Here is a 288,358-nt window from a genome sequence, read left to right on the forward strand (position 1 = left end):
ACTCCTACAATTGTTCCCTTTAGCCACACTGGGCCCTCACTATAGTTATGTGCCCATACCGGGTCACCTGTTGTCATTGTTCTGGTTCTTCCCTTTGTGTTTTGGTACCCATCAGGGGAGTATGTTGGGTTTAACCGATCTAGGGGACACCGGAGTCTTCTACCCATTAGTAACTCCGATGGGCTGCAGCCGGTGGTCACACAGGGAATTCTATGTTGGACTGCCAGGAAGGTATCAATTTTGGATTGCCAATCTCCTGGGCTAATTCTAGATAGCGCTTCCTTGGCACTGCATACGAAACGTTCTGCAAGTCCGTTCGTTGCCGGGTGGAAAGGCGCTGAGAGGACATGTCGGATGCCCTCTTCTGCCAAGTACCCCTCAAACTGGGTGGCCGTGAATTGTGGGCCATTATCGGACACTAGAGTGTCGGGCAACCCGTGTGTCACAAATAGATGCCTCAATACTGTGATTACAGCTTCTGCTGTTGTGGTTTTCATGAGTAAAATTTCTAACCACTTTGAGTAGGCATCTACCACAATTAAGAAGGTCTGCCCATGGAACGGCCTGGCAAAATCTATATGGATCCTGGACCAAGGACCCTGGGGTTTCTCCCAATCCCTTATGGGGGCTGTTGGGGGTAGTGGCCTTGATTCTTGACATGCTTGGCATTTCCCTACCCGGTCGCTAATGTCTTTATCCATTTGTGGCCACCACACGTAACTTCTCGCTAGGCTCTTCATCCTCACAATCCCCGGGTGGCCCACATGCAATAGTTCCAACACATGCCCTCATAATTTCTCCGGAATAACCACCCTATCCCCCCATAACAGACAACCCCCTTGTACCGACAGTTCCGAACGCTTTTTTGTAAATTCTTTGAAACGATCCCCCAGTGCAGTGGGCCATCCCCTCTGCACCCAACCAATCACAGTTCTTATGACAATGTCTTTGTAAGATGCCCTAGTCACTTCCATAGATGTGACTGGGCCAGAGTCCAAAGTGTCAATTAACAAGATGGGCGTCCCTGGGGTCGGGTCTTCGATAGTCTCTGGCAACGGGCATCTACTTAAAGTGTCCGCATGTCCCAAATCTTTGCCCGGTTGGTGAGACAGTTTGTACGAATATGCTGCCAGGAAAATAGTCCAACGGGTCAGCCTGGGTGATAATGCAACCGGTGTTGGACGGTCCCCCGCCAAGAGTCCCAATAAAGGTCTGTGGTCTGTGATTATTTCAAATTGCCGCCCAAACAGGTACTCGTGGAAATTTTTAACCCCAGAAACTATAGCCAGGGCTTCCCGGTCTAGTTGGCTATAGTTCCTTTCCGCTGCGGACATCGTGCGGGAAAAATATGCAATAGGGGCTTCTGAACCATTCGGTAACCTGTGGCTGAGGACAGCCCCTACCCCGTAGGGTGATGCATCACAAACTAGTACTAATGGCAACGTCCCATTGTACTGAATTAGAAGGCTATCGCTAGATAATAGATTCTTAACGCCTTCAAATGCCTTAGCCTCAACCCTGCCCCAAGTCCAAACAGATTTTTTCGCTAGCAGTTTATGTAGCGGTTCGGCTACCGTTGCCTTATTTTTAAAAAATACCTCATAGAAGTTTACGAGCCCCAAAAATGCTTGTAATTCTGTTTTGTTTTTTGGGGTTGGGGCCTTTCTAATGGCTCGCACTTTGCTCTCAGTTGGGTGGATGCCTTCCTTATCTATCCGGTAACCCAAGAATTCTACAGATTCAACTCCTGTCTGGCATTTGTTGAGTTTAACCTTAAGCCCCGCAGACCTGAAAATGCCCAAAACCTTCTGTAATTTGACCCCTAATTCTTCTAAGTTTTCTGCTGATACCAGTACATCGTCGAAATATGGAACTACTCCCGGTAGACCTTGTAGGAGTCGTTCCATTAGGTTTTGGAATAACCCGGGGGCTACACTAACTCCGAACTGAAGTCGAGTGCATTTAAAAGCGCCCCGATGTGTGACAATCGTCTGCGCTTCGGCCGTTTCGCCGTCAACTGGTAATTGTTGGTAGGCTTGGGCCAGATCAAGTTTGGTAAAAACCTGTCCCTGTCTTAACGAGTGCAACAGATGTTGCACTACGGGAACGGGGTAAGCACTCTTTTGCAATGCTTTGTTAAGCATTGCCCTATAGTCAGCGCAAATCCGGACTGATCCGTCCGGTTTGACTGGGGTCACTATTGGTGTCTCCCATTTTGCATGGTCGACGGGGACTAGTATTTCCTGGCTTACTAATTTGTCTAGTTCCCAGTCAATCTTGGGTTTTAGGGCGAACGGGACCCTCCTAGCTTTTAATCTAATGGGAGTCACCTGGGGGTCCAAATTGAATGAAATGGGGGTCCCCACGTACTTGCCCAGGCAGTCTTGGAAAACGTCCTCGAATTCTCTCAACAATTCGTCCTTTAGGTTGACTCCGCTTCTGTGAACCCTGGTTACTTCCATGCTCAAGGCTCTGAACCAGTCCAGACCTAGCAAACTGGGCAGGTTTCCATCTACGATGGTGATCGGCAGGGTTTTCTTGAATTGTCCATATTTCACTCTGACAGACGTGACCCCTCGAACAGGGATTCGGTTCCCCTGGTAGTCTTGCACTCTCAGCTTTTGGGATTGCAGCTGGCGTTTCGCAATGTCTGGTAGGTCCCTTGCGATTGTGTCCCAAGACATAATCGTGATTGATGAACCGGTATCCACCTCCATTTTACACTGCACTCCTTCGATGTGTGTCTTGGTGAATATTTTCTTCTCTAGCCGTGTCGATGCGTGGCCCACTCTCACAGTGGTCTGATTCAACTTCGCGCCCTTTTTGAACTGACCAATCCCTGGCTGCTTCGCGGATCCGGCGCCCTGTTGATTGGCCGGTTTGAATTTTGGGCGGGAAGGTTGAGAGGCTCGGTAGGCCTGAGCTATGTGTCCTTTCTTTTCACACCGCCGACAAATTGCGTCTTTGAACCTGCAATTCTGTCGTTGGTGTTGACCTCCGCAACTCACGCACTTGTCCCGGTCACCTCTCTCCGGCCTCCCGGTGTGGAAGACCTCTTCCTCTTCTTCACCGTCCGATTCGGCCTGAATTTCTTCACTGTGGACTGGCGTTGCTTTCGCTGCGGCATTTGGCGTGTTCGGCTTTTGTAAGGTATCCGCCGCTTTGGTGGACATCTCGTGTGCCCTGGCCTCATCCAGGGCTATCGCCAGGGTTAGGTTGCTTTTCTTTTCTTTTTTTTTTTTTTTTGCAAAAATTTTTTATTTTTCCATAATAATTCCCACAATTTGACCAGTGTACAATACAATCACTTATCCAACAATCAGTCCTATACTCAAATTATACTCAGTCAGGGCTGCTCGACTGCCACTCCCCCCTTTAATCCTTTCTTCCCTTCTCATCCTTCTTAAACTTCCCCCACCACCTTCTCCTCGCTTTCCTACTTCCCCTCCTCTTTCCCACTTCTCACTACCATCCTTTCTAACCCTCTATCTCCTTCTTCTCCTCCTCCTATCCTTTCTTCTCCCTTCCTTCTTTCCTCCCTACCCACCTACCTACCTACTTTCTTCCTTCTTTACTCCTCTTTCCTTACCCTTTCCCTTCGGGAGTGTTTGCCGAGCAGTCCCGACATTACACCATTCCAACTTGTTTAATTCTACCATTATTCCTGTACAATGGCAACCAATCAATTTATAGTCTTCCCCTTCCCCGCCTCCTTCCCCGAGACTTCCCAGAACAGAATACAGGGTATTGTAACTAACAAACATAATCTAAAATATAACATAAAACATATTCCATTTCACACCATCACACTATCAATTCCCTTCTTTCTTAAACTAATACATAATAATTCCTAACTTCACTCAAAACTAATTGATATTTTAATCTGATACTTATTTTGAATATAATCAATCCACTTCCTCCATTCCAATATATATTTTTCTTGTGTACAGTCTTTCAAGTAGGCAGAAATTTTTGCCATTTCTGCTAAATTTGATACTTTACTAATCCATTCTCCAATTGTGGGTAAGTCTTCTTTCTTCCAATATTGTGCAATCAATAATCTTGCAGCAGTTATTAAATTCAGAATCAGTTTTGTCTCTATAACAGTGCAATCTGAGATTATTCCTAATAAAAAGAACTGTGGAACAAACTTGATCTTCTTTTCAAAATGTTCTGCATAATCCACCATATTTTAATCCAAAAGGCTTTAACTTTTTTGCAAGTCCACCATATATGATAATAGGTAGCATCCTCACAATCACATCTCCAACATTTTGCTTTCACATTTGGATACATACATGACAGTTTTTTAGGATCTAAATGCCATCTATAAAACATTTTATAAAAATTTCTTTTAAATTTTGTGCTTATGAATTTAACATTCCTCACCCAAATTTTTTCCCATGTTTCTAACATTATAGGTTGTTGAAAATTTTGTGCCCATTTTACCATACAATCTTTAACCAACTCCATTTCTGAATCAATTTCAACCAATACATTATATAATCTCTTTATATGCTGTTGACCTTGATCTTTTATTTGTTTTACCAGATTATCATCACTTTGCCTTATACCAATTTTCTGATCTATTTTCCATCTAGATTGCAATTGTCCATACTGGAACCATGTATATTTTCTTCCTTCATGCCTCATTTTCTCCCTAGATTTCAACTGTAATTCCCCTTTTTCCATAGTCAAAAGCTCTTTGTAAGTGATAACTTCCATTTTTTGTAATATATTTATATTCTCTATCATATGTCTGGGGATGGTCCATATTGGTATCTTTCCATCTAACTTATATTGATATTTTTTCCAAATCCTCAACAACGCACTTCTGACCATATTATTCTTAAATGTCTTATCAATTTTCTTGTCATATATTACATATGCGTGCCATCCATATAACAAACCATAACCTTCTATATTCAAAATCCTTTCCTCTGTTAAATTAATCCAATCAGAAATTAAAGTTAAAACAACTGCATCATAGTACAATTTCAAATTAGGCATTTTTAAAACCCCTCTTTCCCTAACGTCTTGCATTATTTTTAACTTTATCCTCGGTTTTTTACCCTTCCATACAAATTTATTAATCCCTTTTTGCCATTCTTGTAAATTTGCATCTTTCTTCAAAATTGGAATCATTTGAAACAAAAATAAAAATCTAGGCAAAACATTCATTTTTATAGCTGCCACTCTTCCCAACAATGATAATTGTAACTTCTTCCATTTCTCCATTTCTTTAATTACTTTTCCCCACAATACCTCATAATTGTTTTTATATAATTTTACATTCGATGCTGTAATGTATACTCCTAAGTATTTAACCTTTTTAACTACTTCATATCCAGTTATTCTTTCTAATTCTTCCCTCTGATGTGTATTCATATTTTTAATTATCATTTTTGTCTTCTGTTGATTCACTTTAAACCCAGATACCTTACTATACTGATCAATTGTCTCCATCAAATATACAGCTGAATGTATTGGTTGAGATAAAGAAACAACCAAATCATCTGCAAACGCTCTTAATTTATAATCTTGATTTTTAATTCTAATTCCTTTTATTCGATCTAAACCACGTATCTTACTCAATAATATTTCCAAAGTTAGAATGAATAATAATGGTGACAAGGACACCCTTGTCTAGTCCCTTTCTCAATCTTGAAAGATTCTGTTAATCCACCATTTACTATTATTTGAGCTGTTTGCTTTTGATATATAGCCTTAATTGCTTGAATAAAATAATCCCCAAATTGCATTTTTTCTATTACTTTAAACAAAAACTGCCAATCCAATCTATCAAAAGCTTTTTCGGCATCCAAAAAGAGGAATGCTGCTGAAACCTGGCTGTTTCCTTCCAAATATTCAAGTAAATTTACAATTTGTCTCATATTATATCTCATCTGTCTCCCCTTAATAAATCCTGATTGGTCATTATGAATTAATTGATTCATCAGTGGCATCAATCTATTCGCTAGTATCTTAGCAAATATCTTATAATCAGTATTTAAAAGCGATATTGGCCTATAATTCTCTGGTTTAACACCATCTCGATCTTCTTTAGGTATTAATGAAATAAAAGCTGTCCTCCATGAAGGAGGAGCTTCTCCTCCCCTTTGTATTCTGTTAAATAACTCCTTAAGTGGTACAATCATCTCATTTTGTAAATTTTTATAATAAGTAGTTGTCAAGCCATCTGTACCTGGTGCTTTATTCGCTTTAAGCTGCTTAATTGCAAACACTATTTCCTCTGAAGAAATTAATTGATTCAACTCTTCCCTTTGATCTACTGTAATTTCTAAAATACCGTGGCCCTGTAAATATCTATCTATATCTTTATCACTAATCACATCTCTAGAATATAACTTAGTATAATATTCTAAAAAAGCTTTTTTAATCAAATTTTGCTGATATACTTCCTTACCTCTATATTCTATTTTATCAATTATACGTCGTTTCTGTTTCTTTCTTAATAAATATGCTAACCACCTTCCAGGTTTATTAGAATTATTAAACAAATTATGTCTTACATATTGTAAATTAGTTGCCACCTGATCTGCCATTAACATATTAAATTGACCTCTTAATATATTTATTGACTCTTTTGTTTTACTATCTCCTGGATTGCCTACCAATAACTGCTCCTGTTAGGTTGCTTTTCAACAGCAGCCGCCTCTGTAGTCGGATGTCCCTGATCCCACAAATGAGTTGTTCTAATAAAGAGTTCTCCAAGTCTCTATACTCACAGTGGTTTGCGGCTTTCCTTAATGCGGCCATGTACACGCTTATCGATTCGCCCTCTCGCTGAACTCTTTGCCTCAACTTTGATGGCACTGGCGCGTAGTGTGCTCGTAGCGTCGTCTGTAGTGTTTGCCATGGCACCAACTGTACCGGCGTTGGTTCCGACAGCGATTTGGCAGTATCACAGTGGCTCAGGAAGTAGGCTCGCTTCTGATTATCCGATACTCCTTGCAGTTCGTTAGCTTCGAGGAAACACTCGAAACGAGCCATGTACGACCCCCATTTCTCCTTGGCTGGGTCGAATGGCGCTGGCGGTGTATAGCTAGACATCGCTATGTATCCGCCCTTGATACTGGCTGGGTTTGAAGTTACGTTGCTCCTTCAGCTCTTTTCCTAGTCTCACTGCCTTCAAAATCCCATCCTCGTCGCCAATGTTAAGTTCGGGCAATGAAGAGGCAGGAGACGATACAAGTGACAACAGCTCTTTGGTTTATTGTGATCCCAGCAGCAACCAACAGGCAAAACCCCTCTTTAAATAGTATTTTGGCTGAGGCATCAGCCAATCAGCAATGTGCCATTTCCCGCCCAAATTTCCCTCCTGAAATTCAAATACATTACATTATCACTCCTTGCTGCATTTCAGGAGGGGGTGGGGAGGACATCAGACTGCCTGAATGACAAAATTGTCAGTGTTCAATTTGAATTCTTTAGATTTGCACAAGCTTGTCAACGCCACTTCATCTCTTGCATCACAGCAATTATTTAGGTCAGAAAGACCCTTATACTTAAGTGTGACTTTTTTCAGGGCTTTTTTTTAAAGATTTTTGCACACTGTGTGGGACTTAGTAGATCTTTGATGTTGAAAAGACTCACGAGAATACCATAAATAGCCTGGCAAGGAAAAAACCAAATGGATCGTTAAACAAATCTACTCAAGAGTTCTCACTTGAAGCACAAATAACCAGGCTCAAATTATTCTACTTCAGGCATATTATCTGAAGACCCATTTCTCCGGAGAAGGCTCTAATGCTGTGAAAGGCAGGAGGGGAGAGAAGAAAAGAACAACCAGCAACAAGGTGCATGGATGCAGTTACAGTGGAGATGGGTGCACCATTGGGAGACCAGGTTAGAGACAGATTATCATGGAGAAATCAACTTGATGCTACATAATTCAGTCAATGATTAGTTTAGATTCATGGAACCGTATAATTTTCTTTCACTGATGCAGGTAATGCACCTAGCACTGCTGGCACCAAATATTTCCAGAATTAATGCTCACTCAAAACATTGACTCTTATCTTTTTCAGGTTTTTGAACTTCCGGGACATTGAAATTGAACATCTGATAAACTCCAAGTGTGAATATCCAAAACAGAAATGTTGGCAGCAAGGAGGATGTTGGAAAGTTCAGCTCAAAAAAGTCAAGAAAGTAGCTTCATCCGTGCAATCAGACCCCACATCATTTTTATGTGTTGTATGACACAAGTAAGAAAGGCTTTGTACATGTGGTCACAAGTGCGAGTTTGACAATCCCACCCACAGCCTTTGGTTGTCAGGATTGATTGTCTCTTAATAGAATTATTTTACATGTGGGTTATCTTGCTAAAGAAAAGTCCCTGTGTGAAAATTCAGACTTAACTTTAAGTATGTATGGGTAAGTTTGCAGCCTGAGATTGTAGTTACGTAATCTTACATGTGTCATTTCCAAATATTTATTCTTTACACAAGAATAAGTTCCACAGAAACAGCGGCCATTTCTTCCAGACCATTTGTGTCTACTGCATTGTTGGCATTTACTTGGCATTACTACACTTCCAATTCCATCTTTTGTCCTTATAAATAAAATAAGCATCCACAGCACAATTCATTTTTTTGCAGAAGTGAAAATCAAAACTGTTTATATAACGTAAGATGATTTATTCCCCAGGATTCATTTGAGAAAATAATGCCTTGGCTGTGCTTGCAGATGAATATGCATCAACACGAATCAATATGAAGATAACACTTATCCTTCCCATAATGGTATACTATTGTGTTTCACATTTTACTGCTATTATACTGCATATCCAATTTTAAAATGCTAACAATTTCTACCTTGATAGGTTAAAATAATAAAACAATTAGGAGCAGTAGGTGGGAATCTTGTGTATCGGTTGCTTTATTTCCAGAACTTAACAGAATCCCATCTGCAGGGATGATATAAATAGCTTACATTATAAGACAAGGCAGAACAAAAAGAAAAGTATAGAGAAACCATTAGCTTCTCTGGAGTTCATTGTGCTGCTTATTCACAACATTGGGCATCTATAAACTGAAAGAACATCTTTCAGTGGAGTAGAGCCAGAAGAAGGGGGTTGAAATCATTAAGATTAATATGAATGAGTGAAACATCGGTGATAGAATTAGTGCCATTATGTAAATGTCTAGACAAATATATTTAAAACACTTTTATTCCATCTGATAAGGAAAATAGTCTTTGGCATTCATTTTTAAAGGATAAAAGGCTTTTAGGAAATTCTCAGGGATGAAATGCAGGTAATTAAAGTTGTACACAGAATTATCCTTCCAGTGGCGTGCAGCCCCCTCTGAATTTTAGATCCCAAAGTAAAATGCTAAAAAGCATCAGTGAGACCACAGGGTGATGGAGAGAGATTTAGCAAGTAATGACCTCAATTTTCTAAGAAGAAGCCTAAAGAAATGGTCCATGGCTTTAGATAGGTTTCCTGGCTTCCTCCTAAAGAGGCATACTTATCTGTCTTCTTTTTTTGAGTATCTTGTTTGGCTCACAGATTCCACTGATACTTCCTCCAGTACTTTTCCTGCTGAGAATTAAATTGAGTACAACAAATTAAACATGCTGCTGATCTTACATAATGAGCTTCAAATGACAGTTGTGTATACTTTCCCTTCCACGTGTTCACACATTGTCATGAGATTAATGTCTGGGATGTCATATTCTAATTTACTAAAGGAAGAGAGCTGCTGTACAATGTTTATAGCCAAGCCCAGGTTTTGAAAACAAAACATGATTGGCTTGATTAAGGAAAACTTTGCATTAGTGGCCAGAAACAATATAAAGGTGCTGTATGCATCCCTGATTTTATTTAAGATTTGAAGATGATTTGAAGATGATTTGACGATTGTATTGTAAGGTTTTAAATAATTGTTGCTGACAGTACACATGATTACCCCTATATCAACTACCTAGGCCCAAGAAAATATTCATGGCTGAATGAGGATTTAAAACTGAGAATTCCATGTTTTAATTGATTTTTCCCCCAGGGTGTCGTTTGTTTCATGCAGTATATAGTCTGGCAACTCTCTGTCTTCCTGCTTCTTAACATCTTCAGTTCTTGGATGACTCCCCTTCCAATATTGGAGCAAAGATAAAATTGTGGCTAGGAACAAAGTACTATTAATGAACCAACAGCTACCTGATTTTTCTTCTTCTTTCAGATTATGGGCCCTTCACCCTGGCCACCAGCTTAGTTATGGTCCCACTGCTGGAAATCTATACTCCTGTGTTTCTGGCCAATGAAAGCACAAAGAATAGCAGCAAAACAGAATCCCCGTCCAGCTTTTTGCAACAAGAACTAAAAAAAAAAAAGTTTTTTAAAAAACCTATGAACCAGCAACAGTGTAAGGGGATGTTGGCAAAGTACCATGGCACTTTGGCTATAAGAGAGAAATCTGCAGAGCCAGGAGGCTGAATGAAATGGGAGTTTTGCCAGGGGGAAACCCGACCCTGCTACTTGCAAACCTCACAGATTCATAGGAAGCTTGGGGAATGTGTTGACCTCAATCCAAAATAAAAAGTCCAATCTTTTTATATAAACAGTAGCATGTTTCTGGAAGCATCTGACATTATGCATCATCTCCCATCTCTAGTTGCTGAGGGCCCAAAATGCAGTCATGTAAATTGGAGGGGTAGCTTTGGGAACTTCAGAACCAGGTCTTAAGTAGCCCTGGGGAGGTGCGTCGTAAGTTTGAACAGTCTAGCACTGAATCAGTTCTAAATGGAGGACTAATCTGACAGTCTTCTGACTGTCCATTTTGACAAGTCCTACAGTCTTTCTTTAACAGGCTGAATGTAGGCTTGCAAATACCTGCTCCCCACCCCCCAGTATATTGTCATAGCAAATGGCAGCAACATTACTTTAATGAAAAACTTGGTTCTCTCCAATCAAGGATGATAAACCTAGTTGTGAACAAGGACGTCATTGGCCTAGATGGGATTACACTGGGAGCACTGTGATGGTGGTAAACAGATTATTGCTTCTCCCTTGCTTTTGATCTCAATGAGATTATAGGGCTGGGAAGATACTAGTGGGAATGACAGATTGCTCTCGCTAGAATTATAAGCAGTTTACTTGCATAGGTTTCTCTCTTCACAGCTCTTTCTAGCTCTTACTAGCTCTCCATAGCTGAGAAAGAATAATATGGAAGCACTTCCCACTTGTTCACACTCTTGCTAGAAATGTAAACTGATGGAGGGCAGGCAGTTTGTCTCCCTTTCTGCTCTCCCTCTTCTCCATCCATTTCAGGATTTACTCCAGAGTTTTCTTCTCTCTTTCAATCAGAGGTGAGTTTCAGCAGGTTCTGACCAGTTCTGGAGAACCAGTAGCGGAAATTTTGAGTAGTTCAGAGAACCAGTAGTAAAAATTCTGACTGGCCCCACCCCCATCTATTCTCTGCCTCCCAAGTCCCAGCTGGTCTGGAGGAAATGGGGATTTTGCAGTAACCTTTCCCTGGACTGGGGAGGGAATGGAGATTTTACAGTATCCTTCCCCTGCCATGCCCACCAAGCCACATTCACAGAACCGGTAGTAAAAACTTTGAAACTCACCACTGCTTTCAATCTGTTCTTTACCTCAGGTTCCCATCCTCACTTTTATGAAATCTCTACCTAAAATCTGAAATCTCTCTCTCTGCAAGCTTCTGCTTGATCGCTTCAGTAAAATGTCTTTTTAAGAAGACTAGAGAAGATGCTGGGTAAAAGGTACACTCCACACTGAAGCAATTCCTGAACAGTTTCATTTTTTCTAAATGCACATGCTTGCTCTGAAAAAGACACCTGTCATTTGCAGTGACTCTTCTTAAAATCCCTGTCAGCAGGTTAGAAAATACATCCTTTCTCTTGATGACTCCCTATTGCTACGCCTTGCTTTCTGCTGCTCCCCCGTCCCCCCCATTTGTCTTCTTTATGACTTTTGACTTTTTATTCAGAGAAGAGTTAGTTTTAAAGATGGTGATCGCAAAGCTGTAGCTATAATTCATATTATTCATAGCACAAGTTTGTGTTTTGCATGCTCTGTGGGGTTATACCCTCCCTTTTTTTTTTCTTCTGCAAGGATTTATTTTTATGGCTCTAAATAAAGTGTTTACAGAATGCTCGGGGGACCAGCTCAAAGCCATTTGCAAAATAAAATGCACAAAATCAAAACAAAAATGATTGCTCAGCTTTCCAACCAGGGTATTATTTGTGTTCCATTTGTCTGCCTGACTCATTGTTTATTTATTGTAGATTGAACAAAATGCAATGATCTTCCTGGGCTAAACAATTGGCGTGAGTCCCATTATTTATTTGATTTGATTTGTTTTCATTTGATTTATATATCCGTTCTCTCAAAATGACTCAGGATAACATACAGGCAAAAACAAAGAGAACAAAAATAAGCTGTGTTTGGGAAGAGACACAAAGGAAAGAGAAACACTTGAACTTTAAGATTACTTCCTTTCGTAACAGAGGCAAATAATATTTATCCCTTTGGATGATAGTGTAGGTCACTTTGCACAGTTAAAATTTTCCATATTTTTTAATATGAATGCAATTTATAGATATGTATTTTCCATTCATGACCATGTCCATCTCCCATGTGTAATTGTAAATTAATTTAAAGCATTACAAGAAGTCCCCTTGTATTGATCAATTAAATATTTTATATTTCTTGCTTGGCCTAAAAGATGTCTGAAACTGCTTAGCTAGTAAAAACACAGATATAAATTAGAATTTCTTAGTGAGGATCTGGGTCATCATGCAAAGAACAAAATGCATGAAATTTCTTGATAGAAGTGTCAAAAATATCATTTAATTTGGAAAAATTAATAACAAATTCTTAACAGTGATGGTGAACCTTTCCTGCACTGAGTGCCTAAACCAGAATGTGTGTGGGGCGGAGGTGCACAGAGTGCTGGAAACCCAAAGACCAGGTGGCCAGTGCATGTGAGCACCAGCAAGCTGGTTTTCAGATTTCGGGTGCTCCAGTGCACATGTTCTGTCCCCCCACCTCACATAGGAAGACACACGAGCAAATGACGTCTACCAGTAATTTATTTTTACAAGCCGACCTGAATCCCTTCAGCAGATAAAAGTTCTGGCAGCTACTTTCCAAATGCCTGCCAAGTTTCTTATCACCTCTAGAAACAGGAGTCAGCGTATCTGTAGTCTGTTGCTGGGGCAACCAAGAGTTCAAAGAGTAGTCAGAAGTCATCCACAAAGTCCAAGCCTTAATTCCGAAAAATGTCCCATCCGAAGCTCACGATATGCAGTTTTTGTCCATCACAGAGCCTGCAGAGCAACCCCACCCACTTTTATTCCCTGTGGGGCATGGCTCAGTGACTCAGCAATCTCTGGCCCTTCCACACCTCTTCCTTTGCTGCACACGCCTCTCCCTCTGATGCTGCCTGGGATCAATCCAAGATTGATCTTCATCACTCCCTATTAGTGGGTGCTCCGACATGCCTTCCTCCTGGCCTTCAGCTGGAACCTGAGGCGTTGCCAGAAAGGAGGGTCCTGGAGAGGGAGGCCTTGTCAGCTCCTCCCCATCACTTTCAGAGTCATCTTCCTCCATAAGGACAGGCTCAGGAGCCAGAGTCACAACAGCATGTGAAAACCAGGTGGCCAGTGCGCATGCACTTGCCGGAAACCAGAAGAGCAGCTGGCAATGGCGCGTGTGCCCACAGAGAGGGCTCTGCCAAAGGTTTGCCATCATGGCCTTAGCAATGTGATTGCCTAGAGATGGAGCTATCACTTCACAATTAGGAGACTGTGTGTTTGATCCTAGGCAGGGGCAGATATTCTTCTCTCTTGGTGCAAAGAGAAAATATCTGCTGTGAATTCTGTTTAGGTGTCAGAAAGGGCATCCAGCCAGTAAATGCTCAGCTTCATTGAGTTGCCCTGACTCTACCCCAATGCAAAGGTTACAGACTTGTTTAAAAATAATAACAAAACCCTGTCGGCATACTTGAGGCATCCATTTAGACATTTCCATGTTTCTATTTCCAGCAAATGACTACTTACACATTTGCAGAGATAATTTCAAATCAAACATTCTGTCAAGAAAGCCATATCTTCTAGCTTGGCAAGCCTCTTTTATCTTACACTTCCTTAAATAAGTTTGAATCCAAACAACCAAGCACCCTTCCAGAAGTGCTGGATTTCAGATCTTATTATCCACAACCAGTATAGCCATAAAAAATTAAAGGTATGCATTATAAGCTCTGAAATCCTACAGTAGGCACATTTTAGCCCTGGACATAATATGTTTGAAAAGGATCTTAAAAGTGTAACTTGGCAGCAAGTTGAATTATATGCTAAAAGTATCATATAGCAGTTAAAAAGTGAAATGTAATTTTAGGAATAGTTTCCAAAGCACATGAAGGAATTCTAATATACTCTGCACTGGTCAAGCCCTATTTTAAATACTGGGTCCAGTTCTTGGCATCCAATAAGGAAAGATTTAGAGAAACAGTACAGAGAGGAACAATGTAATAATTCAACATAAAATGGAAGAAATATTTAAAGTTCATAATTCCATTTCAACCTGATATGCTTCTGTTAAACAATCATTCAGCAAATCATACATTCCCTCAAAATATACTGAACTGGCATTAGATATTATAATAGCTGCAAGAATTTCATTTTCTTTTTACCAGAAAAAATTGCTGTTGCCCTTTATAGAAGAATGGTTAATTAAACTGTGGGAATATGCTTTGATGTCTAGAATAACTAACAAATAAGTCTGATGTACAATTTGGTATTATTTGGAAACCATTTTTTTATTCAAGAAACCAATTTTGAATACAGCTTGCCTGTCTGGAACCCATACCACATTTCAGACATCAATACAATTGAACGTGTCCAGAAATATTTTACAAGAGTTCTCCACTCCTCTGAATACAACAAAATACCTTATGCCACCAGACTTGAAATCCTGGGTTTAGAAAACTTAGAACTCCGCCGCCTCCGACAGGACCTATGTTTAACTCATAGAATCATCTATTGCAATGTGCTTCCTGTTGAAGATTACTTCAGCTTCAATCACAACAATACAAGAGCAAACAATAGATTTAAACTTAATGTTAACCGCTTCAATCTTGATTGCAGAAAATATGATTTCAGTAACAGAGTTATTAATACTTGGAACACACTACCTGACTCTGTGGTCTCTACTCAAAATCCCCAAATCTTTAACCAAAAACTGTCTACTATTGACCTCACCCCATTCCTAAGAGGTCTATAAGAGATGTGCATAAGAGCACAAACGTGCCTACCGTTCCTGTCCTACTGTTTCCTTTCATTATATCCAATTTATATAGTTATTACATGCTTATACTCATATATATGCTTATATGTTATATAGTTGCTTCATGCTTATGCTTATGCTTATGTATGCTGTTATGACAAATAAATAAATAAATAAATAAATAAATAAATAAATAAATAAATAAATAAATAAATAAATAAATAAATAAATAAATAAATAATACATTTCAATTCAAAAGATAGCCTACAGTATTCTTTAAGGCAGGGATCTCCAACCTTGGTCCCTTTAAGACTTGTGGACTTCAACTCTCATAGTTCCTCAGCCAGCTTTGCTGGCTGAGGGACTCTGGGAGTTGAAGTCCACAAGTCTTAAAGGGACCAAGGTTGGAGACCCCTGCTTTAAGATATTATTCATTATATACTGTTTTTCATTTTCCTCTTAATTGATCTAAATTGTGCCCACTAAATATTTTGACAATTCAAAAGGAACATGTTTTGACTAGACATTGGATGTGAAATGTCTTATGATACCCTTAGTTGTTAATAGTATATTAAATTATATTAGCCATGTAATATTTCACAAATACTGGTTGAAATGTGTTAAGTTATTCACCCATATTTTAATACTTACATGTTCCCCTCCCCCTTTCCCCCTACTTTAATGTATTTCTTAAAATATTTACTTGCATCAGCATTATTTTTCTTTTTTCTTCAAATTGTAGCAATAAGAAATTTTTAAAAAAGAATAAATGAAGAAACTGTGGATATTTCCATAAAACCCTGTTTTTCACCCTGTTTTCACTGTTGCTGCTCTGAAATTGCTCAACCAGCATTCCTTTCAGCTGGCCATAGGGAGTCAGCAAAATAGGCAGCCTGCCAGCTCATTATCTTTCTCCTAACATTACACTGTGTTTGTTTGTAAAAGTAGGAGGATGCAGAATCATCTCTTGCCCACTTTAAAAGATTGGTGAAAGCATGACACTTTAACCTCAGGAGGAGGATGGCAAGACCAGGAACCAAAAAGGAGGAGGTGGTTAGAGTTTCCTCTTTTGGAAAAACATCTGCATCCACACTTGAGTAACACAATGGTCTTTGCTGCAAGGTCAGCTTGTTGCGGCCATTTTACCACAGCCAACCCAGCATGGCCAACTCACTGTGGCCATCTTTCCAGGGCCAACCTGGTATGGCCATCCTACCATGGCCAACTCACTGCGACCATCTTGCCACAACCAACCTAGCATGGCCATCTTGCTGCGGCCAACTCACCATGGGACAATTCCACATGGAATAACTCAACATGATAAATGTTATCTGCCACTGTTTCTTCGACATTATTTCCATTGACAAAAATAGAAATAACGTTGAAGAAACAATGGTGGTTAACATTCATAATGTTGAGTTATCCCATATGGATTGTCCCGCAGCGAGTTGTCTGTGGTGAGTTGTCCTAGACCGGTTTATTCCTGTGCTGCTGTTGAGCTGGAAGTTAACTGGCTTTGCTACTAATAGTGATGATGGCATATGACTACACAGATTTGAAATTTGTTTTTATTGCATTAATGTTTTTTAAATAGATCTGTTTTATTATTTTAGAATTATGAGCCTCCTAGAGTTACTTGGTTGAGTTGGGCAACTAAAGAAATTTAATAGATAAATAAATAAAACCAATCCAGGAGTAGCATAAAAGCCACATGTAATTGTGCCATAGGTCTAATGAGAAAAAGTTGAAGGAACAAGCCATTTTGTTAGTCTGGGAAAAATATCTGAACAGGGAGTTGGACTTTATGATTGATTGAAAACATTTCAAGTATCTAAAAGGTATCATGCAGGAAAAGAGCTGTTTTCTATCAGCAGCAGCAATATTAACATCAACATGATCATCTCAAAGTAATTGAACAGAATCTGGGAAGGCAGAATTGGGGTTGAGGAGAAAAACCTCCCTGGTGATAAGACTAACAGTGGAGACATTGTCTGAGGGAGATGTTCAAGGAGGGGATAAACAGCCAGCCAATCATCTGGAAACGGATTCCTGTCCTGAAAAGGGAGTTGGACTCTTATGTCTAAAATCTCCTTCTATGTCTTAAAATCTCCCCTATGACTCTTGAGAAGAGTAGGTACTGAAAACTGGAGATGGAGTTTCTTGTTGCTTCCTTTTTCATTTTTTTTAAAATGAGAACTATGTTCTTTGCCTTTAATTTTTTTTAAAGATGCCTCTCAGTTGGGCAATATCTCTACAGAGCCAAAACACTCCAAGACCCTGTAGTATCAGTTTCCCCGTATGCTATTCAGATAAGGAGAAAACAGTTTCTTTTACACTTCAAAAGTTTTGAATCCAGTAATACAGCCAGAATATTTTGCTTTCTGCATTAGCACTGAGCTGGCTGTTCTTTTATTCTTTAATCAAATTCTTTGATCCTCCTAACCGAGACCTGTTGGCCTGCTTCAAAATTAAACCTTATGCTTAGGGGAAAATATGATAATGGTGTGCAGAAAGTATTCAAAAGTGCCTCACTCAGAACTTATTACAAGAATTTTAAATGTTTAGCCATCTCAGTTGGCTAGTTCCATGTCTTGAGTGCCAGAACCTTTGAAAAACAGTTCTGCTCAGATTGGGAGATTATCATATTCATTTTTTAAAAAAAATATCTTAAAGTTATTGATCTGTATATAGATTTACACACTGCACTCAGCTGCAGTATAGTTAGTTTAGTAAATTTATATTTACCTTGCCTCCAGAATTTGCAGTAGCAAACAGGGAACCCTCCTCTGAGGTATCTCTCACCATTCTGAAGACATTTAGTTTGAGAGAGAGAAATAGAGCCAATCTGTGAGATTTCAAGCATGAGGGTGGATTTGAACCTGAGTCTGTCATTTAATCTGACACCTTTAACACTCTACCAAATTGATTTAATTAGGATGGTATAGTGCTATGTATGAACTTAGCCAACTATTCAACAAATCATATTTAAACAAACCATAGTTTTGTAAAACATGCAAAGTCAACTCATGTCTATAGGTTGAATTTAGGGGGAAGAAATCTTGTTTCAGAAAACCATATAGTGAGAATGACATTTTTAAAAAAGAAACTATATTAAAGATTTCATTGTTCTGGTTCTCCAAAGTACTAAAATCCAGAGACAACCTTATGGATCAAGAAGTTCCTATAATGCACACAGTTGTCCTTTATGCTCAGATGATGAGTACAAAGGAGATTCTCCTTGCTTTAATCATTGAGTGATAAGGTGGTCTCTGTACATTGCACATTAAACAAATAATGTGTATTTGCATTCTATGGAGACGTAATTCTTTTACTGAGGCTAGTTCAAGATTTTAAAGATAAGTCATACAATAAGGGTGGGTGATAATTTTTCTTGTAAGAGTAAATAATTGGAAGCTGCACAGTATACCAAGAGCAGATGAGGTCAGATACAATTGTATCAGTAATCCTCTGTCATTCTGGTACCCATTTTTCTCTCCTTCTCTTCTTCCCTATCATACCACTTCTTAAAATTCTCTTTCAGCTCTCTCTCCTTCCTCCTCACACAGCAGGCAATAAGAGAAAGGGACATTCCTCTTGTGAGAAAACAGATTGCTAGCAAAGGGCTTCTGAAATTAGACTGAGGACCTCCTGTGGCCCAAACCTGTTGCTCACCCTATCAGACAATGTGCCAGACATCAGGAAAATTGCATCATGTGGTGAATTGATAATCTTGCTGATTTATTTACAAACCATACTTAACTGTAAAAAAAAGCCTTATTTCATTTTCAGCAAATTTGCAGGAATGTGATGGAATACTTATGGCTGAGTTTCAAGATGAATGTGTTTGAAGCAACTGCCTAATCACTTAGCCGTGGGATTAACACTACACAGACCCACATATGATGTGCATTCTTGCTATTCCAAATAGGTTACGTAAGTTGGCTAAGGACATAATATGGAAATATGGTCAGCAAAAATCCAGAGCACTTGCCTCCAAAGAAATACATTTTAGATTGGGATTCCAGATTGTATTTTACATGCAAATGAATTATCCACATTTTTTTTTCATTGTGCCAAATTAATCACACATGGCAGACCCTTTGGTGCCTCCTACTAGACTAAATATAAATATTCTTTTACCTTTGTGGATAATCGTGAAGAGAAATGAACATAAGCACTTAAGCAACTGGGTCTCATCAAACCAGCTGATGAATATGGAACCCTGCCAATCACCAAGCATATGAACTGGTTTGAAATTAAAGATGGCTCCTGGCCATGTTATACCTACGAAGTGTTGTGCAACCTGAAACTCTTTTGTACATAAATTGTACGGCTGTGGTGTCTTACATCTGGAGCTTAGATTTCTTGGTTAATGTCAAAAAAGACATTTGCTTTGTGTGTGTGTGTGTGTGTATACACGTAGAATAGAATAGAATTTTTTATTGGCCAAGTATGATTGGACACACAAGGAATTTGTCTTGGTGCATATGGTCTCAGTGTACATAAAAAAAAGATACTTTCATCATACACCTACATCCATAATTCAAAGCTCCCCGTGCTCACCCGCGCTCACCCTGCTTTTGACAAGTGATGGCACAGCGGGACCAGAAGGCCCATTTTTCACCCTCCCCAGGCTCCAGAGGCTTTCTAGGAGCCAGGGGAGGGCGAAAACGGCCTTCCCCAACCTCCTCCCTCCAGGAGGAGCCTGTTTCCCGACTTCCTGTGAGCCCGGAAGGCCCGAAAATCAGCTGGCCGGCACATGCATGCATGCTGGAGCTGGGTTAGAGCAAGGCTTGTGTGCCCACCAATATGGCACACGTGCCATAGGTTCACCATCATGGCCCTAGAGGATCTCCATATGAGAACAACTTCAGAAGGAAAAAAGTCCACTCATTGTCATCACAAGCATTCAAGTCAATTGAATTCTTCCATCAGGATGTGGATATGCTAAAACAATATTGAGAAGCCAATTAAGCTATTGGTTGCTGATCGCATGCCATCTTAAGATAAGAAAAGCACAATAAAAATTAATATATGAAAAAAGCAGGTCAAATATTAAACATTTCAGGATACAGATGTGCTTCTGATACTATTCTATAATGCCCCATATATTAAGAAATATTAGTAATCCTAAATGCATAAATTTTCTACAGATGGCATTCTGAGAGGAGTGTGCTTAAAGATGAGATAGCAAACAATGGTATATCACTTCAATGAAATTTCCAGTATGGTTCTCAGACTTTGCAAATATGATGGGCAGAGATTCAGAAGCCAATAACATGAATACTCACTGACACCTTGAATTATCTAATAAATATACTGGAAATTAAATAACTTTACAGAAAACTGAAATTAAATGCTAGCCTATGAGGAGATTAATACCTTGATGCCTGTGTTTACAATAGCTTACTATTTATGCTTTGTGTATTAGTTCAAATATTTGATCCAAAATTAAGGTTTGAAAACTTTTCATCTGTGGAAACTGGTTTCTGGCAGCACTTGATATATAACAACAGGATACAATGATCAAAACTGAGAACCTCAGAGACTAAGAGCATCAGCCCAGATGATTCATGAACAGTGGGAACATTATAAATGTGAATCCAAGAGCAGTACTAGGTATCTGTTGTGATACCTAGTACTAATTGTAATCTTTTCCTAGGTAAAGGTAAAGGTAAAGGTAAAGGTTCCCCTCACATATACGTGCTAGTCGTTGCCGACTCTAGGGGGCGGTGCTCATCTCCGTTTCAAAGCCGAAGAGCCAGTGCTGTCCGAAGACGTCTCCGTGGTCATGTGGCCAGCATGACTCAACGCCAAAGGCGCACGGAACGCTGTTACCTTCCCACCAAGGTGGTCCCTATTTTTTCTACTTGCATTTTTACGTGCTTTCGAAACTGCTATGTTGGCAGAAGCTGGGACAAGTAACGGGAGCTCACCTTGTTACACGGCAGCACTAGGGATTCGAACCGCTGAGCTGCCGACCTTTCAATCGACAAGCTCAATGTCCTAGCCCCTGAGCCACCGTGTCCCCTAACCATCATGTCCACCGTGTCCCCTAATCTTTTCTTACCAATTAATAAATTTGGGCTATATAGAAGAGTTGCTATGGGCTCAGTGTGATCATGTTTATCTCTTTTACCTTTATTTATCTTTCAATTTGTCTTCTCTTACTTTCATTGACCTTTCTCTTCCTTTTAAAAACATTTTAAATATTTTACAGTAGTAAATATGGATTACTATAGTAAAAAAAAAAATCCAAACAAAATTTTAAAGCTGAAAAAAAATAGGAGGAAAAAAATAAAAAGTGCACACAAGAAGAAAAAGTGAGAAGAGAAAAAAAAGATAGATATATGGATGGATGGATCTATACACACAGAGAGAAATATATATACACACATACATATACATACACATACATACACGCATATCTTATTTTCACTTTGATCAAATAAGATAACTTTCTATTCCTTCCTAAAATCTTCATTCAAATATTGTCATAAGATTTGATTTCTCTTCATTTCTTCTTTCTCATATTCCAAAAATAGTAAAAATAAAAATATGAAGACTGTCCCCTTAGCTATATCAAAACATTTCTTAGATCTTCTCTTACTTAAGCTTTTTACCAACAAGACTTGAATCTTTACAGCAAAATCTCTTATATTTTCAATAATCCTGAAAGGTTTTAACTTACCACAAAGAGTCTTATCTTTGTTGCAGAAGAAAATCTGTCTTCCTCTATAATTGACTGCTTTATAGTGTGATTAAGAGATAGGAAAAAACCAGGGATCCTCACAACTCAACCACTAAACTAGCTGCAAAAAAAATTTCAGTTTCTGCAGTTAAATTGGAAGAAACACCATCTGGAACACATGTGGTTAACCTCATGAGCTCTGATCCAGGAAAATAAAAACCAGTCAGAAACTGCCTCCTACCTGGTTTCTCAGTTGCAGTGGCTTTCTGCAGTTTGAAGAGCCACAGAGAGTATCCTTTCTCTCCTTACTAATCCTTACTGGAAGCAACACATTTCTTCAAGGCTTTAACAAGCCTCTTTTGTAAATCCAATAAGAACAAAATTATGATACAATAAAAGTGAAATCATTTGCACTTGAAAATATCCATTGGCCTTAAAGAACAATGCTAGATCCATTTCACAGGATACCACCTAGCCTTCTAAACTGGTTTCTCAAAAATCTTGCAAACCTCAGATTCTGTACTTTTGCAGATCTATAGCATATTATATATATCATAGATCTAAAGACAATTTTAGAAGTAGAAAATAGGCAGATGATTACCATGAAATGAGATTCAGTACATCGCTATAGAATATATCATAGATGCCACCTACTAGGAAACTAACCCAGGAGCTTATGTGTGCTTTGCACTTAATATTATTAACATTCTTCTCTACTTATTTAGCAACCATTTGAAGTTACGCCAGTGCTGAATGAGGGGGACTTATGACAAGTTCTCATAGTTGTGTCTTTTGCAGTCTTCATGTGATCATGATTTAGGTGCTTGGCAATGGCTCCCCATTACAGTGCTGCAATATCTTGCAGTCATGTGATAGCCATGCGAGACCTTCTCTGCCAGCTTCTGAAAAAGCAACATGAATAAACATGAATTCATTTATGGCCTCATTATTCTGTCCCTTAAGCTGCTTAATCACCACCACTGGTGATTTTGTGTGAGTGTGTCTCTGTCTCTGTGTGTGATTAAATGTGTTACCTGACATTGGAATGATACTATTTCTAGTTATTAAAAGTAGCTTTAAAAACCCAGTTATTTTTCAGTCTTTGGATTTAGAAGACATACTTTACCAATTAAAAGCTGCTGATTGTAGTTAAGGAGCCATGCAAGTTAGGGTAAGAAGATGGAATGCATTAACCAGAATGACAATGTGCCATGCTGGGAAATTTTGTGGAACTAAACAAAAAAGTTTCTTATAACATTAGTAGCAGCAAAAGTTCATTATTTGGATTTCAAAAAGTATCATACTTTTGTCTTTATGTTTTTCTAGGTTTCACATGAGATGTGGAATGAGTAAACTTCATAGATGCTTTAAGCCCAGGGGTGTCAAACTGGTGTCATCACAGTGGCATCACATAACATATCGTGACTTATTTTCCCCTTTGCTAAACTGGGCGCGGGCATAGCCTGTGCGTGACACATCCAGCTCGCAGGCCACGAGTTTGACAGCCCTGCTTTAAGCCATCCTGGTTGTGTTGATTTTCATGACTATATTTTAATTGTTCTCTTACAAATATGATACTGATTTGCCATGAAAATATCCGTATTGATGGGAGAGCTAAATATGAATATAAGAGAAAGAAGCCATTCATCTCCCTTCCCCCATTAACTGGTTTGCAAAGGTGAGGCAGAAACTTTCAAGAGTAGTGTTTCTGTTTATGACAGTAATCTAACCAAACTGATAATCTTCCTTAAATGTATTTTGTTCAGCAAGAACTAGGTAGCATGCCGTATGACCTAAATCCAACATCTGTATTTCTGCTTTATTTCAGGCAAAATTATTGCCAATTGTTGAAACCGTATCTGCTACTGCAGATTATTTGTAGAATGAATAATATGTCAGATGTTTCATTTAGTCCATGATGGCAGCTGTTTTATGCTTTGGGGAGCCCCAAGAAAGCACAGATATTACAGTAACTGGAAGGTCCCGTGACTCTCTGCTCCATCTGGAAAGCTGACATTAAGTGTAGGAAGCAGAGAAAGGAAATGTGTGCTTAAATATTTGGCATCAAGAAACAGCAAGAGACCTAACACACATGGTTCTCACCCAGCCATTCCCATAAGGTGGCTTAGGATCCATGACAGATTTCTAAGCAAATTATCAGAATGCAGTTACGAGATTGTGAGAAATAGCAGCAACAAGGCATAGCAATTTAAAATGACAGGCATGAAGCGACAAAGAAAGTGACTGATCAGTTTTCAAAAGCTCCTGGTTAATTGAGCTACAGTAGTACTGTATAGAACTGTAAAATGTAGTTGGTTCAAAAGTCAGATGAATTGTTTTAAAATTTTCTGGCTGACATGAAGTCTCTATTGTAAATCCAGCAAATTATGATCTATTTAATAAACTATCTTTAGATAAACCATAACATGGTACAAATTATTAGCCCAGAGGCCAAGTTAGTTAATAAATAAATATAAAAATGTTTTATTTCTTTTTATTTGGGAGCAAGTCTCACTGAATTCAGTAAGGATAATTTCTAAATAAACATTTCTAAACACAGGATCTAATCTGTAAATATGCACATTTATACCTCTTTAGTTGAGAATGATGCTCATGAAACCCAGTAAAAAAAAAAATCTGGATGAACAAGCATGGAAATAAGCCTTATTATGGTTCATTGCAGTCAGCCAGTTGTTCACACTGAATTTAGCATTTTTATCCACATACCGAGTCCTTTCCAATGATCTGGGATGGGCAGATGTGATCTTTGATGATGTTAAAGGTATCATAGGATGTTAGTTGTTTCAAGTAAAGCTGCCTTTTGCAATTGCCTGATGATCTTATCAATGCTGGTGGTATTCAAGTGGTGCTCCATTTGCTTTGGGATTAAACCCAAGGTGCCTATTACTATTGATATTACCTTTGCTTTCTTTTGCCACAGTTGTTCTATTTCTATTTGCAGATCTTTGTGTTTTCTTATATTCTCCACTGCTTTCTCTTGTATTCTGCTGTCCAGGTACTGCCATGTCCACTATCCAGAATTCTTTGTCTTTCTTATCAACAATTGTTAAGTCTGTTATGTAGCAGGTGCCTGTCTGTTTGAATTCTAAACTCCCAGAGCACTTCAGCTTCTTCATTTTTTATTACTTCATCTATTTTATGGTCCCACCAGTTCTTGCTTGCAGGCAAATGCTTACTATTATGGTTCATTGCACTGTCAGCCAGATGTTTGGACTGAATTTGGCATTTTTTTCTACTTATTGAATCCTTCCCAAGGACCTGAGGTAGGCAGATGTGGAAGTTTGATGGTGTTTATGTGTCACAGGATTAAGCTTTTCTGAGTAAAGTTGTGCTTTGCAACTGGTGATTTTTTCAGTTATTATTATTATTAATCATCATTGACAAAATGACTATCAGTCAATTGCAAAATTTATATGGAACAGTACCTGCAACAGTACCATTACATCACAATATCTACTTATCCCAGGTCCTTGAAAGGACTCTATGTCAAATGATGTCAAATCCAGTCTAAACATCTGGCTTGACTATGTGACCAACCATAATCAAGGACTACCTATAGTAAAAACTCTGTTAGTTGTCCCAGCTTCTGCCAACCTAGCAGTTCAAAAGCACATAAAAAATGCAAGCAGAAAAATAGGGACCACCTTTGGTGGGAAGGTAATAGTGTTCCGTGTGTCTTTGGCGTTTAGTCATGTCGTCCACATGACTATGGAGACGTCTTCAGACAGTGCTGGCTCTTCGGCTTTGAAACAGAGATAAGCACCGCCTCCTAGAGTCGGGAACAACTAACACATATATGCGAGGGGAACCTTTACTTTTACCTTATAGTAAAATGACCTGACTTCAACATAAAAGACATTGCCAGTCATAGTGACAAAGATGAAGCTCTTTTCTGTTCTTTTATTTTTATACACATATTAGATTTAATTTGTTGTACATATTAAATGGCAATAATTCTTTTCCAGCAGGGGTTCTGAGCTTTCAACATTTTCAAGCATAATTTGTCTGCAAAGGGAGGCAGACTTTCTTTTTCATCTATTACTAGTTAGACTCCATCTCAAACCTACATTCTTTATCATCTTTTCTAGCATAGTTCTGCATCATTACATGGTTTTTAAAAAAAAACAAACATATCAGGGCATTTTAAGAATAAATAATAGGACACTCAATGGTGTGACTACCAGGCAGGTGTGAAATCCAGCAGGTTCTGGACAGTGGTGAAATCCAATTTTTTTACTACCAGTTCTGTGGGCGTGGCTTGGTGGGCATGGCACGGAAAGAAGGATACTGCAAAATCCCCATTCCCCCCCTACTCCTGGGGGAAGGATATTGCAAAATCCCCATTCCCACCCCACTCTGGGGCCAGCCAGAGGTGGCATTTGCCAGTTCTCCGAACTGCTCAAAATTTCCACTACCGGTTCTCCAAAACCTGTCAGAACCTGCTGGATTTCACCCCTGGTTCTGGAGAACTGGTAGCGGAAATTTTGAGTAGTTCAGAGAACTGGTAACTTCTGGCTGGCTGCAGAGTGGGGTGGGAATGGAGATTTTGCAATATTCTTCCCCCAGGAGGGGGGGGAGGGAATGGGTATTTTGCAGTATCATTCCTCTGCCATGCCCATCAAGCCATGCCCACAGAACCGGTAGTAAAAAAATTTGGATTTCACCAGGTACTATGATTTGCTATCAACATTGTCAGTTGCATACCAGATTCCAAATGGTAGGGGAAGGGCTACAGATTGAGGAAATAAAACCCCAAGATTTTGGTATATATTTGGCATCACACGGGAAAAACCAAGGTTTAGGGATAAACAGGAATGACAACATAATTCATAACTAACAGCACTTAGCACATTGGTAGCACTAAAGAAATAATAGCACTTCAGCGAATAAAATTGAATGTGAAAAGAAGTGTGACTGTTAACAGTACAAGTACCTTCGTTGAAATGTGAGAAACAAGAAAACAGCACATATGAAATCATCAGGAGTCAGTTCAACTCCAAAGAGATCACTTTTGAAATGCAGCTCATTTGCTACTTACAGGGCATCTTTCTTGAACCAGTCAGAAAGGAGGGTGTGTGTGAGTCAACTAAAATATTTGCTTATTTGCCAGGGATCATCCCTGCCCCAAGAAACATGCCATTCCTTCAACATGTCACCTTACAAAAGGAGATAAATTGGAGTACAGCGTCCATGCTCATAGAATAATTTTCTTATCTCCTTCTGTCTCTTCCATTTTGGTTAAGAAAAAGGCAAACTCTTAAAGGCACTCCTTAATGACCTCATCTTGGTTTTAAAAATCCTTTTATTATCTATTGTTACTTTTAATTTATTTTGTGCACACACAGAAATTAATGGCGAGGTTACTGTTGGCCTGCAGGTGGAGTAAGCATGACATTGTTGGAGGCAGAGTTTTGTGCTGCAATTAAACTAAAATACTGCCTCTACTGATAATCAAGAAGTGGGGGGGGGATCAGTTCTGCTGGTTAGAAATATGCCATTTCTCATTAACTCTACCTAGAAAGGGAGTGTTTCTTTGCATTTTGCATGATAGAAAAGTGGGGTTCTTCCTTTTCTTTTCCTTTCCATACCAAATTGAAATATGTTTCTTAATGATTTCACATTACACTGTGCTAAATAATATAAAACAGTATTACATTAAAATAGAGGATTGGATTACTGCCATTGCCAAGGCTATTTTTAAACTGATGAATGTTGTCAATTTCATATTTTATGGATCCGGTTTTATTTCCTTCAGTTTTATGTTTTAATCATGGTTTTTAATGTTATCATGCATTTTAGTGATGTTATTCCCCACTGTTTATATTGGAAATATAGGATTTAATCATTTACTAAATAAAAGAATTCAACATCCAATATATTACCACAATATAATTCGTCATCCTGCAACCCTCTTCACTCTTTTCTGAAAGAAAGCTGAGCAAACATGCCAGAACAGTTGAAGGCGCTTACCAATCTTGGACAATCTCAAAAACTAAACAGTATCAACTTGATGAATAGATAGATGGACGACTACCAGACAATCCTAGAAACAATAAGATGATCTGAGAAGTAAAATGCAAGGCACTTCCATAAGGTTCCCAACAAAACATGGATATGTTTATATGATCACAAGGAATCCAACTGAAAGACTTTACTGTGACAGTAGAATTTTTTGGATGAGTTGAAGTCCTCCCACATATCTAATGGTGAAGGATGCTGGGAATTGTATTTCAGAACAATTAAATGGCTACAGGTTCCTGATTTTTAGTATGAAACCATCACCTCTACCTTTGTGGTAAGCAAGCCATCTGGCATCTAAAAAATAAGTTCTGCATTCCACTCTTCTATCTCTTCTCAGGGGATAATAATCTATCTAATCAGAGTATTTGAAAGATTATGAAAATTATATATGTGAAGCTTCAATTCTGTCAAACTCTGTATGTTCCCACTTTTCTCCACTTGGTGGAGCCCTCAATGTTGGCAAGACAATATGGATGACCAATTACCTATAAAACTTGTCGTTTTATATTAAAAACACTGAACACTTTTATTAGTTGTGTAAATAATGAATTAGGTTTAGTGGATTAATATCTTTTAATATATGACAGGGAGAAGCGATAATGCAATTTTCATATCAATGATGAAGGAAATTCAACTGCAGATAGTTCATACTCTGCTTGAAGACTAGTGAAGCTTTCTACAGTAATCAAATTGAGGACCATTTTTATCGGTAACAGCAACTGGATTAAACGTCAGTTAAATTCCAATATTAGCAATTATTATATTGATTTTGGGGAACCTGCTTCTGTATTCAGGGATGCTACTGACAAACAGCACAAAGGGATGATGCTTTAATGATTTCATCACAATATTACATTATATCATATGCAATTGAAATTATCCCAGGAATTTATAAATTTCCCATATGAAAATTGGCTAAATCTAGCATGTCATTTCTGATGAGCTGAAGGCCAGCTGGGTTGCCATGATACCTCACTCATTTATAAGCCTTATGGACAAAGTGAATAAAAGTTTTCAAAAATGGAACATCACATCAGTGAACCAAATAAGCTGAAAGATTCTTGGACTGCTGATAATTGGCAAATTTGTATCACTGCCATTTTGTAACTACCTTGCAATGACACTGCTAATGGGAAATTAATAGCACATTCCTAGCAATTGTATACTGTTGAGCATTGAGGAAAATGGCCAAAACAAGAATGTTTTTTCTGTATATGTAACAGATTGGACTTGGCCCATTAATAAACAACCACTACTATACAATTTTCTTTGATCTGAGAAAAGATATCACTGTTATAAGTGGCAGAATTTTATTTTGGATAAAATATTATTTCAGTTTGTCCCTGGTCGAAATCAGAAGTGCAGTGTGATTTATCCATAATATCCAGGAGAATCAGGGTATTAGAATGAAAAAAGGTTTATGTTGCATAAGAGAAAAAGAAATAGCTTTGTCTGTGTAATTTCCTATGGAGCTGTCAGTATACAGACTATCTTATTTAGAACCAAGTCTCACTGAACTGAGAACACAGTTCCAAGAAATTAAACATAGAAATATAGCTCTACAGATAGGAGATACTAGAACTTTGGATGATTTACAAGACCAAAGCAAGGTTTCTAAGGCCGAATTATTTAACAACAGTACCAGCAAAATATATCTCCCAAGCCTATCTTTAATAGAAGTAAAATAAAGTTGACTAGAACTTCAAGCATCTTCTTTTAGGAAAGACTTCTCCATTCATAGACTCAAAATTTCCGAATTCTATGTTAATATATTTTGATTCTGTGGTTCAGTTGATATAATCTTTGGAATTTGCTCATCAGTATTATAAAGCACTGTTTTTATGACATCTCTTGTGCCTATTATTTAGGAATAATAAAGCAAAAAAAAAAAAGTCCAAGCAAAATCATAAATGCTAGAAGATTCCTTACTTAACCCCTGGACACTGTTACTTACCTATCACTCACAATCATGATTGATGTTTATTTCCCCTCCTTGCACAATCATAAATTAGAATATCTGCATATGATCAGTCATGAAGTACCCAATCTTCATTTGTGCAGCAACGATGCTAAAATGATGGCTTTACCTATACTTCTGATGTTTAATGTGTAATCTTGAGATCTGGATTTAGACATATTAAAAAAGAGACTGACCTGACAATCAACCAATTGATTTCTTTAGTCATCCATCTCCAGCCTCAACTGAATGCATGCACTTATATCATTTGCATGTAAGTTATTCCAAATGTCTTGAGCTTCCTAGGTTCTGGTATGATTTCTGAATAGATTGCTTCTCTTTAGCTTCTTTGCTCTCTGGCTGCAGAATGAGAAGGAAATATTAATGTTAGATGATACTCACCTAGTTTATTAATAGGTATTTGTAAACTATATATCCCACATTTCAGTATTTAGAAATAGATCTACATTTTAATAATACTTGTGAAACTACTGCAATGTAACTAAGCTGATGCTTTGTGATGTTACCTGGAGCTTGCAACTCAAGAAGGATTTTTGTGATCTAAGATCCACCTGATGGGGCTTCTGAAAACATCTAAGAATGGGATTGGGAGTTGAGTCCAGGCAATGATCAATGTCACTTTGAGGGAGGAAGGCTCAGGGGCTTTGGAGGCACTGCAAATGAATACACTACATTCAAAGGCCAACCCAGCTCTTTCCCTATTTCCAAACTCCCATTCTTGGGAAGATTGTTGAGAAAGTAGTGGGGCAACAACTACAAAAGCCTCTGGAGAAAACCCAAAGGAGCTTTTTCAAGAGGCAACTGGACTTTCTGGTTTTTCTTTGAAAATGTTTCGCTTCTCATCCAAAAAGTTTCTTCAGCATTTAACACTCTCCAGTCAGAGCTGAAGAACCTTCTTGGATGAGAAGTGAAACATCTTCAAAGAAAAATCAGAAAGTCCAGTTGCCTCTTGAAAAAGCACCTTTAGGACAACATGACCTGGATGACTGAGTATCTCCATAGACACTCTGGAGGAAACAGATTACCTGGGCCATTTCAGTTTGGATTTAGGTCTTGATATGAAACTACTGGAAATACATTAGTTTCTCTGGTGGGACTTGGATGAATAGAGCATAGCCATTCTTCTCCTGTTGGACCTTTAGTTCTCTCAACTATGTTACCCTTCTGTATTGCCTACAAGGAGACACTGCATTGTGGTGGCTTCACTGTTCAACCACCTGAAAAATCCTATAAATTCATGCCACCCAAGGATGGAAAAGGGACACTGGGGCATCCTTAGTTTATCCTAAAGGATGAAAGGGCTCCAAAGCCACATGTGATCCATTCCATTCTATTAAAGATAAAGGTAAAAATTCCCCCGCACATGTGCGCTAGTCATTTTCGGCTCTTGAGCTAGTGCTTTTCTCCATTTCTAAACCAAAGAGCCAGCGCTGTCCGAAGACGTCTCCATGGTCATGTGGCCAGCATGATTAAATGCTGAAGACACTCGGAGTGCTGTTACATTCCCACCAAAGTGGTCCCTATTTTTCTACTTGCATTTTTATGTCCTTTCGAACTGCTAGGTTGGCAGAAGCTGGGACAAGTAACAGGAGCTCACCACATTATGCGGCATTAGGGATTCGGACTGCTGAACTGCTGACCTTCTGATTGACAAACTCAGCATCTTAGCCACTGAGCCACCACATCGCTATCCATTAGGTGCTCCTAAATTAATGGAATCATTCATATCAGTAAAACTTCTATAACAGAGCTTTCTTATTACACAAGGAATATGATTCAGAAGCTTACTGCCACAGATAGAGATAAAGAACAAAACATTTCCCAATTCCATGTTACAGAAGCTAACCAGACTATAGTTGAATTTTGCTTCCCGGCTAGCTGTTTCTTCAATGGTGAGGAATAGACTGAGGGGGTGGGTGAAGCAAAGTAAAGGTGCTGCTTCTGTCCTATCCAGTGGTCTGGATCTTCTGCTTGTCCAACTATAAAATTATATTTTCCTACCGAAAAGGGGCCACTCCCCACTTGTAGATCATCACAACAAGCCACTGCAACCTCTTTTTCCTGCAATACCCCTTTGGGTTTTGTTTTTGTTTTTTTGGGGGGAGGGGGGTTGTGTTTGTTTTTTATTTGCCTTTATCTGGTTCCCACTCTAAGAACAAGGCAGTCTTAATAAGTCTCTCTTTATACTGGTATTTCCGCAGCACTTTCCCCCACATTTTGGCACCATCCAAGGACAGCCTTGAGCTATGTAAAATCTGTTCCGTTTTGTCATATGTCACCTAACTTGGATGAAAGCCAGTGATTTGAAGCAGAGAATAACAGAAGTAGAATAAGGCAAGGGATTGGCAACTGGGAGCGGCAAATTTCACGCAGGTATTATTTTCTGCCCACTCAAGGATGCCTTAAATGGTTCTTCAAAATCAACGGTGGATAAAACCGGGTGGGGGAGGAGGGGGAGAAGGGATAAAATATTCCTACCGATTTCACTACAATCCTAAATCGAAGCGTCCGTGCATAAAGTAATGCATAACGCCCGATTATGCTAAGTAGAATTCAAACGTGTCTATTTGCATGGCTAAGAGGAGGAAAGAAACATCAGCCAGGGTTGTGTGTGTGAGTGTGTGTGTGTGGGGGGGATTTTGAGGGGGGGGGACCCGCACGGGATTTTTATGCTTAAATCAAGGGTTTAAGCGCTCCGCAGCAACCTTCGGGTGCCTTTGCTCATTACGAATGAACTGACCCCAGATTGCCGCCCAGACTATATTTCTCTCCCACCATTCCGTGCTGCTGCCTCCTACTCTGTTCCCGCTCAAAGAAAGAGCTCTTTGAAATCAGCAGCACAATGTGCCTCTCTCTCTCTCTCTCCCATCTTTTCTTCTAAACGGACCGAATCCTTTGTGCTTCCCAAGCCGGATGGGAGGAGGGAGGAGCGCTCGGAGATGGCCGGCCGGCTATCTCATCCCTTCGCCAAGATTGCTCCTCATCATCGCCACACACACACACCCCACCTCCACCAGATCCCGAAGGGCTTTTTCAGCATTCGGGGCGTGCCTAAGGTTCTCCCGCTTTCTTGGAAGCGCCCCCAGCCCCCGGAAAGGCATCGGGCAGCAGCGGGCCCACCTCTCGACGAGTCGTTGCCGCTTTAAGTGGAAGACCATGCTGGGCGGTGGGTTGGGTCCCTGTGCTCCCCCTCGCCTCCCCCACGTGGTCTCGGTTCTTGTGAATTTCAATCGCTAGAGGGTCTGTGTACAGACACCGGCCCCGCAGCCGAAGCTGGGGCGTCCGTCCGGAATCGGGGTTCTTCCTCCTCCTCCTCCTTACACGGGATCTTCCCTGCCAGCCTTTTAGGCAGGCTCCTGCCGGAATCTGGAACCGGCCACCGGCAGCCACCATGAACCAAGGCAGCCCCGATCGGCTGAGCCGCGGGGTAGCGCAGCTACCGAGTCCCGGAGCGGCGGACTGAAATCGCGGCAGCCTCCAAGCTCAGCACCAGCCGCGGGAGGAGAATGCAACGAGCGGGTCTGGCCGGGCTGGGCTCCGTGGCCGTGCTCTGGCTGCTAGGTTTGGCTTCCCTGGCGGGGCTGTGGAGCGGACGGATCGGGGACCCGAGAACGATCGAACTGAACTTCCCGCAGGAGCGAGCCGACTCGGCGTTCGGCAGCATCCAAGTAGCGCCGGCAGCACCGAGCCCTCCCCTCCAGACAAGTCGCCTCCAAGCCGCCCAGAAAACTTTCCGAGCGCTGCTCACGCTCCCGGGACAGTCGACGGAGCTTCAGGAGGGCCAGGGAGAAAGCGGGCAGGAGCCGCCGCTTCCTTCGGCTCGCCCTCGGCGGGAGAGGCAAGGAGCCATGGGAGCCGACGAGCAGTTTCCCTTCTTGCCGGTGCGCGGCGGGGTTTTCTGGAGCCAGACTTTGGAGGCTCAGGTGCCGCCGGGTTTTTCGGCGGAGGAGACCGCCTCGTGGCTGCGGGCGGCCCGGGAAGCGCGCGTCGTGTCGCTGGAGCGCGGCGGCTGTGGCCGCAGTTCCAACCGGCTGGCCCGGTTATCGGACGGGAGCCGCGCCTGCGTGCGCTACGGCATCAACCCGGAGCAGATCCAGGGCGAGGCGCTCTCCTATCACCTGGCCGGGCTGCTGGGCATTCAGGAGCGGCTGCCGCCTCTGGCTCTCTCCCGGGTGGAAGCCCGCGGCGGGCAGTGGGCGGAAGTGCGCGACGAGCTGCGCGGCTCCCATTGGGCCGAGGGGGCCGTGGTGAGTCTGGCGCGGTGGGTGGACAATCTGACCGACGTGGTGGCCCCCGCCCCCTGGCAAGCTGAGGCGGGGGCGCCGGCGGCCGGCCGGAGGTTGCAGCCCCTGGCGGCGGGGGAGCTGAGAGGCCTCAGCCAGGCGCAGCTGGTGGAGCTGGTGCAGTGGAGCGACTTGATTCTCTTCGACTATCTCACGGCCAACTTCGACCGGCTGGTCAGCAACCTGTTTAGCCTGCAGTGGGACCCGCGCGTCATGCATCGGGCCACCAGCAACCTGCACCGGGCCCCCAACGGGGGATTGGTTTTCCTCGACAACGAGGCCGGCCTGGTGCACGGCTACCGGCTGCTCGCCATGTGGGACAAGTACAACGAGCCTTTGCTGCGCTCCGTCTGTGTCTTTCGCGAGGGCACCGCCCAGAGAGTGCGGGAGTTGCACCGCCTCCGCAACGCGGCGTCCGAGCTGCTCAGGCTCTACCGGACTCGGGAGCCCCTGGCCGAGATTCTCGGCTTCCTCTCCGACCAGCAAGCCCAGATGCTCCAGGAGCGTATCGACTTTGTCCATAAGCACATTTTGCACTGCAAAGCCAAGGCCACCGCTCCGTGATGTTCTTTGGCTGGCGAAACCGCCCGGATTTATGAGACTCGGAAGAGATTCAAGAATGGGGAGAAGGACACCTGAAGGGGGTCTTTCCCGCTATTCAAGGGCCTGGGGATCAATATCCCTGAAGGAAATCAAGGCTGGGAAATCCCCCTCCCCTTTGGGGATTGACAGGAACCTCTTCCCGCAGAATGTTCCTGAGATTTCACAGAGGAATATGTGGCAAACCCAGCTAAAAATGAACACAATTCAGAGTTCTGTTTTGTGAGGATGAATAGCCAGTAGCTGAACTAGTTCTTGTCTCTCAGATACTTTGTTCCTGGAATCTATCTGCAGAATGTGATCCTTCTTTATCTGACACTCCTAGTGTTAAGTTCCCAGCTCCTGAAGGAAAAGCGCCTTGCTGCCAATTTCACTCCACTTGTGACCCTTGGGGAGGCCTGGATGTTTGGGAGAGATGCACTCACATGGCCTTCTGCACCCTGGGAACTTCCAAGATGCATGGAACCACATCTTACACCAGGCCCCAGCTGGCATGTTGGCCAAGGGTGATAGAAGTTGTAATCCTGTTCAACAGGAGGGTGCCATATTAAAGCTGGATTAAAATGTCATTACCCCACCCCCACCAGTTTTTAAGTATTAGATGTAACAATGCCCCCTTCTATCCCTGATCTGCACTATTGCCTATTACAGAAAAGGTCAAAAATACCTTCCCAATCTGCAGTTTTTGTTGAAAGTGCTGTAAAGATGCTGAGTAGCCGGGAGTTAGAAACATAGCTGAGTTTTAAGAGATGATTCATGCCTTTGATATAATCTATACATAAAAAATAGATTTATATGTCACTGTGTCATTTCCCTTAATGGATGTTAAGAGCTTCTCTTAACAATTGAAATTAAAAGGTCCTGTACAAAAGCTATGGTCAGCATTTAAATGAACCACCTCCCTTGTTCTTCCAGTGGGCATCAAGAGCTACTGTGTTTCTTTGTCACACCCTTTAAAAAAAAACAACGGTCCAGATAACAGTTAATTTAATTTCTAGATACTGTAGCTCCACTTACAGAACAGCATTTTCTAGTGAATTTCCAGCCAGCATGGACAGCGACAAAGTCAACAGTTGTAATAAGTGTGCAGAAAAGTCACTTAACAGTTTGGGGGGTGGAAAAAGTGGTTCCACAGCATTTCTGTTTTATATGTAACCCACTACTGTATAATAAAATGGGAGGGATTTCCAGGTTTATAGTATTGTCAGTGTAGTAAATTTTGATGCATTAATTTGGAGAAGAGAAAATCAGTTTCTTGCACTTTACTTTCTTTTTATATATACATATATATATATATACATACAAAATCTTGTTATTTAAAAAAAGTCTGCATTTTAGGTACATGATATATGTTCTTAAGCCTTTCTGTAATACACTAAAGAACTGGATATTTCAGTAAAGATGTGTTAATGTTTTGCCTCTTTTGTATCCAAGTTTTGGATTTCATTGTTCTATGAAGTCTTTCTTTTTCCATAATTTGAATGGAATAGAGTGAGTGATAGAGTTATTCCACACAGTAGGGAGAAGACTTATTTTTTGTAGATGGATTTCCTGCATTAAAGTATTCAAAATCAGATGAACACCACAGGCTATGTAAAACACACACATTGTAGATTTTACTGGTCTGTATAAGTGTCCTTCAATATGGTTCCTAGAAAATAATTATCCTGCTTTGTTTTGATTCTATCAGTTCAAATTTCAGCACAGCCTACTCTTGACTGTTTCACTGGTGTAAAAATCGTGTCCTTCAGAACTATCAAAACACTATATTTTTGACTAAGCAATTTTCAACAGCTGTTAATTTCTTTTCCATTTTGGTTTCTGGCAAACGAGTTACAAATGAAAAATCTCTGCCAATAATAATTTAGGACTTTGTTTTAGCTTAGCTTCTCTTTTGACTTTAGTGGTGGTACCTACAGAAGCTAAAATTAAAAGTATCATGACTTTTGCTAAGGTTCAGGACTTCAATCCAGCACTTATGAATGGAAGTTCTATCTTTTTCAGGACAGTCCTCTGAGTTTTAATTAATTAGTTGAGGGCATTTTTAAAAGAAATTTTTGTATATGGATATGCTGGTGTGGATTAATAACTTATGCTATGTATCAGAAACAATATTGGGGCTCAGATCTTCTAGAGCATATATAGTGTTATAGATCAGAGGCAGAAAGAATTCTGTAAGAAGGTAGAATAAGTGGGTAGAACATGAGTTCTGGAATTCTTTCCAGTTCTTTATCTGCAATGGTCATACATAGTTGGTGTGTATATTTTTGTCTGTGTAATGGAATACAGAAGCATTTCTATTCTCCCCTTGCAGGGCATCTTCTGGTTATATATATGTGTACCCTGGCAAACACAGGGCAGGTTGTGTATATGTTTCTCTAGGTCACGTGACCCGGAGAGATGTAAGCCAGAAAAATTTTCCTTCCCCCACATCAAATACTGTAGCCTAAATATTTGAGCAATCTATGGATATTGGGGTGGATAGGTTAATAGGAATAATTTGCATAGTAAACTTTCCTGGAAAATTTTCCAATCCAGTTTTTTTCCCCTCTGTTGACCAAGAGGTAAAGAACGAAGAATTTAAAATAGAACCATCAGCAACATTTTGATTCAGTGCCTCTCCTACAGAGATGAACTAAGGGTATTTAACTTTTTTTTCTGGATTGTTTTTCTCTGAAGCTCCCCAGCATATTTTACCCATTTTTGAGTTAACTCTCCTTTGCCAGCTTTTTCCTCCACACCAGATATGCTACTGTTCTGTTCCACTTTCACAGAGTTAATCCTGCTGACTGATGGACAGAATCCTGAGCTCCTTTACATAATTTCTGTGTAATATTTCATTAGGTTGGAAAGAATAAAAAGGGTTCTTTCTATAGCTTCTAGTAAATTGCAGGCTTCCAAGAAGCAGTTTTTCAATGGTGGGATCTGTTTGAACCTTTGTGATCATAATTCCCTCAGAAATCAAAAATATTGTGGTGTTTTTAAACAGGGGCATCACATCTGAGAAGCAAAATTCTGGACAATCTCTAGATGGTGGCAACGAGTTAAGAGTTTTGTGTATTTCTTTTCTGCTATTTTAGTGGAAATCCATATTTTTGCAGCCCAGCTATGGTAGCCCTAGTTAAATACTGAACCCTTAAATGCTTAACTAAGTTACAATCTCTGAGGGAGATGGACAGTTTAGAAATATGAAATATAAATAAATAAATAATCCTCAAACCCTACAAAAGCCCTAGAAGTCTCTTTCCCTCCACAGCTTCAATTGACAAGGTTCTTTATTTAACTCTTATTTATAGCTCACAGCTTTTTATCACTCAGCACAAAGCACAGGCTCCCATGTGGCTTCTTTTGCCATTTACATGATAATATGGAATTTAACTGTGTAATTTTTTTAGCGTGTATGTCAGCATGAGTTTTGTAGCTTACTCGGATGCAGTGCCTCAGACTCTTTTCACCTAATGAAAATACATTTAAATAATATAGCAGTGGCAGCATACATTTAAAACCATCTGTAAAGGTAAAAGGCAGTGCCATAAACATCCCAAAATCTTTTTTAAAGCTTTCTAGAAATCTCAACTGGATCACATCTTTGGCGGCTTAACAGATGATTCATCTTCCTTGCCATTGTGTCAAAATTTAAGTCTCAGATAATTGTACCTTTCCGAAAGAATCACGGGCATATGCTTTGATGATCAGTGATGATCATTTCAAATGATACAACAACAGTGGGTTCAGAAATGAGGGGCTACTTGGAAAGCAGAGAAGAAAGGGAGAAGAAAGCTGCAAGGTGTGGAAAAAACGGCTTCATAAGGGATAATAAGGGTTGGATTATAGATTTCAGAAGTATGAGTGACTTGGTTGAGACATCATATTGCTTTTAACCACGAGTTGAATAAGAAATATTCTGATTCAGTATTCTTACTGAATAAGCAATATTCTAGAATGCTCATAGCATGAAGCTACAAATCATCACTTGCAATCATAGCAGGATACTGAGCCAAAACATAAACAATACAGAGTGATAGGCATTTTGTCCTCGTTGGTTCCTATTTGCTATGTTTGATCCTAACATTTCATTCAGAAATAATTGCTCTTTCAATTGAATAGCAAAAGCACATAGACTTATATACAGCTTAACAGTGCTTTACAGCATTCTCTGAGTGGTTTACAGAGTCAGCATATTGCCCCCAATAATCTGGGTCCTCATTTTACCAACCTCTGAAGGATGGAAGGCTGAGTCAACCTTGAATCGGTCAGACTCTAACTGGAGTGAGCAGTGAGTTAGCCTGCAGTACTGCATTCTATGAAACTGGGTTTTAATGAAGTGTATTTATATTCTGTCATCAGATTTCAGTGGGACTCTCACATACCTGAATATTCCCTAGATTATCTCTTTAGAAAACTAGAGAGAGAGAAATAATTCTAGCCTAATATTCTGTATCAAGCTTACTGCAGATCTGAGTAACCTCTGATCTTAACTTGGTTCCTCTGACTTCACAGTTAATGATATTCTAAGGTTACCAATGACCTTAACTTATGTAGTTTCACACTCGGAGAACAACTTGAAGAACAGAAGTGTGGCTTCCTGGGCAAAGGCTTTCTAGAGACGTAGTGACAATGGGCAAATTTAATCAACTGTTTTCAGCAGCTTTTAGATAACAGGCAAGGTAGGGTAGGTAGCTTTAGCCTTGCTTATCTTTGAATTTATCTTGACACTGAATTGGAAACACTTCATTCTGCAAAGGCCAAAGTAATAGGTTTTAAACAAGAATTGCATTGTATTCTGATTTACTTTTATAAAACTAGATCCTAGTTACTTGTTGCTGTTTATTTCCTCAAATTTAGCAGCAGAAAGTAAAAAAAATGAAACATCACATATGAAACTACATTCATTAATAATTTTCTGGTTAAAATTGTATAGAAATGCATCCCAAATCAGTTGGTGAAATTAATAGTATTTCAAATGGTATTGCCCTGATTAAATAGACTTGGTACAGGATTTTTTTTAATAATATCCTTTTCACAAAGAAAACAAGAGCAATATATCTGCTTCGCTTTACTTTTAAAAAAAGCCTCAATTTTCCAGTCTTAACTTGGTCAGAGTTGAAGGATGTTTACAGAGGGCTGAAGCAAAAAAGGCTAATGGTTTTGTGCATAGTGTGTGGTTAAATAAAATTTATGGCTTAGCACAATGAGACAGGATATATATATATTTAAGGCATCATTCACTTAACTACAGCTTCTCAAATCAACCACAGTTTGCTGTATTCATACTTTTGCTTATGTGCAGATCAAATGTTTAAATAAAAACATTCTCTGATCATTGAAATAATTATATAAAAATGAAATGTTGTGAAATCATCTACCTACAAGTTTTTATTGAAATTATTTTGTAACAATGGCTAAATATAAGCACTTGTGCTAAACTGCAAGTTCTTCAATTCATTTATTAAATTATAATAGCTGTTTCACACACCATATCATAAATCATGATTTACAAACCACAATGTGCTGGACTTGTACAAAATGCTTCAACAAAACCATGCACACCACAGTACAGGTTAAGATAATGTGGAAATTCAGCCAATGCATATAACTTTACACCCTAATTTTTAAAGTCGTTTTTCATTTTAGGGGGAAATGTTTCTAACCTGAATTTAATTTTGTTCCCTATTGGTGTCAAGAAAATTACACGGTTCTTTTCATGAAGTGGCTAAAAGTAATTTTTTCATAAGGTGATATTATGTTTTTTAACAGACTTCAGAGTGAGAGCTAAAGATTTTCTTATTCTCTCCTTGCTGTCATTTACCGGTAGTAGGTGTCTGATATTTTGGCACCCCAAAATAATAGAATAGAATAGAATTTTTTTTATTGGTCAAGTGTGATTGGACACACAAGGAATTTGTCTTGGTGCATATGCTCTCAGTGTACATAAAAGAAAAGATACGCTCATCAAGAATCCTAAGGTAGAACACTTAATGATAGTCATAGGGTACAAATAAGCAATCAGGAAACTATCAATATAAATCATAAGGATATAAGCAACAAAGTTACAATCATACAGTCATAAGTGGAAGGAGATGGGTAATGGGAATGATGAGAGCATTAATAGTAGTGCAGATTTAGTGAATAGTTTGACAGTGTTGAGAGAATTATTTGCTTAGCAGAGTGATGGCATTCAGGAAGAAACTGTTCTTGTGTCTAGGTGTTCTGGTGTGCAGTGCTCTGTAACATCGTTTTGAGGGTAGGTGTTGAAACAGTTTATGTCCAGGATGTGAGGGATCTGTAAATATTTTCACAGCCCTCGTTTTAACTCGTGCAGTATACAGGTCCTCAATGGAAGGCAGGTTGGTAGCAACTGTTTTTTCTGCAGTTCTAATTATCCTCTGAAGTCTGTGTCTGTCTTGTTGGGTTGCAGAACCAAACCATAGGTCCAGTTTAAGATGCTGGTTATTTTCCAGCAGTTATTTATTGTTATTTACTGGATTATCAATTACTGATAATTTCTGCTGGTCCTGTAATATCAGGAACAGTGGGCATGCTCCAGATCCCTTCAATTAAACAATATCATTTAATAAGGCCTAGGAAGTGTGCCTTCTCAGTTGCAACTCCAACCTTCAGGAATGGCATCTCCCCAGCTATGTGTATGGCTCTCATCCTTTTTTTTTTAATTGAAAAAGTTTTACAAAAAATTTTTCCCCCATACACCCCCCCCAACCCTAACCATCCCCTCCCTCCTCCCTCTTTCCCCCATCCCAGAGCAAATACAGGGTATTGTATCTAACAATCATAAACTAAAATATGCTAAATAACATAAACTCCCATCCCTCTTCTTTTTTTTTTTTATTCAAAAAGTTTTACAAAAAATTTTTACCCCTTTCCCCACCCCACCTCCCCTTCCTTCACAAATCCCCTCCTCCCCCCCAGGACTTCCCGGAACAAACACAAGGTATAGTTAAAAATAAAACGAACATATGCTAAAAAAATTTCCCTCCCAACTCTGTTATACTCCTACAATTCTCATCAGTTCCTGACCTCCCCCAAAACAATCAGAAGTCCCCATCCCTCTTCTTGAACCTCAACTCCCCTTTTCCATAAAAAAGAAGAAAAAGGAAAATATTAATTCTAATACAATTACATTCTATTCATTTAAAAGCTATTTAGTATTTTGTTATTTCAATCCAATATGCTGATAATTCTACCTTCTCATCTAAGTCCATTAAGTTTAAAGTCCAATCTTCTATAATAAACAATATCCCATCTTCCAATGTTGTAATATCAAAAATTATTCCTCAGTATACCTTATGATCCATCATATTTGTATATCCATCATACATAATAATAAACATCTTTTCTTATATAATTTTAACATTTACCTCATATTCTTCCCCATATTCCCCATACTATAAATTTCTAATCATTTTACACCCTATTTATCATACAATCCATAACTAATTATATTTCTTATCCCTACACAATATTACACTATCAAAGAGTTTTAATATATCTTATATTCCCTCAAATTTATATATCCATCATACCCTAAAAACTTTTGTACTAGTTTAGCTATCCTTTTTTATATTCGGAAATATCCCTTATAATTTACCCCATTTATTACCCCATTAATTTATCCCATGAAAGGAAAGTCTTTTCATTTGAAGATATTACTTCTTTACTCTTTGCTCTTTACGTTTAATAGTTACAATCATACGTTGATCCTCCCCTGCAGCTTTCTGTGTTTCTTCTCCCAAATTTACAACCCCAATTTTAGGTTGGATTTGCTTTGCTTCCTTTTCCCCTTTTTTTTAACCATTCCCACCTCTTCTTCCCTCTTAACTTATAACAACTTCTAACATCTTAACTTCCAACCTTCAATACTTTAGTATAAAAATCTCTTGCTTTAAAAACTGTATTAAGACAATATTTCCCTCCCTTATAGTTTACTGTTAATCCAGCTGGTACATTCCATCTATACTGTATCTGGAGATTTCTAAGCTGATCCACCAAAAAAGCATATTCTTTTCTATTTCTTAACATTTTAGAAGGAATTTCTTTCAATACCAATACCTCTTGTCCCAATATTTGAATTTTGTTTTTATAACAAACTTGTGAAATTTCATTCCTAATCTTCCTAGATGTAAAATAAATTACTACATCTCTTGGCAAATGTCTCTGCTTTGCAACCCATGAATTAACACGGTAATTTTTTTCAATTTGGATTTCAAAGTCCACTGGTTTCTGTCCACTCAGCTGTGCAAAAGCCTCTGCAAAAATCTTTTTTAAGTCCTCTCATTTATTTTCTTTCAGACCTCTTACTCTCAATGCAAATTCCATAACTCTGTATTGCAATAAAACCCGCTCTTCTTCTGCTCTCTCCGCCTTGATCTGGAGCACCTCTATTTTATTTTTTAAGTCCAAATTAACTTGATTAATTTCTTCAACTCTCATCCAACTGCTTTATATTCTCCGCCTTGGTCTGAAACTCCTCTGTTTTGCTTTTTAAGTTCAAATTAACTTGATCAATCTCTTCCACTTTTTCATCCAATTGTTTTATATATTCAACCAGAGTCTTAAATGCTGCCACCACTTCTTCTCTTATCTCTTCATCCTTAGCTGCAACAAAATCTTTAATTTTCAATATTTTCTCCTCAATTTCCTTAATTTTTTTATCCCGAACAGAAATTTGAGCCTTCAGGAATTCCTTCAGCTCCTCTTGTAATTTATGTAGTTGAATTAACGGGGCTCCAACTTCCTTGAAGACAGCGGACTGTATTTGTACAGAAGCCATCTTACTTTGATTTTATAATTTAAAACAAAGTCAAATCTTTTTGTAAACACAATATTTAAGTTGAATAAATCAGTTGTATAATCCTTCCAGCTTTCACTTTATAGTTTCTTCATATAAACATAAAATCCAGCAAATTTAAGCAAAGTTATAAATGGTAACAGTGTTAATAAACACCTCTTTGACTTTCACTTTCACACCCATTATACTCAGACGCCATTTCCTTTCTTCTCAAACGGAATCCACACACGGGGTTGAGGTCTGGTACTCACATCTATCTTGCCTCCTGACATTGCTCTGTCTGCTTAAGTCAAAAATCCATTTAATCTCAATATTGATCGCAGACGTGGTCGCGGCATTTTGCTCTGCCAAAAAAGACAGAAGTGTCCTGGATCCGGAGCTTTTCGGGTTACCAAGGGAGCTCTTCCCTTCAAGGCTCCAGGATCATTCCTGGTGCTTTGGGGGGAGCTCTACATCCACCTGATCGCTCACCTTTCCCTCTTCGCCCGAGGGAAAGGTTTCCAAGCTGCTAGACAGCTGATTTTCGCTGTCTTAGTGGCTCTACGTGATACAGGGCTGGCGGTCTAAAAAGACCATCCTCAACGACCAGCGGAGCCACAGGAAGTCCTGTATGGCTCTCACCTTGATGGTGTTTAGAAAATCTCTCTAAATCTGGTTCCTAAGCCTTGGGGCAGCAACTCGCAAGCCATGGATAAGGTTGCAGTTGAATTCTTCTGGGGTTTTAAAAATCAGATTGTTTTTCTAAACATTTATGATCTTATACTCTTATTATTGTTGCTCGCTTTTAAAATGCTAAGCCACTCAGAGACTATGGAACCTTCAATTTAAAAAATTAAATTAAAATGTTAGCAAAGTAAATTAAATGATTAAACAATCATTTCTACTGTATTCGTAGAAATCTGCCCCAGTAAGGAAAACAAAAGACGTAGAAGAGGTGAAAAGAAGTTAATCTCCCTACATTCCTTTTCTTTTGCCATACAAGGAATTCTTTATCTTAAAAACCCAGTGGAAGGAGGTTCTCATTCAACATGGAGCAACTGAATAGTCTCTTTCAACTTAAGAGAATCTAGGGAGAGAAGACTGATTAGTTGCATCAGTCTCTCACTCTTCAGTAACACTACACATGTTGCTAGAAGTGATAGCTTATAAAAGGAATGTAATGAGCCTCAGCAGATAATTAATTTAGTAATAGAGTGCAAGAGGGAACAGATAATTGAGATTAGTAGTAGATTTACATCTCCTGCACTGATAATGACATTCAAGAGATGCTAAAATTGGGGATTGAAATAATATAAAAAAGGCCAATGCTCCCCCCACCCTCCCAAATCTTAAAAGCCTCTGACATAGGTGAGTTAATCCATGCCCTTGTTCTGCTTCCAAATGCAAAATTTATCCCTGGCATGAAAAACAAAGCATGTCTATTTTGTTGTTGCTTTTCTGAAGAATAAAATAATATTATTCTCTCTGTCTCTGTTCAATGCCTTAAGGTGGGTGATACAAGGAAGAGGGGTAGCTTCAAGATGGAGAAAAACAACAACTGGGTTAAGCCAAGTTTAATGAGAATTCCACTGCAATTCCAGTACTACTTTTACCATGACTGCAAAAGAATAGTTGACTGTCAGAGCTTTATATAATTTTCTTTTCAATCTTAAGAAAATAGTCATAGAGTTGTTCCACAGATCTAAGTGGCTAAATTTGCATATTATTTATTTGCTAATTATAAACATAATTGACAGGTTGGAGTTATAGTAGCTAAATAGCAAGAAACCAGCAAGTTAGAGTAATAAAGAACAACTGACACCCATGCTCAAGGACTTTAGGATTTTAGTACAAGAGTCAGAATTATGTTCTGACTCATATTTTCACCTATTTTCACCTATATTTTGCAATGAGATGGGTGACTGACTGACTGAAACAATCAATCAATCAATCTCTGGATCCTTCCATCTCCCTCCCACCCTCCAGTGTGTCTCCATTTGCATGCATCTATTTTTCCAAAATTAGGAGAGGTTCTATCCTTGTTATAGAATGGCATGTCAGAGTCTTTTATCCTGACTCTGGGGTAAACAGAAAGGAGGGAGAGGCCCATGCAGAATTGCTGTCCCATTGTAGAAAAAGAACCCTCACAGTATATCCAGTGCACTAACTTGAGGCAGGGCATTCTACAGGGAAATATATAACAGCATTCTGGGAAGTGTAATCTTACATTCAGAGGATTTCTAATCTTTGCTAGTAGCTGCTGTCTGAAGGCTGTGAATATCTGGATGGAGCACAGTAGGCTTCAACTGAATCTTGGCAAGAGTTTGGGTTTAGGGTCCTCTGGTGAAGGATGGGATTACAATCTGTGCAATCTGGGGTTCTTCCTAGATTCACAACTCCTGCTTGAGAAGCAGATGGTAGTCGTGGACCTTTTGCACAAATTTGTTTTATGTACCAATTGTGCCCATTCCTGGATCAAGGGGCCTACTCACAGTCACTCATACCCTGGTCACTATTACATTGATCTATTACAATGAACTCTACATGGGGCTGCCTTTGAAAAATATCTGGAAACTTCAGCTGATACAAAATTCAGCATTGCGAGCAGTTATGTGTGTTTCTGTTACACACTTCTGCATGTTACAGCTCTGCTGCATTGGTTTCCAGTTTGTTTCCAGGTCTAATACAAGGTGCTGGTGTTGACCTTTAAAGTCCATCACTGGGTTTTGTGAGGAACTGCCTTTTCCTTATTTCAGTTGCCCATCCCACCAGATCCAATAAAATGGGCATGTTACATGCTCCATCATCTAGAGAGATGACCATTTGGTGGGTCCTAGGCAGTGGACTTTTTCTGCAACTGCACTGTAGAATCTTCTTCCCGAGATGAACTCAGCCTCATCACTTCTGAGCTTTTGAAAGACCCTTAAGTCCTGGTTATGCCAGCAGGCTTGGAGATAAACTTGTGAGGTGACTCCGTTATTATTAACATCTAAAATCTATTATTTTCTTGTTTAGTTCTGCTTTTAAATTTTGTTTATAAATAATTATTATATGATGGTTTTAGGAAATGATTATTTTATATTCAATGTTTATTGGATTGTTGTACACCACCCTAAGTAGCATTCTGTGAGATTGGTGGCTATATAAATTTGATGAATGAATGGATGAATCAATCAAACCATCAACCAACCAACCAACCAACCAACCAACCAACCAAATAATAAAACTATTTTCTGCAGCACCATCCTGCCAAAGAAGTCTTCATCTGAGAAGTGCATATAGGATCATGTGCCAGGGTTTCAGATGTCTTCAAAGATTGCCTTAGATTTGGAGGTAGCTGAGATAGCTGCACTTCTAATAGAAAGGGTTGAGTTTCCACTAATATTTGCACTGAATCAAGGGAGTTTTAAGACGAAAAATCCTCATTTTCCTTACAGCCTATGCTACAAACTATAATGTTGCCTCCAGGCTTGTGCAATGTTGCATCTCATTTTTGTCAGCAGTAATAACATTTATAAAAAAGAGAATACAGCTGGACAACTTTTTTTCATTTAAAATCAGCTGCATATACACATACCATCTGGTTTAATTAAGTTTAAGCAGGTAATGTTTTGAAGTATAGATCATTTGTTACAAATCTTCCTCCCTTTGTCTGACATACAGGACTGTGAGAAGGGGCTCATGCTAGGTGGTTCACTGTGCTAAGTCGCCTTTCCCACTCTAGTCCCAATGTCCTGTCCTGATAGTAATGTTGGGTATATAAGATCAACAGAATGGAGTGGGAAACACAGCAGAAGAGTAGATTATGAAGATGGTAAAACTTGCAGAAATGGTTAACTGGTCTTGTTTAATTAGGGAAGAAACAGCAATGACTTTTATGGAAGACTGGAAACCCTCTATGGACTTTTTGGTGAAAACTGATAAAAATGAACTGATGATTTCTGAAATTATTAATTAAAAAGGGCTGCATTTGGGGAGAAAGGAATTATATTATGCAATTTTGAAGAGCGGAACTATTAAATATGTCTATATCTGCTATAAAGATGTTTGCAAGTCATTCTTTAAGTATCTTTCCTTGCTTTCTATTGTTTTCAACACTTTTTTTCTTTCTTGTTCTATATTTTTTGTTTATTTTTTAATTTTGTAAACAACTTATTTAATAAATATTTATTTTAACATATTTCTTTAATAAATACTTTAATATATATAAAGCATGAAGAACATTGGTCTCAATGTTCTAAACGGCTCCTTCTAACTTTTGGAATTTCTGATTGTATGAAATCCAGAAATTTGCATTGAAAAGGCCCATAATACATCTAGAGCAGTAAATAGTTAATATGGCTGGCATCGGTTCTAGTTACCATACAGTGATTAGCTTTGAAAGAGCAACAGAAATATTCTTTTGCTGGCATACACCTGGTAATGTGTTACAAAATAGATCTTCCCACTCATTGTCAGATATAAGAGTTTTGTACAATGTAAGATTTCATTCGGTTCTTCACTTGCAATAGTGACTGAGAAATTAAAGAGCAGTCTGTCTGCTGTCAGCCACAAGGCATCAGGGATATGACAAATATGGTTGTCATTCAGAGACCCAGGCCATAGTTGTATATGTGTTTTTATGAACTATTGTATCATTGGCTTTCATTTTCAGAATGTACAAAGGGGGGTAGTAATCATCTGCAGCCTCATAAAAAACAATTACTTTTCTTGAAATCAATCAAAACTACTAGCAAGGAAAAGCAAGTTCAGCCTGGGAAAAATGCAGCACGTTGTTTTCTGGTTTCCACATGTGTTACTAAAGATTTTATATATAATTTATGTTTGTTTTAAAATAAGTCACCAAATCTCATCTTGTACAAATCAGAATGGTTTCTTCTGAAGGCAGACTCTCCATAAGACAAGTAATTATTTATTATTATTTATTATTAGTATTTAGAATTTAAGAATCACTGACATCCTGAACAGGAAAGGATTTTTTTTCTCATTTTAACAGAATAACAGAGTTGGAAGGGACTTTGGCGGTCTTCTAGTCCAACTCCCTGCTCAAGCAGGAAACTCTATACTCATGATGGCGAACCTATGGCACATGTGCCTAAGGTGGCATGCAGAGCCATATTTCCGGCCACATGAGCTGTCGCCCAACTTGCCTACAGCTCTGCATGTGCGTGCACCCCAGCTGGTGTTCAGGCCTCTAGTGCGCATGTGCTAATTCAGGGACCCAGCTAGTCTTTGGAGCTCTCCTGCGCATGTGTGCATGTTTGTGCATGTGTGCGAGAGTACTTGCGTACAGTGTGCGCATGCACAGATGGCATTTGCAAGCATGCAGTGCGCACGTGAAAACCTTGCACATGTGCAGATGATGCAGTTGAGTGTGCGGCACGGGGGGAAACTCATGAAACCTGCACACTTGTGCAAATGGTGTGGTTGCCCATGCAGTACATGGGCGCATACACAAAAGCCGTGCACATGCGCAGAGGTTGCGGGGAGGAGCCATGTGTTAGCGCAGATAGCATGCACCTGCACGAAGCTCGCAAAGCGCGTACCTGTTCAGCACTCCGTGAGTAAAAGGTTCGCCACCATTGCTCTATACCATTTCAGGCAAACGGTTATCCAGTCTCTTCTTAAAAACCTCCAGTGTCGGAGCACCCACAACTTCTGAAGGCAAGCTGTTTCTCTGATTAATTGTTCCAACTGTCAAGAAATTTCTCCTTATTTCTAGATTGGTTCTCTCCTTGATTAGTTTCCATCCATTGTTTCTTGTTCTGCCTTCAGGTACTTTGAACAATAGGTTGATCTCAGCGGTGAAATCCATTTACCTTCACTACAGGTTTGGGAATGGGAGTGCACGGGAGCGCTTGGGAGCGCCTCTTCCGCACATGAACAGAGCCATTTGCACATGCACAGAGTGTCAAAAACAGGACATAATGATGTCCTGGAGGGTGGGCTGATTCGCTCAGATTTCACCACTGGTTGATTTCCTCTTCTGTGTTGTAGTCCCTTAGATATTGGAACACAACTACCATGTAACCCCAGTCCTTCTTTTCAAGACATACCCAATTCCTGCAACCATTCTTCATATGTTTAGCCTCCAGTCCCCTAATCACCTTTGTTGCTCTTCTCTGCGCTCTTTCTCCACATCTTTTTTTATATCACAGTGAGCAAAACTCGATGCAATATTCCAAATGTGCATTGAAAAGGCCCATAATACATCTAGAGCAGTAAATAGTTAATATGGCTGGCATCGGTTCTAGTTACCATACAGTGATTAGCTTTGAAAGAGCAACAGAAATATTCTTTTGCTGGCATACACCTGGTAATGTGTTACAAAATAGATCTTCCCACTCATTGTCAGATATAAGAGTTTTGTACAATGTAAGATTTCATTCGGTTCTTCACTTGCAATAGTGACTGAGAAATTAAAGAGCAGTCTGTCTGCTGTCAGCCACAAGGCATCAGGGATATGACAAATATGGTTGTCATTCAGAGACCCAGGCCATAGTTGTATATGTGTTTTTATGAACTATTGTATCATTGGCTTTCATTTTCAGAATGTACAAAGGGGGGTAGTAATCATCTGCAGCCTCATAAAAAACAATTACTTTTCTTGAAATCAATCAAAACTACTAGCAAGGAAAAGCAAGTTCAGCCTGGGAAAAATGCAGCACGTTGTTTTCTGGTTTCCACATGTGTTACTAAAGATTTTATATATAATTTATGTTTGTTTTAAAATAAGTCACCAAATCTCATCTTGTACAAATCAGAATGGTTTCTTCTGAAGGCAGACTCTCCATAAGACAAGTAATTATTTATTATTATTATTATTTATTATTAGTATTTAGAATTTAAGAATCACTGACATCCTGAACAGGAAAGGATTTTTTTTCTCATTTTAACAGAATAACAGAGTTGGAAGGGACTTTGGCGGTCTTCTAGTCCAACTCCCTGCTCAAGCAGGAAACTCTATACTCATGATGGCGAACCTATGGCACATGTGCCTAAGGTGGCATGCAGAGCCATATTTCCGGCCACATGAGCTGTCGCCCAACTTGCCTACAGCTCTGCATGTGCGTGCACCCCAGCTGGTGTTCAGGCCTCTAGTGCGCATGTGCTAATTCAGGGACCCAGCTAGTCTTTGGAGCTCTCCTGCGCATGTGTGCATGTTTGTGCATGTGTGCGAGAGTACTTGCGTACAGTGTGCGCATGCACAGATGGCATTTGCAAGCATGCAGTGCGCACGTGAAAACCTTGCACATGTGCAGATGATGCAGTTGAGTGTGCGGCACGGGGGGAAACTCATGAAACCTGCACACTTGTGCAAATGGTGTGGTTGCCCATGCAGTACATGGGGGCGCATACACAAAAGCCGTGCACATGCGCAGAGGTTGCGGGGAGGAGCCATGTGTTAGCGCAGATAGCATGCACCTGCACGAAGCTCGCAAAGCGCGTACCTGTTCAGCACTCCGTGAGTAAAAGGTTCGCCACCATTGCTCTATACCATTTCAGGCAAACGGTTATCCAGTCTCTTCTTAAAAACCTCCAGTGTCGGAGCACCCACAACTTCTGAAGGCAAGCTGTTTCTCTGATTAATTGTTCCAACTGTCAAGAAATTTCTCCTTATTTCTAGATTGGTTCTCTCCTTGATTAGTTTCCATCCATTGTTTCTTGTTCTGCCTTCAGGTACTTTGAACAATAGGTTGATCTCAGCGGTGAAATCCATTTACCTTCACTACAGGTTTGGGAATGGGAGTGCACGGGAGCGCTTGGGAGCGCCTCTTCCGCACATGAACAGAGCCATTTGCACATGCACAGAGTGTCAAAAACAGGACATAATGATGTCCTGGAGGGTGGGCTGATTCGCTCAGATTTCACCACTGGTTGATTTCCTCTTCTGTGTTGTAGTCCCTTAGATATTGGAACACAACTACCATGTAACCCCAGTCCTTCTTTTCAAGACATACCCAATTCCTGCAACCATTCTTCATATGTTTAGCCTCCAGTCCCCTAATCACCTTTGTTGCTCTTCTCTGCGCTCTTTCTCCACATCTTTTTTTATATCACAGTGAGCAAAACTCGATGCAATATTCCAAATGTGGTCTTACCAAGGCATTAAAAAGTGGTACTAACACCTCACGTGACCCTAAATCTATCACTCTGTTAATGCAGCCTAGGACTACATTGGCTTTTTTGGTGGTTGCACCAAGCTGCTGGCTCATATTTAAGTGATTGTCCACTAGGGCTCTAAGATCCCTCTCACAGTTACTCCTATTGAGCCAGATTCCATCTAATCTGTACCTGTATATTTGTTTTTTCTTGCCTAAGTTTAGAATCTTACTTTTCTCTTCACTAAATTTTGTTTTGTTAGATAGGGCCCAGTGTTCAGATGTGTCAAGATCCTTCTGTATCTTGAGACTATCTTCTGTGGTGTTGGCTGTTTCTCCACCTTAGTGTTATCTGCAAATTTGATGAATTATCCTACTATACGCTCATTTAAATCATTTATGAAGATATTGAAGAGTACCCCACTGTATACTTCTCTCCATGTAGATGTAGTTCTAATAAGGACTGAACATTGAGTGATATTAGTCAGCCAGTTATTAATCCATCTGGTGGTGATGCTGTCGAATCCACATTTTTCTATTTTATCAAGTAAAAGGTTATGGCCAATTTCATCAAATGCCTCACCAAAGTCCAAATAAATTGTGTCCACAGCATTTCGCTGGTCCACTAATTTAGTCACATTGTCAAAGAATGCAATAAAATTTGTCTGGTGTACAAAAATTTTGTTTCTATCATAATGTTTCCATTCTAGAAACATTTGTATATTGTTTCTATGGAGAACTATTGCAAAACTAAAATATATTAAAATATAGCTATTAATAATTTCTTTTTTTTATTGGAAGCAATTTTGGTCTACTGTTTTTAGCAAGCCCTGCAAAAATAAGTAATTAGAGGTAAAGTACACCATCTATTGTTTCTGTAGTGTCAGTCATTTGCCATGGTACTTTTTGAGTGCTCTGTCCTATTCAACTTTTTAAAAGAAAACATTTTAATTCAGCAAATCAATATATGAGAAACCAGCATTAGCCTCTACTATCATATTGGTTTGCAGCAATGCTTTTGGGTTCCAGATAGGTTCTTCAAGATCCTGTGATGACTAGATTACTTTTAGGATTTTTTTTGAATAGTCATAACTACCATGGAGCTGTTTTATTTATTTAATTTATGTATTAAATTTATGTGCCACTCATCTCACTCTTGAAGTGATTCTGAGTTTTGTGAGTTGACCCACTATATCCTCACAGAATTCCACGTTCCTGTGCTTCTCCTGCCCGCCAAATGAACTATTATTTAATTAGACAGTGTCCTTTTTCTACCATTCAAAGACTCACAAGATATGGCAAGAAATTGGCAGGATGAAAGACATAATTGTGATTATTGGTCCTGTTGCCAGATAGATGGGAATATCATACTCAGGTTTTCATTGCAATTGTTCTCTGCCTACATTGACCTGCTCCTTCGGTCCTCAGCTTCTACAATTTTCCATTCTCATTTTGCTTTCTATTCATGAATTCAAGCTTCATCTGCTTCTTTGTGTCACAGCAAAATGACTTAGAGGCACTTCTGATAGCTGAGAAAGAAAAATGTGCGATCCCATGTGGTCTCTTCGTGGCAGCTTTCTGGGGACCCTCCTTTTGCCAACATTACGCTTTGGGGACAGAAAATGCTTGAAAATAGTATGTAACTCTCGAAAGAATGTTGACATAGTAAACAATGAAAATAAAGACAATCCTTAAATCTAGGGGAAAATACAAAGCCAACCTTCACATTGCAGTCCTTACTAGTGCAAAAATATCAGAGACCGTTCATAGACTGTAAAGATTTTCCACCTAATTGTGCTTTCCATCTCCCTCTCTTCGAGCAAGATGGTTCCTTAGAATGCCTTATTTGATAGAGTGGGAATTCCAAAGAAAGAAGCAGTTTTAACTTGAAAACTTTTATTTGATTAGTTAATTGTAACTATTGTGGATATTATATGGAATGCCTGCTACAAAATTAGTTCTTAAAAAAAAATCTACAAATGGCATCATTTCACCCCTTAGAGATTCCTTTTCTATGTAAAACAGAAAGTTCTAAAATAAAAGTGAGATTCTGTGGAGCAGATGGTACATATTATTAATGTTTTTCCCCAAATGCCAGCCCCCACCAGTGTCATCAGCAGGGAGCCAGAATTGTGTGATTTACTAATCAATGCATAGTTAGTATTACCTCTGGCCCGACTAATTATGCACAAGTGGAGATGAAAGTTCTCATTCAAGACATGTAAAGAGGTAGTAACATCTCACAATTTACCCCAAAGCAGCCTTGTAACATATGTTCATTGGGAAAAGAGGATCATTCAAGTCTTTTGTGAAAAATTAGGTATCTGAGAGACTAATCTTGCTGTCTTGAAATGAATGTAATAGTCTGGGCACAAGCGCTGTATTGCACCCAAGATTTCTGAAATTTACATTTTAATTTTATTTTAGATGGAAAGCGCAATCCATCAGCAGCAATTTTAGGGGACACTTGAGGTGTTACCAGAATACACTTTTCTTTCAAGAATCCTCTTAGGATGAGTTCAAGACAAGATGAATTCTCATTTTTGGTCTGTTTTGTTTCCTTATACTACTATAGTATTTATTGGCTTTTCATAGTTATAATTTTACTATTACTATTTATTGGGACAAAAAGATTGCCTGTTTCTTAACATCTGGAAAATAATTTTCTTTATCTTATTTTTCTCAGGGCAGATCCTTGAGCAGGCAACTATCTATCCTTCCTTTTTTTTTTTAATATATCAAACAGAGTTTCAGGCAATTTAATTAAAGCTACTCAATGATTTAATGCATGGCTTGTTATTAAGCAATGATTGCTGACTAGGGCCAAGTCGGTGCTAAGCTTTACAGACCTCAGTACTTGGGTTTGCACAATCCAAAATCAATGAACCAGGTTAAGCAAAAAAATAAATAAAAATAAAATCCAAAGGCTCCAAAGGAGTGTAATGAGTTTCTTGACTGATGATGAATTAAACCTGGTTCCAAAGAAGATAAATTATGAAACATGCAAATATGGAAATCCTGACATCTACTGACATTTAATCTATCTCTTGGCCTTGCATTGCATTGTAAGAATTCTTAAATGGTCTTGGCAGCACTAAAAATGGCTTGATATGCTCTGTTCTTTCTTGATGAAGAAAAAAAATCAGAGTTGGGCTATGGATGAAGGCCTTCCCTAAATAATGTTAATGCAGCTTTTCAAGTGCCTGTCACTACTGAACAAAAGATCTTACCTAGTGATTGACAACTTTCATACTCTTTTGTGATGTACATGGATTTGCAGAATGTCATACTTTTTGGGAATATACAAATGGGTTAAATAGAATGCTGACAGACTGCATTTCAGCTACTGTTAAAAGTGTAACTTTTTTCAACTGTTTGAAGCGTAAGATTGAAAACTGAAATCTGTATCAGTGCAGCTCTACCTTTGTTTGTGCACGAAATTCCTCATATATCAGCAACAAAACTTTCTGTCAACTTTCATTGACACTGAATCAAAGCTGGGGTTTGTGTTTCCTTTAGATTTATTTCCTTTAGAATTAACACCATGATTACAGGTAGTCAGTCCTCACTTAAAAACCATTTGTTTAGCAACTGTTCAAAGTTACAATGGTACTGAAAAAAAAGTGACCGGTTCTTGCACTTGCAACTTCTGCAGCATCCCTGGGGTCATGAGATTATGATTTTGGCGCATGGCAACTGTTTTGCATTTATGACAGTCACAGTGTCCCACAGTCATGTGACTGCCATTTGCAACCTTGTTAGCTGCTTTCTGACAAGCAAAGTTTATGGGGAAGCGAACAGGGAAGGGGCAGTCACATGATCTCTCACTTAACGACCACAAATTTTCTGGTCTCTATTGTCATACGTCAGGGACTCTCTCTATTCACAATTTCCAATTATACCAAGATTTTTGATAGGTAGGCATCAAAGACTTTCATAAAATACAGGTAGTCCTCGACTTATGACCAATAGACGAACAATGATTTGCATTTATGATGGCCATGCAATGATCGCTTTTCAGACTGTAAAGCACCCCTCAGCTGTCATAAAGGGTTGCACCACCTGCCCTGTGGTCACATGATGACTTGTTGGATATTTGGTAACGGATTACTTTATTACCGGTCACAGTGTTTTGTGCTCATGTGATTTACAATATTTTTTGCCAATTTCCAGCAAATGAATGGATTTGCATTCTAATGAATGGATTTGCTTAATGACCACATTTTGAATTGTCAGAAAAATACTTCCAATCGTGGGCTCCTTAACTCATAAATGATTTATGACCAGATTTCCAGCTCCATCTGCAGTCATAAGTCAAGGACTCCTTGGAGATTTTAAAAGAAAACAAATTACCACTTTCTCCATGAAACACAAAAAATCTAGTCTTTTCCCTGTGTGTTGTCTCTCACCATCCATTTTACATTATTGCTGTATATGCTAAACAAGATCCTAAAAGGCTGTTTATCAAGTATTTTTCAGGAAAGAAGAAAAGGCTAACCTGGCATCTTTACATGCAATCAGTCCTGTTGAATTAAGCATCATTTCCCAGCAAATATAATTAAGTCAAGTGGCATGGAGAACTGAAACCAATGGAGAAAGGCAGTTATGACTACATTATTGTTTGAATGGAATTAACCACAACTAATTTTTAAGCTTCTTACTGTGCTGTAACTGGGTCTGCAGAGACATGTAACTAAATGCCTGTCTTCAGTTTGTCTTCTTTTCAAATTCCTCTAGCTCCCCTGCCCTGAATTTTAGATTGCAAGCTCCTTAGAGAATTCAGTCATTTTGCCACTGTGTAAATCTCTATGTAAAATTATTATTAATATAATGCAATCAGTATAGTAATAATAATACACTATTTTAATATTATTATTGCCAGATCAAGGTCACAATATTTTATTTATTTATTGAGAGTAGCACATCCTTTTTTAATATACAAGTCCTATTTTAAAGAATCATTTGCAGCACAGACTTAGAATAAAAATTTAAACCTGGTTGACAAGGATAAATGAAGACATTGTAACCAAGACTTTCAATGACACAGTTTTTCCTAGGTAGATATAGAATGTATTTCCCTTGACATATTTTTCAAGAATTTACATCAATGTGATAAAGGTATAAAATTGTCACAATTTGGATATCTGCATGTTGCAAAAATGCGAAGGACTTAATATAGCAGGAGAAATAGGTATTTTATTATTACTCATATTAGATGTATATAGGATGTCCTCTAATTTAATAGTATCTGTGTCTGTCTGTATCATCTATCCATCCATCCATCCATTCATCCATCCATCCATCCATCCCTCTCTCTCCCTCCCTCCCTCCCTCCATTCATTCATCCATCCATCATGTTGTTGTTAGTTGCGAAGTCGTGTCCGACCCATCGCGAACCCATGGACAACATTCTTCCAGGCCTTCCTGTCCTCTACCACCCTCTGGAGTCCATTTAAACTCATGCCTACTGCTTCAGTGACTCCATCCAGCCACCTCGTTCTCTGTCGTCCCCTTCTTTTGCCCTCAATCTTTCCCAGCATTAGGCTCTTCTCCAGTGAGTCCTTCTTTCTCATTAGGTGGCCAAAGTATTTCAGTTTCATCTTCAGGATCTGACCTTCTAAAGAGCAGTCAGGGTTGATCTCCTCTAGAACTGACTTGTTTGTTCGCCTTGCAGTCCAAGGGACTCGCAGGAGTCTTCTCCAGCACCAGAGTTCAAAGGCCTCAATTCTTTGGCATTCAGCTTTTCTTATGGTCCAACCTTCACAGCCATACATTGCAACTGGGAAAACCATAGCTTTGACTATACGCACTTTTGTTGGCAGGGTGATGTCTCTGCTTTTTAGTACGCTGTCTAGATTTGCCATAGGTTTCCTCCCCAGGAGCAAGCGACTTTTAATTTCTTGGCTGCAGTCCCCATCTGCGGTGATCTTGGAGCCCAGGAAAATAAAATCTGTCACTACCTCCATTTCTTCACCATCTATCTGCCAGGAATTGAAAGGGACGGATGCCATGATTTTAGTTTTCTTAATGTTGAGTTTCAAGCCAACTTTTGCACTCTCCTCCTTCACCCACATCAAGAGACTCTTTAGTTCCTCTTCGCTTTCTGCCATTAGAGTGGTATCATCTGCATATCTGAAGTTGTTGATATTTCTTCTGGCAATCTTAATTCCAATTTTTGATTCATCTAGCCCTGCCTTTCTCATGATGTGTTCTGCATATAAGTTAAATAGGCAGGGTGATAGTATACAGCCTTGCCGGACTCCTTTCCAATTTTGAACCAATCAGTGGTTCCATGTCCAGTTCTCACTGTGGCTTCTTGACCCGCATACAGGTTTCTCAAGAGACAAATAAGATGGTCTGGTACTCCCATCTCTTTAAGAACTTGCCACAATTTGTTGTGATCCACACAATCAAAGGCTTTAGCATAGTCAATGAAGCAGAAGTAGATGTTTTTCTGGAACTCCCTTGCTTTCTTCTTACTATTATTCTGCTGCTATGATTTCTCAGCAATTGATTTCTTAGCTGATGTCACCTATTTATAATCATACAGTCCCACCTGTTTTTGAAGCTGCAGACATTATATCGGTTTTTGTGAAACTGCCATGCATGCCATTATGGCTTCCATATGTGTTACAGTACACAGCCAAGTAAGTCATCATTTGCAATTTACTGAGCAGCAAATAGCATTTGGAAAATTGCAGGGCAATTGAACTAGTAAACCAGGAAACTGAACATAGTTATAATCAGTATGCCTTCATGTTATAACTAATATGAAGAGAATAGACTCAATGGCAGTTGCAATACTTTTTATATCTTCTTTCATTAATTTTTAGACCTTTCATATTGTATGAATCTTTGGAAGATATAGTAGTTCTTTCAGCCTAACTACCAGTCACAAAGTTTTTGCTGGACTATAAAATGTAATTATGAATGATGTTAATGTTATCCAGGTTATATCTTTGATTAGAGTAGGCAGGACTCTCTAGATCTGAAATATGCTTGGCAGAATATAAAAATGTCAACAAAAGAGATCCCACAGCTTCATAGACTACTTTAAAAAATGAAAGAACATTTCTTACAAATCTATTTAGTATAGATTATTCTGTTGAAGTCAGTGGGGCTTATTTCTCACCATAGCATATTCATGTGACCTCAGAAAGCTGTCAAAAAGTTTGTCTATTAATCTACTCAGTTTAATATTATATATATTAGCTTTATCTAAGCTAAATTCCAAGCTGGCTAGAAATTCTGGAGTTGTAGCTGGAGCGTGTAAGATCAGTTTATATCAGGAATTCTAAATATGGGTCTTCCAGATGTTACAGCGTAAATTTTCAGGCATACAACTGAGCTTTGATCAAGTTCCAATTTTCACATGCTAAAAAAGTCTCTCATCTGGCAGATTAGCCTAATATTCATGCATACAGCAGTTACTTTTGCAGTTAATCTTTTTTTTCTGAGATTTATCAGTGTCAAATTATATGATCTAAGAATGTAGAGAATCTTAGCAAACTCTAACATAAACTTCAGAGCAAAGGTTTAAATGTGTTGGAAGAAATGTTCATCTGGGTTCAGTTTGAAGTGGGAAGACACTGGAAACATGGAGGCTGATTGGAAAGATGGTTTAATGGTGGTCAGGACCACATGGTTTGAGGTCCTGGGCAATCAAGCACATGTCGGGGGGGGGGAGAGAGAGAGAGAGAGACAGAGAGAGACAGAGAGACAGAGAGAGAGGGAGAGAGAGAGAGAGAGAGAGAGAGAGAGATTTATACTCTCTCTTGGGCTCCGCCTTGGAGCTTCCTGTTCCTGTGTAAGAAAGGTATTCTGATTCGTTGTCAGACCATGGGGCCATGCAGGAGCAACTTTGTAGGTTGTCTCGAGTCCCAAGCTTGGTTGAATCTTGCTGGGTGATGTAATGAAGGGGCTTTGGGCAATTCCTATTATGGCTTAATGGCTTTGTCCTGGTTTGGATCTTGAGTGAAGGCTAATCCTATCACCCTGGAGCTGAAGGTCTTTTGTAGATAAGATGGTCCAGTCTTTTGTCTTGTAGATAGGTTGGCACCAGTCTTTCTGGGGCTGTTAGCAAAGGTGGGGGGTGCTTTTCAAAAGCATGTTTCGCCTTTTCTCATCCAGGGAGGTATAATATTCTGCCTTTTTAATATTTCCTAGAGTACTTATTTCTTCTAGGAGAGGCGTGGGTGCTAATTTCCTACGAATGTATATGTAATAAAATGTCTGAGAACTAATGTAAGGCAATCTTATTTTGAAAATCAAAATAACAAATTGGGGCAAATTAAATGTGATTAAAACAAAGAGGTTTTTTTTTTTAAATCTTAGATCCTAGAATAATGAACAAGGGAGGTGGCTCCATAAATGAACCAATTTTCAGCCTTTATAAAAGCCTATCAAAGCCTTGTTTCTTCTGAACTTAACTATTTAGCATGTGTTGGTGCACAGAGGAATAACAACTTATTTCATATTTAAGCCGTGTTATATCTCTGTAGGAAGGCTATGGGAAAAAGTATGAGAAACAAAAGATATAACGTTCTGTCTTTGGAACTCAGTCTTAGAATACTTTACTTGTATTGTCTCACTTAAAAATTACATGATGAAAGAATTTGAAAGCAGGACTAATTTTACTTTGCCCAGTTTTGCCCAGTTTTCAGTTATAATATAAAAAAATAGTCTGATGAAATGCAGATTCGACTTCTGATTCCTAAAACACATGCTCTTTTCGTTTATTTATTTATTAAGAAAATCTAAATGGCCATCCAATTCACTCATGGTGACTCCAATTGGCTCATTGAAAACCCCAATACAAAGCCCAATAAACCCCCATTCCTCAGCGACAACAATCACACCAACCACTTAATGGACTCCATCTCACCTTGAGATTCCCCAAGCCCATTGGCAGAACCGTATCTTCAGAACCTTTCAAAAGAGTTTCAAGGTGGGAAACAAATATTTCCACAGAGATGATTTCCCAGGGAGGGAACTACCATGGAGAAGACTCTTCATCTTGGTCCCATTAGGGGAGAGAGGACCCATAACATCCCTGCTCATCCTGGTGAGTTGGGTAGATGTAACTCGGACAAAAATGGTCTTCAAATAACCTGGCCCCAAACCATGTAGGGATTTAAAGGTGACAACCAGGACAATGAATTTGACCCAGAAGCAAATTAGCAATGAATGCAGCTCTCACAAGAGAGGTGACAGATGTGGAAATCTAGTATTGCACAAAACCATGGGAGTCACCACATTTTGAATCAATTGAAGCTTCCAGATACTTTTCAAGGGAATTTCCACTTGTGGACATTGAGCATTTTTAGAGTACCTTTTTTAAAGAATCATTACCTCTGAAACACAGGTAATTCTAAGCTACAATTCTCAGGAGTGCCAAGTAATATGGCTTAATAGAGGACCAGTTTTTGAGGTATCATATCTATTCTATGCAGTTGGGCAGAAGGAGAAGAAAAAGAATGAAAACCAGTGAAATTCAGTCCAATAGATTGCCAGCTAACTGTAATTAGTAATTTTGGTCAACCAAACCCAGCCAGAAGTTTAAATCAGGCACACTGACAAAAGCAGAAGCCTTTCATTTATATGCAAAGAACTAAATGGTAAAAACAATTAATGGAATAGAATGACCTCACTCATTTTACTACATATAAAACTTGACTTTGATGTCAAAACCAAATGGGAGTGAATGAACTGTATCTGCTTAACTACAGTTAGTCCTCAATTTATGACCACAATTGAGCCTGGAATTTCTGTTGTAAATCATTGGGATCACAAGTCGAGTTAGACCCAATTCTATGATATATTTTTTTCCAGTGGTCATTAAGTCAATCACAGTTATTGAGCAAAAACCAATGGGTGCTTTTGTCATTCATTTTCCAAGGTTATCATAACTTTGAACTTTTATAAATGAACAGTTCTAAGTCTAGGACTACCTGTAAACATTGCTTGCATGGTTGAAAGAGAACCATGGAATCTGTTATGAATAACAAAGCAGTAAGTTCACAAAATGATTTTGTGTGCTGGAGTTTGTCTGGTTGGATCATGAGAATTCAATGTTCCCTTCTCTCAACACACAAGCAAGGCATCAATGGTTTTTGTCACCTGCCATAAGGCAATGAAAATATTTTTGAGCAAAATTAGTAAGGATTTTATTGCTTTCCTTATCTTTTGGTGCAGACTTTTGTAGTATTAGTCTTTGTTTTTGATAAATATTCCTAAAATAAGATAGTTTACCAATCATATCCCCAGAAGGTATAACATATCATCTGAATTCTCAAATTTTGTTCCACTGTAAGTCCTCCCTTCTTATTTAAAGAAGCTTATTTGGCTGTTTTGTAATGCAGAGAGCAGTGTTACTGTGTTAAGCTATCCTTAATGAAAGCCTAAACAGCCACCAATATTTTCATGCTTCGGTAGAGCAGTGAATGTATTCTATACTGATATTGTTTAGGGTTTCATATTAAGAATTCTGTATGCCATCTTTCCTCGTCCTTCCGTTTCCAATATCTGAAGTCATTTCTCATCCAGCATTTTTTCTCCTTTCTTCTGAGTAAGATGGCGTATAAAATGTGTATGGATGCACTCTCCCTCTTATGAACGTTATTGATCTCCATGCGGAGGTAAATTTCAACCAAGTTATCTCAAGCAAACAGAGGACAGACCAAGTGCTGAATAGTATTATTGTCAGTGCCTGCGGATAGGACTGCTTTCATTAATATAAAATACATTTAGCATTTTATTTTCTTTCTTTTTACTACTAGCGTAAGATAAAATAGGACAACAAAAGGACTGAAATATGTGATGCTTTATTTAATATAATGAGTTTAATTAGTTTAATCTTACTAGGTTATGTTTTTCAATGAATATGCAGAGAAGCCCATACTGGAATATACAAAATGCTGTGGCCTTTAACTAAAGCACCTATAGCCTCAACCTAATTTCAAACTGTGCAAAAAGTTCAGTTCAGATTACAGGTATAGGGGATTTGCAGCCAACTATACGGAATGAAAGAAAGTATCAAAGAATAAGTGTGTGTGTGTGTGTGTGTGTGTGTGTGAGAGAGAGAGAGAGAGAGAGAGAGAATCAGAAGAAAATGGAAATCTCAGTCCACTATACGGAATGGGCATTGGCTTACCTGAACGCCCCTTCTGGGAGAGGGGGAAATGGCGGTCAGGATTGGGAAATCCTCTGGCTTGCCGTAGGACCGAGTCTGCTAAGATTTCTTGAGCCCCGGCTTCTGGTCTGTTCCCCAGCTTTCGGCGAGGACGTGGACGCAGACTGATGTGTCGTGCTGAAATGATAGAGAATTAGAGTTTACCCACCCCGACGGCCCCCCCCAGCCGGCCGATATAAAAGGGCGGGACTGACCGCCGTTTCCCCCTCTCCCAGAAGGGGCGTTCAGTTAAGCCAACGCCCATTCTCGATGTCGGGGGAAACGGCGGTCAGGATTGGGACATACCAAAGTTATCTGTCTGTCCGGGCGGGAGAAGGCCGACAGGGTTGTTCAGAACCTTCGTGGATTGCCTGGAGTACCAGTCTCCCAAAGGCGGCGTCAAAGGACGCGTACGCGTCCAGTCGATAATGTCGAATAAAGGCCGTCGGATTAGACCATGCTGCAGCTCTACATATCTCTTCGAGCGATGCCTGAGTGGCCCAGGCCGCCGAGGTTGAGGCACTCCTGGTGGAGTGTGCGGAAATGTGTCTAGGAACTGGCAAAGCCTGCTTCTCATAGGCCGTGATTATAGTGGCTCTGATCCATCTAGAGATAACTGACTTGGTGACCCTCTTTCCTAGAGATGTAGGTTGAAAAAATATGAAGAGGGCCTCTGTTTTACGGATTGACTCAGTGCGACTAATATAAATCTTTAGTGCCCTGCGGACATCTAAGGTGTTGCGTCTTGCCCGCTCTCACAGCAGCCGGGGCCTTCTTATCTGCTCCCGAACACGGAGGAATGTATGCCTCCTGGCCCCAGTCCTGGCTCCATGCCCAGACAAGCTGAAGAGGAGGGGGCACCTCCCGGTCCCAGCCCTGGCTCCATGCCCAAGCAGGCTGCAGAGGAGGGAGCACCCCCCGGCCCCAGCCCTGGCTCCATGCCCAGGCAAACGGAGCAGCTAGACCCCTCCCCCTCCTCCACAGCATGTGAGCCTGAGGAAAGTTTATTTCCAACAGCTGCTGATTGGAGTGACCCTCACATCAGAAGACTGGATAGGCGGAGGCAACAGAAGGAAGGGAGGGGCAGGCCTTAATGAGTGCTGAGTCATGGAGCCACACCCCATGGCCTATATAAAGGATCTGCTTTCTGGCTTTCTCCATGGCCTATATAAAGGATCTGCTTTCTGGCAGGCAAAGTCGAACTTATCTTGCTGAAGTCACTTTCTGGTCTCCTGCCTGCTCTGAGGACTTTGCTAGGACTTTGGGCAGAGCTGCAGAGGCAAGCCTGATTCGGATTTCCCTGACCCGGCCGTCAGCGGAGGAGTGGGACACGACATAAGGTGTGCCAGATAAACTCTTGCGGCCTTTGGGGATTCGGACAGAAATTGGGTAGAACTATCTCTTGTGTGCGATGAAAAATCATGTTCACTTTCGTGAGGAAAATAGGGTATTATTTATTTATTTTATTAATCGTATTTATATACCGCCCTATCTCCCGAAGGACTCAGGGTGGTTCACAGGCAAATAAAAACACATAAATACAGATTAAAATAACAATTAAAAAACTTATTCTAAAAAGCCGAATGTTTAAAAACAATATAAAAAATAAAACCCATTTAAAACCTATAAATTTAAAATCTAATCCAGTCCTGCGCTGATTAATAAGTGTGTTTTAAGCTCGCGACGGAAGGTTCGGAGGTCCGGAAGTTGACGAAGTCCTGGGGGTAGTTCGTTCCAGAGGGTGGGAGCCCCCACAGAGAAGGCCCTTCTCCTGGGCGTTGCCAGACGACACTGCCTCACTGACGGCACCCTGAGGAGTCCCTCTCTGTGAGAGCGCACGGGTCGGTGAGAGGTATTCGGTAGCAGTAGGCAGTCCCGTAAATAACCCGGCCCTATGCCATGGAGCGCTTTAAAGGTGGTTACCAAGACCTTGAAGCGCACCCGGAAGGCCACAGGTAGCCAGTGCAGTCTGCGCAGGATAGGTGTCATACGGGAGCCACGAGGGGCTCCCTCTATCACCCGCGCAGCCGCATTCTAGACTAACTGCAGCCTCCGGATGCCCTCCAAGGGGAGCCCCATGTAGAGAGCATTGCAGTAATCCAGGCGAGACGTCACGAGGGCGTGAGTGACCGTGCATAGGGCATCCCGGTCTAGAAAGGGGCGCAACTGGCACACCAGGCGAACCTGGTAGAACGCTCTCCTGGAAACGGCCGTCAAATGATCTTCCAGAGACAGCCGTTCATCCAGGAGGACGCCTAAGTTGCGCACCCTCTCCATCGGGGCCAATGACTCGCCTCCAACAGTCAGCCGTGGACTCAGCTGACTGTACCGGGATGCCGGCATCCACAGCCACTCTGTCTTGGAGGGATTGAGCTTGAGCCTGTTTCTCCCCATCCAGACCCGTACGGCTTCCAGACATCGGGACAGCACTTCGATAGCTTCGTTGGGGTGGCCCGGTGTGGAAAAGTACAGCTGGGTGTCATCCACGTACAGCTGGTACCTCACACCGAAGCCACTGATGATCTCACCCAGCGGCTTCATATAGATGTTGAACAGAAGGGGCGAGAGAATCGACCCCTGCGGCACCCCACAAGTGAGGCGCCTCGGAGCCGACCTCTGCCCCCCTGTCAACACCATCTGCGACCGATCGGAGAGATAGGAGGAGAACCACCGATAAACGGTGCCTCCCACTCCCAATCCCTCCAACCGGCGCAGCAGGATACCATGGTCGATGGTATCGAAAGCCGCTGAGAGGTCTAATAGGACCAGGGCAGAGGAACAACCCCTATCCCTGGCCCTCCAGAGATCATCCACCAATGCGACCAAAGCCGTCTCCGTGCTGTAACCGGGCCGGAAACCGGACTGGAACGGGTCTAGATAGACAGTTTCATCCAGGTGTAAGGGAAACTGATATGCCACCATACTCTCTACAACCTTCGCGAGCGGGTTGGAGACCGGACGATAATTACCTAAAACAGCGGGTCAGGAAGGCTTCTTGAGGAGGGGCCTCACCACCGCCTCTTTCAAGGCGGCCGGAAAGACACCCTCCACCAAAGAAGCACTCGTAATCGCCTGGAGCCAGCCTCGTGTCACCTCCTGAGTGGCCAGCACCAGCCAGGAGGGGCACGGGTCCAGTAAACACGTGGTGGCATTCAACTTACCCAACAACCTGTCCATGTCCTCGGGAGCCACAGGGTCAAACTCATCCCAAACAATGTCACCAAGACCACCCTCAGACGTCCAAACGTAATACCACCTTGTCCCTGTGAAAAACGCACAGATCCCGACGAGTGGATAGTGCCGACAGTTCCGAGACTCTCCGGGCCGATGTAATGGCTATCAGAAAGGAAACTTTAAAGGAGAGAAATCAGAGAGGAACTTCCCTCAACGGTTCGAATGGTGTTCGGGTCAAGGCTGACAGAACCTTGTGTAAATTCCACGAAGGAAAACGATGAACCACCGGGGGTCTCAAGTTCGTTGCTCCACGGAGGAAATCGCGTAGAAGAGGTTCCCGAGAGAGGGAATGAGATGATCCGCAGGTAAGTATCGATGATATGGCTGCTAGTTGTCGTCTTAGCGTGTTTGGTGCGAGACCCGCTTCGAAACCGTCGTGGAGGAATTCTAGTACGTGAAGAATGGATGCCGATGTAGCTGACCTGGATCTAGCTTCGCACCAGGCAACGAAAGTTTTCCAAGTCGCTTGGTAAATACGGGACGTAGATTCACGGTGGGCCGCTTGAATCATAGGTATGACCTTGGAGGGAACCCTGGCGTCCTTTAGGAGGAGCCACTCAACCTCCAAACGGTTAGTGAGAGCCATTGTGGTTCTGGATGATGAAGCGGTCCCTGGCAGAGGGCTATTCTGTTCCCCGGTATGCGCCATGGGTTCTGCACCGACAGTGCAAGTAGATCCGCAAACCAGGGCCTTCTGGGCCAGTATGGGGCTACTAGTAGCAATTCGGCCCTCTCTTCCAGAAGTTTGCGAACCACTCTGGGAATCAGGGATAGTGGGGGGGAAGGCGTAAAGGAGGCCCCGAGGCCACCTGCTGCGTAGGGCATCCACTGCCTCCGCACCCTGAGACGGGAAGCGAGTGAAGTACCTCGGAAGCTGGTGGTTCGAGGTGGAGGAAAATAGGTCCACCAGAGGCCGTCCAAACCGGGATGCCAGTTCCTCGAAAAGATCCGATGTAAGAGCCCATTCCGCTTGATCGATCGTACCCCGGCTGAGAGAGTCCGCTGTAATGTTGGTAACTCCTGTTATATGAGTGGCTTTCAACGATCTGAGGTGTGATTCTGCCCAGCAGCCTAGAAGAAGAGCCTCCTGGAGTAGAGACTGTGAGTGTGTGCCGCCCATCCGATTCACATGGGCTTTCACCGTGATATTGTCCATTAGGATTAGAACATTTTGACCGGTGATGTAAGTCGAGAATGCTTGTAATGACAGGCGGATCGCCCTGAGCTCCAGAAAATTTATGCTGTGCTGAGCTTCGTGGGTGGTCCATTGACCCTGGGCCATATGGGGTCCCAGGTGTGCTCCCCAGCCAAAGAGACTGGCATCCGTAGTGATGGTCAAACGAGGTGGCTCTCTGAATACGGTTCCTCTGGAAATGGCTGGTGAAGTCCACCAATGTAGGGACATTCGAACCTCCTCGGAAATGAGAACTTTCTTTAAAGAGGCGCTGACACGCTTCCGTTGGTGTGGGAGCATGAACCACTGCAGAGGTCTGCTGTGTAGACGAGACCAGGGGACAATGTCGTAAGTGGATACCATTTTCCCCAGGAGTTGGGATAACCGTAATAGTGAAATAGGTCCCACCCACTGTCAATTAGCCGCTAAATTTGATAGGCTACTTTGTCTGTCCCTTGAAAGGAATACCATTGACTGGGCCGTGTCTATCACCGCGCCTAAGTGCACAATACGAGTGGAAGGGTTAAGGTGGCTCTTATCCCAGTTGATAGAGAATCCATGATCCTGGAGGATATGGATAGTGGTGGACACATCTAGATCAGCTGAAGGCCCAGAAGATGACATAATCAAAATATCATCCAAATAGGCTTGAAGCCTAATCGGAACCAGACGAATGTGGGCCAGAATGGCCGACAAAAGCTTGGTAAAGACCCGAGAGGCCGAGGACAGACCAAAGGGCAGAGCCCTGTACTGGTAATGATGCCCGTGATAACAAAAGCGAAGGAACTGACGATGGGCAGGGAGGATAGGGATATGGAGGTAGGCCTCCGTCAGGTCGATAGACGAGAGGAGGTCACCAGGTCGGATACACTCCAAAATGGAACGGAGTGAATTCATTTTGAATTTGTGGTAGACAATATGCCGATTGAGGGACTTCAAATCAAGAATAGCCCTCCAGCCCCCCGACGACTTAGGTACTATAAAGAGCCGAGAGTAAAAGCCGCACCCTTGTTCTTCTGAGGGCACAGGCTGAATTGCCCTTATGTCCAGCAGATGACGGATGGCCTCAACGAGAGGCCTCCTGGAAGGATTGCGTGAAACAGGGCATCGTAAGAAAGTCGTCAGAGGGTCGGAACGGAATTCTAGGGAGAGCCCGTATTTTATGGTGTTTAAAACCCACGTGTCAGAAATCGAGTTTTCCCATTGATCATAAAAATGCATTAATCGGGCACCAATGGGAAAACCAGTTAGCAGATTATTTGGGACGTCTAAATCCTCTACCCCTCCCTCCCCGGAAGGGTTTCCTGTTGGAAAACCGGGACCCTGGTCTGACCTGGTTGTCCCGAGGTGGGGCCCCTCTGGTTGGCAAGAAGCGTTGTGATCGGGGTCGGAAACCTCCTGAGTCAGAGGTCCGAAATGGCTGCGGTCGAAAATACGGTTGATGCGTAGTTCCCCCCTTCGAGAGAGGGAAGGGAGAATTTTCCTTTTATCCTTGGTTTCCACCAGGATAGGGTCCAGGCAGGCTCCAAAGAGGTTGGTCCCCGCGAATGGGGAAACTGCTAACCGCCACTTGCTTCTTTTATCGGCTTGCCAGTGTCGAAGCCAAAGAAGCCGACGGGACGAAACTGCGGCGCCTATGGCTTTAGCTGAAAATCTCGCCGCATTAAGTGAGGCGTCTGCTGAGAATTCCAGTGCTGCCACCACCTTGTTTATGTCTTGATGGGAGCGAAGATCCGAAGAAGGAATTCTCTTTTGAAGCTGCTTCATCCACAGGAGTGCTGAACGGTTGAAAAAAGAAGCCGCTGTAGATGCTCTTATTGACCAGGAGGAGGCTTGGTGGTCTTTAACAATCGTGCGATCCGCACGTTTATACTCTGGACGTAATGATTCATCAGCAGGACTTGTGAGGTGTGAGTTCGCCGTCAAGGCCACTATAGGTGGATCTTAAAAAAAAAAAATTATTGTGAAGAACACCGGCCTTCAGCGTTCCTTACGCTGGTAGCGTCAAATGAAGCAAAAAAAAAAAAATTTAAAAAAATTAAAGCAATGAAATATCCTAGGAAGAACGCAACGACACATCTGGTCCTGGCAAGGACCGAGTCGAAAGCTGGGGAACAGACCAGAAGGCGGGGCTCAAGAAATCTTAGCAGACTCGGTCCTACGGCAAGCCAGAGGATTTCCCAATCCTGACCGCCGTTTCCCCCGACATCGAGAATGAAAGAAAGTATCAAAGAATAAGTGTGTGTGTGTGTGTGTGTGTGTGTGTGTGTGTGTGTGAGAGAGAGAGAGAGAGAGAGAGAGAGAGAGAATCAGAAGAAAATGGAAATCTCAGTCCACTTCTGGCTGTAATCCTAACCCATCTATGCTTGTTTCAGCTCTGCCCACCATGCAATCCCCAATAATTATTTCTGGAGAAATGTGACCTTCAAGAGAAAAGGATTGCCAGTCCCTGAGGCTAAAGGAAAGTAGATTTTCCAGACATGAAAAATGAGGGACTAGTGAGTCTGACAAAATAGATGGTGGGGATCCAAATTCAGCTGCAGAAAGATAACCTCTCCAGGTCTAACAATGAGCTAGTAGATAATATCTCCATAGACTAGTGATGAGACAAAGCAATTTTATGTTTTAGGCTACAAGTCTTACCTTTGAAGAAGTGGATAGACTTTTTGAAGAGATGCTGAAGATCAAAAGAACAGAATCTTCTATCTGTTCCAATGTTGGTGGGAAAAAAATGTTCAGTAAAAATTCTCTTACACCATGTTAGAATAAAAAGAGTTTGAAGAATTGAATTGGAGTAAAATTCAATTCTCAAGAGAAATCTTTTACAACATATTCACTTTTGCTGTTTAATTTAGTTAAGAATTCTCAAGAACATAAATAGGCCGAATTCAACACACCAATTCCATGAAAAGATTCAAGACTGTGCTTTCAGTCTAAATGATGAGGAAAACCTTATATTTTTTCATGTCTAGAAAGGGGAAGGCAAAGAGTAGCACAATATACAAAATGCTGGCAAAGCAATGGAATAAATCCTAAAAGACCAAAAGTTGATTCATATTACTTCTTTAACTATTTTGTTGTTCTTACAAAGGAGTTTCTTAAAAATGATCATCAGAGCCCTTCCAGAGATACCAACAGATTAAATGCCATATACCTGATGTATTTATTGGGTGTTGAGCCCTTTTAACCATATACTGATATCTCAAAAAAAGGATTACTATCACCTTTACAGGCATTTGGTCCTCTAAAGTTCAGTTTGATTGAAAGGTTTTCCTTTGTTCTTTGAATGTATCATAAATGAGTGCTTGAATGCTTTGAAGGCAGCAAGAACAAGTGAATATTTAAACAATAATGAAAAAAATCTGCACATATTGCAAATGGATAGCAACGATCACTGAGGCAAAATAAAATAAATAAAACAGTGGCAACATTAGAATTTATTATAATTAATAAAGCATTATTTTGACAAATATTTGGAAAACCTAATGAGCAATTTGTTGATATTTTATGGAATCCCCAGGTTTGTGAGTGGAGGCTGACTTCATTCAACCAAATAAAAATTACAGAGCTAAAACAGAACATTTAAGGTGATATATATTTACTTCTAAAATGTAGTTTTTAATTCTCATATGTAGAAGTACACAAGCAGATTACATTCTACTTGTATTAAATTAATAGAAATATGCCTCGGGTCTAGAGTAAATAGTTCTCAAATGTTAAATCAGTTTAATTACTTTGCTGGGGGAATCTGCTTACTGAGGAATTGATACAAAGGTATTATTCATTTGACATATAAAAAACATTCATATAAAAGAGAAAGAAAGAAAGAGAAAGAGACAGAGAGAGAGAGACAGAGGGAAAGATATCTCTTTCCAAGTGTTTCTACTACTGCCATGCAGTTTTCCTGGCAACAATATGTAAATTGCTTGCAATTATTTTTAGTTTATACTCTGATACATTTACACACACAGTAAACCTTGTGACTTTTATATGTGACATTGAGGCCATTCAAGGAAAGGAGTAATATGATCTCAAAATACAAGGATCCCCATCTTTAGATGCGTTAAATATACAGTGAATATGTTCATCCCAAGAATTAGCAGGGATTAAATTATTGTTATCCAAACTGCTGTAGTTTATAAGAGATGTCAGAACAGGTGGTTATCTTTGCTTATTATAGGCTATTGGAGTTCAGCCCAATTCTTTAATGCATAATTTTGTTTTTTCTATTTTAGAAGCTTTTTATTATTCCAAAAGGTTTCCCAGGAAGAAGGACCATTATATTTGGGCATTACTGTAAATAGATATTACAATTGCCTTGATGGCACCACATTTTCTGTTGAACCAGGATTTAGATTGTTGGTTTGGATGAAGAGGACGATGTTGAGAGTTTTAAATGTTCTTAAACAGAAGCAATAATTTGAAGACAATTATTTCTACTACTCACACTTACGGACTGTTTCAGATGATTGACCACTGGCGCTTCAAAGAATTGTGCCATAACTACAGACATCTTATTATACCATATTGATTGGAATTAATTATCAGTGACAAGAAAGTCAGGAATTTGTAAAGGTTGTTCCATTCTGCTAATTTAATTGTGCATGAACCTATTGGGAGTAAATGGTCACCCATAGATGGAAACCGCATAGAATTGCTTATAATGAATGGCAAAGGCATTAGATATTAACATGTAATCTAAAGTTGAGGACCCCAGGTACCCAAAGGTCATCCTCTGGGTTACCAGAGATCCATTAATGATATTTGGGGCAAATGTTAATGTTAATTGCCGCAACCTTTATTCCCCTATGTCAAACCTGGCATCTTTAGATTTTTGTGAAGACAAACTGATCAGTGAAGAATTAGGGATGTTATCATTCTGAAAAAGAGTCTTGATGTTTGGTCTCATCCTAGTATTAAAAGCACTGACAAGATTTTGACTGTAGAGTCAGGAAATGTAAATGTTCAATCTAAAGAACAGAAGCAGAATTATAAGTGATCCCAGCTACTGTTAATTTGGGAAACAGTAATATGGGGCTAGGACGTTGAGCTTGTCAATCGAAAGATCGGCAGCTTGGTGGTTCGAATCCCTAGTGCTGCCGTGCAACGGGGTGAGCTCCCGTTACTTGTCCCAGCTTCTGCCAACCTAGCACTTTCGAAAGCACGTAAAAATGCAAGTAGAAAAAATAGGGACCACCTTTGGTGGGAAGGTAACAGCGTTCCATACGCCTTTGGCGTTGAGTCATGCTGGCCACATGACCACGGAGATGTCTTCGGACAGCGCTGGCTCTTCAGCTTTGAAACGGAAATGAGGACCACCCCCTAGAATCGGCAACGACTAGCACATATGTGTGAGGGGAACCTTTACCTTTACCTTCAATATGAAATGGAAATTTGTGAGAAGGTGACTGGTCAATTTTTAGAGGGAGAGTGACAACTAATTGGTCACAAACATGAAAAATAACACGAACAATGTAGTAGAAATTAAGGTACTACCCCAAGCATCTTTCTGGCTAGGCCTAAGCATGCGGGAGTAAGATGTAAGATTGCAGTACATGGGCCCTATATCCCAGGTCTATTGACACTGTAAAGGTTCATGCTATTATACTATACATAATCTATAAATATTATGATGAATTGATTGTTGATTCATCCTTCAATGCTGCAGGACAGGATTTATAAACCTGGAGAAAAGAGTTATTCAGACGAAAGAACAGAAGAAGCATGTCTGTAGGAGTGGGAGTGTTGGCAGGTGTGAGGTCAAAAGGAGCTGATGAGATCTGTGATTAAGAGAAGGAAGGGGGCGATCAGACATTCTGTACCCAAGTCTTTATTGCAATGACTTGGGATAAGTTCTTAATTTGAAGTTAGTATCTTGTTGACGCAAAGAAGACAGCTGCACAAATTGGGGTGTGAAATTAAAATCTGAATGTTTTTGCTGTTGCTGATCAAAAGAGGAAGATCTGCAGGGATTTTTCCTTTGAGAAAAACAAAATACAGAGGAAGCATGTTGCTTAGGGGAAGGATGGTATATATTCAGAAGAGCACCAGAGGTGGCAGTTGTATTGTTCTCATAGTTGCTACACTAGCTACATTTTTAAAACAAATTTCTCATTGAAAAATAGCTGTTTCTGGCAAAGACACAGTTTTACCAGCATTTCTAAAATCCAATCCCACCTGCTAAGTCTTCTTGTCAGTGCTATAAATAAATATTTCCAGATTCTGAAATAGTGGCTTAATTCATAGTCTTTCCATAAATAAAAAAAGGAAACAAATCTGATCCTGCAAACGATCATTTTATTGATCTACATAGAATAGGCCAATATCTATTATATATGGATATTTGTCTATAATTAGCAACTTATCTGTAACTTTTCCCAAAGGTGACCTTTATGTTGCTTTCATAGTCTAAAGGTGGTCTTTGGCTTTATATTTTGTGAGAGATTCTGGAGAAAGCTAGCCACAAAATGAATTGATCAGGTCTTCTTAAATTGATAATATCACTGCATTCTGATATCACCACGTAAGTTAAGGTAAACTGTAAAGAAAATCTAATGGAACCTATCCTAATCCTAAAAGATGTAAAATTCCATTATTTTTTAATTTATATGTTAATGATATATTTGAAGTCTTTGCTAACCTAGATTTTTACTCTCCATCTCTTGCCTATCACCATGTTTTCTTCTTTATACCAATGATGAAACTGTTTTTTCCAGACCTGCATAGAGACACTAAACCATTATTTTCCTATTGCCACAGGGAACACATTGAGAGATCAATTACTCTAAAACAAAAGTTTTAATATTCTCCAGAAAGCATTTCAAGTCCCCAATTAGACTGAAGATCAATAGTAGACTCATAGAATAAGTCACGACCATTAAGTATCAAGAGATCCACTTTTAATCATCTACTCATTACATCAGTTAAACTTAGAAAAGCCCCAAACAAGCCCTTACAATTATTATCAATATGACACCAACTGTATACTATCTGCTATCAATTATTTAAGGCTAAACTATTAAGATCAATGCTACAAGGTGTCAAGGATGCTTCTAGGTTAGAAGCTATCCAATTCAATTCTTTAAAAGTGTACTCCAACATCCTTATTCCTCTGGAATTAGGTTGCCTCTTTTTTGGGGACCTATTTGAAGCTCTAACACCTCAGATACTGGTTGAAGAAAATTTGGGGAATAATTCTGGCCTTTCTCATCTTACTTACCTAAGCAGACAAATCAGTGATCTAGCTTACTACGATGTTTCTTTTCTAACATTAGCTAATATTACCCTTGATAAACCCATACTTAATCTTCAGTGGAGATCTGGGACCTATCAGTTTCCCATCTCTCTTTCAGCTCAGCAACCAACCAACCAACCCTGCTCCATTCCCAAACATTTTAATAATATATTTCATACTACACATAGGAGACTCTTCACCTACGTCCAAAATGGTAAGTTATCTATAAGGGTGACAACTGGTAGACATAGCAGAATCCCTTAATGAAAATCACATTTGTATAGATGTTCAACATAGATTTGATTCTGTTTCCCATGTACTGCTATACAATAAATGGAGGGCAGAACTCATAATACCAGTTATTAGAAATCTGAAATGTTCCTCTGAGCAAGAGATTATCATCTTTCTTCTAGGCAATATAATTTCAGCTATTATCAATGAGGAGGTTAAATTTTTAATAATAGTCAAGGCTTGTAAACATCATCTACTCCCTCTCTTATAGTATTAATAGCTTCAGGCTTTTCAGAATAACTTTTATTTAATACTGCTGTTTTATATTTGATATGTTGTAATACTACCTTCTTTTAAATATTGGTTTTGGACTGTATATAGAACAAGTAAATACTCTACAGCATGAATATTTTCTCCCAAAGAAATTATTTTTTATATATTCCCCCAAATTATAACCTATAATATACTTGGATTGTAGAAATCACACTAATGTAACATTATTTCTACAATAACAAGTTTCCCCTATGGAAAAAGTATATTAAAGAAACTTTATTCAATATCGCTTTTCCACTCCAAGCTCCATTAATAGAAATTAACTCTTGTTAATTAGAAAAATGGGAAAAAGAAAGGCAGAAAGATGTAACATTCTCCAGATGCATTTCCATAAAGCCATGACTTTTGAAAGTATTGATTCAGAATTAGAATGACAACATTAAGAGTAGACCCCAAATTGCAAGTATAATATATTTTATCTTGTTAAAGTCCACTGTCCAAAAGAGAATAATACATGGATGGCATCCAAGTACCAAAATATGCAGAATATTCATATATTAAGAATCTCCCAATGAAACCAAAGCTAGCATCTCTTTAATAGTCTTTTTCTTTAGAGACCTCCTGCTTACAAATCAGCATTTTCTAACTTAGCCTTTCAGCATATTCAATATAGAGAATCTTTAAGTACCCTCTAAACTGATGATGCAACTTACACAAAAATGCCTTGGAGGGCTTCATTCTGCAAGCCAGAATCTCACTTTAGAATCTATATTTCTATAATTTTTTTTCCAGAGTTTGAGGACAATTTCTTCACTTCTCCTGGGAACTCCTCCCAGCAGAAAGAAATTATTATGTTTTAAATGAGCATCTTGTTGTCAAGCTATCCTTTTAGGATTGGTACTATCTCCCTCAAAATGCTGAATATTATATCAAATCCAAATAGACCACAAGAATTTGGAACACATGCAAATTTCTCACAAACTCACATAAAGTCAAGTCAAATGGGCAGAATTTTTCTTCTTGCTTTAATTTGCTTTAATCTCTTACTTTTCTAACTAACATAAGATGCAGGCATCTCATGTAAGGCATGATATTTAAAAATATTGGAAATATTTAATATTTCTTAACTCAGAAGGAGAAGAGAAGAAGAAAATAAAGAAGGGAATGTTTTAAAGGCAAAAAAATGGTGGTACTTAGCAAACAACAGTTCCCATGATACTGATGGCTTTAATGTAAAATATCAGATGATTCGTCATTATATACTAATTTGAATCTCATAGAGAAAGAGGGTTACTGGTTTTTTATTTATTTATTTATTTGTCACAACGGGAACGTTGTCTTACCTGAACGTCCCTTCTTAGAGAGGGGAAAACGGCCGTCAGGAATGGGTTAAATCTCCTCGTTGCTGATTGGACCGAGTCTTTAACTTGTTGCTCATAGCCCCCGCCTTCTCTTTCCTTCCAGCTTTTTCGGCGAGGAGTCAAGTGTAGGCCATCGTGTAATACTGAAATGAGAAAGAATTAGTGCCCTCCCGCCCCGAAGCCCGCTTAGACAATCTCCTTGGGTGGGACGGCCGTTTTCCCCTCTCTAAGAAGGGACGTTCAGGTAAGACAACGTTCCCTTCTCTCAGTCGGGGAAAACGGCCGTCAGGAATGGGACATACCCAAGCTCAATGTCTTACCGGGAGGGATGATGGCGGCCTGTCATTGTTGTTGAGAGAGAACTGTCTGCAGGACTCGTCTGCCAAACGCCGCGTCGGCCGACGCAAAGGAGTCCACTCGGTAGTGACGAATGAACGAAGACGGAGTGGACCACGTCGCTGCTCTGCAGATCTCGTCAATTGACGCCTGTGCGCCCCAAGCGGCCGAAGAAGCTGCGCTCCTGGTCGAATGTGCCGGAATATTGCGCGGAACCGGAAGAGACAGATTCTCATATGCTGTGGCAATCGTCACCCTGATCCACCTTGCCAGAACCGATTTGGTCACCTTCTGACCCAGAGAAAGCGGTTGGAACGACACAAAGAGAGCCTCCGTCTTGCGGAACGACGCTGTTCGATCAATGTAGATTTTCAACGCCCTCCTTACGTCAAGAGTGTGCCAAACTTTTTCCAAGTGGTGCTTGGGATTGGGACAGAAATCCGGCAAAACTACTTCCTGAGCCCTATGGAATTGACTGTTAACCTTAGGAAGAAATGTAGAGTCTAGTCGTAGCACTACTCTATCATTGAAGAACTTGCACAGGTCCTGACGGACAGACAGGGCGGACAGTTCTGATATCCTACGGGCTGAGGTAATGGCTATAAGAAAAGCGACCTTAAGCGACATAAACCGGAGAGACGAGTCCCTAAGTGGTTCAAATGGCGTCTTGGTCAGAGCATTGAGTACTGCGTTCAATCGCCATGTTGGAAAACGGTGCAGGAATGGCTTCTGCCACCACCATGGACTCCACAAAGAGGCTAGATGAAGTACTAGGTAAGGCCTGGGAATCCGTAAAAGGAGCCTGAGCTGAACCCAGCCCCGTGGTAGCCAATGCTTTAAACAGAAGGGAACGAAACAACTGCGGCTTAAAGAGTCCCACAAATGAAGGTTGTTCTGGCCCAAGGCCTTCGTCCTCTGACAAGGCTTCTCCAGTATCTTCCTCTCCAGATATTGAGGATTGACTGCCCTCATCCGAGGATTCCTCCCTATGAGGCCTAAACATGGCTGATGCAGAACTTGTAGACCTACTCTGCCTCTCCTTATTTCGGGATTTTGCTAACTCCTGGCGTACAGCCTGTTGAATCATCAACCCAATGGAGTCAGGTAATTGAAACACTGGAGATCTGGGAAAACTAGGCTCTGGTTGTAGCGCAGATGCCCCAGTCCCCTGATACACAACCACCGCCTGGCCTGGAATGGAACTAGGATTATCCTGAAATTCCATCTCCGATAGGGTACGGAATAAAGGGGCAGTCCCCGTTTGAATAATGGACAACTGGGAAGTCCTATCCGGAGACCAGGCCCCAGATCCCTGCATGGTCTGGGCGCTACGTTCTGGGCTTGGGGGGTTAGGAATGTCTGTCCTAATCTGTTTCCCCTTATCAATAGGTGAAGGGGACCTGTGGGCCCTCTTGGAGGCCCTGGAGAAGACCCTTTCAAGGGCCTTGTGGCGCCTTTCCTCCGCCCTCACCCCCTTTTTTGCTTTGGTCTTGGTTACTCTCCGCCCCCTAGAAGGGGAAACTTGAGGGTAAGCAAATTCAGGGATCATAATTCCTGCTTTAAAAATTTCAAAATATTGAGAAACAGAAGGGATTAAAAGATCTACTGATACGCTCTATCTACAGCCCCTGAAGAGTTCAACCCCTCTGACCCAGAAAGATTCTCCAAGTTATTCAGATGCTATAGATAACTAACAATTCTAACTGAATTATTGGAAACCACACATACCTAACATACAATTATACAATATATTAAGGGTCCTTCTCACCACATGCACAGTCAATGTTACATTATTTCATAAATGAGATTTTGTCATTTTAGCAATTGTAACTTTGCATGGAAAAATAATTTTGCTGGTGGCCTCTGAAATGGTTCACAAGAACAAAACACAAGTCCAGCAAGCTTGCATCATGATAGGTTAACTTCCAATTATAGATTCCCAAAGGTTGCATGCTTATTTTTGACTATTACTACTAGAAACACTAGCTGCAGTTCCATTGCAACCACAGGTTAACGTAAAATTATTATTATAGGATGGTGAAAGTGTCAACACAGCATCTTTATAAAAAATCAAAGGAAATAAAGTCAATTTGTGGGCTTGGTTAGAAAGCCAAAGGGGGACAGAGCAAACCTGAACAAATTAACTTTCTCTACTATAGAGCAGCATCTCCATTTCTATGAGAGAAAGCCTCAGCATCACAATGGAAAAAAAGCTGTAGCAAAATAATAATAATAATAATAATAATAATAATAATAATAATAATAATAATAATAATAATAATAATAATAATAATAATAGCTCAGACCGACTACAAACAACGTCACAACACAGTCGCTCAGATGGTCCACTGGAATTTGTGTCACAACTACCATCTGTCTCTGAAAAAGTCTGAAAAAGTCACTAGATATCAAGTTTTGAGAATCAAATTGCAGAGACTCTGGCATAAACCAGTGCAGGTTTACTGGTACAGTGCAGTGGTACTCGGCACACTGGGAGCTGTGCCTAAAGACCTAGGCAAGCACTTAAAAGCAATTGGCGCTGACAAGATCACCATTGGTCAGCTGCAGAAGGCCACCTTACTGGGATCTGCTCGCATAATTCACCGATACATCTCGCAGTCCTAAATGTTTGGGAAGTGTTCGACTAGTGATCTGTGATACGAAATCCAGCATAATTATCTCGTTTGCTGTGTATACTGTCATTTTGTGTAAATAATAATAATAATAATAATAATAATAATAATAATAATAATAATAACAACAACAACAACAACAACAACCACCTTTATTGTCATTGTACATCATGAATACAACAAAATTGGTATTAGCATGTGTTAACTGTTACTTTACAATGCATAACATCAAAATAAAAAAGAGGAAAAAGGTATGCATGACTGGATTGAGCTTATTCAAGTGAAACTAAAGCCCAGTTATGGAACTGGCCCAGGTGTCACTGCTTTTAGAACTGGTTAAGCGAGCGAGGCAAATTAGTCTTTTGGTTTTGGACAACTGTCCAGGTTGAATGCTGTACTTTGACCGAAGATATTCTAGAATTCTATGTTGGGACTCTTCCCATGGCAGGTGATTATGAGTTCGTCAGAAAATGCTTCTGAAATAATAATAATTTATAGAGAAAGAAATGTTGCATTTCTTCCCCAGAGAACAAACAAGATTGAATAGCACCCCCCATTCAATGACCTCATCATATTTTGGCTTTCGGAAAACGGCAGATTGAAAATTAAAGCAAAAGTAAAAGTACAGTGCAGATTTACAGATGATTTGCACATTGTTTTGTGTTTTATCTAACACAAAACAATGCTCAGAATATTAGTGGAGCATTATGGACACTGAAAAATCATTACCTGGCATTCTAATTAATAATTGGAACAACCTGAAAATAACAAGCAATGCATTTTCTTATCCGTTGTGGCTTTTTCTTTTAAGTTATTCATTAAAATATTTTTAACAAAAAATCAACCATTAACTTAATGTTTCCGACTAGTAACAAGGGCAAATATATTTTAAAAAAGGAAGAGCAAACAATAATTTCTGAGAAATCAGATTGGATAAACAATAGCAGTTTATAAATAATGGATGACTAATTTTAATGTAATTTTTTAAAGATTTCATTATTGACAACAAAGCCATTTGCAGCAATAATTAAGGGCATGATAATAAAAAAAAACAGTTTAATTTCCAACAAAAACAACAACAGATAGTTTAGTTCTTAAGCTTTGTTTTTTTGTCCTGTGCATAAGAGGAGATATAAGGATATATGACTAATCAATGCTGCTCACAAAATTAAACATACTAGGATAATTGTCAAATAGCAGATTAAAACATCTACAAATTAAAATAAATCCCTTTTTTTCTAAGAGTGGGTTTTATTTGCTGAGTTATTTTATTAAACAGGTAAATGATACAATTAATTATCACTCTGTTTATTTTATTTTTTCCTCTATCCATTAATTCATTATAAACATTTTAACAAATAAACCCTTAGGTTTTTTTTGTAAATTGGGTTAGCTTGCTATGTTCTTCCATGGCCATGGAATATTGACTGAACTATTCAATAACATTTTAAAATGGATGTTTTTCAGGAAGGGTACATTACATTTTGTTGCCGTAAATTCTAATAATATAAGCTGTCAATTAATATGGGAACAGCAAGAAATCAGGTGTGATGTTGTTGGAGGCCTTTTCACCAAAAAGAAATTAGTTACAAAATCTTACTGTGCAAATCAGATGAAAGATACCTGCATTACAGCCTCTACATTAAAATCCAGAGCCCCATTGCTCTTTTTTTGAATGTACCCCTTTTATTACAGTGGCAGGGAATGAAAATGGTTTTGTGATTCATCCCATGAAATTGTAGCAGGCTTTACTTAAAAGGAATAGTTCACTTAACCTACTAAATATTTTCTGCAGAAGAAACTAAATTAATTTCACAGAAGCAGGATAATGGCTCAGGGATGCTATGGGTGAAATTGCTGCTCTGAGAAAGTGGGAGAATAAGACTTCATGTGTAAAATATTCTAGTCCACTCATTGTGATTTGTAAATGATAAATTTGTATTTTTCTATAGTACACTCAGTGAAAGAGACTTTCAGACATCAGGCTAAAATGAAACCTGGAGCTTATTTCACCTTTTCCCAAAGTAAACAAAATACACATAATAATTGATGGATGGGATTTTTTTGGAGAACCAGATACCCATCTGTCTGAGCTAAAAATATGAGGTCTTTTAACTCAAACAGATGGGTATGATTTGAACCACGGCAGACTGATTTATTTTATTTATTTATTTATTTATTTTGTCACAACATCATACAAAAAGATTATATAGTATATACACATATAAACATATATAGGAAGAAGAAAAGAAAAACAATAGGACAGGAACGGTAGGCACGTTTGTGCGCTTATGCACGCCCCTTATGGTCCTCTTAGGAATGGGGTGAGGTCAATAGTAGAAAGTTTTTGGTTAAAGCTGTTAGGATTATGGGAAGAGACCACAGAGTCAGGTAAAGTATTCCAAGCACTGATGATTCTGTTGCAGAAGTCGTATTTTCTGCAATCTAGATTAAAGCGGTTTACATTAAGTTTAAATCTATTGGTTGCCCTTGTATTATTGCAATTAAAGCTGAAGTAGTCTTTGACAGGAAGGACATTACAATAGATGATTCTGTGAGCTAAACTTAGGTCTTGTCGAAGGCGACGGAGTTCCAAGTTTTCTAAGCCTAGGATTTCAAGTCTGGTGGGATAAGTCTGGTGGGATAAGGTATTTTGTTGTTTTCAGAGGAACATTGAGGCAACATTTAGCCAAGAAATGTAGAAGTTCAACAGGATTTCAGGTAGGCTTATACAAGTAATCCTCAATTTACAACCATCTGTTTAGTGACCATTCAAAGTTACAATGGTACTGAAAAAAAGTGACTTACAACCACTCTTTGCACTTCGGACCATTGGAGCATTCCCATGGTCACATGATCAAAATGCAGGCACTTGGCAACTACGTCTTTTCAATGGTTGCAGTATTCCAGGATCATGTGAATGCCATTTGTGACCTTCCCAGAGAGCCTCCAACAATCAGAGTCAATGAGGTGGATTTGCTGGATTTGCTTAATGACCGCACGATTCACTTAACAACTGCAGTGATTTGCTTAATAATTATGGCAAAAAAAAAATCATAAAATTAGGTGAAATTCACTTAACCACCATCTTGCTTAGCAATGGAAATTCTGGTCTCAATTGTGATCATAAATTGAGGACTACTTGTATCTAGGATTTCTTTTCAAAACTAGTCTATGACTCAGGGAGCCTGCACATGTTTGAATGATCCTCCAGGCTTGCAAAATCAGTAATCTCCAACCCTTGATACTCACAGGTAGAAATGATGGTAATCAATTGAATGGATGAATGGCCTAGTAGCTAAGATCTTGGACTAGTAATGGGAGACCAGGTTACAGTCCACCTTCAGCCAGGCCAATTCACTGGGTTTTCTTTGTCCAGTCACTCTTTCTTACAGAATGGTTGTTCTGAGGGAAAATAGGGAGTTATGTAATTCCTGAACGCAAGTCAAGATATAAATCTGAGGAATGAACATGTTTGAGATAGGGATATATTTTTCTGGGAGGATGAGATGCTAGATTAGAAAAAACAGTCAGGTTGCATCCAGAAGGGGACTTTGGATTATTTGTATGCAAAAGAGAACAATAACAGCTATACTCCTTCAACATCTCCCCTTTCTATTTTTCCAAACAGACCAAAGGCCTGCTTATTATTAAAATCTCCTATATAGAGGATATAAGAGATTGTCAAGAAATTAATCTCAACACTTAATAACTGATTCAAAACAAGATAATATATTATTTTATTCATATTTAAGAGTAAGTCACTTTGAATAGGAATGCTTACTAAGATAACATTTAGAGTAGATTACTTCTGTAAGGCAAATGAAAGTTTAGAAACTTTCATAAAAACTGAAGGTAGGAATCCTTATCATACCAGATTTCCTGAAGCTTATCTAGTGTGTATAGACACAGAGACATGTGTGTACAACCTATATTTTTCTATTTAGTTGAACATGAGATAGTGGGCAAGATGGACAGAATTCAGACATTAGCAGTCATAATATTGTTCCACCTCCCTTATATGTTTCCTGAATAATATGAAAGTGAAATCAGTCTTCTTATTTTTAAAAAGTAAACCTGCGAAACAATTAGCTGTATTGGATCAATTGGATCAACCAAATCCAAACACATAGCTTCATTCAAGAATCAGACACTGTTCATTTCTCATAAATATTTGCAAATGTACCTTTTTTGAAACTATTTTATTTTAGAGTGTCATGGCACTAGGAAAATATAATAGTCCTGCTTTTGAGAGCATTGTTGCTTCATGAAGCTGCAGTCATTTTTGCCTCTTGCTTCTGCTTTTTTTAGAATTTTCATCTGGCAACCATATCCCAGGAAATCTGTTTTTCTCTTCAAAATATACAGACAACACATTTTTTTCATTTCGGCACCACTAAAACATCTGTCTTTTAAGTTTTTAAGCAGAGGACTCCTTGGGAATTGCAGAGACTAGTGTTAAAACCCAGGAGATGAATGATCTTATGAACATTTTCTCAAGAATCATGCCCATGATATCTGAGGTGTGTAAGTACAGAACGGAAGGGGTCAATGAAGGAGGTGAAATGAACAAGGATATAGTGAAAATCCATGCATTTTTTACATTTATATTTTTACAATTTATTAGCAGTATGAATAGTCTGTATGGTAGACTTTATTTATTAAGCTTTTAAATGGAGCAGGGAAAAGAGACAAAAACAACCTCACTGTCAACTCCTCTTCTGAGTTGTTTTTTACAGCTAGTTTTTACCCTTCTAAAGGAGTCTCTTAGTGTAGAGTTTCCTGGCAACCAAATAGCCATCCTAATACTTATTTTGGGCTTCCCGCTGGCTTTGTTGATGCCAATACAGTAGTAGAATTTAACTTTAACTCGGGCATGCCATGAATGTTAAGGCTGTGCAAAGCTTTGGATTTCATTTAGAAGTGTTTTGGAACACATGAGTATCCGAAGACAGTATCTGTCTGTGATTTATTAGAGAAGAAGAATGTTTTTCCAGGATTGCAAGCCACAAAATTTGGACAAAAGATTATTTTAATGAGTTGCAGATTCATTAAATTCTTCCTGTGTACCTCTGAATTCCGGAATACTACTGGCACCTTTGTAAGATTTGCATGGGTGATTTTTTTTCCAATAGAAGGAATAAGTTCAGGGTTGAGCTGTGGGTTCTTGGTACTCTCTGATATTATTTGCTTGCAAATGTTTTATTTATTTTAGAAGTAACTCAAGATGGCAAACATATGTAATACTCCTTTTTCCTACTAATTTCCCCACAACAATCCTGTGAAGTGGGTTGTGCTGAGAGAGTGACTGGCCCAAAGTAACCCAGCTGGCTTTCATGCCAGGTTCTGGTCTATTTATTTCCTTTTTAGCTTTTTATTGTTTCTTTTGAATGATTTGTAAACATAGTGATCACACTCCTCCAAAAACTGGCAGAGCATACTACCGTATATAACCAAGGAACAACCTGATACTTATTCACACTGATGGTATTATGTAGTTGGATAATGTAATGTTATGGAGGAATACTTTGGGGAAATGAGCAAAAATCCACTGTCAAGGGAATGGTCAATCAACAGACAGAATAGCCCACAGCCCATAGTGGGAGGGGCAAGAGGCTCAGAAGAGACCCACCCTGGTTTCTCATGCAGTAAGGGATACAAGGGAAAAATGTACATTCAGACATGCAAAATTCTGTCCATACAGTTTTACAATAAAGTAGAATTAGCTCATCTGGTTGTGTTTCCAATCTGATTTTCCCCACAAGGATGACAGGTGATTAAAGCAAACAACCAAGCTCAAGAACACCAAGAGCACCAATGATTCTTTTATCTGCAGGGCAAAATGGAAATTTTCACACTGATGTAACCAGAAACAGAATTTTGCAAATTGCATGGCTAGTATTAATAGTGAACAAAATGATAAATTTTAAATGGTGCTTACAAAATTTAAAATATAACCCCTTCTGTTCATATAATCTTGGTTTTATCGCTGAAATTAATAGACTAATCCTAGAAGAGATTGAACTATTTCATTCATTCATTCATTCAATTTATATGGGCATTCAGCTTACTGAAATGATGCTATACTGAAATACTACCATAATGTATTCTAATAGTTGGCCACCCAATCTTGGTTAGATAAACCACTCAGAGTTGCTGTGAATGACTGGGCAGCCATGTAAATCTTACAAACAAACAAAACAAACACATACATACATACAAATTTTCATGACAAAGGAAGTAAATTTTATGAGAGAATGTTTCTCTACTTGCAGTTTAGTGCAGCACCATAGTATCTTCAGCACCACCATTTCCCTTTGGTCTCGTGACATTGGCTTTTGTTTCATCCTTGGGGCATGATTTAAATAACCTTATACTTCCACTTCCTATAGAGTAACAAAGGCAGATTCCTCCCTTAACCTCAATGCTTCTACCAAAGCTTCAGGTGGTATAAAATTTAGAATGCTTCACTACAATCTATCGCAATCACATTGCTGAAGCTGTTGTTGCAGGAGTAACAGTTGGCTTCTTTTGTCACAAGCTGGCTTTTATCAATATTCCTATTCCTGTGTTTCCTTCTCAATTTATGCTGGGTTTTTTTTTTAGTTCTCTTCATACTGTGAATGTCACCTACCTAACTTCCTATTTTTTAAATCACTTTTTCTCCAGGTGGTCTGCTTCCAAACCAGGTAAAGCAAAAGAGAACAGAGTTATCTTATTCCTGAAGGAGGAGTAGATATATTTCTTCATTTCCATACTTGCAAAGCTCTGAAATGTCATTGGAATATTTGCAGAACTCTCACTTTTCTTTTTCCTGAAAATAGTGAAGTATGTCAAACTGGATCTTTGTTAATTGTCAGTGAAGTTAGTAATATGCTTACCCAGCAGTTGGCCAATTGTCTATGGAGATTCTCAGTCATCCAGATCATGGTTGCCCCAAAGGTGTTTTTCAAGAGGAAACTGGACTTTGTGGTTTTTCTTTGAAGACGTTTTGCTTCTCATCCAAGAAGCTTCTTTAGGTCTGACTGGATGGTTCACTATTCACATTAGGGTGCATTACTATTGCTATTGGTCTTCTCATCATTCCTGTTTCCCATCTCCTCCCACTTGTGACTGCATGACTGTAATTTTGCTGCTTGTATCCTTGTGATTTATATTGATATTGTTTCCTACTGTAGTATGATTTGATTGCTTATTGACTGTCACTGGATGTTGTGCCGTGATTCTTGACAATTGTATCTTGTCTTTTTATGTACACTAAGAGCGTATGCACCAAAGACAAATTCCTGTGTGTCTAATCACACTTGGCCAATAAAGAATTCTATTCTATTCTATGGTGGGGAATGGAAGGATTCCATTCCTTACATTCTCCACCATCCAGTCAGAACTGAAGAAGCTTTTTGGATGAGAAACAAAACGGCTTCAAAGAAAAACCAGAAAGTCCAGTTGCCTCTTGAAAAAGCATGTTTGCTTCAGATAGCCAACTTTATAGGACCTAGCTAGTCACACAATTATTGCAGATCTATCTCCAACATTCCTGGTGCTGTTTCTCCCCTAATATCCTTTTAGGCATGTCCAATTATATATTTTCTTTTTTTCTAATTATTATTTTTAATATAATCTAGGACTACCTTTCTCATCTGAGTTTCTAAGATCCTAGGGTACTGCAAGAGATCATGAGGGGAAAAAATATTTCTAATTCTTGAGCACCATGCAGTGCTAATGCTTGCAGTGGTGGAACTTTTTACATATCACAGCTTGGCTGCCAGCCTGCCCTGCTTTTGTTATTATAAATACTATAAAAGGGCAATTGTTTCAAAAACTCACAAATCACATGTGAGGATTTTGTATTTTTTGCAAAGGAAGAGGAGGGGGCGAGCTGTACTGGGCAAAAGAGTGGAGTTGCCCCGTCCGCTTCTCACCCCCAAATACAGAGGCTCTGAGGGAGGGCAGAAGAGCATGGGGGAGCCAGCGGAGATAAAGGGACCTTCTGTAGATAACTGAAGCTTCAGGTTTTATGGTTGTGTAGCTTATTGTTGTAAGCTGTAAGATGGGTGACCATGCAAAACGTCTAAATAAATAAGCAAGAACGGGCTTATGCAAGGGTTTCCAATTTTGGCAACTTTTAAAACCTATGGATTCAACTTCCAGAATTCTGGGAGGTACACTAGTTTTAAAAGTTGTTATGGTTGGACATCCCTAGTCTCCTCATATCATTGTTTGTCTCCTTTTCAAGAGTGTGTACTGCATTTCCCAAGAGGGATAGAAGCCCGCGCAAGAGGCAGGAAAGGAACAGCGAAGTCTGCCTGTATAGTAAGTTGATGGACCATTATTAAGCCTATATTTTCTTCATCCTCCAACTACCATCTGTTCAAACCAAGTTTTTTTAAAGAAAGATTCTGGGCGTCTTTATTGCCTCAACTTCAGATTTACAGGAAGTCTGCATTCAAAAAATGGAAAACCCTGGTTTTCAACATATGCTGTAGCCAAGAAGAAGCAGTTAACGTCTTTTTTTTTTTTTTTTGTAAATCTTTGTACGATGCCGAGAAAAAAGAAAACGTCGTATTGACTTCAAAGAACTTCAGCTGATTATTGCCAGCTACTCTTCCAACGAATAATTTGAACAAGCCTGGCTTTTAAATAAGGCATTGGAAAGAAGTGCGAACATATTTCATTTCTCTCACCACAAGCGGGAAACTCTTTCATTTTCTTTTCGTGTTTTTTTTTTAAAGCGGTCTTAATGAATCCCGTATGGGGAAAAAAAATCCCTTTGAACCGCCTCGAGTTGGCGGACGTTAAGCGCTCCCTTTTCAAATGATTGACAGGCGCGCGTGCTCAGTAACTGTCTGGGAATGAAGACCGTTTAAAAAAAAAAAAAGCAACTATCAATGCTTGTAATGGGAAACTTTGCTCTCCGAGCAAACGGAAAGCCGTTTATAGCACGGACCGCAGCCTCAAAAGTTGGGAAACCCGCCCTCCACCCCCGAAGTCGTAACACTGTCAATTGCACGCCTATAGCCACCGCAGCGGCCTTGCTTCTTTCCCGAAGCCAGGCGGAAGGGCAAGCGCGGGGTCCGCTGGGCCTTGTCTGGTATCCGACTGCCCGTATCTACCACGGGGAAAGAAGCGCTCCAAAATAGCACCTGCGACGCCTGCCGAAGCTCCGGATGTCGCGTAGCTCTGCCCGAGTTGCGCTTTAGCCTTTTTGCCAGCTCCCCGCAGGACACGGGCAGCAGTGCGGCGCGGAAGAGCGGACGACGGATCTCTTCGACAGGGCGGAAGGGTCAAGGGAGGCGGAGGGGCTGGCAAGCAGGTGCCGAAGAAAGTGCAAGAGCGTGGCCAAGGCCTCTGCTTGTACTGCGGGGAGCACGAGGGAATCATTTGTGGGAGGGCCGCGCCGGCCGGCAGCACCAGCTCGGCAAGCTGAAGGACGTCTACGAAGCAGCCCAGGTAAGGCTCTCGAGCAGGCGGCGGAACCTTGGTCGTTTGCAAACGGCTGGGCATGGGGGGTTGGGGTTGGTGGCGGCACTTTAACAATAACAGAGTTGGAAGGGACCTTAGAGATCATCTAGTCCAACCCCCTGCTCAGGCAGGAGACCTGTACTACGGATTTGAACCGTCGAACTGCCGACCAGCTCAATGTTTTAGCCACTGAGCCACCCGGTCAGGCTAAGCAACCAATGGAACGGCATGCCTTCAGAAATTGTGGGGGATGGGGGGTGGTTTCATCACTGGAAGCTTTCAAGAAGAGACTGGACTGCCACCTGTCAGAAATGGTGTAGGGTCTCTTGCTTGTGGGGGGTTGGACTAGATGACCCACAAGGTACCTTCCAAGTGTTATTCTGTTCCGTTCTGCTTCTTTGCATATTTCAAGCAAGACCCGGAAAGCACATCTGCTACATCTTTGTGACTCTGGCATCTCTCACCACTCATCAGGCTGACCACCTGTTGGAGCTCATCCTGTTGCTAACTAGGTTTACCACGTGTTTATTGTGCAAAACTGGCCAATCTCTTGTCCCAAAGGTGATTGGAAGCGGTATGTTAATATATAATATATATATAATATATACCAACTCAGTAAGCTCAAACTGCCCAAGGAGCTGCTGATCCAATTCTACAGAGGAATTATTGAGTCTGTCATTTGCACCTCTATAACTGTCTGGTTCGGTTCTGCAACCCAACAAGAAAAACACAGACTTCAGAGGATAATTAGAACTGCAGAAAAAATAATTGCTACCAACCTGCCTTCCATTGAGGACCTGTATACTGCATGAATCAAGAAGAGGGCCGTGAAAATATTTGCAGATCCCTCGCATCCTGGACATAAACTGTTTCAACTCCTACCCTCAAAACGACGCTATAGAGCACTGCACACCAGAACAACTAGACACAAGAACAGTTTTTCCCCGAAGGCCATCACTCTGCTAAACAAATAATTCCCTCAACACTGTCAGACTATTTACTGAATCTGCACTACTATTAATCGTTTCATAGTTCCCATCACCAATCTCTTTCCACTTATGACTGTATGACTATAACTTGTTGCTGGCAATCCTTATGATTTATATTTATATATTGATCATCAATTGTGTTGTAAATGTTGTACCTTGATGAACGTATCTTTTCTTTTATGTACACTGAGAGCATATGCACCAAGACAAATTCCTTGTGTGTCCAATCACACTTGGCCAATAAAAATTCTATTCTATTCTATTCTATTATGCGGTAATTAATACGTGAAGCATTAAGCAGTATTTAACATGTGAAGTATATGTACCGCTTTATAAAGCCTTAGTAAGGCCACACCTGGAATACTGCATCCAGTTTTGGTCACCACATTACAAAAAAGAAGTTGAGACTTAGGAAAAAGTGCAGAGAAGAGCGACTAAGAAGATTAATGGTGCAGAGACTAAAGCATATGAATAACGGTTACAGGATTTGGATTTGGCTGGTCTAGAGAAAAGAAGGATTGTGGGGACATGATAGCAATATTTCAGCATTTGAGAGGCTGCAACAAAGAGGATGGGATCAATTTATTTTCCAAAGCACCGGTCCGGAGAGCAGGACAAGAAACAGTGGATGGAAACTAATCAAGGACAAAACCAGCCTGGAATTAAGGAGAAACTTCCTAACAGTGAGGACAATTAACTAGTGGAACAGTTTGCCTTCAGAAATTGTGAGTGCTTCATCACTGGAGGTTTTAAAGAAGAGACTGGATAGTCAATTGTCTGAAACAGTATAGAGTCTCCTGCTTGAGGTGGGGGTTGGACTAGAAGACCTCCAATATCCCTTCCTGCTCTATTCTGATTGATTTTCAAAAGGCCACTGGACTATTTCTTGAAGACCTTTCATTTCTCATCCAAGAAGCTTCTTCATTTCTGTTTGAATGGTGGGGAATGGAAGGATTTGTATTCTTTGCAGTCATCTGGTCATAAGCACTCCGAAGGTTTGTCATTTCTGAAAGTGGTTGAGACTAACAATCAGAAGACTGCAAAAAATATAAATATTTCCATTCGCCACCATTCAGTCAGAACTGAAGAAGCTTCTTGGATGAGAAGTGAAACAAGAAAGTCCAGTTGTCTTTTGAAAAACATATTTGGGGCAACCATGACCTGAATGACTGGAAATCTCCATAGACATTTGCCAGTCTCTTGTGAATTGACATTCTGGGTATCATGCCTTTCTCTTGCTTTGCTAGCCAAAGTAGTCCTGGCATTAGATTTGGCAATGCTAAACCTGTGTAAAAGGGTGCCAGGAATATTATTTGGTTGTTCATGATCTTGGTTAACGAAAGACACTCTGTATTGTCCTTGCGAATAGCCAGTGATCAGTCAAGAAGTAATAAGTGCTTTTAAACACGTTATATCCATAAATTAACAAATTGTATTCTGACAGACTAACCAATCATTTGTACCAACTTGAAAAATTAGGTTGAGTTACATCATGGGTAAGTGTGCTTATATATACAACCGACTTTAATAGCTGGTGAGCCAAAAGATGTCAGATCTTTGCTATAATGCTAGCTAAGCCATCATAAATGCCTTCATTGACAAAATGCGTTTTTCTCCGCTAAGGAAGTTTTACAACTGCAGTGGTTTTTTTTTTTTTTTTGCAAGATCAGAACAGGGAATTATGAGAGTCATCTACTACATCTATTAAAGGATTCAGCTTTAATTACTTTGAATTTTAATTACTGCAAAATAGATTCATGGACTTTGTCAGAGTTATGTGGTGCATAGAATTAAAAAGCCCTACCATTATGCTAGTACTTTGAATTAACATAGTTGAGGCTGTTTATTCTAATCCAGTGTATCCCAAACCTGGGTAAATTACTGAAAATTGGATAAAAGTGGTTTTTCTTTGAGTAATGACACAGAAATCTATTATTCATCATAACAGGGATATTTACATTGACTTAAAGATTGTCACATATGCTAAACTATATTAGAAAGTCTCCCAAAGTATTCCTATTAAGATGAAAATAGATGAAATTACCAATGGTAATATTGTTTTTATAATACAGGTAGAGTCCTTGAGTTAATGACCATTTGTCAGTGAGCATGCAAAGTTATGATAATGCTGAAGCAATAAATTTATGATCAGTCTTGGAAATTTGATAAGACTTTCTGACAAGAGAGTTTGGGTAATGAAGGAAAAAGTTTGGAAAGCACTGTTCTAATCTTAGATTCAAACAATTTCTTTTCAAACAAAGTAAATGCGATAATGTATATGTCCCTTACTAGATTTTTTTCCATGAAAGAATATTCTCTGAATTTTTCAATATAACCCTAACCCTAACCTGGTACTATCCAGATGTGGTTTGGAATTACACCAGACATCAATGGATGGAATTTAAAGTCACATTACATCTGGAACATTGTCTCATACAGTTCAAAACAGTACTATGCCATTGGATAATTGATCAGGAGTGTAACTGTGATATTGTATTTTAAAATTTGGTAGTGCCTCATGATCTCTGAGGTACTTTTTTTTTAACACTACATTGATTTTAATTAGAAATATGATGAAGAAAAGAACCAGTAAATAGAACCATATTTTTTACTTGTCTATGATAAAGCAGATTAATATGTTCATGATGAACATTTCTGATCCTGTAGGTTCCATAAGTTAGTATGTGACACAGAAGATTGTTTATTTTATTTTTATTTGTTTATTTGTCAAACACAACAATATATATAAGTATAAGCATGAAATAACCATACGAATTGGATACAACCAAAGGGAACATTAGGACAGGAACAGTAGGCACGCTGGTGCTCTTATGCACGCCCCTTACAGACCTCTTAGGAATGGGGTGAGGTCAACATTTAACTGTCTATTCTTTTAGCTTTTTATGTATTATATGTTTTTCTGTTGTTTTTGACTGTGAACCGCCCTGAGTCCTTCGGGAGATGGGCGGTATACAAATATAATAAATAAATAAATAAATAAATAAATAAACAGTAGATAGTCTTTGGTTAAAGCTTTGGGGATTTTGGGAAGAGACCACAGAGTCAGGTAGTGCATTCCAGGCATTAACAACTCTGTTACTGAAGTCATATTTTCTACAATCAAGATTGGAGCAGTTCACTTTAAGTTTAAATCTATTGTGTGCTTGTGCATTGTTGTGGTTGAAGCGGAAGTAGTCTTCGACAGGAAGGACATTGTAGCAGATGATTTTATGAGTTATACTCAGGTCATATCGAAGGCGGCGTAGTTCTAAATTTTCTAAACCCAGGATTTCAAGTCTGGTGGCATAAGGTATTTTGTTGTGATCAGAGGAGTGGAGAACTCGTTTTGTAAAATATTTCTGGACACGCTCAATTGTATTAATGTCCAAAATGAGGTGTGGGTTCCAGACAGGCGAGCTGTAATCGAGAATTGGGCTAGCAAATGTTTTGTATACTCTGGTTAGTAGCCTGAAGAAGAAGCTACGCAAGATTAGGTTTACAACTCTTAAAGCCTTTTTGGCGATGTAGTTGCAGTGGGCTTTGGCACTTAGATCGTTTGATATGAAAACTCCAAGGTCTTTGATGGAGTGAGGGTCATCTACAAGGTAATGTCCATCAAGCTTGTATTTAGTGTTCTGATTCTTTTTTCCAGTGTGTAAGACAGAGCATTTGTTGGTTGAGATTTGGAGTTGCCAAATTTTTGACCATTCCGACACAAAGTCAAGGTCTTTTTGAAGGGTAGCCGCATTGTTGGTAGTGTTAAATAGTTTAACATCATCGGCGAAGAGAACACAATTACTTATAATATGGTCACAGAGGTCATTAATGTATAATATGAAGAGTGTTGGTCTTAGAACGCTGCCTTGGGGGACACCGCTATTAACAGGAGCAGGATTTGATAGGGCATTGCCTATTTTGACCACTTGTTGCCTGTTTGACAGGAACGCAGTTATCCAATTATGAAGGGGTTCAGAGATGCTGTAGGATTTTAGTTTCAGAACAAGTTTGTCATAGTTTTCAAGGACATTGCAAGGTCCTTGAAAACTATGGATTGGCCGATGATACAAAAGTTTTACTTGTGTTGATAAGGGCTATCCTTAAAATAGCAAATCATTGGTATTTATTGTTGGGTGAAACTTACTTCTATTGATATATAACTCAATTTCCCAAGACTTGCAGAATGTGTATTCATTGAATTATTGGTTTGTTAGTGCTGGCATACAATACAACATACTGTATTTAACCATATGATAAATGACTTACATATCCCTTCTGACTTCTTCAAATAGGAGTCAAAATGAAACCCATAATGAAAATAATTAAAGGAACAACTACTGAGAATAACAGATAAAGATGGAGCGGGCTCTATTAATGATAGGTATTGCAGTGAATTGCAGGTTTATCACTTCTCCAATTCATTGCAAATAAATTGTAGTGAGAACATATTGATAAAATTGTAAAGTGTTCTTTTTAATGGAAAGAGTTTAAATATGGCAGGCATGAGCATGCTATAGGAGTCCTCAGATGATTAATAAACCATCTGAATAGGGTAACTGTGGTTATTTTTATTTGGACCTACATTGATTTTAATGGAACTTTTAAATAATCTTTTGGAAAGAAAAGTTAGAAAATATTCAGGAAGAAGCTTTCTTAAGTAATTGTTTTATAATTTGATATTTTTTTTACTTCCAGGCCACAACTTGCCTCAAGTCCCATATGGATAGGCAGACAAATAAAAATGTTTGTGGATAAATGACTTTTATAAATTAGTTTGCAATGCTGCAATAATCTTGTGTTAAGGTTGGCATTATTTCAGAGATGGTAATTGAGCAAACTTCCGTATTGTCAGAAGCCATATAAGCTACTTAGGAGCTGAACATAATCTGACCTACTCACAGTTTGAATTCACCATTGAGTTAGCATCATGTACCAGACAGATTTCACAAGTAAAGAATTTTATGATCAGTAGTACAAAGCATCAGTTGGAGATATGCTTGTATCCATATTTATGTGCCTGCAAAGAACACAGCTGAATCTGTATACTTCAGAGGAAGAATAACATTATGTTTACCATGCAAATTTTGAGTTTTTCTTTTAAAAAAGTACATCATGACTGCATTTGGTGGCCTTGGAAGTGAAGCATGTATACATATTGATAAAGAGTTTACTTCAGCCTACAAATCACAATTTGCCACACTTGCAAATATTAATTGAGCACAAGTAGCATAATATTGACTCCGCATGATTCAATATGTAGTGTTTCAAAGCTTTCCAGATCTTTCATTCTCTTTTTGGAATTGTCTGTATTTTCTTATCAGCTGCCAGGCAGCATGCAGGAAAGAGAAGCCACCCCTGCTTCCTTTTTAATGCATCTCTAGTAAATCAAAGTGCAGCTGATAAGTCTAATTTTGGGTCTTCTTTCAAGCATAGATAGCTTGTTGGAGGGTGGTTGCTAGAAGAACACAGCAGTCTGAACAACTATTACAGGCATTTCAGCAATCGTATTAATTTTTAGCTGAGAAAATGGCTGTGGAAATGATACAAGTCCCACAGGCTTGACATTTTCAGTGAGGAATTTATAGGAGCTGGTTTGGTATGAATAGAGAGCTTTTTATTAACTTGCAGCATTTTACTATGACAGAAAAGTAGCAACTGCTTAAGATTCCTTCCCCACCATATGCCCTTCCTGTATGTATTAAATTGAAGCAAACTCACTTTCTCTTTAAACTAAGGGGATGGGAAGGCTTACATTTCTCACTTCCGCTGTCCATTGACATTTCATTATGCTTTCTTCTTCCTGGCAGAAGATACATGATAGAAGTGACTTTTCCCAGTGTATTTCAGCTGGATGTAAGTATGTCTTCATCCAAAAGGATATTTAAATGAAGCCGATTGTGCATAGACTGTTCCTACATGTCCTTTTCTTTGTCCTAACTAGGGTCTAGTCTTGGCTAAATTCATAAATTTACCTCTCTGTACTGGTTATCCGTATATGCTATGCTTATCAACTAAACTGTGCTCAGCTTCACAGCTGATTGGCTGTCTGGAGTTTGGGGTGTTGGCATTGGTGGATTGCTACAGAAAAAACCTGAAGGTGGTGTTCAGGCTACAAGTTATCTACTCATATTCCTATTCCTTTTTCTTAGGATGTAATGAATGGTTCTGTTAGGCTGTTGTTTGTTCAATTATAGAAAATCAATGGAATTGACATTATCAATTATCAAACATTTACTTATATTGACTTATATCCCACTTTTCCAATGGAGCTCATGATGACTTATATTGCATTATCGCCTCCTGGTTTTCCACACCAGTCCCATGAAGTGGGTTGGGCTTAGAGTGAGGTATTGCATTCAGGTCAATGTTTGTATGAGAGTTTGCATGCCTGAAGGTGGACTTGAACCTAGGATTTCCCAGTCTTAGTCCAATCTAAGGTTAGGTTTATATGTGAGAACAACAATAGTATTTGATGGTCTTCATCTTATACCTGTTAACAGGTTTCTAAAAACTGGGCTGTGATGTTACTGTTCAGTGGTTGAAATGCTATAGCCCTTGTTTCTCCTTTTCTTGATCTCATGCCATGTATAGTTTCCAGCAACCAAAAATTTTATTATTCTGGACTAAATGATCCAGCTTAATATACTACGGAAGTGATATAATCCAAATGAGAAATTGAATTTTAAAATCTACCATATTTTTCGGTGTATAAGACGCACCGGAATATAAGACGTACCTTAATTTTGGGGGAGGAAAACAAGAAAAAAAAATTCTACCTCTGCCATTGGCCCAATGCAAGTCGCAGAGCCGTGTTTCAGGTGGCGGCCAGTTTCCCTCTAATATGCTTTGGCGAACCAGTGAGGAAAGCATTTTCAGGTGGCAGCTCCAGCCACACTTTTTGGATTCGGGGAGGAAAGTGCTTTGCATAGCGTAGCAGGGAATGGGGATGGGGGGTTGATCGGTCATTTGAAGGGGAGGGGGAAGCTGCACCCGGATAAAATCTCCACCGTCAAGTGGGTCTCAGAGGACGTGGCTGACTACTTCTACAAGAGAAATAGGGGCAGACCCAGGCTGACAGGTGTGTGTGTGGGGGTGCCTTCCTGGATGATGCTGGCTTTGGCTCTTTCCTCAGTGAAAGCCCTCTGCAAGGACTGCATGGTGGAGAGGTGCCGGATGCTGTGACTGAAGAGCCAACTTAGCAAGTACTACAAAGCCATATACAAACTCCTCAAAACAGCTTGATGCTGAAGATTTTATCTGGGGCAGCCTGAGGGGGGGGTGCAGAGGGCCAAAGTATCAGCACCCCCAGCTCCTCTGCCTCGGAAGTCGGCTTCTGCTCCTGGCCCGGGGGGGGGGGGCAGATCTGGCCAGAAAGAAAGAAAAAGTGAGACTGCAGAAAAGGAGGAGGAGGGCATGCAGCTTTGCAAATTGCTTCAGGCAATCGGGGAGGAAAAAGAGCATTGCCTCCATGCATTGCATTTTCCAGCGTTTTCCTCCTCAATTCCCCAATGCTATTTTCAGAGCCGCGCGTCCTCATGAAAACGCAGCAGCGGGGGTTTTCAGCTGGTTCCAAGCAGCACCCTATTGTGAGGATCCCCGCTCCCGGAAAATGTGATGCACAACCTCTGAAGGATGGGGGCCAGCGGGTGGGTGGGGCTACATTTGGTGTATAAGACACAACCAGATTTTCACCCTCTTTTTGGGGGTAAAAAGGTGCGTCTTATATACCGAAAAATACGGTATGTTGTATTTATGTATTTTATGGGCAGGGGAACATTTTTGTGCCAAGAACCTCATTTTTTTTTTTAAGATTAAGGAATGCATCGTAGGTGAAACCAGATAATCAGGGCTAGGATGGTGATTTTTTTTTTGAAGTTTAAGGATTTTTTAAAAAACTAACTTGCCTGCTTTATAGTTTTAATTAGTTTCCACATCAGAATGGCAGGAAATTGGGCTGATGGTTTTCAGCATTCAGAAAGGTGATTCTGAGGGCTTGGGGGGGAAAAAGGAAAAAGTGGCTTTCTTTGCAGCTTTGTATTTTTTGGTTGTCCATTCATTTTTATACAAAGTGATGTTAAAAATATATGCCTGAAAACTGAAATAATATAATAAAATCTATGCCCTATTTTTCATTTTTGCTATCTGGGAAGAGGTATGCCTGATACAACAATTATAAGATGTGGGCTACCTTCCATAGGACTTGAAAATAGATCAGAGCATCTTTCCAAGCACCATATGTACCCGGTAACTAGTTATGATTCTCAGTGATGTTAGACTCCTGCAATGAGACATTAGTTCAAGAAATTTGCTAAGAATCCGTTGTGTATATTATTTAAACAAAACCATCTTTTGTTTGCAGACTCAAAAATAAACTGTTAATGTACAATGGTGCACAATGTTGACCTAGTTGATAGTATATTTACATTGCCAATACATTGCCAATTACTTTCAGGTAGCAAAATGAAATTTCTCTCCTTTCCCTTTCCTTCTGAATTTCAGGACAGCAGTTAACATACCAGTCTTTCCATTTATCTTGGTGAGGGTGGGAAGTTGGCGGTTGGAAAGATGAGTGTATGGAAAAATGGTGTGGACAGCGAAACTGGTGTGGACAACTGGTCAGAATCACACAGGTACCAGAGTCTGTTGGCTGTTCCATTAGATTGTTTCCTTGTGTAATGGGAACCTTTTCTCTGGGGGACAGACAGCAAGCAATAGGGTTGATAGGTTCTATGAGGGAGGAGAGGGCAGGCACATCATGATGGTGAGGGGCATAGGGAGAGATGGGCTGCTTGTGGGAAAGGTGGCCTCTGTGTTTACTGCAGATACTACATTTTAACCCCTGGTGTTTATCAGTCCCAGGGCCTGATCATTCGAGCTTCAGAATGCTGGGTTTTGTCTGTTGATAAATGCCAGGCTGGTCTTTAAAAAGGCCTCATTTGTCCAAGTGTAATTGTGGGTGAGAGGACTGATCTAGTGTGCATAATTAAAACCTGGCTGAGCATGGAGGAAAGAATTGTGAATTGTGCCCTTGTAGCTTTGGGTGTGAAAGTAGAGAGTAGGGCTGGGAATTGACCGTTGTCATCTAGGAGATTCTGGTGGTTTCTGGGGAACCCCTCTGCAGATAATTTCAGATGTGAAATACTATTTGTGAAGTTGACCCATAGGTATCAGTTGAGATTGCTGCTTATATACCAACTTTCCTGCTATGCAGCTCGGGATTTCAACCTTCCTTCTCTTGGCCTAAAGTCAAGAGTGGTTTGAGTTCATGGCCATTATGGGTTGTGTTTAGGATTATTCTCATCAACTGATGGAGAATAATAAAGTTGCTCAGATTTGCTTGAAGCTGGAACCCAGCTATGATGGTCATCTGGAAATAACTGGAGGAATTTCTGAGGAAGTGGACAGAGTCCGTAGAATGGTGTGTTGTGATATGTGTGTGGCTCGTTAGGACCTCCCAGGAGGAATACATAGTTGCATTCAAGAGCTGGTAAATGTGGCTTTCTGGAAGAGAATTTTCCATCTGTCATAAAGGAGTTGGTGATATGGTGTTATTGCTGAATTTAGCTGGACTGAACAATTTTAGTATCTCTAACTTTCCCTTTTTGGGGGAAGATTGTTGAGAAGGTGCTACTGGTATACTGGTAAAGGACTTTGGAGGAAGCAGATAATCTGGATCTGTTGCTTTCAGGATTCAGGCTGTAATATAGCATCAAGATGGCATTGATTGCACTTACGGATCATTTCTGGACAGTTTGGGGTGGGGTGGCTCTTCTTGATCGTTCAACAGCTTTCAGTAGCGTTAATCTTAGTATCCCTTTGGGCTGGCTGAGACGGTGGAAGGCTCTGAATTTCAATGGTTTATCTCCTTCCTTGGTGGCTTCAGGATGTTGTGGTTCCCACTACCATTGATAAAGGGAGAAATGTTGAATTCTAGACCTTCATTGTATGAGTGTCAAAAAGAAGGTGACAGATGTGTCCAGGGTGGCCTCTGCACAAATACATCTTTAGTGCCAGTTGGGCCAATCCCTATATTGGCAGGCACTGCTTATGGCATTTGGAAACTTCAGCTGGGTCATAATGCAGCAGCATATACAGTATTGGGCACACCACAATACAGCCATGCAATGCTGCTGGGGGAGCTGCACTGGCTGCCATTTGGCTTCTGGCTGGTTGTAACCTTTAAAATTTTCATAGTATAGGACTAGATTACAGGTCCCACCAGTTACGTCATTGTGAACATGCTCCAGGTTCCTTTTCTGAGGTACTGTTCTAGGAAGCAGGCTTTCTCTGTCTTGGTGCCTACCCTGCTGAACAATCTCCTTCCACCCAGATGGACAGCTCTGACCTTTCTGAAATCTGTCGGAATTTCCTGGATAGATGGACTCCCATATAAATTTGATAAATCAATAAATCTAGTGAGGAGGAAGGGATGTTATAGGAAGGTATATTTCTAAGTACCATAATATTAATATATGTATGTATACATATATGTATGTATGTATATATATAAATGTATGTATGTATGTATTTAGCGTATGGCACATGTTAGTTAGGGATCACCGAAGCGGCTGCCTGCCTCTCTGAAAGAATTTTTTTAAGCTGGTGTTAATCTTACCTGCAGAACACCTGAATTTCAGTAGGCAATTGGGGGAGGCTCCCTTCTTGTCCCTATGTGGTTTATTCACTCATGGGAATTGAGTTGCCCACCTCAGTGAAGCGCAGGCTCAGCATCTTACCACGTGAGCCACCATGGCCCCCGCCAAAATATATGAAATCTTTAGATACAAGTGTTTGAAAATACATCTCAACAGGTGACAATATCTAGACCAGGGGTAGTCAACCTTTTTATACCTACCACCCACTTTTGTATCTCTGTTAGTAGTAAAATTTTCTAACTGCCCACCGGTTCCACAGTAATGCGCCGTGTATCGTCATCTGTGCATGCCTCTCATGCATCGTGGATTGGGTTGTGGGGGGGCACCGGCTACCAGCTCTGCTTGTCTGTTACAGCTGGGTGGTGTGGGGGGAGATGCGTGAGCTATTCTAGGACGAGGCTCTTATGTTTGCGGTCGCACTATAGCGCCATTTAGTTTCACTTATGTAACGTGAACTAAACTTATACGAGGGCGATACAAATAGTATATTTTCAGAAATTTAAATTGTCATGGGGAATTTTATGAAAACCTAATGAAAATGTTTTTAAATAATGCTATGAATTTTTTTAAAAAAATCAATTAAATTAAAAAAAAGGAAAGTGCTTCAGTATTGGACAAAACCCCTGCCGCCCACCATGAAAGCTGGAACGCCCACTAGTGGGCGGTAGGGACCAGGTTGACTACCACTGATCTAGACAATCTTGGTTGATCATAGAAACTAATATTCTAATCCTTGAATCTTTGGATCTAGTAATCTCAAAGTTACATTTGGAAAATTTTTAAAAAATCCAAAAGATAGAAGTTACTCATTTGTATATAATTGCTGGAAAAACAGTAGGTGCAATTATGAGAAGTCAGGCTCATATTGAAGTTACCTTTATTGATTTATTTGAAAAGATAACTTTCAAACAATTTTTGTTGACCGCTGGCCAGCATGGCAGTATTTAAATTCTGCCTCATGAAGAAACCCAGCCATCTGTGAGAATGGAAGTGCTGGATTACTGCCTTTGAGGATCGTTCAAGCTTGTAAAAATATTTGCAATGAAACAGATTTGGGATATATACCATCTTTTAAATGAAACTGTTTCAGTGGCAGCATAGCAGTTCACAAAAATGGTCTGCTGTACTCCTTATAGTTCATGCAACTTTTCAGGATGTATTGTGAGAAGTGTTAAATATAGTTTCTTTTGACTGGTTCTGAATATAAAGGACAGAATGCCTCTTTGCTCAATCATATTGACAAAGCTGTAGAGTGATAGCAAAACAATTAGAAAAATACTTTTTCAAGCATGCCGTGTACAGATATTTGTTAACTTGTTAGGTGCTTTTCATCCTACTAAAATAAGCTGAAAATTATCTTTGGAGGAAAGGCAGCTCAAGCCAAAGAAACAAATTCCACAAGTGCCTAGCACTCTGCATCTTTCTTGAAGTGGGAACTTTTGATTACTTCCTAAATTAGTTCTTCCCCCCACACTGTTCTTACAAATGAAACCACCAATGTCCAGGATTAAATTATCGGGCAGCTAATACCAATTATAGAAAATAAATGAAGCTTGGAGCCAGGTCACCATTGCCCTAGCGTATTCTCAGCAAAACCATTATAATGAAGGGGGTTGCGTCGCCCCTTGCGAACAGTTGAATTCTTGGCTTCAGTGGGAGATGAAGAATGTGGAGCATCTAGTGAAAGTTACGCCTGCTTGAAACTGGGGCATACGACAAAGGCAGTGAATAATTTGGCCTACAGAGTTCCATTTAATTTTCATTCCAGTAGTTCTCCCAATTTTCTGGGCAGATTCATCTTTTCTTTTTCCTTTTACTCACTGCTTGCTTAACCCTGGGCCCCAAAGAAGGAGCAAATGTATTCAGGGGTTCAAAGCAACTTGGTTAATAAAAAGTGCCGAAAGTCAGTTTCTCCTTCTCCACTGCCTCCCTCTATTGTTAAACTTGATAGTATGACTTTCATTCTTTTTGTCTTTCAGAATAGAGAATGTGTGAACTTGAAGGAGGCTGTGCTGGAAATGGTGGAAAGGCTAAAGTGTAAAGACCCCAAAGTGAGTTAATTAACTAAACATGCCCACTGTCTTTTTTATTTTCTATTATCCTTGAGAAAGATGCACTGTTTTGGAAACACTTATGTGCTCATAACGGTATGATCTAATTAAATCTGTCAGTTAAATAATAAAGCTAGCTACATATGTGTCTACAGATAAATTACCCCTTCTTCTCCTGTGCGCTGCTTGGAGAGTCCAAGCATGGGATTCAATTCATCTGATTGGCCAGAGACTGAGTTGTAAATTCTTTGGCCATGCCTCTTCCGCCCCACCCCCCGTGCCTCAGTTTTTTCAACTCAGTCGGCCTAGAGAGACACCAAAAGAGTTGATCCCTAAAGGAATAGTATACAGAACAAGGAGTTATGCTAAGATCGGAGTCCTTAATGTATGTGAAGTTGCTGCAATGCCAAGGAGAGCGTGGTTTGCTCTTCTGCGCCGATATCAGCATAGCGGTATCCGCCATTGCCGCACAGCCGGAAAGATGGAAAAACTGAAGCCGGGGGCTCCATGCAGGCCATTTGGCCAGGAAGAGAACACCAGCGATTGGAACGGCCCTCGGAAGACCAAGGCTTTGGCCGAATGTGAGGACAGGTGGCCAGACCTTGCGCAAGTAAACCATGTTGCCAGTTTTTGTGCTAATTTACTTTGCGCGGTGCTTGTGACTGTGATGCTGGTTTTGTGCCTTTTTGCCTCTGCCGTTTCTGTCACTGCTCATTATTGCACTTACAAACCATGTTGTCAGTTTGGCACCAAAAATTGTGGCTGGACTTCGCAGTGAATACTACGGCTTTACCAGTCAGCTTTCAAGACCTTACTTCAGGGGGAATATCCCAGGGCTAGTATTGCCTGGTAGTGCCACTAACAGCATTAAAATATTTGTAATATGTTTGGTTTTAAGTTCAGTTTTAATGTGTATATTGTGGGTTTTTATTATCTGGCTGTACACCGCCCTGAGTCCTTCGGGAGAAGGGCAGTATAAAAATCTAATAAAATAAATAAATAAATAAATAAAATGGCAGACCACATGGATTCTAACAGCAGCAATTCTGCTGACTCTTCTCCCAGACAACAGAGGGCAGAGGCTTCTGAGCCTAAAAGGGCAAAATATATGTCCAAAGGGCCTTCTACTAGATCTAAGGCCAAACACTCGAGATCCACCTTTTCAGTATCTGAGAAAGATGCCATGTGAAGGCAGAAGGCCTTGGAAAAGCATTTTGCAAAGGCCCAAAAGCAGGCAGAGGCAACGAGAGCCCAAGAGATTCCTGGGAGCATAAGGGAGGCTTGCATTTCCTTGGAATAGGAATTACCCTCACATACCCTGCAGTTTAACTGGTTTCCTGATGTGATCACGGGGATAAAGGACTTTTGGGCACCATCTTATGAGGAAGATTGTGATCCTGCCTCCTACCTGCAGGATTGGTACCTGTTTCTCACAACAGACCTTCTGCTACATCAGCCACATTTACGCCTACCTTGGCGGGGCTCCACCCTGAGAAGAATCAAGATCATGGTTTGTCTGTAGAACTGTGTAATGTTATAGCACAAACCATTTCACAGGGTATAGATGCAGCCCTACACCAAAGTGGGTTAATGGGCCCATTGACATTGTGCTTTTCCCAGCCAGGGGTTCTGCATCCTCATTTATTTATTTTATTTTATTTATTTATTTATTTATTTTATTTGATTTTTATACCGCCCTTCTCCCGAAGGACTCAGGGCGGTGTACAGGCATAATAAAACCGACAATACAATATACAAATTTAAAATACGATTTAAAAAACTTATTTTAAATTAGCCCAATAATTAAAATTTACCATACTAAGAAAACCCCGTTTAAAATTAATGAATTTAAACATTAAAATCCCAATTTAAGCCAGCCCTACAATCCAATATTGGCTATATTAGGGAAGCTCATTCCCCATTCCCTTCAATACACAGCGAGGCCTCACCGGTGGGGAATGGAGAAATGGGAGATTATGAATTTTCAGAAGACGAGGGTATCTCCCCAGTCAAGCCCACATATACCAGGCTCTTTCGGCCTAATTTATTTAATACCTTATTGTTTAAAGCCAAAACCCAGATCTATGGGCAAGAAGGTATCACCATCCATCATCAGACGCTGGCTGTATTGCGTTGGCCTACAAACATTTGGCCAGACCTACACTAGACTGCATCACGGCACACTTGGCCAGAAGCACAGCCACTATGGCAGCCTAGGCTATGCAGGCCTCGATCCAGGAGATCTTCAGAGCAGCTACCTGGGCTTCCCTTTCGCCCAGGTAGGAATTACAAATTAGACATGTTTGTCTCGGCTGTGGTGGTGTTCACATGACGGGTGTTGCAGCGGGTTCTGACAGCCAAGGGGACCCTGGACCAATCTGTTTCTCACCCTACGATGATTTAACTTGGGTATATCCCATGTTTGAACTCTCCAAGCAGTGCACAGGAGAAGGAACATTGGACTTATCTGAATGTTCTTTCTATATGCGCTGCAGGAGAGTCCAATCCCACCCTGGTTCTGGAACGGTTTGGAGTCCAGGAGTGGTCGATTTAATTGGTTTGTCTACGTCCTCTCCAGACCCATGTCTTCGTTGAAAAACTGAGGCTCTGCCGGACAGAAGAGGTGTGGCCAAATTTACAACTCAGTCTCTGGCCAATCAGACGAATCAGTCCCATGCTTGGACTCTCCTGCAGTGCACATAGAAAGAATGTTCAAGTAAGTCTGACGTTCCTTTTACTATTTTTCTCAAAACAACAATGAATACTAGGTGTGTTTTTTGTAAACAGCACAACACGATGTTTTTATTTTTTATATTATTGGTTTATCCCATGTATATCTAGCAATAAAGTTCTGAGTACATTATAGAGGGCAACCCATGAACATGTAATAATTATACTTTTTCAGATACAGAATCCATCTTTAATCCAGATGCATATTTCAGGAACCATTTCTGAATTATACTTGTTTTGATAAATCTGATTTCATGAAAAAATAAATAGTAAAAATTAATGCATGTCATGAAGCCTCCTTTAGAAATTATTACTGAATTATAATATTTAATATGATAAAAGGTAAAAAGTGTTAAATACATGGAAAGTAATTGTAATGATGGCATTGTATAACTTTACTTTGAATTTATTTTTAATTAATTTAAATTTAAGCTAATGTTCATCAAAATTTCACCTGATTTTGAACATTTTGATTTTTTTTCTTTTTTGAAATCCAACCTGCAAATTGTCACTTATAGATTACATATGGTCTAGATTTGACAACCATTCTTGCCTCATGTTGTTAAGAAGTGGAACATATGAGCTTTGTACTTGAGCACTAGAGATGTATATCAGTGTATTATTATTCTTTTATATTGAGCCATATGGGGGTAATTAGATATCGTATATAACATGTTCTTATATGTATATTGTATGTATTTTGCTTCTCATTAAAAATTCTTTGTAGTGCTATCAGATAGGCAGATAAGCAGGGACAAGAAAAGAATGATGAGAATTGTTTACTTAAGCAAATACAGTTCAGTAAAAGGAAGGAATTACCTAGAATTACTAGTGAAACTAATTTATGATATCTGGATTCATCTCATGAGTTGACTTTTGTGGATAATGGCGTTGATTTTAATATACTGCATATTGGCAGAATTACATTACAGATGCAATTTACTGATTGGAATTAATTGTAAATATTGAAAATCTCAGGAATTATTAGTCTTCAACTTTTTTTGTTAATTGAAGTGCTTAAAATTTGAAAAGTATATCATATACCTTGAAAATCAAATTCTTTTGTCCTTTTTCTAGGGGAAAAATAAGTTTATATTTTGTAGAAAAAAGCTAGAGAACCAGATAATTAAGTTTATATACTTTCCTGATGGATGCTAACTTGCAGCCCCACCCCCCAAATGTTACATTTTGAGGATAGAATTATTCTGTCCTACATACTGTCCTACATATGGTGTATATGTACATCTGTTGAACGTAATCTTCATTATTGTCCAGCTTTATTGCAGGCTGTCTATGGCATTTGCCTGAACAAACATTTCCCAAGCATGATTTCCATAGAGTCTCTTGAATAAGGTTTCTTGAGAAAAAGAGATGGTGTTATAAGAGTTCTGCTTACAGAACTATTTCCTATTTAAAATCAATATACAATATTTTAGTAGGCATTACAGTAGACAATTTTTTTAAATCTTTAAGCAGCCTTTCTATGAACTAGTGAAATGGCAGGTCTCTTCGCCAATAACCCAGGATTTGAAGATGATTGTTTTCCCAACAGTCTCCTGTATCTTTTATCAGTCTGAGAATTAACTTTTACATTGCCTAGATTTTTTTTGAAAGTTATATATACAGAAAGCAAGAAGAGTTAGAGTCAAACATGAATGGATGCTGAGCGAATGCTGATTGAATTTACAAAACTGGGTGACTGTATGAAAAAATTATTTTGGGGTTTGGTTTGGTCACAGAGAGAATGAAGAAAGCCCAAACTGTAGAACTAATACTTCATGGAAGAATAAGTGTTTAGAGAGGAGGAGGAGGAAGACTAGAAAGTAATGGTTGGATAGAATTGATCAGATTTAAAAAAAGAGACAGTATGCAATATATGAATTATTGTATGGATGTGATGGAAATAAGAACAGCTTGCAAGGACAGAAAGATATGAAGGGGGTGTAGTGAATGAACTAGATGCAATTAGATTTTCTATTCTTTTATCTCTTGCCTTAAATTAATTTTGCTCACTATAACTTATTTCTTTTTCAGTTCTTTCCCCCGGAATGGAATTGTATGAAGGGTATGCACATATGTTTGTAAACCCCAATATGCTTCAGAAAAATCTCCAATCTGAACTATTGTAATTCATACCTTTTTTTAGTTGCAATTCTGCAACAACATTTACTAAAGAATGAGTTCATTTACAACATCAATGCACATATTTCCATTCATAAAAACATACCACTGAATTTTGCAGGAATTGCACAGAAAGAAAATTCTGTATATTTTCAACCTATTTTATAACTCAGAGTGTTCTTAAAAACAAGCCATTCTTGTTTTATGTGTGCCAGAACAGCAGCTGAGTTGTGCAATTTCTGTAGTCTGCCTTCTCTTAGTATTATGAAATGGACTCTTGGCTCAGTAAAGTCAACTTGAGAAATGCTGTCACTGAGGTCAAGATAATGGCAACTGTATAATACAATATCATGGACTGTGGTAAAAGATTTATGAGTCATACAATTGAATTACGCTGAGCATCTGTATAGAATTAATAAATACAATTTACTGTATGTGCTGCTTGTATTAGGCCTGCCAACTGATTAAAAGTGTTTTGTTTTTTTTCATCAGTAAAAAGCAAGGCAGTTAATCTTTGACATCCATACTTCTGTTAATGAATTCACTATATTAAGGTAAGAGGTATTTATAGAATATTAACTAACGAGATAGTACAATTGTTACAGCAGCGGAAAAATGCACAAATATATTTGCTTTAAATATCTATCACAAAGCTTTTTGCTAAGCAGGACATACCAGAAATAATGAATCGTATTTCAAGAACATAATTTGCTGCAAAAAATCAATAAACCCCTATAACTTATTTTTTATAAATAACCTAACATAGAAATGCTTCAAGAGAGAAAAATCACATAACCCCATGAAAAGCTTCTTATTGGATAGCCTTCAGTTTTAAAATGACAGATTCTTCCATCTTAGATTCTTGTCTGGGGAACAAATTTCACTGCTAGTCCAATGTTCTATTTTTTCATTCTTCTTTTGCAATAGATACAGTTTTGGGTTTCTCTTCAGAAATGCTTTCCAATGTTATCAACACACAGGTTATAACTCCTGAATTACGTCTTTAATGTGTCCAATAAAACAACCAAATACAGGGGATATTGCTTTACTATTTCCTTTAGGTATATTTGGAAAAAAAGCAATGGCTTCTTCACCAAATATAGAAAATAATATCTGAAAATAATTTCAACTGTTATCATTTACATTACGTGTATTCATCTTAGTGACTAATCTTAATAAAATAGATATAAGTAGAAGATACATTTTAATTGATAAGAAAATATATAGCATGTTGCATTAAATTACTCCAACATTAATATTACTGCAACATTATAATAATATTACATTTTAGATCTTTCCACACTCAGTTTCTGCCCAGTATTGTCATACTGAGAACTGTATTACATTTCAATATGTTGCTACTGCTTTTTTCCTCAAATTTTTCATTCTTTCTTGGTAAGTTACTTAATTTATTACATCATTAATTTGTTATTAGGGTTGGTTGCATAGTCAGCTAGGTGTTTAGAATGGATTTGGCATTTGTTTCCAGTTATCGAGACTTTCCCAAGGACCTGAGATAGGCAGATGTTGTTGTTTTATGGAGTTAAAGGTATAGTGTCACAGGGTGTAAGCTGTTCCAAGTAAAGCTTCCTTTTGCAATTGACTGATAGTGATTTTGTCAGTGTTGATGGTGTTCAAGTGGTGTCCAGGTGCTTTGGGATTACACCCAAAGTGACTATTACTATTGGTACTGTCTTTGTTATATCTATTTGCTGGTCTTTGTATTTTGTGATTTATTCTGGTACTTTCTCTTATATTTTGTTGTTGGCAATGTCCACTATCCAAACTTTCTGACTTTCTTATTAACAGTTGTTATACATTTGGGATATTATGTGGCAAGTGTTTTTCTGTTTGAATTCTAAAGTCCTGGGGCACTTTAATGTTTTCATTTTCTATTACTTTTTCTATGTTGTGGTCCCACTAGTACTTGCAAGCAAATGATATTTATTGCAGATACCAGCAGTCCTTGAGTTATGACCATAAGGGAGTCTGCCTGTTACAGTTTAAGTCATGACACTTGTAAATCAGGTCACCTACATGACTGATTTGATTTTGCATCCTTTTTTGCTATGGTCATAAAGCTACTGCCACGGTCATTAAATGACCACAATGGTTGTTAAGTGAATGACATAGTCATTAAGGGAACCAAAGGTTCACTATAGTCAGATTTACAAAAACTGGAAGTAAATGCTGGTTTTCATCAAAATGTTATAAAACACAGTCATGTGACTGCAGGACCCTGCAAATGGTCATTAATGTCTGTTCTTTCACTGTTTTAACAGTTCTAGGTACCAATTAAGATAAGGAAAATGACTCTCCTATTTGAATCCAGTCTTGCTATCCAAATTTCTCAGTAAAATGAACACATGTAGGTTCTTACCACCTATAACACATTTTCTCATGTTGAATTTTTAGGTTCCTAAGACTGTTTTGGTATTTAGAAGAGGAGAAAACGCAAATAATTCCTGATCACTTCTTATCGATAAATGATAGGACAAATAAACAAAGAAAACCCACTAACACCATGGGCAATAATAATGGTAGGTAAATATATATATATGTATGTGAAATAGCATGTCAAACTGGGAAAGCTTGATGGATTTAAAGAATAGATGGCTATGCCTAGAAAGAGATTTGCACAGAAATTAACAGCAAAAGATATTCACATGCACATCCCATAAATTTAAAAAATGCAACACTACCAAACTGTTTTCTTGCCATTTGTCCAAAATTCCCTTCTCTTTTGAAATAATGTTTAAATCAAATCCTCTTTCATCAAAATTGAATGAGAACTGATACGGAAAATGTAGCAGAATTTCTATGTTTCACATTACAGCTGGATACAGTCTGACTGTTTGTTAAAGACATTCTGATTATGTTTTAAAAGCTGTCCTGTGTAAATAGCTCCAGTGTTTCTTTTTAAAAATATAATTTATGTCATTTATGTAAATATTATTGTAACTTTAAGACCTCAGCTATGATAGATTTTAGCATTCTACCACCTAGTTGAATTCTGATAGTTACAATGTTCTTTTTGTAATTCACTGTTATAAGCTTGAGGAATCTTTTCTGGCAAGTGTTAATTGTCTTGGAAGAGCAGTTTAGACAGAAACAAACTGTTTCAGTGTCTGCTGTTCTATCTTTGACTTTTATAATCTGGCTCTGGAAATCCTCTGGTGTTTTTGTTCCTGTTGCAGTTTTCCCATTTGTGTTATATAAGATTTGATTAATCCAAATGCTGAAGTCCCACAAGCTTTGTAGCTATTTTTAGCATTATAATTGTACAAAGGGTTGGTGAGGATTTATGGTTTCTTCTAATAAAATACTAGCTGCCTTTTGGTATATTGGACTTGGATAGATTCCAGCAACTGCATCTGAAATGCCTCATCTTTAATAGATGCCATGTCTGAAATAGATTTTTGGTTCTTTAATTAAAACTTCTGTGGCTTGGGAAATCTTGAATGAAAATATATACTAACTGGTCTTGATCAAGAGAACAGCTGTTCTCAAATGTATCCTGAATAGTCAAACCTATGGAACAGATTTGGGATATGATAGAGGGAAGAGGAAGAATCTGCTGAACTGATGGATTTTATTCTAGTGTCTGCATAATGACATTGAATATGACCCCATAGTAATCCACAAGGAACAGAGCATGTCCAACTTAAATTGATGAATCCTTTAAAATGATATCTGCATTTATTGTTTATGGACTGAAGTGTTATGTTAAATCAGGGGTAGTCAACCTTTTTATACCTACCACCCACTTTTGTATCTCTGTTAGTAGTAAAATTTTCTAACTGCCCACCGGTTCCACAGTAATGCGCCATGTATCGTTGTGTGCGCATGCCTCTCGAGCATCGTGGATTGGGTTTGCGGGGGGTGGGGGCACCGGCTACCAGCTCCACTTGTCTGTTACAGCTGGGTGGTGTGGGGGGAGATGCACGAGCTATTCTGGGACGAGGCTCTTATGTTTACGGTCGCACTATAGCGCCATTTAGTTTCACTTAAGTAACGTGACTAAACTTATGCGCGGGCAATACAAATAGTATATTTTCAGAAATTTAAATTGTCACGGGGAATTTTATGAAAACCTAATGAAAATGTTTTTAAATAATGCTATGATTTTTTTAAAAAAATTCAATTAAATTAAAAAAAAGGAAAGTGCTTCAGTATCGGACAAAACCCCTACCGCCCACCATGAAAGCTGAAATGCCCACTAGTGGGCGGTAGGGACCAGGTTGAATACCACTGTGTTAAATCATCTTTCCAAGTCTGAAATAATGTACTATTAAATATTATGGTAGGAATAGGGAACCTTGGGCTGCTTTTAAATGAAATGTATTTCTCAAACCTGCAAGTGCTTACAGTACTCCAAGTGTCTACTCTGCTTCGCCTACTTCATATCATTTGTTTTTAAGACAGAGGAAGGATGAATGAAGACCGTGCTGAGTTTGTGAAGACTAGTATGAGGCTTTTGAAGCTGAGCTAATGATTAAGCTATTCCTAGCTAGTTGCCCCTGCCAGTGGAGTCCTTTCCTTTTGGCACAAGGAATCTGGAAGCCTGCTGGAGAAGATGAAGGAGGAAAAAAGCAGCTAGGGATTCAGTGTAGTCTATTGATGGGAAAGAATCTGGTGAACGGATTGGATTTAGTTCCTCATCCCACATTGTATAATAAAGAAGTTTTTTGGGGGTGTAAAAGATGGGCTATAATTGTCAGATTAAGCTGCCAATCTTGGAAATGCCTTACTTCACTTCAAATATGAAAGTGAAACCTGCATAAATGTTTTAATGTTATTAATATTTTGATCTCTCCACACACAGAACACCTTTATGAATATTTGAATACATATATAAAAAGGACAATTTTTCACAGTTGCTATCTCCTTAATCCACAGAATGCTGCATTTTTGTTAGCACTATGGAGAGCTAAGTCACCTTGCCCAATTATCCTTGTAAAGATGTGGCTATGTTGTTATCTTCATGTTTCTTTACAAAAAAAGGCGAGCCCTCAGAACTGCTTGTCCGCTTCACTTTGCACTATTTTAAGTCTCCGGCAATATCCTCGGCCAAATGGTGATTCATTTATGCAAACGGATAATTATGAGGAAAATGCCACTTTTGACAAGCCAAATAAGACTGTCAGGAACTTTTTCCCCTAGGGCAGCTCCCCCTTTATGTTTCCAGAACTAGATTGAATTTGACATTTAATTTAAAAGTCCTTGGTATGCACTCATAAGACTTTATAATGATAATAGAGATAAAGCAGTTGAGACCTGCTGATGACAGAGCCTTTATTCTTCTAGGTGTCCCCATACTTCAGAATTTGCCAAAGTGCCTTATTTGCATTAAAAGAAAACCCTCTTGACCTTGAAATGAGGAGTAAGGAACAGCTCCAGAAGGATTTAGTAAGAGGACTGATTATCTGTATCTTGGAAATAGCACTCTGATCCAACTGCTTCAAATCTGGGGCTGTAGCATTTATGCACACATATGTACAGGCAAAGCAAGAATGCCTCAGCAAAAGAGGCTGTATTCTGAATATTCAAACCATGAAATCAGAATCTTCCCAACGTAATTACTTTCCACGTGTAAGCATATTCATCTATGTTGAGCTGCCGTAGAAAACATTGTTTCCTGGGAGGAGCCAAATTGTGAGCCCCATGACCTTGTCAAACAATGAAAGATAGAGTTGGTCTTGGGAGAATTCCTTAGGACATCTCATGCCATGAAAGCAAGCTTGGTTGTGGCTGTATTATAAACATGCAGAAAACATTACTCCTGATTTAACAGAACTTTCTGAGAATTTCCCAATGGATTCCCTATGAAAGCAACCACCAGATGCAATAATTCAGATAATAAAAATAGTTTGATTGACTAATGCTTGAAGTCAAACACTCTTTTTGTCACGGTTCTTGGAATATGCTAAAAATATGCAAAAGAGCCTTTTGCCTCCCTACATCAACCTTAGCTGTTCCATTCTTCAGTGATTCTTCTTAAGGTAAAGCTGACTTCCCTGACTGATCTCTGCAGATATTGGATCTGAACAAAGCTGTTTCAGGTTGAGAGGAATACTGGTTGCCATATAAACTTCCATGGTTGTATCTTCCCCACAGTGTACTGGATTTGTCTGGAAACATCTCTCTTGCACCAGAAGAATATATTTATCAAATAAAATGATTTCATTTTGATCTTTTCCTTGGGAAGAAAACTTACTTTGAAGCATAACTGGAAAACTCTAGCATCTATTTTTGTCTTAAGACCAAATGGACAGTTCTAGACATGTTGGTTGACTACCAGAGGTAAATCACCCTTTTTAAAAAGCCTTTTGTTGTATGTTAAACATCTCTGTAAGTTAGCTTTATATTTTTCGTGAAGTACCATCAAACAGCAAATGGACAACTCACTAATGAGTTACAGAACAGTTGTCAAAAGCTTCATTCATAATGAAACAAAATTGCTCTATTAAACAAATGGGCTGCTGAATGGATAAACTGGAATTCTTTGAATTGATTCATGAGTAGCAAGCCTTGTTTTAACTGGAACAATGGCTTGGTTGTACTGTATTTTAAGGGGTTGCTTTGTGGTAGATTCTCTTTCCCTTAATGATGTTTGCTTTTCTAGCAATAAACAAAATATGGATGAATGTGTGAGTGTGACTATACAGCATGTCAGTGGTTGCATTAAGAAAACCCTACATTCAAAACTAATAATGCAAATCAACCTTGCAGCAAATCATTCTTCAGTCTTGATATTATTCATCCTTGGAAAGTTTTATTGAGATTTTTTTTTTCAATCATAGAAAACTCAAGAATACATTCTTTTAAGTTGGAAAATGCATGGAAAGTAAAGGCAGATTTCTTGGTCACTAAATGATGCAAAGCATGCAGAGAATAAGGAGCAAGCAGGTCATACGTTCCTGGATGGACATGCAGCAATTTACATACAGGAAGAAATGACATCATATATTTTTATTCAGAGAGCTCCCACATGGACAGTTCACAGGGCACACAAAGGCTGTTCTCTTCCCCTCCTCCACTTGACCTATTTTTTAATTGCTTTGTATGTTTTCAGTTTTGTTTTTGTTAGAGCTAAAAGGAGCAAGGAAAATTTCTGCATTATTTACTCCCCTACCTTCCCCCCCCCAAAAAGCTGTGTTGTATAATAAATATATATATGGAAATATTTTAGGAAATAAGCTATCAAAATCACAAGATTTGCCAGACAAAACCATCATTTCAAATTATTCAAAGATCATAATGAAGTAAAGAGGAGAACTGTGACAAATCACTGCTTTTTTTTTATCAACAGTATTTAAGGTTTATCTACAATAATGGTCTGTGGCCAACTCACTGGTAGGTTTCAGTGAGTTAACAAATCTATGCGGCACAGTTTCCTTTGATTACTTGAATAATTCTGTTTAATAGGATAAAAATAAGATGTTGCAAAAAGCTAGTTGGGATCATTGCTAGAATGTCTTCCTTTTGCTCATAGATCACAGGCTATCTCCCTTGGATAAGGTGGCCTATAACGAATTATTGCCTCTGAAGACAAGGGTCTAGGACTTTTTGGCTCCTACCCATGGCCACGCCTGCTTCTCCACCAGGGTTCCACCTCTGTGCATTCACCTCTAGCTTTTCTCCTCGCTGGCATGCCCCTAGCTTGGCCAATGGGCCATGGCCCCTCTATCCCATGTGCTTTGGCGTGGCCCATTCAACGACACACTTCGTCCCAGGCTTTTGGCTGCCCAGGACAGTTAGCCACCAGCTAATCAGCTAGCTGCCAATGCTGGCAGCCAGAAGCCACAGTGCAATCGATGGCTGAGGTGGGGGAGATGCTGCAGCCAAATGGTTTGTTAGGAGAAGGAAGGGGAGGCAGTGGAAGCTCCCTGATAACGAATGGGAAGGGAAGAGCAGGGATGGGGGGTGGTAAGTAAACCGGCTTCATCCAAAGGAGATTTTGTTTCGGGTGGGTATCCTAGCCTTAGAAGGAGAGAGGGAAGGAGGAAGGGAAGGGGGGGGGAGAGAGAAGGGAGACAAAAAAGAAAGAAAAGGGAGAGAGAGAAAAAAAAGGATGGGAAAGGAGAAAAAAAGGGAGGGAAGGGAGAAAGAAAGAAAAATGGAAAGGAGAAAGGGAAGGAAAAGTGAGATATGGAAGGAGAGAGGGAGGGAAAGAGAAAAGGGAGAGGAAAGAAGGACCACAAACCCTGGCACTAGACGCAGCTTCAGAGGATGCTTTGAAACAGCACAGCAATCCAGGGCTGGAAGGGACCTCAGATGTCATCTAGTCCAACCCCCTGCTCCAGCAGGAGACTTTATATCCGTGATGGTGAACCTATGGCACATGAGCCACAAGTGGCACGCAGAGCCATCTCTCCAGGCTCGTGAGCCGTCGCCTGTTGCTCTTCCGGGTAAATCGCTGGCCAGCTGGTTTTCATGCGTGCGGGAGTGCCAGAAACTAAAAGCATGGGGAATAGAGGGGCCCATTGGCCAGGTAAAAGCTAGAGGTGAATGCGTGGAGGCGGAACCCTGGTGGAGATGCAGTGGCGGCCAAGGGTAGGAGCCGAAAGTCCCATTCCGGAACACAAAGGTATAAGGAAGCCTTGTATCTCTTAGTGCTATCAATAGGCGTTCATATTTGGAGCTTGTTCACTATTAGTTACCAGTCTTATCGCTAGGCATAATTACTGTAAATACATTTTTTAAAATCTCATATTTTAAGGACTGGTTTTTATCATATGGTGTATCTTGCAGCTGAGGACAGTACTTAAAGCATGGTACCAGTGATTGAAAGAGTACCAGTAGACTTCAGAACCTGAACTTCTTGAAAGTCTCTCCTGTGGTTTGTGTCAGGAATAGAAAATCAGTGGTCTGTCAAATGCCTTACTCTACTACAATGCCCAGCCTCTCATTGTTGGCCATGCTAGCTGGGTTAGAAGTTCTAGTTGAATAGCTTTTGTAGGAACAAAAGCTCCTTATTGCCAAACTCAATTACAAAGATAGATTTTTTTTCCTTAAATACCAAGTTGATGGTATTCTTTATAACTAGTGGATGTTTTTAAAGATGTTGTTCAATTGTTTTTATTTGTTAAATTGCTTTGGACGGTTTTGAGAAAAGCAGTAATTAACCATGTCAAATAAATACATAAGAACCCTTTCATGTGAATATTGAAAATATGCTTTGGCTTTGATTTATTAAATTTGCCATTGAAATTGCATCAGCACTTTTTTCTAAAAATTAAAGAATGGCTGTGTTGCTTTACACCTTGCAGGATATCTGGTTAATAGGATGAATGCTTCTGAAGCAAACAGGCTGTTTCAGCATTCTGTTTTTGCAGCTTCCTGTTCTTGACCCATGCAAATTATTTTCCTTCCAGGGAATGTCTCATGAGCAATTTGTCAGAGAAGTTCAGCATAATGCCATGTCTTTAAAAACAAAACAAAACACCTTTTTGTCTTCATCCAGCAGTGCTAATTGGAAAGAGCAGGCAGGTAGTGCTGCTTTCTGACAATAACCTTACTAATAAAAATCCAGTGATTATCTGTAGGCATTTTTCAAATAAGAATGCTTTTTTTGTCAGTGCTTCTAGTTTTTAGGTTGTGTGTATGTGTGTATGTGTATACTACTTTGCTCCAGTTAAACCAGTCCATTCAAAATCTGCTTGGTTGCATTGCAAGCTGTCCCCCTTTTCTTGATGTTTTTTTTTTCCAATGCTGAAAATTGTGTCCATCTGTGAGTTGCAACATCAGTTTTTATAGAAGACACACTGCCAGTTCACATTCCCATACCATGCTGCAGAATTCATAGAACCAAATAAAGCAGAATTGGAGAGGCTGTTTTGGCTGATCCTGAGGAAGAAGCATAATTTCTGACACAATATTTAGGTTCGCATTGTGGGTTGCCCACAGGCTTTTGTAGTACAAAATATTAAAACCATTACTTAACTTCTGTGTCACAGTCCTAAAAATCGGCATCCTTCAGAATATGTGCTCCAGCCTTTTCTGCTTGCTGAACCCAGCTATGTTGCATTCTACCCCAGGAAGTACTGTCTTACTTGGCAGTAAATCGCACTGAACTATGGAATTAATTTCTCATTAGACTAAGTATAAACTTTCTTATGTGCGATGCATATATGCTCTGTGCTTTTTATATCCATAGCAAGACAAAAATGTTAAAAGTTGGCATGGAGGGTGGGGAGGGAAAGAGAAAAACTCCTGTGGAAACATGAAATTGCAAAAAAAGTTGTCTTTTTCCGAGAGTTCAAAAAAAGCTGGCTTATGAATCTATGCTTTAGTTAGTGTCGATATTGTTTATTTATTTTTAAGCCACTTTACTCCAAAGCTTTTCTGAGTAGCATAATAATTGTTGCTATCACAAATATTTGTTGTTTTCTAGTGCAGAACTCATTCTGTCTTCTCAAGATACCATGATTTTTAAGAGTTATATGTATAAATTACCTTTATTCATTTTCAGTGATGGACTGTAATATTATTTGTGTCACAGTAATAGCTAGCGTATGCATTTATTCAAAATGAATTGAACAAGAGTTTAGTCTTTTCTGAGATACATCCATTTTGGACACTAGCTCATCAAAAGTATTATAATCCTATGTGTGATTTAAGCCAATTTTCCAATTATATTGGGATTGGGATATCAGTTCCCAGCTAATATACATCTGATTTATAGAATCAATCTGTTGGGTTTTAAAATTAGGCAGTAGGGATTCTTCTTCCATTACACTTGGCCAATGATTTGCAAGAGATGGTCTCATTGTGTGCAACCTTGAATTCCCCTTTTCAATCTTGCAAAGTTTTAGAAAAGTGAACAACCCTTTCTGGTTGCATTTAGCTGCAAACCACTGCTGTGTCTCTGGTACTTGGTATTTTGTCAGTTTCCAGTACTTAATGCTAATACATAATATATGTCTTAACACCTTTTCTCTTTATGCCAATCATCATACATTATTTAGATTAATTTAGGTTCAGACTTGGAGTTGATAATTTCCAGTTCACATTTTATATGGACCATGAGTTTATCAGGAGGCCTTGGGCCGCTTTCTTTTACCTTCATATATTCTACTCCTTCCTGTTAATGCTTTGGTGGCCCAATTTGAACAATTCAGCATTTCTGAAATATGAATTACCAGAAGCTCTTACAAATAATATGAACTATGATTAATAAAATAAAGATAAGATAAGGTCTTCCTCGAATAGAAGTCAGGCCTCAGTAATTTTACAGAAAAGTGCATATTTTCTTTACAATGGAACAGAAATATTTTGGAAATACAATGGAACAGCAAATATAGCTCACTGCCCTAGAATTTCCTAGCAGTTTCCAGTTTGAATGCTAGTCAGATATGACCCTCCTTATCTTTTATGAAATTAGCAAAGGCCTACTAGGTATTCTCACTTGCCAATTTTTTAAAAGAAGCTCTCAAATACAATTTGACAGCAACATATTGAAATTGGTCTATTCTTTTATACCTCAGATGGCTTGCAGTGCTTCTCAATTATTTTCTGTCATGCCCCCCTAGGAAGAAGAAAACATTTTTCGCGCCCCCCGCGATTGGATACAGAGACATAAACACGGGGCTTAGCTTGTTATGACAGTGTTTGTCGAGGTCAAACATGCCCCCACATGCCCCACTATTTGAGAAGCACTGGCTTAGGGTGAAATGAATTTGAGCATTCAGCAAGAGTTTAACAAGTTCAGCACCTGGTTTCTGAAGACCAATAGATCTTCCAATTGCTGGATTGGCTTCTACAGGTAGTCCTTGGTGTACGACCACAGTTGTGCCCAAAATTTCTGTTGCTAAGTGCAACAGAACAGTTAAGTGGATTTTGCCCATTTTATAACCTTTCTTGCCACAATTTTTAAGTGAATCTGACTTTGCAAATTGATTTTGCTTATTGGAAGCTTGCAAAAGATGATCACATGACCCTGAGACACTGCAACTATCCTAAATATGAGTCAATTATCAAGCATCTGAATTTTTGATCACATGACCATGGAGATACTACAATGGTTGTAAGTGTGAAAAACTTTTTCACACTTATGTCATAAGTCCCTTTTTCAGTGCCGTTATAACATTGAACAATCGCTAAATGAATTGTAAGTCAGGGATTACCTGTACTCATTGAAGTGCTTGCTGAAATTGATGCTTGTGTGTAAAAAATGATAACTGAGTGTGAGGTAGTGAAGTTGGTATAACTAGACATGCAGCCAAGTTTTTCTCTTCCCATTTCTCTCAGGCATTCAGCTATACAAGGGTGTCAAACTCACGGCGTCATGTTGTCGTCATGTGACATATCACAACTTTTTCTCCCTTCGCTAAACCGGAGATGGGCATGGCCAGCGCGTGGCCATGAGTTTGACACCCCTGAGCTATACCCTCATATCACAGGCATCCATGCAGTTTTCCAGCTGCCTGGCTAATTGAACCACACCCTGGTGTTTTCAAGGACATGCTGATGTCCAGAGGCAGCCTTACCACACCCAGCCCCTTAACTTACAAAAGTAAACATAGAAACAGAGTGGGTGTGTAGGAGAAACTGAGATAGAAAATGGCATACAGGCAAGGAAGTGGGATGTAATATCTGAAGAGTAAACCTAATACAAGCCAGACCATAAGTTAACTGCCAGGATTACAAGCTATCATAAGCATGAAAGCTGTCTGGGTGACTTCAGAACAGTCATTCTCTCTCAGTCCAACCTAACTCACAGGATTTTTGCTGTGAGGAAAAAATAGGAGGAGGAAAGAGTATTGTGTATGTTTACCATCTTGAGTTACTCATAAAGTAATAAAGGTGGAATAAAAATCTAGGGCCACGGTGTGGCTCAGGCTGTAAGAAGCCTGTTATTAAAACACAGCTGCCTGCAATTATTGCAGGTTCTAGTCCCACCAGGTCCAAGGTTGACTCAGCCTTCCATCCTTTATAAGGTAGGTAAAATGAGGACCCAGATTGTTGGGGGGGCAATAAGTTGACTTTGTAAATATACAAATAGAATGAGACTATTGCCTTACACACTGTAAGCCTGAGTCTTCGGAGAAGGGCGGGATATAAATGTAAATAAATAAAATAAAAATAAAATAAATAAATAAATAAATAAACGTTGATGGGAATCCTGCCTGGAATCAACTAGACTAGTACTCAAATGCAACACAACTTAAGAACAGAGCTTGGAGGCTGACCTGGAACATGGTCCATCTGGAGAAGGAGCAATCACACTGAAACCGCATCTGCTCCCAACTAGCGCAATGGTTTTTGGGAAAGGCAATGATTGAATGCTCTTTTATAGACTTTGAGACTTTTGTATAAACTGAATATTAACGGTCGGAATATAGAAGATTAAGTTTTGAAGACATCTTTACACGGCAACATCTCCTTGCAAAGTTCTAGAAGGATGGAGGTAGCTAGTGCAATTGCCTGTTGTTGCAGAAAGTGTGTGCTGGAATAAAGTATTGTGCATAGGTTTACTACACTGTGTTATGTCCAGTCCTTTGAGAGCAAACAACCATTACACTGAGATCGCAGAGCCTACCAACAGCTGAACACCTTTAATGAGCCAACCCTGCTCAAGTCCAAAGTAAATAAATAACAAAAAAAACACCTCCCCACCTTGCAAAGCAGTTAACAGCAGATGGCTATAAAACTTTATGATGAATGATGAAGTTTAGCCTCTTTATTTCTTGTCAGCCTATAAAAGTGGCCACAAATCCATTAAATTTCTCAGGAGTTTTAAGTCATAACCCATTATAAATTGCATGTGGTTATGCTGATGTCCAGTAGATTTAGGTGGTTAGAAAGGGAACAAAGCTAGCTGCTTCCATTCCAGCTTAATGAAAGATTGTAGTGCCTTATGGTAATTTTGGACTTAAGAAGAAAATATGATATTCTTGTACTGGCTTCAAAATAATGACCTTCCAAGAAAAATATTTTTAAAAAAAAGCTATTAGAGATGTAGCTTTTTTGTTTCCTCTAGAATGAATCTAAGCCAACCTCCCTAGTTTATGTGACTTTCATATGCATGGACCTAAAGTGTGAGAATTTTCCAGCCATCATGACATTGTGTGAGAATTTAGTTGTAGCTTTGCAGGTGTCCAGGTTGAGGAAATCTGATCTTGGTTGATATTACTTCTGGATGTCTACAAATTTTATTCTGTTTTTAGAAAGGGAAGACAGAAGGAATACATGGGCATGACTTGAAAATTTCAGGCACAACTGGAACTGAAAACATAAGACTGCATTATCTATAACGGAAACTGGATTTTACATAGTACTGAAAGATAGAAAGACATTTTTGCTTTTGCAAAAGTATAAGAGAGAGAAATGGTATTTTAGTGGGGAATATTCTCCATAAAACAAATCCTTCAGCCTAACACATTTCAAAATAGAGTCTTTAAAAAGCAATAGGGCCTTATGACTAGGATAATTAACAGCATCAGGAAATTAAAAGAAACAATTTCTTTCTGTAAAACATTTGTTTATTGCTTTGGAATTATGTGCTTGAGTTGGTTTGTATGATAAAATGTAAAATGCCCAGCCTTTTGCTTTTCTAGGTTAGATGTTTGATAGCATTCATGCATTTATGAAGTACTTGGTGTAGTACAGAATGTGGTAGAGCAATTGTTGCACAGCTGGCTATGGTGGAGCTCAATGTAAAATTTCTATCTGATGAGAATAGAGTCCAAAATTTCTGCTTCGGATCTCCTGGCAAGCATACAGGTAGGATATGAAAGCAAGAACATTACCAAAGGTTTGGTTGGTAGTATGAAATGTCATAGCTAGGAGCAGTTAATGGACCAGCTGTCAGCATCTGATCTATCCATCCGTTTTCATCGATGAGGAACTGGCCATCACCTCATCAAAAGATAAAACAGAAAAGCCCAGCTATGATTATAGCCTTTTCTTTGTTTCTCCTGTGTGGATTCATCAATTTAATTAGGTTTCAGGTTTTATGAGACAGATAGAAACATTCTTATATATTTCTTTCATATCAATGATCTTGTCAGAGTTCACCATGTTCTTCCCTTTCCCTTCCCTTTCCCTTTGAAAACGCTTGAATCAGAATTATCAGGCAAACAATTATACATAGCATATATAACACAATTCCATGACTGATTTAAACAGTCTTACTAACTTATTTTCCTTCCCTGTCCTGTAATGGCGTTAATACAATTTACTTTTTTCACTGCCTCCCTCAGCACAGTGAGCACTTTAAGCTATGTCTTCTTTCCTGACTAGTTTTGATCAAATAATATATGTAGAGTAAGAATTTCTTTCCCTCTTGTTCTGTTTGCATTGATATGGAACATCATTTCACATGGTATGGAATACCCCTTTTTCTCTAAATAACCATGGAGTTTTGAAAATGAATAGGAGTATGTGGTAGACTGCTCAAACTGCCCAAGGAGCTGCTGATCCAATTCTACAGAGGAATTATTGAGTCTGTCATTTGCACCTCTATAACTGTCTGGTTCGGTTCTGCAACCCAACAAGAAAAACACAGACTTCAGAGGATAATTAGAACTGCAGAAAAAATAATTGCTACCAACCTGCCTTCCATTGAGGACCTGTATACTGCACGAATCAAGAAGAGGGCCGTGAAAATATTTGCAGATCCCTCACATCCTGGACATAAACTGTTTCAACTCCTACCCTCAAAACGACGCTATAGAGTACTGCACACCAGAACAACTAGACACAAGAACAGTTTTTTCCCGAAGGCCATCACTCTGCTAAACAAATAATTCCCTCAACACTGTCAGACTATTTACTGAATCTGCACTACTATTAATCTTCTCATCGTTCCCATCGCCAATCTCTTTCCACTTATGACTGTATGACTATAACTTGTTGCTGGCAATCCTTATGATTTATATTGATATATTGATCATCAATTGTGTTGTAAATGTTGTACCTTGATGAACGTATCTTTTCTTTTATGTACACTGAGAGCATATGCACCAAGACAAATTCCTTGTGTGTCCAATCACACTTGGCCAATAAAAAATTCTATTCTATTGTATTCTATTCTATTCTATTCTATTCTATTCTATTCTATTCTATTCTATTCTATTCTGTTGTCTTTAGTCCAATATGCTGTTAATAATTATGCTGTAACTCCTATCAGGTGCAACCACTGACCATGTTGGATGGGATTAATAAAAATTACAGTCAAACACCCTGGGAAAGATCATCGGGTAAAATGATTAAGATTCTGGTCTAGTAAAAGGAAAGCCTAGATTTTACTCTCCCCTTAGGATGCCAGCTGGATGATCTTGGGTCAGTCATTTTCTCTCAGCTTTGGGCTTTTCAACAAGCCAGCTGAAAAATAAAACTTTTTATTACATTAAGCATTGATAGGCTTTACTGTAAGAAGGAGGTGGCTCCACAAACAAAGTAGAACAAAGGCTAAGAACAACAACTGTTGAAAACTCCTGTAAATTCATTGTTTCTCTCCCTACTTTGAAGATGTGGTTGGTTTTCAAAGGTATTATTTGAAAATGAATAGACTGAAATGAGATGATGTCTAGCTCATGTTGTTCTCCTAATTCAGTGTTTCTCAACCTTGTCAACTTTAGAATATGTGAATTTCAATTTCCAGAATTCTCTCAACTGAAGTTCACACATCTTAAAGTCGACAAGATTGAGAAACAATTTAGTTTTTTAAAAAATCATGGCTTTTTTCCATGTGAATGCTAGTAAGCTAGTTTCTTTCCTGCCCTCTCTCAGGTTTTGCAGAAGAGCTAAATGAGATATTCCCCATGAAGTAGGGATGAATAAAAAGGCTACAGTGGTTATTCCTTATCTGAGATTTTGATATCATCAGAATTTGGGAGAAGCCCAGGCTTTGCTACCTGTTTGGTAGTATGTCCAATTTCAGTCCCTTTCCTTTTCCTCATAAGAATTCAAAACTCTTAAGAATAGTTTAGACTACTAAATGATGGTGTTGAGGTAGACATGGCTGTCCAACTTTCAGGTAAATTTGCTAATGATTACTAATTAATTTACTCAAATTAATTCCAGCCACTGACAGCAAAGGTAGAACTATATCTGTTGCTTAATTGGTTAATACATTTCCAAGATGCCATAACTCCAAAGATGTAAAAGAGCCCCCAAAACTAATACTGTGATTTCTAAAAAGTTGTACAAAATGTCCTGTTTTGTTTCCAAGTTGAAGCAACACTAGGAAACACAGAATGCTTTGATACAGGCTCCAAGAACACAGCCTTATCAAGCTGAAGATGTTTTGATAGCATGTTTTGATAGAGTTTGCATCTTGTAGAGGTTGGTCTACTGCTGGATTCATAAGAATGAGTTGGTGCTGTTGTGTGGTTCATTTCTTCTGCTTTACATTCTTAACTTGGTGTTAATTTGCCAACTCTTGACTGCACATTTCTTGATTCAGAGGTTTTTCTATTCATAATTCTTCCTGCAGTTAACTGCTTTGCTTTCCACAATAGGTACCAGCCATTTTCCTGATATATTTATTTTAAGCTATTATACACAGTGACATAATTTGCTATCTTACTGCTATCTACAGAATAGTATTAGGCAAAGTTACACATTATGCTAGCTATAAAGAATAAAAACTAAATTCTTGCTCTAAGAATCTTCTGTATTATTGTACTTTTTGTTTCATTATGAAACAAAATCACTATGCTTTGTTTAACTTCATCAAAGATAAGATGAAAGCTTGAAAAAACATAGTTGCTTTCTATAACTTGTACCAGCAACACAGAGGATAAAATAATTTTTATCTTGTATTGAAATCAAAACTATTCTACTTCTTTGCTCAAATCAAATTCGTATTATAGGTCAGTGATCCAGTGAACAGATTTGATTGTCTTCAGCACCAGTTGAATCTTTTTTATTTTAGTTTTGGAAATTAATTGTTTAGGAAGCTTTGTTATGTGGAATCACAGAAAACATCTCCACAGTACTTTGATATCCTTGGTTTGCTTTCTGTTACGTGACTTCCTTCTATGTGTAAAAGGAACATGGTCATTTGTTACTACATTTTTCTTCTTGGTTATTTTCATTTAAATATACATTTTCTGCTTGTTCTGAAACAATAGAGTTAATCTTCAACTTACAACATTTTATTTAGTGACCGTTCAAAGTTACCACGGCACTGAAAAAAGTGACTTATGACCATTTTTCACGCTTATGACCGTTGCAGCATCCCAATGGTCACATGATCAGAATTTGAATGCTTGGCAACTGGTCCATATTTATGACAGTTACAGTGTCCCTGGGTCATGTGATCACCTTTTGCGACCTTCTGACAAGCAAAGTCAATGGGGAAGCCAAATTTAACCACCATGTTACTTACTTAACAAATGCAATTATTCACTTAGCAACTGTGGCAAGAAAAGTCATAAAATGGAGCAAACGTACTTAGCAGATGTTTCACTTAGCAATATAAATATAAATATAGGCATAATTGCTTATGCCTATATATTAATTCATCCTGGTGTCAAGATTTTAACATAATTTACAAGTTCTGTGACAACAATTTAGAGACTCTAATTATCAACTGCAAACCTTACTATTCGCCTCGTGAATTTTCCTCATTTCTTCTAATTGCTGTTTATGTCCCACCACAAGCCTGTGTAAACGAGGCATTACGAACTCTAGCTGACCAAATCATGGAGGCTGAAGCCAAACACCCTGATTCACTGGCCATTGTTTTGGGAGATCTAAACAAGGCAAACTTAAGGAAAGAACTACCAAAATACTTTCAGCATGTCAATTGTCCCACCAGAGGCAAGAATACTCTAGACCACTGCTACACAACACTAAAAGATGCCTATCGGTCTTTACCACGTGCAGCTGTAGGACACTCTGATCATTGCATGATTCACCTTGTACCTGCTTACAGGCAAAGACTTAAAGCCATAAAACCAATAATTAAATCAGTGAAAACCTGGACGGAGGAATCAGAATTAAAGCTACAGGCATGTTTTGACTGCACTGATTGGAATATTTTAAAGATACCTCTGCAGACCTGGATGAACTCACAGATACTGTAACATCATATGTCAGCTTCTGTGAAGACCTATGTGTACCTACAAGGAACTTGCGAATACACAGTAATAACAAACCTTGGTTTACACCTAAACTTAAGCAGCTACGACATTCCAAAGAGGAAGCCTACAGAAAAGGTGATAAAATGCTGTACAATCAGGCCAGAAATGCACTAACAAGGGAGATAAGAGCAGCAAAAAGATGCTACTCTGAAAAGCTAAAGAATCAATTTTCAGCAAATGAACCAGCAAACATGTGGAAAACTCTTAAAAATATCACCGGCTATGGCAAACCTCCTTCCCAGGCTGAAGGTAATCAACAACTGGCAGATGACCTGAATGAGTTTTACTGCAGGTTTGAAAGGAAACTACAGCCACCTATCTCCACAACCCCATCTCAGACACACCAACAACAGCCAAGCCTCCTACAACTGACCCCATTTCATTGGGTTCACAACCCCTAGTGATCACAGAAAAGGAAGTGCAGGACCTATTTCACAGACAAAAGCCAGGAAAAGCTCCAGGCCCAGACAAGATAACTCCTTCTTGCTTAAAAGTCTGTGCTGACCAATTGGCCCCATCTTCACCCATATTTTCAATAAATCACTAGAGATGTGCTATGTTCCTTCTTGCTTCAAACGCCTACCATCATCCCAGTGCCAAGAAGCCCACCATCAAGGAACTGAATGACTACAGACCAGTTGCTCTAACATCTGTAGTCATGAAAAACTTTGAAAGGCTAGTGCTTTCCTACCTGAAAACCATCACGAATCCGCTCTTAGACCCCTTGCAATTTGCATACCGAGCAAATAGATCAACAGATGATGCTGTTAATATGGCTCTGCACTACATCCTACAACATCTTGAGTCTCCAAAGACCTATGCAAGGGTCCTTTTGTAGACTTTAGTTCAGCATTCAATACCATCATTCCAGACATTCTTCTAACTAAGCTAAACCAGCTACAGGTACCGGAACAGACTTGTAAGTGGATCACAAGCTTCCTAACAAACAGGAAGCAGCAGGTGAAGCTAAGCAAGATCACATCAAATACCTGTACAATTAGCACAGGGCCCCCCAAGGCTGTGTGCTCTCCCCACTTCTCTTCTCTGTATACCAATGACTGCATCTCCAATGATCCATTTGTTAAGCTACTGAAGTTCGCAGATGACACAACAGTGATTGGTCTCATTCGAGACAATGACGAATCCGCATATAGACGAGAGGTCGAACGACTAGCCTTGTGGTGCAACCAAAACAATCTGGAACTGAACACACTCAAAACCGTAGAAATGGTGGTAGACTTTAGGAAAAACCCTTCCATACTTCCACCTCTCACAATACTTGACAACACAGTATCAACAGTAGAAACCTTCAAATTTCTGGGTTCTATCATATCGCAAGATCTCAAATGGACAGCTAACATCAAAAACATCATTAAAAAGGACAACAAAGAATGTTCTTTCTGCGCCAACTCAGTAAGCTCAAACTGCCCAAGGAGCTGCTGATCCAATTCTACAGAGGAATTATTGAGTCTGTCATTTGCACCTCTATAACTGTCTGGTTCGGTTCTGCAACCCAACAAGAAAAACACAGACTTCAGAGGATAATTAGAACTGCAGAAAAATAATTGCTACCAACTTGCCTTCCATTGAGGACCTGTATACTGCACGAATCAAGAAGAGGGCCGTGAAAATATTTGCAGATCCCTCGCATCCTGGACATAAACTGTTTCAACTCCTACCCTCAAAACGACGCTATAGAGCACTGCACACCAGAACAACTAGACACAAGAACAGTTTTTTCCCGAAGGCCATCACTCTGCTAAACAAATAATTCCCTCAACACTGTCAGACTATTTACTGAATCTGCACTACTATCAATCGTTTCATAGCTCCCATCACCAATCTCTTTCCACTTATGACTGTATGACTATAACTTGTTGCTGGCAATCCTTATGATTTATATTGATATATTGATCATCAATTGTGTTGTAAATGTTGTACCTTGATGAACGTATCTTTTCTTTTATGTACACTGAGAGCATATGCACCAAGACAAATTCCTTGTGTGTCCAATCACACTTGGCCAATAAAATTCTATTCTAAATTTTGGGCTCAATTGTGGTCGTAACTCGAGGATTAACTGTCACCATTGTCTCTCAAAATAATAAACCCATGTGGATCAATAGTTTTCAAAGAATAATAGTGCCTCAGTCTGAAAATATATTGTCCATGTAGTGTTGACACTACATATATTGAACCAACCTACTCTGTTCAAAGTATAAATTCTATTATAAATTATAAATATTGACTCAGAAAGTATTAACTTTCAAGATTAAGAACATCATATCAGAGATATGTGTTCTTGCTAGCTTCTAGTTTCTAGAGGTAAAGAGCAATGCTATTGCTTTCATACCTGGCTAGAAAGATTTCGTGAATCACTGAACTAAATAACTTATTCAGATGTCCCAATATTGGAAACAGAACTGCAGTGGGTGGAGAGAAATGGCTTGTGCTATGCCACAGATTGAATATTGTTCTTCTGATCTACATTTGCAATTGCAACATGTTTTACTGAAAGCTGTTTTACTGAAAGCAAGTCAGTTATTTCCCATAGAGATTCAAGACTAATTAATTATCACCAATTAATTGCCTGTCCAGTTCTTGCTCAATCCTCTCTCTTACGATTTACAATTTAATTAACTATCCACAGTCTTTCCCTTGTTAATATTCTTTTGCTGTCCCCCAAATCTGAAAACAGAAAACCAGTCAATATTTCAGCTCCAGATTAGGCTTGCATTATAGAATAGTTATAGAATAGTTTCTCACTTTTCCTATCCGTATTATAGCAATTACTGAGAGTCTAGCCTGAATCAAAAGTAGATTTCAGAGAACAGATTATTCCTGGGGTGGATGAGTGTTATTTTTTGGGATATTTTGCGGGATTCGATCTAAAACATCTGGATGGCAGTAGGCTCCCCATTTATTGATAAATATAAAATAAATAAAAGTAAGGTAAAGTAAATGTATTGTCTTATTTACTGATAAAGACATAATGTAAGTGCTAATGGTAGAAGCAAGCAATCTAAAGCTATGAAAACTTTGTATATTTTGTGTATCAGTTCATAGCAACATAGGAATTTTGTTGGATTAGATACATTCTATAGTTAAGATTTCATATTTCAAAAAGAATTCTATAAAACAATAGTGAGACTAGTAGCTCTGAAAATGTAGAAGTTGAAAGTAGACTTATTTTTAATAAAAGTGAAGGGCTCTAGTGTTAATCTAAATTTGTAATAGATTTTTCAAGCAAAAATGGATGAATCTTACCTATGTGCCCCATTTCTGTCTGAATAACAAGTTTTTCTGAAAGAAAATAAATATAGGAAGTCCTAAATTGTAGGGGACCAGAATTGTCATTGCTAAATGATGCGTAGCAATATCATGTGATTGCATCGCTTACTGATGACAGTCCTAATAGCCCCAATTGCTTTTGTTAAGCAAGGACATGTGGGTCATGAAGTGAGGACTTCATGTAACTGCAACTTCTGACTTCCTGATGGTTTCCAATTGACTTTGCTTATGGGAAGCTGGCAGAGAACATCAGAAAACATGATGTACTGGCAGCTTACTGCAACATCTGGAACTATGAGGATTTGTCATGAGTACAATTCATTCAAGTGCCATTCTAACTTTGAATGGCCGCTGAACAAATGGTCATAATCTAAGGACTACCTGTGGAACTCTATAGGGCTTTGGTCTTGACTTCTAGGTTGTCCACTTAGGATCTGTCCAAATTTCTCTTTTAAAGCCCCTGGGGTTTACCCAGACAAATAATTTAGAAAGGCAAAGAGGAGTTAACATATGCATTTGTTTAATAATGTCTTAACGTCTGCTTTCTTGTCTAGTTAAATAAATCCAATTAAATTTCATTATTGACTTAAACCTATGCAGTGCATCTTCTCCTTATCAGACACTCAAAAGGCAAGTTGATACGGAAGCTTGTTTAATTTGCCCTTTTCTCTGCAGAAGAGAAAATGTTAGTTGTATTACTCCACATGCTATTTGCTTGGAATTTATGATGGCAGTGCCCTTTCCTCTGTTTCGGAATGTGATCAAGGATGTCCCTAATGCTCTGCTCAAAAGGTGGAGCTTTAAGGGATGCTTGGTTTACATCCTTCTTTGCTGATTCATTTTAACATGCCTGCAGCTCCTGCGTTTACATGAAAGCAGCAAAGAACTAGCTCAGTGTGCTTAGGATGTCAACATAGCATATCGACAAATGCATAATATGAAGGGCTAGGTAGTATCTGGGTTGATGTCCAATTATACACCATTTGCTATCCTACATGTTTTATCAATCCGTAGTTGGGTGTGGGATGGATTGAAAAGATGAGAAAAGGTTATCTTCAGCAAATGATATCCTGGACTATGCCTGACCTGAGAATGTGGTGTGAACAGCTGTAGGAAGTTTAACTGATGAGAGTTGTGATATTGTTTCTCAAGATACTGTTATTACTGCTGCAGGCTCAGTGTAATAAATGAGCTGATCTTTGTGCTCTTCTGGTCAAGTGCAGCCTGAGGCTTGAAATATAATGATAATGACCTTGGTTAACAGAACAGGAATCATTAGACAAAAGGCCCTGTATGTGCTAATCATATATTACTTATTCATGCCAGTCTAAACAAGAAAATCAATGTTTACAGTTCTGATCCCAGCACTGATCTCCCTCCCTCCTCCCACCACCCCGGTATGTGCATATTTCTGCAGGGCACAGATGAAGAAACTAAGTGAGATCAATTCCTTTTCAGTCTACCTCTCATCTTATTTTAAGCATATAAAATTCCTTTAGAGGATAGATGTGGGATTATGGATGGATCTCAAGCCTTTAAATGTGACTATGGGTGTGTAAGAGATTGCTGAAAATCAAAACAGGAAGCCTCATGGATCAAGACAATGGCCGACTGTATTGGTGGCTGACCCAAGTTTTGAATTATTGCCAAGAAAAGAAGAATGAGGGTCCTTGGTGTTCTCTGAGCTTGGTTGTTTTCTTGCAGAGGTTTCATTACCCAAAGTAGGTGCCATCATAAAAGAAAAACGTTCCATTTTCTAATGAAATATTCTAAGAAGGCTTTCATTTTCACAAATTTAACATTAGAGCAAATAATTGGACAGTTTTAGAGAGGAGAAAACACACACACATATTTATTGTTCTTTGCTTATCAGCTTCACAGAAAATTTCTTCTGTTAATTACACACAGTGAATGCAAAAGCACTTGTCAGTGTAAAAGCACTTGTCCACTTTTTAAAGGAAGCATTTATGTTAATAAGCAAAATGTAATTATGTCAATTATTTTTGTAGAACTAGTAAGAATTGTAAATTGCACTGTGCACAAAACGATGATAGTATACTTTTTTCTATTGCATATTTTAGTTAGCAAAATACTACCTTATACCAAATCAGATCATATTATCCAATTTGTAGAAGCTTGATTACTGTCTTGCTAGATACTTGAATTATTTTATTATTTCATCCAAAAGCGACAGATTTTTCTCCCACCCATTCTTTTCTTATACTACTTTTCATGATTGTTTATATCCTCTATCTATTCAGTTCTTATGTAAGTATCTATATATAGATATGTATGAGTGTGTTATATATGTACGCATTATATGTTGGCTTCATTTCCCCCACTTTCTTTCTTCTATGAACCCTTACTTCCTTTTTTGTAGGAAAGTATCGAAGATTATTTATTTCTGGTAGAAATCTTTACCCATGTGCTTACAGTAATATATAAGGGAAATAGGAATCCATTTGGACAATGCCCAAGGCAAATCTTACGAAGTCCATCAGTGAGGCTACCAGTATTTTGACACTGAGTCTGGGGCAGGCTGACAGGCTGAGTGGATTGTTTAGCTGGTTCATTTCCTTCCTGTGAGCTGGAAGGAAGCCTTATTTTAACCTTATTTTGTCTGCAGGAAGAGAAAATGTTCTAATAATGTAAGGAAAAATTGGCATCCCTAATGCTTATAATTTCCAGGTTGCCAGTCAAGTGAATGCTCAGTTGGATTCTGTACATGCCTATCATTTTGAATAAGCTAAGCCTTTTCTTCACTGTTCTCAATAATTTTGACTTTGTGGGAGGATTGCATGAAAAAATATCTTTGAACTTGGGAGGAAAATCTCTCTCCCACCCCAATTAAACAAAGAAATGTAGGTTACACTCAGATACTGAACACTTGTCATGGTGCTTTGGTTCCCTATATAAGATATTTCATATGATTTTGGTGCTGAGTTAGTAGTATTGAAAGCAAGTTTTCTTTGCTTTCTTTGCTAGCATCTAATACCTGCTTTTCTATCTCACTGACCTGCTTGCAAATTTAATTGGTTTACTTTGGCTTGCTCGTAATCGCTAAAAGTAGCAAATCCAAATGATGTATCAGTTTCAGAGGTTTCTGTTAAAAATGACCATACGGAAATGATTGGATTGTGCCAGAGTTGACTACATAATTGGCCATGAGGTTTTCAGGGAACTCTTTTAAGTAGCAAAAAGTACCACCCAAAAAAGAGGGTGAAAATCTGGGTGTGTCTTATACTCTGAATTTAGCCCCACCCAGCCTCTCAAATGGAAGTTTCAGAGGCTGAAAAAAGCCTCAGAAACGAAGCTTCAGGAAAAAAGCCTCCAAACAGAGCTTCAGAAAAATAACCTCAGAAAACGAAGCTTCAGAAAAAAAGCCTCCAAACAGAACATCAGGAAAAAAGCCTCAGAGATGAGGCTTTTTTTCTGAAGCTCTATTTTGGAGGCTTTCAGAGACAGAAAAAAAAGTTTTTTCTGAAACAGAGTTTCAGAAGTTTCAGAGGCTGAAAAAAAAGCAAGGCACAAAGCTCACAACCAACGAACCTCTTGCTTAAATTCACCTCTGGGAACAGCTGATTGGGGGTATTCCAGGAGGCCGATCCACCCATCAATCAGCTTTTTTCTTATTTTCATCCCCAAAAACTAAGTTGTGTCTTATACTCCGAAAAATACAGTAGGTTTGAATTGAATGAAGAGTGTTTCTAAAATCCTCTCTTTATTGTAGGATTTAGCTTCCTACGGATGACCTCATTTGCATATTTGGCAATCTAAACACTCCCCTGTTTCTGTATTTTATTATTTTTCCCGTATTATTGAATTTCTGTATGGACCATACTGACATAGTGACATTGAGATAAACCTCTTGTGTATAAATCCATACATTTTGATCACTCTTTAGGATGGCATTATATTAGTGGGGGAGTCATAAGTAGTATAGATGCATTGGAAAAGTAACGATAATTACAAATGCCTCTTCTATTCACATATGTTCTATTTCCAGCATCTCACCCATACATTTCTACTGCTCATTTTCTTTAACAAATGCACATCTAATCTTAAATGAGGCAAGAGGAAATCAGAGTGACAACATACACAACAAAACATCGTTCCTGCTCATTTCTTTAGATGAATGTCACTGACTCAGATTCTCTGCTAACTTATGCACAAGTCTGATTGAAGTCAGTGGGACTTAGGTATACATAACTAATGACAAGATTTCTCCCATTACATTTTATAACATTTACACAGGGAGTTGTTGCCATATGTTCCCACATTATGTTTGACTCTAGTAAACTCCTTGAGGATCTGTGTTTTTTCTGGCTAATTACCTTTTGTCATTATTCAAAGGAAGACTTGCAGCTTCCAACTGATAGAACAAGCAATGAAGTAAAAGGTACACTGTACAGTACTCAAGGTCTAGGAACAAAGGAAACAGCTATATACTGTATCAAAGCAGTTCGCAATCTAAAAGTGAATGTTTTAAGCTAACTGGTAGCACTATTTCTAAGGTTTCACTACTTTAGATATCAGAAACTAAATCTGTTATCTTTTGCATGCAAACAGCTACTCTACTTCCTTGCTAATTACTGAAGAATATCTAATCATGGGTTATAGGCAGCACAGTATAGCAACATGGTGTTACTGCAACTACATTTTAAGCTGCCTCAATTCTTTAATGGCCCAATTAAAATATAGGAAGATAACATCCTGTCCTCCATTATCAATATATTAGTTGATACAGTTGAGAACTGAAGTGATTGTATTTTAATCTAATTCTGACATCTTTAATGCAGGCAAAAGTCAAGTAGAATTAGCTTCAGCAATCACAGGATTAATTTGATATATATTTATTGATTTTACATTTCCTATTTTTATGTGAAATGGTTAAGGCACTTGCTAATTAAATATTAATCATTGAAATGACATCTAAAGGGACATTAAAAAGGCAAATTAATGCCCAAATTTATAAACATTTAGGCTAAAACGCACACTGAAAGAGCAGAAACAAAAAAAAATCATATATAATTTGGTCTGACTGTTCAGAGAAAATGTATTATTGCTAATGAAAATACAAGAGAATGAGACAAAGTGTTGGCAGAGTTCGGTTAGTATCGACTGGGACTGTATCCCTTATATATCAATTTGACACTGATACCACGGATCCATCTATATTATATCTACCGGTCTCAGATATAGACTATAGTTAGCCAATTACTAAATTAAGCCATAATCAAACCTCTGAGAAATGTGTACTATAACTGAATCAAACTTCTTATCCCTTTGAGACATTTCTCCCAATAGTTCTGCCTTGAGAATTAAATTTCTCTTTTATTAGGATTTCCATGTCTTGTAAAAAATTATCTTGGTCCCTAGATTTTCTATGGACACTCACCCAGCTTCCCATGAAACTATAATGTTTATATGTTGGTACCCCAAGTAAGATATTTTCATTGACTGGAACAGTTGGACTCCAGTGTCCTCCTCTCTGACTGAAATTTGTTTAATTCCATAATTATATTTGCTTAGGTTGAATTTAGCATATTGTTACACACAGTGATGAAATGTAAAATTTGTTACTACTGGTTCTGTGGGCGTGGCTTGGTGGGGGGGGTAATGTGACTGGGTGGACGTGGCCAACTTTTTATTTTCTTTTTAAAAGCATTTTTTTCTATAACCTCCTTGGCTGAAGAGGTTGTAAAAATGCTTTTAAAAGGCTCCTCTGATGATCCCAGCTGAGCTGTATGATCATCAGAGGCTTTCTTTTTTACTTTTAAAAGCATTTTTTTAGCTAAAGAAAAAATGCTTTTAAAAGTAAAAAAAAAAAAACCTCTGAAGATTGTGCAGCTCAGCTGGGCATGGTGGGGGGCAGGGATTTTTGCTACCGGTTCTCCGAACCACCCGCTGCCATTGCTACTGGATCAGGCGATCCAGTCCGAACCGGGAGCATTTCACCCCTGGTTACACATATTATTGGAAAAAGTGAAAAGGACCCCGATTTTTGAGAGAATAAGTGGTAAGATTTCAAATACAATGCACCAAGGACCAGAGTTGAGGTCTTTATGACTTTATTTATGACTCTACTAGCCTAGTCAATTGTTCATCCTTTTATACTTATACCCTAGCTCTCCTCTATGAACATAAGAATTTATTTTGCTTTGCTTTCCCACAGCAATGCCCTTATGAGATAAGATGAACTGAGTTGTAGCTTCTGGAGCCAAATCACATTGGCTAAGAATGCACTTGAATCTGGATCTCTGTGGTCTAGTCCAATTCTTATTGTTGTCCAAAGACAACATTCTTAATATACATCCAATTCCATCACCCCCTCCCCCAAGTATATGCCATAGAGGAAGATCAACAAAGGGGAATATTAGTAGAATGTAGTGCCTTTCAGTAGGCCTTCTCATTTATGGAGTCCTAAAATATTAGTTTTATAACCCCTCCCCAAACATTAGCGTTCATATTCCATTCATGTAAAACAAAATAGGAATTGTCCATGTTGTTATGTATCAAGAGCAAGCGTGCTATAGAATTTTATTCCCACCAATTCTGGCTGTTGAGGCAGTTGTGGCAGTTCCAGTTGCCATCGTTAGGTGGTTGCAATGTCCTGTACTTGCATGATCACCATTTGTGATTTTTGCCAGTTTCCCCACTGACTTTGCTCATCAGAAGCTGGCAGTTAAGGTCAAAAATTGTGATCATGTGACTGTGGGATGCTGCAACAGTTGTAATTGCAACCTGATTACCAAATGCCCAAATTGAGAACACACGATTGCAGGAACACTGCAACAGTCACAATTGTGAGGAACAGTAGTTAAATCGTCATAACTTCAAGTGGTCGCTGAACAAGGCCTACCTGCATTTGAATCTATGCTGTCAGTCTAAAGCTTTCTCTATTCTTAGACCTTTCTTGGTGCAATTGAAATCACCATAAAATCTGTAGTAAGTGATGTAGGCTCAATAAGGCTTGAGTGTACTCTATTTGCTTTTACAAGACTATATATTTGATGCACTGCAGTAATGAATTATTTCTTACTCATGGAAATATTTTTATTGTTATCCTTCTGCTTTGTCCTCACCCTTCGGGGTAATGAAAGTGACGTTACGAAAAACCTTCTGCCAAAGAGACTACAGGCACCCATTAAAAGTTGTAGCCTTAGGGAGTTTTAGGTTCACTACATTTGTTTTGACAATCATACATTGTGGAAAGAATCCCAGCAGAACTTGAAATTACAAATGGGAGCAATCTACTCATCTTACATAAATTGGTTCTGAGTTAATAACTTGGCTCTCCCATGAGAGACTAATTGTCCATTGTCTCTCCATCTGTCTCCTTCTATCTCAATTTGATTAGAATGAGGCTAGGTTAGAGCCAGTTGATGTGCATGAATATTGAGATTTAACCAGTAGTTAGTCATTCCAATTTAAATTATTTTTTACCCTACCAGGAAATTTTTAAACAAGAAAGCTAATTAGTCTAGGCAGCATTTTCCCCCTATCGTTCCTTTCCTATTCCGAAATATTTTTTTATGTTCCATTTATTTCCATTTTCTTTTATGTTTGCTTTTTAAAATGGAGATTGTGAAGGGTTTATAGAACATTATCAACTTTCAAATCACTCCTTTTTCTCATTGACAAGAAAGTGTCTGTTTTTGTCTATAGAAACTCTGGGTCATTTTGTTCCAAAGATTATGTAAAAGCCCACAGTGCTGAGATTGGGTTTGTATGCAGATATTGTCTCATGCTTCTCTGTAAGGATGAAGGTTAGGCTACCCTTGATCTCTGTTAGGATCTACCTTGCATTGCTAAGGTAGTATAGAAAGCCTTCAAAAATTTCACTTGGTTATATTTTGCTACCTGCATTGCATGGGTAGGAATCACCACAGATAGTCCTCAATTTATGACTATAACGGATTCTGCCCATTACAGTTGTAAATTGTGATGAGTGTAAAATGGCTCACCACATGACTGGACTTATTTGTATGACTTTTTTTGTGGTGATTGTTAAATAAACACAGTAGTCTTAAAGCAAACCCATAGTTGGCCATGGGGCATTTTTGCAAAAGCCCCCCCCCCAAAGTAAATGCTTGGTGGTGCAGGGGTTAGAATGCAGTATTGCAGGCTAACTCAGCATTCCATTGCCAGGAGTTCGATCCCGACCAACTCAAGGTTGATTTAATCTTCCATCCTTCCGAGGTCGGTAAGACAAGGATCCAGATTGTTGGGGGCAAATATGCTGACTCTGTAAACTGTCTAGAGTGGTATATAACTGTGGAGTGGTGTATAAGCCTAAAGGCAATTGTTATTGTTAAAAAATCATAAACTGCGGTCACATGACTGTGGGATGCTGCAAACAGCTGTAAAAGTGGGCCAGTTTCAGAACGCCTGATGTGTGGTCACATGATTGAATGGGGAAGAGGCAGCTGTGAGAACTTCAAAACCAGATTATAAATACTTTTTTGAGGGGTGGGGTAGGCTTCATCGTAATTTTGATGAGTCACTAAGTGACCAGTCATAGGTTGAGGACTACCCGCATATCATACCCCAATCTTTGCCCCCTCTGGTGGAATTTAGTTTAGCAGAGAAATCATAGAGATTGCTCTATGACTGGGTTACTGGACATGATGTTTTCATTCTGGTACCACCAAGACACTACCAGTGTTCCATTAAGGAAGGCCTTTACTTCTCTCCGCTTACAGACTATGCCTTCAGCGGATCTCAAGGGAAGATTATGGAAATGGCCAGCGGAACAACACCTTTTCTCCATGGGACAGACCATTCACTAATATGTCCTTTATTATCCTGCCTGTAATAAGAGGAGGGGAGAGGACTCCAGATGCAGAATGGTTGCATTATCTTCCTGTGCCCATGATTTGTATTTTAGTAGCCAAGTTGTTACTGTTGCTCTGCTCTCTTTTAGACTCAGAAAATAACTTTTTATGTTCTAAATTGTAACATTGGTTTTAGTTCCACTTAATTTCTTTATATGGCTTTTTATTCATGCTGCATTTCTTTGTATTACTATTAATTTTCCTCTCTTTTTATATTATACTGTTACTATGACCTGTGGTAAAAATAATAAGCTTAGTACTTAAATACATTTTAGCATTCGCCTTCAGGAAATGAGATTTTCCCCATCTATAATGTTATACAGGATTTAAAATATATGGCTGTATTATATGTTTTAAAAAAACCTATTTGAAATATAATTTTGGAAGAGTTTGGAATTCAAAAGAGAACTGCTTCTAGCTTGAAATACTTTAATAATGACTAAAGGCAGCTGTTGTGAATGAGAATTGGGCCATTTCAACCATTCCGTTTACAACCTTTGCACATAAATAGATATTTTCAAATGCATCAGACCACAGAATACACATTTATGAATATACTTGATCAAATTGTATTATATTTAAACGAATCACTTCTCAAATCACTGTAGTATCTTTTAAAACTGAGAATCTTCCTACAAAATTCAGAGAAGTGTGAAATTTGATGAATGATCATATCTGATGCATGCAGTGATCCAGGTGCTACAAGTTGGGTGAATTAACATCATAATGCACCCCAAGCATTTCTAGGAGAAATTACTCAGGAGAATTTAGCCCAAGTCCCCATAGAAAGACTTTGAAATGTGGCAGAGTTTTGATTTACAGATTATTTCTAGAGAAATATTCAGACTATTTTCTATTTCTACTAAAAAAATCTGTAAGGGACCTGACAGTGCTATAGTGTGCTCAGTTCTACTTATTAAGTAAAATAAAGCTATGCAAAGCTGTGATAACTAGGACTGTGCAAAATCCTTGAATAGGGCACTTGTAAAGCATGTTACTATAAATCAGTGGTTCCCAACCTTTTTTTGGCCATGTCCAACCTAAACATCTCTAAAATCCTGATGCCTACCCCCCATGACATATAATTGTTACTTTATTCAAAAAGTGAACTCTACTCACACGGAGGAAGTCTAAAAGGCCATTTACTTGGCTTAAACAATGTTCAAATTACCCCCATTAAAAATCAAATTGCCCCCCCCCAGTGGGCCCCACATTGAGAACCACTGCTATAAATAAAGCATCTCTCCCTGAAGCATTAAAAGACCCATGCCCTCCAGAAGAATCACTGCACCTCCTAATTCTACCCCAACCCTAATCCTGGTTCTATGCATGTATGCACATGCATAGCCTTTTTCTGTGAAGTTCTTTGTGTGTAGACTTAAGTGTTTTTCAACTTTAGCAACTTTAAGATGTGTGGGCTTCAACTCCACAGTTCCCCAGCCAGCCTTTGCTAAGGTTGAGAAATATTGCATTAACGATTCAAGGAGAAATGCTTTGCCCAGGCCAACATAAATCAAGTCATGTTCATTCTCCCAAGGTGATGGTGGCTCCTAGTCTCATAGCGTTCTCGAATCTTCTCAGGGCCTCCTTTTCTGGAAGGCAGTAGGAGATAGAATAGTTTGTGAGAAACCAGTGCCAGAATATGATGCTGTTACTGACTGTTGTTGTTGTTATTGTTGTTGTTGTTATTGTATACTTCTTAGAACCTATTGGACTGATGTATTAAATACATGAATGAGAACATGCAAGGAGGGAAGAAGCTTAGCATAACAACCATTTCAAATCTTCTGCACAACCTTATAAATAGCTTCTGCTTAGTGCTGCCATTCATTACTTTATTATACCCATAATATAAAAGTAAAAATCCTCAGTGAGTACCAGTCATCCAGATAGAGCTGAGGTTAACTTCAACAATGAGTTCATCTTCAACAATTTTGGTCTCTTAATATTAAATTGAGTTTTTAATCATAATTATATAATTATAGTAAATTGATTTTTAATCCGTTCTAAGTATTTGCTTGATCAGGTACAGTATTTCAACTGTTTGCTTTTAATTTCAGCCAGATTTCCTGAGATCCTAGTGTCAGTCATCTTTGAGCTAATTTCTCAGATATTTCAAAACAATCTGTGACTATTTAATGCTGACTTATCAAAGAGTAACACAAAATCAGGAACTTTTGACCTGTTCTGTCCTTGAAGTAGCGCAAAAAAGATCAAATTCTGGGGCAGTATTGAATTCAGATAGCTGGCTTAAGAAAGCACTAGCAAAGAGGAAAAGAATTTAAAGATAAGAATCAGAGGAGGTTAACTGTTTCTTTGATGAATAAAAGCAAGGAAAATGAAAAGTTGATAGCCTACTATCTTCATAGCCTCCAGAAATGACCATTTCAAAGATCCCCCCCCCAAAAATAAAAAATTGAGGCCATTTCTAGCTTCTGAGGCCTCTAGCCAGAATAAAAATAAAAATTAATGCATGAAGATGAAACAGGACCTAAAATGAAAGAAAACCATTTGAATCTCTTCATGGAAAACTTGCAAATACATAAATGTGACTTTTACTTTGAACTTGAGTCCCAGGCCAAAAGTGTCTGTCCCATTTATGGTTGCCCTGATCTAGATTTCCCATAACACCTCATGACTCTAAGCCAAGTAGAATCTCCCATAGATAGACTATGGAGAGCCAACATCCATAATCCATACAATTTTCTATGGCTTCTGTGATATTACATCCTAATACAGCTCAACTCCATTAGCTTTGGTTTTTGTTTGAGAACAGAAATAAATTCTTCATCATAAAGGTTAAACATTGTAATATTTATATTGCTTGCTGACAGACAGTGACAATGTCACTTTAGCCCTGATTGATCAGGTGAAGTCATTTTAACCCAGCATCATCCAGCAGAGGAGAGAGAGACTTCTTATTTCTTGTTCCTCCGTAGCTGTAACTTGGAGGCATGCTGACCTTGATCCAGAGGTAACAATGAGTCTTCAAAATGAACAGCTCTTGATGTCTGTCCTCCACGAATTTATCAAATCTCCTTTTAAAGTCATCCAGGTCAGTACCATCACCTTCTGGTAATGAATTCCACAGGTTAATTATGTCCTGTGTGAAGAAATGCTTTCTTTTGTCTGTTCTACAGTAAATCTCATTCCAGTTAATGTAAGAGATTGTGTTGAGGCTGGAAAATTAATGGAAGGGAAAGTAGACATAAATAATGAAGCAATAGAGAGCCCCTTGGAAGTTTATCTTATAAATGGGAACTCATCCTAGGTTCAGAAACCTGTAAAGAAATGTTCTGAATCATCCAAAATAGTTAGTGAATTGAACATAATAGTAATATAGATGATATAGATAGGTAGAATATTTAAATTACTATAGATTATAGTATGTTTATATGTATTATAAATTGAAAATTTCTCTTGCAATTTCCATGATTCTGTATTTACTAGCATTAAAAATATTAAAAATATTTTACTAAAGTTGGTGTAGTCCTTGTTTCCTTGTGTTGTGGCCGAAAGCCCACCTGGCTCACCTAAAGCAGCCAAATTATTTTGAAGATGTAACGTATTATTATTTTGCATGCAATCAATAATATATTGTATATACTGGGCTCCTAGCAAAGTTTTGTACTTTACTGAAAAGTCTTGGGCAACCAGAATTTATGTACCTTTGGCCCATTGCATTGCAAGGCAAAGGCAAAGCAAAGAAAAAAGGCAGACACTGTGGAAATTACAGTGTGATGTTGCAGTATTATCAAAATCCATCGATATTACCTTATGAACACAAATACATTTCTTCCTTCCAATTAGGCCAGGATGTTAGCCACATTATCTTTCAGATATAATTGATGAATCGAAGCAATTTGGTTTACTGGACCACAGGATCCTAACTAATTCGTCTCTCTGTTGCCATTCATGGTTAATTCAACCTGCTGTGACTTTTTTCTTAGAAGGCAAATTGAAGGAGACAGGTTGAAAATGAATACGATTATGCATAGAATGAACAAAGTAGAGAAGAAAAATTTAACAAACAGAAAACAGACAATGAGGCTAATTAAGGAATTAAGTTCATATTTTTGGGAGGCATCTGAGAGATTTGTGAGAATGAAGGCAGGTTGCATGTGTATAGAGAGAGGGAAGGGGTATCTATCATCACATTTGATTTTGCCCAGCTGTGTGGGATTTAACAATTAGCCTCATTGTACAATTTCTGTTTAAGTTAAAGTTTTTCCTCTCTATTTGTCCATGCTATGCATAATTGTATTCATTTTCATCCTGTTTCCTTCAATTTGCTTTTTTTTCTGGGTACCAAATGGTCTGTAGTTTTTCATAAGGAAATTGTTAAAAGTTTTGGTTAGCCTAATTTTTCCAGGACTTTTATATTATTTACCAAATGTGATTATGAGAACCAGCAAAATATTCTAGGTAGAGACATATTTTGATCTGTACAGAACGATGTTTTTAACTTTGATAACTTTAAGATGTATGGACTGAGAATTTTCTGGGAATTGAAGTCCACACATCTTATACTTGCCAAGATTGAAAAACACTGGTGTATAGAATCATAATGTTGGCAAATGTATTTTCAGCTTCTTTCCTAATATGTTCTAGCATAGAATTTCCCTTTGTCAAAATGGCACACACTAAAACAACATTAAATAGAGCTATTAACTCAGTAAGCTCAAACTGCCCAAGGAGCTGCTGATCCAATTCTACAGAGGAATTATTGAGTCTGTCATTTGCACCTCTATAACTGTCTGGTTCGGTTCTGCAACCCAACAAGAAAAACACAGACTTCAGAGGATAATTAGAACTGCAGAAAAAGTAATTGCTATCAACCTGCCTTCCATTGAGGACCTGTATACTGCACGAATCAAGAAGAGGGCTGTGAAAATATTTGCAGATCACTCGCCTCCTGGACATAAATTGTTTCAACTCCTACCCTCAAAACGACGCTATAGAGCACTGCACACCAGAACAACTAGACACAAGAACAGTTTTTTCCCGAAGGCCATCACTCTGCTAAACAAATAATTCCATCAACACTGTCAGACGATTTACTAAATCTGCACTACTATTAATCGTTTCATAGTTCCCATTACCAATCTCTTTCCACTTATGACTGTATGACTATAACTTGTTGCTGGCAATCCTTATGATTTATATTGATATATTGACCATCAATTGTGTTGTAAATGTTGTACCTTGATGAAGGTATCTTTTCTTTTATGTACACTGAGAGCATATGCACCAAGACAATTTCCTTGTGTGTCCAATCACACTTGGCCAATAAATTCTATTCTATTCTATTCTATTCTATTCTATTCTATTCTATTCTATTCTATTCTATTCTATTCTATTCTATTATTAGCTGTAAATCATGGTAAGGTTTTTAGACCAATGTGCCTCTGCCAAAATACAATCCAAACCAGAAAGGTAAATTAATATTTTTTAATTTATGCATGTAAGAAGATAGGTATCCCACAGGTGCAAGGTGAGACACCCCTTAGAAAGGGGACAAATCACTTTATATGTAGTTCAAACTACATATAGTTTGGAATGTGTTCTTCAATTATTTGAGCTATCAAGCATCTAGAGACCATGCCCAGGAACTATACATATACAATGTACAGGAGTGGGTTCTACTTACCTTTACTACCGGTTCACATTGTGCCTGCGCGCACTCTTTTACACATGCACAGAAGTTTCTGTGCATGCACAGATCACTTTTGATGATGTTTGGGTTAGTGGGCGGAGCCTCCCTCTGGTTTTACTACCAGTTCTATAGAACTGGTCCGAATTGGGGGCAACCCACCATTGACCATGTAACAGTTCATAACATCCCAGAATACTCTGATCTTGATTATGTTAATGGCCAATTGAATATTGAGGAGGTGTGGTTTTACATTATAATGAGTTTCACGTTATTAAAGTTCAGTTTGTTGTATACTATTTGCCTTCAGCTGGCCTAAACTAGTCCTTATCAGAACTCCACATTCCTCATGAAAAATGTACCTTCAGAGGCTCCTTGAAGAGCTACTCAAAGAGATCCCTTCTCTTGCTCCCATGATTCCTCTATCTTCCTGCTCCCATCACTATCCTCTATGAACTTAATGTCTTTTTGTTGGAGACAACGCTGAAATACATGAAGTCATTTTCTCTCCAATGTCTATCACTTTACCCTTATGTAAACTAGAACTCATTAACCATTTGGTTGACCAGTTACCTTTCTTCAGCTCTTCAAAATCACTTGTGGTTTTTGCTTTCCTGAACTGACCAGTTAACAGTTTCTCTCCACTCTATTCTTCACTGTCAATCAAGATAATTTGTAAACAAATTAAAAAACGAAAATATATCCTTGAGAGAACCCACTTTTACTTCTCTCCATTGAAAAAACTGCCGATTTAGTTCTACTCGTTTTTGTTGTTTTGACAATCACCTATTAAATAACAGAAATTATGAATCCTTTTGTCCCATGGCTGCTAACTTTGCATAGTAGCATTGATGAGGAACTTTGTGCTCTAGGTTGTAACTACATCCACAAAATCACCTAATTGACAAACCTGTTGATACTTATTCTTAAAACAAAAACCTAGACAGTTAATAAGGCAAAATTGACCTTGGCACCTGCTTTACCTTGATGCAATCTTATATTTTAATATATTGTTTTTGCTAATTGGAGGGGAATACATTTCCTTCAACATATTGGAATTTGTCTGTCTTCAAATATAGTACAAGATGTCTTTAGCTGAACTATATAGCAATGTTGGAAATCAACCTCCATTTGTCATGTGTGTGAAGAACTTAAGTCTCAGCAATATGCAGGATAATTCATATTAATAATGTAGTGCTTCCATTATGTGTATTGCTTCAACTTTGTACTTGATTTCAGAGCTGAGCGTAGAATCCTGGCCTGGTAATAATATTGCTAGTATTAACTATCCAAGTCATAATCTTTTCATTAATCTTTTTGATTATTTACTCATGAAAGGCAAAGGTTAAAAAGAATCATGTTATTCCTTTCTTTGAGATAATTTTTCAAATATTCTGGCATGTGAAAAAACAGGTATCTTTCATAGCAGAGTAGTTTTGCAGTCTTTATGCTATTGTAAGTAGAATTTACCTTTTAGACTATTAACCGCTTTAAGCAGCATCAGTACCGAAATATTCAACATCTAATAACTTGGATCTCAAAAAAATGTTTTGTAAGTTCCAGTATGTTGCCAAGAAGATATTCTCTGATCAGAAAACAGTCACTGTGTGATTACTTGTATTATCTCTAATATCTACAAACTTATTTTGGATTAGTTTAAGACTTGTGGAAGCACCATGGTTCATCTTGGCTTTGATTTTTGAATTAAGGATTTCAGAAAATGTTAGAATAATGAATAGAATAGAATACTGCTGAAGATTGGAAAAAATACATTTACTGAAACTGCATTATTTTCTGAAATAATGCATTATTCTATTTTTCAGGAAGGGAAGACAGGAAGGTACAATATGTTTCCATTTAAAAAGGCCAGAACATGATATATTGCAACAATATACAAATTTTTGCTAATCTCATTATGCAAAAATAAACTTTAGCCATTCTATTGCACATATGCCAGATAGGATGTGTCAATGGACTGTCTGAGTGAAGTAAATTCATTTCCACTTGGTTATGGGAAACAGAGAAGATAGATATAGTTTTTACTGAGATGTTTTTTTGATATATCCAATGGCTTAGTTTAGCTAAACTTAAGAAATGATCTTTGTAGGAACCATCTTGATCATACAATATTTGACAAAATAGCTGCTTTTTATTTTGTTGAAGGGAATTTTTTATGCAATGTTTTTAATTCATAAAGGTATCAAAGTGATTAGAGGTGTCAAAGTGACCTCCTCAAAAGTCACTCAGTATTATCTGAAAAATCGGTGGATCTAAAGTGCTGCTGGTGCTATTTAATAAGTCATGCTTGATATTTGTATAATCATTTGAAGGGAATGGTGAATAATTTACTAATTTTTAACTTGTGGGATTGAAACAGCCCTTAAAGTTTTATGATACCCTAATATTAAACAAGAGAAAAAGGTACCAAAATGGCATCTGAAATTGTTTGTACTTAATTTTTCTTAGGTTAGCAATATTTATGCTAGTAACCCAAAGATACTTTAGCTTGCTGTTTTCTGTTCAACTTTGGAATTACTCAGCATTGTCAAATTTTTTCTGATTGAATGCATGGTATCTTCTGCAGCAATTTTCCAATTCTGCTATGGGAGCAGGGCAGAAATATGTATTTTAGGAGAGACAAGTTATATAAGCCCAAGGTTTTTTCCAATTATTTTGGTAAAAACTCTTCAGCCATTAATCTGTTGATCATCTTCTTCAAAACCCTTTTTGTTGCATTGGCTCTTGCATCTACATTGGGAAGAGAAGTGTGGATCTACTCACATTTTCTGGACAACACCAATATTTACACTGGAAACCTTTAGAAAAGAGGAAGGAAATTCAGTGTACCATTCTCCCACCCCATCTTCAATTTGGGAGATATTGTAAGATTTTAAAAAGTAAAATAGAAGTCTTAAGAAGTCTCACAAAGGCTGATGTTTCTTATTTTATTTAACTTTGACTCCCAAAGTCTTTTTGTAATTTTTGTGGCAATATGTAGAAGAAATGTGTTTCTGTCACTGCCACCCTCTTCTTCATCCTTATCCTGCTCCTCATCCTCCTTTTTTGAGCTCCGGCATTTCCTGGTGCTTTCTAATTTAGTACTAAAGCCAATAAAATAAATAAAAGTCAACTGGACTCTATCACTTGGGTGGAAATTTCATCAATTAGAATTTCCCATAACTTATGGGATCGGTATATTGAATTGAAAATGACTGGGGCAAAGACCAGTGAATTAGTGAATAGACCTGTGTCTTGTAATCTCTCCAGATAGGAGAGCACTTGCCCACAAGTGCTACAGGTAGCTACTGCTTATGAGGACAGAATAGGACTGTAGTTTTCTGTAGGTCTGAGTGCCGGGGAAACAACAGGATTAGCTATCCTGTTCGCAACTGCAGTGGAGACTTTTAAAGGACGTTTGCAAACCTTTCCTGAATGAAATTTCATTCAGAAATTTCTCATTAACTACTTCTAAGCTATTGGAGGCCACCTAATGAGGACTCACTGGAGAAAAGCCTAATGCTGGGAAAGATTGAGGGCAAAAGAAGAAAGGGACGACAGAGAATGAGGTGGATGGATGGAGTCACTGAAGCAGTAGGTTTGAGATTAAATGGTCTCCAGGGGATGGTAGAGGATAGGAAGGCCTGGAGGAATGTTGTCCATTGGGTTGCAATGGGTCAGATACAACTTTGCAGCTAACAACAAAACTAATTGAGACCCACAGAATGACAAGTTAGAAAATGTTGGGTTAGTCTACCTTCAATCCTAAAAAAAAAATTTAATCATAAGCTTAAGAATTTAAAGAATCTGAGATAAATAGCAAAAAACAAAATATGCTTTTGATCTTAGAAAGTTAGAAATGGACTAAGGGTTCTTTTCTCTAGTCAGCAAACTATCCAGTCAGGTTTGAGAAGGGCATGGCCCAAATTACATTCTTATAGCACATTTAAAACATTTGAACTCTTTGTTCACATTATCTATATGATCCGAGAGCCATCTGGGGCAGACATTATTATTCTCCAATGGTCGATAAAGTAAATACAGATTTCTTGCAATTGAGATAGGATGATGATTTCAGCATCGTATGCAAATAATTATAAGAAAGAACTACAGAAGAAGAGTTCCTTTTTATCTTAGGATGGAGGATTAAGTAAGTTCTTTTATCTGACCTTATTTTGGTTTCTGAGATGTTTCATTCTAGTAGTGATTTATATTGCGTTGCAAGGAGGGCTTCTCTGTCTCAGATTAAATTGATGCTATTCTGGGGATACTTCATAATAGCAGGGAAAAGAATCAGTCAAGTTTATTGTCATCTCATGGGACGCTATAGCTGAATGCATTTGGAATTTAGGAGTTGACAGCATCTACAGTAGATGTTGCCACAAAGCCAACAAGGTCCTGCTTTTCTCCCTTAAATTGAGAATATAGTGGTGCTATGTATGCCTTCTTCTGGTTGCCATAAAACATAACATTCGTTCTACAGAACACAAAATTTAAAACAAATGTGCCACCTTATGAAATGAACCAAATTAATATTTATTTATTTGTTTGTTTGTTTAACTTGTTTGCTATGCATCTCACCTAGCAATAATGAAATACGGTTGCCTACTCCATACAAGCTTATTTCTTTAAAGCAGGAACAATAAAATAAAAGGATATAGATCTTATGCATTCCGAAGAAAAAGAAAAGAAAAGCCTAAATTGGTTTAGCAACAAAGACACAACAAATCTATCAAAACTAAGGCAGATAACCAGATCTTCAGTAAATTGCTGAACATCAATTAGGGGGAGCCATAGAGATCTGGAGAAAGGGTGCTGTTTCAGAGGGCAAGTTCCTACATCCTGATAGATGGTATTGTTTGTTCAAAGGGACCTAAGGTCCCTAACATTCTGTCCGGTGTTACAAGATGGGCAGACACTATCAGAGAGGGATTAACCCAGTGGTGAAATTCAGTTTTTTTTACTACCGGTTCTGTGGGCATGGCTTGGGGAACGTGGCTTGGTGGGCGTGGCAGGAGAAGGATACTACAAAATCCCCATTCCCTCCCCATTCCTGGGGGAAGGATATTGCAAAATCTCCTTTCCCACCCCACTCTGAGACCAGCCAGAGGTGGTATTTGCTAGTTCTCTGAACTACTCAAAATTTCCGGTTCTCCAGAACCTGTCAGAACCTGCTGGATTTCACCCCTGGATTAATCAGTATCTTGAATTGCAAGCAACAACTAGCTGGCCAACCACTGCAGCTCACAAAGCATTGGTCTCATGTGGATGTATTGTAACATGCTCATTACTAATTATCCAGAGCTAATATAGAAATATTGCTATGTGGGCATTTAACTTTTTAATAAATGGGACTGTACTAGTTTAGTGAGCAACAATGCTCCCATAGGCATATCCATTGGCATCCATTTATCTCCTAGTCATATTTGCCTTTTTTTTTAATCTTAAAAAGCAGAAAGCTGATCAATTTCAAAGCAAAGATTTTGCTTTCAGCACCATTTTTATCTGAGAATGTTTCCGAGTCCCAGTAAGTTCTCTAAGTATTTCTCAAATTAAAAATTGTGGCTGAGCATAATTTAGTAATTTGTGAGGGAATAAAAATGCAGATGTGCTCCTTCGATAGAAAGCATCTTGAGAGGAAACAGGAAGCAAGCTTGCCATTTTGCTTTTTGAAAAATAGATGCTGTCACTTAGTGGTAATTCCATCTCAACAATAAGTATCCACAGCATTACTTCCTAAATTTGAAATTGGCCTGCCAACACAGAGAAAATGTTTAATACTGTTCCAGTCAAATGAATGTGTCCTACTTAAGCAATGACTTTTGTGTATTACATATCCACATGGGTACTTCAACAAGTTTCTATTGCAAACTTTTCAATACTAATTTCATATGTATTGTATTCAGCTTTGCATATAGAATAGAATAGAATAGAATAGAATAGAATAGAATTTTATTGGCCAAGTGTGATTGGACACACAAGGAATTTGTCTTGGTGCATATGCTCTCAGTGTACATAAAAGAAAAGATACGTTCATCAAGGTACAACATTTACAACACAATTGATGATCAATATATCAATATAAATCATAAGGATTGCCAGCAACAAGTTATAGTCATACAGTCATAAGTGGAAAGAGATTGGTGATGGGAACTATGAAACGATTAATAGTAGTGCAGATTCAGTAAATAGTCTGACAGTGTTGAGGGAATTATTTGTTTAGCAGAGTGATGGCCTTCGGGAAAAAACTGTTCTTGTGTCTAGTTGTTCTGGTGTGCAGTGCTCTATAGCGTCGTTTTGAGGGTAGGAGTTGAAACAGTTTATGTCCAGGATGCGAGGGATCTGCAAATATTTTCACGGCTCTCTTCTTGATTCGTGCAGTATACAGGTCCTCAATGGAAGGCAAGTTGGTAGCAATTATTTTTTCTGCAGTTCTAATTATCCTCTGAAGTCTGTGTTTTTCTTGTTGGGTTGCAGAACCGAACCAGACAGTTATAGAGGTGCAAATGACAGACTCAATAATTCCTCTGTAGAACTGGATCAGCAGCTCCTTGGGCAGTTTGAGCTTACTGAGTTGGCGCAGAAAGAACATTCTTTGTTGTCCTTTTTTAATGATGTTTTTGATGTTAGCTGTCCATTTGAGATCTTGCGATATGATAGAACCCAGAAATTTGAAGGTTTCTACTGTTGATACTGTGTTGTCAAGTATTGTGAGAGGTGGAAGTATGGAAGGGTTTTTCCTAAAATCTACCACCATTTCTACGGTTTTGAGTGTGTTCAGTTCCAGATTGTTTTGGTTGCACCACAAGGCTAGTCGTTCGACCTCTCGTCTATATGCGGATTCGTCATTGTCTCGAATGAGACCAATCACTGTTGTGTCATCTGCGAATATCACTGATTGCATGCATATATCTATCTCTATCTCTATATATAGTCATTGTACACTTTGATTATATAAAAGTAAGTGGCAAATACTTTTATTGATAAAACTTCGGCTTCTCTGCTTACAGAATTATTGATAAATAATTCAATCACAATTTGAGGAGCATGAAAAATCAGGCAGCATGTTGGTTTATGTGCCCAAATCAGTGGTGGGATTTAAATTTTTTTACTAACGGTTCTGTGGGCATGGCTTGTGGGCAGGACATCGCTTGGTGGGCGTGGCAGGAGAAGGAAACTTAAAATCTGCATTCCCACCCCATTCCAGGGGAAGGTTACTGTAAAACCTCCATTCCTACCCCACTCCGGGGAAGGATACTGTAAAATCTCCATTCTCTCACCACTCCAGGGGAAGGTTTCTGCAAAATTCCCATTTCCTCCCAATTAGCTGGGACTTGGGAGGCAGAGAGTAGAAGAGGGTGGGACAGTCAGAGGTGGTATTTACCGGTTCTCCAAACTGCTACCGGTTCTCCAGAATTGGTCAGAACCTGCTGAATACCACCTCTGGCCCAGATGTATTATTAGATTCTTAACCTGAATGCATTCAAACCAACTGCTTTCCTTTATTGCAATTTGCATTATTAGATTTATAATTCAGATAGCAAGGAATTTTATTGTGAAAAATTGAAAAGGGGGTGACGCAAACAGAGGGATGAGGAACTGCATGATAATAGAAAAACATCTGAACTATCTGGCATATATTTATTTATTTATTTATTTATTTGATTTTTATACCGCCCTTCTCCCGAAGGACTCAGGGCGGTGTACAGGCAAATAAAAACAGACAAGACAATATTATATAAAATGCAAGATTAAAAAACTTATTATAATTTGCCTAAAAATTTAGAATATATAGAAGCTAAAACCCCATTTAAAATTAATAATAAAAACTATAAAATCCATAAAATTTAAGCCAGCCCCGCGCGAATGAAAAGATGTGTCTTCAGTTCGCGGCGAAAGGTCCGAAGGTCAGGTATTTGGTGTAAACCCGGGGGAAGTTCGTTCCAGAGTGTGGGAGCCCCCACAGAGAAGGACCTTCCCCTGGGGGCCGCCAGCCGACATTGCTTGGCGGACGGCACCCTGAGAAGTCCCTCTCTGTGAGAGCGTACGGGTCGGTGGGAGGCATGTGGTAACAGCAGGCGGTCCCGTAAGTACCCAGGCCCTAAGCCATGGAGCGCTTTAAAGGTCATAACCAAAACCTTAAAGTGCACCCGAAAAGCCACAGGTAGCCAGTGCAGTCTGCGCAGGAGGGGTGTTACATGGGAGCTACGCGACGCTCCCTCTATCACCCGCGCAGCTGCATTCTGGACTAACTGAAGCCTTCGAGTGCACCTCAAGGGGAGCCCCATGTAGAGAGCATTACAATAATCCAAGCGAGAGGTAACGAGTGCGTGAGTGACTGTGCACAAGGCATCCCGATCAAGGAAGGGGCGCAACTGCCGAACCAGGCGGACCTGGTGGAAGGCCCCCCTGGAGACGGCCGTCAAATGGTCTTCAAACGACAGCCGCTCATCCAGGAGGACACCTAAGTTGCGCACCCTATCCTTTGGGGCCAATAACTCGCCTCCAACAGTCAGCTGCAGCTGCAGCTGACTGAATCGAGATGCCGGCATCCACAGCCACTCCGTCTTGGAGGGATTGAGCTTGAGCCTGTTTCTCCCCATCCAGACCCGTACGGCTTCCAAACACCGGGCCAGCACTTCAACAACTTCATTGGGGTGACCTGGGGTGAAGAAGTACAGCTGAGTGTCATCAGCGTACTGATGGTACTTCACCCCAAAGCCACTGATGATCTCACCCAACGGCTTCATGTAGATGTTGAACAGAAGGGGCGAGAGAATCGACCCCTGCGGCACCCCACAAGTGAGGGCCCTCGCGGTCGACCTCTGCCCCCCTGTCAACACCGTCTGCGACCGGTCAGAGAAATAGGAGGAGAACCACCGATAAACGGTGCCTCCCACTCCCAATCCCCCCAGCCGGCGCAGCAAGATACCATGGTCGATGGTATCAAAAGCCGCTGAGAGGTCTAATAGGACCAGGGCAGAGGAATAACCCCTGTCCCTGGCCCTCCAGAGATCATCCACCAATGCGACCAAAGCTGTCTCCGTGCTGTAACCGGGTCGGAAGCCGGACTGGAACGGGTCTAGATAGACGGATTCATCCAGGTATTGGGGTAGCTGGCGCGCCACAGCACTCTCTACAACCTTCGCAACAAAGCGAAGGTTGGAGACTGGCCGATAATTTCCCAAAATAGCCGGGTCCAAAGAGGGCTTCTTAAGGAGGGGTCTCACCATCGCCTCTTTCAAGGCGGCAGGGAAAACCCCTTCCAACAAAGAAGCATTTATAATCCTCTGGAGCCAGCCTCGTGTCACCTCCTGAGTGGCCAGCACCAGCCAGGAAGGACACGGATCCAGTAAACATGTAGTGGCGTGGAGCCTCCCCAACAACCTGTCCACGTCCTCGGGAGCCACAGGGTCAAATTCATCCCAAACAGACTCAACAAGACGTGCCTCCTCTCCCTCGCTTGGATCATCCCAATTTCGGTCCAGACCATCCCGGAGCTGAGCGATTTTGTCGTATAGATAACCGCTAAACTCCTCGGCACGTCCCTGCAAAGGGTCATCCCGCACCTCCTGATGAAGGAGGGAGCGGGTCACCCGAAACAGGGCGGCCGGGCGGTTATCTGCCGACGCAATGAGGGTGGAGGCGTAAGAACAATATAATTGGATTTCCATTAATTCTAGAAATATCAACTACTGCAGTTGTTATATATGTGGATCATTTCTTGTGAATAATAATGTATGTTCACTTAGCAAAATTTACTTGAGTTGTTATGTCATAGTATCCAAGTGTTTTAAGTTACTCTGTCTTATGAGAAGCACATGTTCAAGCAAGAGCCTGCCTTCCTTCCTTCCTCCCTCCCTCCCTCCCTCCCTCCCTCCCTCCTTCCTTCTTTCTATCTTAAAGGAAATAAATCACTGGGGTAAGACGCCAAGGAAGATTTCTACAGCATCTGCTCATAGGCAAACTGAAGCGTGAGGAATTTGTTCCATCTTAATCATTAATTTTGCATTGCACCAAACATTGTTATATATTATAACACTAGGATTAATGTTGTGGTAACACCAAGAAGAAAAATATAGTTGGAAATGAAGGTGTGAAGAGCTTGAAGAACAAAAGAAGTGAGAGAAGGAACTTCTTTGATGAGTCTTCCTAGACTTCGGAATTCCTTTCTGAGGGTAGACCATCTCATGACCCTACCAACAACTTTTTGGAAGTTGGCTGTTTTTATCAAACTATGATTTAAATAATTATTATCAAGCACTGCCATTGTCATTCTCTTTTTGTTGTTTTTATACTTAGCGCTGGAATTATATAGAAGAGAAGTGAAATATACTAAAAATGTTTTAGAACTGAAAACTTGCCCCAGTGTGGAAAAGTGACAATTTGGTATGATCAGACTCTTTTTTAAAACTCTTGTGTGTTACTTTTTCAGAAGTTGTTTCCATCTTTCCATATTTTCATGTACATTCAGGGTTTCATCCCTTGGAAATTGCTTAGCCAAGGAAATGAGAATTTTTGTTTCTCCAAGTGCTACATAAACTTCCTTTGTGAATTTTCAGTCAGTTATTCCATCTCTTCTCTTTCTGAGACTGTTCCCATCCCCCATCACAGTTGCTTTGCAAGTTTACTCTACACCCCCTCCCTTTAGTTATAGGAAGAAACCATAAACTGTTCCCATTGTGGTTATTTTTCCCCCATCCAAAAGTGCCACTGTTCATCCAGTGGCAGGTGCAGGCCAGTTGTCATGGCAACAAGGGAAGAGTGAGAAAATCGGCTTAATTCCACAGCTGATCATTAAGGGATGGGGGAGAAGAGATAATTGCAGCAAAAAGGGGAAAGTCAGTAATTATAGGAAAGCAGCACATATGAAAAGGCAGGGCACAGATGCATTTGGTGTGTCATACCCTGCTGTAACCAGTTAAGACCCTGCTGCCTGCAAAGTGGTGGGAAATGACAGGCGATGCCATTTCCAAGCAAGTTGTATCCCCTCCTGAGTGGGTTTCATCTTTGGATGGGCAAAATGTGAAGATGAACTAGAAAAGGGCTAGAAGCCAAGTGCTGATGATAAAGTAAACCGTTTACTTTAAATAAGAACATGGGCTGCATTTAAGGTCATCTTTCCTTCCAGTTTTGTTTCCCAATGCTAGATAGGTCTGCTGATAAGTGAATGGCTGATTGTGTATTCATTGTGGAAGTAAAGTTTGGTGCCGCAAGATTAATGCTGCTGATTTTTTTAAATTTTATTTTATTGCATTTTTCTCTTTACATACCTCTATTACATATTTAACAAATCTGTGACATTATTCCTACAACTAGAATCAATATTCAATACATTATAGACATTCTATTTCTAAACATTCTATTCCCTTATGTACGCGGACTTCTCTGGTGGTGCCACAAGATTAATGCAGCTGATTGCTGAAGTGGTCATAGATCTCATGACACAGAACTATCTCTTCAACTACAGCATTGATCAGGCTGCCTGATGTGCAGAACATTAAGAGTATGCAGCAGATTGGAGAAAGATCCCATAGGAAAACGTGATGGTAGGAGAAAAAGTTGCTGTAATGATTGGTTCCCAGACTGATAAAAGATTCAGGGAACCATTGTGCAAACAATCAACTGCAAACCCCTCTCTTATTAGTGAAGTTCACAGGGAGGCAGCTAGAAAGAAACTAAATCTTTCTTCGGACCTTCCGTCATGAGCTCAAAACACACCTATTTATTCAAGCGGGACTGGCATAATAGTGTCAAATTTTAATTTGGGGCTTTATTAATATTTTTAAAATTTTAAAACTAAATTTTAACCGGGTTTTATTATTTATATGTCTATTTTAAACAACTAGACACAAAAACAGTTTTTTCCCGAAGGCCATCACTCTGCTAAACAAATAATTCCCTCAACACTGTCAGACTATTTACTGAATCTGCACTACTATTAATCGTTTCATAGTTCCCATCACCAATCTCTTTCCACTTATGACTGTATGACTATAACTTGTTGCTGGCAATCCTTATGATTTATATTGATATATTGACCATCAATTGTGTTGTAAATGTTGTACCTTGATGAACGTATCTTTTCTTTTATGTACACTGAGAGCATATGCACCAAGACAAATTCCTTGTGTGTCCAATCACACTTGGCCAATAAAATTCTATTCTATTCTATTCTATTCTAAATATTTGGCCTATTTAATAAGTTTTTTAGATTAATGTTTTACTTTGTATATTTATGTGTTTTTTATATGGCTGTACACTGCCCTGAGTCCCTAGGGAGATAGGGCGGTATAAAAGTATGAATAAATAATAAAATAATAATAATAATAATAAATAAATAAGTCTCTGCCACAAAGTATTTCAGAGATGTATTAGTTATAGAAGGGAAATAAACAATTCAGTTGCCAGAATTCCTGTTACATCATCCTTTCTTCTCAAGAAAGAATACAGTAACAGTCATTAAAGAGACTTGGTGTGTATTGGGCTTCAGAAATAATAACTTTTGGGACTTCCAGGAAAGGAATGGTGAACTGAAGTGGTTCCATGAAGGCAGACATGACAAATGTGGCAAAGATCATTGAACCAGTGAATAGACTGATTCTGTGGAAGTTGTCTGGATAAGAAGAGGACAGGACATTACCTACGTATCCCTTAGATCAGGGGTCTCCAACCTTGGCCACTTTAAGCCTGGCGGACTTCAACTCCCAGAATTCCCCAGCCAGCTTTGCTGGCTGGGGGATTCTGGGAGTTGAAGTCCTCCAGGCTTAAAGTGGTCATGGTTGGAGACCCCTGGCTTAGATGGCTGCTCCTAATGAAGAGACTGCAGGACAGTGGTTTTCCATTGGTTTGAGCCCGAGAAGATGGTGGGATTAGCCATATTACTCAGAGCTGCAGCAGGTAGGTGTATAAAAGTAGAATGTGCTTGGCAACTGCTACCTCCCCGTCACCCACCCCACCCACTGCTGCCACCTCTGAGCTGCCGGAACAGTGGCACTGCTGAATGGCCTGTGACAGCTGCAGCAAGGTGTATGAAAATGGGATGTGCCCAGTCTCTGCTGCCTCCCTGCTGCTCACCTTGTCCCTGAATGGTCCAAACTCTGAATAGTCCAGAGCTTGGTGCAGCAGCAGTGAAGGGTGGGAAAATGGGAAGCCTTTGTCACTGCCACCTCCCTGCTTCCCACCCCATCCATCACTGCTGCCCCTAAATAGCCCAAATATTGCTGCTGTCGAAAGGCCCAAACTTTGAACAGCTCATCACAGCAGCAGTGGGGAATGTGAAAGTGGAAATCCCCTAGCCTCTTCTGTTCTCTGCACTCTGCCCACAAGCCTGCCTACCCACCTGACTCTCCCTCTGGCTGCCAGTGGTGAGGGTCCCGATGGCGAATTGGTCCCGTTGTCTTGCAACAACTTTGTGGCAGTGTGAATTGGCAGAGCAGCTTGGTAATGGTGAGCTGCTCACACCAAGTTGTCCCATTCTGTTTTCTGAAAAGTACAGATATCTGGGCATATTTAGGAATTCCAGTGAAATAGAAATCATCTTCGCAGATTCTGTTTGCTAATAAGTTTGGTCCATGGAGAATTTCCACCTTTGGTCTTAGATGGGGTGGCATTGCCCCAAACAGACCCAGTGCATAATCTGGGAGTTCTCCTGGACTCATGACTCCTGCTCAAAGAGCAGGTGGCAGCCATGGCCAGGAGAGTCTTTGCGCAACTGCAGGTTGTGTACCAGTTACGCCCTTTCTTGGACCAACAGTCCCTACTCATGGTCACTCATGCCCCAGGGACCTCCCATCTTGACTATTACAATGTACTCTACATGAGGATGTCCTTTAAAAGCATTTGGGAACTCCACTTGGTGCAAAATGCAGCAGCCCACATGGTTTTGTGCAGACCTTGGTGTGCATATGTATCACCTCTCCCGTAGGAGCTGCATTGGTTGCCAATTTGTTTCCAGGTGCAATTCAAGGTGCTGATTATCACCTTTAAAGATCTTTATGGGTTGGGACCAGGTTATCTGAGGGATCTTCTCTTGTCAGTCACATCTACCTGACCCACTAAAGCGGGGAGGCAAGGAATGTTGCGGGTCCCATCCCCTAAGAAGATAAATCTGGCAGGACCCAGAAGAAAGGCCTTCTCCATGATGGCTGCCTCCCTCTGGAATATCATTCTTACGGAAATTAGACTGGCCCCCCACTTTAACACACTTTTGGAAGGCCTTGAAGACGTGGTTCCAGTGGTGGGTCTCTACTGGTTCACCCCGGTTTGGGTGAACCAGTAGTGCCGGTGGCGGGAGGCTCCGCCCACCCACACACCATCTCGGATGCTCAAAAGGTGCGTGGGTGGGCGGAGCGTGCAAGCTCCCAGTTCTGAACTGGTAGCAGAGGTAAGAGGAACCCACTTACTGCATGGTTCTCCCAGAGCAGAATGGAGCCCATTAAATGGCTAATATAAATGTGTGGTAGGAGGCTGGGGAGTTATTATTTTATTATTTTTATTTCTATAATATTGTCTTTTTATGTCCTGTAAGCTGTCTTGAGTCACCATATGTGAGTAGGCAGTAATATAAAATTTCCAAATAAATAAATAAAATAAAGTTTGAAATAAAACTGCGGACAAAATCCAGATTTAAAGTTTGCAATCTTTTACACAGACTTTAGCCAATCTTTAACCTATTATTTGGATTCTTGTGAGGCTATAATGTTATCATTTCTGGGGAAAGATAAGTTTCTGTGTAGACTATATGTTTCAACAACATAGAATGTTCAATGTTAGTAGGGTTTATTTCTTTGATGGATGAACTACCTTCCTTTTTCTGTATTTGACAAAATTCTACTAGATTCAGATGTTTGGATTACAGAGAATGGCTGCATGATACATGGGCGTTTTGCAAATGTAATCTCATTGTAGACTTTCACATAATAATATTAAAGGCTGGAGGATATTTAAGCACGGAAGATATTGATGAGATCCCTAACAAAGGGTTTTGTGCTGGTGAATATATTTTTATAACAGTTGTGATTTACCTCTATCTTTTTCCTAGTCCCTTTCCAAATAAAAGGATCTGTGTGAGACTAATGACTAATGATAGTAGATATTTGTAGAATTTTGTTTTAAAGCATAATTAATTTTGTCCTGATCCCTTGATTGCATCCTTTTATATATATATATATATATATATATATATATATATATATATACGATTGGCCTCACTCTGTTTGAAAGGTCTCATTCTGGATCTTTCCTTCCCCCATCTGACAATCTATTACTGTCATTTTTTTTAAAAAAAAAACAATTAATGCTGAAATAGAGGTGTTTGAGTGACATAATAATCAGGCTGCAAAATGTAATTTTCACTCTGTTTTGGAGATGGGATTATTTCAAAGAGAGCTCATTAATGTATCATATGCCAACAAAGAATTTCATAACCTGTCTCCTAATAGGATTAGCTCAGGAATTGTGATTGATGTATTCGTCCTTTATATTACTTTGTGAATTAAAATCTCATTACTTGGGCGTGCCTTATATTAACAATGGGCATCTTGTAGCCTAAGGACTGGTTGTAGACTCTAAACTTCTTTTTGTGATACCCACAGCCAGATTGTGGGTATGCGTGCATCGGGCGGCTGCTCTTCTGCTTTCCGGCACTCCCACACACGTGAAGACCAGCTGGCTGGCACGGAAGAGCAACGGGCAACGGCTCGCGTGCCGGGAGAGATGGCTCTGCGTGTCACTTCAGCACGTGTGCCATAGGTTTACCATCACGGATCATCACACATCATAGCCAATATCAGCAGCACTATTGGTGATATTGAGCACCAATGTTTTCCTGCTGTTTTCATGTATGAAGCACTTGGGGGAAAAAATGTAAGTCTAATGTAGGACTACCACAGTTCCTACATGTAATAAAAGAGAAAAAAACCCTCCCTCATGGGGATTAAAAAACCCCCATACACATAAAAAATTTGCTATGAATTTTAAAAGGAATTCATAGTTTATAATAATGTCCTACCCATTTATTAGCAATATGTCCTTCTGGATGTTTACAACATCTAGTCCCCAGTCTTTAGAACAACGATGGAAAGAATGCTCCTGCTGTTAATATGTAATGTAGAAACATTATTCTTCAAATCAGATTTATCTTTTTTATTAGAAAATCATATCCACACAAAGCAATTCTCAGTTATTTTTGTAGGTCATCATCTCTGAAGTTACCCTGCTGAGTTCTAAATATTGAAAGGACACAGTAAATGAACACAAAGAGGTTTTGTAATGATGTCTTTTAGCAAATAAGTGAGGAAAACTAATTGGATATTCTACAGGGTAGCCAGCAATACTTAGATCAGTGTTCTCCTTTTCTATCTCTAATTACTGTTGGAAAACACATTGTTGTCTTAAGCAAAGGATATCCATAAATTTCTTTTGGCATTCTTAATTCTGAAATAGACTTATGTACAAACAGCAGTGTCAGAATGTAATATAAGCAATCTGTTATCAAATACATAACAAGGAGCTTGGAAGTGGGGCAACACGGCACTTTTTAAAATTGCATCATTCATTTCAGTGATTGTAAGTACTATGAATAGGACATACACTGTAGCCTCTTCAGATAGAAATACATTCTCCCTCTAATGTCCAGAACTATTTCTTATAGCATGCATAGGAACAGCTGTGTTGGCATAAATAAATCCGCCTATCTTAGTGTCAGTATACAACTCAGTGTACTAGATTTACACAGAATAGATATTCATGAAGCCTTTCAGAACTTCAGGTAGTCCTCAACTTACAATTAATTGGACCCAGAATTTCAGTCATTAGTCAGATCACAATGTGTCCATGCCCAGTTTTATGATCTTTTGTGAGGCAGTTGTTAAGTGAATGCCATAGTCATTAAGTGAACATCATGGTTATGTAAATTAATTTTACTTAATGAGTTGGGGTTTTTTTTTAATGGAAATTGGAAGCAAATGGGAAACTGGGAAAAAAACCCATAGAAAATCATAGTCACATGATTGGGGGGAATGGCAAACTGCCATGAAAATGAGCCAGTTACAAATGAGCCGGTTACAAAGGGCCAAAAATACCATCATCCGACCGTGTGTGTGTGTGTGTGTGTGTGTGTGTGCGCGCGCGCACCTGTCGGAACTTTGAAATCAGTTTGTAAGTACCTTTTGGGGGAATCTGCCTTAATTTCAAATGGTTGTTAAGCTATCAGTCACTAAGCGAGGACTACCTGTATATTTAACAGTACTGACATTTGTTTTAAAGTTTTATTCTAATTAACTCTAAACAAATCAATTCACACCCTTTGCTTCATTAGAAAGGGTAATCATTCATGGTTTCATATCAGCCCTGGTTTGACTTCCCAACAATCCTTCTTGAGAATTTTGCAAAACTGCAAATGTGTTGCTATTTTTTTCCAAAAAAAAATTTACACATGCTCCCAATCAATCTCCATATTTTGCAGCAGTTAACAGTCTTGCTTGTGATATGTCCAGTTGTATATACATAATATATGAAGTCATCAAGTCAAACATGATTCACAAGCCACTTAGGAGGAAATCCAATATAATGTGGAGAATAAATGTCTACTTGTACAGCAGAGATTTTGCTTTATTTCATGCTCTAAAAAAGATTTTGAAACTGCAGAAAAAGTGCAGAGAAGAGCAGCAAAGATGATTGGGGGCTGGAGGCTGAAACCTCTGAAGAACAGTTGCAGGAATTGGGTATGTCTAGTTTAATAAAAAGAAGGCCTAGGGATGACATGATAGCAGCTTCCCAATATTTAAGGGGCTGCCACAGGGAAGTGGGAGTCCATCTACTCTCTGAAGTATCTGAAGACAGGACAAGAAGCAATGGATGGAAACTAATCAAAGACAGAAACTAATCTAGAATTAAGAAGAAATTTTCTGACAATGAGAACAATAAACCAGTGGAGCGAGATGTGCCCAGATGTTGTCGGTGCTCCATCACTGGGGATTTTTAAAAAGAGTTTGGACAACCATTTGCCTGAAATGTTATAAGGTTTCCTGCTTGAGTTGGGGTTAGATTAGAAGCCCTCCAAGTTTCCTTCCAGCTGTGTTATTCTTTTATTCATCCTACACTATCTACATGAGTTCAAAATCTATCCATGAGCTTGTAGTAATACCAATATAGTGGTAATCTCCCTTATTTCACTGAATTAATGGAAAACATGTATCTTTACAAAAATATACTATTGGACTATGTTGTTGATATTCCTGCCTTAACAGTCTACTTTGAACTTTTTTTTAAAAAGGTAGGAATTGACAAGCACAGGTAAGCTTTCATCTGTAACTGGGATGTGATCTGTCAGATCAAAAACTTAGATTAAATCAAGAAAGAGACATATGTGGTTTTTCTAGTGTTGCACTGTTATCCTCAAAGAAACAATAGGAGCATACAGGAAAATTAGCAAATAAGCGGAGATAAGAAGCCAAGTAATCAGATTCAGGAATCAAAGGAAAATAGGACCCAAGATGTAAATCAGGATCATAAACAGAATAGACATTCCGTTTCCCAATGCTGAGATAATATAGGTCAGGAATAAGAATTTATGACTGTTGAATTCTAGCAGTGCACCTGTGTGTTTGAGATGTATTTACAACCAGTAATTCTGCTTCCCTTGTATGGTTCCAGCTTGTTTTAATTTGAGTAATTTCAGGAAGTCTAACCTTCTTCCCCCCCCCCCCAACTGCATTATAATATATGTTGTTGATTGGCAATGAACAGGCACTTTTATTTTCAGAATCAGGTTGTTTCAGATTTGTCTAGCGCCCTAGGTCAGAATAGGTATTCTTCTCAGCTTGGTGACATTTTGCTCAGCTGTTCTTGGATTACGTAGCAATGCCTTTTCAGATTCCACTAGTTCAGCCACTTTCTGGCCAGACTTGAAGCTTCTAGTTTATCTTCACCTATTTTTTGAAATAGCAATGGTTCCCAAATGTCTTTTTCCTTCTCTTATTTGTTTGAATAAAATTGATTCATGAAAGCTCTCAGCATCTTCCTTCATAGGCATGCTATTTAGGGCAAAGGTCTACAACCTTGATGCCTTTAAGACTTGTGAACCTCAACTCCCAGAGTTCCTCAGCCAGCCTTGCCGGGTGGGGGGGTCTGGGAGTTGAAGTCCACAAGTCTTAAAGGGACCAAGATTGGAGACCCCTGATTTAGGGTTCAACAATATTTAAGGATCAGTAGGTTACTCATTTCAGATCTAAATTTCAATCTCTTTCCTTCTACTCATATTTCCCTCTAGCCCAGGGGTGTTAAACTGGCAGACCACAGATCAGAAGTGTCATGTGCAGGCCATGCCCACCCTGGCTCTGCAAAGGCAAAAAACATTGTGATACGTCGCGATACATCACGTGACTTGATCAAGTTTGATACCTGTGCTCTAGCCCGGGGGTCTCCAACCTTGGTAACTTTAAGACTTGTGGACTTCAACTCCCAGAATTCCTCAGCCAGCAAAGCTAGCTGAGGAATTCTGGGAGTTGAAGTCCACAAGTCTTAAAGTTGCCAAGGTTGGAGACCCCTGCTCTAGCCAGTTTGGTCTAGTGGTTAAGGCACCAGGCCAGAAAGCAGGAGATTATGAGTTCAAGTCCTGCTTTAGTCATGAAAATCAGTTGGGTAACTTTGGGCTAGTCACTCTTTCTCAACCCAATCCACTTCACAGGGTTGTTGTGGGGAAAGTAGGAGGATGAAAGTTGGATATGTTTGGATTGTTGGATTGTGATAGATATGTTTTCCGCCTTGAGTTATTTGTAAAAATAATAAAAGTGATAAATAAATAAGGCGATAAATAAATAAACATATATAGTCCTGATACAGCCACATCATTTTACATGTTTTGCACAACAAAACCTATATTTTTAAAATTTAATTCACATTCCATATTAGTTATTGGACTGTATTTAGTTCCTGCATTACAGATAGTTCTTGAATATGGACCATAATGGAACCTATCTTTTATAGCTGCAGTCGTGACAGTCATTAAGTGAGGCACCCTCATAATTGCTTTGATTAATGACCCCTGATGCCCGATGCTGTTGTTAAGTGGAACATGATATGCTCAGGTTAGGGGATGCTTAGCACAGGCTCAAGCACACCTGCTCCGGCCCTCCTGAGGCCTCCACCAGCTGAGGCACTCCATGCTCTATTTTCTGCCACTTGGGATCCATGGAGATTTTGGGCCTGCCTTCCCCTCTACTGGGTTTCTGCAGCCTTTGGTCTTTCTCCCCTACTCGGCCATCCCTTACAGAGTTTCCTTAAAAAAGGAAACCCACTACAGAGTTGCAAGAATAGCATCTGCTTGCAGAATAGCACAAGGTTGCTACAAGGCTGCCTCTGTAGAAGAGCTGAGCCTCTGTCAGCTGGGCACCTCCCTCAGAAGTTGCAAAAAAATAATAATAGAAAGGTAGAAAGGGTCCTGGAGCTGATTGAGGAACAGGCCTCGTCCTGCAAGTCCCTGATAGTTGAGTGGCTGGGTAGGAAGCAGACCCAAGCCTGCAAACTGCAGCCACTTCCTGTGCGTTGCAGCTAGCCTGAGGCTCCCCTGAGTGACTTTCTAGGTGGGAAGTAAGCTCAAGACTTGTGGGAACCCAGCAGGATGTGGGTGGGTGAGGGAAATAGGCTGCAACATCCCTGTAGTTGGTCATAAAGGTGAATGACCGTGGGGATGCTGCAGTGGCTGTAATTTTGAAACCAGGTTTGTTTGTTTGTTTATTCATTTATTTATTTTGTCAAACATACAAGATAACAGGTGTAAGTATAAACATGAATATGAACGCAGGAAATGGATACAAATAAATGGGGACACTAGGACAGGGATGGTAGGCATGTTGGTGCGCTTATGCACGCCCCTTACAGACCACTTAGGAATGGGGTAAGGTCAACAGTAGACTGTCTAAGGTCAAAGTTATGGGGGTTTGGGGATGCAACAATAGATTGTAACAACAGGTTGTAAGTAGCTTCGGGGGGGGTTTGTTTTATCTTCAAAAGTTGCTAAGTGACTGTTCATAAGTGGAGGATTACCTATATTGTAAGTCTGTTTTCTTTTATTTCATAGTGAATGTATTAGATTGCACATATTAATTAGAAATGCTCTTGCTAATTAAATTATTTTAAGGTCAGTAGCTAGCTTTCCTGCCATTAGAAGAGTGATAAATATTTCCAGAAATGATTTGTCCATGGTGTTCATATCCATGATTGTTTATATTCAACAGAATCGAAACATTTATACATTCTCCAAAGGTTCTTCTAATTGGAATATTTATAGGCTAATCAGAGTAAATTGATATGAAATGCTCCAGACAAAGCCTATTGCTTACCCTGATTTTATGTTTGCTTATGTTTGTTCCAGTGGGTTTCTATTATACCATAATAAATACATCTGCCTACAAAAGCCTTTTCAGCTGGTTAATGTAAGGATGTTGAAGGAAAAGGGGGAAATAGGTTGATTCCACCTATTTCCCTGAAATTCAAAATATTGGAGAGGTGTACCAAAATAGAGCTTGAGGCTCCAAAAATACAAGAAACTCTTGACTATTGCCTTTATTATCAGGACTTCAAGGAGTATCCCTGCCAATAAGAGGAAATGTTGCATCCAAGCTATTCTGTTTCAAATTAGCCTTCATAATTATTAGCTCTTCAGCAAAATTCAGAGACCTGAAGAGAAGCTGCATTTTGTTACTACCTTGCTTGTATTTTTAGGCCACCTAATTAGAGAGATGAAAGTAAGTAGAAAAATACTGCTTTATAGTACAATTTTATCTAAGTTTACCCAAAATTAAAGTCTATTACTTTTAATAGAACCTGTCTTCAGATAAAAGTGAATAGGATTGTAAGCTTAGTAGCTTATTAGAATCCTGGATATTAGTACTATTCTGTAAATTTTGATGCTTTCTGTCTCCCAAAAACACATTTCCTAAATATTTATGTGACTTTTCAGAATTGCTTTTGTTAAAAAAAAAATTACACCCAGAAATGAAGTGTTGAATAGGTTCTTCGGTAAATATTAAGTTCTCAACCAAAGGGCTTATTTTTTAGCTGGATGACACCGTTATCAGACATAAAACACCATTGCTTTAACTTGCTTTTAAAGCTTATAAACGTGTGAACTGGCATTTGGCATAACAGCTATAAAAGTTGTCATACGATAGCAATACATTATTTGTTCTAATTTAAAGTCAATAAAATGCTATGATTTCTTAGTTCAGGGTGGGCAAGATAATAAAGCTTATCCAACATTATGAAAAAAAATAGAAGAGTCAGTGTTGGCGAGATGGATGGCTATACAAATGTGTTAAATATATGCCTACAAAAGTTAATCAAGGTATAAGTGAAGCTTCTGACAATATATTATTTTGCCTTCCCAAAATATCAGTTCTGTATCCTGAAGGTACAGTACAGTGCCGTGCTATGAAGCCTCCATTGGCTTTGAAGAAAGGCAGTGCCAATCAGACACTGATAGAAAACTGTGAACGGTGTCACAGAATAACACCTACAGTTCCTACAACAATAGATGCCAGTGTCCCATTGTGCTAGACTCTGTGCTTCCAGACTGGGACTGCAGAGCCACCTCTGTGTCCTTAGATAAAGTGCACAATTGCGCCTCTTCTTCAAACCTGAAGCCTATACAATACTGTACTGAGATGCTTTTAACAGGAAGCACTAGAAATGCACTTTAAATAAGTAAGTAAAGTTAAACTCTAAGCAAATATATTTGGGGCACATGAATAGAATAGAATAGAATAGAATAGAATAGAATAGAATAGAATAGAATAGAATAGAATAGAGCAGAGCAGAGCAGAGCAGAGCAGAGCAGAGCAGAGCAGAATAGAATAGAATTCTTTATTGGCCAAGTGTGATTGGACACACAAGGAATTTGTCTCCGTGCGTACACTCTCAGTGTACATAAAAGAAAAGATACATTCGTCAAGAATCATAAGGTACAACATTTAATGATAGTCATAGGGTACAAATAAGCAATCAAATCATATTAGGAAACAGTCAATATAAATCGTAAGGATATGATTAAATTAAGCATTTTCTTAATACTTTTTGCCTTTTGCTGCTGGTGTTACTCTTCATGTGCCTTTTACTGCAAATAGTTTCTGCCTAGAGCCCTCCATGTAATCCATGACATAGCCTGGACTGTCTCTGCTATTTTTCTCCTTGGGCTGCAGCGGTGTGTGTGTATTTTGCTTTACAGTTAATGCAGTTCATTTACCCTGATCATTGGGGCTGATGGGAAGATATTTTTTTTTCTCCTTCAAAAGATGTGTTTATTTCAAACACAACATGTTAGAATTCTGAGTGTTCCTCTAAGACAGTTCAGGACAGAGATAAGCAGAGATAAGCAGTGCTTCTTAAGTTAAATTTTGGTCTCCTGATTAAATAGGAAAATTCTTATTTATCAAAATTATTATTTATCAAGATGCTAGTGAAGGCAGGAGGATGGTGCTAAAGTTGAACAAAGAGTCTTTTTGTTCCAGATTTTGCAGGGAAAGGACAAAACAAGTAATCTAATGTTAATGAGAGAAGTTTAATACGAAATCTGTTAAGACTTTTGGATGCCCATTATTGGTATAGTACAGATGTCCATGTTTCTTCTTCATTTGCACTACTTTTCATCTTTCACACCTCACAATACTTCTAATCTCCTAGCTACCAAATTGTAGAAGTGGTAATGTAGGTTAATCTTCTGTGCTTAAATTTACTTTAGGAAACAATGTAGGAAAATCTCTATACAGCCCAGAGTTGTTTTTTTTAATTTCTTTTTGTCACAACAGTATACACAAACAATTGTCATAGATAAAACAACATATTTTGAAGAAAATATATACATATATGTAAAAAAATATGCCTCAACTATATCAATTTGATATGATGAAAGGAACAATAGGACAGGAACGGTAGGCACTTTTGTGCTCTTATGCACGCCCCTTCTTGCCACATATAGCTCCTTCTGAGTAACAGTAATCAGTAACATTGATAGCCAACAAAAATTACTAATATACTTTCCTATGTTTTGAGCTGAAAAACACAAAATCAGAAGTGTAAGCCTTATAATAGGATAAAATCACTTTTTAAAAAAATAGTTGGGTAAAAAAAGACTAAAACTTGGACCAACACATGAAAAAGACGTGACTCAGTTCACTTTGTTTTCTTCCCTGTCCAAAAATAAAAGAAAGAATTAACTCATTGCCTCTAGTTAGCTGCATAGCTGCCTCTAGTAGCCATCTGTGGTCTAATGGATAGTGCTTAATTAGATGTTGGAAACCTTGCTTGTCATTTGGACATGGCACTAAGTGTTTTCAAAATATGCACACTTTCATTTTCAGCTCCCATTTAATAAATGTGTCATAACATATTTCATTGTATTGTCTTGGGGGTGAAGAAGGAAAAAGGCATACTGGATACCTCTGGCTTTGAGCTGCAAAAATAATCAACACATAAGCACTGAAATCTAGGATCATCATACTATGCATTTAGTTTCTGATTTTTTGTTGCTAGTTAAAAGGTTTTCAATTAATAATTACTATAGTACCAGAGGAGCTTGGTTTTGGTTAGCAGGATTTCTACAAGTTTGTGCTTGTAGACTGTCTAGACCAGGGCTGTTAAACGTGCGGCCTGCGGGCTGGATGCGTCACACACTGGCCACACCTACCCTGGTTTAGCGAAGGGGGAAAAGCTGCAATACGTCACGTGATGACAATGTGACAACGCGAGTTTGACACCCCTGATCTAGATTGTTTTCAAAGACATGGTAGGACAGACAGGCATAGCTTTCCTTGTTTTTGTACAATTTTTTATTAGGAGTTTTAAATTTAAAGATAAAAACTAACAAGAATATCAGACTGTGTCCTTTTAACTTCAATAACCCTCATTTTTCAGCAACATCCATCTTTCAAAGCGAAGAAATATAACTTCAAGACCAGTAAACTTAGATATGTCCTTTTGCTATTGTTTCAATGGTGCATTGCAGAGATGGTATTCAGCAGGTTCTGACCAGTTCTGGAGAACCGGTAGCAGAAATTTTGAATAGTTCGGAGAACCGGTAAATACCTCTTCTGACTGGCCTGCCCCCATCTATTCTCTGCCTCCCGATTCCCAGCTGATTGGGAAGAAATGAGGATTTTGCAGTAACCTTCCCCTGGAGTGGTGAGGGAATGGAGATTTTTACAATATCCTTCTCCGGAGTGGGATGGGAATGGAGATTTTACAGTATCCTTCCCCTGCCCTGCCCACCAATCCAAGCAACGCCCACAAGCCATGCCAACAGAACCGGTAGTAAAAAAATTTAAATCCCACCACTGGTGTATTGGTTTCAAGAGAGGTGTTGTCTACAACAAAAATAACATTCTAGGTAAACATTTTTCTGATCTTTGATCAGAGCAATTCAGATTCATCACAGTTTGTAGAGGCTGTAAAAGTTCACCCTCAAAGCACTCATAGAACAAACCCAATAAACCACCTGATCCAGGCATCTTTCTTGGTTTAATCTTTTTTATAGCTTCTGGAACTTCCCTTATTATTATAGCGCTTTCATAATTTGTATTTGTACCTCTGTAGTTCTGGGTTATTTTTTTTCTCTAAAATATTCACTTTTCTTCAGTGGAATGTCATGTCTTTTATACAAATTTGAATAATATTTATGAAATGCTTGTTTCATAACCACAGTACCTTTCTCTTGAAGTTTTAATATCAATTTTCTTTTCTCTTAATATCAGTTCATATGCCATCCATTTTCCTGGTTTATTCACAAAGTTTTTGTGCTTTACATAGTTCATTTTTATTTTTATTTCGCTTATTGTAATATAGATAGAGGTTGCTGTAAAATCTTCATTTCATGAAGTACTTATCTTCTGAATGAAGGCAAATATACATGTTTCAGGATTATCTTATCTTCCCTGGAAATTTATTTAATTCTTTCTATCTCATCCAAATATTTTGTCTTTTCTCTTGCCTCTTTTTCTTAAGTTCAGTATTATATTGAAAAAACCTTAATAAAAGCTTTAGCTGCATACCTTCTTATATAACTGCTTTTATTTACCTAAGTGGAGAAGGAATTTGAGCAGGGTGCTGCAAGAATTTTCCTTTTGGAGATAAAGTAGAAGGCATTGTTAGTAATGATATATTGGAGAACATACTCCAAGGCAGAATAAAATTCCAGGTGCCCTTTCTAGAATAGACACAATTAATAAAATTAAATGAGATCAGGCAATAAATAAAATTCTACAGGTACAGAGGCAAATACGTGGGAAGAATCTCAGAACTGTAACTGGACTCAAACTGGACATTAATAAGTTATGTGTTACGTTTAGAAGAAAAAACTGGTTTTTAGGCATATTTATTTGAAACACAGCTTTCAAATTACTACAGTTAGTCACTTCATTCAAAATTAGTCTGACCTTTTCCAATAGTGGTACCACATTTTAAACGATTTTGAATTAGACAATGAAACTGGTAAACGATATGGAAACAAATTATATGACAAAATGTGGAATAAAATTAGGTATGTTCAGCTTGGAGAAATATTCACCCTGGAAGACTGTCACGTAAAAGATCAAACACCTGAAGTTTGTTGCTACAGAGTGCAGGATACAGTTTAATGGGCTTCACTAATACAAATGTAAATTTCAGTGAAATATCTTGAGAAAATATAGCACTTCATTAGGGGGAACCAATTACTGAAAGAATTAGGGCACTCCTACAATACAACAAAGAATAAGCAGCCTTTTGTTGTGTTCCTCTAACTCTGAATTTATGGCCTCCAACAGAGTACTGGATTTTATGGCCCTCAAAAAGTTCCCTCTGTGAATTGTTTGGTATTTTCTGATGCAAATAAGTGAAAGATTTTGAGCTGAGACCAATGCCACTTGAAACATTCCACCAGATTTTGGAATGTGTACTGCTTTGTTTACAAACCTGAAAAGGTGTTAAAGTTCCAGCCATAGGAAACAGTAGAAATACGGTATGAGTTCTGGTTCTTCATCCCAATGCCAGATATGAAGGAGGATGGCAATCCATGAAGATTTTTGTCCCAAAGGTGCTTTTTCAGGAGGCCTTGTTTTTTTTCTTTGAAGACATTTTGCTTCTCGTCCAAGAAGCTTCTTCAGCTTTAACAGGATAGTAGGGAATGGAAGGATTTATATTCCTTGCAGATAGCTGGTCATTTGCATCCTTTTAGAGGAAGATTTATATAGACAACCAGAAAAATTGGCCAAGTATATTGTTTTGAAAACACTTTTAACACTTAAAGTCACTACAATGGAATCATAAAATCATAGGATAGAAGGGACCTTAGAGGTCATCAATCCAACTCCCTCATACAAATGCCTCATCTTGGACAAATGGTTGCCCAATCTTTTTTTTGAAAACCTCCAGAGATGGAATAGTCACAACTCCAGGAGGCCAGGTGTTTCACAGCTTAATAGTTCTCACTGTCAGACAATTCCTGTTTATTTTTAGGTTGGATCTTCCTCTAATAAGCTTATACTAATTGCTTCTTGTTCTACCCTCAGGTGTTAATGGAAAATAATAGCAATGTCAGCAATAATAGCAATAATAGCAAAGATGGCCTGGGGGCCATCTTTTTCTTTGGATCTTCAGGGCTGCCACACTTAGTGCTGTGGGAAAACAGGAGGGGGGTTGCCTGGAATTGGTGGAGATATATAGCCATAACAACATTCCTGTCTCTGGAAGTCAAGGACGTCAGCCTGCACTTGGAGAGGTGTGACTGGGGGAACATCTCCAGTTGGAATGGTGGATTGATTGGACCATGTGATGGACATGTGGGTGCAGGGGAAGGGACTTTGACTTTCCTTTAGGCGGGGAAAACCCAAGGGCTTTCTAATTTGGGTTTTCCCAGATGTGCCAATATGACATCTCTAATAAAATGGAACTTTGAGGAACTGCTGGCCTTGGAGACTTCGTTGGTTGGGGGTGTTACTTGGAACTCTGACAAGCAATACCAATAGCACTTAGACTTATATACTACAGCACAGTGCTTTACAGCTTTCTCTAAGTGGCTTACAGAGTCAACATATTGCTCTCAACAATCTGGATCCTAATTTTACCGATCTCGGAAGGATGAAGGCTGAGTCAACTTTGAGCCAGTTAGGATCGAACCCTTGCTTTGGGCAGAGTTAGCTCGCAATACTGCATTCTAACCATTGCACCACCATGGCTCAAATAAATTGACTCCCTCTTTCCTATGGCAGCCCATCAGGTATAAGAAGACTGCTAATATGTCTCTCCTCAGCCCTTTTTCTTTAAGATAAACATAATGTCCCTTTAGCCATTCTTCATAGGATTTAGCTTCCATGTTTGTTACTATTATCTGCATTCTTTCTAGGATCTTTTAATTGTGACCAGAATTGAATGCAGCATTCCAACTATGACCTCAGCAATGCGGTATAGAGCAGTACTATCACTTCCACTGATCTTGATACTATTCCTCTGTTGATACAGCCTAGGACTGTGTTGACTTTTTTGACAGCTTTGGCATACTGCTGATTTTAAGTGGTGGCCCAGCAGGACACAGATCCCTCTCTTAAGCACTACTGTTGAGCCAGATATTGCCTATCCTTGTTCATTTCTAGGTGCTCACAAACCCTTCTTGATGACCTTTTCCAGGATGCTCCAAATATGGATGTTAAACTGATCAGTTTGTAGTTTCCTGTATCCCCCTTTCTCCCCTTTTAAAGACTGAAGCTGCATCAGCTCTTTTCTCGCCCTCTGGCAGGTCTCCTGTCTCCAGGAGGGCTCAAAGATTTAATTCAGTGTTTCTGAGATCACATCTGCCAGCTTCTCAGGAGAGTAAACCATCCAGTCTAGGAGACCTGAATGCATTCAAACAACTAGGTGTCTTTTAATTGATTCCTTATCTATTTTGACCTGCATTTCTCTTCAATTTCCCGTGGTGCTGCTTTTGACAGGTTGGAGTATTTTTTCCCCTTCTACGTAAAGACAAATGACAAAAAAACAAAACCCAACACCAGGAACTAAGCAATTCCACCTTCTCTCTGCTGCATGTCATCTTCTCCTACTAGTGAACCAATCATTTTCTTGACTTTCCTTTTACTCCTTACATGTCAAAGAGACTTCTTTTTTGATATTTTCGGCATTTGTTCCAAGTCTTAGCTCATTCTGAGCCTTTTGTTGTTGTTTTTATTATTTTTTGGCATTTGTTGCAAGCTTATTTTCTTTGTCCTTGCAAATTCAGGCTTTTTACTAGTATTCTGCTCTAGTTATAAGCCCCCTTTTCCATTTTTATACTTGTCATTTTTGTCCCACAGCTTGTCGGAGTGCTCTTTGTGCAACCACACTGTTCTCATCAGATGTCTGTTGTTTTTCTTTATTTGCGGTATTGTTTTTCTTTGATCCTTTATTATCTCTATTTTCAAAGTTTCCGAAGCAAAAATTGTATTCCCTCTAGAATTTCTATCCATGGAATTCTTCATATTCTTTCTATTAGTTTGTTGAAGTAATCTCTCTTAAAATCTAGCACGCTGATCTTTGTTTAGTTATCCTTGCCTGCAGTATGGTGAATGCTAGCATAACATGATCGCTCTCTCTCAAAATTGCTACAACTTCTACTCCCTGAACCACTTCATTCCTATTAGTAAGTATGAAGCCTAATATAGCTGACTCTTTAGTTCCTTTCTCCATGTTTTGGACAAGGTTATCAGCTATGCACATCAGGAACCTGTTTAATCATCCCTTGCTGCAAAATTTATTTGATGTCTGAGTCATTAGTTCCCAATTAGCCTGTAGTGCAAGGCCTCTGTTGTCTGTAGTACATATCTATGGCTACGTCATTTCTTTTCCCCTTAATACCATGTTTCTCCAAAAATAAGACTCTATCTTATATTTTTTTGAACCCTAAAATAAGCACTTGGCCTTATTGCCATACGCTCAGAAGCCCAATTGGGCTTATTATCGGGATGTCTTATTTTGGGGGAAACAGGGTATTCACTCAAATACTTTCAAGAAGAGTTTCATCCTTGGTATCATGCATTGTTGTACAAGTATAGTAATTTTTTACATACAATACAACTCCTCTTTTGATGGGTTTCTTTCTTTTGAACAAATTATATTCTTCTCGGAGTATATTCAATCATGGGTTTCATCTCACCAAGTTTTGGTAATATAGCCTAGCCTAACTCATGGAGTAGGATTTCCAATTCTCACAGCCAGGTTTCCACATTCTGAAATGCTTACAAGTGGAAAAGACATGCATGCCATGAGAAATCCATGCAGAGAGAGGATAAAAAGCAACAGCACAGAAAGATGAGAGCAAAATTCACTAACAGTTCCAAAGCAACATAGAGTCTTTAGTTGCGGCATTTGAAAGTTCACTCTGAAAACTCAACGATAGCAAGCTTCAGGAATGTATATGGAATGCTTATATGTAACAAAGCTCAGATTATCAAAATTGGTGTTCTGCTATAAGTTTTTGCATTTACACAGTCTGAAAAGTAATAATGGTATATGCATTTCGGTAGTGGCACAGTGGTTAGAATTGCAAACTAACTCTGCCAACCGCCTGCAGTTCGTTTCTGACCGGCTCAAGGTTGACTCATCCTTCCATTCTTCTGATGTGGGTAAAATGAGGAGCCAGACCCTGTAAACCACTTAGAGAGGGCTGTAAAGCAGTGTGAAGTGGTATATAAGTCTAAGTGCTATTGCTATTTGCAGAATCTGCCTGGAGAATGAAGACTATCACTACCCTAACTATCTAACAGAAAAGTCCTTATAAACAAGCAAACAAGAATAGTAACTTGCCAGATAGGCATGCAATTGGCTTTTTCTGATTTAATTGCTGCTTCCCACAGCAGCTTCACCACTTCACTCCCATCACATATCATCTAGTTTAAACCAGTGATAGTAAGGCATAATTTATTCCCATTGCTGGACTGTCAGGAATGGAAACAGCCTGAAGAAAGCATCCAAATCACAAGCCACAGAGCCACAATCCCAGCAGTATTTTATTTTCAGTGCAGAACTTTCAGCACACCTGTTTTTGAAATAAGTAATTTTACTCAATGTTGAACTTACAGATTCATGTTTCAAGCCACTTCTGCATGGTAATGGCAATGTTTATTCATTCATCCCATTTCTAAAGCCACCAACTCACCAAGCAGTTCTGGACATTTTTCAGAAAATTAAAACCAAGAGATACAAAATAAGTAATGTAGCACCTTAAGAAACCTTTCATAATAAAGAAAAAAGATGCTATTTTTTTTACATTATTCATATTTTATCTGAACGATTTTGCAAATATTTGTAGCATGGAAAGAATATAGCTGCCCAAGATGGCTCTTGTTATGATCTCCTTTGTTTTGAAAGTTAATTGATTTATACTTGTGTGATCCACTGAAACATACAAATTTGGTTGGGAAATGTTGCGCTTGAGAAGACATTGCCTCCTGTCCTTAATATAGATATTTGCCAGATTTTGAGCTGTCCTCTAATTCATGTGATTCATCAATTTTCTCATTATCACTTTTATAGACAAGAAACTTGGAAAACATTACTTTAGAATGTCTTGCTGCTGTGGAAATCTTTTCTATTTCTTGCAGTGGTACCTATGATAACAACTTTATTTTTGTACTCACAGAGGTGTCACAGGCATTATTTGACCATTTTACTATTATTTACATCACCGGCTGAACACTTAAAAGTATCATCTTCAATTTTGTTGATACAGCAAGAGAACAAAGGTCAGTTGTAATACTTGCTTAGTTAGAAGATACTTTTCCATCTTGGGAGAGTTGTTAGCAATAAATCTTTCTGCTCTGATGGACTGTTTCCTCCAGATACTGTAATTAAATCAAGAGTATATCTGGAAAAAAAATTGCCCATATTCTCTATAGAACCATTCTCCTGAGACTTTGCCGTGATTGAAAGGGCTTCTTACTCATCCAAATGCTTGCTTGTCTGGAATGTTCAGGTTAGATGGAGGGTTCCTAATATGTTATCTGTATCACAGATATTGTATTTTGTAGCTCACCACAGGTGTTTACTATCATGTAACCACAGCACTTGGGCAGAGAAGGCTGGATGTCCAGCGATAAGGCTGTTGTCTGCAGATAAACCCTCATACTAAGACTGTATTACTATTATTCTTCTCTTCCTTACTAGTATCTATCTCTTTCCACTTATTACTATAACCATGTTTCTTGTATTTTTCAATTTATATTGTTTTCATTTCTTTCCTAGTACGATTTGATAGCTAATTAGTAAACTTGACTATCACTAAGTATTCTATCTTTTTATTCTTGATGAATGTATTCTATTCTCCTGAGAGCATATATACGAAAGACAAATTCCTTGTATGGCCAATCACACTAGGGCAATAAAGAATTCTATTCTATTCTATTCTATTCTATTCTATTCTATTCTATTCTATTCTATTAGCTCACTGATGCACTAATGCATAGTCTTAGTTAAATGAACCATACGAGAAAAATAATTTGATGGTAGATGTTTGGATACCAATAAATGTATGTCATTTGTAAAGTTTGCTTAGGAGACCAAATGGATAAAGTGTTGGCCTAAAAAAAATGAAGTCTCCAAGTCTTACATTGCTAATCGCCTCCCAAATATTTATCACTTTTCTTAGTGGTTTCACCATCTCACAAAAGAAGGTGTATGCAACTTACTGTTTATTCTCCTAAACTCTCATTATTTTACTTGAGAAAAAAGTGTAGAGTAGAATAGTTTTTTTCATTCCAAATCCATAGAGGATTCTAGTGGAAGTCAGATCTCAGTGTGGAAACCTTCTCCCATGTACAGTACATCTTTATCATATTCTCAACTGTAGCTTGTTGTTGTTGTTGTTAGTTGCAAAGTCGTGTCCGACCCATCGTGACCCCCATGGACAACATTCCTCCAGGCCTTCCTGTCCTCTGGAGTTCATTTAAGCTCATGCCTACTGCTTCAGTGACTCCATACAACCATCTCATTCTCTGTTGCCCTCAATCTTTCCCAGCATTAGGCTCTTCTCCAGTAATTGTAGCTTACTGCATGGATATTTCTGTAATGATACAGCCAGTATATAAAAGGTAATAATGATATTTTACATATGTTTCTATTTCACTTATGTTTCAGAGCTGTTTCAGGGATTCAGCGTGCATTTGGATGGTGTTATTTATTAACCACCGTGTGCTTGGAATTTAAAAAAAAAAGAACACCCTTCTAATGAAGTCACTAAACATTTCTGATTAAATTTAATATTTCCAGGGAATGAGGATGGCTTCTTATTATTAACTGATAAAAGAAACTAGAAGATCTGAATCTGGTAATTTTCTTATCTAATAGACTAGGCCAATAAATTAGTATTTGATAATAAATGTAGAAGAATTGGAAGAAAGTTATTTATTTTTGGTTTGAATGCATGTATTACTTTTTTCTTGCATATTCTTTTTTCGGAAAGGGATGCAGTGGCTCAGTGGCTAAGATGCTGAGCTTGTCGATCGAAAGGTCGGCAGTTCAGAGGTTCGAATCCCTAGTGCCATGTAATGGGGTGAGCTCTCATTACTTGTCCCAGCTTCTGCCAACCTAGCAGTTCAAAACCACGTAAAAAATGCAAGTAGAAAAATAGGGACCGCCTTTGGTGGGAAGGTAACAGCATTCTGTGCGCTTTTGGCATTTAGTCATGCCGGCCACATGACCATAGAGACGTCTTCGGACAGTGCTGGCTCTTCGGCTTTGAAATGGAGATGAGCACCACCCCCTAGAGTCAGGAATGACTAGCACATATATGTGAGGGGAACCTTTACCTTTATTCTTTTTTCAATGCAACAAAACCACCAGAAATCAGATTTTTTCAAGAATAATTCATTTTCTTTCCAACTCAATTCAGATAAGGAACAAAATAAATATGTTAGAATTTGTGATTTATTCTTCCATTGATTATTATACCACTTAACATGTGAAAATAGTCATGTTGAAATGAAAAGACTGGAACTATCCCAAGCAACTACTTAGAAATGTGATATTTATTCCTAGGACTAGGAATTCTTATTCAATGGATGCCTAGAGATATGACATTAGAAATTAAAATATGTTTTCTTAGCTCAGTCATGTAATATATTAAAAATCTCCTTAATTGTTGACCCCTATTATTAAAATAGTGAGCATTACTTCAAACACAAAGGCACGTTTTATTTTATTATTTACATTTTTATTATATTTAAGATGAACTTCACATTGTATTCAATGATTCTCACTTAAGTTGCTTGTCCATTATTCATGATCCAGCCTTCCAAGAGAATAATTTTTCCCACCCTCTGTTCATTCAAAAATAGATGTCTTTAAGCTGCTTCAGCTGTTTTCAGCAACTGGTAAGAGGGAAGATAACCAGAGAATTATTTATTTTTTTCAAAAAAAAATGGTGTTAGCAGATAAAGACAAAAAGTATTTCTTCCATCATCAAGAACATTAATTGAATGCATCCAGAACGACTTAATTATTGATTATCAACCAAAACACTTTAGGGCTGATCTTCAACAACTAATTTATAAATTTATATAACAATATCTGCAATAACTACAAGGTAAAAGAATGCTGGACACCAAACTTAACATTTTGAGAAAGCGAATCTATTAGCTGGGGCGTATCAAATTTCGAACTGGAATACTGTATCTAATTCTGGACACTACAACTGGAAAATAACAGAAACATCCTAGAGTGAGTTCAGAGGAAGACTGCAAAAAAAAAAAAAAAAAAAGCTTTGGAAGCAAATCCTATTGGAATAGTTAAAGATTCTAGATAAGTTTAGCCTACAGAAGATGTAATGGAGGGAAGACAGAAATCCTCCAAGAGGCTCATGAAGAGTTGACACATTAAAAAAAAAGTCCCATTTATTGTGCCAGAAAGTAGGACCACAACAAATGTATCAAAACTGATAAAAAAAATAAAATTTAGGCATGGAAGTCAGAAGAACTTTCTGATTGCACAGGGTATTAGTCAACGGACTAGGCTGCCACATAAAGTACTGAATGTTATTGAAATTGTTCAAATAGAGACTTAAATGGTAATCTATTAGGGATGTTCTAGTAGATCCTGCACTGTGCAAGAGTTTGAATCATGTATTTTATAGTCTGTTTCTAACATGTAGTTATTCTGTTCATAAACATTGTAAAGATAATGTCTGGCTTGAAAAATGTGTATCTTGATGCCTGTAAAGAATTTAAAAATGTAGCTCTTTATATGGGGATTAATTGAAGAATAAATTCAGCGTTCCTAATTTAGTAGTGATCTCAAGAAGAAAGTTTATGTGTTTATAATTTAAAATAATAATAATAATAATTTGGCTGTGGATGCCGGCACCCCGGTACAGCCAGCTGCAGCCGCAGCTGGCTGTCGGGGGCGAGTTATTGGCCCCAATGGAAAGGGTGCGCAACTTGGGCGTCCTCCTGGATGGGCGGCTGTCGTTTGAAGATCATTTGGCAGCCGTCTCCAGGAGGGCTTTTTACCAAGTATGCTTGGTCCGCCAGTTGCGCCCCTTCCTTGACCGGGATGCCTTATGCACGGTCACTCACGCTCTTGTCACTTCCCGTTTGGATTATTGCAATGCTCTCTACATGGGGCTGCCCTTGAAGTGCACCCAGAGGCTGCAGCTAGTCCAGAATGCAGCTGCGCGGGTAATAGTGGGAGCAACTCGTTGCTCCCATGTAACACCAATCCTGCGCGGCTTGCACTGGCTTCCTGTGGTCTTTCGGGTGCGCTTTAAGATTTTGGTCACCACCTTCAAAGCGCTCCATGGCTTAGGGCCCGGGTACTTATGGGACCGCCTGCTGTTACCTCATGCCTCCCACCGACCCGTACGCTCTCACAGAGAGGGTCTTCTCAGGGTGCCGTCCGCCAAACAATGTCGGCTGGCGGCCCCCAGGGGCAGGGCCTTCTCTGTGGGAGCTCCTACGCTCTGGAACGAACTTCCTCCTGGACTACGTCAAGTGCCTGATCTTCGGACCTTTCGCCGTGAGCTGAAAACGCACTTATTTATTCAAGCGGGACTGGCATAATATTTTTAAATTTTTAACTGGGGTTTTATTATTTGAGGGTTCATAATTTTAAATTTTAAATTTTTAAATGTTGGCCATTTTTTCTAATATACTCAGTTTTAAATTGTTGTTTTAATTGTATATTTTTGTGTTTTTTATCTTTTGCTCTACACCGCCCTGAGTCCTTTGGGAAAAGGGCGGTATAAAAATTTAATAAATAAATAAATAAATAAATATATGTATGTTGTATTTTTTTACCCAAATTAAATCCAGTAGTTTTAATCTAACAGGATTGTGTATTGGAGACCTATTTGGTTAAAGTATGGGCTTTTACATTCCGTCTTGTACATTAAAAATGCAAGTATGCTCATTCTTGAATTCATAGTTGGATTTTATACTAAGAAGTAGTGCACTGTAGTTCAATTGATAAATTACTAGCTCTTATTTTAACACATTTTTGCATGTATTAGCTTTTGCCTCCTACAGCAAAACAAAGGAGGGTGCTATCCTTCTTTGGAGAATGAGAACAAAACCCATGATTGCATGGTGTTGTGTTGTAAAGCAAACTGGAACAGTTGAATTTAATTCCTTTCTATGGATGCTACTTATTTAAGAAGAGCAGAGTTGGTACTTCCTATTTCAAGGCAACTGCTTGAAGTTTTCTCAGAGAAAACAGAACATGCTTTGATTTGAATATTTTAGCAAATTTGCATTGCAGATGCCCTGAATACTGTTTACTTCTGTCAACCTGGATAAGCCACCCGCTAATAATAATTGAAGGCTTCTGAATCAGGTATCACTGATTTGCACCTATATTAATAAGGGATGTTTTGAATGAATGTCTATTAGAATAACCACTCATAAAAAAAACCTTCATACATGGGTACCTCCCATTGACCTAAATGGTGTATGTTTGAAAATGTTGAAAATTAATGGCAATGCCAGGTTTCCATTTAAAGAAAGGGGTGTGAAACTAATGGCCCACGGGCTGGAGGTGTCACATGTAGGCCATGCCCATCCCAGCTCTGCAAAGGGGGAAAATATCGTGAAGCATCACGTGATGGCAACGTGACGCCATGAGTTTGACATCTGCGATTTAGAGTTTCAGGAACCAAGCAATTCTTCCAGAAACTGCAACATTATGTCTATTGTCTGTCATTCTTGACCAATGGCCAACAAGGCATACAAATAAGATATTTTTATATGATTTCTTATTTAACTATATATTTAGATGAATTATATATTTTTAACTAATATAATGATATTAAGTAGAAATGAGAGTGTTAGTGATCTGTGGCCGCAAAACAATCACAAATATTGTGGCCAACTTGAACTGCAGGCCACATTTTCAGCTGCTGCTGATTTTCAGTAAGTTAAAATAAACAATGTGGAAGGGTGAGCTATAGGATGTGGATTATGGTCTTTCCTCTGTGCTGTCTGCTTTGGCAGCTGCATTCACTTCTTTTTTATCTTATCCACATTCCATCAAATCCACTTGCTATTCTTAATCCAAATGCGATTGTGCTTAACACAGTTGTTCCATACACCTTTTATAGCACTTCAAATGCTCAATCATACAGACGCCAAATAGATGAGACACAGTATTTTCTTGCATGTGCCTGTTATCTGTAAAATTCAAAGAAAAGAATTTTAAATTGTTTAGCCTATCACTTACATGAAAATTAAAATCTTTTGTCTTGTTCCTCTCTTTGATTCTCTTAAGTGCTTTTTGATAGAAGAAAAGTTTCCACATTGTGAATTAAATTTGTAAACATGGGCATTTTCTTTAATGCTTGTTTTTAGATATGACCTTTAAAGGAAAAGAAAAAGATTGCTTGCACAAAAACTCACAGTAGCTTTTACCAGACTCCTCCACACATTTTAGAGCAATTCAGCTGTAGACAGATATAAAAAGGAAACTCAACAGCAGTGGCTGTGAGATGAGTGTACCAGCACATAAATGTTGGTTCAATCTCTTCATTTGACTATTCCTTCTGATTGAAGTATACTAACAGATAGTCCTGAGATATTCTTAGCTTCTTTTCCTGAATAAAGGGGCCCATGTGAACAAGTCTAGTCATTGATGATAGCAAATAAGCTTGCCTACTGTGTTTTCTTGCAGGCTGACTAAACCTCCCTTCCGTTACTTTCCAGCCCTAGGAAAGAACACACATCTGTCAACTAAGACATTGATTAATTAAATAAACATGTTATCATCAGAAAACTATTTCTAGTTTTCAGAACAGAATGTAGAAGATCAAAGCAAGATATGTGGGCAGAAAGGGAGGTGAGATGAATTTTCCTGAATGCAGAATGAATTATAATTTGATACAATTATAAAAAAGACTGTGTTACAATTTAGGCAAGGGCAGTTTGGCTCACGAAACATTTTAAGCATTTCTTAAAAATGGAATCATGAGACAATGAATGGAGCATTGCCAGAGAGTATCTTCCTCGCACTATTTTTCAAGTAGACCTCCTAGTTTGATGCCAAAATATGATGAATGCAAAGAAGCAGGAGCTACCCAGAGTTCTGGGTGAAGTCCCAGTGTCTGTCTCTTTCTTTCTTTCTTTCTTTCCTTCCTTCCTTCCTTCCTTCCTTCCTTCCTTCCTTCCTTCCTTCCTTCCTTCCTTCCTTCCTTCTTCCTTCCGATAAAATGTGGTTCTGTTTTGAGCCAGGATTGCAGAAAGAGTTATATTGGACAGACTGCTTGAAAAGGAGGTAGTTTATTTGAAAGCATGGAAGTAGGTAGCTATAAAATTGGGGTATTGAGGCTGGTAGTTTTTATAAGGAAATTGTATTGATCCTTTGTGAACATGTCTTTTGGAATGTGCAGCTCCATTGGTGGAAAACATCCTGATTTCACTTTGCTGTGTGTGTGGATCTTTTCCCTTTTGTGTGTGCCAATGTGCTGAATTTGGGATGCCACATTTGTGTGTTCAGGAAAGTGCTGCATCTTGATGTTCTTATCATTGATGAACTTATCTTGATAATATACCTTGATGAACATATCTTTTCTTTTATGTACACTGAGAGCATATGAACCAAGACAAATTCCTTGTGTGTCCAATCACACTTGGCCAATAAAAAATTCTATTCTATTCTATTCTATTCTATTCTATTCTATTCTATTCTATTCTATTCTATTCTATTGTTTTCTTTGAGATATAGGTTGAAATGTAATTATTAAAAGTAGGTGATATGTTTATTTTTGCCTACTCTAATGAAATAATTAATTTTATTTATTGAGGGGAATTACCCAGATTTGTTTTATCATTTTAGGGAGTCACTGCACCATAACAGGTGAGAAGCCCTGCCATGCATGGTCTAAGCCTCATTCATAAAGTAGATTAGCCTCTAACATTTCTTGTTTTCCAATAAGCACTTAAAGTCATCTCCTTGTCCTCTTCAGCCTGCTCAAGTGCCTGGACCTACTAGATTGTTTCTTTTGGATATTGTTTATAATATTGTCAGGGTTCCAAGTATGCAATCAAAACTCTGAGTCCTGGAGGCTCCTCAAAGTATGATTTGATTAAAAATGTCATAATGGCACAGCTGGGGAAAACCCGACTCTGAAGGGTCAGAGGTTTTCCCCACCCAAATCAAATCCCAAAGTTCTTGCCCACAGGTCACATGACCATCATATGGTCCAATCAGGTCACAGCCCCATCTCCAGCAGGCTTTGGTCCATGCCTTTCCAACACCTGGTGGAGTGTCCTTGGCTTCCATGGGAAGAATGTTATTTTGGCTACACATTCCCCCAGCTATCTCTACCTCCCCCCTCCCGTTCCCACAGCTCCCCGGCCTCACTGTGGCTTCAGGGTTGACATATATATTCCCAGTAGTCACAGAAATTTCTGTTCTGCTTTTGTTCCCCATCCTTGAAAGTTAATGTCATCTGATTGATATGTGTGAAAATGCAGTTTTATTGTGTTCTGAATTTTATTTATTCAAATATCTTTGTCCTAGCTGTATAAATACTTTTATTTGGGTACAAATTTTCTAGGCCAAGGTATCAGCCATTTCTTGGATAACAGATAACAATGACATATAATATTGTCACTGTATAGTACAGTTTCTGACAGGGTTCCAAGTAACACCTCCAACAGAAATAAAACTGCAAGGCAGGCATTTTCCTCAAAGTTCCATTTTATTAAAGATGTCATATTGGCACATCTGGGAAAATCCGAATCTGAAAGGGCCCCGGGTTTTCCCCACCCAAAGGAAAGTCAAAGTCCCTTTTCCTGCACCCACATGTCCATCACATGGCCCAATCAGGTCACCGTCCCAACTGGAGTTGTTTCCCAGTCATGCCTATCCAGGTGCAGGCAGAACGTCCTTGATTCCCAGGAAAAAGAATGTTGTTATGGTTATACATCTCACCCTGTCTCCATCCAACCCCCCTCCCGTTTCCCACCGCATGCCCATCCACCGAGTGTGGCAGCCCTGAAGATCCAAAGTAAAAGATGACCTCCAGGGTTAACAGAATCTTTCTGTTCCATATTTAAAAAGAGTAGAAGATAGAGATACCTACTCTTTGCATCTGAAACAAGCAAGGATACCACTAATCTGATATATGCATCCTCATTTGTTATTGGCTGGTTGTTAACAGACTTGCATCCTGATTCTGGAAAATACAGAATCAAAAATAGTGTTTGAATGAAACGGATGGCAACATTCTCTTTAATGCCTCCTTAACTTGAGCATATATTTTCGAAGCTTCTTTGGTTAATGTGCAAACTCAGGAAAAGGTCTAACTTAAGAGCAACCAATAGATACAGGACAGGTATAGAGCAATCATGCCCAATCCAGATCCTTGCCTCTTTTAGATCTGAAGTGGGGGGAAAAACAGTCAAATTAAGACTTTTAACAGCCCCCCATTTTTATTTTTACAAAAAAGAGAAGTAGAAAAAAATGTACATGAAGGTTAGGGATTTTTTGATGATAGAGAGGCTTTATTCTGAAAAAATGGAGTGTGTTTCGTGTTTCATATAGGCTTGTATGAATGACTGTCCTTGAGAAATTAAATTGGATTATTGATTGTAGGGACCTCTGCATTTGTCTCAAAGCTCACACATTTCCCCGTGTTCATTAAGGTGGCAACAGAAGTACATCTTACTGTCTTTTGGGACTTTGTTTTATTCCAAAAGGTTTTGCCAAGTTTTTATATTGCTTTGACAAAAGAATGCCCTAATGCTTAAAACTGAGATGAAAAGGAGATTTTCTCAGATTGCCCTTCTAATCCCTTCTCCACTAAACTAGCTTTTGGAGACAGAAATCATCTCTTGGCCAAGGCAATATGGCAATTGTCCATAATGCACTCCTAACTAGTGCCCTCCTGCTGTGTTTGACTTTAGCTCCCCTTGTCCATCAGAAGAGGTGATAAAATTTGTATCTGGGGAGCCTGCTCAAAAAAGTGTGCTTTTTCTAAGATAAAGCAAACAACTGTGAGTAAAATTCATTTCATGGAAAGACCTGTAAGAAGGCATCCATCAAACTATGCTATTTGGGACTTATTGCATTGATAATTATTATTTTAATTTTATTCTTGAAAAATATAAGCTACTTAGAGTCCTATTTAAATTGAAATGACATATAAATTGCAATCAATCAATCAGTGAATGGAGAAGGCCTCTGAGGAACTAAGAAATGGTCATTCAGTTCATATATTTCAGAATCAATTCTTCAGGAACATTTTTGAACAACAGTTTTCACTACTTTTAGATGAAATGATTATCCATAATGACCTCAAAGATGGTTTTAGTTATAAGGAAAAAAATCTTTGCAGTACAAGAGTTCTATCTTTTTTATTATATGGTCAATGATGTCATGAATTGAACATGTCTGTATGGAATATAACATTTATAATAAAGGTAGTGCAGTGTTTAATTTTCATCAAGTCCAGAGAGAATTGACCTTACCTGCAATCAAAGTTGTCAAGATTTCACCTTTTCTAAATTTTTCTGTGTAGTTCTAGTCTTAAAGCACTCAAATGCATTTAGTAGTATGCATTTTAAGAAAAAGAGATCATGGATTGAATAGTTTTATTGATACTTAAAGGGCATTCCTTGACATAAATACACCCAGAAATTTCCGCCAACAGAAAGCAGGGGTTGTGTGGATACAATCTGTCTTTTTTGCCCTTTCTTTGCTTTTCTCTTTGCAATTTTTTCATACAGTTCAGTAGCAGATTGGAGTTGGATAGAAAAACAGACAAAAATAGTTTTGTCCTCTCTGCAACCAGCGGAAGTTTGTAAAGAATCACAAAAATCGCCTGTGAACAAGTGAAGTTCTTCCCTCAGTGGGATTCAGTTTTTGAACATTTTTATGAACACATTTATGCATTTTTATTTAAAAAAATACAGATTAATACAAAAATGGAATAGACTTATGAATGAATACACAATGCAGGGATATGGATTTGTAGTAGTTTATTCCATCCTCATAATGATCAATGATTCTATAGAGCAGAGTAAGTGTGCTTGCAGTATCTTAAAGACCTATCCTCTTGGTGATTTATGGGTTGTTGTTTTTTTTATTCCCAAGAATTAAAACTGCAGTACCAACTATAGTACCATTTAACTGCAGTAGCAACTGAACTAATGAATGAGTCCTATCCTGAACTGCCTCTGACAGTGTGCAAAGATGCTGTTGCTCTTAATTATTATCTTTTTTGTTTCTGTCCTGTCACTGTATCTTTATCTATCTTGCCTTGGAATCCCAATTTGGAGTAGGGTATGCTTGAGTGTATGAAATATCTGATTGGAGCATCAGCACAATCTACAGCCATCTTTCATAATACCCATGAAAAGGTTATTGCTGTTTGCCAGCCAATTTTGTCACACAGCAAAGCTGAATTCATGTAACTTGACATTCAGGGTCTGGGGGGCGGGGGGAGTTCCACTGTTCTGAAAGGTGGCTGGTGTTCAAAAACATATTGCAAGGAGGAGCTAATTAACAGTCTAGGTGAGTTAGTGACCTAATACTAGATGAGTTAGTGACTTAATTTTTTTGTGAAGATATTGGGTAAGATCATTTATCATGTAGCTTGATCTATAACATTAAGCTGAGGCTCACTTAAGAACAGTAAAACTGCTGACAAAAGTGCTATGAACAAAAACATACAGTGAACATGGAATGGGTCACATTCAATGGTGCAGTACATAGTTCCCAAATTCAGTTACTAGTTTTTTTAAAACAAGCAAATAATCATCCAGCTTTTACCCTATATTTTAAAGAACCGGTGATTATAATAGATTGATTTCTGCCAATGATAGAACCAAATGTAAAGGAACTTCATGTGTCAAAATTTTTGTTTAAGATCATAGCTTCAAAGGCAGGCAAATGTCCCTGGGAATTTGCAGTCTGCAGTTGCTTGAGGAAAACTACAGGACGTCGCATGGTCTCCCTTCCTCCTAACATATTGATAAAGTGGACATCTAGATCCATGTCAGCTGAACAGCAGTACTCAGCCCTTGTTAGTTGTAATTCCCAGTACGGTTGAATGAAGGGCCAACTTAATGATTCAAGAATAATGTTTGCCCAAGATATATTTATAACTAATGAGTTCAAATATTGAACTCATACTGTATGAATCAAGTTGCTTAAGTTTGGCATTCATAAACTTAAGTATTGGAACTAATTATCAAGCAAATTTTGAACAGGTTCCAAATCAGTCAAGAAGCTCATTTGCCTGGTAGGAGGAGTCTGTGTGTATATTTCACAGTGTTAGCATTTGCATTTGATATCATTAGAGCAAGAGCTGCAAACTTGGAATTACCTCACCTCTTCCATGAGCTCATTAGACAAGTTACTATTACTCAGCATTACTTCCCTGCTCTAAGGATTAATCTGTGATAATTTAGGAAATGCTTTCTGTGTTATATATAACTGCAATGTTTTATTGGGTGCACTATCTTTTAATGTAATCTTTTGAGCTCTGCAAACTTTCTAGAAAGTATGGAGATTTTAAGATGTGATTTATTTGGCATTTTCTTAGCCATCTTTTCAGAATGCATCAGAGAAAGGATGGAGCACGCTCTGACCTCAGTGCAAACATTCTCAGCCTGCTATTACTTATTAGAATTGTTTTGTCCCTTTCCAGCTAATATGTGCTTTGATTTGAACAAAGGCATCCGTGCTTTTATGTTAGTGAAAAGGATGACAAACATCAAGACTCCATACCCAAAAATCTACGCAGTAGGAAATGTAAGCGTCAGTTATCTGCTCATGGATTCTGCAGGTTTAATTGAACAAGGCACTCAAAGATGTAGACTAGAGAATTCTTTTCACTGAGTAGGAGCCTTTTCATCCGGGGCATATCTGAATGCAGAAAGGAGCAATCTCTGAATATGTTTATATGCACAAACGGTTTATGCAAGTTGGTGGTAACTCAATTAATGGTACATGCCAGCACAATGCCTAGTAAATGTACCAAATTTGCAGCAATTCTTCCTTACGATAAATCCTTTATTCTTTTCAGCTGCCTATTTAAAAGAATTCACACTTGTCTGTCTCTGAATGCATATTCAGCATGCTGGGCTTTATCATTGTAATGTATTTAAAAAGGCAAGAACTTGCTAAAAATAAGTTTACATCCATTGGTTGTTTTTGAACAGATACGCTTAAGAAGTTGGACTGGTCTTTTTCCAAGCCAGCATGTGCTTCCTGCTCAGAATAAAACAATGTGGTCCTTCCATTAGCAACTGACTAATACCAGACATTTACATCTTTGAGCGAACTCCAGCCTTTTGCTTTTCCACCGTAATAAATACAATTAGAATAGAGTTGGAGAGAAGCAATTATATTAAAGAACTGTATTTATTGAATATCTCTGAAACACATTCCCTTGCATCCTTACCAGTCTGCTTGGGCTTGCTATAACTTTATTTTTCCCTGTCATAATTGGAAACTGCAAAAGATTTTTTTTTAAAATCTGCAACTATGGAATACTTTGGGACTTCTCAGATGCATTCTTCTTTGCACCAAAATATGAGACACCAAGTTGGGGTTTTTCTTTGTGGACATGGTTGCTTGGGTATGTGCTGGACCTGATACTATTTTGTAAAATACCATATCTGTGGTGTCCATTGCACTGTGTAATAACATTTATCTGATTCTTGCTTATATCCTGAGAAAATGGAGAGAGTTGTTGGATCAATACACGTCTCATGTTTATCAGTCATGTGTTTAATCTTGGTGGAACACAGATAAGAACTTATTTCTGATCTTAGACAAACTGGAAAGTTAGTCTAATGTATGGCAATCCTTTAGGAATTTTGGACCTTTTAGGGTTCTAAAAAGTACCACAAATACTTTGTAAACTAGCAACCCACACAAAGCTAACAAAATTATATGAATTCTACTATGTTTTGGGCCAACTCTTCTTGTGATTTTTCTTTTTACAGCATTAATATAAGTTTGGTTGCTTTTCTTGATAAAAAGTACAGCTGATGCACTTGACAAATCCCAAAGCATCAAAGGTACTCAGTTACCCTGTGGATTACCACATGAAAAACTAAATCCAAGAACACTGCAAAACATATTTTTAAAAAGGATTTAAGAGAACTTGAATCTTTCTTCCAATATGCAGATACATATATCTCCATCTTAATTAACTAAGGGGATATCTGCCTGGTTTGAATTATTCTTCAATAAAACAATCCTTATACAACGTACTATCTTTAATAGTTTCCTTGATATTAAATAAAAATGAAGTTGTATGCCACCCACGTATTTTGTCAGTGCACTTCAGATCCATGGCTGAAATATATATATATATTTCAGCCATGAAATATATACATTGAAATATATATATATATACACTTCAGCCATGTATATATATCCTAATTATCTATTTGGTTTTTAAATGCTGTAAAGAAAGTTGATCTCAAAGAGACACCACACATTAATTGCACAGTCATCAGAGATACGTTTTCCACCTTCATATTTTGGAATCTACCTCAGGAGTAAAACTAGGATCATAAGAACAAGGCTTTATTTTATTTTTATTAGGGATTCCAACAGAAAATTATACAAACGATACGCAATATTTAATAGTCCATATATTAACAGCAGCACATATAGCCTATGCCCAAAATTGGAAGAATGAAAATCCACCAACAGAGGAAGAACTAATTTAAAAAATATTAGAATGTGCAGAAATGGACAAACTTACAAAAGAAATTAAAGAAAAAGAGGACACAGAATATTATAATGGTTAGAAAATAGGAATGGTAGATAAATAAAAGTAGAGTAAGTTAGAATTAAAATATTTGTAAATAATAGGAAAAGACTGTTTTGAATAGCTGCTAAACAGTAATATCTATATAAATGTTGTATGTTTTGTCTTTCATTTTAATATGCTTTAAAAATAAAAAACTTTACACATAAAAAAAGAACAAGGCTAAATTTAATTAAACAGAAATATACTTTTTTGTCATCTTCATCTTCTTGTTTGGATTATTTTGTAATCTTTCAATCCCTAGGTCATTTAGTCAGATAGTGTTAGATAAATTCATTCCCAATCACCATAATGGAGACCACTTTGTTTTAGTGGTTAAGTCATCAGGCTAGAAAGCAGGAGACCATGAGTTCTAGTTCCACTTTAGCCATGAAAGCCAGCTGTGTGGTTTTGGGCCAATCATTCTCTCTCAACCCAACTCACCTCACTGGGTTATTGTTCTGGGACAAATAGGAAGAGAAAGGTATGATGGATATGTTTGCTGCCTTTAGTTATTTGTAAAAACAATAAAGGCATGAAGAAAGAAAGGAAAGGAAAAGAAAGAAAGAAAGAGAAAAAGAGAGAGAGAGAGAGAGAAAGAAAGAAAGAAAGAAAGAAAGAAAGAAAGAAAGAAAGAAAGAAGGGTGTAAGGTGATATCTTAATATATTGCTGGAGGATCTTTGGTTTGTTGATAAACAGATGATTGACAAAAGTGAGGATTGTTTTGGATATATTAAAAAGGGTTTATAAATGATAAGACCTCTTAGCTGAAGAGAATGATAATAGCTTCATTGTAACTATTTAGAAAATAATGTAAAAGAATCTATGAATGTTTATGTTTTTAAAAAATCATACTTTGGAATCGTGTCATACTTGTAGACCTGTTAAATTTGAGCTTGAACAGTGACATGCTTTGTATATGGAATTTCATTAACATGTATTAAAGTAAAGAAAGACTGGCACTCCAGAATAGTACATTCCAGATATATCCCTGCCAGCAGAACAGAAGGATGCATAGTCAGTGGTATCTCACAGTGGTATTACACACTGCCAAAATGTCCAGCAAACCATAAGGCATATAATTTCCACTCTAGTTCTTGGCATAGAGAAGACCAGAGCTCTTTTGGTTCCAGAAATATGCCTGATGCTAAACTGAAATGGATCTAGATAAGTATACATGTGCTTAATCAGTAATATCTTCTGTTTCCCGTCCGAACAGCCTAAGAAATGTACTGTGATCTCTTAGTATAAAGGGAGACAAACTGAAATCTGCCCAGCATATCTGAAAATAGTAAATGAGATACCTGAACTCAAATTAATAGAGATTCATTGATTGTTTCCAAAGGTTCTGCAAGTATTCCAAAACAGGTAACCTGCTCCATAAAATATGTTTTGCCGTGGCATTTTTCAATTTTCTAGTTTTGATAGAAGGCTTTCTTATGAAGCAATAAATAGTAACACATTTAAAATCAAGTAATTATTGATGATTGGACAATGAAATGCTGTTTCTTGTTGGTTCAGTCTGGAGAATTAAGATGTGCCAGATTCAGCTGAAATCAGTAATTTGTGTGTTGCATTACAGTATGGTATGTTGGCTTGACAGCCGCGGATAGAAAGACATTACAAAGGGTGATGAGTACAGGACAAAATATCACGGGCTGTCCCCTGACTTCACTAGATGAACTCGCTAGGACTTGATGTCTTAGCAGGGTGAGGAAAATCCATTCACACCCTGGTCAGCACTTCTTTACTCTCCTACCATCCGGCCGGAGATATAGAAGCATAGCCAGCAAAACGAACAGGCTGAAAAATAGCTTCTATCCATGGGCTGTCAGACTTCTGAATGCAACATACCACCATAACTATTTAGTATGATAGACTTGCAGGGCCAGCACAACGTTTAACAAAGTGGTGAAATGTAAAATTTGTTACTACTGGTTCTGTGGGCATGGCTTGGTGGGGGGAGGGGAAAAATATCACTTGGTGGGCGTGGCCAACTTTTTTTTTTAACTTTTAAAAGCATTTTTTCTACAACCTCTTCGGCTAAAGAGGTTGTAGAAAAAATGCTTTTAAAAGCCTCTGACAATCCCAGCTGAGCCGCACAATCATCAGAGGCTTTTTTATTACTTTTAAAAGCATTTTTTCGGCCACAGAAAAAATGCTTTTAAAAGTTTTTTAAAAAAATCTCTGATGATAGCACGGCTCAGCTGGGCATGGGGGAGGGGCAGGGATTTTTGCTACCAGTTCTCCAAACCACCTGCCACCATTGCTACTGGATTGGGCGATTCGGTTCGAACCAGGAGCATTTCACCCCTGGTGTAACATGTCTACACTGTGCAATATAATATAATGTAATGTTATGCACATATATGTATATAGGATTGTGATCTATTGGGTTAGGGTTTTTTCTTTCTTTCTTTCACTTATGAGTTACTGAGATGTATTTTGTGTTTGGGGGGGCTGTACTAAGGGAGGCTTATCCAATCTCATTGTACACATGTTATGCATTGACAATAAAGGTTTGAATTGAATAGAATAGAATGAAGACAGGTTAGAATTTAATAGCTAGATTTTATATTTTGAAATAATGGTTGATCAGTTTTATATACATATTTCATCTCCCTGGCAGAATTGAAGACTATTCCGATATAAGCTGAAATTGACCATTTAATAGGATGTAATTTACATAGCTGTACTTTCCCATATCTCTTCAAAAACCAAAAAGAGGTAGCTAGAACATCTGTCAAGTTCAGATTTTAACTTTTTGCTTTATTTACCATCTTGCTTGAGAGAGAGTTCTTAACAATTCAGAAGCTTCCATACTACTTGAGTAGATATAATAACTATATTTAGGCAATATGGATTTTGCCATTTAATTATGCTTTTATTGTACTTTAGGGAATTCACGATAACTGCAAAGGAAACAAAGTTGTGATAGTAGAAGAAAATGGTGCAGAAGTACATATGTATGTAAATAATGGAATCTAAATAACTGCTTTTCTGTCCAGTGGTAAGGTAGAAGGAAATGATAAAAGAAAGGGAATGGTGAAAATGGCTTTTGACTATTAATTAATTTGGAATTTGATTTGAGTTTGCTAAAAGTTTCAACCAAGTTATTCCAGGATTTTAGCGTGGCCACCCAAATATTTTTCAAAGGTCATGAATCTGACATGGAGTCAAATAATAGAACATTTCCATGGTGATGACTAGAAAAATATTGTGAAAAAAAGCACAATTTAGAAGAGCTGCATGCGAAAGTGTAGGCTCTTTTGCATGCAGCTCTTCTACATTTAGTAGAATTGTAAATTTCAGTGAATCTCTAAGTGAACACCTTATACTGTACAAGGTAGAAAATTGAACACTATACCTTCTGCAGTTAAGAATACATATTTACAATTATGCATGTAACTGTAGATCATTACTTGTATTTCTGCTTTCAGGTATTTTATGAGATGTAGGAAAATTGAATGTAGTGCTAAGATCTGAGATAGTTAGTGCAACTCAAGTAGATCAAGAGACATCAAATTTATAGAAACCATTTTGTTTTATTTGTTATCTCCATACTACCTACCAGTCAAATTGAGAACAGAATGGCATCGCTGATGTTAGAATTAATTTCATAGCATTTAAATTTATCTAAGATTACCAACCATCTTCAGAAAACGTCTAAAAACATATGCAACATATACAGCTATAGTTCTGATGATTTATGATAAAAGGCATGAGGTTGTTGTCTCTAACAATTTTCTGCCACATTTCTCCTGATTGCCAGGAGAAAACTTTCAGCTAAACTGGGTGTCTTCCTTGCTTCTGGGCTTTAATCTGCACATTGAGGAATGAAGCCTGGCAGCCTGGACTTTCTTTGCATCACTGAAAAGAATGCAGAAAAGAGAATAACAATATATTTATAAACCAAGCATATGTCATATTCTCATGTCAACTTCAATACAATATGATTCAATACAGCAAAGCTGGCTGAGGAACTCTAAGAGTTGAAGTCCACAAACCTTAAAGTTACTAAGGTTGGAGACCCCTGCCTTAAATGAACAGATGATATAGTCGATAGGATAGTTACACATCTCTTTCTTTATTTTCTAAATAATTCCTGAAGGTCTATCAAAAGGTCTATCAGGTTTTGCATGAACTTTATTTTTCCCTCCCTATTTTTAAAATTACAGTATATTTTATTGCAGAGAGAATTCAATAAAAAAGCTAGTTTGAAAGTGAATTTGATTGGGTGCTTGTCATTGCTGCCAAACAAATCTTATTTTCATTAGAGGTATATTTTAATTCTGACTATCCACCTTTTCCACTATCAGGAAAAAAAAGCTTTTCTTTCTGGATTAAGGAAAATTATCTTCACTAGCATTTATCTTAATGCAAGACATAAATAATTTTATAAGAAATTTACCTGAGTAAAGAGGATGGAATGCAATGCCACATCTGATAGTCACTTGTAAAATTTAGGAAGAAGATGCACAGTTAAAGAAATGGCTGAAACAGCTGGATATTTGTTAACAAGATAATCAATAGCTAGCTGTGAACTCCATGTTGGATTGCTCTTGCTAAGGGATGAACGGTGGTATATTAGCAGATGCAGCAGTAAGGGCCAAACAACAGAGTGGCAAATCTCCATCTTGCTTTATTTATTTCTCACAGAACATTTGACTGGCCACATTCAGAAAGAACAGAAAACATAGTTTTATACTATATAAACAAGCCTGTTCCTTTGCTCTTCTCCTTCACGCTGAGGAAGGGGGGCATTGGAAGCATCTGCTACCACTTTTAAATAAGCCACAGTTTAATATCTAACTTGGAGAACTGTAGCTCATTTACAATGGGTTTATAACAAACTGTAGCTTATTTACAATAGGTTTCAAGGCGTGATTTCAAAAGTTGCTGTATTTAGACTGACTGTACAGTAAAAGAATCACAGCTCTTTAGACTTTGGACATAATGTAATTGGTTTAGTGAAAAATGGAGCTGATTCACTTAAACATATGCGTGATTTGCTGGGAACAAAGGGGAAAGATCGGAACCTTAGACTGCTTGCTTATCTGGCCTCTGGAAAGGCTCCAGATAATCATTCTGAGTCCATTTCTTGGGTCGTTAGCAGTGACACGGTAAAGAAGAAATACTTGGCCTTTATAAAATTTATAAAATACATAGTAAAATGAATTCCACCAACTATTGGCAGTAGATAATGCTTTTATATCTGCCCCATCTTCAGAATTCAAAACCAATAGATTTTCTTAAGTTGAGTATAAAACTCACCTTTAAAATATGTATCTATTGATTTTTAGGACTTTTTGTCTTTAAATTTTTATAATTGAAATCGAGATGTAGGAGAAAAATAGGATAATAGCCCCAGTATAGAACTTCACATTGATTAAAAACTAAAGAAGAGTACTTGAAAACCTACATTTGAGTACTCGGTTTTGTTATACTACAACAGTAGAGACTTGTGCAATGCTGTCTGTCAATGTTTGTTATCAGCTAGTGAATCATAGTATTTTAGAGATTAATGATATGACCCGATTCTTAAAGCTTGTTGTCTTTTCATGGGCACCCCATTCTGATATATTTTCCAGAAAATGGAATTAACATATGATCAGCCAGTAAAATGCACACTGTCACTGCCCTCATTCACTACTCTTGAGATGGAAATTAAAATTGTTCAATTCCACTACAGCTGTTCAGAAAAGTAATGTAATAAGCATCACTTGATGCTTGCAGGCAGGAGGAGTAGCATATGCAAAAAGAAAAAGAAAAATTGACTGATCTAACCACAAATCTAATTATTTTCAGTAAAGCTGTCTTATTCTGAGATCACTGTTGATCTTTTGCAGCAACATCTTGTACAGCACACACCCTTGGTGATTCCCATCCCCTCTTCATGAGTCTCATTTGCACCTCTATAACTGTCTGGTTCGGTTCTGCAACCCAACAAGAAAGACACAGACTTCAGAGGATAATTAGAACTGCAGAAAAAATAATTGCTACCAACCTGCCTTCCATTGAGGACCTGTATACTGCACGAATCAAGAAGAGGGCCATGAAAATATTTACAGATCCCTCACACCCAGGACATAAACTGTTTCAACTCATACCCTCAAAACGACGCTATAGAGCACTGCACACCAGAACAATTAGACGCAAGAACAGTTTTTTCCCGAAGGCCATCACTCTGCTAAACAAATAATTCCCTCAACACTGTCAAACTATTTACTAAATCTGCACTACTATTAATCTTCTCATTGTTCCCATTACCAATCTCTTTCCACTTATGACTGTATGACTATAACTTTGTTGCTGGCAATCCTTATGATTTATATTGATATATTGACCATCTTTTGTGTTGTAAATATTGTACCTTGATGAAGGTATCTTTTCTTTTATGTATACTGAGAGCATATGCACCAAGACAAATTCCTTGTTTGTCCAATCACACTTGGCCAATAAAAAATTCTATTCTATTCTATTCTATTCTATTCATCAAATTAAGTTGTAAAAATGACCATCTAAAGTGTTAAAACTGGAATTTCAGTTGGGGACCTGTGACACATGTTTGATGACTTCAAGCTATTCTCTACACACATGCCTTGGTAATAGTTGTGGATTTATAATCCATGCCATTACAGATTTACATAAGCAAAACTCAGCATATATAACCACATCAGTTGAATTTGGGTATGAAACTTGGGCCCTTTTAGATGTTGATAGCACAACCCCTGGCAATGCTTGCTACTATAAACAACAGTGAGGAGTGTTGGGAATTGTAGTTGAGCAATATCTTGAGGCTATATTTCAGCAACATCCTCAACTCTGAGCTACAGGAAGAAATTTTGGCAATAAATCTACTCATAGGACTAATGTGTAGTAATTCAGATATACTACTTTAGTAGTATTTTGTAAGGATGCCTAAATATCAACTTGTTAGTCCAGTTTGGTGATTAAACTATTAAGAAAATATAACTTTGTTCTTTTATTTTCTTTAAATATGTTTATTTATATAAATATGATCAAACTTTATGTGGGAAAAATAAGATTGACTCTAATGAATGAAGTCTACCCATTTTTTTTAAAGAAGCAAATATTTTATACTGCTCTCTTAAATTTTTAATTGATATTCATAGGACTCTAAATTAATAAAAAGCATCAGGGACTTTGGGAAGCAGTTCTGTTAATATTGTCATATTCCCTGATCCCAGAATTTGATATTCTCAGGAACTGTGACAGTTTTCAGATGAAGGAGTTCAAGGAAAGCTTGGGGGGATGGGGGTGGCAAGGGAGTGTTGGACTAGAATAACAAATAATAATTCTGGCTCATCCCGGAAGATGTTATTGTTGGTGACATACCGATGATTGGCTCACATGCTACCTTTCCAAAGACATTCACTGTTACACATCATTTGTAAAGATGATTTTGAGAGCTTTTGAGGTGCAAATACACGCAAATCCCCAGCAGAGTCCATGAGTTGTTTGGGGAACAGCTGCATTTTTGCTGCCTCCAACTGGGTTGTTATGACTGTATCTCTCAGATCTGTTTCAAGCTTGTGTTTCTAATCAGACACTTGCTATCCTATTGCATTTCATATGTGAACATGTGGAAGAAATGGTTGTGTACAGCATCAAACCTGCAGCCCCCCAAAATTGGCTGATGATTTCTTTATACCATATCATAGCCTATAATCCAACTTCTTGGCCCATTTGTTGAATTGCCTGTGTCTGAGCGAACCTCTACAGTGGACTTACTCCACTGATGGTAATGAGATTCTTCTGTCGAGAATGGCCTGCTGAATTTTGTCATCTTTTCAATCTGCATCAATCCATTGCTCTCCTTTTCTTTAATACATAACTTCCTTTTTGACACATAGCTTCCATACATAACTTCCATGATTCATGGCACCTCCTGAGCTGAAATGTGACTGAGTACTTTGTGGCTCAGTCTGTTGTGTTATGCTATCTCCAGATAAAGGTAAAGGTTACCCTCGCACATACCTGCTAATCATTCCCCACTCTAGGGGCAGTGCTCATCTCCGTTTCAAAGCTAAAGAGCCAGTGCTGTCCAAAGATGTCTCCGTGGTCATGTGGCCGGCATGACTAAACACTGAAGGCGCATGGAGTGCTGTTACCTTCCCACCGAAGTGGTCCCTATTTTTCTACTTGCATTTTTATGTGCTTTCGAACTGCTAGGTTGGCAGAAGCTGGGACAAGTAAAGGGAACTCACTCTTTTATGCAGCGCTAGGGATTCGAACTGCCGACCTTTCTGATCGACAACCCCGGCGTCATAGCCACTGAGCCGCTGCATCCCCCTGCATTGAATAAACTGCGATGAAATAAACTATCTTATTATACTTAATAACTATATTACTAAGTGTGTCTTTTGATGAACAAACAAACCATTGAGAGGAGTGGTTTATGGATTTGTTTTCGGTGCAAGGCTCTGTGAAGAAACGTAATTCAGAGTTTGTACAGACTACTTTCTTTATTGCATAGATTGTATACTTATGTATCAGACTTAGAATTAAACTGTTGCAGATTTATGGGATGATGGTTGCGCAGACTTGAGTTTCAACATCTCTGCTTAGAAGATTTTATGTTGCCTTGAGATTCTTAGCATTATGTGCATTTTGAGAGCACAATAATGTAGCTTCCTAGCAGGATCTTCTTATTCTTTGTTCATAATTGTATATACATACTTTCAACATTCTTTGGCTGTCTCAAGAGTCCCTTCAGCCCTGGAAGCTTTCTTTTTTCTATACTGGGAAACTCAAAAGTTTCCCTGCTCCAAAAAGCATACTTCAGGTTTTCTTCAGTTCTTATCATTTTGCCCATTGTAGCTGAGAATTTTCAAACATAATCTACACTTCTGAGAAAGGACAAGGCAGGCTTAGTAGGCACTTTGCCTGAGGGAAGCTGGAGGCAACTCTGCTGAGGCTAGTTGACTTCAAATTGTGCAAGTGCTTGTGCACATATATCTATCTCCCCATTCTCCACTTACCTTAATATTCAGAGGTTGGCATGTTGTCCCATTTCTCCTCTTCTGCTTTTTCTCCTTTGTTCTCATGTTGTTTTTGGCCAGATACAATGTATTTCTACTTTATCACAAAGGACATACAGTACCAATAGTAGTAACTATAATGAAACTGATACACACACCAGATCTTTTATTTGTATGTATTGCTCATACAAAAAGCCCTCCACGATTGAAGTTGATTACAGGAGAGTTTTAACCTTTAAACCTAGCTAGAGCTTCTATTTTGTGTTTCATTTCGTTTGAAGAAATCACACTGCCTTTGATGATTGTGGAATTTTGATGCACGACTAGGTTCTCATCTTATATTTTTATTTGAACAGTGTTAAAAGTGCAATCCTTGGCTTATACAAAATATCCTCTCACCTGGGGCGGGTTTCAAAACCCATCGCTACTAGTTCGCTCGTGGGCGCTCGCGCGTTCGCAGAAGCGCAGAAGCATCTGGGTGGGTGGGCAGAGCCTCCCACCGCTGCCGCTACCAGTTTCCCCGATCTGGGGCAAACCGGTAGCAACCCACCACTGCTCTCTACTGAAGTAAACCTTTTCATATTATGGTTTGTTCTGCATTGCATCACATGTAAAGGTTTTGTTGTTGTTGTTACTAGTCCATCTGGCAATTATGTAAAGTGGACATATAGGCTTTGAGCAGTTTTGCATCATTTCCTCCTTTTCTAGATAACTTCTTTTTCTTTTAAAGCTGCATGCATAGAACCAAGGAATGTGTTATGGGATTGGATTTACTATGGCGTTAGAAGCCATCATGGCACTTGGAAAGGCTATAAAAGAACAATAATTCACCTCTGAATTTTTAGATTTGTTATTTCCTGCTTTTGTTTTATTCCTGCTGTGAATAATTTCCAGCTGCCTGATTGCCTAGTGGTTTCAAATATCTCATTTGTTGTTTTTATTGTTATATTTAAGAGCAGATTCGCCTCCTCCCCCCCCATAGTAATTCTACAACTATATGTTCTAGAATGATATCTGACATCAGCTTATTCTCAAGACACTTTTTCCCCTTTTTTCCTGTGTTAGTTGATGGATAAGCCATAAAATAGACTCTGGAAGATGAATACGCTGGGGAGACTTTCGCCATGTGTTACAAAATGCTGCTGATTTCCCTGAGAATTTCATTCATTAGCTTGTGTTCATCTGTTGCTCTGCAGAACTGATGGTGACAGAATGAAAGTGGTACTTTTGCCAATCTGCCATCTCTTTTTAATGTGTTGATTATGCTGAGCCTTTTCCATTTATATGTATGGACACGGAGAAAAGCATAAACACCATATGAGCTTATTGGTCTGGAAAGGATTATGAGTCATATTCTAGGTGGGAAGAAAAGGTGGGGAAAAGCTGTGATTTCCCTTTGAAAAAAGAATACCATTTGATTGTATTGTCATAATGTATTTCAATGATTATTAATTTATCATAAGTGTAATTCACTACTACTGAACTAGGATACTAGTAATTAGAGATCTCTGGGCTGATGACAATAAAGGTCGAAAGGAAAACAGTAAAACAAACTGTGAAAAAAGTTGAGTACTCAGTTCCTCTAAAGCTTTTAAATTGAACCTTCATCCTGTGTTATTAACGTATGATATGCATGAGCTGTTTTACTTACCTTATGAAAACTTTGTATCTTTGGGGAATTACACCTTTCTGAACAAGAAGCAAATCAGAAAAATGCGAGCTTCCAGAGTAGTAGATCATTTGATATTAACCATCCCCAGAGTCTGAATAATTTGCTTGATGGGTTTACACAAAGAAAGATTCCCTAGGAGCATAACTTGCCAGTTGTCAATAGAAAACAAATGCTTTCTTATTTTGAATAATTTTCTCTGCTGCTTTTCTTCTACATTTTGGACACTGTTCTGCTTATTTTAGGAAATAAGGTGAATTTGCTGAAAGCCACATTTATGCATCAATTGTGAGCAAGATTTTGTGCAGGTCTTCATGGTATAGCCAGTACCTTATGATAATTCTTACTGATTCTTCAGTTCTATTTTAATTATGCCTCTCCTCCAATTCTTTCACATTGTTGTTGTTATCTCCATGATTCACTTTATTGTTGATGAATATAAAGGGAGTGCTTGGGCTTGAGTCACAATTAACTTGAAAGAATTATTTTTGAATGTATACAGGCTTTGCCTTCCTCATCTCTTCCACACACACACACCCCAAAAAAAATCTTTTAAAAATGGAAGTCTTTACAGCAGAGGTGTCCAAACCTGGCAACTTTAAGACTTGTGGACTTCAATTCCCAGAATTCCTCAGCCAGCTTTGCTGGGAGTTGAAGTCCACAAGTCTTAAAGTTGCCAAGTTTGGACATCCCTGCTTTACAGGAAACCTGTACTTTCTAGACTGCTGAATTCTGCCTACCAGCAGTCTTACCATCACCTAACATTGCTTAGGTGTCTGAAAGTTGAAGTTTAGCAGCTCTAGGTCGCACATTATCCATCCTGCCTTCAAAGAAAATATCCGATTCTAGGAATCTGTAAATGAAATTTAGAAGATGATGGGGGGAAGTGATTTTATTTTCATTTGTTGTTCTTTCTATTTTACTGTGCCAATATTGTAAACTGAAAACGTACCTTAAATTTTTGGAAAGACTTTATTTTATTTTCTTCTCTAGGCCCTCTCTGGAAGATTTTCACTGGGGAATTGTTCTGTGTTGTGACTCGTAGGAGTTTGACAAGATCCAATCCATCAAGGAAAATGTATCACATAAAAAAGCTCTCCCATCCAACTACCTTTCTTTCCTAGTAAACTGAAATTCCAAATATTTAAGGTTGTATGTTTTGTGGGTTTTTTAAAAATTTGTTGGCATTCCCCAGTGAGTCTATGAAATGCCTATTCAGTAGTTTTTGCTTTGCTGTGTATGGTCTAATTTTTAAAAACTCCAGTCGCTTTTGCAGTAGCAAAACTTATCATCATGCTGTTGAAAGTATTTGTATACCCTTTCACCCTGCTTAGACTTGCTGATACTGCCTGCATCTCAGTAACCCCAATAGTTCTTTGTTCACTGCAATAAAGTTGATTCATGTCCTGAGAAAAAAGCAGCCAAGCCTGGCAGATCAGTAATTTTTTGAAACCTCTTGGGATTTTCATCCCTGCATGCGGTTGTTGGAGTGAACAGGAACAATGAAGTCTTGCTTTGGGGAGAATTCCAGAGGAGGCCATGGATACAGCTCAAGCCCTGGAAGGCCTTCTGGAGACTTCACAAAGGACACTTTGTTCCCTTTTGGGACAGATGCCACCAAATAGTAGACTTCATTTCTTAATTATTTTTTCAGGGTTGTGCTGTTTCCAGCTTGCTTCTAAGCACTTTTGTGTAAATATGCTTGGAATGGCACAAAGGGTGGTGCCTGTTTGGATGGTTTGCTTTTTATGCAGGACATGGCTTCTCTTCTCTCATTTCCTTAATCTGTTTCTAGGATACTCTTGGCTTTTCTTCATTTACAAAGCTTGCTTTCTTAATTTCTTTGATCCTTCTCCCTCCCAGCATCCACGATCTGCTTTGATTTTTTTTCCCTCTAAGCTTCTTTCTACCTGTGGCCAAGACTGACAATTCAACATGAGCATTAAAATGGAAGCTCCTTTTTTTTTGCCAAACTAGGTACTAAGATGTTGAACATCTGCGGTGGAAAGAATGCCGGGAGACATTTAATGAAGGGACTAGTGATGCTGAGACAGAACACATTGGAAATGGAGTCCAGCTGAGGATCCTCACCTCAAGGTAATAAGAGAGAAGTAAAGGAAAGGGAAATCCACTTGGTGCAGACTTCCCGCGGCCTGATTTAATCCAATAATCTAACATCTCTACTTCCATTGTGTAATGAATGCTTACATATTTATAAAAACAAATGTATGCTGTAAATTTTTAAAATACATACATTGTATAAAAGCCCACGTATTAATAGTTCTTAATCATTGATAAATAAAACAATACTGTTTATAGCAAGAGTGCTTCAAAGTGAGAGGGAATTATTTTGGAACACACACACAGAGCTAAATCTTGTGAATAGAGCATGGGTGTAAAACCTGATCGTGTCAGGTGATACATTGTGATGTATTGCAACATTTTTTTTTTGCTTTTGCGGAACCAGGGTGGGTATGGCCTGCAAGTGGCACATCTGGCCCGTAGGTCATCAGTTTGACAGGCCTGTGAAGAACCTGCCAATTTGAATGGAAGCTCACCTTTAATGAAGGAGACTGCACTGCCACTGGTGAAATTAATAGTTTGGTATAGCAATAGCAATAGCAATAGCACTTAGACTTATATACCGCTTCACGGTGCTTTATAGCCCTCTCTAAGCGGTTTACAGAGCATATTGCCCCCAACAATCTGGGTTCTCATTTTATCCACCTTGGAAGGATCGAAGGCTGAATCAACCTTGAGCCTGGTGAAATTCGATCTGCCAAACTGCTGGCAGCTGGCAATCAGCAGAAGTAGCCTGTAGTACTGCACTCTAGCCACTGTGCCACCGTGCTCAGTGGTGTTTAAACTCACCTATTGAAACAAGAAGGCTTGCTGTTTTGACTGGTTTAGTAATTGTAGCCCAGTTTAGGAGAAGCAGGCTTGCTTTCTGTCTGAATTTCTGTTTGAATTTCTGATGTTCCAGTTACTTCTAAACACTTTACAAAGGTCTGGTTTTAAATGTCATTTAGAAATTCCATTTCATGTAGAATACAGCAGAAAGTTGCTTACGGTAGCTGGGAAATACAGTGTGTTACATCCACTCTATAAAAATGTAAGTGGCTGCCCATTTACTTCTGGGCTCAGTTTAATCTCCTGTTTTAATTTTTTAAAAATAGAATGTGTTAGCATCCTTGGAGGACAACTTGAACTCATACAAGACAGACAAAGACTTCAACGGATAATTAGAATTGCAGAAAAAACAATTGCTACCAACCTGCCTTCCACTGAGGATCTGTATACTGCACGAGTCAAAAAGAGGGCTGTGAAAATATTTATAGACCCCTCACATCCTGGGCATAAATTGTTTCAACTTCTACCCTCAAAAAGACACTATAGGGCACTGCACACCAGAACAGCTAGACACAAGGACAGTTTTTTCCCAAATTCCATCACTCTGCTTAACCACTAATTCCCACAAAACTGTGAAATAACTTACTAAGACTGTATTACTATTATTCTTCTCTTCCTTATTAGTATCTATATCTTCCCACTTATTACTATAACCATGTCGCTTGTATCTTTCAATTTATATTGTTTTTATTTGTTTCCTAGTATGATTTGGTAGCTTATTAGTAACCTTGACTATCATTAAATGTTGTAGCTTTTTATTCTTGATGAATGTATTTTATTCTCCTTATGTACACTGAGAGCATATACACCAAAGACAAATTCCTTGTGTGTCCAATCACACTTGGCCAATAAAGAATTCTATATTCTATTAACTATCCTGGCAGTTAGCAGTGTTTGAACCTTGCTCTTGGATTTACAAGTAAGAAGTGCTGGGTTCGAGGATTGTATAATACATATGAATTAATGTCCTGGGAATAGACCAGGGGTGAAATGCTCCTGGTTTGGACGGGATCACCTAATCTGGTAGCGATGATAGCAGGTGGTTCGGATAATCAGTAGCAAAAATCCCTGCCCCCCCCCACCATGCCCAGCTGAGCCGCGCGATCATCAGAGGTTGTAAAAAAATGCTTTTAGAAGGCTCCTCTGACGATCCCAGCTGAGTTGCTTGATCGTCAGAGGCTTTTTTTCTTTTAAAGGCAAAAAAAAATACTTTTAAAAGAAAAGAAAAGCCTCTGACGATTAGGCAACTCAGATGGGATCATCTGAGGAGCCTTTTAAAAGCATTTTTTTACAACCTCTTCGGCTGAAGAGGTTGTAGAAAAAATGCTTTTAAAAGTAAAAAAAAGTTGGCCACGCCCACACATTACCCCCTCCATTACAGCCACATTACCACCACCACCAAGCCACGCCCACAAAACCAGTAGTAACAAATTTTACATTTCACCACTGGAATAGAGTGGTGTTTAAAGAATAGTGATTTTATATTGTATTATATTCTAGTTATTATTTTATACTATGTAATGGGGGCTATAGTCCTGATGGCCTGTGCTGGAGCATCATGCCAAGCTAAAATGTTCTCAGGTGGGCATCTTGATGCAAAACAATTATAAAGGCTACTTCAGTTATGAAATAAGTGAACTGGAATTTATTAGGCGGTTTAATATTTCCCATGTATTAAACAGAAACCATCCTCTCTCTTTGGGCTTAATCGATTAAAAGTTTTTGTCTTCAAGTAAATTGGAGTGCAGTCTTCCAGTTGGGAGCGGCTGGCCTTTATTCGCCTTTGTTTCAGCCCAGGCAGGCAGATAGTGATGGAAGAAAAAAAATGCTTTCCTGCTAGTAATTGCCTTGAGAGAGGAAAAGACCAGAGAGCCATCTGCAGAAGTACAGGCACCTGGGTTTAAGGGAGGGAGACAAGAATCTCTTTTCTTGGCATACAGCTGTAATCCACGAGAGCCAGTTCCTTAGCATTTGGGGAGAGCACAGATGGAAAAATCAACTTCATGGAACATCTTCTACAAGGCTGATCTTCTCCGACAGAGAGGGGGGGGAGGAGAGAGAGAGAAAGAGAGAGAGAGTGGGAGGGAGGGAGAGAAACAGGGAGAGAGAGAAACAGGGAGAGAGAGTCTGTTTTCTCTGGCAGTCAAAGCCAAAACTACCATAGAGTCACAGAATCTACAACCAGGGTTGGAGGGAGTGGTCAATTGGAGTCTCTTCCTCTTCCATATAACAGAACGTTTGCATAAGAGGTTTAATTGAATTTATGATGGAAATTGCCACTACTACACACATACACAACTGTTTTACGAATAGCTAAGTCCTACAGATAGCTGGGTCTGCACATCCAACATTTCATTTCCATTTTTTGATTCTGGTTTTTTTTTTGTGGGGGGAGGGGATTTAAGTCAGTGTAAATTCTTGGCAATTGCCTAGACTAGTTCTGGCAATTTTCTTGGCAAGATTGTTTGGGAAACAGTTTGCTATTGCTTTCTTCCTATGTCTGAGAAAGAATGTCTGGACCAAGGACACCAACTGGCTTTGTGCCTAAGGCAGAACTAGAACTCACAATCTCCCAGTTTCTAGCCTTTCTTAACCACTAAACTAAACTGGCTCTATTTCTGTCCAACTTCTGCATTTATTATTTTCCTTCTCTACAACTATGGAAGTACACATCATGCATTTGATAAATTAGATTATTTTCCACAAAGTTTATGACATAATAAACATGTTAATTTTCCTATAGATCATTTTGTTCATTTTACTGCATCAAACTAGTGTGATTTCTCATTCAAAAGCAAAAAAAAAAAAAGTTGAAAGAACCAATATACACCTGAGTCTAAATCAAAGCCATGGCAGGAAAGACACATTCAGAGCGAACAGGATTATTTTTAGGAAGTAGGTGCAAATTCTCAGATGGGGAAACCGATGAAGTTATTCTACTGAAATGTTGCACAGAGGACGTTACTGTTCTGTGACTAGATTGAATAACTCAAAAACATCAAAAACAATCTTGTTCTTGCAGGTCACAGTAGGCCAACTAAAAGTTTAACAAGCTCTTTTGACAATCTATAAATGTATTCCTTATATTTTCTGTTTTTTGCCCTAAGTCGTTGCTAGGCCTATGATGGCAACCACTTAATTGGATTTGAAAGAATAAGAAGAAACAATAAGAGGCTACATTCTAGTGTGAATGTGTTAGTCATGGAGGAGTGAAGTTGAATCAGTAGTAGAACAAATAGTACACGGATAAGGATTTAAAACATAGTCAAATTCCATGTTTCAGTAATATAGCTTTCTGCATACAGCTTTCCTTGCATGTTCATCTTAGGCCCTCCAGACACATAAAGCAACTATCATTATTTCTAGCCAGCATGGCCAATATCCCTAGATTGAAGAAGCCAACGTAGTAAATATACACTATGCCTTTGTTAGGTCTCTTCAGTGCTCTTCAAATGACCTTGAAATGCAGAAAATACCATGAGGCAATCATGCATTATTCAGCCAAACAATTAAAGGGTCCAAAAAAAACCCAGCATTCAGTGCTGTATCCACCATCTGCACCCACAGTTTGTTCTGTTTGGCACTTAAAATATTTGAACATTTGCAGTTGAGGTTATCAGCAAAGTCACCAAGGTAATCTTTTTCTGCTCAGTTTATTAATACAGAAGGGAAATTAAGTTACAATGGCTCAATCTCAGCAGGGACGAGGGTGAGTCTAAGAGCTAGGAAGCAAGTATTCTCACCAGCTGGAAAATGGCTTTTATGCTCCTGTTGGAAAATCAGATTCCGTGTTTCCTGTTGAACCACAGCTGAGTTAGAAATAAATATTCTACTCAAATACTGAACGTGGGCAATTTTGGGCTATCTCATGGGCATGGAGCTGATCCGAAAATCATTCAAACATTCATGTAGAGATATCCTTAGTTTAAATAGTTACTTCTGAACAGTTTCTACTGTAAACAACAACTTATGATCATGTGTTAAAGTAATGAAATGTACCCCTTTTTTAACCCAGCAAAAGAACAGCAACCTCAAAGTTACCTGTATGGTATTATGTAGGTTCACAGAATGATTACTTATTTTCTTCAGTGAATTCCTCAAAATATGTTATCAAACAAGCATTTTCTAGGGTATTTCATTATTGCTGCGTGCTCATACTCCTTTGAGTCAGTCTTGACTCCTGGTGACTGGCTTGACAAGTTTTTTAGATTTTCAACTTTATAGGACTGAGAAAGAGAGCGACTGGCCAAAGGTCATTAGTGTCTAAGGTGGAACTAGAACTCAGTCTTCTAGTTTCTAGCCTGGTGCCTCAACCAGAGGCGGGCTCTCATCATAATTATAAAGCCTCCAATTACAATACCAATATCTAGCCAAGACAGCAAACGAACCCCCAGTCTTGGCCAAATTGGCAACATCGTCTTTTGGCATTTCCAAAGATTGGCTCCTTTTCTATTCCCCAGATCTCAACAATATAATATTGAATATTCCTAAATCAGCTATACTTTATTATCATAATGAGATGAACCTTTACCCTTAACTTGGGAAAACACCAGAATGTCTCTTCATTATCTCTTCAGGGACACACTTCTTGAAGCCCAATAGCCTTTCAGGCTTGCCAGATTCTTCTAGAATAGCAATAGCAATAGCACTTAGACTTATGCTTTGCAGCCCTCTCTAAGCGGTTTACCGAATCAGCATATTGCCCCCAACAATCTGGGTCCTCATTTTACCCACTTCGGAAGGATGGAAGGCTGAGTCAACCTTGAACCTGGTAAGATTTGATCTGCCGAACTACTGGCAGCCAGTGATCAGCAGAAGTAGCCTGCAGAACTGCACTTTAACCACTGCACCACTGCGGCTCATATAAATAGTAAAGAAAGTCATCGCTTAACTCAACTAGAGCGATACAGGAAATAAAAAGTGTGCATATGAACAATACAATTTCTCCTAAGCAAACTACAAGTTAGGATTTATATTTCCACACACTCATCTATCACCTCTCTCTCTCTCTCCATCTTCCATCTATTTGTGTAATTATTCCACAAATACTTAAAATACATGGAAACACTATCCTGTCTCCCTACATCTTGAACTAGCACCCATTACCATTCTCGATACATTTTCTTTCTACCCTGACAAAATAAAGGAGAAAAACTGGTTCCATAACTTCGATTGTTCTTCAGTGTCAACTGGACAGTTGTCACTTCTCTTCCCTTGTCATCTAATTTTTGGTTTCATTGGCTTTGAGTTTAGAAACACAAGAGGTAAAGGTCTTTCTCCAAAAGGTATAACAGGAAACTGAGCTTTTGTTAGAAGATGCTGGAAATTGTGTTGGGTAGGTGCATAATACTCCAACTGAAAAACTTATCTTTTGAAAAATAGAGGTTACAAGTAAAAAAAAAACAGGCTATGTTTTCCTTTGGATGAGTTATTGATATTTTGCTTTAGAAGCCAAACACTCAGCTATTGTACGATGAAAGTTACAAGTGAGTTTAAAGCCCTCTACATATATAGTGACAAATCCTAAAGACAACTCAGAAGTAATAGGCTCACCTAGGATTTAATCTAATGACCATAAAATGTTAGATTAAAATACTATTGAAGTGTCCATAAGGAGCCTAATTAGCCAACTCTTAGGTTTAGAATTGGTCCAATTTTATGGTTTAAAAATAAACAGTACAGAAAAACTACATATTGGAGAGGCCTTGAACCAATCTTTGCAGATTTTTCCAAAGAAACCTCTGTTCCCTACACTTGCTCTTCAAGCTCTGCTGCAGTCTCCATACCCTCCATTTACAGAAAATATTGCCAAGTTATACTAACTCAATATGATTGACTATTACAAAACTCCTCCATCTTCTCTCATCTTGTTCACTGTAAGACAAAAGGCCAAATCTTTTTACCTGACTCCTTGTTCATAGAGTAAGTATCATCCTGCAAGACCTAAGATCTTTATTCCTCTTGAAATTCTACCAACCTATTTTTTCCCCATGCGAACACTGAGTTCCTTAAAGGCATTCTTATATCTTATCTCTATCTTCAAAAAGGGTGACCCCAGCCTAGTTGATAATTACAGACCAATCTCATTATGTTGTGTCACCTGCAAAGTCATGGAATCAATCATAAACCAATCCATTACCCTCTACAACCTACTCTCTAACAAGCAATTTGGCTTTAGAAAAAAATTGTCCTGCAATCTGCAACTATTACACTGCAAAAACATATGGACTTCAAAACTTAACCAGGGTAAATCAATAGATGCAATTTATATAGACTTCTGTAAAGCCTTTGATTTAGTGGTACATGACAAGCTATTCTAAAACTAAAATCTTATGGCATCTTATAGCATTTTTTGACAAGAACTCAGTCAAAAAAGAGGAACAAACTTCTTCCCTGGTCCAACACCTTAAAGCCACAGGACACGATATTGACTTTAAAAAAGCAGAACTATCTCCAAAACTGAACACTTTAACAACAGAATAATCAGAGAAGCCATCGAGATAGAAAAACGCCCACACAGCATGAACAAACGAGATGATACCTCCCGCCTACCAGCCATTTGGAAACCCGCCCTTATTGACAAACGAGTCCCTAACACGAGGAATGAAACCAGACCCACACTCATGAGGTCCACACAGGATGCCACCACCACACATCCACCCAGAAAGCAGACCCAAACCCACACTGATAATGAAGCTCGACCAAGGACCAGAAGCCAGACCGCAGCTGCAACATTAGCCATTTCAAACCCCTCCAATCCATATATGCAGCAGACTGACACCCACTATGAAGATGTAGCACAACCATGAACACGAAGCCAAATAACAGCAATGCAGCTCACCAGCTCAAATCCCCCTGCAACTCAGACTAATCTGAGCACAACCAAGCCCCCACCCAAACAGGACACACCCCCACCCAATCAGAGCACAAAAAAACCCCATCCAATCAGAGCACAGCCAAGCTCCCACCCAATCAGTTCAAACCCCACTAGCAGTTAAAAGGAAGAAACAGCTGCAATCACATTGCCCCCAGAAGCACGAAGCTGAAGCCTGAAGATGACGAATGAGACTTCGTCGAAACGTCGCCAAGATACTTCCAATTTTATGCGGGAGAAAACCCGAATAACCAAAGACCTACATACAAACACCCGTGAAAACCTCAGAAAACAAATATATATATATTGGTCAGTATGGAGATATTTTTTATATATATATATATATATATATATATATATATATATATATATATATATATATATATATATATATATATATATATATATATATATATATATATATATATATATATATATATATATATATATATATATATATAAAATATCTCCATACTGACCAATATTGGCTGATCTCAGGTGTTTACCAGGGTTGCCCCTTGTGATTACATGGATAAGGAACAACTGAGTTGTCAGCCCCCCTGGATGAAAGCAATGGCAAACTTCTGTAAAACTGCCAAGGACATTGAATGAATGCCATCACCAAGTGATGAACTTTTCTATCACAGTAGAGTTGTGAATATAGCAATAGCACTTAGACTTATATACTGCTTCCTAATGCTTTACAGCACTCTTTAAACGGTTTATAGAGTCAGCATATTGTCCCCAACAATCCTGAAAGGCATAATAAATGTTTATTGTGTATCAGAGACGAATCCCCCCCAAAACTCCCAAGATGACGATTATACTCAGTAAGAAGTCTGTGCTTGGTCTTATTGACAAACAAAACTTTGCAGTTTTAATGCATCAATTTCATTTCATGTCTGGGCTGAGTAATACCTCTTCTTCAGCATTCAGTACATCATTCTATTCCATGACTTTGAAGTCTTCAAGTAAAGGGCAATTCCAAATTATCTGCCAAGAATCTAAAGTCATTGCAAAACACAATCAGCAGTCTTTCTCCTTTAAAAATGATATATGAAGTAGTCCAACTGTAATGTAACCTGGATAGAAAAGATTGAACTCCCCAAAAGGCAGAAGAATCTCCACAAGCACCAAGAAGACGAAAGGAAAAAAATAAAAAATGAAAACCAAGCTCTTGACTCAGTGGTACATGACAAACTTCTCCTAAAACTAAAATCCTATGGCATCTCCGGACCCCTCCACAATTGGACAACAGCTTTCCTGTCAAACAGACAAGTGGTCAAAATAGGCAGTGCCCTATCAAATCCTGTTCCTGTCAATAGCGGCGTTCCCCAAGGCAGTTTTTCTTGGACCAACACTCTTCCTATTATACATTAATGATCCCTGTGACATATTAAAAGTAATTGTGTTCTTTTTGCTGACAATGTCAAACTATTTAACACTACCAACAATACAGCTACCCTTCAAAAAGACCTTAACTTTGTGTCAGAATGGTCAAAAACTTGGCAATTCCAAATCTCAACCAGCAAATGCTCTGTCTTACACATTGGAAAAAAAGAATCTAAACACTAAATACAAACTCGATGGACATTACCTTATAGATGACCCCCCACCCTTTTAAAGACTTTGGAGTTTTCATATCCAATGATCTAAGTGCCAAAGCCCACTGCAACTACATCGCAAAAAAGGCTTTAAGAGTTGTAAACCTAATTTTACATAGCTTCTTCTCCAGAAACACTACACTACTAACCAGAGCTTACAAAACATTTGCTAGACCAATTCTTGAATACAGCTCGCCTGTCTGGAACCCATACCACATTTCAGACATCAATACAATTGAACATGTCCAGAAATATTTTACAAGAAGAATTCTCCACTCCTCTGAATACAACAAAATACCTTATGCCACCAGACTTGAAATCTTGGGTTTAGAAAACTTAGAACTCTGCCGCCATCGACAGGACCTGTGTTTAACTCATAGAATCATCTATTGAAATGTCCTTCCTGTTAAAGACTACTTCAGCTTCAATCACAACAATACAAGAGCAAACAATAGATTTAAACTTAATATTAACCGCTTCAATCTTGATTGCAGAAAATATGACTTCTGTAACAGAGTTATTAATATTTGGAACACACTACCTGACTCTGTGGTCTCTTCTCAAAATCCCCAAAGCTTTAACCAAAAACTGTCTACTATTGACCTCACCCCATTCCTAAGAGGTCTGTAAGGGGCATGCATAAGAGCACAAACGTGCGTACCGTTCCTGTCCTACTGTTTCCTTTCATTATATCCAATTAATATAGTTATTACATACTTATGCTTATATATATGCTTATATATTATATAGTTATTTTCATGCTTATGCTTATATATACTGTGCTTATATATACTTTTGCTTATATGTGACAAAATAAATAAATAAAAATAAAAATCTATTTAGTTGTCAAAACTGTTCCCCAAATACAAAGGTTCCATTGCTAAATTACAATATAAACTGTAAAAATATTGTACAGTTAGTACAATATTTGCAAAGTGCAAATTGCAAAATGCAATAGTGCAAATATTGCAAAGTAACAAATAGAAAGGAATTATATAAAAACTAACCTTTAAGGAACTTATTTATTTCTCCTATTTTTATTACAGGTCGTCCTCATTTAGCAACCACTGTTTAAATTTATGAGAGTCCTGAACCAATGCTAGTTATAACTAGACTTATTATTTATGGCCATTAGAGTGTTCCTATAGTCACGTGATAAATTCTGGGCCCTTGGCACCCAAATCATAATAAAAACATCACAGCATCCCACAGTTATATGATCACAATTTGCAAGCTTCCCTGCTAGTTTCCCACAAGCAAAGTCAATGGAGAAGCCTGCACAAAATTGGAAGTTGTGGTCACACAAGGTCCTTACTTAACCATCCGCATGGTCCTTGCTTAACAACAGCAATTGGAAATGCCATAACTGCTGTCACTAAGTGACACAGTTAAGTGATTTTTTTTTACTTACAGTATATCAATGTTTAACAACAGTTTCTAGTCCTAAATGAGAACGACCTTGTATACAACCTGCATCCTGCTATGAAATATTTTCTTCCATTAGTTTATACTCCTTAAATCTAAACAAAAAGACTTTAGTTAGCGCTCACATGTTGCCAAACAATATAAAATAGCAGATATTTTCACTGGTTTCTAATGAATGATAAAAGTTTTGTCCAGTTGTAGAAATATTGTTTATTTAAATATTCATCAGTGTGTAATTCTTTTGTCTATCTGCATATGCACTTTCAAGTCAGTGATTATGTCAGTTACACAGCTGGCTTCGCACCCAAGGGTAGAACTAGAACTCACCATTTCCCAGTTCTAACCTGGTGCCATAATCACTTCATTATATTGACTCTCTAAGGGTAGTTCTAAGGCTATGACATGCCCAGTGACTTACTATTTTCAAAGGTGCATTTTTGTTTTCAATTTTTTTAAAAGAGGGCAGTAGGAGAGTATCAGTGCAAAATTGTTAAAAATGTAACCCACGATCCATCAGTCTTTTCAGACGAGGGTTTCTTCTGCAGGTTTCATTCTCTTTGTTTAGGAGTACATCAGGGAGCCTATTAACAAAAGCAGTTCATGGGATTATTTTACTGGACATCTCTTAGTATTTACTAAAGTTTTACTCAGTTGCTCAGTTATTTTAATTTAGCATACCTTTAAAGGGCATTTCTCCTGCATGATTTAAACCATCCAGCTTTTTAAGGAGGATTGTTATGATCCCCAATTCCAGTTGAAGACGACCAAAGTAATAGCAACTTCTTTTCAAGATCACCAAGTGAGTACATTGTTGGGATACCATTTAAATTGGAGACACCATAGTTTATATCTAATTGGAGTGGATGGGGCTTATAAATGCCCATATCCAACTTTTCTCTAGCATAATACCAGGCCAAATGTTGGTCTATCAATATTCTACGACAAGAGATTTAGGGAAAAGTTACTGAGGTTGAAATGGAGGGAGGAAGATATATATACACACTTATTTTTAAAAAAATAAATTCAAGATTGCTTTCATTGCCTAGTTTTGTGCATAGAAAAATAAATCCTAAGCCCTTTTAAAATTCATATTGTACATAAATATGTAGTGCTATAGCCACAAGTCCAACTAATAACAGCAAAGTGGAGCAACAATAAAATTAGTATTTACAAAGGGTGCATATATAATACACACATTTTTCCCGTTAATTGAAGCTTGAAATCACTCTCCTTTGGAAATGCATGCAATCTTAAAATATTAAATATTTATTAAGGGGGAAATAGTCAATACCATTTTTAAAAATGCTATACCTGGAGTTGCTCTGGGGGCAAATGCAATACTAATAACTTCTTACACAGAATGAACTCCAGTTCATGCAGAAGGAAAAGATACTGTAGCCTAAATCCTCTTGAGAAATATTCAGCGATGGAGAACAACTACTTGCTTTTCTTGGCCCCTCAAGGGCTCAGCCTAAGCATCTTTTGACTCAGTTACTGTGCTACTCTGCAAATGAAACCCATATATTGCCTCTTCTGAAAATTAAATTACCACTGTTTTGTTGTACCAAAAGTGTAAATACCTACTTTCTCTCGTTCCCTTTTTTATGATAACTGCTTCATCAACGAATACCTTCCACATGTGGAGAGGAATTTAGGGAGATAACACTAGCAACAAAGCTTCCAATCATAAAGTGTTATGTCACCCAGGGTACTCCTTAATTAAGTTTAGGTGTATTGCAGACATTATTATTATTATTATTATTTTAAAAAAGTGATATGGCCTCACCATTGGTAAGCATGAAAAATGAAATTTTTGACCATAAGCTAAATGGTGCATTGTTTTTTCAAAATGGAAGGAGGAATGAAATCACAACCGTTGCAGTTCGTCCTATCATTACAACTTCTTAGGCAAACGTTTTCTGCTAGAAAAAACAGAATGATTGTACTGAGTGGCAACTATTTCAACAATTCAACTTTCTAATTTCCCTAAGTTATTTTATTGGAATTAGCTTATCTCCACCCTACAAAAAAAAGTTTCCTTATATATGCTGTAATAGCATCAGAGGTGATATTCAGCAGGTTCTGACCAGTTCTGAAGAACTGGTAGCGGAAATTTTGATTAGTCCAGAGAACCGGTAAATACCACCTTTGACTGGCCCACCCCCATCTATTCTCTGCCTCCCGAGTCCCAGCTGATCAGGAGGAAATGGAGATTTTGCAGTAACCTTCCCCTGGAGTGAGGAGGGAATGGAGATTTTTAAGTATCCTTCCGCTACCACACCCACCAAGCCATGCCAGGTCTACCAAGCCATTCCCACAGAACTGGTAGTAAATTTTTTTGAATCCCACCACTGAATAGCATGTGTTGTGACTTTCTTTCAAATGCTTTTTCAGTCACTGTGACATGGTCTCGTTCTATTTTTTTTTCTTTTTAAATAGATTTCTGTTCAGATGGCCCTTCTTAAAGCTTGATTCTTTTTTAGGGTGAGACCTTTAATTCTTACTGCAACCCCATTTAATGCATTGGAAAGAAGAAAAGGAGACTGTTTTGGCTGATAGCCAAGCTGCAATGGATTGCCAGTATACCCGCATCACTTTGTAGTCCCAGAAAAATATGTGGTGATAAGTGAAGAAAGGCTTATAATCCCCATCCTTCAAATGTCTGCTAAGGTCACTTCACAATGAGACCCACTGAGGTCAAAAAGCATCGCGGGAATGGTAAACATGCTGAAAGGACATGACAGAAAATTACTTTTTATACTTTTGGCACATTTTGAGCTACAAGCATTGACCATGCTCCAAAATGCCATTATGTCTGTTCTATGTGTTTCAGAAATTGAGATTTAATAATCAAAGTGTAAGAAACAAAAAAGATATGAGGAATTTAGTTTTGCAAGAAATTTATTATGTGAAAACTATTTAGGGGTACAATCGCTTAGGTTTTCTTTTTAATTACAAATTATTTTGACCTCTTAATTAACCAGAGTTGCAAGAGGCATCCATTTGTGGGGTGTATATTTCTGGTAGTGCCATTTTTTTCATCACTGAGTAATTCTAATTATTATTCTTTAACAAATGTCCACCACTGATAAAAGTGTAAAACGGAGCTCAAGTGTCTTCAAACAAATATCAGAGCAGTTTAGAATCCTCAAATGCTTTGTAATTTAGCAAACTTAGTTTTTTAAAAAATCATATAATAGCAATAGCACTTAGATTTATATACAGCTTCATAGTGCTTTGCAGCCCTCTCTAAGCGGTTTACAGAGTCAGCATGGGATCCTGGGTCTTCATTTTGTTGACCTCTAAAGAATGGAAAGGCTGAGTCAACCTTGAGCCCTATTAGGATCAAACTCCTGGCAGTGAGTTAGCCTGCAATACTGCATTCTAACCACTATGCCACCACGGCTCTTCTTTTAATATTTTATACTTAATAATACTTTTGAAATAGTTTCCAGACTCGTCATCCCATCTTCTTCTTTCTGGAATATCTGATGGTACTTGGAAAAAGAACATGCATTAAACACAGAGCAGTGGAAATGTACTGGGCTTCTGGTAAATGCATTTTTATCAGTTTAAGCCTGATTGTTATAGCAGTTTCTCATAAACTGCAGAGCACCACGTTAGCCCTACAGTGTAAAAACATCATTCTCATTTTGTTCTTAGGCCACGCTGTGCAAGTGCTGATGTATTATTCAGATTTGGCTGAGTTATGTTTTGATTTGACAGGGATCATGGCTCATCGAAGTCCTGCAGAGACCTTATCAAGGGAGCAGAAAAATATTCTCTTTCTTTTCATAATGATTCAAGAGCTTATAAAGGGAGACTGTAGCTAGATGTCCTATGAAGATGCAGGTTAACTTTAGAGTGTTTGTGCTAGCTAAATGTGTTGACATTTATGCAAAGTAATTGGCAGAGCCTACCATTCTGTTCAGTGTCTCAGGAGATAGTATATCGCACACAGCTTGGTTCATACAGTGCAGTTAGCGCCAGAGCAACAATCATGAGTTGTGTATGTGTGATCACCCAGAGTACTGCAAATGGATGGATATTTGAGATCCTGAATAGCAGCTGCTTAGGCTAGCAGTATCTTTTGCTGCATCTCTCTCTGTGTCCTTTCATCCAAAAATGAAGATAATCAAAGGGACAAGATAACTCTTTGCAGTGTTGCTGGTTTTTTTTTTTTAATGGAAGTGCTAACTGCTGATGGCAGCAGACCAGATGTTCTGGAGCTCTCAGAATATGGTAAGATACATCAGACTAAGGGGAATAACAAATAAGTGTGTTTGTAGGCAGTTACTGGCCACTTGTGCTCACATTTCTTTTATGCTCCATATGGTGTTTCCATATGATCCTTATACAATCTAAGGCGAACTCCATTTTCACTGTGAATATAATTAGCTTTGGAGCCTGAATGGCCTTCTATAGCTGTACTTTCTACATAGAGAAACTGCTTTGATGAAGGAAAAGGACACTACACTAATGGCATCTGGGAGCCTCAGTTTAAGTTTGGAATATTATAATATTTAAGTTTGGAATAGGTAACCACTATTCACTAGATTTTGGTGAACTACAGTTCTCAGCATCTCAGGCATACATGGGCAGCATTCCAACTAAGGTTCTACTTTTAGGCAAAAAACCCCCAAACAAACAAACAAACAAAAAATGCACAGGTACCGTATATGTGGTACCTTGCTCAATAGTAGTAACTGTGAGAGGGATCTTGGAGTCCTAGTGGACAATCATTTAAATATGAGCCAGCAGTGTGCAGCAGCTGCCAAAAAAGCCAACACAGTTCTGGGCTGCATAAACAGAGGGATAGAATCAAGATCACGTGAAGTGTTAATACCACTTTATAATGCCTTGGTAAGGCCACACTTGGAATATTGCATTCAGTTTTGGTCGCCATGATGTAAAAAAGATGTTGAGACTCTTGAAAGAGTGCAGAGAAGAGCAACAAAGATGATTAGAGGAGTGGAGGCTAAAACATATGAAGAACGGTTGCTGGAACTGGGTATGTCTAGTTTAATGAAAAGAAGGACTAAGGGAGACATGATAGCAGTCTTCCAATATCTCAGGGGTTGCCACAAAGAAGAGGGAGTCAGGCTATTCTCCAAAGCACCTGAAGGTAAGACAAAAAGCAATGGGTGGAAACTAATGAAGGAGAGAAGCAACTTAGAACTAAAGAGAAATTTCCTGATAGTTAGATCAATTAATCAGTGGAACGACTTGCCTGCAGAAGTTGTGAATGCTCCAACACTGGAAATTTTTAAGAAGATGTTGGATAACCATTTGTCTGAAGTGGTGTAGGGTTTCCTGTCTGGGCAAGGGATTGGATTAGAAGACATCCAAGATCCCTTCCAACTCTGTTGTTGTTGTTATTATTATTATTATTATTATTATTATTATTATTATTATTATTATTATTATTATTAGTGCTATTGTTTCCTTAAGACTGGATTAAGCATATTATATAAGCTGGAGCTCTTTAAAGAGTTGCCATTCTTGACTAATATTGATTTATTTATGAAATTTCTATACTGGCTGAATCCAATTATGCTCTAGGTAGCTTACAATGCATACTACATAAGGTGAGACTAGAATTTACTATCTCCTGGTTTCTAGCCAGTTGCCTTAATCACTAGACTAAACCGGCTCTAGTGTCTCATTGATGAAACTTCACCCTTAACTGATGAACGATCTCTCTCAATAGCTTAAACAGAATAGGGGAGCTGAGCGAGGTAGCACCTGTAGTAAATCATCTGAGAGCCTGATCTCTCCCCACTTGCCAACATTAGGTGAACTTGGCCACTTAGGTAGGAGCAAAACTGCTGTAAAATCCCAATTCTTGCATGCAGCCCAATGGATATGTACTTCTCAATATCAAAAGTTGTTGAGAGATCCAGCATAAAGGGACGGTTGTGCTCCCTCCATCAAAGTTTCATCACAAACACTAACAATGCAGTTTCTGTCCGGTGTCCAAGCCTGAATCTAGACTGCCACAGGTTTGGTTAATCTGTATCCTCTATGGTCATCTATATATGTAGCCCACCATATTTGTCACAACCTACCCCAAGATGTTGGAGCTAGGAAGAAGCTGATCATATCTACTGGATGCAGGGTGGACACCAGAGGTGGGTTTCAGCAGGTTCTGACTAGTTCTGGGGAACCGGTAGTGGAAATTTTGAATAGTTTGGAGAACCGGTAGTAAAAATTCTGACTGGCCCCGCCCCCATCTATTTTCTGCCTTTCAAGTCCTAGCTGATCAGGAGGAAATGAGGATTTTGCAGGACCTTCCCCTGGAGTAGGGTGGGAATGGAGATTTTACAATATCCTTCCGCTGCCACGCCCACCAAGCCACACCCACAGAACTGATAGTAAAAAAATTTGAAACCCACCACTGGTGCGCACCTTGAGTGATGCTGGAGGAGAGGATCAGGGTAAATTGTGTTGACTTAAAAGCATAGGAAATTCTGCAGCATATTTTTCTAGTTCTGATACAACTTTATTAAGGAGTCTTACTGGCACCTTTAACAAAATGTTAAAGAAAGGCAGACACTTCCCTTTAAAGTTTTGGAGAAAGAAGCTATTCTGTATGATTTATTACTAATTTTCCATTGCAGAAGAACTTCCGAAGTATTCCGAATTAGAGGAGATTCTTTTGCTCCACCATAGTGAAAAGTCCTTCATTCCTGCATATTGGTCTTTCAGGAAGGATGGAGTCATAAATCAAAGTGCAAAGTCACATGTTCCCATAACTCACTTTTGATGTGAACATAAGAGTCAAAAAGCTCTATTTGGGGCTAATTTTAAAGGTCAAAAGCTAATTGTGGCTAGCAATTAATGCAAGACTGGTTTTTCCCCCTTTCCTCCTGTCATACACTTTAATTATTCCCTAAGATTGGAGCAACCATATATCCTATTAGTCGAACAGGAATTTATGGATACCCCTGAACGTTTTTGATTCAGAACACCTAGTTTTGAGCAAAAAAAGAGAGTATTTTTCAAAAGGCAAAAAACAATGCACTGTGAAGACTTCCCTTCATACTCTGCCAAACCGCAAGCTATTTCAGCAATCATTTGGCTAGATGAAAGTAATGGGAAGAAAGTATTCAATCCATTCTACAAGCCTGCTTTTCAAAGAGTGGTTTAATGGATCTACTGGGCATATATCTCTTTTAATTATTGCATAAATAAGCCTATATTTGGATTGGGGAAATATATATAATTAATCGATATATATATATATATATATATATATATATATATATATATATATGTATGTATGTATGTATGTATGTATGTATACGTATATGTATATGTATGTATGTATATGTATATGTATATATAAGGACACGGTGGCTCAGGGGCTAGGATGTTGAGCTTGTTGATCGAAAGGTCGGCAGCTCAGCGGTTCGAATCCCTAGTGCTGCCGTGTAACGGGGTGAGCTCCCGTTATTTGTCCCAGCTTCGAAAGCACATAAAAATGCAAGTAGAAAAAATAGGGACCACCTTTGGTGGGAAGGTAACAGTGTTCCGTGCGCCTTTGGTGTTGAGTCATGCCGGCCACATGACCATGGAGACGTCTTCGGACAGCGCTGGCTCTTCGGCTTTGAAATGGAGATGAGCACCGCCCCCTAGAGTCGGCAACAACTAGCACATATGTGCGAGGGTACCCTTTACCTTTTTATATGTATATATGTGTGTGTGTGTGTGTGTGTGTGTGTGTGTGTGTGTGTGTGTGTATTTGTAGGTTTTCACAGGTATAGGTATGTAGGTCTTGCCATATTCGGGTCTTTTCCCATGTAAGGTTGAGAGTATCTTGGCAACGTTTCGACGTGGTCTCACACATCATCTTCAGGCTGGTGCTTTCGACTTTGTGCTTCTGTGAGCAAAGCCTGGTCGGAGCTGCCATCTCTCTATAAATACTGGTGGGGAGGTGGGGAGTGTTGCTGTGAGCGGGTTGGTTGGCTGTGTGGTTGCATCTTGATTGGTAGAGAGAGTGGATGTTTGCAGATTGGTCGGCTGCTTCGCATCATCCTGTGTGGGTGTGGTCCTAACCTTTTGTTCCTGAGCTTTGGTGTTGTGGCCTCTGGAGTTCTGTGATGAGATGTCTTGAGCAGATGGCTGTGATGCAGCATCCCAAGCCCTGGCCTGGCTCCAAGTCCAAGGTCCTGTCATGTGTTCCTGCCATGTATCAGCTTGCTTTGCGTGGGGATCGGAGGGAGGTGCAGCAGCCAGTGGTGCCAGCATGGTCTGGCTTCTGGCTGGTGGTTGTTTTTCGTCTGTGGGATAGGTTTGGGTTTGAATCTGGTGAGGATGATTGGTGGTGGCGTTGTGTGTCATCCTGGGTCTGGTGTCAATTTTCGTGGTTGGGACTCGTTTGTTGATTAAGGCCAGTTTTCAGATGTCTAGTAGGCGCGAGGTGTCATCCCATTTGTTCATGTTGTGGGGGTGTTTCTCTATTTCAATGGCTTCCATAATTATTCCATCTACCAATCAAAATGCAACCTCACAGCCAACCAATCCGCTCACAGCAACACTCCCCACTTCCCCACCAGTATTTATAGAGAGACGGCAGCTCCGACCATGCTTTGCTCACAGAAGCATGAAGCCGAAAGCACCAGCCTGAAGATGATGAGTGAGACCTTGTTGAAACGTCGCCAAGATACTCTCAACCATACGTGGGAAAAGACCCGAATATGCCAAGACCTACGTGTGGTGTGTGTGTGTGTGTTTTCGTAGGTTTTATAAATCTTTATTTATATATTTACAAATTTACAACAGTAAAAACTAATACAATCTGAAAAAAAGAAAAGAAAAAAAGAAAAAAATAGGAGTAGAAAAGGAAAATAAGAATATAGCAAGATAGTCTTTTAAATATCTTACTTAAAAGAAGTGACTCCTCTTTTCATCACATATATAAACATGTTAGTAACGTATCACCTTCCTTTAAAATACAATAAATGATGTCCTCTTTCCACATCCATCTCTTACTTATAAACAAATCCATAAAGCTTTATCATTTCAGTCCTGAAGTCAGAGAAAATCCTTCAAGATTTTCAGGGATAACAACATATCTATTTTAACCTTGATCAGATAAACCAACTTTCTATTCCTTCCTTTTATTTCTAAGAATCCCAATCCTTAATCCCTTCAAATAATGTCACAAAACTTGATTTCTTTTCATTTTTAATTTTTTGCTTCTCACAAATTTTTTCAAAACTTTAATAATCCTCTTTTATAAACCCAGTATATGATGATTATCAGATCATTCTCCTGACTTGCTTTTTGCATATCCATTTTAATTTTTGGGACAACAGCTGATTTCTTTTATCTTTTATTCTTATATCCAGCGTAATATCTAATCAGTCTTAATCTTGTCAGGTAGAATGTGTTCCTCTTCCATAAAATCTTTTAAATACAGTCTAATTATATTATTCTTCAATAAAATATTCTTCAGTATGTCCAATTTAAAATATTTGGGTTCATTCTCTTATTGTAAGTTGACTTTGAACATTCTTCTTCTTTAATTATAATCTTTAGTTCACTCTAGTTTCCTCTAGTGTCCAATTTTTAAAATCTTAAGCTTTTTTTAAAAATCAAAACAAAAGCATTTTCCTATAGAAGAATTTATAATTAATTCCAAAGTATTATTTCAAATTTATTTGGATTCTTAGTCCATTTGTAACTTTTTGTTAAGTTTTGTAAATTTTTAATTGCTGTTTTGCTGTTTATTTTATTTTTTCAAAGTTTTTAAACATATTTAAAACTTTTTTTTCACTATGGATTGAAGGAAATCAATCCCAGTGCTCAACAATTTATTGACACAAAGGTTCCTAAAAATTGAAAAGCAGTTAATAAGCAATTTCTAAAAGTGATTTAAAAAGGAAATATGTAAACTCGGGGTCCTTTCAAAGGGCACAGATTGCGATTTGAGTAATATGATTATTCCATCATCTCCCAGAATTGTAAGCCTGCCAGAGATCACAGACATATGATCTCCTCATGAAGAGCAGCTGTCTGGAGTACTTGTGGGTGATCTCAAGTCCTTTCCTTGTCCAAAGAGTCTATTTGCTGATTCTTCATTCTGCTGCAGTTGTCAGCTCTGCTTTTTGTGGAGCACTCTTCAGTCCACCATTTCTTCTCCAGAAGGGATTGGGGAAATTACTGAGCTTGCACTCCTATCCCTCTTTAACTGAAAATTAACTTACCAAAGGCCATAGGATTTTCCTCTGAATAAATACTGTGTAGGACTGATCTGCAAAGCACAAAAGGAGGTACAAGCAATTTGATCTAGGTCTTTTTTTTCCTCTCTCTTTAAAAGGCATTATTTTGACAGTACATTATTTCAATTACTGCTACGGATTCAAGGCTCAAAACTGAAAGTCTGTTTTTATAAAAGTCTCTTAAATCCAGCTCTCAATTATTAATATTCACTGAATGAGAGTATTTCATCCTTATTAGGATGGTTCAGAGGAACCATCTGGAGAAAGCATCAGGTTTTCTATGGAATTGACTAGGCTAATGTTCTTCTAATTGGGGGGATTTTCCCCTACTTCCAATCAGAGATCAGTTTATTCCTTCATCACATGAACTGATGGACCTTTGTATCCTAGTTTGCAGGATTCTGAATATAATTATGGTTCCTGAGAAATGTCAGTGCACTGTGTAAAAACTCCAGTGTCCTTTGGCACCATCAGTATTGGATACAGATACATTTAGAAATGAGCTAGCATTCATGGTAACACTATTTCCCCAACCCTGTCAGATTTAGGATATGCTTCGAAATAAATGGACCCTAAACATGGCACGATGAGTCTGCTCCGTTTTATACCTTGGAATGAATCTAGACATTTGTTACACAATTAACAATTGTGGGTGTCGGTGAAAGAAGCTTGCACGTAGACCCAGAGGCCAACGACCCAAAAGAACAGAGAAGCGAAATTGTATTGCTGCATAAGTGTGAATGCTGCTGCAACCTCTACTGTCAGCTCAAACGTTGCCTATGTTGGTGTGCTGAAAGCCGAGGAGGTTTTCCCGCCCTACCTGCACCGCCACTGCTTCCAGCCCTGATTAACCATTATCTTTGGCACTGCGATGCAGACAAGAAAGATTTGGTTTGCCTCTAGGAAGAAGAGGCCGGGAGAGGGAAGTTATTATATCTGGAGATGAAAAACAGTTATCTCCTATATGAGCTATATTGGAGTTATCATTTCAAGCCTGTGCCAAACTGGTATCTCTGAGATTCTCTTGGAGCCAATTTTAGATGGAAGTTTCCCAGAGCGCTCAGTTTTGCTCTTAGATATGAGGATATTTCTCTTAAAACGAACGTTCTTTCTGAGATTAAGAGGATAGGGTGAGCAGCATTTAAATGCAAGGACGTTTTCTGGTTACTGTTATTTTTTCTTTTAGAGCTGAAATAAATGACACATGTTGAAATCCAGTCTTAATATAATGTGCCTCGGTGTGTGTATCTTACTTTATTTCGGAGCATTGCCATGTTCTCGACAGAGTCTTTGTGACATGTGGTTTCTCAGATAGATGCATAGATTTGTAAGGAAAAATAAGGTCAAGTGGGGATAGGCACGGTGCTTTGAAACTCGCAACAAACAAGCCACCAAGTTGTAGTTGTTTTCTGAAAGAGGCAGTAGAAGGCGAGAAGCTTTATATAGTCTTGGATCTTAGAAAAACAATGTTAAACTGAATTCTATGAGAAAAAATATTTTCAGTCAATATTCATAGACAGTTTTGGGTTACATAATTTATTCTGTAGGTTACCAGAGATTAGTAAGATTGGCATCAAGCTTCTCCTTTCCTTGCTGATAACTGGAAATCTCACTTAGCTATTTCCTGGTTGCTGAGAGTTTTTAATAAGGCATGAGCTGTATACCTTCAAGCCCCTTCTATGTAGTCATGGAGACCAAAAAAAAATTATTCCTAAATTAAAAGAAAACACACACACACGCCACAAAGTCTAGAATTTTCATTTTGTTGATCTTTGATGCTCAATAGAGTCTACTCCTTGATTTTGTACGGAAAAGTTCACCTTACCTAAAGCATTTTTTTAAAAAAATTGGTGGCCAATTAGCAGAAAGAATAAAACTCCATTTGCTTCTCCAAATGCAGCTTGTGGGACTAGTTTACCATGATCTCCAACTAGGCAGAGATAAGTAGTAACTTAGAGATTTTATGTAATCCTGAGCAGGGTAAAACCAGCTGCTGTTTTATTCTGCTCAGGGATAAAATCCATTCTTCTTAAACATTTCTTTTTTTAAATCAAAGCACTTAGATCAAAAAAAGGAAACGTTTGAATTTCTTCTCATTATCTTCATACCTACATTGTTTGTGTGTGTGCACGCATACACACACACACTTTCAAGTCCCTGTTGATTCTTGGTGACTAACCTAGATAAGTACCTGGGTTACTTTTGGCAAGATTTCAGAAATGGTTTGCCCTTGCTTCCTTCCTAGGGCTAAATGAGAGGGTCTGAGCAAGGTCACTCAACTGATTTTGTGCATAAGGACAAACTAGAACTCCCACTCTCCCACTTTCTAGCCCAATGCCTTAACCACTATGCCTGTCCTTTTCTCACATGCTTCATACAGTTCTGGTGTTGCAGACTGCCCACTAAAGAAACCATGACTGAAAGAATGATGAGCAGCACTACTACAAAATGAAGAAGATGAGTAAGAGGATGTTGTTCCACATGCTCCATTTTCCACTTGTTTATTTTGGCACATCAGCAACTGGAAATTGACCCCTGAAAGCTTAAACCATTCTTTCCACTTGGCTAAATAACTGTGGGAACCCTGGATCACTTCATTGGGCCGTGTGTGACACTGTCTCTTCAATTAATCTTGGTTGGGGTTTTTTACATCTGATTTGTTATCCAGCTCTCAGTTGGCATTTATTAATGGGTTTTTTCCCCCATTTGTACTGTCTTATAAGCTTTAGGTGAGTGTTTCTTTTCAATGCGTTGCATTTATTTTGTGCATAAAGTTTCTATTAAATATAATTTTTCTAACAGCAGGATGGATTGCGTCGTAATAGGATCCTGTAATAGCAAAAACAGTCACAGGAAAAAAAACCTGACTGAAGCCCATTGCTTCCACGGATTTCCGTTCCAAGACACTGTCAAACTGCATCCAAAAGGAAGTCTCCAAATTCTCGAAGTTTTAATGTCAATGTCTGCAATGCAAAGTCAAGTTGGGCTTATTCAAGGATGTCAACTATAGATAGCACAATTCTATGTGTTGATCTTCCATTGAGGACCTGTATACTGCACAAGTCAAAAAGGGGGCTGTGAAAATATTTACAGACCCATCACATCCTGGACATAAACTGTTTCAACTCCTACCTTCAAAATGAGGCTATAGAGCACTGCACGCCAGAACAACTAGTTTCCCCAATGCCATCACTCTGCTAAACAAATAATTCCCTCAACACTGTCAAACTAATTACTAAATCTACACTACTATTAATCTTCTCATTGTTCCCATCACCCATCTCCTTCCATTTATGACTGTATGATTGTAACCTTGTTGCTTGTATCCTTATGATTAATATTGATATTGATTGTTTCTTGATTGCTTATTTGTACCCTATGACTATCATTAAGTGTTGTACCTTATGATTCTTGATGAACGTATCTTTTCTTTTCTGTGCACTGAGAGCATATGCACCAAGACAAATTTCTTGTGCGTCCAATCACACTTGGCCAGTAAAAAATTCTATCCTATCCTGTCCTGTCCTGTCCTGTCTTATTTGAAAAAAAATACTATCCCTATTGAAGCTGATAAGAATCTAATATCTCTAAATAGGACTTTCTCATAGGTGAATAGGAATTGGATAGAAAGTGTGAGTCTTCTCAATATTTGCTCCCAAACTTTAGAGCTTCCTGATGAAAGATGGTAGACTAGGTTTTTTTTCTAAAAGTCAATCTTCAGCAGGGAAGCCAAACATTTTTTTTTAACTCAGGCAAGATTATATATGTGCTATATAGCAGGGGTCTCCAACCTTGGTCCCTTTAAGACTTGTGGATTTCAACTCCCAGAGTTCCTCAGCCAGCTTTGCTGGCTGAGGGACTCTGGGAGTTGAAGTCCACAAGTCTTAAAGGGACCAAGGTTGGAGACCCCTGCTATATAGCCTATTTTGTGGTGAAGTTTGGTGAGTGCTGTTTTATTAAGGCATTCTAATTGATATTTTTGAAGAAGAGTTTTAAAGGGAGGCCACTTTTATTTAGCTGTTTTGAATTCCTTTATTTGGCAGAAGGTGATGCTAATTAAATCTTGGCAAACATAGGACCCACATGCCTCTTTTATCTTTCATCTTCTTTTGCCTCTTCTTGCTTTCAGAGGCTCTTCAAGGGCAGCCAAAGAGTCCATTTTGGAGGTGACTAAAGCATGAATGATTGTGAGTACACCAATTGTACACCAATTGTGCGAGGAACCAGCACAATTGGTGTACAACAAGAAGCTATCCAAAGGCCTTCCTTAGCCATTGTTGCTGTCTTTTCCATGAACAGGAGCTGTGAGTCAAGTATACTGGGCCAAAGGAATGGCCGTAAGGGACAGAGTCGCCACTAAGACAACAGTCAGATAAAAGAAACCTATCTCTAGGGCAAAAAGTAAAAAAGAAACATCTCGGACAGTAGCCCTTGCTATAAGATATTGAAATAAGATGGAGGAAGCATATTCAGAAGCAAGATTACTGCATCCTTGAAATAAAAGTAATTTGGGTTGCATGATTTTGATTTTGAGGTATGGTCTATCTTGAAGGGTTCACAGTCCAAGATGACTCCAAATTACACATCTGGGGTAGTGCAGCCACATTCAGAACTAAATATGAAAATCCCCAGAACCGGAAATCCTCTTTTACACGTCAATTAACAGCCTATACCTGTGCTTCCTTTATTTTTTTTGTAAAGCTCTTGAGAAAGTTGCCCTTTGACAATTGGGCTTTCATCTATTTCAGTCAGGATCTTGGGCAGGCTACTTAAGTGATATGGCATTTTTAAAAATTCTGAGCTGGATTCTGGTGGTCATTTGGCCATCTGAAAAGTTGCAGTCTTTGCTTATCATGACTGGTTGGTTTTTTTTTTCTTAATTCTCATTCTTTTGTACAGTTGATTTCAAACTGGGATTTTCCCTTGGTGTTGCAGGTTCCTCTGTTAAAAAGGTAAAGGTTCCCCTCGCACATATGTGCTAGTCGTTCCCAACTCTAGGGGGCAATGCTCATCTCCGTTTCAAAGCCGAAGAGCTAGCGCTGTCCGAAGATGTTGCCGTGGTCATAGTGTGGGCATGACTAAATACCAAAAGCACATGGAACACCGTTACCTTCCCACCAAAGGTGGTCCCTATTTTTCTACTTGCATTTTTTACAAGCTTTCAAACTGCTAGGTTGGCAGAAGCTGGGACAAGTAACGGGAGCTCACCCCATTATGTGGCACTAGGGATTCGAACCGCTGAACTGCCGACCTTTCAATTGACAAGCTCAGCATGTTAGCCACTGAGCCACCGCGTCCTGTATTCCTCTGTTATTTACATTTCATTATCCTCTCCTTGAGTGCTATAACTAATGATCAGGGATTTCAGTATTATTGTTATATTAGTTTTTCAGTTTTTTCTGGATCTAGATGACAATGCTCAGTCACCAGTGACAGAAAATCTTATTAGTATTGAATGTTGTCCCACTGCATTAAGACTTTGCACCTAATTATTGATTCTACAGGTAGGATTGCTAATTTCTACTTAATGAATATTTGTAGGTTCCAAAGGGAATCATTTGTGACAGAGAAGACAGCAGTGTGATTGTTATGTGCTTTGGTTGTCTGATACCTAAATTAGTGTAATAGTCTGCTGGCAGTTTTGTTAAATTCTGTCCCATGATCTTAGTCCAATGCTCTTTGATCAGTTCCAGAACTTCCATATTACAGGTAGTCGTTGATTTACAACAGTTCATTTAGTGACCATTCAAAGTTACAACGAGATTGAAAAAACTGACTTATGACTGTTTTTCACACTTATGACCCATGATCATGTGATCAAAATTCAGATGCTTGGGAACTGACTCATACTTACGACACTTGCAGTGTCCTGGGGTCACATGATCACGTTCTGTGACCTTCTGACAAACAAAATCAATGGGGAAGCTGGATTCACTTAACAACTGGGGCAAGAAAGCTCATAAAATGGAACAAAACTCATTTAACAAATCTTTCACTTAGCAGAAATGTTGGGCTCAATTGTGATTGTAAGTCAAGGAGTACCTGTATTCTCATATTTCAGAACAATGCAGAGCGCTTTGCTTGCTCTGTGTTCAACCTACAGAACAATTTAAATTCCTGGTACTGTTTTTCAAGTTCACCCGACCCAACATCCTCAGAGTGTCTTCACTTATTTCTTCCTACATTTCAATTTGTTCTTCATAATTCCTCTTGGCTATGCCTTCTTTTGGTTTCTCTTTCTAAGTTCCAGGCCTTTAGGGACATAGCATTAGGATTCTGGGATATCTCTGTGAAAATGTGATAATTTGAAACAGAGGTTAAAAGACCTTTTAATTTGATCAACAGGTTAGAATATGGTCTGGCTGTTTGTTTAGCTGGAAGTTTCAGATTAGCACTTGCTTAAAATTAAATTTCTCTCTCTCTCTCTCTCTCTCTCTCACACACACACACACACACACACCTATCCTAGGCTATTATTTAAAATGTATACTATAGCTGTATTGGTTGTTTTGGTGTTAATATATATTTGCTAGGTTCTGAGCTAATTTAATTGGCTTGATTTATAATTATTGTGCTGTTGGAATTTTTGTTTTATTTTGTATTGTGCCTTCAGAAGGCCATGTTAATTACAACAACCACTATTGTTGGCTCCCATAATCTTATATTTTCAGTGTACATGTATGGCATTAGCCAAACAGATGAATTTATTTTGTTTATACAATATGTCTTTGTAAAGTCCCAGAAAAATAGGAGTGGAATGTGCAGTGTTGAGACAGACTTCGACTGTTGTTTACTCTGAAACATAGTTAATGTTAGCCATAGTTTATTAAATTTGCCAAAATGACAGTACCAAATACATCACCATTACTGCTTCAGACGTGTAGTGGTGCCATTTGATGAATACTTGACCCTCTTTGCTCAAGTAATACATGTAATCAACCTAGACTACCTTGTTCAAACAACTTTCAGTTAACATTACTCTATAATATTAATTTTCTTTTATTCATTAGTGTTTACCATGAAATAACATTGCAAAAATATCTTTACTCTGTTGCAATTAGAAAAGATTGATATACCTTTAACATTTTATGTAGAATAAGAATCAACATAGTAGCACCATTCTGCTCTGTATTCTTCTTTTTGCCTTTCTTTCCCCAATGAAGTTAAGCAGTCTTTTATCTAAGAGAGATGGTAGATAAGCTGGACCTAAGAGATAGAGAGGACTGCTTTTGAGAAGCATTTTATGTTTTATATGTTTTAAATTTTTCATTGATAGAATCCCTGTTGTCTGGTATTAAGTCGTGACTCACTCTGAAGCATTCACTGCAGAACTATATCTCTGCAACGTTTAGACAAGTTTTAAATTTGTGCAAATTGTACCTTTCCTCCAAGTAAGAATAACTAGGACCAAATTCCTGATTTGTATTTGGAGATGTTAGCAAATGCAGTGCAGTTTATTGTTTATCCCAAGAATTAAAGCTTCTTGTTATTCTGGTGGATGCAACCAGTGATATTTCAGGTCAACAACAATATCAGATATTTAATACCAAGTAGAAGGCTTGCAATATTTCATTGTTAAAATCTTGGCAGTACCAGAGCTCAAAATCTTTCAACTGTTTCCTATGAATGGGAAGCGCCAATATGGATGAGACATGTGGGAAGATATTTTGTTGGCAAGTGTCTCTCACATATTATGCACTTTTACTTTAGCCAGTCACCCTTCTTCAAATATTGCACACAATCACAACTCCCAAATAGAGGAATAACCTTTCTAGGTGTTGAAATAGAACACAGTTTTGTGCCCAAAGACTGCTGGGCTACTTGGAAAAAGTGCATAGAAGAGAAATGAAGATGATTAAAGGCTTGGAGACTAAAACATATGAAGAATGGTGGCAGGCAGTGGTGAAATCCAATTTTTTTACTACCGGTTCTGTGGGTGTGGCTTGATGGGCTTGGTGTGGCTTGGTGGGCATGGTAGGGGAAAGATATTGCAAATCTCCATTTCCACCCCACTTTGGGGCCAGCCAGAGGTGGTATTTGCTGGTTCTCCGAACTGGTCAAAATTTCCGCTACCAGTTCTCCAGAATCTGTCAGAACCTGCTGGATTTCACCCATGGTTGCAGGATTTAGGTTTAGCTAGTCTAGAGAAAAGAAGGGAAAATGATAGCAGTATTCCATATTTGAGAAGTTGCCAAAAAGAGGAAGGGCACCAGACAGCAGGACAAGAGACAATGTATGGAAACTAATCAAGGAGACAATCAGCCTAGAATTAAGGAGAGATTTTCTAACAGTGAGAACAATTAACCAGTGCAATAGCTTGCCTTCAGAAGTTGTGGGGGCTCCATCACTGGAGGTTTTTAAGAAGAGACTGAACAGTAACTTGTGTGAAATGGTACAGGGTCTCCTGCTCGAGCAAGGGGCTGGACTAGAAGACCTCCAAGGTCCTTTCCAGCTTTATTCTGATTCTGGTTTTATCACTCCGTCATTTCTCTTATTTGTGAGACTAGCCAGCAGCAATCTGATTTCACATTTCAGCCTCTGGATTTTAAGAGGACAGGCATTAGAGAACCTTTAATCATGTGATGCCTCATAGAAAGAGTTGGATATCTATTTATTTAAAACTATTATGTTGTCACCCATCTTGTAGAACTGTTATCTTGTAACCATTTGTCTGAAGTGGTGTAGGGTTTCCTGCCTGGGCAGGAGGTTGGACTAGAAGATGTCCAAGGTCCCTTCCAACTCTGTTGTTGTTATTGTTGTTATCATCATCATCATCATCATCTTGAAACCAAATTCACAACCAAAGGATAATTGCAAACATGAAAAACCTGACATCACAGCCAAATTTTCCAATACATCCTGCAAAACTTTGCTCCCATTCCAGCTTCATTTCTTCCCAACACTTAAGGGAAAAACCAGGTTTTCAGTGTTTTGTAGAAGATTAAAAGGATAGGGTGCTAGCCTATCTCAGGGGGAATGGTGTTCATAGGGCAAGGTCTACCACAGAAAGAGAGTGCCTATCCTATCAGATGTGGTGGGATAACACACACCCCTTCCCCCAGGGAGAGGGGTCCTGCAAATAATCTGATTCCTTTCAATGTAGAGCTTTAAAGGTGATGACCAACCAAACTTGCAAGGAAGAAGAATAATGATATAATTGAGGTGGACTATGAAATGGCCTTCTGTGATTGAAACTGTTGCAAGCAACAGAGATTTAAGAGACGATCCAGTCAATAAAATATACTTAGGGTACCAATGCTATGGTAGGACATGCTTCAGCTATGGAATGTCTGTCTTCTAGGAAGCATAAAAAGTTCAGCAGACATGCCAGGAGAATATTGACGACTTGTTCTTCTTTAGTCAAATGAAAAAGCACCTGGAAATAAATATCTTTCTAATTAAAGCTGGTACAACTGGTAACCTAAGGACGGTAGGAGATCTGGACTTTTGAATCCTTTTTCTGCCACGATGCAGAAATTCTTGAACTAATGTCTTTACCGCAAGACATTATCTGAAGCCTACTTCAGATAAGCTATCAGAAGAATAAAATGGTGGATAGGAACAAAGATATTTGTTTTCTGAGGTTTTCACAGGTGTTTGTATGTAGGTCTTTGGTTGTTCGGGTTTTCTCCCGTGTAAAATTGGAAGTGGCGACGTTTCGACGAAGTCTCATTCGTCATCTTCAGGCTTCATCTTCATGCTTCTGGGAGCAATGTGTGATTGCAGCTGTTTCTTCCTTTTAACTGATAGTGGGGGTTTGAACTGATTGGGTGGGAGCTTGGCTGTGCTCTGATTGGATGGGGGGGTTGTGCTCTGATTGGGTGGGGGTGTGTCCTGTTTGGGTGGGGGCTTGGTTGTGCTCAGTTTAGTCTGTGTTGCAGGGGGATTTGAGCTGGTGAGCTGTTGTTTGGCTTCGTGATCGTGCTACATCTTCATAGTGGGTGTCTATATAAATATATACCCAATCAGTTCAAACCCCCACTAGCAGTTAAAAGGAAGAAACAGCTGCGATCACAATTTGCTCCCTGAAGCATGAAGCTGAAGCCTGAAGATGGCGAATGAGACTTCGTTGAAATGTCGCCAAGACACTTCCAATTTTACATGGGAGAAAACCCGAACAACCAAAGACCTACGAATATATATATATATATATATATAATATTTATATTTATATTTATATCTATATGATGGCAGGATAGGAACTATCCTGCCTAAAAAGTCAAGATTGTAGTCCTGACTGAAAGTCAAGATGATAGTCCCAATTAAAGCCCTGCCCTCTTGATCACATGATTGTGAACACTTTCATGACTTTTTTTTTTTTGACACATCCCCTTCCCTGTAGACACCTTTGAAGTTCTGAGAAGATGGGATGGTTTGTGAAAATTGTTCACTGCCTAAGTCACTTGTTAAGATGAGTGACTATATAAATCGAATGAATGAAATAATAATCAATTATGTACAGAACAAACAACTCATGATGGTGGCATTAAAAGCTGCTGCTGAGTAATTTCATTTTAATATTTATTTGAGGATTAAACTATCTGAACCGAAAGTGAAGGAATGGGGTTATTATTTCTTTTCTTTTTTCATTCTCCTGACAGGTCCATTTTGAGGAATGGCAAAGAGGGCAGGTTTTAATTTATTGTACAAAAATACTCATTCTTACTAAAACAAAAGTTATGACATCTACTTATTTCAACCCCTTATTGCTGTAACTGTGATAATCCTTCTACTTCTGAAGATTAAATTGCCTGCATTCAGGTAAAGTATCAAGCTTAATCAGCCCTTCCTTGGCTGCACTCCAGGTTGAAGTTACATTTAGCCAACATTTAGCTACCTTAGGTTTGGCTGGCTTTGCTGCTGGCTGGTGTTTTAGTATGTTCAGCCACATTTTTCTCACATAATTGCAAGGCTCTCCTTCCACAGTTTTGAAGTAGTCTTAAGAATGACTGAATTTCACATAAAGTGGGTAGAGATTAAGAAACATTTGCAGAGCACATCTAAAAGAGAAAGAGGTTGAAGGTTTAGGATGTCAGCTTTAATATAATAAGATGAACTGCAAAAGTACAAAAAAATGGGTATCATTTTAAAGAAGTAAGTTCTGCTTTTGCCTCTATTAATAGAGAAACATGGAAGAATTAAACAAGCAAAGCATTTCCAAGCACATAAATAGCGCTCTTAAGAAAAGGTTCCTGATTAATTTCTGTGTTTTGCTATTAGTGAAAATTCTGGACCAAGGCATAAAGCAAGTAACAAACATTTAAATGCTTCTGCCTTTCTATCTAATTGAAATGCTTTGAACTTGGGTTAACTTCTTTAGAAATGCTCCAATTGCCAGGTGAAATTTCTAACTCGGATTCATAAATTTTCTTTATTTCTTTCAATGCCATTTTTTTTCCAGTGGACCCATTCTTCAGAAGGCAAGACCTTGTCCTTCTAGCTCTCTTCAATCTTGTACTGAAGCAATTTCCATCACAATCATCTGTTCCTTATAGTATATGCAGCTGGGGAATAAGACACGAAGCTACCCTTTCTTTTAATGTCACAGCAAACATTATGATTCAGCATATGCCACTCTGTTGGTGAATATGTGCTCTTCAGAGGCCAATGATTGTCTAGTTGTCTATATCATCTTGTCACATCTTGCACCGTGGTTAAAAGGATTGCCATCCTGAATTCAGATAGACAACATGTCTAACAGTAGAAAAGTCTCCCTCGTTTGCATTGGTGGGCTGCTGCATGGTCGCAAGGGTTTGGGTGAACCCTTAATTCTGATTGCTGGCTGAGCCCGCCCATCCGCCCTTGTGCTATGCTTTCCATTTATAACCACCTTTCTAGTTTGTTTGCTGGCCCAGCTGTGATCTGCGCCGCCCCTGCTGTACTCACCGGAGCTGCATGAGTTGATGAATAGAATAGAATAGAATAGAATAGAATAGAATAGAATAGAATAGAATAGAATAGAATAGAATTTTTTATTGGCCAAGTGTGATTGGACACACAAGGAATGTGTCTTGGTGCATATGCTCTCAGTGAACATAAAAGAAAAGAATCATGATTTACAACACTTAATGATAGTCATATGGTACAAATCAGGAAACAATATCAATATAAATCGTAAGGATACAAGCAACAAGGTTTCAGTCATACAGTCATAAGTGGGAGGAGATGGGTGATGGGAACGATGAGAAGATTAATAGTAGTGCAGACTTAGTAAATAGTTTGACAGTTGTTGAGGGAATTATTTGTTTAGCAGAATGATGGCCTTTGGGAAAAAACTGTTCTTGTGTCTAATTGTTCTGGTGTCCAGTGCTCTGTTGTTTTGAGGGTAGGAGTTGAAAGAGTTTATGCCAGGATGTGAGGGGTCTGTAAATATTTTCAAAGCCCTCTTTTTGACTCGTGCAGTATACAGGCCCTCAATGGAAGGCAGGTTGGTAGCAATTGTTTTTTTAACATGGTAGCATGTTTGAAGCTCCGTTTCTCTCCCAAAGGGAGAGAGCGCACATGCTCACAACCAGCGAACCCTATGTTAAAGTAAGTGCAGCCCACCTCTGCTTGTTTATCTCATTGTATCTACTTTTTTTTCTCTTGCCTTAACAAGGTCACTCAAAACACTCAATACAGTATTGGCTTGCTTAACTAACATGAGTCAAATGTTGGCACTGTTGCTTAGTGGACAATTGAGCACTTTGTCCAGGTGAGATACAAGTAAAACTCTTCCAGTTAGGGGTTCTTTGGAAATGAGGAAGACCTTTATCAGAAATGGGTTCCGGAAATGAATCTTGATGGCAGCTGCTGGATAAGATGAGAGGGATGGCATTCCTCTCTTGCTGTAGACTTCTCATGAAATGGAACCAAAATGCAAGACAATTGGGCACTTTGGCCCAGCAAGATTAAGTAGGAAATTGAATTTATGAAACTGATCAATGTATGGGCCATACAGACCAATCAAGGCATTTAGAGCTATATTTACTTGCTTCTGAAGTTGATATAACTCTACCTTCAATAGGTTCCTAAGGTGACTTTACTCTAGGATAGACCAATGGTGCAATATAAAACACATTTAAAAGTAGAACATTAAAATTAAACATAATAGGTGTCAAATGTAAAAACAGATACCAACCAAGGAAAAACATGGCTTGCACTGAAATCAAATCTCATAAGAATCCTTTTTTTTAAAAAATCAACATTTGAGTTGCCATAACCAAATACTACTTTTTAAAGGTCCACTTCCAGTATTCCTTAGCTTAGTACTTTCCAGATGTGTTAGAATTGCCAAGGACATATTGAAGAATTTTGCCACTGCTGTCCCAACACTCTGATGTTGATATGAAAACTTCTAGTCAGAAGCAATGGAGTTATTTTAAATATAAAAAACAGCCCTTTGATTTCAAGACAACGTATTTTATTGCAAGTGGGTTAAAAAGGAAATGGTATGCTGCAGAACAAGCATGATATCTAGCATTGTTCTTCCTTCCCTAGCAGCAAATGTCCAATAATAGTACATAACTAACCATTTGATCCCCTTTGATTATCCTTAACCTTAGCTGGTTCAAGTGGCTCCCTTCACTCTCCAAGAAGTTTAGAAATGAACTGATAGTTATGGAACTGAAACAGCACAGTGATAATAATGTCTATTACCAATAAACAGTGTTGCAGTTGTACCTTGGCCTCCTGCAGAAGCAGGATTCCCATTCAGCTTTGTCACAGGGTTGCGGTGGTTTATTTTTAATGTGACATTAAAACAAATAACTACAAAACCTTGGAATTCAAGTATAAGATCATATCTTATAAGATCATTCTATGTTACCCTCTAAATACCGTTTATCAATATCTGCCCTTCCACTGAATTCCAGCAAGCTGGAATTTAAGATGAGAAGAAAATATTCTGTGCCATAGTCTCATTTGCTAGGGCAGTTTTGTAAGCCAGGGACCCATATTCTGCTTTAGTCTCTCAGATGATTGTTGGGCTTGGGAAGAATGTATCCAGGTAAACATGACAGAGGGCATTGTTCTTAGTCTCTTGGCTGAGAGCCCCTCCCCCCATGCATTTTTTTCTGCATATGTACAATGTGGGCATGAGCAAAAAAGTGATAAACCAGACATTTCTAGATGCTTCATGCCTGGATTGAAACACTTAGTTTTATTTTTATTTTTTTAGAATAGAATAGAATAGAATAGCATAGCATAGCATAGCATAGCATAGCATAGCATAGCATAGCATAGCATAGCATAGCATAGCATAGCATAGAATAGAATTTTTTATTGGCCAAGTGTAATTGGAAACACAAGGAATTTGTCTTGGTGCATATGCTCTCAGTGTACATAAAAGAAAAGATACGTTCATCAAGAATTCAAAGGTACAACACTTAATGATAATCATAGGGTATAAATCATAAGGTTACAAGCAACAAATTTACAGTCATACAGTCTTAAGTAGAAGGAGATGGGTGATAGGAACGATGAGAAGATTAATAGTAGTGCAGATTTAGTAAATAGTTTGACAGTGTTGAGGGAATGATTTGTTTAGCATAGTGATGGCGTTCAGGAAGAAACTGTTCTTGTGTCTAGTTGTTCTGGTGTGCAGTGCTCTGTAGCATCGTTTTGAGGGTAGGAGTTGAAACAGTTTATGTCCAGGATTTTTTTACATCTGGACATGGACAGAGAACTTAAGTTTGTTTGCCTAGATCTGGATCTGAAAACACGCATAATTTAGGTAGGAAAAAAGGAACATCACTAGAATGTAGAAAGAAGGGTTAAGGGCAGCGAGCAAAGATTAGGAGAATTGCAGGTGAGCTGGGTGAACATACAGGGTAGTGATGGGTCATAGAGGCTTGCAATTAAGTGAAGGAAAATAAAGGTACAGCAATAGTGGAGGAAAAAGATTCAAACCTAAACAATAAAAGACTATACTCTGGTAAACAAAGGAATAGGCAGGCAGTGCAGATTACTGCAGGCATCATCTGTGAGGCTTGCTTTGAAGACCACTTTCTTCAAGATTTGGGACAGGAGGTGAATCTTAAGCCCCTTTTTCTATCTTTCAAACAGCGCTTCTTTTGTGTGTGTGTGTGTGTGCACGCGCACACACATACAACTAGTTCCCTACCTAACTTTATCTCCATCCACCCTTCCATCCACTCTTTTCTCTACTACAGCAACATTTTCTTCTTCCTGTGTTTCTTTGTCCTTTTTTACTATTTCTGCTGGAAGATGTGTGTATTCGTGTGTGTGTGCTGGTATCATATATGTGTTATTGTGTTATTTCTTTCAGAGAAGGAAGCTTGCATGATAGAGCAATGTTGGCATATGTAGCTTGGGGAACACTTAATTTTATAAACAGGGTAATTCATTTTATTTCTTTATTCGGTTCATCTCACATACTTGACTCTGAGTGGCTTACAAAGTTAAAAACACAAAAAAGAATTCAAAAATAAACCATCCCCACCAAAGTAACCACAAAAGCACTGAAATCATACAACTATTAAAAATCATACAATCAGTGGAAGAGCACAGTCAATTTCATAACAATATAACCACTTTGTAGGCTCCATACCACCACCAGATCAACACGCCAGATAGCAAAGCCACATCTTCAGGCTCTTTCAGAAGGCCGCAAAGGTCAGGGCCAATCTGACCTGGGATGGGATAGTGTTCCAAAGGGTAGGTCCTGGAGTAGAAAATTTCTCCTCTTAGGTCCCTTCTTCCATGGATGAGATCTACAGCACAACCCCTTCTGCCAGATCTGAAGGGATGGGTAAGTGGGGAGAGTAAGTCCCTCAAGTGATCCAGCCCCAATGCCATGTAGAGCTGCAGCAATTTGAACCAAATCTGGAAGCAAATTGTCTGCCAATGTAGCTTACAGAACAGAGGTGTAATGTTCTTTTATCCTGTGTGTGCACATATCTGAAGTTTTGGAATGCCCTTCAGGATCAGCCCCATGTAGAGTGCATTATAATAATCCACACAGGAGGTGATCCTGAGTCCAGCAGTACCGCCAAATTGTGCAGTGGATCTCTCTGAGGCAGTGCAATCTCATGCTGGACTAAAATGGTAAAGTCCCAAATCCTGATGCCCCTCAAACTCAAAGTCATTCAGTCTTGCCAGGGTTGCCAGGAATTCAAGCAGTAAGAAAGTACATTAATAATATTGCTTATCTCACCAAAGACAGAGATACACAGTTGGGTATCATCAGCATACTGACGATACTTCATCCCATGACTACAGATGATCTTACCTAGTGGCTTCATGTAGATGTTAAACGGGAGCGGAGACAATACCAAACCCTGTAGCACTCAACAAAGTAGGGACTGAATGCAAGACCTTTCCCAATTAACACTGACTGGAACCAGTTACAGAGGAAAAAGAGATATCAAAGGCTGCTGAGAAGTCAAATAGAGCAAGAATGGATGCATTACTCCCATTCTGTTCCACCAGAGATCATTAAAAAGCAAATTAATGCTGTTTCAGTGTCATACTGAGGCCTGGTATCTGACTGAAGGGGTTCAGATAATCTGCTTCGTCCAGGATTCTCTGAAGCTGCTATATGATTGCCTTCGGCTCAGTATGGTTGGGCCAGCAAAGGCTTATGGAGGAATGGATGGCTCAACATCTCTTTAGAACCACTCCCTCTCTCAAAGAGAATTTATTGCCACTGCAATAAATTATATTTTATCTGCTAGGAAGCATTTGCCAACCAGGAGGGGCATGGATCTAATGAACAGATGGCTGAACTAACAGTCTTAAGGTGTATATCGGGTTCCTCAGACCCAAACTCCTCCCAGGTAACATGGCAGGACTTCACTTCAGGCTTCTTCACCTGTACCAAGCCTGGGAAATTCCACTGCCACTCAGAAATGGACTCAAGAAGTTCAGGCAGAGAAATTGCTACACAGCAACAATAACAAGAGTCTCAACTGATCCTTAGAGCCCAACTTAAGGAACAGAATCTCACATCTAATGACTTGTAGAGCGGCGCCCTGGAGCCATTAAGAACACCTAAATGATAATTTCCACTCCCCTACCCTTGTCCTAGGGATGCGGTGGCTCAGGGGCTAAGATGCTGAGCTTGTCGATTAGAAGGTCGGCAGTTCAGCGGTTCGAATCCCTAGTGCTGCCGTGTAACGGGGTGAGCGCCCATTACTTGTCCCAGCTTCTGCTAACCTAGCAGTTCGAAAGCATGTAAAAAATGCAAGTAGAAAAAATAGGGACCATCTTTGGTGGGAAGGTAACAGTGTTCCGTGCGCCTTTGGTTTGAGTTATGCCGGCCACATGACCACGGAGACGTCTTCGGACAGCGCTGGCTTTTCAGCCTTGAAACGGAGATGAGGACCGCCCCCTAGAGTTGGGAACGACTAGTACGTATGTGTGAGGGGAACCTTTACCTTTACCTTTACCCTTGTCCTGGGCCTTGATGCAAAAACCTGGCTGAGCCCATTTCCACAGGAGGAAAACACACACATAGACACACTCACACGCACACCATTTCTGGGTCCATTCAGGACTCAGTAATACAAGCCAGGTCAGCTTCTCATCCTTGAGGATAACACTGTCATACCTAAATTTCAAGCAAATTGCCCCAAATGTAGTACATTTCTGGAGTGTATCCTCTTTTTCTCATGAACTAATTTCAAATAGGTAAAATGTATTGTTTTAAGTTTATGGACAATAGAACATTGGTAAAATGGATGTTCTAGCTGTATGATCCATGACTGTGTGGCATATAAGCCTTCAGTCAAAGAAATTCAGAAATAATCCACTTGCACAAGGACATTCATCAGGTAAAGGCAGGTGCAACCAATACATCTTGGCCTTTCTGACACAGCTAAGGATCTAAACTTTAACATAAAGCTTGGTGCTTTATCAAGATATTTACAATTTAAGCAATTCTTTGGTAAAATAAAAGCCTTATAACTCAAACCGAAGTACATTTTTTTTATTTGCAAAAATCATATTCATAAATTACTGAACTATGCTTGCCCTCTCTGTTTCAGATTAAGAGTCGGACAAAGGCTTCAGTTAATAAATATATTATCTAATGTGGATATTTAAAGAACTACCCCTTGCCTTAAAGCCCGAGGATACCTGCTCCAAGAAAATGGGGCTGTCAGAAGAGTTCTGATTCACAAGGAGATGCATGCATACAGTGGTGGGCTGCAACCAGTTTAACAACTGGTTCTGTGAGCACACACATGTGCGCCTAACGCACTTGCGCGCAGCGTTCAAAATACAGTAATTTGAAGCTCAGCTACTTACCTTCTAAGGCTGTGCCTCAGCGGAGGCACAGAAATCAGCTGTGTCACGCGAATCAGCTGAGCCAGAAAGAAGGAAATATAGGACAGAGCAGCGCCAGCTGATCGTTAGAACTACTGGATCGCTAGAACCGATCTGAACCAGCGGCAGCCCACCACTTACTTAGATGCATGCCTGCATGCATGGATACATACATACAGGATAGCCACCCCTTCCAAAGCAAGGAAATAAAATGTTTGGAAACTTGTACCTTGCAGAAGACAAGCTGCAGAGCAGAACCATCCTACTTGTGCCTTTGGATTCATGTGGGATGGTGTCGGAGCCAAAACAATATTGCTAACCATTGTGCCTTTCCACTCTGCAATTTCTGTGCCTCCCTAGCAAGAACGGGCAAATTCTAATCCTCCAGATGTTGCTGAATGATAATTTCTTTTATTCCCAACCATTGCTGATGCTGGCTGAACTAGAGAGCCATAGGGCGTTCTTCCTTGATGTGCCTTAAATTTTATTACTCTTTGGATTCTCTGATTTCTACAGATAGAGCAGCAATCCTAAACTTTGCCTTCCGTTTCTAACTCTGCACTGCCCACTTCACAGGACATTTTTATATCTGCTGTGTTTGAATTCTCTGCAGAGAGACTGCCTGCTTTGCTGCAGGTATCTAGAATAAAATATACTCCACAGTTTTCTGTGCCCCTCAGTCTTTTATTGTAAACGAGTCACTACTATGCCCTGCAACAAAGCTCTGGCAAGAGAAACCAAGGGAGACATCTATATGCACTAACCCAAGTGTAAATCCCAATGCAATCTGCGAGGCTTCCCCAAACATTGATAAAAAAGCTTGCAAGAAGAAAATTGATAGCCTAATTCCCCCATTAGGAATATGTCTTATAATTGTTGCCTTATCTCAACATTGCAAAGGCAAAAAAAAGACTTCTTCGGGTTTTTTTTTTCCTTCCTCTCAACATTTTCTCTTGGCAGACATGACAGAATCTACAAACCACCTGCCTCTGGAATTACCTAGTTTAAAAAAGGGTAAAGTTATTCTAGAATAAATGATTGGCAGACCATAATTAAATAGAGAGCTGGGATCTGTTTCCTAAAGAAAGCCTTGTTCTGCTGGTAAAAAGCATTCTGGAAGAAGGTATGTTAGGTCATTTGATGAAAATTAAGGGTTGTAGCAGAAAACCAGGGAGCAGGAGAGGCAGGCCAAATCATCCATGAGGTCAAGAGGAGACCATGGCTCTGACAGCCAGATAGGAACTGAACAAAATGTCCTCCTTTTACTTCAGTGTTTTAATCAGTCAGCAACTTCTGGCCTGGAGATAGGATCTCCTTATCCCGATGGAAATTTACTGGATTTTCTGCCATTCTGGAACCCAATTACTTCAATTTTCCCAGGACTGGCAGAGCAAAAGAATAAAAGAGGGAGGACTCTGAGGTCAACCAAAGAGAAGGCTGGGTTCTGAGGGAATAAACATTCAATAGTTAATGAAGTGTGAATCCAAACGGAAGGAGGAAGAAGAGGGGAGAGAGAGAGTGAATAGCAAGATGCTCATTAGTTGTGAGAGCTACACTTAAGGCATGATGGCCGCAGTCCATCTTTCTGAATAACTAAAAAGGAGTGTGGCTTGATAAAGTGAGATAATTGATTGTGTGGGACAAAACCTTTGGGTGGCTTCCAGAATTCAGTAAAAGCTAGAGGGAACTCAGAAATATGGCTTGCTAATGCCTGTGCTTGTGTATATCTGTCTTGCTTTTAAGCATTTGTGTTTGGAGATTTATGATATGAGAAAAAATATTCCTTACCTTTCACTCAGAATAGAATAATAATAAACAAGGAATAATCTCTGAAAAGGAAACATTGAAAATCTTTAAAATCCCTTTAAAAGTGACTGTGAGTTTGTGCGTGTGGGCATGTAATGTTCTCAAGTAACATTTTAAATTACAAGTTTTGACAATCTAAAGCACTATCTTTTTTTTAAATGCAATACATTAATGATAATCAGCTAGAAATATTATTGCATTCAGAAATGGAAATGATAACAAAATTAGCACTTTGAAATACTAAATTAATTATGTTTATTGTGTTTTGTTTAGGCTAAAAAATTAAAAACTTGCATAAGCCAAGTTTTTAAAAAAATTACCTTTGAAATTTGTAAAAATAAAATCTAGAAAATTATCTCATGTGCAGAATAACTTCTGGATATAAGCAATGTATAACTGCAAGTCAGATGAAGGCTTGTCATATCAAAGGTCTTCAGGTCTTTCTCCAGCCATGGAAAATTCTTGGTTTTGGGGTTTGTTTGTTTTTTGCCTAACCTTAACTAACAGGTTAGAAGTTTGAAGTAAAGTCATGTTTATGGTCTTCTGGATATTGGCTAAAAATATAGCAATGGTTGAATGAGTCCAAGGTACTGTATATGAATTAAAAATTGAATTTTAAATTCCACAATTAAGGAAATTGGAATTGACTGTAGAAAGTTAGCACCCACCCCTCTCCTAGAAGAATGAAATATTTTGACAAGTATTAAAAAAGGGAGAATATTATATTTCCCTGGATGAGAAATGGAGAAACATGCTCTTGGAAAGTAACCCCCACCTTCCTTAATAGCCTACAGCAGATGTCAGCATTTAAGAGATAAAGATTCATAGATAAAGATAAAGATCTATTCATAGGCAAAAATTCCCTGCAGCAAGGTCTGAACAAAGGTAAGATTAGCCCTCAGCCCCAGTAGGAATTGCCCACCAAGCCCCTTCATTGCATCAGCTAAACTCCAACCGAGCTTAGCTCAGACAAACTCCTAGGATTTGTACATGGCACCATGGGAGTCTGACAACAGCCAAGAGAATATAGGTTCTTGCACAGGAATAGGAAGTTCAAGTGCAAAGCCCAAGAGAAAATATAAAACCCCTCACTCTCAACTCCATGTGGTCAGCTATCCAGAACCCATGTGGTTCTGCTTCATCAATAAACCAATCAGCGTCCATGTTTCCAGTGTCTTTCTCCCAGCTTGGAACTGAACCAGATGGATATTTCTTCCAACAGATTTAAAATAGAATTTTATTATAATAACCTTGTTTTATGATGAAAATAAATTAATAGAATAGAATAGAATTTTTTATTGGCCAAGTGTGATTGGACACACAAGGAATTTGTCTTGGTGCATATGCTCTCAGTGTACATAAAAGAAAAGATACTTCATCAAGGTACAACATTTACAACACAAATGATGGTCAATATATCAATATAAATCATAAGGATTGCCAGCAACAAAGTTACAGTCATACAGTCATAAGTGGAAAGAGATTGATGATGGAAACGATGAGAAGATTAATAGTAGTGCAGATTTAGTAAATAGTTTGATAGTGTTGATGGAATTATTTGTTTAGCAGAGTGATGGCCTTCGGGAAAAAACTGTACTTGTGTCTAGTTGTTCTGGTGTGCAGTGCTCTGTAGCGTTGTTTTGAGGGTAGGAGTTGACACAGTTTATGTCCTGGATGTGAGGGATCTGTAAATATTTTCACGGCCCTCTTCTTGATTTGTACAGTATACAGGTCCTCAATGGAAGGCAAGTTGGTAGCAATTATTTTTTCTGCAGTTCTAATTATCCTCTGAAGTCTGTGTCTTCCTTGTTGGGTTTCAGAACCGAACCAGACAGTTATAGAGGTGCAAATGATGGACTCAATAATTCCTCTGTAGAACTGAATCAGCAGCTCCTTGGGCAGTTGGAGCTCACTGAGTTGGTGCAGAAAGAACGTTCTTCTTTATGGTGATGAAATTACCATAAATTGATTCACAAAGCATACCCTTTTAACTCATTATTCCAACTATTTCCTAAAAAAATGTAAAATTTTAAGAGACACAATTGATTCTTCTAAAACTCTTTAAACCCTGAAGCCTAAGAAGCAGGATTGATATCAGGACAATGTAGCAAGTGCTCAGACTGAATAAACTGCAAGAATCTTTCTTACATAAACTAATCTTGCTAAACTGTTACAAAAATTGATCAAAAAATTATGAGTTACATCAGAACTTGGTTCAGAATAAAAAAAATGTTCAAAGTTCAATTACTACTCAAATTTACCAACTATTTTTCTTTATCTTAAAATATAAACTTTTCAGGAGTAAAATAATTACAGTCATCTTTTCAACCTAATACTTTCCACATTGAAGCACAAAGTATAGGTATTAAAATTGATCTCAAAACAAATAAAAACCAAATACTTCCTGGATTTAGTTGAAAGCTAACATAATAGCTTTCAAACTGAGATGAAGGAAGGGTTGGTTTCTAAAGAAAGCTATTTTGAACAATTCTTAAGAAATTCCTAAGAAACACAATGCTCAGAAATAAACCCAAAAATGTGGAAAATTAAATCTAATTTTCTAAACAGCTAGCTGTCTTTTGTATAATGAAAACCCTGGCTGAATAAAACTGTCAAAGGTAGATGTTATACTCTTCTCTCATTTATTTCAAAACTGAAATACTATTCACATTTGCTAGTCGAGAAATCTTCCTTGATATGCTTATATTGAGGCAAGTAAAGGAATTAGGAGAAGCCTATAACTCCCATCCCCGTATCTGACAGAATTATTATTAAGACCCAAGTATGATTTGCCCCAATTTACAGAATAACTAGACAGGTAATTATTAGCAAAATGAAAGCGGCAGTGATGATCTCTAAAGCGTAACAGATAATTTGCATATAGAAGAAACTTAGACTCTGCCTCTGCTGATGTGACCTTTCGGTAATTTTGGAAATTTCTTGTAACACAGAAAATTAAAAAGAAAAGAAGAAAGAAGATAAAGTTGATGTGAGCCATAGATTAGAGCCATGAACAAATGATTTCAAGGCCAAATAAAAGAGCTCCAAAGGCCAAAATCAGTACCCACTTCAAAAACTTCCTAGAAACCTAGAAACCTTATCAAAGGTTTCTTGTCATGATCCAAAGAAACAGCAGCTGCTGTAATCTGCTTGGTTCTTAATTAAAACCATTAGATCAGTACAAAATTTAATATGAAACTATTTAATATGAGATGCCAAAGAAATCCTGCCTGAGCTGATTGTGCAGGAATTGGAACGAAGAACTGTAACCTATGGACTGAGGTAGCTTCAAGTTCTTATTGGACATCGAGGTCTAATATTGGAACATTTAGTTAGAACCTTAAGTTTCCTAGGAAAAACTACAATATATACTCACTGAAATTAAAAGATAGAAGTTTCTTTGAAAAGACTTGTCTGTGTACCTTCAATAAAATAGGAGATAAGAATCTAATATACTTTTTGTACGAATTAACTGAAAAAGTGTCAGGAAAAGAACTTCTCCATACAAGGAAGATGACCTTGATGGAAAGAAACTGCTCTCTAAGCAAAAGGGCTGAAGCATTTTTTATGGTCCAGAACCACAAGTTAATATTGAGAAGCGGATTTAATTCACTAAAGTATAAGAAGGATGAGAAGATATAGCATAATTAGGCTTGCATGTTTCTGTTGTATAGCAATCTCAACAAAATTAATTTTAGCTTTCTTATGGAGCTGATTTTCTGGATGGTCTACCTAGTGGAACCAACACTTGTCTCCATACTTATTATAGCGATCACAATTTCTAGAAGGAAAAAAATAATAATAATCTGTTACTGTGATAGTAATCTCACTTTCTGTGAAAGGGAATCAGTCCTATCATCACAAAGTAGATTCCCCCCAAGCTCCCCCATACTACAATATTATGTTATTTAATTTGTTTAGTCTAGAAGCCGATATCTTACTTAATTTTTCTTCTCTTTCTTAGTATTGTTGATTTATATAATGTAGCAATTCTGTTTCGGCAGCATATAACTTCTTAAGAATGTATTTAGCAGAGACCAAAGATCAATATTACTTAGAAGACAGATGGATGCATAAAGACCTAAAGATTCTTCGAAGTCCTCCTATAGGAATTTAATTTTAACTAGCCAGTGTTTCCTTTATTAAGAAACAGAATTTAATGATTGCTTTTGTGGTACCCCAATCAAAACTATGACGATGCCTGGTCCCTATTGTACTGTTGTACAATATTGTACAATATTGAAAATATTGTACTAGCTCCAGCTTAATGAAATCTAATAAAAAAACCAAAGAAACATTTAACAATATATATATGCAAATTATTGTTCAATGAGATTGTTAACACCACTGGAATGCTGTTTGAAAAATTTATAATCTCTATGTCAAATGCTATAAACTTTAGAGTCCAAAGAATGAAACACCAGGAAATAATTCAATTTCAGGTACAGGAGTGCAACCAGATTACCAGAATTCCCATCAGAGAATTATTTATGTGCAAAGCTGACCCACAAAAGAAAAAGATAAGGAAGAAAAACTTCATTTTAGATTTTTCATTTTCATTTGACTAACTGCCTAAAAGTATATACTGTATAAAATTTACTCAAAACATTTTTATCCGATTCTTTGAGAAAATTTTCTCCACGTGATTTACAAGAAAATTTGATTTCCATTTCAAACTCAAGGAAAATTCTACCTAGCAGCTAAGGCAAAGAGCTCATGTGAATACGGAATCTAGGTGGTGAGCATTTCTCCCCACATCATAGAGCATCTGAAGCAGAAAGCTTAGGATCTTTGTGCAAAGGTTTCCCCTAGAGATGTGTATTCCAAACATGCGGGATATAAAAGGAGTAAGAAGGAGTTAAAAGCACACTTCACAATCCCTCGGCAGCCTGGAATGAAACAAACCAACATCAGAAAGTTCTTAGATACATTTTAAGCTGGCATCATTTCATGAGAGCAAAACAATCTAAGTGTTCCATGTTCTGTTGGAACAAAGCTTTAATGTTTTGCGTGTTCTGAAAATAAGACAGGCAAGGCAAATTTGGGGTTAGCCGCTGTTCCTTGTTTTCCAGGATTGGTAGATGGTTATAGTCTACATTGAGGGGGGGGGGAATTATTGAAAACATTAAAGGGAAACTTCTTGGCTGCCACAACTGAATTTTTTAAAAAAATTTATATATATGTAAAAAAAACAAAAACAAAGCACAACTGTGTTCACATCTTTTAATTGAAATGCCCCCTCTGCCCAATGATCACAGGATGGGAAGACCAGCTAAATAAGCACATTGCTTTTTGAGTCCCTTAATGCTTTGATTTTTTAAAAAATACCTATTTGGCTCATTTGCCTTTTGCTATTGAATAGCCTTTCTAATTTATTTCTTACAAATAAATTATAAATCCAAATAAGAATACAAAAAGTGTTTCTATAAAATGAGCCCAGACGACAGTAAATGTAAGTCAATCTTGTTGATGTACAACCTCCCTGTTGTACCACAACCTTGCTTTCTGAACTCCTTGACTAGATGTTGATATTTTATCTAGATACTATCAAGCATTTGGACTATCAAAGATTTTGGGTATCTGTGTAGAGGCAACCATACAAAAGAACATGGACAAAGAGCTAGAACAGTCTAATGAGTATCTCTGCGTGGACAGAGTTCTTCCTTACAAGAGATCTGATATCCACCCTCAAGGATTGCTCCTGGGAGTATAACAAAAGAGCAAGAGTTAAAATTCAGCCCTACATTGGGAAGTTAAGTTGATCAAGATACTGACTATTATTGTTCCTAACTAACAAGATAGCTACTATACTTGCAGAAATTCTGCTTTAATCTTCCTGGCTGCCCAAATTATTTAATCCCTATTCCACACTATCCCATGCTGAAGAGCCCGTGGGGTTCATTTTCTGCTCTAGCCTTTCTGCTCTAGCCTAACACATCAAAGGAATTGGTCAATATCAGTGGGAAAACTAAACCTCCTGGTAGAAAGTCTGACTTTGGCTAGATATATTCTCACCCAAGCCATGTAGCCATTTTGGGCAGACCTGCCTGTTCTGACCTAGGCTTCCTGATACAATAAAAGCACACAATTAGCCCCAAAAACTCTCTTTTTATTTCAACAGCTGTGAATTCTCAATTTGTTCATTCACAGATGAGTTCTGAATAGTTGTAAAGAGTCCGACAGAAGTCTGCCACAGTCCTTCGGGATAAGGCTGATAAGCACCCACCTTTATCTCCCTTGACACTGCCAAGACATAATTGGCAATTAACTTTGCAAGGCCACACAGAACACAGAGTCAAAACAGACTCTGCAGAATTGAAACCGGCCAGCATGAACAACATTGCTTCCTGCAAAGGGCTCACGTGCCTTTACTCCTCCTTTATGTCTTATGGGAGGAGCCAATCATCTCCAGGCCCTACTCCCAAGTCATCCCTTTTGTTTTGTTTTGTTTTTGTTTGTTTTTTTTATTTGCATTTATAACCCGCCCTTCTCCGAAGACTCAGGGCAGCTTACACTATGTCAAGCAATAGTCTTCATCCATTTGTATATTATATACAAAGTCAACTTATTGCCCCCAACAATCTGGGTTCTCATTTTACCTACCTTATAAAGGATGGAAGGCTGAGTCAACCTTGGGCCTGGTGGGGCTTGAACCTGCAGTAATTGCAAGCAGCTGCTGTTAATAACAGACTGTCTTAGCAGTCTGAGCCACAGAGGCCTGTTTTAACTGTTCTTGCCTTCTGGCAGCTCTGCACTGGGAACAGACTCCCCCTGTTCCTCTACTCACTGATGTCCAACTCTAGAAGCTTCAGAGTCCACACATAACTCCCAGATGGCCCTGGTCCCATCTCTACCTCCGATGCAGAGCCCTTGTCCAAGCCTTCCCCAGACTCCAGGACTGGCCCATGTTCCTCCCCAGCCACCTCACTGTCCGACTCTGCTGCCAGCTCTGCAGGCCACCGGCGGACCACAACATTGCCTCTAAAACAGAATTCACACAGCATGCTACACGGAAAAAGCTTTTCTTAAAAACTTGGGCGGGATTAACTGAAACAGAGATTTCTGGTTTCATAGACTCAATTCTTCCCGATAATGACTTGGGCTGGAGTTATGGCTGGGAAAAGCTCATGGGCACCTGGAATATTTTGTGCTCCTTTTGTATAGAAAAATGGCAGAATGGCTGCCATGTCCCTTTGTACCATCTGGGAGGCATGCAGGAAGTTAGCTTTCTGATTCTCATTTAACTGAGAGATCCTCCCAAGAAAGTTCAAAAATCCCACCTGGTCACACTTCTGACCTCCCACTTCAGGTTAATGGGTCTTTTTGAGAACACCATGATCTTTGTTTTGTCACAGTTCAGTTGCATCTGGTGATACAAAGAGAAAAGAAATAGAGAATAAAAGGCCCTTTTATGTCTAGCAGGATCAGCGATAAAAGTCATTGTAATCTGCATACAGTAAGACTGCTATTGCTTCACTCTGCAATGTTTGGTGGGGAATGTTGTCCTTTTGTCAGATAATCAATAACGGGATGTACATAAAAATTGAATAATTAGAAGGCAATAATACAGCCCTGTTTGATTTCATTCCTGGTAGAGACAGACTCATAAAGTTCTTGTGCTACATTACATCTTATCTTCAATTTATATTTTCTTGCATTTTATAGGTAAGCTTAAGCAGTCATTTATCAATTGATGGGTCAATTGATGTACCTCTTAACTTTTCCCATAATTTATTTCTGAAGATGCTATCAAGCTCTGCTTAAAGTCAATAAATGTGCCACATACAGCAGTTCATATGCTTCTTATCTACTTGGATAATGACTCAAAAAGCGACTTAATACTAGTTTCTGCTGGATTGTATTCCTCACTTCTCTGAAGCCTGCCTTATCAGGAGCAAGAATATTTCCCACCCCATTCATACTATTAGTTTCCACTACAGATATTTTGCATATAGCCTTTTTATTGGATAAAAATATTTATTTAAATTGTACTTATCAAATTTGTATTATGTATAATAGAGCTAATGTGCAGGCTCCTTCTATCCATGGGATAACAGTATTTGCAGGAGAAAACAAGTTTTAAAAGTTTTCCAGAAGGTCACAAGAGTTGGGTCAACCTGTTCTCAGGAAGGATAATATTCCAGAGGGCATGTGGGTCTAATGCAGAAAAGGCTCTTTTAGCCTTTTCTCTCTAGCCAATGCAACTCACAGAGCAGAGCTGTAATGTCTGCCTTCTAGGGGCATACATAACTAGCCAAACCAATGCATTCAGCACCAACTGAAGCATCTGGATACCCTTCAAGGGGAATACCATATGTAGAGCATATTGTAATAGTCAATTTGGGAGTTGACCAGGGAATGGGTAACTGTGAGCAGAGCTTCATGATCCAGGAATAGGGGCACAACATGAAATTGTGCAAAGGCCACTGGCTTGATCAAGCAGGAGTTTTGAGTCCAGAACGACCCCCAGATTACATAATGTTTGTCATTTTTAGGGACAACCAATCCAGTACCAAAGTCCCAGATTGAGAAGGCCTTCAAACTCAGAGTGATTCAGTCTTGTCAGGATTCAAATGAAGCTTCTTGTTCCTCGCACAGGCACCCAATTTCCAGTCACTGGGACAAGACATCCACAGCAATTACACATCAAAGTACTCATAGATGCATGTCCCTAATCAATTCGGCATCCGGAGGCTGCAGTTAGTCCAGAATGCGGCTGCGCGGGTGATAGAGGGAGCCCCTCGTGGCTCACGTATGACACCTATCCTGCGCAGACTGCACTGGCTACCTGTGGCCTTCCGGGTGCGCTTCAAGGTCTTGGTAACCACCTTTAAAGCGCTCCATGGCATAGGGCCAGGTTATTTACGGGACCGCCTACTGCTACCGAATACCTCTCACCGACCCGTGCGCTCTCACAGAGAGGGACTCCTCAGGGTGCCGTCAGCGAGGCAGTGTCGTCTGGCGACGCCCAGGGGAAGGGCCTTCTCTGTGGGGGCTCCCACCCTCTGGAACGAACTACCCCCAGGACTTCGTCAACTTCCGGACCTTCGAACCTTCCGTCGCGAGCTTAAAACACACTTGTTCATCTGCGCAGGACTGGATTAGATTTTAAATTGATTGGTTTTAAATGGGTTTTATTTTTTATATTGTTTTTAAACATTTGGCTTTTTAGAATAAGTTTTTTAATTGTTATTTTACTCTGTATTTATGTGTCTTTATTTGCCTGTGAACCGCCCTGAGTCCTTCGGGAGATAGGGCGGTATATAAATACGATTAATAATAATAATAATAATAATAATAATAATAATAATAATAATAATAATAATAATAATAATAATAATAATTATTATTATTATTATTATTATTATTATTATTATTATTATTCTACTGGCCACATAAGCATTCCTTTTACATTTGACCATAAACATGTTAAAGAACCAATGGACACCCCACTTCTTACTCACTAGTGAGCCATTTACCAAGCATTCCATTCATTCTCACACATGCTTTACTCACAGACATTTGTATTATATTCAGCAACTGATCTTCAGCTCCATAGTGTTGCAAAATAGTCCATAATACTATTCACTTTATAAAACACTTTTTCTAAATAGTCAAATATACAGTACTGCACATTTTCCTTCTTAAACTCATGTGTTCTTAATGACCTGCTGGAAAAAAGACAACTGGTCTGCACACCAGTTGCCTACATTAAAGCTGTTTTGCACTTCTCATATCTTGCCTGCTGTTGGCTCTCAAACCTGTTTGATCAGAATTCTGCCAGACACATTTCCAGGAACATTTAGTCAACTTCTCCCAGGAGGTATTGGATTCAGTCTGCCTCCATTTCCCTTCATCAAGGAATTCTTCCCATTGTCAGGCATAGGTGCAGCCTTCACACATGTGTTAAATCAGTCTCACCCATTCTAAGTAAATTACATCCATATTTTAGCATTTCTCAAGTTATGTCATCTGCCTTACAATTTTTCAAAATTCTCACAGCATTTATGGTTTCCTTTTCATCATTTTTACAGCATATGTTTCCATTTCACTTATCAACTTATCATTCCCAGACACCTCTCTAAAATATTCCTGACAGCATTCTCTAACTACAGGTTGTTCCAACACATTTAATTGCTTTTATTTTCAATTCTATACAGTCTGCTGGGAAATTCTTATTTAACCCTCTTTACCTAAATCTCATACAACTTGTTTATTTCCATTGCATTTGCCCTGAACTAAATTCCTACCCGAATCAAGAAGAGGGTCGTGAAAATATTTACAGACCCCTCACATCCTGGACATAAACTGTTTCAACTCCTACCCTCAAAACAACGCTATAGAGCACTGCACACCAGAACAACTAGATACAAGAACAGTTTTTTCCCGAAGGCCATCACTCTGCTAAACAAATAATTCCCTCAACAACTGTCAAACTATTTACTAAATCTGCACTACTATTAATCTTCTCATTGTTCCCATCACCAATCTCCTTCCACTTATGACTGTATGACTGTACCTTTGTTGCTGGTAATCCTTATGATTTATATTGATATATTGACCATCATTTGTGTTGTAAATGTTGTACCTTGATGAAGGTATCTTTTCTTTTATGTACACTGAGAGCATATGCACCAAGACAAATTCCTTGTGTGTCCAATCACACTTGGCCAATAAAAAAATCTATTCTATTCTATTCTATTCTATGCCTTTCTTCCTTCCCTCCCTCCCTTCCTCCCTTCCTTATTCACAGCTCCTTTCACGACATTGTTTCATCAAACATATTTTTTACGCTTTTACATCATATAATTGCACATTTGTTGACTCTATAATACAATTATTTTCATTCTGTCTGAAACTGCCTTCATTCCTTCCTTTGTTCTGTGGGGTGATTACGCTATCTTTTAATTTTTTTTCACAACAGCGCCTGCTTTTTTCCCCCTGCAGTTTTAGTTGCCTTTTCTTCCCTTCCATTTTATTCCTAAAATTCATCCCAAATGGTCTTTCCTTTATTCAGAATGTCTCATCACACTTGTATTCATAACTAATTATCTTAATCTTTCATGATAAACAATTAAATCAATCACACTTTTAGTTTTATATTCATTCTTCCACTGTGTGTATGTACAAATGGACATAAACCACATAAAAGGGTCTTTTTATATGTAAATACTCGCTAAATATTTATTCATTCATGAGTCTCTGAATAACTCAATCACTTTACGTATTCTCCCATTTCCCCCCCATCCATTCATTTATATCACCTAACAATATAATATTCTTGTATGGCGTCCATTCACTATATTGCACAATCTGACCATAAGCTCAACTGTTACTTTTATCATCACTATTCAATGGGACCTAGCACACAACTGTCATTAAGCTACCTATTACACTTTTCATATGCACCCACAACCACCTAAATGACCCCAATTCATACTTTTTGAAATGGATTTCATTCTTTTTATTCATAACATGCCTCTTCACTTCCCTGCATGTGTTCATCGTGCACTCCACAACGTGAGACCACTTTCATCCAGTTCTATTATATCTTCTCCTTTCTCCTTTCACAGATACTCAGCAAAGCTTTTATTCTTTCTTTATTTCACTTATTAATTCATGTGCTTTATCATTTATACTTCTCGCATTCCATGCCACCATCTTCCATTGCTGTGGTTGACACAAGATGGACTATAGGTGGACACCCCTGTAAACACATTATCAAAATCCAGGCACTTGTCAATCACCCTTACTTACAACCACAGAGGCACTTCAACTCCTCCCCCTCACCTATCTTTGCCACCCATCCGTGGGGTTTGTTTTTTTTTGGTCCCCCTACTTCATAGCCCCTCCCACACTAGCTGACTTTCATCATTTTCTTGCTCCCAGTGCTGACCAAACATGTCCGGTCATGAGGTAGTTGCTGGCCACATGAGATTTTCTTCCCTATGTTGAACACAGCAGTTTCCTTGAGAAACTAAGGGAAGATGGCCTCATGTGGCCAGTAGCTGCTTTGTGAAGGGCCAAACCAGGAATGCCTTGTTTTAGCAGTGAGAGCAAGTAATGGTGAAAACAGGCTGGGTGCAATACAGGGCAATAGGTAAGTTTGGGTAGAAAGTGGTGAAGGTGATACAGCTATGACTGGCTGTAGCAACTGCGGCTTTGGCTTTGTGCCAAATGTTCCCGGTTCAGACCGGATTGCATGATCCGGTAATGATCTTGGCTGGTGGTTTGGAGAACCAGTAGCAATCACGGTGTGAGTCTCTGACCACCTGCCTGGCTGTGGTTACTTCCTGGTTTTAACCAGGAAGTAATGCGTTTTGTACTGTCTGCGCATGCGCAGAAAGGTTTTGCACATGTGCAAAGGGTGTGTGCGTACACTTCCAAACCGGTAAGGAAGGTAATTAGATTTCACCCCTGCTTTGTGCCATCTGCTGACTCATGCAGAGATGGCGTTCACATTATATGTGCTGGGGTTCATGGACTCCCAGCCATGATCACCAAGAAGCTCCTTTGTTCCATATTGCTGAGCTGGGCTGCAGCAGAGCTGAAATTTTCAGGGCTGGCTGTGGCTTCATGATGGTGTTGCAGCTCTGGGACTTCTTGCAGCTTCAAAACTGTGGCCAACTCTAGGGGGAGGTGCTCATGTCCGTTTCAAAGCCGAAGAGCCAGTGCTGTCCGAAGACATCTCCGTGGTCATGTGGCCGGCATGACTAAATGCCAAAGGCGCACGGAACGCGGTTACCTTCCCACCAAAGGTGGTTCCTATTTTTCTACTTGCATTTTTTTATGTGCTTTCGAACTGCTAGGTTAACAGAAGTGGGACAAGTAATGGGAGCTCACCCATTACGTGGCACTAGGGATTCAAACCGCTGAACTGCCGACCTTTCGATCGGCAATCTCAGTGTCTTAGCCACTGAGCCACTGAGCCACCACGTCCCTTTTAGATCAAGGACTACCTGTAGGTATTAAGCTCTCTTGCCCATCATGTTTTCTTCAATAAGGCCTTTCACACTGTGAGTTCTGCTAAGGTAGAGAGCAGTAGGTTAGATTGCTGGCATTCCCATCACCATTGTAAGGACAGTGCCAGGAACAGTAAAATATAACCGAAAATAAAAAATGAAAAAAAGTATTTTCATAAGTCATATTAACATTTGCATGTTATTAAAAAACGGGAGACAACGAATATTTCTCTGGTGCTAAAGATGGTAAAAGAGTCACTGGCATTAGTTTGCTTGAAGAAAAGCTTCCCAAACTACTACTACTAAGATATTCTCAAAATAGATGGGTGCAAAGAGATGGTCTCTGAAGCCATAAAATCATAAAACCCAAACTGGAGTTCTTCATGGTGGTTGAAGAGGTGTGGTGGTGCAGTGGTTAAAATGCAGTACTACAGGCTAACTCACTTCTCACTCCAGGAGTTTGAGTCGCACCAGCTCAAGGTTGACTCAGCCTTCCGAGGTTGGTAAAATGAGGATCCAGACTGTTGGGGACAATCTGCTGATTGCTATTTCTATAAACTTAGAAGGGGCTATAAAACACTGTGAAGCGGTATGTAAGTCTAGGTGCTATTGCCATTGATTCTTGAGAAGATTTTGAACGTGGACTGATCACTGTCTATTTTTGGACCACCTCCTTCAACTTTGGTTAATTCTATGTGTGGACAAAATTGGAAGTGAGAGCACTTTACATACTATCTTGGGGAAATGTAGTATATAAAGCTAATAAATAGATGGATAAATACACTCTTTTTTTTTTAGTCTCATGTCAAAGGAAAGAGTAATATTCTCACACTGACAGTCAATATCTGAGGAAATTGTACTTGGCTTCTAAGGGAACGACTTAACTTCTGTAATGTCATATTTTAAAGTGTTTTTTTTTTAATAAAAAGGAATCTCGAGAAGGAAGACAGGTTGACCTATTTATTTATTACCATTGATGTTCTTTGAACACAAAATGTTATCACTTTGATTAAAGAAAGCTAATCCAGACATGCCAGGATTTTTCTCTTATTTGAAAAATGTGCAAACAAAATAAAAAAATATATAACCATTGCTCCCTTCTTCCAAACAGGTCCTATCAGCTCTCCCCAAAACTGTATGCAGGCATCTGGCATACCGCTGGCAGTAGGTTTTCAATGCCAATCAGGAAAATGGTGGAAGAGAAAAAAGAGATTGCCAGGCCAACACAATTACTGTGCCTGTCAGTTGATCATCTATTGTGGCTGGATTTATTAGCAGCAATTTCCTATTCTTTGACTTTTTTAAAGGATTTTTTTTAAAGCAGTAGAAACCCCTTTTTAAATTTTGTTTAAAACTGAGGGCTGTAAAATCACCAGTAGTGGTGCATGATCTTCCCTGTGGTTTTTTTAAATTATTTTTAAATTATTTTTTATTATTTTATTTATTTATTTTTTATTTATTTTTATTTATTTATTTATTTATTTATTTATTGTTTTTTTTAAAATTATTTTTATTTATTATTTTTTATTATTTTATTTATTTATTTTTTATTTATTATTATTTATTATTATTTTTATTTATTATTTTTTTATTTGCGCACAAATTCCAATCGTGCCTTTTATAATTTTGTTAACAATAAACTTAAAGACTCAAGATCCATCCCACCACTAAAAGATTCTAATAACAAAGAATGCAATGACGAAACAGTTAAAGCAAACCGCTTCAACATTTTCTTTGGCTCAGTTTTTGTTAACTCCGATAACACATATCCGACATTCCACAAACGTACCAGCAATGATTATGATGACTTAACTCATATAGATTTCACAGAAGATAACGTTGGAAAAGCTCTTCATAACTTAAAACCATCGCTATCTATTGGACCCGATGGACTATGTGCATACTTCTTAAAAAAACTTTCCATTAATATAGCAGAACCCCTAAGTATTATCTTTGATAAAGCTTTCACTACCAGTTCCCTTCCCAAACTTTGGTCACTAGCCACAGTCATCCCTATCTTCAAAAAAGGAGACCCCAGCTTAGTTGAAAATTACAGACCGATCTCTCTTTGCTGCGTCACCTGCCAAGTCATGGAATCAATCATCAACCAATCCATTACCTCACACTTAGAAACTAACAGCCTACTCTCCAATAAACAATTTGGTTTCAGGAAAAAATTATCATGTAACTTACAACTTCTCCACTGTAAAAACATATGGACTACAAATCTTGATCAAGGCAAATCAATAGATGCAATCTACATAGACTTCTGCAAAGCTTTTGACTCAGTAGTACACGATAAACTTCTCCTAAAACTAATATCCTATGGCATCTCAGGACCCCTTCACAAATGGCTATCTGCTTTTCTGTCTAACAGACAAGTGGTCAAAATTGGCAATGCTTTATCAAATCCTGTTCCTGTCAAGAGTGGCGGTCCTCAAGGCAGCGTCCTTGGACCAACACTCTTTATACTATACATTAATGATCTTTGTGACCATATCTCAAATAATTGTGTTCTCTTTGCTGACGATGTCAAACTATTTAACACCACAGACAATGCATCTATCATCCAAAAAGACCTTGATCATCTAACTGCTTGGTCTAAAAATTGGCAGCTCCAAATTTCATCCAGCAAATGCTCAGTCTTACATATAGGAAAAAAGAACCCAAACACTAAGTACATACTTGATGGACATTACCTTACTGACGACCCCCATACCGTTAAAGACCTTGGAGTTTTCATGTCAAATGATCTAAGTGCCAAAGCCCACTGCAACTACATAGCAAAAAAAGCTCTAAGAGTTGTAAACCTAATCTTGTGTAGCTTCTTTTCCAAAAACACCACATTACTAACCAGAGCATATAAAACATTTGCTAGACCAATTCTAGAATACAGCTCGCCTGTTTGGAACCCTCACCACATCTCTGACATCAATATAATCGAACGTGTCCAGAAATATTTTACAAGAAGAGTTCCCCGTTCCTCTGAAAACAATAAAATACCTTATCCCACCAGACTTGAAATCCTAGGCTTAGAAAGCTTGGAACTCCGTCGCCTTCGACAAGACCTAAATTTAACTCACAGAATCATCTATTGTAATGTCCTTCCTGTTTAAAGATTACTTCAGCTTTAATTGCAATAACATTAGAGCAACTAATAGATTTAAACTTAATGTCAACCGCTTTAATCTAGATTGCAGAAAATATGACTTCTGTAACAGAATCATCAGTGCTTGGAATACTTTACCTGATTCTGTGGTCTCTTCCCATAATCCTAAAAGCTTTAACCAAAAACTTTCTACTATTGACCTCACCCCATTCCTAAGAGGACCATAAGGGGCGTGCATAAGCGCACAAACGTGCCTACCGTTCCTGTCCTATTGTTTTTCTTTTCTTCTTCCTATATATATATATGCTTATACCTCCTAATATTTACTCATATATGTGTTTATATACTATATAATCTTTTATATCTTTATAATCTTTTGTATGATACATATATATGTTGTTGTGACAAAATAAATAAATAAATAAATATTGTATTTCGGCAGCTGTGAAACACAAGGGAACCTTAGCTTTGTTCCTTGTTTTGTTAGTTGGGTGTTTTTTTTAAAAAAAAGGTAATTCCTGTTGATTGTAGACAAAATTACTCCGGCTCAAAAGAAACACTGCACACTTTTTCAATTTGTAGCTGCACTTTGTAACCATTTCAACATGGCGGAGGTGAGACTAATCACATTATTTGTTCATGAGGAGGGGGTAGGGGTGATATTTCCCTACCTGTTCGCAAATGTGAGCAAACGCGCCCCATCCACACATGCACCCGGCCTTCTGCGTGTACGCTTTGCTGGTGCGCGTGCCTTCCACGCATGCCCCCAGCCTCAAAAACGTGCCTAAATAGGATGGCATAGAGCTGGGGCAGGTGGGCAGGCAGGCACCCACCCATGATTTCTGTGATTTCCCCGAATTCGGCTACTGGTTCGGGCGAACCGATCCAAACCAACTGAATACCACCTCTGAGTGGGGGGAAAGAAGCCCATGAACATATTGTCAAAGTTGAGAAGCTCCAGGTTATCCTATCAGGTAAAAGCTATTTGTGAATGGCTGTGGAATAACGGAGTAATGACTCCACACAGAATGGAGACAAGAAATATTGATTGGCACACAATGGGTAAGTCACAGCTTACAATCAAATCATGCTTTTCCCCAGGAACACCATCAGTACAACATTAAGTTTGAGAAGGATTGACTAAAAATGACACTCATTTCCATACACCTACAAAGTTCAATCTTCCTCAGCATGGTGTTTTGGATCACAACTCCTGTATTTTTAAGGAACCACTTCCCACCTACTATTTACAGAGGGAAATGCATAGTAAAGTCAGATATGAATGCCATGCATATGTGTCCCTACTTTTTCTATGTGATTGTGCTCCATAAATGAGGCAGTTTCTGGCATAATATTTTATTCATATTTATATTCTATCTTTCAAGTGAACCAGGGAAGGAGGTCATTATAGACATTGCAATCATATATCTTTATACAAAATGGGAAGTAAATATCAAAATGATTGATAATCATTAAGAAAGATAAAACTAATTAAAATTCATTTTTAAAAAATGTTCCTAAAATATGTATTGTCTCCTTAAAAACCTATATTAATAAAATTGCCTAAGTAATGTCATTTAAAAGTTTTGAAGTCCTAAAAATGGACTGCTTCAAGCAAATGCTCTCCAGTTTGGAGCTATTGCTTGGGGAGAAAAAAATTAAGTTAGGTTTTATCAAACCCAGAGCCATGGCTCCGACTTCAACAGCTTATTTATTGGTTAATAATATTTAATATTTAAATGTAATATGAAATATTAATGTCTAATATTAAATTATTAAAATACTTTTGCATTTAGGCCCCCAAGATAAGCCAAATTTCTAAAAGCATCCAGTGCCGCATCGTAAATATAAAAATTAAATCTGTAAATAAAAGCATCAGCAAAAGCTAATCAGCCTATCCCATTTTCTAAAGCTGGGATGCCTAAATTGAGAAAGCCTCTCTTCTCTCTTTCCCCCTCATCACCCCCAGGAAATACTTGCAAGGAGGAGAGACCAAACCACTCAGAAGGAAAAATACAAAACTACAAAAAATACAAAGCCACCAACTGAGAACAGGATAAGTGGACGGGAGAATTACCTTTGGAGATGGCTTGGTATGACAAATTGTTTAGGACAGGGGTCTGTAAATTTGGCTCTTTTAAGACTTGTGGACTTCAACTCCCAGAGTTCCTCAGCCAGCAAAGCTTTGCTGGCTGAGGAACTCTGGGAGTTGAAGTCCACAAGTCTTAAAAGAGCCAAGTTTGCAGACCCCTGGTTTAGAAGAATTGCAGACCACAAGAAGAAAAGGTTTGTTTTCTATTTGATTTATTGTACAGAAATAAATACTGCTGCACTAACAATAAAGAAGATGTATCTGCATATTGCCAAGGGGTAGCTTGTAATGGGTGGGGTACATTTCTGTAACTTTTACTCGTTCTTTCAATCTCTGTTGAAAGACTAGGACTCCACCATATTTCCGTGTGGCTGTTTTCTTCCAACACATCCACTTCCAAGTTTCGAAAGCTTCGGTTTTTGTGGCTGGAAACTCAGGTATACTTTAGTTCTCTTACAGGAGGATCCAAGTTGGAAAGATGGAAACTCCTGCTTTTTGCTCTCTCTATCCCTCATACCATTTCTTTCCATTTGTCTAGGCCCTATTCAATAGTGACAGGCAATTTCATAAGCAATTTATTTCCCAGGATACCTCTAGAAGAGGCAATTGCGAATGTTGACAGGAGAAAATGCATCTGACTTAGTGGGTATTTTATTTTATTCCCCCACTCCCTTTTTACTACAGGGGTTGTTCAGGGCAATCTCTAGATTACACAGTCAGAGTTTTGTCCAATAATTTAGATTTAGACAATTTGTTGTTGTTTTTTTCATAAAAAAGTTTTATTTTTACAATCATATCAAACAGCTCATCCAATGTACAGTTATATACAATTAGTTGGGCCTGCCCAGTTACCACCCCCCTTTTTAACACTCTTCCCTCTTCTACCTTCTTCTACTTTCCAGACCTTCCTCTCCTTCTCTTATCTACATCCTCTCCTCCCTCCACCCTACACCTTCCTTCTCCCTCTTCTACCCCTCTTCCTTCCTCTTCTCCTTTTTCCTACCTCCTACTCTCTCCTCTTTTCTCCCTCCCCACCATTCTAAAATGGTAACTGGGCAGACCCGACCCTATATTAATTATATTTATACATCTTCAATAATCCGTGTACATTAACCATCACTCCGTCCTCTACCCTCAACCCCCCAATTCCCCTCCCCACCCCCCACCCCGACTTCCCAGAACAAAATGCAGGGTATCAAAACTAACAATCATAATCCAAAATAATTCCTAAATTATAATCTCTAGTCACTCCACACCTAATCACACTCTCAATTCCCCTCTCCTTCAGAAATAAATCTAATACAAAATATTTCCTAAATTTACTCATATGCTATTCGATATTTTTTTATCTGATACTTATTTTGAATATAATCAATCCACATTTTCCATTCTAAAATATATTTTTCTTGTGTATAGTCTTTCAAGTAAGCAGAAATTTTTGCCATTTCTGCCAAATTTGATACTTTGAGTGTCCATTCTTCAATTGTAGGTAATTCTTCTTCCAATATTGAGCAATTAAAAGTCTTGCGGCTGTTATTAAGTTCAAAATCAATTTAGTCTCTATAGCTGTACAATCCATAATTATTCCTAGTAGAAAGAACTGCGGAGTAAACTTAATCTTCTTTTTCAAAATATTCTGCATGATCCACCATACTTTAATCCAAAATGCTTTAACTTTTTTAGAAGTCCACCATATATGGTAATAAGTGGCATCTTCACAATCACATCTCCAACATTTAGCCTGTACATTAGGACACATACCCCAGTTTTGAGTTCATCAAATATTTCTGGTCTAAAGATCTAATATGTGTTTCTTGTAAACAGGTAATGTCATTTTTAAATTGTTTCAAATAATGAAATACTTTCCTTCTCTTCTGTGGTGAATTCAAATCATTAACATTCCAAGATAATAGTTTAATTGCCATTATCGGCCAAAGGAAACTTTTGGAACACCAGCCGCAGATCTCATTTTGCTCTAGGCCTTGCTCCTCCCACTGTTTCCGTTGTACTAGTTGCCAGTTGTTGTTGTGCCTTCATCTCTTGTTCCTTGCGTTTAGCAGCAGCTCTTGTCAGCCTTTGTTCCTTTGAATCTGAACCCGTCGTAGGTATTTCCAACACTTGTAATAAATCTTCTTACATCACAATCTGTTCTTGTACCTGCTTCACTTCTCTTTCCTTCACTTCAGCCTCCCTCCTTCTAGCTTCCAATGGGGGAAGACTTCCAACTTTTAATGCCTCTTGCTTTTCCAACTGTATTGAGACGATGTACTTTCCCTGCATAATATACTATTATACCAGTTGGAATATCCCATCTATATTCAATCTGACGTTTTTTAAGTTCATTCACCAGGAAGGCAAATTCGTTCCTAGCCCTTAACATTTTTGGTGGAATTTCCTTTAATATTAAAATATCTTGACCAGCAACCTGTATCTTCTCCCCCTTATATGAGGCTTGCAGAATCTGATTTCTCACTGTTCTATTTGTAAAATAAATAACAACATCCCTTGGCAACTTTTTTTGCCTTGCTATCCAAGAATTCACACGATATATTTTATCAATTTGATAAGCCACATCTGCTGGACGGACTGCTAATATCTCAACAAATACTTCAAAAAAATTTCCCCTTAAATTCTCTTCTTTATTCTCTTTCAAGCCACGGATTCTTAAAGCAAATTCCATATTTCTATATTGTATCAAAACTATTTCATTATCTGTTTTTTCCATTTTACTTTGAAATTCATCCATTTTATTTTCTAATTTTGAGTTAAGTTGCTTGATTTCTTCAACTTCCTCTTCTAATAAAATCACATTTGTTGCCAAACTTTGTACTGCAATTACAAATCCTTCTTTAACTTCTTTATTACCCACTTGAATTTCTAATATCTGCTCTTTCATTTCAGACATCTCATCAGTTATTACTTTAAATTTTTCTTGTATAAAGTCCTTTAAGTTCTCTTGTAATGCCTCTAAATTAGTCTCTGCTGTATGAGCTGGAGAGGCACCAGCTGATGAAATTCCAGAGCCCTTTGTTACAGTAGACTTTAATTGTTTGGCTGCCATCTTCTATAAAATTATTTATTTATTTATTTATTTCCAACTTAATATTCACTTTAAATTGGTGGACTATATTGGACTTAATTCTCACTAACAGAGATGAAATGATAGAAGGTGTTGAAGCTACAGGAACCTTGGGGGCAAGTGACCACGCAATATTGGAATTCGACATTAAGCAAATACAAGTAGTAGAACAAAGTCAAACTAGAGTCTTGGACTTTAAGAGAGCTAATTTCAATAAACTTAGAGAGAGCTTGAGAAGGATTCAATGGATGAGAATCCTCAGGGGGAAAACAACTCAAGAAGCTTGGGAAATTTTGAAAAGTGAGATTATAAAAGCACAGTCTAACACAATACCAATGAAGAAGAAAAATAGTAGATCTCAAAAGAAACCAGCATGGATGCATAAAGAACTATCTGACAAATTGAAAGACAAAAAGGACAAATATAAAAAGTGGAAAGAGGGGCAAATAACTAAGGCAGAATATCAGCAAATAGCCCGAGCCTGTAAAGATGAAGTGAAGAAAGCTAAGGCTCACAATGAACAAAGGCTAGCGACAAAAGTAAAAAATAACAAAAAAAGCTTCTTCCAACATGTTAAAAACAAGAAAAAAGTCAAGGAAACAATTGGCCCATTGCTGGGAGAAAGTGGCAAGAAGATGACAAGCAACAGGGAGAAAGCAGATCTACTTAACTCATATTTTGCATCTGTCTTTACACAAAAGGAAAAAACAATCCAACCTATCAAAAACAGCACTACAAAAAACAGATTAGAAACACAAGTTAAAATAGGGAAGAAAATGGTAAGTGAACACCTGTCTACCCTAGACGAGTTCAAATCACCAGGACCGGATGGATTACACCCCAAGGTTCTGAAGGAACTGGCAGACGCGATCTCAGAACCACTGAACTATATCTTTCAAAGATCCTGGAGCACAGGGGAGCTGCCAGAGGACTGGAAAAGAGCTGATGTAGTTTCCATCTTCAAAAAAGGAAAAAAAAACAGATCCAGGAAACTACAGACCTATCAGTCTGACCTCAATACCGGGGAAGATTCTGGAAAAGATAATCAAGCAACGAATCACCGAACACCTAGAAGCAAACAAAGTAATAACCAAAAGCCAACATGGGTTTGTCAAAAACAGATCATGCCAGACTAATCTTATCGCATTCTTTGACAAAATGACAAAATTAGTAGACCAGAGGAATGCTGTCGATATAATTTACTTGGACTTCAGTAAAGCATTTGATAAAGTAGACCATAACCTACTACTAGATAAAGTAGAAAAATGTGGGTTAGACAGCACCACCACCAGATGGATTTGTAACTGGCTGACCAACCGCACTCAACGTGTAGTCCTCAATGGAACTACATCCACATGGAGGGAAGTATGCAGTGGAGTACCCCAAGGCTCTGTTTTAGGCCCAGTGAGATGGAGAACTCATCAAATTTGCAAGTGACACCAAGCTGGCAGGAATAGCCAACACTCCAGAAGATAGGCTCAAGTTACAGAAGGATCTTGACAGACTTGAACATTGGGTGATACTAACAAAATGAAATTCAACAGCGAAAAAAGTAAGGTTCTACATTTCGCCAAAAACAAAATGCACCAGTACCGTATATGTGGTACCTTGCTCAATAGTAGTACCTGTGAGAGGGATCTTGGAGTCCTAGTGGATAACCATTTAGATATGAGCCAGCAGTGTGCAGCAGCTGTTAAAAAAGCCAACACAGTTCTGGGCTGCATAAACAGAGGATAGAATCAAGATCACGTGAAGTGTTAGTGCCACTTTATAATGCCTTGGTAAGGCCACACTTGGAATATTGCATCCAGTTTTGGTCGCCACGATGTAAAAAAGATGTTGAGACTCTAGAAAGAGTGCAGAGAAGAGCAACAAAGATGATTAGGGGACTGGAGGATAAAACATATGAAGAACGGTTGCAGGAACTGGGTATGTCTAGTTTAACAAAAAGAAGGACTAGGGGAGACATGATAGCTGTGTTCCAATATCTTAGGGGCTGCCACAAAGAAGAGGGAGTAAGGCTGTTCTCCAAAGCACCTGAGGGTAGAACAAGAAGCAATGGGTGGAAACTGGTCAAAGAAAGAAGCAACTTAGAACTAAGGAGAAATTTCCTGACAGTTAGAACAATTAATAAGTGGAACGACTTGCCTTCAGAAGTTGTGAATGCTCCAACACTGGAAATTTTTAAGAAAATGTTGGATAACCATCTGACTGAGATGGTGTAGGGTTTCCTGCCTGGGCAGGGGGTTGGACTAGAAGGCCTCCAAGGTCCCTTCCAACTCTGATGTTATGTTATGTTATGTTAAATCTTCTTAACCTCTGAGAAACACAGTCTTTTAAAGCAATATTTAAAAATCTCCCCTAGATTCTATCAGCAGGCAGCAAAGAGTTAAAGTAGCAAATAACATGTAATTTACCAGCGGCAGACGGCAAGCAATAAAAGTATCACTTTCGCTTTCCACTGGTTAGCTTGTTAACAATTCGCCTCCATTTTCTTGCTATTTTCAAGCTTGTTACAAAGTAAAGGGGAATTGGCTTGGCTACTTGCATAAAGTTCTCCCACTTTCATTCTGTCCGGTATAATCCTTTATTGACCAAAATAAATCTCGGCGTTTGGTCGTGGTGATTGGTTCCGCCAAAGCAGAAAAATCCTCAGATCTGGAGCACTTCGGGTTGCTGGAGGGAAATTAACCCTTCAAACCCCTTTTTTCTCAGGGGCTTTAGGGAAGTTCTACCTCTACCCTGCAGCTCACCTCCTCTTCTTCTCCCGAAGAGGGGTTTTTTCGAACCGCTGGACAGCAGATTTAAACTGTCCTAGCGATTCCACATAATCCAGAGGTTGGTGATCGTAAAGATCACCGCCATCACCTACGGTGCCAAACAGGAAGTCCCCAGATTTAGACAATTTGTTATAGGTCACTTTTTTTTTTTTTTAAATGCTGCTGCTTTTGAGTTGCAGATGGAACTAAATTCATGATACTGTTGAATTGAATAACTTGAATAAAGTTATTTCAGAAGCAGAGCATGGTGGGCTGTATGGTGATTAGAAACAAAAGGCTTTCAACAATGTCAGGGTCATACGTTGAAAGTGTGATCTTTAGAAGCAGCATCAAAATATTGCATGTAAACCACAGTCATGGCATTTTCATCCGTGAAATACTGGAGTTTATGGCATAGACCTCAAAACATTTGGTTAATTAGATACTTAATTAGTATTAGAGGGAGAGCACACAGCACATTTCATTGTTTTACTTAATCTATATCTGGCTAATATAATTTAACTCAAAGGTCAAGAGCCATTGTGTTCATTATAACTGTAATTTTAGCTATTATGATACTGTGCATAACTCAGACTGTTTCTCAGTGTGTGTATTTTTCTTCTACCTGTTTTTTTTCCTTAATAACCTTGGCAAAATAATGGCAAATTTACCATTAACAATTTACCATTTGTCTTTAATATAATCAGATCAGATGTAAAGAAGCATTTTCTTTCTCTACATTCACATACCTGCTTCCATTTCTAACCAAGATTGTCTTTATTGACAATGTGCTCTTTTAGAGACATATTGTCATCTCCTTTCCAGTTCCAAACTACCACTTAAAAAGTTTAATGAGTGGCTCTATAATAATAGATCATGTCATATGTGGGATGCTGGAATCCAAATGTCTACTAGGTGGCAGAGAGAGGTTAGCATTTTCTATGTCTCTTTCCTGCCATCTAATGACTATCTGTATGTTTGCACCCCAGAAATGATGCGCCAACAGCTTAAGTTTTTCAATTGCACAGATATTGAGGCCTGATAGAAGTAATAAGGGTTCAGTATAAATAAAGAATACACAGTTTAAGATTGATTTTTAGTTTATAGTATCTCAGCATTCCAGTGTTGGGAGTGCAAGTTTACCCTAAATATAAATGAAAGTTAAGGTAGAACTTTCTCCCTCTATTTCAATCAGAATAGAGCTGGAAGGGACCTTGGAGGTTTTCTAGTCCAACCCCTTGCTCAAGCAGGAGACGCTATACCATTTCAGGTAGGTGATTGTCCAGTCTTTTCTTAAAGATCTCCAGTGATTAAGCATCTACAACTTCTGAGGGCAAGCTGTTCCACTGGTTAATTGCTCTCACTGTTAGAAGTTTCTCCTTAGTTCTTGCTTCCCCCTTTGATTAGTTTCCATCCATTGTTGACCCCCTTCTTCTTTGTGGTAGTCCCTCAAATACTGGAATACTGCTTTCATGTCCTTCTAGTCCTTCTTTTCTCTAGACTGGCCATACCCAATTCCTGCAACCGTTCTTCATATGTTTTTGTCTCCAGACCCTTAATCATCTTAGTTGCTCTTCTTTGCACTTTTTCCAAGTCTCAATGGTTTTTTAGTAATGTGGTGACCAAACCTGGATGAAGTATTCCAGGGATGGACTTACTAAGGATTTATAAAGTGGTAGTAATACATCACATGATTTTGATTCTATGCCTTTTTATTCAACCAAGGATTGTATTAGCTTTTTTGGCTGCTGCTGCACATTGCTGGCTCATTTTTTTCCTTATGAAGCAGTGGTGGGTTTCAAAATTTTTTTACTATCAGTTCTGTGGGTGTGACTTGGTGGGCATGGCATGGCTTGGTAGGAGTGGCTTGGTGGGCGTGGCAGGGGAAAGATACTGTAAAATCTCCATTCCCACCCCACTCCAGGGGAAGAATACTGTAAAATCTCCATTCCCTCCCCAATCCAGGGGAAAGTTACTGCAAAATCCCCATTTTCTCCCACTTAGGAGACAGAGAAGAGATGGGGGTGGGCCCAGTCAGATTTTTTACTACTGGTTCTCCGAATTACTCAAAATTTCTGCTACCGGTTCTCCAGAACTGATTAGAACCTGCTGAAACCTACCTCTTTTATGAACCATGATTAAGGAACATCATTTTCTCTTAATGAGTTTTTCTGCTTGTGGGACAATTCAGGAACATCCCATCCCCACAAAAAAAATTATGAGCTTTTTCTAAATTGGACCATATTCTGTTTTTCAAAAGTATTGGATATTTATTGTTAATTATCACTAAATCAAGTCCTACCGTACTACTATTTTTCAAGGCAGATATAACTAATTTGCTACTTTATAGTTTTCTTTTTCTCAGCTGAAGTAATTAATTAATCTTAAAGCAACTTAATTAAGAACAAAATGTTTTGTTTCTGAGATTCAAATAATTATATCTGCAAATGTAGATTTGTCAACTTTACCTGGAGTTGCAGTGTCAATTATTTCAGGATTACATTTTTTTTCTCCTTTATATTCTGAAGTGTTAAGTTCAGGCACTGTTCTTGTAGTTCTTTGTTGATAGCTAGTAATATTCCTGCCAGGATTGCTGTGTGTTTATATTAGTTCCACTTCAGTGCCACTGATAAAACAGTCAAGCCAAAAAACAAGAAGAGACAGCTGGCATAGCATCAACTGATTTTCCCCCCACCAATAAAATAAAATAAAATAAAATAAAAAAGGCTATCACAAATAAATTTCTACCATTTCAATGGGAAAAGTTAAATGATCTCATTTGCTGAATATCCGTTCCCTGCATTTTCCTATGAATGAAGGTGCAGACCTCTGGTGGCACTGAAGCACCAAATGAATGACTAGAACACTAGATAAATGAACAGATAAAATATTCAACATATTTGAAGATTAAACACTTGGTCCCCAGAGATCAATAGAGGGTTTTTGTGACACGTTTTGTCATATCAGAATAACGCACAAGTTATCCTCCCCATCTTCTGTAGCTCCACTGTTTTGCACTTTTGTCCTGTCTGATTTCTCTAATCCCTCCAAATTACCATTATATGCATCAGCATATGACTTTGTACCTTCCACTATATTGATTTGATGGATAGAGTAATCTACATGCTGATGACTGATAATGAACAATGTTTGCAGCTAAAATATTAAGCACTGCCTTATTAAGTTGTCTCTGTACCTTACTGTCTCAGTTCATTGCGCCATCTTATCATAGTTCATTAGAAATATTAGAAGCTATCAGCTGTATATGAAGAATTTTTTTTTAATAGAAGCTGAAGTGGGTGTGGGTAAAATGAGAGTGATGAAGGAAATTAGATGGAACATTAAAATGAGTGATCTGTACAAAATACGATAAGTTCACCAAGGTCTGCAGAGAGCAGGAATGAGGATTGAATAACAAATATATGAAGGAAGAAGAACTGGATTTGAAGAAAGACAAGCCTGAAAAGTGGTTGTTGGATGGAGTTGTTGTGATGTAACTCAGAAAGATAGCTGAGAAGTTTCAAGAATAAAAGATAAAATAAAGAAAGAATAAAAGAAAGAATAAAAGATAGATTTCCTAATGGATGTGTTGAAAGCAATTTTTTTTGAAGTTTGACGTTCTTGAAAAGGTATCTATTATGAATTATGTTTAAATTTAAACAATTTAAATTTAAAACATTATTTTTTTTAAAAAAATCATTTATTGTCCTCAAAAATAAAAGAAGTTTGCAGGATTTCGCAAAATCAAGTAGCTGCTTTAGTTAGAGCTAAGCCTTCTTAAGCTAAACTGTCAGGTGTGGTGAAATATTGGCATAGGGCCTCTGGTGGCTCAACAGACTAATGCAGTCTGTTATTAACACAGCTGCTTGCAATTACTACAAGTTCAAGTCCCACCAGGCCCAAGGTCGACTCAGGCTTCCATCCTTTATAAGGTAGGTAAAATGAGGACCCAGATTGTTGGGGCAATAAAAGTTGACTTTGTATATAATATACAAATGGATGAAACTATTGCTTAACACAATGTAAGCCGCCGTGAATCTTCGGAGAAGGGCGGGATATAAATTCAAATAAAAAAAATAAAAAATAAAAATTTAGAGCTAACATTTCTGGAAAAGGTCGTATGAAATGTATGTGAATTACAGTTCTGTGAACACATATTACCCCCCTCCCTTTTAGATTTTTGTAAGAGTTGCGTATCATTGTCACCAAGGGTTGTCTAACTTTCATGTTAATTTTGCTGTTAAGAAAGGTAATATGAACAAGAACTCATGCCAACATTTGGTGCTTTTTTCAGTCCATCTAGTGGAAAAGCTGAATCCAGAAGCAGCTTTGAGTAATAGTAGTGAGTACCTAAATCCCAGACTTTGTCTAGAGATATGCCTATTTCCAAAAGGGAAAAAATGGAGACGAGGTAGAATAGATTGTGACAGAGAAGTTAGAACTGTTGGTGACGATCATCTTTACTTATTTGCATCCAGAATCAAAGTTTTATGAATGATTATTTTGTTAAAAGTCCCAAATGCACTTGCAAACATCACAGTGATTGTCTATCCCTCTTATGTTCTAACATTATATTCTAATGCAGTGGTGGGTTTCACTTACCTTTGCTACCGGTTCGCACGCACACCACTTCTGCTCATGCACAGAAGCTCATGCGCAGAGCATATTTGATGATGTCCGGGTGGGTGGGCGGAGCCTCCTGCCGCTGCTGCTACCAGTTTGCCCAAACCGGGTCAAACTGGTAGCAACCCACCACTGTTCTGATAATAATGAATGAATAAAATCAATTCTGATTTGAAGGTGCACACACAGAGACACACATACACACACACACACACACACACACTCATTGAATTCTAAGCTTTCCCTCACTATGTTAGCAGACTTTCTAGCTGTTAAACAATCATTAATTCCTAAGATCATGATTTCATTTCTTTCATCTTCCCTTAACCAAAGCACATATCGCTTTTCATCTATTAAGATATTATTTTAATTCACTTCACACCCTATACTTCTATGAATTCCACATGTGTTTGCAACATGTTTTTTTTCAGCTGCTAGATTTTTGTGCGTGTGTGAAGAAATTTCAAGGCTGAAATTGGTCTGAAAATTCTGGAGGCAAGGCTACAAACCAGGCAGTAATTTTTATCTGCTTCTTTGCTATAAAGACAGATGTTGATTCTATAAATGAACATCATCGCAGTGTCCTTTGTATATTTAATAATACTTACTATGAATAGCTATTTACAAAAAAGAAAAACTAACAGTCATTTGCCACACACAAATGCCAGTAGCTGCAGAGAATAATTAGACGGGCCATCCATTCCAGTAGTTTAAAGCTATCATGTCTATCATGTTCATCGGAAGAGGTCGCTGCTAATTCTAGAGATATGCATCATAATAGCAGTCTTTGTGGGATTGCTTTGTTGTGGGGAAAATACTACTTAAATTAGAAACCAAAGCAATTTGAGACAGAGAAAACAACAAAGTGATTTTTTTCATGGTATATAATTACAGTGATCATTGGACTCTTCCACAGAGGAACACAGAAAAGTTCTGAAATCTACAAGTTTACAGGTTATGTATAGGTAGCCCTCAACGTACAACCACAACTGAGGCCAAATTTTCTGGAGCCAAGTGAAACATTTGGATTTTGCCCCATTTTACGACTTTGCCACAGTTGTTAAGTGAATCACTGCAGTTGGTAAATTAGTAACACGGTTGTTAAGTGAATTTTTTCCCTATTGACTTTGCTTGTCAGAAGGTCGCAAAAGGCAATCACATGACCCGTGGACACTGCAACCGTCATAAATAAGAACCAGTTGCCATATGAAGCAGTCTGCATAGCTGGAAATGGCTGTAATTTTTTTTTGTTGCAAGAATGGAAATATATAAGTTTAACTTTAGAAAGACAAGCAACCATGGTTGAGGAAAGGGAGGAAATTGGCAAGCAAAGGTCAGTTGTTGAATATTTGAGAAAATGCTTACTCTACCAGAGCTAGGACTTTTAGGATATACAATCTACAAGCCGATTAACTCACTGAAAGCATTGCTCTTATAAAGATGCAATGCAATAAAGCAATACATTTTTTTTCTACTCCCCCCTTATGTCAAATCATCATCATACCATCATACTGTCTATTCACTTGGAAACTGCCGTCATCATCTCACTCATTCACTGTCTCCAGTGATACATGGCTAAATGACATGTGAGCTTGTTTTGTTCTGCACTTTCTGATTTCTATCAGTGTCCCCTCTCTCTCTTTTAATGCTCTAGGTGAAATTTAGCCTCCGAACATTTTGGATGCCCTATTTTCTGTTTGGCACTATCTGCGTGGTGAACAGGCTTTTCTCTCTGTCACAGTGAAAAACAGCTTTGCTAAGGCTGATCAAGCAGTCAGAGTGTAATTCTCATACACCTTCCAAATTTTGTGTCCTATTTGCTCAGGCTGACATATTTATTACTAGTTTCAGTCTTGCATGATCAACTTATCTAATGTACTGTGTAGTGCAAAGCAGGAGGGAGAACTCAATAAAGCCAAGTCAAGAGTGCCAATATGGTCCTTTGGGCTTTTGAACAGGGAAACATTGCAAGCGGAAGTGTGTTCCCCTACAAAGCACTAACAATATGCCTGCCGATATTTCTCGCTAAGCAGGAAATCCAAGATTACTTGGCTGTAGATAGTGAGAGGATTTATTCTTTACAATGGAAGATGGCTCCCTTAATACTTGCAGCCAAGTTATAAGCTCCAGTGATGGCTTTCCAGAAATAGTTGCCAATTTAAACAGAGATAAAAGGAGGTAAGATAAGAGATTCATTATCCCGGGGACTTCAAAGAAAAATATACATTTTCATTTATAATCTTGTGGTGGGTTAAAGTGCTGAGTCAGTTAAAAACGGAAAATACAGAATTGTAGCGTAAAGCTGTGATTGTAAATTTACTGCACCTACACATTTTTTTTTGTTAAAATTGTAGAGGATTGCTTCTACATGAATTCTACATATATACATAATGAATATATATATATATATATGCTGAAAAAATGCTTCTTGAAGACTGGCATAATATATTTCTATGTTGGAGCTCTTTATATTTAAAAAAAATACAGAATTTTTGAAAAAGCAGGTTGGATGAAATACATAGCATGGTGGAATTTAATGAAGATCTGAATGGAAGCTTTGAAGTGTTTGCATTCCTAAGCTATACGCCATTTGGTTCACTTGTTTGAACAGGTAGAGTCTAAAGTCGTCGGGCTATAGTCAAGTATGTTTGCTCCTTTTCTATGATGGTAGAGCAATGCAAATTGCACTTTGTATTGATTATTCAGGTTCATTTTTCAAGGGAATAATAAACAGACTCTTGAGGCCAGAAATGTGGTCTAAAACAATTACATAACCAGAATAGTTATTCTGTTTTCTTTCAACACAGTGATATCGCAAGCCTGTGACCCATTTAGATAATGAAATGTAATACAGGAGCAGTCCTTTCAGCCCAAGCGTGTAGGTGTTTGGATGAGTTTAAGGTAGACTGTGGCCATTAGTTTATAGAAGTGATGAAGCCATGGAGAAACATCTACATAATAATAATAATTTAATAAATGTATATGCAGCCTGATTCCCAGAAACTCTGTGGAATTATATTTCTGTGATTAGTAATTTGTTACCAATTGTAACAAATCTGCAGTCATTTTACAATTCTGTGTATCAATTACAAAACCAGAGAATTCCACACACTCCAGTTTAAATGTCTTCAAAATGCTTTTTCTACTGTGGATCTTATCGCAGTCTGTATTATTATCCTTTAATCCGGGCCTGTCAAACTGGCGGCTGCGGGTTGGATACGTCACGCACAGGCCACCGCCACCCTGGCTCTGCAAAGGCAAAAAGGATGTGATATGTCACAATCCAGCCCATGACGCAATCGAGTTTGACACTCATGCTAATCAAACTTTTGTGTGTGTGCCTTCAAGTTAATGCAGTTTTCCTGACAACATTTTCAAAGGTAGTTTTCCATTGCCTTATTTCTAGGGCCAAGAGAACTGACTAGTGGAAAGACATCCAGCTGGCTTTATGTATAAATTGGTGTAGTGACTAAGGTGCTGTCTTGAATTTTAGGCCTGACTTAGACACAAATCTGGCTAGGTGACTTTGACTCAATTATTCTCTCTCAGTCCAACCCATCGCACAGGCTTATTGTCAAACTCGATTTCATTGGGGTGTCAAATTCGATTTCATTGAAGGCCGCATCAGGGTTGTGTTTGACCTCAGGGGCTGGGGTGGGTGTGGCCAGGGTGGGTGTGGCCAGCTCGACATCACTTGTGTCAGGGGCGCCTGTGGGAGCCTGAGCCCTCTGCCAGCGAAAACAGCAAAAAGCTCCACTTTTGCCTGCGACAGCCTCTTGTAACCCTCTGCCAGAAAAAACAAAGCTCAGAAGGGCCAGCTGTGGCCCTCCCAAGCTCCATTTTCATTGGCAGAGGGATTGCGGGCTGGTCCTTTGCTGTTTTCAGATCTAAGCAGGGGCTGAATCTGGCTCTTGGGCCTTGAGTTTGACACCCCTGTTGTAGGGAAATATAGGAGCCAGGAGTATTTTGTATGTTTATGGCCTTAAATTTTACATATAAAGAAAAAGCAGGATAAATTACAACAAAAACTAGAACTCATAATCTCCTAGTTTCTAATCTGGTGTTTTAACCGTACACCAGATCAGCTCTCTTTAATGAACCTAGTATGCTGAAAACAAACATACCATGATGCAGTTGAGAATATAATGAAAAGATGCATCTGTTCTGTTCAGTGCTTATAATTTGCTATCTCAAGAGCAACAGTAAGGGTGAGGGAGGGTGAGGGAGAAGAATAACCCCTAAATTCTTTGCCTAAGCATCTGGTGCCCATCCAAATGCTGGCTTGAAAGATATGATGCAATCCCATTCTTCAGCTTCTTTCTTGATTGTGTGAGGTGTCTGTGCTCCACTTTGTGAAGTGGTTTCCAAGGGCCATCAACACTGTTTCTACAGAGAAGCCGTGGATAACCTTAATGGGGTGAGAAAGGCAAGCCACTTAAGGCAAGTACTGCTGGCAAATGAATTTCTTATTAAGTGCTGCTGAGAGGCTCAGAGTGTTAAGATAACTGGGCACTGGATCAGCAGGACTGTGATAAAGTTTATTCTTCGATTATTCCGAGATGCTGACTGACACGATTTTATCCCAGCACCTCATTCTCCTTATGAAAAAGAGGCTGTGTGTAAATGAATACAAATTCTCAGTGTGTAAAGAGCGTGTTCTGCATATTCCAGGCATTTGGCAGGCATTACATAAGTAATCTTAAACATAGAAATAGCCATCAGTATTAGTTCCATACTGTAGTTTCATTTGAAAAGGGGTAGAAGGTTCAAAAGTGATATTTATCTAACAAACTCATTGCTGATTTTGTTTTGGGGGGGAAGGGTGGGGCTGGGGAAAAGAGCAGCCTGGGTAAGTTCCAAAGGTGTTTTTTTCAGGAGGCAACTGGACTTTCTTGTTTTTTCTTTTGAAGATGTTTTGCTTCTCATCTAAGAAGCTTCTTCAGCTCTGCCGGGATAGTGGGATAATGATACGATCAGAGCTGAAGAAACTTCTTGGATGAGAAGTGAAATATCTTCAAAAGAAAAAAAAAACAAGAAAGTCCAGTTGCCTCCTGAGAAAACACCTTTCAATATTTGCCTCCTGAAAAAGCAGTTTTGGAACAACCATGACCTGGATGACTGAGAATCTCCACAGACTTTTAACTGGGGAAGTTCCTAAGTAGTTGCTACAAACTAAGTCTAATATCTTGTGGTGCTGCTACACACTGTAAGGAGAAATGCCAGTGTAATACAATGGCACCTCTGCTTAGCAACATCAACAACAAGCAAACTGTACCACAAGAAACAAAAGCCACCCCTGAATATAATCGTAAACTCTTTCAGCTAAGCCAAATAGATCACAAAAGATTAAAATTCACTGGCTGGAATCTTTGTTGAAGATTGGCAGGCAAATCTCCCTGGGAAGTGATTTCCAATGCTCCCAAGTCACCTGATCCCACTTGCTCCCTAGGAATCTGGTAGTTATTACCTGATGATTTCTGCTGCAAATCTTAATGTCAGCTTCATGTGAGTTTAGGCAAGCAAATGCTAATGTCAGCTTTGTCTGATTTTGTGCAGTTCTCTAGATAACCTGAACACAAGTGGCGGGAAGCAATCTGGAGAAAGAAAACTCCTAGTCCATCATTTTGTTCCCACAGTGGCCAATTGGGTGATTATGGAAAACTCACAAAAAGAACTATGACAAGCTCATCATGGTACCTTTCAAGTCACATTCTCCAGAACCAGTTTCAGTAGTTTTCCACTGGGAAGGAATATAATATTATCAACTTTTCTTGCTGCATAGCATCAGCCTTTGTAGCAACACCAGTTTAATCTCTTTGAGCACAGTGAGAGCTTTATCTTGACAGAGTCATACTGTCAATGATACTGGATCGTTTTGATTGTAAGCCTGGTTGGATGACTGAGGACTGAGCCAATAGGTAGCTATGCAGCAATTGGGGCTAAAGTCTACAAATCAAATCAGGCCAGTGATGCAATCAGTTTTCTGCAATGCCTCAGATATAATCCTCATCTTGGTTTGAGCCTGCATCACTCACACTGAAAAATCCACACGGTTACACCCTTTCCTTCTAAGATAGAAAGGCAACCTTAGGAAGTATTGAATAACTCTAAAGCCACTATGAAACAGTAGGAGATTCTGAGAAGCTGTCAACACAAAACACATCTCTGCAATAGAAGGCTGAAATCTTATCTCTATTTTCCCCATGGTTTTTTTTTTTTTTTTTTGCTTTCTTATTATATCACTGACATTACTATTTTTTTCCTGTTATACATCATGTTTCCTTGTTATACCTTGTCGTAGAATTTAATTGAAGCACGGATAATCCAAGGAAATTTCTGTTTTTATACACACACACAAGCACGCACACTCATACATATATATCTTGGCTAAGTAATGCTAGTTTTACTATATTGCCAGAAGAAATGTGGTAGCAAAATGCACAATATAGCACTACACTTCTACCAAGGATTGACAACTGAGTTGTTGAAAGGCATGAAAGATTTAATTAGTAAGACCTGTATGCAATTTCACACATTTGTGATTTCTTTCTTAAAGAGAAGTGCCTCTTGCATTCCTGTAAGGAATTACGATCTGCAATCTGTGTAGTAACACCTACCAGTATTATTATTAAAAGGTAAAGGTTCCCCTCACACATACGTGCTAGTCGTTCCCAACTCTAGGGAGGCGGTGCTCATTTCCATTTCAAAGCCAGAGAGCCAGTACTGTCCGAAGAGCTCTCCATGGTCGTGTGGCCGGCATGACTAAAAACTAAAGGTGCACGGAACGCTGTTACCTTCCCACCAAAGGTGGTCCCTATTTTTCTACTTGCATTTTTTAAGTGCTTTCGAACTGCTAGGTTGGCAGAAGCTGGGACAAGTAACAGGAACTCACCCCATTATGCGGCACTAGGGATTTGAACCACTGAACTGCCAACCTTTTGATCGACAAGCTCAGCGTCTTAGTCACTGAGCCATTGTGTCCCTTCTAGTATTATTATTTTCTATTTTATTCATTAAGCATGAAACTCAGTCAACTGACCATTTAAAAATGTATCACAAATACGATTGACTGGTGCTAATGATTGATACGGGTTGCTGCCAGTGTCCTAGGTATCAACCAAGTATCTTCTTAAAATATATGATGTTCTGAGTAGCACAGTTTTTTGCAGTTCCACTGGTGTTATTGCAGGAAGGTGCAATTTCTTGATGTGTTTTGTAAAATTCTTGGACATGGTACCAGTGCCCCGATGACAATGGGTATCACTGTTACATGTTTCATCCATAGCCGTGCAATTTTGATGGCCAGGTTGCAATGTTTTGTGATTTTTTCCAGTTCTTTTTCTTCGACTCTGGCATCTCCAGGTACAGTGATATCAATCATCATCATCATCATCATCATCATCATCATCATCATCATCATAATTTACTTTATTCATTAAACATGAAACTCAGTCAACTGAGCATTCAAAAATGCATCACAAGTAACGGGAGCTCACCCCATTATGCGGCACTAGGGATTCGAACCACTGAACTGCTGACCTTTCGATCGACAAGCTCAGCATCTTAGTCACTGAGCCACAGTCGTCGTCGTCATTGTTGTTGTTGTTGTTGTTATTATTATTATTATTATTATTATTATTATTATTATTATTATTATTCAGATAATACAGACAATGTCTTATAGCAACTCTTCTCCTGGTGCCAACTGCAGTGTTACCACTGTCTGCAGGCTCTTTTGATTATTTTAGTAAGATTTTTTTTAAAAAAAGTATATATCCGTGTATATAGTTATTTAATGAATAATTGTGTTTGGGTTTTAGATGTATTACTGTCTTAAACCCTTTCTCAATCCAACCTCTGGACTGAAGTAATAGTAATCAAGTAGATCTCTTCTGTTTTTATATTTGAATACTCAGTAACTTTCAAACAATATTGTTGTCAAGGTTCCAAGTAATATGTTCCATTCAATAAGAACTCCAAAGCAGGCAAATTGCTCAAAGAACATTTTATTGGGACATATCAAATTGGTACATTCTTGGTGAAAAACTGGCTCTAAGTTCCCACCCATTTTACACCCAATTAAAAGTAAAACTTTGTCACCCCACCCCCACCCCAATCAGCATATAATCCAGTTGCTAGGTGACCTCAGTCTCTATCTCTCGAACACCTGCACCAATGTCCTTGATTCCCAGGAGAAAGAATTTTATTTTGGCTACAGCACCTCAGCTATCTTTACACCTCTCTCCCTGGCCACTTCACCCCAGGCTGAATCAGCCCTGAAACAATGAAAAGAGAAAATTCCCTAGAGAAAAGCTACAAAAAGAAAATGGCCACAATTCGGCAAACTTTAGAGTTGACAATTGTCTCTGGCTGAACTTATAAAGCTGGGGTTAGGCCTGAAATCCATCATTTAGTGATGAAACTACAAACCATATTAGAGATGATATCCCAGGGGCTGGGGCTGGGAAAGACTGCATTAATTTCTGGGATAAGAGAGCATTTGATCTTGTGTACCAGACTCATTCAACATGAAACTACTAAGGGAAGCATCCAAAAATCATTCATATATTGATGATTCCTTGTTTGGTTTCTTGTTTTGATCTTCAGACCCTGGGAGGCAGTGGTTTTGTATTTTTTATCTTCAATGCCGGGCATAACATTTGAGGGAAAATGTAAAAAATTCAGAAGTATTAACTCAGTAAGTTTTAGCAGGCTTGTGTGGATCTTACTTCAATGTTACTTTGCCATTATAGATGCTAACCCTAGGCTCAGATATTGAAACATCTGTATCTGAATTGTGAAAGTGACTAAGATAATGGGACATTGCCAGAATAAAGGGTTTAACTTATATTTCAAATCTGTTTTGCTCCTCACTAAGACTCGGACCATATTGCTTTTATTCAAAGTGCAGCTTGTGGTAGTTATAAATATTCCCTTATGTCTCCTAAGGGAAAGGGCTTAATGGGCACTCTAAATATGGAAGCTAAGAAGAATGATTGGATGGTTCATCAGAAAGATCCCTAGAGATGTATTTGCCATTGTCAGTTCTTGAAAGATAACCAATTGTTAATCTTCCATAAAATATCATTTAGGCCATAGTGATTTAGCTAAATATGTGGTTTGAAAACTATCCTAGGTTTCCCTTTTGGTTTTACAACAGAGAAGAATGAAGATGGACAACTGAAATAAATTGGGTTTTATTATACATAGAGTTATTTGCAGAGATTAATGCCATTTGAAAGGTTATAACTGCAGAGAACCCCATTCACTAACTCAACCTTCATTTACAATAAAGACTGATCATAATTGAAATTCATGGGGTTCATGTCAAATCAATTGAGCAGCCTCTGCAAATATTTTAGAAAATGAAAGGGCTATTCTTGCTTTTGTTCCTGGTCTTCAGATTGTTACCCCTTTTCTAGCATTTTAGTCCTGTACACTCTACATTTTTGCTGATGTTTTCTATCATTGGCATCCTTCTGGACCTGTGTGATGCAGTAGACAGAATGTGGAAGTGAGCGGGGACAGGATTAAATACCTGTCAAAGATAGTGTTCAGTAACATCTTGTGGGTTCCTGAGGGAAATCACAGCCGTCATGTAAATTTGTAGTTGAAATTATTTTGTATTCTTGCTTAAAAACCTGTGAGATATGACAGTAAGGCATCCCTGGGCAGATTTGAACAAATACCATGCTGGTTGTCTATAGAGATTCTCAGTCATCCATGTCATGGTTGTCTCAAAGGTGCTTTTTCAAGAGGCAACTGGACTTGCTTGTTAGATCCTTAATCCTTCCGTTCCCCACCATCCAATCAGAGCTGAAAAAGTTTCTTGGATAAGAAGTGAAATGTCTTCAAAGAAAAACAAGAAAGTCCACTTGCCTCTTGAAAAAGCACCTTTGGGATTACCATACTCATTCTTTTCTGCAATTATTTTGCTACAGTTTGAGTCATCCTACAAATAAACCAGGATAGCTTTCTCCATGGCTTGCTTTTATGTTACTGTATGTAGACAGTCATTATTGCTATTCAGAAATTGAATTGAAGTATAACATTTTTATTGCGCATGCACACACACAAACACACACACACAATATATATATATATAATATTTCATCTAGTGACCATTTGAAGTTACATTGGCACTGAAAAAAGTGACTATGACCATTATTCATACTTACAGCTACTGCAGTATCTCCATGATCACATAATCAAAATTCAGATGCTTGGCAATTGACTCATCTTTATGATAGTTGCAGTGTCCCAGGTCATGTGTTCCCCTTTTGTGACCTTCTGAGAAGCAAAGTCAATGGAGACGCTAGATTCACTGAACCACCATGCTACTAACTTAACAACTGCAGTGATTTGCTTAACAACTGGGACAAGAAAATTCATAAAATGGGGCAAAACTCACTTAACAAATGTCTCACTTAACAACAAAAATTTTGGGCTCAATTGTGGTTGTAAGACGAGGATACCTGTATATATGTTTGTATATATTTATGTTTACTTGATTATTGTGAACCCCATTAAGCAGTCCATGAAATGTTGATGGCCATTATATTGGCCCTATAATCCTGGCCCTATTCACATCCATATCCTCTCCACTGCATCTCATAGACCTACATTTATCAAGCAGAGAGCTGCCAACTGTAGTTTGGAAACATTAATAAGAAATGTATGAAGTACAGCAGTAAAATGCTAGAAAAGGGCAATAATGCCGACAGTAAAAGAAACAGCATTCTTGATAGTGTCAGATTTGATTTTATTACTATCCAAGACACAGATTTAAAAGCTGCTTCCATTTGAAAATGTGGCAAAGTTCCAGATTTTGTCCTTAAATTTCAAGATGGAAAACTGTAATTGCCTGAAGCAGCACTAAGTTTAGCTGGTCTGCTTTGGCTATAATCAAATGGTAGTATTTTGGAGATTAATGCAATAAAATATTTGTTCAAGCTGTCCTCCTTTCATCTGCTTCATAATGGAGGTTAACTATCAACCTCATTCCCATTCCTCATCTTCATTCTCCAAAATATAGACCTGTTTGAATTATTGCTAATTAAACATTCCTATTAAAGAAAAAAGGAGTGGAAATGACAAATATTAGATTCTCTGATTTGACTCTTTTTAAATACAGACAAAACTATGAAAAGAGGAGGTTATATAATGTATTGCTTTCAGCAATACAAAATGCATTTAAGGAAAGATGGTAGTAGCATTTCTCCATTGTGGTGATAATGGATGTTCATAAAGATGTAAATATTTTGTTTTTTACAAAGTAAAATACATGGTGGTCGATCTTCGTAAAGAGGAAACTTCAGTCAAAGCTAAAGTCATACTGAGAGGAAACAGATCCAACAAAAATGGGGGAGACATTACATTGTACAATACTCTAATGCATTGTACAGCCTACTTTTGTATCTCTGTTAGTAGTAAAATTTTCTAACCACCCACCTGTTCCACAGTAATGTGCCATGTATCGTCATCTGCGCATGTCTCTCGTGCATCATGGATTGGGTTTGGGGGGGCGCCTGCTACCAGCTCTGCTTATCTGTTACAGCTGGGTGATGTGGGGGGAGATGCGCGAGCTATTCTGGGACAAAGCTCTTTTGTTTGCGGTCGCACTAAAGCACCATTTAGTTTCACTTACATAATGTGAACTAAACTTATGCGCGGGCAATACAAATAGTATATTTTCAGAAATTTAAATTGTCACGGGGAATTTTATGAAAACCTAATGAAAATGTTTTTAAATAATGCTATGAAAATTTTTTTAAAAGTCGAATAAATTAAAAAAAAAGGAAAGTGCTTCAGTATTGGACAAATACTGAAAGCTGGAATGCCCACTAGTGGATGGTAGGGACCAGGTTGACTACCACTGCTCTAATGGCTTGAAACCAGTGGTGGAATTCAATTAATTTAACAACCGGTTCTCTGCCCTAATGATTTCTTTCAACAACCAGTTTGCCAAACTGCTCAGAAAGTTAACAACTGGTTCTCCCAAAGTGGTGCGAATTGGCTGAATCCCACCACTGCTTGAAACCCTATGCAACAAGATATTAAAGTTAAAATTGCAAAGAATTTATATAGGAAAAAAAACACTGAAAACCTTTCACGAGAAGTCATAAAGAGCTTTCTAAAATACTTAAGATAAAATGGAAGGATGGGCACATAACTGAAGAATGCAACGTAGTCTCAAGGAACTGTAGGAACTGTAGGAACCGTGTTAGAAAGGTTAAAGTTCAGAATGAGCTAGGACTTGTGATACCAAAAATAACATAAAGGTTTTCTTGCGGGAAAACTGAGGATGTAGATTTCTTGTAAGAAGAAAATGGTGAACTGATAAAATAGCTGGTGATTTTTAAGCTGATTTTTTAACTCTTATTTTGCATCTGACTTTCTCGGAAGGGAACTGGAACCTTAAATAAGCATTGTTTTATCACTGGGACAAGAAGAGAACTGTATCTTGGGATAGACATGAAGACAGTAAGAGAAAGAACTTAACTAATCTAAATTAATTCAAGACTCTAGGACTTGAATGATTTTGATGGAATGAATCCCACAGTACTGAAGCAACTAACAGAATGACTACAGAGCTACTTGGGACATCTAGAAGTTTTCAGATGGCTGATGAGATTCTGGAGGGTAGAGAAAAATAATCCAAACCTCAAGAAAGGCAAAGAGGAAAACTGGGAAACTACAGGCCTATCAGCCTGCATACGTTATTAAACACCACATTTATGAGTATTTGGATAGGCATGCTACAACAGGAGCTAGCATGGTTTATCGCAAACAGATTGTGCCAGACTAAATTTATCTATTTCTTTGATAAATTCCTTAGTAGGAAATTAAACCCTGTGCAGATTAAAGGATTAAGGCATTTAAATAATCTGGGTGCGTTTAGTTTACAGAAGAGACAACCTAAAACATGTGTATGATAGTACTCTTTAACTATCTGAAGATTCATCACACAGAAAAGGGAAGACTCTTATTCACTATTGCCCCAGAGGGCAGGACTAGAACAAGTGTATTAAAATTCCAGGAATCCTGACTATAAGAGTTGTCAACCAGATCTTTTAAAACAAAATTCTTGCAAAATAGTGAGTTCTCCTGCAAACAGAGATGCTGCTATTAGAGATGTTGTAGTGAATCCTGCACTGGGCAAGGAGTAGGACTAGATAACCTTTTAACTTTTCTTCCTCAAAAGGTAATAATGTTAAGAAGGACATTTAACAAATTCCTACGACATATTCTCTTCGTGGTTGATTCCCAGCTCAGAACTCTAGCATTCCTAGGCAGAAGAAACCCAGAGAGATTGTCGTGTCCCACTCCTCCGCTGACGGCCGGGTCAGGGAAATCCGAATCAGGCTTGCCTCTGCAGCTCTGCCCAAAGTCCTAGCAAAGTCCTCAGAGCAGGCAGGAGACCAGAAAGTGACTTCAGCAAGATAAGTTCGACTTTGCCTGACTCAGAGACTGCCAGAAAGCAGATCCTTTATATAGGCCATGGGGTGTGGCTCCATGACTCAGCACTCATTAAGGCCTGCCCGTCCCTTCCTTCTGTTGCCTCCGCCTATCCAGTCTTCTGATGCGAGGGTCACTCCAATCAGCAGCTGTTGGAAATAAACTTTCCTCAGGCTCACATGCTGTGAAGGAGGGGGAGGGGTCTTAGCTGCTCCGTTTGCCTGGGCATGGAGCCAGGGCTGGGGCCGGGGGATGCTCCCTCCTCTGCAGCCTGCTTGGGCATGGAGCCAGGGCTGGGACCGGGAGGTGCCCCCTCCTCTTCAGCTTGTCTGGGCATGGAGCCAGGACTGGGGCCGGGAGGCATACATTCCTCCGTGTTCGGGAGCAGATAAGAAGGCCCCGGCTGCTGTGAGAGCGGACAAGACACAACAGAGATGATTTAGAACAAAGCAATGAAATGTCAAAAGTAATCTTCAAAAAGTCCTTAACAAAACTGAACGCTGAAAAGATTTGGCCAAATAGGCAGCCACTTTACGAATGTATCTAATTTCTCTAGCCGTGTCTTGGACTCTACTGAGTAAATGGTACTGTGCATCAGTAGATGCAGAAGAAGAAGGCCTGCTTACTAATTCTGATTATAATCCACCTACAGAAAACTCTTTCAAGTGGCCAGAGCAGCAACAGCAATGTGCCCAGGAGAAGCAAAAAAACAAAGCGGTGATATGCCAAAAAAGTGCTATGATTCAAATACTGCCACTTTAGTGTTGTATATCATGGTGTTGCGCAGTAGTGAAATCCAAATTTTTTTTACTACCGGTTCTGTAGGCGTGGCTTGGTGGGTGTGGTTTGATTTGGTGGGTGTGGCTTGGTGGGCATGGCAGGGGAAGGATACTGCAAAAACCCCATTCCCATCCCATTCCAGGGGAAGGATACTGCAAAATCCCTATTTCCTCCCCACTCCTGGGGGAAGAATGGAGATATTGCAAAATCTACATTCTCACCCAACTCTGGGGCCAGCCAGAGGTGGTATTTGATGGTTCTCCAAACTGCTCAAAATTTTCGCTACCGGTTCTCCAGAACCTGCTGGATTTCACCCCTGGTGTTGCGTGTATGTAGGAATGAGGAGGAGCTTTCACCGCATTGGCACAATCCTGCTTTCATCATTTTGATAAAAGTGGAAGATCAAGAAGACACATTTGTAAACTTCCTATTACTTATGCCACTGAATAATATATTTAATGGACCAGTATTTAATCATACTGAAAAAAACAGAGTTTATTATAGGTTTAAGCTGTTTAATGGCTAATTTATGTTCTATTATTTGGGTTTTTTCCCCCCCAAGAATACCTTTAAATAGGCTGCTTTTACTTGTAGAAAAGGGGTCAAGAGACTCTAAATCTAACTTCAGATGCTTCATGCCAAAAATAACCAACTCATCTGCTATTTTCTCTCCCTTTTTAGTAGTATTTGCCAAAGCAGTAATTTTAGAAACTAGCAGCAGTTTTGGATGGATTAAGTCTATCAGACTGTGCTGTAAAAATGCAGAAGACCACTGCATGTCTCTATACTTCTATTATTTGTTCAGTTGTTTGCCAGGCTGGCAGTTCTAGCCAGGATCCATGAATAAAATAACATCTGGGTTCACGCGCATTAAGTATTGACTTTTTAACTGTTTTTAATTGAATAAGCAATAACTGGATCAAGGAAGATTTTGCATATATCTGTTCAAGCTTTCTTGAACAGATATATGCAAAATATCTGATGTCTCTTTCTGCTTTAATTCCTGAAAAAAAAACAGTTTTACTTTCCAGAGATTTCTGTCATCAACACACTTTTTGAAAATCTATGGTTTGATTTGCAGGAAATCCATGATCTGATTGGTGCATTTTACTTTAATTCAGAGATTTCAAGTGCACTTTATGTGGTTCACAATCAGTTTACCAGATGTGAAGAAGAAGA

At 38.7% G+C, this 288,358-nt stretch overlaps 2 protein-coding genes across 2 annotated transcripts; both read left to right on the forward strand.

Moving 5' to 3' along the window:
• The first annotated feature begins 32,969 nt into the window (after positions 1–32,969).
• Positions 32,970–40,246, forward strand: FJX1 (four-jointed box kinase 1). Its single transcript, XM_058161666.1, has one exon. The coding sequence runs from the start codon at positions 33,486–33,488 to the stop codon at positions 34,824–34,826; it is 1,341 nt and encodes a 446-aa protein (XP_058017649.1). The 5' UTR covers positions 32,970–33,485; the 3' UTR covers positions 34,827–40,246.
• Positions 40,247–83,900: 43,654 nt separating this feature from the next.
• LOC131187516 (uncharacterized) lies at positions 83,901–205,158 on the forward strand. The gene is made up of 8 exons (XM_058161895.1): positions 83,901–83,918; positions 88,414–88,845; positions 102,478–102,549; positions 105,128–105,265; positions 109,816–109,940; positions 141,565–141,680; positions 202,199–203,302; positions 204,382–205,158. The coding sequence occupies exons 1-5, from the start codon at positions 83,901–83,903 to the stop codon at positions 109,867–109,869; spliced, it is 714 nt and encodes a 237-aa protein (XP_058017878.1). The 3' UTR covers positions 109,870–109,940; positions 141,565–141,680; positions 202,199–203,302; positions 204,382–205,158.
• The last annotated feature ends 83,200 nt before the right edge of the window (positions 205,159–288,358 follow it).

Source organism: Ahaetulla prasina, chromosome 1, assembly GCF_028640845.1.
Source record: "Ahaetulla prasina isolate Xishuangbanna chromosome 1, ASM2864084v1, whole genome shotgun sequence".
Classification (NCBI taxonomy): domain Eukaryota; kingdom Metazoa; phylum Chordata; class Lepidosauria; order Squamata; family Colubridae; genus Ahaetulla; species Ahaetulla prasina.

Excerpts from the sequence above, each read along its gene's own strand:
- LOC131187516 (XM_058161895.1), top strand. Across the intron at positions 88,846-102,477 it reads ACGTCTACGAAGCAGCCCAG|AATAGAGAATGTGTGAACTT; the intron begins GTAAGGCTCTCG and ends TTTGTCTTTCAG. Across the intron at positions 105,266-109,815 it reads CACATAGAAAGAATGTTCAA|GTTCCTAAGACTGTTTTGGT; the intron begins GTAAGTCTGACG and ends TTGAATTTTTAG.
- FJX1 (XM_058161666.1), top strand. The coding sequence starts at position 33,486 with ATGCAACGAGCGGGTCTGGCCGGGCTGGGCTCCGTGGCCGTGCTCTGG.